Below are 265,611 nucleotides of genomic sequence, written 5' to 3' on the forward strand. Positions count from 1 at the left end.
ACTCCCAAAATGAAAAGAACTCGACACTTGACTACGGCTAATCTGTCGGTGGCACTGTTACCAATCCTCTATGAAAATGGGAGAGGAAAGCTCGGCAGAAGGGAACTTCAGGCGCAAAGGAGAGAGGACTTCGGGCTAAAATCTTACTTGTTTTTCGGAGGAAATATGTAGGAAAGGGAAGCATTAAGGGTCCTGGGGGTCTAACGCTCTGTAGGCATAATCCCACGTCCTCTTCCGACATGGATTCATTTGGGGACTACAATCAGAATCCCGCCATGATTTTCACAGTGGTACTGGTTTATATTGAGTGCAGGCTCAGCATTTATATCAGTGGATGCGAGGTCTATCTAACACCTCTGCCGCAACTAAGGGGTACGGGGCCCGAGTTGTATAGCGCAACTTCACACTTAAGCCCACGAAGAGCTCAAGCGGTGATATGGGTACAATCGGAACCACCTTGAAACTCTCAACCGCAAAATCCCGCGCGAGAATACATTCCCCAGAAATTTTCCTGGAACATATGCTTTCCCTGTTCCCATGGACCAGATGACCGGCGGTGTGGCTTCGCTCCTCGAGTACGTGCGAACGACATTCCACAATGGGTTGACTGGAATCAGGTGGGTGCGAAGAACCGTAGCTTAACCTTTCCACCATCGATTCAATCTCACATAGGACATCACAAAACAACGCTAACATAACCACACGAGGCTGGCGGCTTTACCCCACATAGTACACAACCCTGGCGGGAGGCAAGATTCCGCGAGAAGAGAAACTCATTGAAGCGCATCTCAAGCAGAAATCCACAGCGGGTCTTCCTCTGGCAGACACACTTTTGACGTACTCATATGTGACCTGACCTTTCCCTCCCATCTAACAACCTTTTGACCACAAGAGGTTCTAACTCCTCCACCTAATCCGCCCTAACTAAATCAGTTTGCTGCGAAGGTATGCTCTCTCCTTATCCTGTATCCCGTGGCACGCCGGACTACCTTTAGATCAAGAGCAGGAATACCGAACAATACCCATATGGGGTCGGTCGAAACCGTGCGACATACAGGAAGACATGCTTACAACGCTACTGGCTGACAAGCGTAGAAAAGTTTCGTGCCCTGAATCGTCATCGTAAGCTCATACAACAGAGGAAACCTGTACGTAGAACATGTAAGGAGGAGTCTCACATATATATATTAGCTTTCCTGCTAAGGCCCTTTCACACCATGGAAGTAGTTTTTCCACAGAGCTAATTCGTGGCAGCCACACTCACTAGGTTTCGACAGCACAGATGACCAACTCAGGTAATCAAGAAAGGGAAGCAGGCAACGTGAATACCACTGGTCTAATACTTGTATGTGTAAATTGATCCGTCCACCCCGGGCACTGTGAAGCTGGGTATGCTCCCAGCTAACCATAGCGGTAGATACTGCGAACGAAAACGAAGTTTCTGAGGAATGAGAGTATGGGCGTTACTACACCACCAGGTGTGACCACCTGGCCAAGAGGCCAAGAAAGCGGAGCTTTCGCCGGAAGGTGTGGGCCAGCTGGTAATTCCAGTGAGACTCACACTGGACGAAGTACTCTTATGACTTCAAAAATAAATAAATAAATCCCTTTAATTACGCAGGCCAAAACCTTTTCTTATTTACTGGCAGTAAGGCTGGCAAACTTGTAAGACTGATCTTATACATATATTTTTGGTACAAAAGCAATGGGTTTGATTTAACGAAATCTGTGGTATTGGATCAGTAAAGGAGGCTAGGGTCTTCATCGATGAGAGAATCTCAAGACCGAGAACTTTTACACTGATGCCAAACTATCAGAGGCAACCATGCTGAGGCAACTCCGTTTCCCTTAATTGCGGTCTACCTACAATACCAATATGGCCTATCGTCGCTTCCGATGCTAGCGAGCGACAAACACCTATTTAAGCTAAGAGTAATCTCTTCCCTTCCTATTTCTGACATCCACTCCACCGGATGGTTTACTTTCAAGAGAGCCTGTATAGACTCAGCTTTGAAATTCGAGATAGTTCCATCTTGTTTTCTGAGAGTGTCCGACTCATCCCTTTTAGGGAACCTGCACTGTCTAGAAGTCACTTTTCGCTTTCCAGCTCCTCACAGTATGCCTTAAAGGACTCTCGTTTGGAACACTTAAAGAGTCTCTTATAGTCACGTTATGAGTTCCGGAAATTTACCCAGTCTTCATTCTTATTGCTGTTATAAGTACGATTCTGAAGTGGCCTGGTCGACATAAATGAACCACTTTACCGTTTTACACTCGGGAAATAATACAAGCCTCTTGATAGCACTCTAAAAGTGTGCGATTTAGAGTTTCCAATTCATCTCCTTGCGCCAACAAAGTGCAGCTCCCTAAACGATTAAGAGCTCCTTCTTAGTCGCCCCGGGAAATGTACTTTATTGACAGGAAGTTCATTGAACTCGGTTCAATCCGTTTTCCGTTTTTTTATTTCAGACTGTTCGTCCGCAATAGTCAGATTCTAGGTATCGGTGATCTGACACGGGATTCCGCCCCAATACGTACTAGCATCCGCGCGCAGCTCCATTATAGGAAAGCACGCCGGAGATGCTGAAATGCTGTTTCCTGTGTGAGGCGAAAACCACCACTGCCCATTACTCTTAAAATGGAGGTAATGCTTTACAGTGTCCTGATATAATTGCATTTCAATCTATTGTGGAAAAAATGGAGCACCATATGATGTCTGTCCCCGACCACATTCAGACTCTTTTGGTCCAGTTCGTATACCAAGCAGAAACCCACCACGTTTGTAGATTGGTTTTCCCTGGCAATCATGAACTTTACCCTCCAACGTCCGAACTCCATGTGCAGGTACTGTTCACTCAACATGTGGATGATGTCTCCTGCTTTCCTTGAGGCTATCCAACATCCGACATGTGCTGTCCTGCGCAGTTCATTGTTCAGAATAGTGAGCTTGGGCTGCCCGCGAGAACTCAAAGCCGGGATTATCTGCTGGTCCCATTTTAATGCACCAGTGCCCTCTAAATGGAGGAGCTCATTGCGAAAACCTTGATTGGTAAATTTTGGCTTGTAAAGCATTGTAAATTATCCTTCTGATATTTTGCCATTCTTGCAGGAACCTGCCACGGCAGTGGTCACAAATGAGGCTGTAGCCTGCCCGTACGTCCTTTTCCTTCCGGAGAGCACCCGCGCTATCTTGGCCTGCGGGGACTCGGGGTGCTGGAGATGGTGTCCGTCATGGCCGACAAAATCCATATCCATCCATGCAGAAGCGACACGTCAGAATGTCGAGGTTGAGGCCCTTAGGTCAATGGTGGTTACACTTGGAAGTAAAACTCGAACACACTCACGGTCGAAATCTGCTTCTTGAAAAGGGCATTGGGGTCGCAACACGTCGCAACTTTGCTCGCTGGCTGCCTCCGCGGCAGTTTCCCGAAGCGCAGTACCATGTCGCCTCACAACTTTCGACCTTCTGAGCAAACGTTGTTTTCTGATCGACACGGGCGCGGAGGTGTCAGTTTTCCCCGTACCCCGTCCAAACACCTTAATACTGCAAAACGTGCGACTGGCTGCGGTGAACTCTTCCCATCCGTCCTTACGGCTTCAGGCAGGTGGACGTGAGTCTCGGATTGTGCTGAACGTTTTGGCTGACACTAGCACTTCCATTTTAGGCACAGACTTCCTGTGTTACTCAGAGCTGTTGGTGAACCCGCAGAATAAAGCCTGGACAGTCCTCTTTAAAGTTGTCAGGAAGAATTTCCACCTGCGCAAACGACGCTCTTTCAATTATTTTCGCATTCGCGCACTTCATCAAAAATACTGCAACACCATTACTGAAAGTAGTTTCTCCCAGCAAATTTAGCATCGTGTTCAGCACCACATTACCACCGGTTCCCCTATTTTCTTAAAGGTGCGTCCCCTATCACCCCAGAAGCTGACTGTTACAAAGAAAGAGTTGGAAGATTTCATGAATCAGGTTTTTGGTCCTCACCAATCCACATGGTCCCTAAGCCTAATGACTAATGGAGTTCTTCCGGAGATTACAAGTGCCTGAATGCTCAGAGAATTCCCGACCGATACCTTACTCCACTGATCCATAACTTCGCGCGTTACTTGACAAACTGCCATGTATTCACGACATTGGATCACCAAATGCTTGTAGCTCCCGAAGACATACCGAAAACGGCTGTTTGCACACCTTACGGACTGTTCGAGCTCATCAGAATGGCATTCGGCCTGTGCTATGCAGCGCAAACATTCTAGATATTCATTCATTCTGTTCTACGAAACTTGGACTTACGTTTCGTGTATATGGATGAGGGGTTGGTCGCCTCTTCTTCTGAATCTGAGTATTTGGATCATCTTGAGTGCACCCTTTAAAAAGTACAGATACACGTTTCTCGGCTATATGATCACCTCTGATGAAATTCAATTAAACCTAGACAAGGTCCTCTGGTGAATGACAAGAAACATGTTTTTCAAAAACTTTCCTAACGTCAAATATGAGCTGGTGAGGCCTTTTTCGCGCGACTTCGATTGTTCAGTGTGAAGTAGTTTTCAACCGGCACCGTGGCAGGTTGCACTTTCCTTCAGTGCGCCTGGTATCGCCCCCCACAATTGCATGGTCTACAGACGCCGTCCGGGCATTTGAAACTTTCAAGTAACAGCTGGTTGATGCTACAATTCTGGCATTTCCCCGACCAAAGGCACCCCTACTCGTGTTCGTTGGTTCCACAGACACAGCGGTAGGCACCCCTTCTGATCAACGGGTGAATTAAACCTGGCGACCGTTGAATTTCTTTTCCAAACAACTAAGCCCAGCTCAACATAATTACAGCGCCTATGATCGTGAGCTACTCTCTGCATACTTATCTATAGTATAAAACACTGTAAGCCCGTTACGTGCGCGCTTAAACGAAAGCCTGATAAAGCGCCTCCTCGCCAACTTCAGTAACCGAGCTTCATCAACCAGTTCACATCTGACATATAACATGTGCCTGGAAAAAATAACGTCGTTGATACAAGTATTGCCTCACAATTATCGACAGGTTTATGCGGTGGCCTAAAGCAATACCTCTGATTGACATTATTGCACAATCATGTGCGAGGACCTCTGTTGAGAAATGATTCGCGCTTTGGTGTAGCAACCGTAATCATCGCGGAAAACAATTTGAGTATACCCATTTCTCAAACGCAATAAGACCACTGCAAACAACCTAACTTATGCTCATGGTATGTCACAACGAATCAATGCCTGACGACTGGTAAGGTAGGCATTTTCTGACCCATAAATAGAAAAGGAGATATCACACAATGCAACAATTATAGAGATATCACGTTGTTGAATACCATCTATAAGACAACCAGGATAGCCGCCAAGCCCCGAACATCATTGGCCCATAACAAACAGGCTTCACTCAAGGCAAATCAGCAACAACAAGCAAAAGCTTTGGAATATGGCTAATAATTGCACCATCTTTTCATTGACTTAATGCCGCCTATGATCGGGCTGCACATTAATGAAGGCAAGACGAAGTACATGGTGGCAACGTCAGCACCAAAGAACAAAGAACTAACGACATCAAATCGAACTGGTCAAACGAAAGCAGAAACGAAAGGGGACTACAACTTTGAGAGCGTTGACAATTTCTCCTATCTAGGGTCGAAAATCACAACCGGTAAAAGTTATGACCATGAAATCCGGATACGGTTGTTGGCCGCCAAAAGAGCTTATTTCAGGTTACAAAAACTATTTCGCGCAAACCGTCTCACCATAGGGTCAACGCTGTTAGTGTACAAGACTATCATCTTACCAGTCCTCATGCATTCCTCGGGGACTTGGGTTCTTAGAAAGAAAAATTGTGAACTTTTGGCAGCGTTTGGGAAAAGAATCATCCGATGAATTGTTGGCCCCCTACATGAGGATGGACGATTCCGTAGCCTAGGTAACGACGAAATCCATGAGGGATACCACTACCGTCTAGTTGTGGATAAAATCTGGCTCAACAAGTTGCGGTGGACGGTTCACTTAATCCGTATGGATGAGAATGATCCAGCCCCCCGTCCTCGTCCTCGTCCTCCAGTCTATAAGGACAATATCTATGGTAGAAGAAGAAGACAAGGTAGGCCCTAACTGTGATGGAGCGATGGTGTAGGTCAGGAGTCAGGCAGCTTTGAGGGATATCGAATTGGTGGACTTCGTCGCAAAAACAGGGTGCTTGGAGTTCCCTACTAAGGCAGGCCTAGACCGGATAGTGGTTATTGCATCATTTATGATAATATGGTAAAGGAAGACGTAATAATTCACCTACGGGACGCTAAATTTGCAGAATTAGGTGCCTAAACATGGGTCATGCTACGACGTGGAAATATTGGCTACGACTTAACCCTGTTCCTAAGCGGTCACGGAGAGTACTGCACATACCTTTATGGGCATGACGGCTTCTCGTGTTGGCGGACATATCAGATAATTTTAAAGGTGAAGCACGTTGTTTGCTTGAGATTTATCACGCAAAGACTGTGTGATTACTCCCCATGTAGTGAGCAGGAGACACACCCATACCCAATTTATACCGAATATCTTTTATGAGGTCTGCGGTTTCCTGAGACTTGTAGTAAAGAAACAATTTGTGTTTATTTTTTCAGAAAATATTTAATTCTTGGTAAAATCATCAAATATTCGAAAATGAAAGTGGCAGTACTTATACAAATACCAAACGAATAAATATGCCACGCATAACTAAGGTCCTCCCATGTCAACTTAAGCAATGCGGTTTCACTTTTTACTTCAATCCGTAAAAGACCTGCTTCAATGCTTTCATAAACAAAGTCGGATTTCCATTTCTCAATGAGGCCGGCACTCCAGCATCTCAGGATCAAGTCATCAAAATTTGTTCTCAAGGGTGAGTCCTTTTCCAACGGTATTATTAGGAAAACCTTCTCATGACATATTTTCGTCAAGTAGAAATATTTGTATGAGGCAGCTTTTTGGGTCCAGTAGACGACATCAATGAAGTCCTCGGTTAGGTAATAACCCAAACTTGTATTCATCTGCAAAATATATTTCTCCATATCCATCACTTCACCACGGACAATACTTGGGAAGTATTTGGTAGGAACATACTTGAAAAATTCATTGTCATCGTAAAGAGTGTCCTTTAACATAATTTTTGTACCAGTTTGAACAATGTCGTCATAGGTACTGATCTGGTTGCTCATTATTGATTTTGTGAAGAAGCTGGTAAGTAAGCTTGTGTAGACGCTCTCCAAGGTCGCGGCAAGGAATAGCATGAGTATGGAAGACAATATATATGCCTTGCGCTGTGTCAACCTCTGCACAAAGTGTGGTTGACAGACTATTATCCTGAAACTTTGAAATATGAGGCTGTTGAAATTACAAGTAAAAGGCGGAGAAAGCATCTCAATAAACCCTTGCAAGACGGCAAATATCAAAACACTACATCCAACTAGCTTCCAAGTTGAACCATCAAAAGGAAGTAGGAAGTAAAAATACCGAGGTAGCTCATGCTGATATGGTGTGACTATGCACATCTGATCCATTGTTACAGGGTAGGTATGAGTATAAGAGTAAGCATCGGACCCAGCCCAATGGATTCCATATGCCACTAAATCGATATTTCTCAGGTAAAGGCTTTCGAATAGATCCAATGTAGTATGAATGTTCGTTGGTCTTTCAAATTCCAGCAATTGGGCATTGTGTCTTTCAAGGAAACTTAACACTATCTTAAAGAAGTAGCCCCCGAACTTTCGCCTTCCTTTACGATCAACGTAAGTCATGGTGCGTGGTAAATCTGACTGCATGGGATACCTCAGTTTGTATCTCCGTAGATTTTTAACCTTATCGAAAAACCAATCACCTGGTCTGCTATTTGAATCAAGGACTATTATCTCCACGTCCGTGGGGTAAGGATTATAAGTGAAGAATTGATTATCCATTATGAGGACGACATTAATCATTCTCAAATTCCAGCACTGCTTGAATAGGTCCAATATATCATTTAGTGTCAGTCATTCGGTAGTGAAAAGGATAATCCTTGACTGGTGGTTTGAATTCCGATGCTTATACAAAACAGAAGTCAGCAAACTTAAAACACGATCCTTAATTCCATTGTTCATAAATACGAAGGATAATATGTTGTCATTGATGATGTGACTAATATTGATTGACAACGGCCGCGAAACGATAACGATCGGAACTTCTTTCACTGTAACATTCGAGTCCTGAAAAATCGAGGTTTGATTGAATTTCACCTGATCCGGAATGAGGTACACAACAGTATGAAAATCGTAGGTGTCAACAAGTTTAGTGATAACTGCCCGAAAATCAAAATGAGCTGAATGGCAAATTTCTCGACTAAGTGCGAAGTACAGAATTAGTTTGGGCGACAACATTTCAAATCCCTTAATTCACATTTGTAACTGAATTCCGAACCCTAGAATTTACCTAACTCAATCCTCTCCCGTAACAACGTTCAGGAGTTATGTCGATGGTATCGAAGCAATATATCATGATTAAAACAAACTGTGTTGTTGTACTTGATATCATTATCCTTTTTTGTAAACTTTATAATGGGATGAACTAGAAATGGGAAAGTTACTATTCCATCTGCCAGTTCTACCAATTTTTTCTACAACTTTCAAATTGCATTATGTGTTATTATTATTATCTTTATATATCGCAAGTTTGAGCACCAGGAGCCGGACGCTTCAGGCATAAAGCTGTTGTGTTCATCTTGTGTCCTTGTGTCCTATGCACGGTTTTCCATTCGTACATAGGTAAAAATTCAAAATATTCCTTGAGATAATCAACTCCGTAGTTCGTATCATCATCATCAACGGCGCAAAAACCGGTATCCGGTCTAGGCCTGTCTTAATAAGGAACTCCAGACATCCGGGTTTTGCGCCGAGATCCATCAAGTTGATATTCCTAAAAGCTGTCTGGCGTCCCGGCCTACGCCATCGTTCCATCTTAGGCAGAGTCTGCCTCGTCTTCTTTTTCTGCCATAGACATTGCCCTTATAGACTTTCCGGGCTGGATCATCCTCATTCATACGGATTAAGTGACCCGCCCATCGCAACCTATTGAGCCGGATTTTATCCACAACCGGACGGTCATGGTATCACTCATAGATTTTGTCGTTATGCAGGCTACGGAATCATCCATCCTCATGTAGGGGGCCAAAAATTCTTCGGAGGATTCTTCTCTCAAACGGGGCCAAGAGTTCGCAATTTTTCTTGCTAAGAACCCAAGTCTCCGAGGAATACATGAGGACTGACAAAATCATTGCCTTGTTCAGTAAGAGCTTTGACCCTATGGTGAGACGTTTCGAACGGAACAGTTTTTGTAAGCTGAAATAGGCTTTGTTGGCAGCCAACAACCGTTCGTGGATTTCATCGTTATAGCTGTTATCGGTTGTGATTTAGATAGGAAAAACTATTAACGGTCTCAAAGTTTTAGTCTCCTATCCCAATTTTTCTCGTTTGACCAGTGCGATTTAATGTTGTTGGTTGGTTGGTTATTGATGTGCAGTGCATCTCGCGCCACCTGCGCAATCTGGATGAAGCCAGTTTGTACGTCTTGGGTCGTTGTTCCTATGATGTCGATCGTCAGTATGGGTTAGTAGTTGGGTGGAGTTAAAGAGGATGGCGCCCGTCGTATTTACCTCAGCAGGGTAGACTTGACAGTGGATGGCCGGATTCCACAAGCTGGTTCTGGCTCCGCCATTGTGGGTGTCTGCCTCCTCATTACCAGCGACATTTGAGTGCCCCGGAATATTTCGTTCAGTCGGCCAAATTTCAGCAGCACCTGATCACAACTCCACACCAACTGACTTGATATGTCGTTGCTGTTTAGTTCTAATAATGCCGCCTGGTAGGTAGGTAGGTAGGTATCAGTGGCCGCTCCGAGGAGCCCAATTAGTGCTTTGGTGCGCCGTTTTGATGCCACAAACTCCTAAGATCGTGACTGTTGTTATAGGAGCAGGGAAGCAGAGTCCAGCCGGCTTGGATCTTCAGAGCCAGCCCGTAGCATTCACGAAGGAAAGCAGCTCTCCGACCCTGCAGCTAGAAACCTCACTGAGGTCCCCAAAGAATGGTTTACCCAGTGTCCGCAGCCTGACTCGAGCCAGAGCTGGGCAATCGCAGAGAAAGTGCATGAGGGTTTCCCTTCCTTCTCCGCAGCTTCGGCAATGCGAGTTGTAGGGTAAGCCGAGCCTAGCGGCATGGTCCCCTATGGGCCAGTGCCCCGCGCAGACCGCCGTAATCTTGAATGCATTTGCACGTGTCTGGCACAGGAGCTCTCGTGATCGGGCTATGTTATAAGCGGGCCAAATTCTCCTTGATTTGGCACAGCTTGTAAGCCTTCGGCATCTCTGGCCCCCGGTTGCTAGATAGTGCGAGTAGACTCAGCCCCCGACAGCCGCCAGCGGAACACCGACTGTATTCGCCGAGGGACTGCGAAGAGCAGAGCCTTCCCTGGCCAATCCGGGAACCCAGAGGAGAGTGACCTTGAGCGTGGTCCAGATGGTTGAGCGCGTCTCTGCACTGCCCCACCAGCCGGGAAGATGTCGTCGTTGAGTACAAGGCCTTGATGGCCGCTTGGCTGTCGATCAGAATGGCTATGTTACGGTTATGGCTCGAATCACGCTCCAACCATCGACAGACTTCCGCGACATATCGCCAGTACTTCCGTTTGGAATACACTGGTGAAACCTGGAAGACCATACGACTTGAATACACCGTGCGTATTCGAGAAAACCCCCGCGCCGACTTCATAGGCCATCTTTGATCCGTCCGTAAAGAATACCGTGTCACAGTCTTGCAACACGGCGCCGGTCTTCCACTTTGCCCTGGTTGGAAGGTCCACAGCAAAGTTTCTCGTGAAGTTCAGCTTGCGTGTGACATAGTCCATGGGGGATGCCCAGATTTCTGGAGGTATTTCATCTAGGATGTTGCTGTGGCCGTAGGACTTCGCTGCCCAGCATCCTGACTCACGTAGTCTGACGGCACTGCACGCTACAACCTATTTGATGTGGAGGTCTAGGGGGAGGAGATGTAGGGGTACATTGAGAGCATCTGCCGGGCAGGACTGCAGAGCCCCAGTAGCACCTGCACACGCGGTTCTTTGAATCCTATTAAGCTTCGTTCTAATGTATTTCTTCTTCAAAGCCACCATACAATAGAGCCGTACGTCAGGATCGGACGCATCCAGAGAACCATCCTCGGCCGGAGACCCCATTTCTTTGCAAAGGTTCTCTTGCAGGCATAGAAGTTCTATGTTCAACCTCCAATTTAGCTTAGGATCCAGGATTACACCCAGATACTTTACATTAAAGGAAAGAACCAATCTTTGTTCATTCAGCCGTGGTTGATGGAATTCAGGTATCCTTGTCTTGGTGGTGAATAGCATCCGTTGCGTTTTGGTTGGGTTTATCCTAGTACCCAGCATGGATATAATCCAATGCGTGAGATACCCCTCCAATCCAATACCGGTCAAGGCTTCCTTGATGGCGCTGGTACTGACGTTGTTGAAAGCTCCTTCTATATCCAAGAAGGCAGCAAGGGTATACTGCTTGTACTGCAGCGACCGCTCAAACGTGCCAATTACCTCATGGAGGGCGGTTTCTGTGGATTATCCTTTGAGGTAGGCATGCTGGGACTTAGAGAACGGCGTTCTCTCCATAATCGTCCTTAAGTGAATGTCCAGGACGCGTTCTAGGGTCTTCAGCACGAAAGAGGTCAGGCTGATTGGCCGAAAGTCCTTCGCGGACTCATGACCGCGCCTGCCCGCTTTCGGTATGAAAACCACCCGTGCGCACCTCCAGGTCTGCGGTACGTATCCTAAAGTGATGCAGCTCCGGTAAATCTCAACAAGCCACGGCACAACTCTTTCCTGCTGCTTCTGTAGCATGGCTGGCATTATCCCATCTGGGCCTGGAGATTTGTATGCGGAGAAGTTGTTTATAGCCTAGCCGATCCTATCCCCGGTAATTACCGATTTGATAGTCTCGCACAGCTGCGGTTGCCGCAAACCCTCCAAGCGAGGTTCTGACTCACAGTCCTTCTCGCTGGAGGGAAAGTGCGTTTGCACCAGCAGCTCCAAGGTTTCGCTAGAAGATTCCATCCAGGAACCTCCCGACTTTTTAAGGAAGGATGGACTCTTATGTTCCTTGGACAGAATCTTACTGAGCCTCACGGATTCACTAGTGCTTTCAATGTTCTGACAATAGTCTAGCCAAGACCGCCTCTTGGCGGTCCTGATGGCCGACTTGTACTTCTTTAGGCAGTCCTTGTATGGCTGCCAGTATTTTTGCTTGTAGCAGATGTTGAAGATTTCTCTGGTCAGCTTCCTGAGACTAGAGAGATCTTCGTTCCACCACGGCGGCAGGGTCTTTTTGCTGTACTTAGCAGGGCACGAGACTTTGAAGGCGGTATCAAAAGCCTTCTCCAGAGTCCCGACCTTTGACTCTAGTTCGTCTGTCGTGCCAATCCTACCAATTTGCGCACCGGAGAGTTTGTTCTTAATTACCTGACCAAACTTTCTCCATTCGATCCTCCTGGGGTCTTTAAAGGGCTTGGAGTCCTCTGCGGCGATGTCTAGACTGAAGAGTATCCAACCGTGGTCAGAGAAGGATCTCTGGTCAGACACTCTCCAGTCCTCCACCCTAAGAATCCCGTTGTCGGTTATTAGGGTGATATTAGGGACCTCCTCCCAACCGTCATAGTTCTCCGAGCAGGGGAAATGATTTCGGAGCTGCCCCAAAGCATATGCCTTGCATTTGCATCGCAGCCTATCAACAGGTTGGCTTTCTTTGGTGTTATGGTGTTCGTCAGATGTTGTAGTTCTTCTGGCGGAGCTGATCGGTCGTGAGCCATATGCGCCGAGGAAATATACACGTTCTCTGCCCCCACCTGCTCCAGCTTGACCACAACTAAGTCACTGGAACTCAGGTCCGAGCACAGGAAAGCGTGCAGACTCTTCCTCGCAAGAGTACATGCTCTAGGTTTAGCCTGATCAGCGTCTCCTGTGCTGTGGCATAAATTAAAATATTTGCTTTGGAGCCCTTTGATGGTTCGGTCGCTTCCGACCCAGGGCTCCTGTATTAATGCGATGCCGATGTCTTCCTCTAAGAGGAAGACGAGCAGATTAGCCGAGGCACACTTCGAGTGCTGCAGATTTATCTGCGTTACCCTCAGCATGATCTGCTTACGTGGGGGGTTTGTCAGCCCCTGTCGGACCGTCGATCGTCATCTTCTCCAACAGCTCGTTGGCGGCGTCGATTAGGTCAAGGTCGTCGTCCGGTTTTGCAGAGCGGAACACTTTTACCTTGGCATTCCTGACTCCGAACCACACTTTATAATCAGCCTTTTTCAGTACCTCCAGGGACTTCTCGTTTATGCGGAGTAGTACGGGCTGGCTATTTATCTGAGGTTCCTCCTCCTTTATAACAACCCAGTCGTCCATGGGAATCCATGCGGATCTTCGGTAACCAGATGCGAGCGACCGGTCTCCTGGGAATCTCGTCGTAAGGGATAATCTTGAGCTTAACTCCCTCCCAGGCGTCGCTGATCTTAGCGACACACGAACCGAGAAAGTCTTTAGAGAACTGGTCCATGCAAGCTATTACGTGGAACCCACGAACCACCTGAGATGAATCAAAGTGGGGAGTGAGTCCCGCGTGTTTGCCTCCGGTCTCCAGGAGATGCTTATAGACCATGCCCGACAGGCTAGCCTCAACACTAGTTCACACCTCCAGCGTTAGTTTGCCGTTAGCAGAATTGAAATCCGCCACACATAAGTCACTCCTGGCCACGTTGCTGAAGGGCTTCGCAGTACGTGGCCCGCCGGCTGACGGTTGCTGTACAATTTCCTTCGTATGTTGCTTGGCGTCTGCGCTCTTGCTCACTCTGCTCGCTTCTTATCTTGTCGGCCTCGTCTTGAGATCGGTTGCGTTTTATCATAGAGCGATGGGCTTCGCCTTCTGCTCGTCAGCCCGGCGTTTGCTGTTGTATTCATCAACAGCCGCCTGGTATTTAACGAGGTCTTTTTCATCCCGCTCGTCGACAGTACCGGCCTCCTTATTCTTGGCAATCTTGCCGAGAATATACATGGCCTTCTGGTACTGGCAGGACACCCGTGGACCTTGGCTTCTTAGCCGGTTTCCGGCATCCGACATTCTTGTCGGTTTTCGCTTTCGAGGGATCCCCCAACGCTGAGGGTTTCGGGTTACTAATACTATGTCTGGTACTCGCTACACCCAGCTTGACGGCAGTGGGTTCCAGGCTGGAAGCCACTAGTCCGTCTGACGCCTCGCTCCGGGAGGTCCCTGCGGCTGGTTTCAGCACAACGGTGCTACGGCTGGCACCGAGTGTACTGCTCTCGACGGCCACTGTCTCCTGGCTGGAGGCCAGCAGCTCGTCCTCCGATGATGCGCCTGGCATCATCGCCTCCTCTTCTCTCGTCGTTTTAGTTTTTTTGTTAATTGAGTCCATGTCTTGGTCCAACGAGTAGTCCGGGAAGAATGTCCACCCTGGCTGGCTCGGCCACCAGGGTAAGGGTCTTATTTGAAACTGAAGGTGCCCTAGGTATTCAGAATTCGCATACTAAAGACCAAGCTCCCCATTGGCCACGCAGCCCTCGGCGTATGCTGTTCCACCTTGGCTTGGGGTCCTATTAGCACCTTCTCCGGTGCAGGGAGGACGATCCCCGGGCTGTTGCTTCAGTCCATCCTCCCGCCAGATCTACTTACCCCTAACACATGACCAGCAGACAAGCAGGTCCTCGTCAGTTGGATGAGCCTACTCCCAGCCCGGCCCTACACACTCTTGGCCCGCTCGAAGACGGTTTCCAGCGGCCACCACACGAAGGCCGTGTGATGACTTGCCGAGTTATGCAACTTTAACTTGAAGCATAATCAGACCGGGCCACCAATGCCGCCTGAACAGATTCGAAAGGTGCGACCCCTCCATTTTTTTCGTCTTTTCGGCTTTTTCGGCTGGAATATGTCGCCATTTTTCCACGCTCCAATGGTATCGAGTCTATATGCGTCATTCGCTGTTTTCTGCTTCACCTCTAAGTGAACGGAGGGTAGATTTAGGATAGCTTCAAGTGCCGCAGTGGGCGTAGTACTCATTGCTCCAGTAATACTTAGGCAACTAAGCCTCTACTAGTCTTTCTAGTTCTTTTAGTAGAGAGGACGTTAGAGTGATCGGTCGGAAGCTAGCTTAATTTGTGCTCACTACCTCTGGTAGGGGATCTGAGCTTCAAAATGGTCGGAAATATAAGCGTTTAAAGTTTTCCCCAAGATTCCTCCAAAAATCAGCAATTTTTCTGGCACCCACACCCCACAACCTATATACCATTTTGAAGCTCAGACCCTCCCCCAGCACTAGTGATCACGAATTAAGCTCCTTTTGCGAAATTCTCACTATTAACGCAGTTATAAGCGTTTAAAGTCGTTTTCCGTTGGCGGGACCTCCAACTGGCCGATGTTCTGGTTGTTCAGTAGTTCATCAAAGTGCTCAACCCATCGCTCCAATATACCCGTTCTGTCGGAAATCGGATTTCCCTCTTTTTCTCGACATGATGAGCATGGAGGTGTGTAAGGCTTCATCCTGCTGACTTGAAGGTAAAACTTGCTCATCTGGTGCGGTTACTCCCTCTACTTTTCCAGTTCACAGACTTGTTGGTTCTTCCAGGCTTCCTTTTTCCATCTGTGAAATTGTTTCTCCGGAAGCCGGAGCTAGTGATAAGTCTCTGCGCGTGCCCATGTTCTTCGAGAATGCAACATTCCTCAATATGCAGCATCCCTTCGCTCCGTTGCTAGCTTACATTCATCGTCAAACCAGCCATTTCGACTGGTTTTGCGGCTGGGACCGTATTGGCCGTATTTATGACAACGTTCTTCAGGTGATTGTAAGGATCATTTGTTGATGCTTTATCTCCGGGATCTCTGTTGACTGCGGTTATTGCGGCATCCATTTCCCTCTTATAGGTGTTGCGGAGGGCTGTGTTGTGGATGGCTTCAGTGTTAACTCCCACCTGTTTGTCAGATGGGATTATAAGTAGTGTCATAATTCGCGCTCGGAGCACCATGTCAACGAGATAGTGATCCGAGTCTATTTTGGCCCCCTTATATGTTCTAACATTCATCAAAGCTGAGAGGTGGCGGCGTCGATCAACACGTGGTCAATTTGGTTGAAAGTGGTCCCGTCTGGTCTCGTAGAGGTATCCTTCTCGGACTCTGCAGTCTCTTCTATAGGGGCGTGAACGTTAATGAGGCTTATATTTCTAAACTTACTTCGCAAACGCAGAGTGCATAGCCGTTCGCTTGTGTTTTCAAAGCCGATAACAGCAGGCTTCATTTTTTGGCTGACTAAGAAACCTACTCCGAGCACATGGTTTTGTGGACGGTCACTATAATATGTGGTGTAGCGACTCTTCTCCAGGAAACTGGTCCTTGTCCAACGCATCTCCTGTAACGCTGTTACATTAGCCCTATATTGGGACAGGGTACCAGCTAGCTGCTTTGCAGCTTCATCTCTGTATAAGGAGCGCACGTTCCATGAGAAAATACCCAAATCGTTATTCCTTTCTCGTTGCCGGGTTCGTCGTTGTGTAATCCGTACAATTTGTCCCGTTTTTAGGCGCGGAATCTTTTGAATAACTTTAAACGCTCATATCTCTCTTAATTTAAGAATTTCGCGAAAAGGAGCTTTATTCGTGATCACTAGTGAAGCGGAGGATTAGAACCTTTAAACGGTATATAGGTTGAAGGTCCAAGTGCTGGGATTTTTCGCCCATACGAACCTAATTTTGGGCTGCCTGATATATTCTTGTGTGCTTATTATGACCACTTGTACCTCTAATTGGTAGGCGGTCTGTGAGAACAAGTCTTGTGCGGCCATGCAGTGATTAAGGTTGATTTGGAGCAAATTTAATTTCCCAATGTATTTAGCGTCCTTTCGAACTCAGGATACTTATCGCTTTCGGTAATATGTCTACAGTCTAGATCCTTCCTTTCGTCGTATAATTGTACATTTGGGATCCTCATTGAACTCTTAGAGAATGTCACCCGGTTTGTCATACCCGTCCAATAGGGACCGGATGGTCGCCGTCTGTGTGGCTCTATATGCCATTCGAAGGTTTACAATGATTGCCTCCTGCAAATCGTGCAGCTTAAACTGTTCTGCTAAAGCATTCCCGATTTCTGCCTTAGAAGCGACCTCGTCTAAGTCCTCATGCTTTTGAGCGCGCACGGCATCACTTTCCTCAAGTAAATTTGATTTGGCTACCGAAACCTTAAGCTTTATTCGCTTCGGGCATTTTTAGCTCCAGCGTGGGATCCCCCTTTTGGCTCCTCCGGATTCTGCTTACAGTTCGCCGAAGAATTTGAAATCAAGTTCAACTTTCACCCCTCATAGTAGGTCTGCGTAGGACATACTTCCCATACTTGAAATGATGATCACCTTGGGACGGATCCTCGCTCTTCTTAGAGTTTCTGGCTCAACCTTTGTCCAATCATCACGTATCTTTTCATTGGACATAGACTTCCTCCGTTACTGCTGTAGGCACTATTTTCCCACCTACCGAGGTCTAGGCCTCTTGCTCAAAGTGGCGAACCTGCTAGCTATCTTGGATGTTCGTTTTCCTTTTTCCAGGTGTCACTTGCATTGACTGTTTTACAGTCGAACTGGTAATTTTAGGGCTTCTTCGATTCCTTCGTATCTTCCCGCGATTTGTTGTATAGAACCCTGATATTTCTAACCATATGTAGACTGCTTGGTGCACGTTGTTTTTGTCTTTGATAAATTCGGACAATTCAATAATTTTCGCTTCAAGCAAAATGAAAAATGACTCTTCTAGGTCGGACTCTGTTCCACAGCCTTTTTTTCATTGTTGTTTCCGCATATTTGGGGATGTTTGCCGGGCTCCTTTGGCTCAGGTCTCTTACCGCCTTGTATATTGGATGAGATCTCATAATCGTTTAGCTTCCCCTAAACAGGTCGGGCTCTTGATACTGATAACCCTCCTCTGACTGTTTACGCTCGAAAGCGGGTGGTTCCACTACGGCTGTGGCATTAGATGTCACGGTGGTCCTTTTTTGTCTATTCTCCAACCTCTGTATATAGAGATTAATAAATTATAGACAATTGTGATCTTCTCTGCGATCTCATTCGAGAAACTGAGATAAGAATCAATTTGAAAATCGACTGGCAACAAGAGAGTATAATTATTGTTAAAAATAGGCCAAGAAAAGCTCTCTCAATTCGACCCCGAGAGCTCGAAAAAAATTTCCTAAAAATCGACCAACGTTTCAATGAATAGAATACACATTCTCCAGGATGAGAAAAATTTCAAATCCAAGTGCCCAGGGCCTTATAAATCAAAACCTTCATTTAAATATGGTGGCGAAAAGAAAGCAATAAAAAGTTAAAAAGGCATAACTTTTGAAAAACTTTTTCCGTTTTTTCTTTTCTTCTCCTCTGTTATCTTTTTTATCTCCATATTTTTTTTGACCTATCTTGACAGACGCTAAAAATTACTAACTTACCATATTTTTTACGAGTGCATAAGTGGACAGAGCCCTTTGATCCGAAGTCTTAAAGAAGGTATGGACGTACTCCACAGGAATCAATAACGCGTAGTGCAACTTTGGCGATTAATATTGAATCTTCATTATTTGCAAAATTGTCAAAACTATCTTTCTTTGGAGAGGAATAATTAATGAAAATTTTCGGAAATATTTGAATGCGTTATTCCCTACTAAACCAAGAAAAGTTCATAATGACTCCCTCGTTTGTTACAGTGCCTAATAATTTGAATGAAAGTGTTTCCCTATCAAGCTAAATTTAAGGATAATTGAAAAATTGGAAGTTGCTCTTATTGTACACTTGTATGCCTCAAGTGCCATAGTTCTAGAAGAAACCAACCCTCGATAATTATAACAAAAGTCAACCATCAAAAATACCAAAAAGCTCAGGTGAGCCGAAAAGGAAGAAGCAGTGAAATAATTGTGAAGTTAAGTTGAAATAAAATAAGAATAAGTTAAAATGCGACCCAAGTCCCCGGAAGTTTCAAAAAAGGGCGAAAAATCCCTGTGGGATGCTGCAAAAATATTCCAAAATGTTTCGCCATTGACTTCCCCCAGTAGTTCGAGAGCAAGCAACTCGAAGAAGAGGGAGAAATGCATTCGAAGACACCCCATTAGATTTATGGACATAAATGTCATTGGGAACTGGACGCTGAAGAATATCGCAATGGCTGGGAAGTTGCTGAGGAAGCCTCCAATCCCGGTTCAATTCTACGACGAAGATGAAATGAGGAAGGTCTATTCTCTGATTTATGATGTATTTCGATGTAAGTATAAAAGTAGAAATCTTCTTCCCATATTTTTTTCTTTAATTCTTCAAAAAGGACATTTATATAGAACGATTTTATATACAAAAGAATGCCCTCATCGCGAGAGTTCGGATATACACGAAGCTATATAACTTTGTCAGTTATTGAACTCAGTGTAAAGCTAAATTGTTTGTTAAAACACCAAAAGGCCCCTAAAAAAATGTTGGGTATACATAGGCTTTACTTTCTGTTTTTCGGAAGGAGGACTTCCTGGTGAAAAAACCAGGGTATTCCAATCACCAACCACATTAACAATAAGGAAGATTATGCCATGTCAAAGAACCTTCTCCAGGAAAACAAACCAAAGTTTTTCACCTGCACTCGCCGTTCAGAAAAAAATAATTATTCATGTTTTCGATTCCACTTAGGAAAACCTACCACCGTGATGTCCTTTAAACCATTTGTCACATCGAAACGAATCAAGAGAGCATCGGAAGTAGCCACGTAGGTAGCAAATATTGAAGCCTTCTTCGAGATGGATAATCTCACATCTGCTAAAAGCGTAAACAATGCTTCAATATCTCTTCGTCGAATAAGACGGCTTTAGAGAGATCACAGTTCTAATTCCAGACAAGGGTCTGGAAGTAATTAGCGCCGCCACAAGCCAATATGGTTGCTCTTCACCCCTTGGTGGGGCATACTGCATCAACCACACCTACCCGTCATTCATCCCGGTTACCTGAAATTCCTTTCAGCTCCCCCCACGACTTCCCGGGAGCTACATCGACCGTCCTGCGCCTAGGGTTCTTGGAGCGCCCCACTCATCGCCCATATTGGGAGAGTGTATTTCACTACATGTTGTAGCCCACAATGTAATTGTTGCCCTTCTTAAAAAGTGACCTATTCACTGCCATTTCTGTCTTCCTATCAAAGTGCGTGCGAGTTGTAGGCCTGTGCGCTGGCCAAGTTATTCGTTTGAAATAGTGTCAAACCAGCGCATTCCAATGCCACGGCGCAGACAGGTATTGACGAAAGCTTGGAACATTTGGGTAAGAGTGAAATTCACTTGCATGTGCTACGCCCATATAGCAACATAGAAAGAAGACTAGCACAGAATCGTCTCAATCTTAGTATTGACATGATCTTAGTATTGAGATAACCGTATTTCCAAATTATAGACTGTTAATGCAGTTCGATGCCACCGTCAGCAGAAACCACAGACGCCTTCGATGCTCTGCTCATTAGTACAGATAGGGAAATTGTGTTGTCCTGTCTGAGTGGGAACCTTGATTTTGTTTGTGTTCATTTTCAATCCAACTATACTTGCTTTCCTTGCCAAATCTATAACCATTTGCCCAGCGTAGTCAAAGTGGCTAAGATGCCATTGTCCATTGAACTCCTTCACGTCCTCCGGACAAGGCAGCGTCACCGTCAGAGCGTCACCGATAACAAAAAGAAATAATATCGGTGACAGGATGCGACCCTAGCGAACTCCGCTTTCAATGTTAAAATCCTCCGAGATTTTGCCTCGGTGCAGCACGCGACATTTTACACCATCATATGTCGCCCCGATAATAGCTATTATTTTCTCCGGAATGCCCTTCCTACATAGAGCACTCCCGATACTCTCTCTGTTCACGATATTGAAATTTTTCTCGAAATCGATGAGAAGCAGATGCAACGAATATCCAAACTCCGCGTACTGTTCGAAATTGATCCGTAGGGTGTTGATGTGGTCAATGCAGGACGATTTCGAGCGAAAGCCAGCCTGCTCTCTGTGAAGCAAGTTTTCGAAATTTTGTTTTGAATCGTTCCAGAACTATTTTGGCCATTATCTTTGCAACGGCAGGAAGCATGCAGATACCCCTCCAATTGTCACATTCAGAACGGGTCCACTTCTTTGGAATCTTGCCAATCATCATCAATGCAGGGGCCGCAGTCTACTAGACGCTTTTGTACAGTTGGATATAATTCTGGCAAACCAAGGTTATATAAACACTTTTCAGAAATGGGGGTCTGCCTCAATCGTAGACCTGTACTTTGCTACTGTACTGATGCGTGATATGTCCTAGTACGTAACCGAGGACTACCCTCAGGGATAACCAGACAATTTTCTTTGGAGCTATGGGTAGAGCTACAGGGCAAAGAACCACCATGCCCGAAACCGATAAAGATGTCAGGCTGGTCTGCAAAAGCTCTGGATGGGCAGGTATGGCTAGACCAACTTAATAAAGCAGATGCCTCTATGGAAAGAGCTGTCCATGTGGTCCAATGCATCGCCAAAGCGTGTGACGCGCCCATGCCTAGGAAGTGCTCATTCCCCAGTAGAATACCAAATTACTGGTAGAACACTGAACTAGCCAGCCTTCCGTCAGCCTGTTACCGAGCCAGAAGACCGGTTCAGAGGATGGTAAGAAAGAGCGCGCCTATTGGGAAGCCCGCAAAACCCTCAAGCTCGCCATCCAAAGCAGCAAAAGGGAATGCTTTTAGGGGTTCTGTTCGGAAGCGAAAATAAACCCGTGGAGAGTGCCTACAGAATCGTGATGGGGCGATTCAGAAGCCGTTCATCTCCGCAGATCACGTGGCCTTCATTCTTGTTAAAAATTATCCAGGGGTTATTCCTCCAGGAAGAGAAGGGGACAGACAGCTTCCAGCATCCTCTGAATATCACGACACAGACGAGCTGCTGGAGATCTGCAATAGGATAGGAGATAACAAAGCTCCGGGTCTGGATTCGTACCGAATAAGGTCCTCAAGCCTGCCGTGAAATCCAAATCGGACGTGTTCGCTGAGTTATTAAAAGCGAGTATATCCGGGTGGAAATTTCCTGTATCATGGAAGCTGTAGAAGTTAGTACTGCTGCTTAAAGCTGGTAAACCTCGAAGTGAACCAACCTCCGACAGGCCTATTTGCCTTTTGGACATAGCGGGGAAAATGCTAGAGTGAGTAATCTACAATAGATTACTCCCTGTTGTTGAGAGCCAACACAGCCTATCAGAATATGGGTTCCATAAAAGCAGATCAACCATTGATGGCATCAAAATGGTAACTGGATTGGCCGAAGATGCAATTCACGGAAAAGGTAGTACTAGCAAATATTGCGTAGTGGTGACCCAGAACGTTGGAAATGCATTCAATTCGGCCAATTGGAACCTAATACAGGAACCTCCGGCGAAGATTGGGATTGCCGCCCTTCTCGCAGCTATTGTCAACAGCTATTTACAAGAAAGGAGGCTTTGGTATGGCACTGATGACGGACCGCAGGAATACGTTGTTTCTGCGGGTTCCTCACAGGGCTCCCTACTGGGTCCACTGCTCTGGAACATCATGTGCAACGATGTTTTTAATCTTCCAGTTCCGGAGGAAGCCAAGGTTGTGGTTGTGCCGACGATATAGGGCTGGTTGTGGTAGCAAAGGATCTCGAAGGTGCCAAGTTATACTCAAGCGAAACGATCAGTGCTGTTTAAGGTTGGCTAGACAGTTCTCGTCTGACACTTGCGGAGGAAAAAACGGAAGTGTTCTTCATCACCAAACGCCGTAAAAAAAATGTGCCCTTATGCAAATTGGGAATCATATCTCCACTTCAAAGCCTGCCTGGAAGTGATGACAGACGGGAATCTAAGCTATAAGCAACACGTGCAGTATGCTTATCACAAATCGTCCACCGCAAGTCATGCCAAACGTGGGAGGCCTACGGCATGCTTCCAGGTTGCTTATAGCTAGGGTAGGGAATTCGATCCTGTTCTATGCAGCTCCAGTTTGGGGGAAAGCATTGCAGGTCACATTTAACGTTAACAAACTGAGTGCAGTCTACTAAAGAACAGCCCTAAGGGTCTGTTCGGCATTCAGAACTGCCGTCATCTCGAGAATGATGCCCATTGACGTCTTGGCAGATGGGATGACGAATATATACAGCGCACAGTCTATCTCTTCTTTGTCGTTATTAACTTGTTGTTATTAACTTTATTTGAACAGATGTCGGTATGTAGGATATTTCGGAGCCTAAGCACCATATAGTGGCAGCTTCTTGATTTTTTTCAGATTTTTCGGTTTTGTAGTTTCTGAGAATGGGTCCGTTAAAGAAATGATCACTTTCAACCTCCGCACTCCCCACCTTCCTAGCAAATGTCAAAACTATGATCTGGTGAAACAAAAATGTACACCCCCCTTTTGCATGCATGGAGACCCCCTTAAATGCGATGTAGAAGGAAGTATGTCTCCGAAAAAAATGCGCGTGATGGACAGACAGACGGACAGCCCTGTCTGAAGTAGATGGATATTACCCTGAACGCGCTATACGATTTCATCGGGCCGAAACATAACGTTCATTCCTATATTAAGGTGGTTATTCGAAGCCTTAAAGACACCTGCCAAAAGGCCATGGGTGAGTTAGGTTGGACGAATCAATACTCAGTGAATACAGATCAGTTGCAAACTCCTACGATGACCCCATTGCGACAGGTTCCTATTGCTACCAAAAGGGTGGAACGAGCCACTCAAATAAGTCCAAAATATTAAGTTATAGAGGGCGTAAAGAGGAGCAGAGAAAGAATGGAAGATACTTGTATAAGGCTCCCAACACCAAAGAAAAGCCAAGGGTCCATGGAAACAGTAACGAAGGGAGTGCAACGTTTGGATCCCAAATTGGCTCCACAAATAAAATCCCAGGAAATTGAAGCAAATGTTTGGACAACCGCGAAGCGCCAAGGAAGTAAGTAAAAAGAAGGGGACTCCGTCCGGATGCAATTGTTATCGAAAGCAAAAGTAGCCTCTCTTACGATGATATTTTGCGGAAAATCAAGGGAGATCCGACGCTAAGCGGTCCGCGAGACAATATCTCCTGATATGTGTTTTCATTGTCTGGAGTACCGCCACCAGAAATGGGTTGGTAAGAGCTAAAATTAACGGTGTTCATGTCTACGCTACATTCTGCCAAGTGCAACAAGCGTTAGGCGTAAATGTACGATCCTCAATTGTGATCGCGGGAGACTTCAACGCATGGTCTACCGAACGCGAAAGCAAGATTTCTTACAACAGAGGACTCATATTGCTGCAAGGTTTTTCTTCGTTGGACATTGCTCTTGCTAATATCGGAAGTGCCAATACCTTCTGAAAGGGCAGGATAGGTTCAGTGATAGATATTTCCTTCGTAAGTAGTACGTTAATGAGATGATGAGGGACATTACCTGATTAGTTAGTGAACACTACACGCATAGCGACCATCAAGCTATACTGTTTAGTGTAGTGGAGAACAGGAAAATGGACCATCCAAAAGACGTAAAGACATGGCGGACGAAGCAATGGAGTTCAAAGATGTTTGACGTGGAAATGTTCACTGAGGTATTTAGCAGCAAGCGAAAAATCTGAGCAAATTGTCGTATCCTGTGATGCCTCTATACCAAGGGGCAGAAATAACGCTCAGAGATTACCGAAACTATGGATAAATGACGAAATTAGACGACTACGTGCCATATGCCTGCAAGCGAGAAGAAACTGCACAGAGGAAGGCAAGTTACAGCACTAGTCAGAGAGAACTGCGAAAGGCAATCCTTGAAAGCAAACGGAATTCCTTTAAAGAACCGTGTGAAACGGCCGACATCAACTCGTGGGGAGTAGCCTATAAAGCGGCAATGGCTAAGTTGAAAGGAAGCAGATAAAGCGCTCAGTTTTATTGTGAAGAATAGTGAGTACTATATTCCCACAGCAAGGAAAATGCACTATTGCGGTCGAAAAAGAGCACCCCATAACGGATACCCCAACTATAACAAAAGATGAGCTTACCATTGTTTGTGAAAAGTTAGGGGCTAAAAAGCACCCGGTTGGACGGAATACCGTAAATGGCTTTGAGAGCGGCGACAAAAGCAAGAACGGAGTGGTTCGTTAATACCTGCTTGGAAGAGAGCACCTTCCCGACTCAGTGCAAAAGGCAAATGCTAGTGCGCTTACCAAAGAGGGGTAAACCACCTGGAGAGCCATCGTCGTATCGTCCCATTTGTTTGCTGGACAGTATATGGTCCCAATTGTAGAAGAAGCAGAAGGCATAGCCACACAATAATATAGTTTTCGCGCCGGCCGATCAAGGGTGGATGCTATCAACGCAGTAGTCAATCTGGTAGGAGAAGCAATTGCAGGTAAAAGGTGGTAACTAGCTGAATGTTCCCTCTACATATATTCAGCTAATCATCAGGAATTATTTCGTGGATAGAAAGCTCGTCTTCGACATTGATATAGGGCCAGTGGAATATTTGATTGCCGGCGAAGTGCCTCAAGGATTAGTGCTGGGCCCACTACTCTGGAACATGATATACAAACATGTGCTGCGCATCAAACTTCCACGACAAGCTACCCTTATCGCAATTGTCATAGTGGACAAACACATATAGGATGTTCTCTGGGCAGGTGAGACATCGGTTAGGCTGATCAAGGATTGGTTGGCATCACATGGATTAGATTTAGCGGAACACAAAACAGAGGCTATACTGATCAGCAGCGGTAAACTGAAAGAAACTCTACCGTTTCATGTGGGGCAGCAGGTGATAGAGGCCAAGCCTTTCATCAAATACCTCGGTGTTATGCAGGATCATCGATTGGAAGGAACACTTGAGCTATACGGGCGAGAAAGCAACGAAAGTTGTAGCTGCATTAACTGGTAAGATGCAATATTCGACCCAAACTTTCGAGGAGACTGCTGCTAGCCAGACTGTGTTCATCTATTTTGCTGTATGCAGCACCGGTTTGGACAAAAGCCCTGAATGTTCAGGCATATAGGAGAATATCATGTTCACTATATAGTGTGAGTGCGTTAAGAGTCGCTAGCGCATTCCGAACAACGTCAGACGAAGCAGCTTTCGTAGTTGCGGTAATGGTGCCCATTGATATTTTGGCTGAGAAGATCTGAATACTATACAATTGGAAAGTACGTAATGACCCAATAATGCCGAAGATCGACGACGAGAAGAAAGAGCGCGCACAATCAGGGTGTGGCAGGAACGTTGGGATAATTCTCATAAGGGCAGATGGACGTCCAGGGTGATTCCAAATATCCAGCATTTAATTACGCGTAGACATAGAGATGTCCATTATCACTTGGTTGGTGGATACGGCAGGTATTTACACCGTTTTGGACATGGGAATTTTCCCTTATGTCCTGAGTGTATAAACGAATATGAGGACCCGGAGCGCATATTCTTTGTATGTCCGAGATTTGCAAATGCGAAAGAACAGCTTCAACTTCTCTTGACAAGACGCTTACAAGTGGAAAGAATCATTCCGCGGACGCTCGAATCTCAAAAAGTGTGGAACGCAGTTGATGGCACCATAACCGGTATTCAGGAGGAGCTACGAAGGTTAGAGCACTTACGAAAAAGCAGCGGGGAGCGAACAATTCTCACCGTAGGAGTAAGCCGATAGGGCTTTAACCCGTCCCATGATGTAATGTATCTAGAAAGTTCCGTGGGGCATAGATACCGTGTGTGAGGTCTGTTGTTACCTGAAACCATTAGTCAAGAAACTATGTCCAAATACTTTTGAAGGAAATACTTTATTTTTGGCAGAATCATCAAATATTCTAAAATGAAAGTGACAATACTTATACAAATACCAAACAAATAAGCATACCACCCATACCTAAGGTCCTTCCACTTCAGCTTAAGCAATACACTTTCGCTCTTAATTTCAATCCGTAAAAGTCCTGCTTCAATGCTTTCATACACAAAGTCCGATTTCCATTTCTCAATAAGTCCAGCACTCCAGCATCTCAGAATTAAGTCGTCGAAACCTGTTCGCAAAGGTGAGTCCTTTTCCAACGGTATCATCAGAAAAACCCTCTCGTAACATAATTTCGTCATATAAAAATATTTGTACGAAGCAGCTTTCTGGGCCCAATAAATGATATTGATGAAGTCCTCAGTTAGGTAATAACCCAAATTTGTGTTCATCTGCAAAACATTTTCCTCCACATCAGTTACATGACCACGGACAAAACTTGAATAGTATTTCGTGGGAAAATAGTTGAATTGTTCATTATCATCGTAGAGGCCGCCCTTCAACATGATTTTGATACCAGATCGGACAATATCATCATAGGTACTGATCTGGTTGCTCATTATTGCTTTTGTGAAAAAGCTGGTCAGTAGGCTTGTGTATACGCTCTCCAGGATCGCGGCAAGGAATAGCATGAGTATGAAAGACAGTATATATGCTTTGCGCTGCGCCAAGCTTGCCTCAAAGTGAGGTTGGCAGACTATTATCCTGAAGCTTTGAAATATGAGATTATTCAAACTAGAAGTAGAGCCCGACGAGAGCCTACTAATGCATGCTTGGCAGAAAACAAATAAGAGAACACTATATCCAATCAGCTTCCAAACCGAAACATCAAAAGGAAGTAGGAAGTAAAAATATCGTGGTAATTCATGCTGGTAGGGGGTCACTATACACATCTGATCCATTGCTATAGGATATGTGTGAGTATAAGGCAAGGCATCGGTAGCGGCCCGGTGGATCCCATATGCTAACAAATCGATATTTCCTCCGTTAAGATTTGTGAACAAATCTTTTAAGGTGCGAAGGTTCTTTGTTCTGTCACATTCCTGCAATATCGCATTGTATTTCTCCAGGAAACTTAACACTATCTTAATAAAGTAACCCCCAAACTTTCGTCTCCCTTTCCGATCAATGTAAGTCATGGTGCGTGGTATATCTGGCTGCATGGGATACCTCAGGTTGTATCCTCGTAAATTTTTATTCTTATCGGAAAACCAATCACTTGGTCTGCTATTTGAATCAAGGACTATTATCTGCACGTCTGTGGGGTAAGGGTTATAAGTGAAAAATTGATGATCCATTATGAGGACGACATTAATCATTCTAAATTTCCAGCACTCCTTGAAGAGGTCCAGTATATCATTCGGTGCCAGTAAGTCGGTAGCGAAAAATATAATCCTTGACTGGTGGTTTGAATGCCGATACTTATACAAAACAGAAGACAACAAACTCAAAACACTATCCTTAGTTCGATTGTTCATAAATACGAAGGACAATATGTTGCCATTGATGATGTGACTAATATTGATTGATAAAGGTCGAGAAACGATAAGGGCTGGAACTTCCTTAAATGAAGAATTCTGAAGAATTGAAGATTTGTCCAATTCGGCCTGATCCGGAATGAGGTACACAAAAGTGTCAAAATCGTAGGTGTCAAGAAGCTTAGTGATAACTGCCCGAAAATCAAAATAAGCTGAATGACATATTTCTCGACTTAGTGCCAAGTATAAAATTATTTTGGCCGCCAACATTTTGATTCACTTTCAATGAATCTAATTCATTAACTGCTTGCACTCTTTCACGGTTTGCATTAATAACTGAATATCAAACCTTAGACTTTACCTGACTAAAGCCTTTTACAGAAAAACATTCAATTATTAGTTCGGTGGTATCAAAGCTATATATCAATTTGCAACCATTACCTTTTTTAGACTTCATAATGGATGAAGTATAAATGGGAAAGATACTATTCATTCTCCCAGTTCTATAAACTTTTTCTATAACTTTCTAATTACATATTGCAGGACTTGTTTTTATGTAGACTACCTATCTATCTGTCCCCTTTTTTCCATTATTGGAAGGTAGAAAGGATCAAAACTTACTCTTACTCATAAAAATAGTTTCTCCTCCCTCCATTCTCCCAGCGAACTACTCTTAGGTATTGCTTCGAGGCTAGATCAACCCTTAACTGCGAAGTTCTCCCCCCTTTCTTGTTTTCCGGCCTCAGCTGTTTGTGAGTAGATTGCAGCACCTTTCCGACTTGGTTTAAAGCCTTTGTTGTCCCCAGCATGGACTCCGCAATATTTTCTGTGTTAATCATCTTTCATCCCGAGCAGTGTGAAAGGCGCTGTAAAGCCAGGGCATCTACACATTGTCAGCCATATTAACGAATCTCGGACACTATGGGCAATCGTGCTGACCAAATTGGCGGAAGATAGAGTAGGTAAATTCATTTACGGACAGAGTGTTGGACTCCTCGGACTACCAACAAAACACATCCCTATCGTGGGAGAGCTAGCCTGGAACCGTTTGCCACATTACTTTGGACTAGGCCCCGAACTCTTCCGACTTGCGAGCGAGGGGAGAGGAGGAAGAAAACTGTTAGCTCAAAGAACCGCCCCTGTAATCCTGCCCCTCCACCGGTCGAGCTCCATTTTTTTTTTGTAACGAAAAAAACTCCAATTTAATGCGGAACACAGCTCCATCTGTCAGCGCCCCTCATCATCTCCTCGAGAATTTTGTCAAGAAAGAGAGAGAGACCTCCTGTGCTTAAATATAGCTGCTCACGAATCCCATCCCACCTTCTACAAAAAGCAAATAAAGGTGTAATAGCCGCCGTCCACAACCCCATTGCAAAATACAGCAGGTGCCGGTAAGACTGAAAACCTCCATGCCCACTTAGGAGCTGAGTAAGGAAATACTCAGTCTCACCATGCTTCCGATTCACCGACACACCTAAGTTGCCAATAAGCCACGCAGTCCATCTGGCTATTGTCTCACTTTGCCAAGAGAGTTGCCATCGATCTAGTGTGCGTTGTTGTTTTTCACGAGCAACCACCTCTCCTGACTTTTCTCCCTTGCGCTTGTATATGGCTCTACGCTCCTTAGCAAGAAGGACAATGGTGATCATCATCATCAACGGTGCCACAACCGGTATCCGGTCTAAGCCTGCCTTAATAAGGAACTCCAGATATCCTGGTTTTGCGCCGAGGGGACCAAAAATTCTTCGAAGAATTCTTCTCCCGAACGCGGCCAAGAGTTCGCAATTTTTCTTGCTAAGAACCCAAGTCTCCGAGGAATACATGAGAACTGGCAAGATCATTGTCTTATACAGTAAGAGCTTTGACCCTATGGTGAGACGTTTCGAGCGGAACAGTTTTTGTAAGCGGAAATAGGCTCTGTTGGCTGCCAACAACCGTGCGCGGATTTCATCGTTATAGCTGTTATCGGTTGTGATTGTCGAGCCTACATACATAGGATTCCTCCCGTTTGACCAGTGCGGTTTGATATTGTTGGTTGGTTAGTTGATTTTTGGTGCTGGCGTTACGACCATGTACTTCGTCTTGCCATCATTGATGTGCAGCCCATGATCTCACGCCGCCTGCTCGATTTGAATGAAGGCAGTTGGTGCGTCTCGGGTCGTTCTTCCCATGGTGTCGATATCGTCAGCATAGGCCAGTAGTTGGGTGGACTTAAAGAGGATCGTACCCGACGCATTTACCTCAGCATCACAGATCACCTAATCGAAGACCAGGTGAAAGAGGACGCTTGATAGGGCATCCACTTGTCGTAGACCGTTGTTGATGTCGAACTGTCTTGAGAGTAACCCTGCTGCTTTTATCTGGTCTCGCACATTGGTCAGAGTCAGGCTAATCAGCCTTGTCAATTTCGTCGGGATACCGAATTCTCTCATGGCCGTGTACACCCAGGCTTACCCTGGCTATGCTATCATAGGCAGCCTTAAAGTCGATGATAAAATGGTGCAACTGATGTCCATATTGCCGCTTGCCGCAGTGAGAAAATCTGATCTGTTGCTGATTTGCCTGGAGTGGAGCCTCTTTGGTATGGGCAAATGATGTTCTGGGCGTATGGGGCTATCTGGCCTAGCAAGATAGCGGAGAATATCTTATAGATGGTACTCAGCAATGTGATACCTCTATAATTGTTGCACTGCGTGATATCTCGCTTATGTATGATACAGTTAATGCCTCTTTGTCAGTCGTCGGGCATTGATTCGTTGTCCCACACCTTGAGGACAAGTTGATGAACCACTTGGTGTAATTGTTCGCCTCCATATTTGTCCAATTCGGCTGATCTCTAAGTCGATGAATTGCACGGATTGTTTCTTCTATACTGCGTGGTGGCAGTATTTGTTTATTATCTTTAGTTGTCGGGACCTCCAACTCGCCCATGTTCTGGTTGTTCAGTAGTTCATCAATGTACTCAACCCATCGCTCCAAGATGCCCATTTTGCCGGAAATCAGATTTCCCGTTTGGTCTCGGCTGGATGAGCATCAAGGTGTGTAAGGCTATATTGCCCCCCCTCCTCCCTATATGTTTTGACATTCAATATTCAAGAGGTGGCGGCGTACGATCAGCACGGGGTCAATTTGGTTGAAAGTGGTCCCATCTGGAGAGGCCCACGTTCATTTGTGGACCACAGCTCCATCTCTGTACAGGGAGCGCACGCTCCATGAGAAAATGTGCAAACCGTTATTCCGTTTTCGTTGCCGGGTTCGTCGTTATAACATCCATCCATTCTGAGGCTCCTGTTGTGGTTTCGTAACTTCGGTTTTCCGTTTGTGTTGTCAGCCCTAGCCAACCCCCAACCCCCAACCTGTAGGACGAGTTGTTACAATTGGTCCCGTTTTTAAGCATGGGAGACTCGCCCTCATCCTTCTCCGTCTGCAGCTTTTCGTTGAAAAAGAGCTCCCAACGGTCACTACGTGGAAGTGGAGATAGCGTTTGGTAGGAGAGCTGTTGGTGTTGGTTAAGCAGGCGTTTGCCAGGTTTTATGCTCCATCGTGGGTACTAATCCACGGTTTGCCCTAGGACCTATACTACCGCGTTTGATTTGAGGAATGTCGCGCTTTTTTCATGTGTGACCTATTCACTGCCACTTCTACCTATTAACCAACACGCCTATCGGAATCTGACTCTCTTTTGAAATTATTACCTTGCAGCGACGATTTCCGCTCCTCATTTGAATTTATAATGGAAGTTACTTGCCACACTGCCACTAAGCGCTTTTCAATCACTTTGGTTGAAATATATATGTCCATCCATCTTTTCAGATAAAAACGTGCTAAGTGAAGCTCTGACAGATATCGGATTTTTCGCTCTCTATCCACAGGTAAGCTCCATGTCGAATAAACAATTGCATTTTCTAATCCAGCTTTAATATATGCGCAGCTCAAAAATGATCAGAGCAGAGTTTGGCTTCTGTTGTTTGAATTATACGTCCGTCATTTTTTAAAACGACATCCTGACGAAACAGACTTGCAAGATCTAATTTATCGTGAAGCTGATCTTGAAGGTAAGTACATTTCGAAGATTCGGATTACCCTAGATGGATTCTGCTTACATGGAAGGATACGAGTCTTACTAAAGCCTTCATCTCTCATATTACCACCACCACACTGATCACCAGTTATATTCTTGGATGCAGCACATACAGTAACCCTTTTCAAGCATTAATGTAAAACAAAACCCCATTAAAATCGGTTTTGGTCTGCCTTCTTTCCGGAGGCGGAAATCTTCAAAAGATACGCACTAAAACCAACCCCTAATTCATGTCTACTTCCCCACTGAATTACTGCAAATATTACATCGCAGGGTGGACATGGCTGTAGCCTCTCCTTTCCCCCGTCCACTGCATTCGCATCCGCGCCTTTCTCGTTTCCTCCGTCTTTCACTATGTGGTTTACTGCATTCTCCTGGCACCCATGCATGCCCCCAATTACACTTTCCGGTGCTAATGTTCCTCCCATTGACTTCCCTAGACTCTTCCTTTCCTCTGTGAATCTAGGGAAATGGAATAAGACCTGCTGCGGTTCCTTCGGAACACCGTCGCAGCTGAGACACTGTTGTTACCATATGCTTAAGGATTACTGTTTTCCTCGTTTTTCATTTTCCGACTAGCGGAAGGGCCGGGTCTATCATAGATGCGCGCCATCTCGTAGGCCAAAATACCGATCGGCATCATTTCGGATACCGCGTAGCCTGCTTCATCCGTGATGGTTCTAAAACCACAACAAACTCTTTAGGCGGTCTATAAACAGCGCAAGCATTGCAGGGGGTATGCAGTACAGTTGCCCAAGCTAGCGCTGCATAGAACCATACAGAGCTTATCACTCTAGCTATAGGCAGTCTACAGATCCAACTCAGCCCCAACATTTGGCGGCAGCTAGCCTTCCAGTCCCATGCTAACATAGGACACCTGAAGGCAAACATGTTGCAAATGTTGCTAAAATTCAGCTTCGCATCTATCATCACTCCAAGGTATTTGCTGGTTTTGTAGTGACGCCGCTTGGTGATAAGCACCACGCCTGTTTTGTCCACCGTGAGTGCAACACCTCCACCCTACAGCCGCGATTGCTTTGGATGAATACATCCGCGAAATGTTTTACAACAACAATCACCGCTATGTCATCGGCATAACCCATTTTTATGGCCTCACAAACGACGAATATTGAGGACATCATTATGCATGATGTTCCGCAATAGTGGTTGTGACACAGAGCCCCATGAAAGACTCGCGGAGACAAGGTATTCCCTGGATCCATTTTCCATATTGTACCAATTTCTACCAAAGGCCTCCTTATAAGGATCATATTGGCCAAGTTGAATGTCTTTTGCATGGTTAAGGGTAATGACTGTGCTATACTTGCGAGGCCGCCCATTCCGCACATCGTATTTTTAGCTATAGCAGTAACAAATCTAATGGCATCATCGGTTAATCTGGCGTACGGAAGTCGAATTTTCGATCTGATGAGCCTCCTAGACTCTCTCCAGGTGGAGCAATCTGTTGTGCATGCATTATTCCCTCCAGTATTTTGTCCGTACAAGAGAATCTCGAAACATCTCTTCAAAAAGATTTGAAGCTTGAACTGCTCTGCTAAGGCCGACACACCTATTTGTTTTTTAAGAGCCTGCTAGTGTCATGGATGTTCGCCTTCCTTCCCTCACTCATCCAGGTCAAATTTCTGTTCCTCAGCCTGTGGCTTTGTAACGCACCATTTTGCCATGAATCAAATTACCATCCACCAGCGCTACCCGTAAGTGACTCCTAACCACAGGGTTAAACAGTGCGTGCTTCGTCGGCCGGCTATTGTTGCTTCACGGTGCGTATAGTTTTCTTCGCGTCTTGCACACTCTGTTCTTTTTGCTTTCTCGTTCTACCTCGTCCTGAGACGGAGCGCGCTCCAAATCGGGGAATTTACCAAGCGTTTATTATTGCATTCCTCGACAATCGACTGGTATTTAGTACGTCTAAATTATCTCTTTGAAGGCAATAGCTTAAGCCACACCGGAAGGCACTAGGATTGCTAAATAGCAGTCTTTAAACCCTCTTACACCTTTCTCGGGCGCTTTATGTCGTCTTAATACAAACAGCTTATGCTAAACTATTCTTCAAATGCGCGGGCATCTTTCCCAGAAGGTGTAATGAACGTATGAGTTGCGAACGACGAAACTGACCATCCGGATTAACTGCGGCCAATTTCGGAGCAAACCTATCCATAAAAGCCTAAGAAGTAGCGAAAGTTAACTATGTAGATCCGCTAGACAGCTACAAAACCGTACTCAATGTAAAATTGGAAATAAAAAAAAAATACCGCCAACCCGCACGTGAAGCTAGAATCCTTGATACCCCATAGACCACGCCTCGTTTGACACTTGGGACACAAAAAGCTTCGGCTGAGAATGAAATCCGTCATGGACCTTCCTACCACGATCATGGCACAGACGTCTTGTTTACTTTCGAAGATTTTCGTGGATTTTCCCCATATTTTCTTTTTCGTCTCCCTGTGTGAACCCGATACGCCATGGATAAAATGCATGGAATTGAGTGAACTAAGCTATCCAAAGTGATCCCCTATACGTCAATGCGCCGTGAAGATCGCCTTAATCTCTGACGCAATAACACGCGCTTGGCTCAGAAACTCTCCCCTTGACTAAGCGTAGATGGTGAACCTTTCTAATCTAAAGTCAGCAGCCGAGTAGGTTCCACCCCTCGAAAACGCCATCGAGATTAAGCCTGCATCCAATGGGGAACTACCAAGAGCGAGCCCCGCCTGGCCTTCCCTGTTCAAATCTATGTTCCAATGACCAGAAAGGGGTGTCTTCAAACGTGCTGCGAAGACTATCCAGCGCGTCTCTGTCCTCATCTCCTCCTATCATCTTGGAAAATTTCGCTCTCGATAGAAGGCCTTAATATCAGCTTGCTATCCGGTCAGAATGACTATTTGGATTTGGATCATGCCCCAACTATCAGCGCCAAAGGAAAGTATCTTCATTAACTTTACTCTTTATTTTAGATATAGCTAACCACCTATGGGAACATAGAGTCAGATTGGCTGCTGCCATATCTCGATTACGTATCAAAAATGGTGCTCTTCAACTCTCGCAACTTCTGCCAGCTCACTTGAAGGATGAAAAGGTATCGCTAGCTGTAACGAATCCTGTTGTCTCAGGATGGATTAATCCATTTAAAATGAAGTGAGTGTTAGTATCAATATTTCTTCAAATCCAGCTTTTTTTCGATGACGATTATAAAGTCGTTAAAAGATGGTTTCATTTTGCTGAACCCTTTTATTCATTGATTTTATAGAGACATATCCATGGCTGCTGCTATGCTAGAAAAATTAGGCCTCACGGAGGCTTTAGCGGATGAAGATGGTGTTGAACAGCCGCTTCAACAATGCCAGTATAAGTGGGATAAGCTGTGTCCCTTATTTATATCGTGTATCCCCCGCGATCGAAGTAAATTTTCACAGTCAGAGATGGTGAAGAAGAACTTTTTCATCTTGCAGGTAAGATAAGACACCGCCTATAAAAACCTTAAAACATACCTAAAGATGATACTCATTTCAGGACAAGGCATTCTCAGTAGCTCCTGCAATATTATCGCGACTACTCGATTATTTCGAACTTGAGGGGGATGTCGTTCAAACACATGTGTCTTCACCACGGTCAACAGCCTATTTGGCGGCTCTCTTTTATTCAGTGAATCGAATAAATAACTTTTTGGCCTTTGGCGCAGGAAATAAACTTAATGATTACAAGAACTTCATGAAGTCTCTTGGAATCAGTAACGTTCGTTTGTTCTCAGAAAGTTTTTGCAAAATTCCAATGGAATCCGAAGTCTTAGACTTGGTTGTAGGGATATTCGCCACTCCCCCAAATTCATTCAGTGGAATCGCCGATCCCATTGATCTCATTTGTAGTCGAGGAGGTGATTTGAATATGTTGGAAGCCCTCACTGAATCGAAAATTAGCCTCGATGGAAAGAAACGCATCGTTCAATTGCTAGATGAACAAAAAGAGACTTTGCGATTGGCTTTGTCACGCCCCCATGTTCAATTTGTTCTGTATGAGACATACTCGATAGTGGGGTCGGAAAACCAGGACATGGTCCAAAAAGCCGTCGAAGATATAAACCAAAGGACTTTTGAACGGCATTTGCATATTCACAACGAGAAGAAAAAGTTAGAGGCGCTAGATCATTTCGAAAAGGCTAATAATCGGACAACTAGCTCGCCCCAGGCATCGCCCAAACGACAACCAATCTCAGCAGAGCGAAAGACACGGGAGAGCATTCCAAAAACTATGAAAAATACTTTGAACCGAAAGCAGAAGTTCGCTTCTCGCCGATCTCAATTGAGTAGTTCAGGCAGTTCGAATATTTCAAGCACATCGAATCTAAATTCACCAAGTTCATCCAAACTAAGCGAAGCAGATACTGTTAGCATCCCCGATAACGAGCAATTCGTTGTTGGTGAGGTGCCAGAGTTCTGTTTGAATGAGGAAAAGTGTGTCAAGTTTAACTCTCTCGGCTGTTATGTATCTCTGCTGCATCGAAAGCAAATATCTAAATTGGACGAAAAACGTTTAATGAAAATAGCAGAGAATAAAAGATTAACAGGACATTCGGATCGGAAAAGATTTTTCAGAATAAAATCTTCAAAGTTGGATGAAAAGGAAGATGTAAAAGGTAAAGACGATAACTCAAAATCTTTACGGTCGAAGAAAGCTGTAGCATCCTTGGTAAGTCTTCGATTGAGGATAGTGTATCGTGTTCACAGAAACCTTCCTTTGTAGATAGAAAGGCTAAATCGCCCAACCCATGCAAGTATGAATCGATCGACTGCCCAGAATACGCTCCCAGCCAATAGAAGGCAACATTCTTCGCATGATCTTATGAGAGCAACCTGTACCAGGCACAACCACCACCATACGGATGAATACAACTCCCAAGGTGTAAGTTCAAAATCCGCCTCCATATGATACAGGGGGAGGGTCTAATGTGCACTTATAATCTGAATTTTATCCCAAAGGGTTCAAGTGCTTATATGTCTGCCCTACGCTTGGACCCCCGTGCTAAACGATGGTGGCAGGAGACAGCTCACTACATCAACAATCTACGATTACTGGAAAGGAGGAAACGCAGATACAAGCTACAGCACGGAAACGACACATCCTTGCAGCCACTCCAACTTTCATACATCGACAATCGAAACAGTAACATTCAAAGAGATAGCAGTCGTCTCAGGGGCGGCATGATCAGTAACACGAAACCATGTCCTGTGACAGTTAATCATTTGGAGTTCAAAGGTTTGGAAGTACTTGAAAATGGTCATATGAGGTAAGATCGTCAGTGAATAGACATCTAAATTTCTTAACTGATTCATCTGTTTCAGCTTCTTCAACCAACCCACGAAAAAGAGTCCTTCCTTTCAAATAGCACATCGACCAATTATAAGTCGCAAGCCCCTGGGACGCTACCTGCTCAAGGACAGCCAACTAGTCTTGAGCTATTGATTAAGGCTTTTTTACATACGCTACTTACTTTCAACTTAGATTGCTTAAATTCTTTAGATTTATCGAACCAATTGATCCAAAGTGTAATTTTTGAAAGGTTCTAAAATATTTTGGTTAGATCCTTAGCACAGACAGATATAAATTGTAAAAATGCCCTTTTTTGAATTCGGATGTAGGATTTGGAATGATGAAGTGAAAATTATGCTATAATTTAATAACACTTGCTCAAGATTTGTTTAAAATATAAATGCAATAAATTATAACTAATCAATACTGACTGGTGTTATATTTGTTATGGTAGAACTGTGGGGTGAAGCTCATAAAGGACATGTGGGTTGCATCTCCATTCAACCCTTGAAACCCTCAAAAACCTTATTACTGGCCTACCAGTAAACAAACTAGTGGTTGAAGTTCCTGAGGCCAAAAGGGTACGAATAGAGAAAACCAAGATACTGGGTGACAACGGTCCTTATTTATTCCCGAACCAATTCGACTTGCACCTTCAAGTTGGTAGCCTTGGATATCCACAAGCTAATCCCATGCTTTAGCAAAGAGTTCGGAATTGGTTGCATATGAGCTGACAGCTGGATTCTATAATCACATCTCGTAGAGACTTCTTTCCGAATTTTATACCTGCCTGGTAGCGTTGCAAATAAGTTCAAACTTGTGACACGATTGGGTTGACAGTTCACGCTCAGTTGAGATGGACTCCTGACTAGCGCCTAATCCCAGCTCTAAACACGGACTATCGTAAGGATTTGTGTCAGGCAACGCCAGATCTCCGTGTTCGCAAAGACAATCACAGCTTTAATTTAAAAGGCGACTACACTTTCTGGAGGAAACCACGGCTTGTAGCTACGTCGCCACAACTAGAAATGACGGCAATTTTTAGAAGGAGATTCTACCATAAGTTCGTATGCAAGAAGCACGAAACAACGACGCTGACCTACTGAAAAGGTAAAAAGGTCCAGTTTTCGAACAAAAAGACAACTAGTAACGATGAAGGGTAATCGTCCTGGCGGCCGAAAGGACACTATCGAGTCCGGGATAATAAAAAGGACCACAAAAAAAATGGCAAACTCCGCTATGGGGAAAACCAGGTGAAATCGCAATTCATCTCTCCGGTGAGGATGGCCTCCATCTGAAAGACAATGATAGAGGAGATGGAAGGATACTCAAAAAATGTAAAATTGTTTTACGGAAAATTAAGGCTGCCAGTATTGTCCAGTGAAACATCTCTATAGATGTTTAAAATGACATAATGGAGATTGGAGGAACTCCTTATCCTTATTACACCACAGCGAAATTGCTGAAGAGGCGTTGAAGAAAAAGCAAGCCGTGGCTGGGCAAAACAGGGTATCCTAAGCCTGCCAGTTGAACAGCAGACTACTAGCAAAAATAGTGTCAAGGATACAGCAAGATGAATCCCCCTTTTTGATAACCAAACCCACCAAGTAATATCGAAAAAAGCCGAAACAGCGCAAGTTGGTTAGTGACTCCACTGTAGCAAAGTCGAGATCAACTAGGTCGGTAACATGCTAATGCGCGCCAAAGAAAAGAAGCTGAAAGCCGGAAGTTTGGCGTTTGAGGTATAAAAGGTTTTGTATATTTCTTCAGTAAGAACATTTAAAATATTCCATTTCAACTTGTAATGGAAATTTGTTGGGTTTAAGGAGCTCTCCGCAGAGCTATTTATCGCTGCACCTGCAGTTACTGCTGATATGCTGCTTCAACTCGTACGGAAATCTTGGGAATCGGAGACATTTCCCAGAGAGGGGAAGAAGGGGATGATCATTAAGACTCTAAAAAGGGCACCCGTTTAGAATGTGCCAATTGGTTTCCTTCTGCATTGATTACATCGGGGGGTATTGATGTAACGGATCATTTTTAAGGTTTTGCGTGAAACAAACCCTTATTTGTGTGATTATAATCGATTCGATGTCTGTCCGTCTGTCTGTTTCTTGTTGGTGTTCGAAGGTGGGACGGTTCAAAGCCTACTGCAGATTTCTGCCATGCAGTTATGTGGGACTTATACTAACTAAAACTACCTGCTTCCCGTTCCACTCTCCCCACGGAACTCCTATAAAGTATTGCCTCGCGGGGCTGGATCAGTTTTTAACTCCAGTTCATTATGGTGCTCTTTCTTTCTCGTTTTCATCGCAATTCTTCCTGGCTAAGCTATTGATGAAGTCCACAATATCTTCGGGTATTCAGTGCCAATTCCAACGACCAGTTTCTGACTCGTCCCATCTCTTTTGCCACTCTGTGATAGATTACCACCGTGGCAGCTGCCGTGGAAATACGCTAGACCCCCCAACTGCTTACGTTTTGTCATAGAGTCGCCGGCCATTATTCGCCAAGATGTTTATCGGAAGCATCCCTGCAAGTACATATGCTGCTTGTCCTGATGGAGCTGCATAGAGTGGCATGAAGCAGAAGACGTCGACTTTGTCCTGGCTCAATGTTCGGTAGTATCCTCGAGATCATTGCAGCGATGAAAGCTACTTTGGTTACGGCTCGCACAATTCGTTCTTTGAAGTTAAGCCTTCTGTTAGTCTTTGCTCCGAAGTATTTGAGCGATAGTTGGGAGTAAATTGCTTGTTTGTTCTTTGTTCTTTCTTCTCTCTCTGATGAGAACTACTTCTGTGATAGGCCACAATTTCTCAATGAGGAATTGATCTCCCATATTGCATAATTTGCGTAGAACTCGATCTCATCTCTTCTCTCCATTTTGAAGTATTGAACGCATTTTTTACGGCGAGGGTTATTACTGCTCAGTATTTGCTTTCTTGTATTGCAGCCTGAACCAAACATGGCACCGTGCTAATTGCGTCGACATTGATTTCGTCTTACGAAATCCGAATTGTATGTCGGAAAGGCCTTCTTCCTTTTCCGCAACAGCGAGCAGTCTTTTGGTTGGTACACAGGTCGGATGTGCTGCGGATGGGAGTTGAATAGACTCAAGATGGCGTTGTTGCTAGAGAAATAGCGTCAACGCGCTAAAACGCGTCAGCTACCACGTTCGCTTCTCCTCTGACGTGAACGATGTTGGTAGAAAATTCGGCCATGTACGTCAGGTAGCGTACCTGACGAGGCGATGCTTTATCCGCCTTTTGCTTCAACTCGTAGATCAACGGCTTATGATCCGTCTTGATAACGAACTACACGCCCTCCAAGAAATGATGGAAGTGCCGAACACTGCAGTAGATGGTCAACAGCCGTCTATCGAAAGTGCTGTATTTACGTTCGGAGGGTGAAAGCAGCAATGTTGCGTTCGCTACGCTGCTTGTGCAACCGTTGAAGGCCTGATCTGCCTGCATTGTCCACGTAATGGGTGTTCTGGCTCCTTTTTTCGAGTTCCTCACTAGGTCGTTCAATGGTGCTTGAAGCGTTACGGCGTTGGGAACAAAACGTCTCTAAAAATTAAGGACTCCCAGAAATCCTCTGAGTTCTTTGGCAGTGGTTGGACGTTTGTACTTCTCCTCCTCCGTTAATCGTATGGCCCAGGAACTCGATTTCGTTGGTTCCGAATACACATTTCGACATGTTCACCATGTAACCGTAATCAGATAGACGTTGAAAAACCTCACGCAAGTGTTCGGTATGTTGCAGAAATCCAGCCCTCGCAGCATTTCGTCCATGAAGCGCTTAAAGGTCCGAACGGCGTTCCGTTACTACGGTGAACTCGTAAAGGCCAAATGGCGTTGTCCCGGCGATTTTAAGGATGCCTGCCTCCTCAATTGCTATTTGATGGACCGTTCTGTGAAGATCAATCTTGGAGAAAACGCGTTCTCTGTTTAATGAGGCGACCATATCCTGGATGTGCCGCATTGGACATCGATCCAGGGCTGTTACCGCGTTTAATCTGGGGAAATCCCCAAATTGCCTCCAAGCTACGTCCTTTTTGGGGCCCAAATGCAGGGGACTGATCCAAGGACTGTTCCACAGGCGACCCATCTTGGCCATGTACTCAAACTCCTTTCTCGATATCCCCCATCCATTGGGTTTCAGATGTCGAGGTTTTTCAGCAATGAGCGGTTCGTTGGTAATAATGTGGTGTTGGACTCCATCTTGGCAGTTACTTTGAACGGAAGGGTTAGTTATATTCTTTGGAATTCTTTGAGTATCCGATTGAACATTGAGTTGCTTGCCACTGTAAAAACGGATCGATACTCCACGCAGGCTAAGAATCCACGCGATGATAACTTAGTGTTGATTTCTGATGTCGATTATTAAGCCGGATCTCTTAATAAAATCGCCACCAATGATTGGCCGGTGGACATCAGCGACGAAAGACTTCCAGCAGAATTCCCTGCACAGGCCAATGCTAACTGTGATCTTTTGCTAGCCGTATGTGTTAATACACGATCCGTTGGCGGCGAAAAGTTTAGTGTCGCCGGTTTCGAGTCTGCGGATATTTCGCGGTGACAGGATAACAGATACGTCCTGTATCTATTGAAAACTTCAGTCAGTTATGTTCGTTCAGCATATGGAGGCGACTTTATTTAGCGATGGAGGCGACTGCGGATTTCTGCCAAATCCTTTCGCAAGCTTTCTTCCGCTAGAGGCCACGGGGAAACAGATGCAACCACAACGGGCACTTGTAACGCCTCTCGAACCTCTAAGATCCTGTTGGCTATTTCCGACAACAGTAACATATCCGTAGCTTGTGGAATGCTGAGGATGGTCTGGACGCTAGCTGGAAGGTGTTGTAACCACAATAATTTGAGGACGGCGTCGGTAACTTTGTGCCCCGCTTTTATCTTCATCCCGCGGAGAAGCTGTGACGATTTTTGTTTTCCAACTTGCAGATCAGTAAACAGCTCACGCAGTTCAACCTCCTCCGATACGGCATAAGCAGTAATAATCCTGTTTTTGATTGTTCACTGTTTTGTGACTCAATGATGTCAGCCACTTGGCCAAGGACCTTTCGGATCCAATTCGCTCACTACTTTGTCGAACTGGGCGTCGTACTTTGTCACCCGGTATGTGCGGAATTACACTTCTGCACGCGCAAACCACAGAGCTGGCCGACCCTTCCAAAACTGGGGCAGCCGAAAAACAGTCGGGCTGTTGATTTCGCTCTCTTGTTTATCACTTGGAGAACTGTGAGCGTCATCGAACTTTTCCTCCGCCATGTTGAATTGCGCCGTAGGCATGCAGGCCCAGTAAGGCTGACGTAAAGAATTCGTACCGAATTGCGCATGAACTACGCAGATGATGCGTTTTATTCGCGCTATTTTCTTCGTCAGGAGGTCACCAATGTAGGAGCTTCACTCGATCTGGTTAAATAAAAAGATTTAGTTTTGGAATTAGCATAAAAAGGAATAGCGTTTAATATTTGCAACTCCGTTACAACTCCAAATACAGTAAAGTATGCAGTAACGACGCCAGCCGGTTGACTGCTCCAGTTCGACTGTTATGTTGCTAATCGAATAAGCGCCCCCAGTGGTCAGAGGTTTTGGCACCTAGTCAAAGCCCCTAGATCGATGGCTCAGATAACTAGAGACTACAAGGATATCTAGTGGGGAAGAACTGAATATTTAGAGAGAAGGAGCTATCTACGTTTACTTTTTCAACAAATATTTTATTCTTGACAGAATCATCAAATATTCTAATATGAAAGTGACAATACTTATACAAATGCCAAACAAATAAATATACCACGCATAACTAAGGTCCTCCCATGTCAACTTAAGCAAAGCGCTTTCCCTGTTAAATCCAATCCGCAAAAGTCCTGCTTCAATACTTTCATACACAAAGTCCGATTTCCATTTTCCAATGAGTCCGGCACTCCAGCATCTAAAAATCAAGTCGTCAAAACTTCTTCGCAAAGGTGAGTCCTTTTCCAACGGAATTATCAGAAAAACCTGCTCCGAGCATAGTTTGGTCAAATAGAAATATTTGTACGAAGCAGCTTTCTGGGCCCAGTGGACGACATCAATAAAGTCCTCAGTTAGGTAATACCCGAAACTTGTGTTCATTTGCAAAACATATTTCTCCATGTCAACTACTTCCCCACGGACAAAACTTCGGATATATTGCGCAGGAAAATAGTTGTGTTCTTCATTCTCGTCGTAAAGAACGTCCTTTAACATGATTTTGATACCAGACAGGACGATATCGTCATAGCTACTGATCTGGCTGCTCATTATTGATTTTGTAAAAAAGCTAGTGAGTAAGCTCGTGTAAATGCTATTCAAGATCGATGCAAGGAATAGCATGAATATGAAAGACAGGATATATGCCTTGCGCTGCCTCAATCTCTCCCCGAAGTGTGGTTGGCAGACTATCGTCCTGAAGCTTTGAAACGCGAGACTATAGAAATTATAAGAAGAGTCCGAAGAAAGCCTCCCAATAAACCCTTGCAAGACAGCAAATACGCAAACACTACATCCAATTAGCTTCCAGACCGAACCATCAAAAGGAAGCAGGAAGTAAAAATATCGAGGTAGCTCATGCTGATATGGAGTCACTATGCACATTTGATCCATTGTAACAGGGTATGCGTGGGTATAAGGCAAAACATCGGAAGCGGCCCGATGGATCCCATAAGCCACCAAATCGATATTTCCCTTCTGTAGATTTCCGAACAAATCATCGACGGTGCGGAAGTTCTTTGTTTTGTCGCATTCCAACAATTTTGCGTTGTGTTTTTCAAGGAAACTTAACACTATCTTAATAAAATAGCCCCCAAACTTTCGTCTTCCTTTCCGATCAATGTAAGTCATGGTGCGTGGTATATCTGGCTGCATGGGATACCTCAGGTTGTATCCCCGTAAATTTTTAATCTTATCGAAAAACCAATTACTTGGTCCGCTCATTGTGTCTAGAGTTATTATCTCCAGGTCCGTAGGATAAGGGTTGTAAGTGAAGAATTGATGGTCCAATATGAGGACAACATTAATCATTCTAAATTTCCAGCACTCCTTGAAGAGATCCAGTATATCATTTGGTGCCAGTCATTCGGTTGCGATAAAGAAAATCCTTGATTGGTAATTTGAATGCCGACGCTTATACAAAACAGTGGACAGTAAGCTCAAACCAATATCCTTAGTCCGATTGTTCATAAATACGAAGGATAATATGTTGTCATTGATGATGTGACTGATATTGATTGATAACGGACGAGAAACGATAAGAACTGGAACTCCCTTAAATGAAGCTTGTGAGTCTGAAAAAACCGAAGTTTGATCTAAGTCCCCGCAACCCGAAATGAGGAACACAATAGTATGAACATTGTAAGTGCCAAGAACCTGGGAAATAACTGGTTGCAAATCAAAGTAAACTGAATAAACTCGACCGAGTACTAAGAAAAAAATTAGTTTGTACGATAACATTTTGATTCACGTTCAACCAACCCAATTCATTAACTGCTTCCATTATTTCACGATTCACATCAATAACTGAATACCCAACCCTCCAATTTACCTGACTAAAGCCTCTCACATAAAAACAATCAACTATTATACTGATTTTATCAAAGCAATATGTCATATGTACTATTTATATGCTGCCATTATCTTTTATTGGTCCCCATAATGGAGGAAGTAGATGTGGGGCACTTTCTATTCAATAACAGTTGTCTCCCCTTTTTTTACCACTTTCAAATTACATATTATGAGATTTGCAAAACTTCATTAAAATCAGTTTAGTGAGTATCTGTCTGTTTGCCCGTTTTTCTGCCGTTTTTTATGGTAGAAGATGGAAGTCTTAGAAGAGCACTACTGCGACAATGTGTGGTCTCCTCACCAACTAACACCACCTTACCTTCCCTTCATTCTTCCCCGCGGAACTTCACAAGGAAGACTGCACTTCAAGTAGCAAGCACAGTTATCCTGCTTGAATCGATGCAACAAGTTCCTGTAACCACCATACCCTATCAGGAACTGGGTCATCATCATCAACGACGCAACAACCGATATCCAGTCTAGGCCTGGCTGAGTAAGGGACTCCAAACATCCTAGTTTTGCGCCGAATTCCACCAATTCGCATTCGAAAAGCTGTCAGGGGTCCTAACCTACTCCATCGCTCCACCTCAGGCAAGGTCTGCCTCGATTTTATCCACAGCCAGACAGCCGTGGTGCCGCTCATAGATTTCGTCGTTATGTAAGCTACGGAATCGTCCATCCTCATGTAAGGGGCCAAAAATTCTTCGGAGAATTCTTCTCTAGAACGCGGCCAGTTCGCAATTTTTCTTGCTAAGAACCCAGGTCTCCGAGGAATACTTAAGGGGTGTCAAAATCATAGTCTTGTACAGTAAAAGCTTTGACCCTATGGTGAGACGTTTCGAGCGAAACAATTTTTGAAAGTTGAAATAGGAATTGGGTCAGGTCCTAGTTAATTTCGACTATTGCCACTGACTCCACTTTTTGAATTGAAGGAATCAGAGTCTGGGTCCAGCGATCCTTTTGCGAATCATTCCACCGTTGTTGCCATTCTTTCACTGTTTCCTGTTCTATCGCTCTTCGGTAATCTGTGTCTTTCTCTAGGTAAATTCATTCTTCTTTTCTCGTACGAAGAGAGCCACCTCACTTACCAGAGGACCCATCAGGAACTCTCCTGCAATAGCATATACTGTCTCGCCCTTGGCTATCTAGAAAACGCTTTCCACACTCCTAGCGTATCTAGACACTAGGTTGTGTTTACCTTCCTCCAATTGCTCTAACATGCTACTGGTTCCTCCCGGAGCGGGTATGAGTAATCTGTAGCTGTATATCAGACCTAATAATGCCCAAATAAGTGCAAAAAATAGGAAAAGTGCCAAAACTACCGTCACGCAGGCAAGTCAGATAAAACAAACGTAAGTTCATAACTATTTACTGCACAATCTTTTGGAATGGAATCGCTCCTTTGGTGTTTGACAGTTTTTGGAGGAACCCAATATTTTGGTGGCTGCTCTGGGATTGTTTAAGTGTTCTACACACTAAAACCACCAATGCTTCTCCACTCATATCCCCGCGGGACCAAAGTACAGTGTTACTTTGCATTGAAGGTTCTGGTCTATACCAGTACGATTAAATCACGCAACTTTCTGAATCGATCTAATTCGTGGCGCTTTTCATTGGTCGTGGTTGTTATTACTTTTACCGCGTTCGAAATTACTTCTGATCTTAGCACTGCCTCCACGAGATTATCAACATCATCAACCTCACAACAACCTTTATCCGATCTTGGACTGTCTTAATAAAAAACTGCAGACATCTCAGTTTTGCGCAGAGGTCCACCAATTCGATGTCCTTAAAAGCTGTCTGACGTCCTGGCCTACGACATGGCTCCATCTGAAACAGAATCTGTCACATGTATAGACTTATAGACTTTCCGGGTTGGATCATCCTTGTTCAGATGGAGTTAATGACCCGCTCACTGCAAACTCTTGAGCCGGAATTTATTCATAACTAGACGGTCATTATATTGCTTGTAATATAGACCAAGGAACGAGATTAAGAGGTCCGATAACTGCAACAAAGGAACATAACATACTTCTGAAATATCCCCAAGTGTGGAGAAGCATCCAGGGTAATGGTCCAATCCAAAGCGATGCAAACACTTTTTGTAACCACCGTGTCCCATTAGGAGCTGTGTTAGGTGGTAATTCGACTCTCTGTTTTTCCGCTCGACCAACCTCTCAATAAACGAGATCAGTATATAGGTGTTGCGGTATTTGCCAGAATAATAAGAATATAAATTGAAGAAAAAATGTTATGACCGGATTTCACTTGTAGATAATCAGCTAATAAATTTTAAAGCTCACAGCCGTCACGAAAGGGAAGAAAGAACCGGAACGCCTTGGCCTGGTGCCAGGCCGCGAGATGTGCCGGCCGTAAAATCCCTCCGCTCTAATTAAAACCGCGCGGATTCAGTGGAGAAACCTTGGATGTGATCCCGCCAATGGTGTGACCGGGCGAACCTCATGCTTCGTAGACTATTTTTAAGTGCGTCCCCCAATTCGGCGAAAGGTTTTTCAGTCTCAACAAGGAGACCCTTTTAGGGCCGCCCTGGACGTCGAGATTGAAAGAGTGCCCCCGTCGCTCCAGGATTTTAAAGGAGCTCCCATATAGTGGGCGCAGCGGCCTCCGAGGAGCTTCCGCCCTCCCTCCCTGAGGGTGTCGACCTCCGGTATCGTGTGTCAGGTGGAATTTTGAAGCCGCATCTCTGAGCAGACGCAGCATGCTGGAGTCACTTAACCCTCCTCTGATATCCAGTACAAGGTCGGCGGGGAGCCGCAGATTCTCCCCGTACACCATCTCCACGGTGCTGGCCGAAAATTCCTCTCGATGCAAAGGCCAAAAGACAAGGACTGCAACCACGACGGATCGTGCCAAGCCATTAAGGCGACCTTCACCATCCGGTGCCAACGCTCCAACATCCCATTGGACTGCAGATCGTATGCAGTGATTCTGTGTGATTCGATAGGAGACCTCCTCACATGATTTTGCAGTAAGGTCAGTCAGTGGTATTGCTTCAGCCCAGCACGTAGATCTGTCAATGATTGTGAGACAATACTTGCATCCGTGCTAATCTCGCAAAGGGCTAATGATGTCAAGGTACATGGTGTGGAAACGCTTGGTCGATCGAGGCAATACGTTTAAGTTTATATGCTTGCTTAAGGAAGGCCTCAAGTATTTTCCGGTGACTAGCCGGTGCGTCGTTCTGACAATTGGGGACCCAAAATCGTACACTGCGTAGAATCCTTCCTTGCAAAAATCGGCGAAATGAATGTCCTAGGTCCCTCGCCTGAGGTCTCGCAGAGTACGTAAGAGTTTGAGCCGAGGATAGGACCTGTATTTGAAGTTTTCCCTCGAACTCTGAAGCTCTGCGTAGTCTTTCTGCGCCTCGGCAATTGCTATATAATCGACCGTGTCGGGGACTGCAACCTTCGAGATTCGAAACAAAGCGTCCGCAACGACGTTGTCTTTTCCAAACGCGTGCTGGCTATCAGAAGTGAACTAGCTGATGAAGCTTGGTTGCCAAAGCTGGCAAGGAGACGCTTTGTCGTGCTTTAATTTAAGCGCGAACGTGAGTGGCATGTGGTCCGTGAACACAGTGAACGGCCTGCACTCAACGGAAAAACGAAAGTATTTAATATAGAGGTACACGACGGGTAGCTCATCATCGTAGGCGTCGTAATTACGTTTAGTATGGTTGAGTTGTTTTGAAAAGAAGTTCAACGGTTGCCAGATTTGATTCACCGGTTTGAGGAGAGCGGCGCCTACCACAGTATCTGAGGCATCGACGAACACAGCTAGGGAAGCATCTGGCTGCGGAAATGCGAGCAGCATTGCCTCAATGAACTGTCGTTTGACTGTCTCAAACGCATGGACGGCCTCAGCAGATCGCGCAACCTCCCGGGAGTCTTTAGTTTTGGACCCAGACAAGTAGGCGTCCAGGGTTGCTTGATGATGCGCGGCCTTGGGCAAGAAACAACGATAGAAATTTAACATGCCCAAGAACCTTCGCAGATCCTTCATCGTAGTTGGTAGTGGAAAATTCTTAATCGTCTTAACCTTGTCTGCGTCAAGTTGGATACCGTCCGTGGCCGAAAAATCTCACCTGCGTCTGTAGGAATCGCATTTTTCAAGGTTCAAGACAGGTCCAGCCTCAAGGACACGTTAAAAAGTGCACTCAAGATGCTATACATGTTCAGATTCGGAAGCGGAAGCGACCAAAACATCATCCATATATACGAAACAAAAATTCGTTAATGAGTCCGCGAAATCATGTATGAGTTGTATGGGATATCTATCTGGAACTGCCTGGGCTTTGGGACGCCTATAATCTCCGCACGGACCCCATTCGACGTTTGGCTTAGGGACCATATGAAGCGGAGAGGACAGACAACTGTTTGATGATCTGCAGATACCCTGTTTCATCAAATTTTCAAACTCCCTCTTCGCAACAGCAATCTTCTTGGGTGAGAAAGAGGACACACCTTTGAGAAGATTGAAACCACTTTCCGTAGTGAAAATCATTCAGGAATGCAGAAATCGTTTGAACTCCCTCTCTCTCTCTCTCTCTAGGTATCTCGTCACTGTGGCGTAGAGGGAAATGATATCTCGGATGCTTTAGCGAAAGAGGGTTCAATCTCCGCCATGCCAGGACCGGAACCAGGAATTGGAATATCAGTAGTATTGGCTAAGGCTGTCTTCAAAAACTGGGAACAAGCTTCCCACAATAACAGGTATCTGAGCCTAAATGCTGCTGGACACATTACACTTTTCCTGCCAGAACCAAACATACCGAAAAGTTTATCCTGTAGAAAACCAGGAGAACTTGCAGGGGTATTGTAGGCATTCTGACAGGCCATAATTCACTAGCTGGACATATGTTCAAAATTGGAATTATTCAAAATGATACGTGTCCCTTTTGTTTTGATTAAACGGAAACCACGAAGTGTTTTCTATGTGAATGCTATACCTATGGACGCATCAGACATCAGATCTTCGGTGCCGGTGTTCTGCAGTTGCAACGGGCAGTATCACATCCTCTAAGGGGAATCCTGCGATACGTGAACGAGTTCGGGATATTGTGTTAGGCGGGGGAGTCGAGTACAATGGGCCACCACGGCCAGAGTGCTCAGAGACAATCGCTTCTCCCTCAGCACAAACGCAGACACAAACACAGGCCGCGCTTGTCGAGGACTGAGAAACTACTGACACAATACGCATGGAACCACCGCCCTCTTTGCATTGTATTTCTGGATCTAGAGAAAGTGTGCCGCACAAACTCACCTGGTATATGCTGCGGCAATGCTTAGTAACAGAAGACCCCATGCATTGGGTTAAATTGTTCTACCACGATCTCAATAATAAAATTCGAAATCTGTTCGCTTCGTGTTTTTGAATGTGTTTTTCAAGAAAGCGTCCTCTCACCGCTCCTCTTTATTCTTTTTACGGACGCTGTCACACGAAAAATCCAACGTCCAACGTCTTATAGCAAAACGGATGTCGAGCAATTTATCCAATTTGTCTTAGACTAACCTAAAGAAAACCGACCACCGACCCCAATGAAACAGACCCTATTATTGCCGAAAACAGTGAGCTGCCAAGAACTGAGCGATTTAAATATATCGGGTCAATGCTATCAACCAATGACCAGCCCTGAGCCGAACTTAAATCAAGTGGTGTTCAACAACTGCCGTGTTTTGTGATTGACACACTATAGAATGTCTCGAATCCAAATTTTACCGCGGTATCACCCACCATGCCGTTCTCTGTGGTTTTGAATGCCAATCATAAGAGACAGTGGATGGCTCCTCGCTGTAATTGAGGCGAAAATGCTGCGTTAGACCACTCGCCTAGCACCCCATGATCACATCCAAATGAGTCCTCATCCGAGAGAGATAAATAGATTAATTTAAAAGGCTAACCAATATCCTATCCCTCAATTTTCACCGGCATCTCGTGTTGGACCAGAGGCGATTATAAAAGAAACAGTTTGTGCTTACTTTTTCAGAAAATATTTTATTCTTGGCAGAATCATTAAATATTCTAAAACGAAAATGACAATACTTATGGAAATTCCAAACAAATAAGCATACCACCCATATCTAAGGTCCTCCCATGTCAACCTAAGCAAAGCGCTTTCACTGTTAAATCCAATCTGCAAAAGTCCTGCTTCAATGCTTTCATACACGAAGTCCGATTTCCATTTCTCAATGAGCCCCGCACTCCAGCTTCGAAATATCAAGTCATCAAACGTATTTCGCAAGGGTGAGTCCTTTTCCAATGGTATGATCAGAAAAATCTTCTGAGAACACATATTTGTGAAGTAAAAATATTTATACGAGGAAACTTTTTCGGTCCAGTAGATTACATCAATGAAGTCCTCGGACAAGTAATAACCCAAACTTGTGTTCATTTTCAAAACATATTTCTCTATATCCACCACTTCACCACGGACGAAAATTCGAGAATATTGCCAAGGAACATAGCTGAATTTTTCATGTTCGTCGTAGAAAATGTCCCTTAACATGATTTTGATACCAGACCCAACAATATCGTCGTAGGTACTGATCTGCTTGCTCATTATTGATTTTGTGTAAAAGCTAGTAAGTAAGCTTGTATATACGCTCTGCAAGATCGATGCAAGGAATAGCATGAATATGAATGACAGGATATATGCCTTGCGCTGCCTCAATCTCTGCCCGAAGTGTGGTTGGCAGACTATCGTCCTGAAGCTTTGAAACGCGAGACTATAGAAATTATAAGAAGAGTTCGAAGAAAGCCTCCAAATAAACCCTTGCAAGACAATAAATCCGCAAACACTACATCCAATTAGCTTCCAAACCGAACCATCAAAAGGAAGCAGAAAGTAAAAATATCGAGGTATCTCATGCTGATATGGAGTCACGATGCACATCTGATCCACTGTTATAGGGTACGTGTGACTAAAAAGCAAGAGATCGCTACCAACACTAAGCATCCCATATCCCAACAAATCGATATTTCCTTTCCTAAGATTTGTGAACAAACCCCTTAAAGTGCGAAGGTTCCTTGTTCTGTCACATTCCAACAATTGCGCATTATGTTTTTCAAGGAAACTTAATATTAACTTGATAAAGTAACCCCCAAACTTTCGCCTTCCTTTACGGTCAGTATAGGTCATGGTGCGTGGTATATCCGAATACATGGGATACCTCAGTTTGTATCCCCGTAAATTTCTGATTTTATCGAAAAACCAACCACGTGGTCCACTCTTTGGGTCAAGAGTTATTATCTCCACGTCCTTGGGGTAAGGGTTATAAGTAAAGAATTGATGGTTCATTATGAGGACGACATTAATCATTCTAAGATTCCAGCACTTTTTGAAGAAATCCAGTAAATCATTCGATGCCAGTCAATCGATAGCAGCAAATAGAATCCTTGATTGGTAGTTTGAATGGTGATTCTTATATAGAACAGAAGACAGCAAGCTCAAAACACTATCCTTAGTTCGGTTGCTCGTAAATACGAAGGACAATATTTTGTCATTGATGATGTGACTAATATTGATTGACAGCGGCCGAGAAACGATGAGGACTGGAACTTCCTGCACTGAAACTTGCGAGTCCGGAAAAATCGAAGTTATCGAAGTTTGATCTAAATCCGTCCGATCCGGAATAATGTACACAAGAGTATAAAAATCGTAAGTGTCCAGAAGCTGGGAAATAACTGGCCGTAAGTTAAAATGGGCTGAATGGCCTATTCCTTGATTGAGTGCCAAATATAGAATTAATTTGAACGCTAACATTTTGATCCACTTATAGACACACAATTCACATTAATAACTGAATACCGAACCGTAGAATTTATTTGACTAAAGTGTATCATGTAAAATCCTTCAGCTATTATGCTGATGTCATCCAAGCCATATATCATTTCCTTGCCATATGCTATCATTATCTTTTATTAGACTTCATAATGAATGAGGTGGAAGTGGGAAATTTACTATTCAATATTTCCTTACATATTGCGAGACTTACAAAATTTTATTAAAATCGGTTTACTAGCTACAGGACACTGCTGCACGAAGTTTCTACAGTGTGTGGTATTGTCACTCACTAAAACCACCTTTCCGCTTCTTTCTTCCCCGCGAAACTGCCGTAGCAAATCACTACGCTTAACGCCATGAATGCATTTACGCACAGAGTGGTGGACTCCCGGACTGGTACACTATCGGACTACCAACTAAACATCTCCCCATCGTCAGAGAGCTAACCTGAAACCGTTTGTCACTTTTCTTCGAGCTAGCACTCGAGCTCTCCTGCCTTGAAGCCTTCAAATCTGAGAATTCCTTTCACCAACGGGAGGGAACTGTTAGTTCAAGTAAACGCCTGCCATCCGACCCCTCCGCTGATCGAGTCTATCTTCCTTCCAGCAAAAGGAACCCGAACGTAATCCGCAACACGATTCTTCAGCATCTCTCTGACAATGTTGTCTGGAGACAGCTCCCCTGTGTTTGCATAACGCTGCTGTATGGGTGTGTATATGTTTGAAGTGGGGGAGAGGCAAAGCCCCTGAGCACTCAGACCTTAGTGGTCCATTATACTCGCTTCCTCCGTCTAACGAAATATCCCGGATTCGTTTATGTATCGAAGGATTTCCGTAAGTGGATGTGATGCTATCCGCTGCAGTTGGAGCACATCAGCACCAAAAACCTGATGTCTGATCCGTCCGTAAGCGGGGCACTCACATTGAAAATGTTCCGTGGATTCCACTTCCTTATTACAGGAAGGACACGTATCATCTTGGATAATTCCTATTTTGAACATATGCCTAGCTAGTGAATTATAGCCAGTCAGAATGCCCACAATACTTCTGCAAGTCTTCCTGTTTTTCGATAGGATAAACTTTGCAGTATGTTTGTTTGGTTCTGACAGGAAGAGTTTGGTCTATCTAGCAACATTAAGGCTTCGCCACCTGTCAGCTTGTTCCCAGTTTTTGATAGAAGCATCAGCCAATGCTACCGACACCCCATTTGCTGGTTCCGGTCCGGGCATAGGGAAAGTTGAAGCCTCTTTTGCTAAGGCATCCGAGATTTCATTTCGCTCTTCACCACAATGACCAGGTACTCAGAGTAAATCCACCGTATTGAATCTAGAAACATTGTATTGTCCCAAAGAAATAGCTCGCTTCTCGTTTTTATTCGAGTGGTAGACTCCTGCTCCAGAACCATTTTGCCTTTGAGCCATCGGTCAGTATATCCTGACATGCATTCTTCTAGTTGGTCCCAGTTTTCTTTCCTTTCCAAGATAACATCATATCTTCTAAAAAATTAGGCAATGGCGGCTTTAAGGCTTCTTACCAGGGCAGAGGCAAATCGTTAGACGCTGCCTCACCTCTGCCCTGGGAGCAGCGTGACCGAAGCGGCTCGCAGATGTTGAGTGCTCCTTTATATAATCCGCAGAACTGTTCTGCGAGCCGATTCGGTCACGCTGCTCCCAGGGCAAAGATGAGGCAGCGTCTGACGATTTACCTCTGCCCTGGTAAGAAACCCTAAAGCCGCCATTGTCTATTTTTTTAGAAAGTTTGGGTGATAAGCGCTAAACGAGGGCTCCGTGGACCAAAAAAGAGGGAGTAAGTTGCTCCCCATTTGGTCTGGTCCAGCATTAAGTTGATGCGGACTTAAGAATTCTCAAAAAAAATTGTATCTTGTACCAAACAGATGTATGGGAATCTGAGAATTGGAAGGCATTGCGAAATCTAGATTCAGTTCTCCCAATGACTCTTCCAATGCTTTGTGCCTCCCACATCCGTTGTTTCCCCATAGATCTAATCGAATTAGTCAATGAGCTGCTTTCATTACAGTGCTCTGAATAAAAAAATCCAAGGGCTGCAAATGGAGTAATGCATTCAAAGCTGCGCCGGATATGGTGCTCATGGGACCGGTGATACCCAGACACACAGTTCTTTGCAATGTGGCTAGCCTTTCGTTGCTTCCGTTATTAAGTAGCGATCAATACCCACTTTAGCACACAACAATCTCTGCGTTCGCATAGCGTAGATCCACTGTATTAGAGTTTCGTCAACACCATGCTCTCTGGCGGCATCACAGAGCTTTTGGAAAGGCGCACAGTCAAAAGCCCCTTCAATGTCCACGAACACCCCCATCGCGTATTTACCCTTCAGAGTTGCATCCTCTATCTTTGAAACCAAAGAATGAAGAGCAGACTCACAGGACTTTGCACGTTAGCAAGCATATTGGTTTTCATTTAGGGGGTGCGGCTTTAGTGCCTTCTCACGAATGTGATGCTCAACCAGTCTCTCCAGATATTTCGGCGAAAATTAGGTTGATTTACCTGAAGCTATTTGGATTAGAATAGTCATCTTTCCCGGGCTTTGGTATGAAGACTACCTTCACCTTCTGCCAAGAGGAAGGCACGTAGCCCAGAACAAGACATCCTAGTAAAATATTTCTTAGAAGTTGCTCTAAGTGCTCTGTACCCTCTTTTAACATCACTGGGTAGATCCCATCCATACCCGGTGCTTTGAAATGTTCAAATAATAGTATAGCAGCTCTCGCTTTTTTACTGGTAACAACCTCTCTCGCAATGTTCCAATTCCCCTTGCAACACCTTCGTGTTGAATTGTTTGCAGAAACCGCCAATTCACTTCTAAGAGCTGGTCTCCCGGATAGTGTACTTCCAAGAGAGTCTGTATAGGCTCAACCCTGGAGTTATGAAAGTATCATCCGGTTTTCTAAGAGAGTCCAACTTGACCAACTCATCCTTATTAAGGACTCTGCACAGCGTAGAATTCTCCCTTTCACCTTCCAGCTCCTCACAGTATGCTCTAAGAGAGTCTAGTTTCGAACGTTTAACGAGCCTCTTATATCCTGGAGTTCCGGAAAGTTTAGCCAGTCTTCATCTTTATTGCTTTTACAAGCACGCCGCCAGTAGACAGGAGGAAGCTTGGGCATTACAGCATGCGTAGGTTGATCTAACTAACTCTTATGTTTATAGACGTAAGTGCAGTCTAATATGAAAACCGCCGCTAACTGAAAAGTCTGCTGCGTTCAGTGTAGATCTCACAGGGGGTACCAGCTTGTCCTCACCTTCCACCGAAAGTTCCGCTTTCTTGGGTCCGATTTCTCTAAATATCGCCACACTTGGTGGTGTAGCAATGTCCATGTCCTCATTCCCAAGAAACTTCGACCGGTGTGTCGTAGTCAGAGTTCCAGTTCCTGTCATTGAGATAGTGACCGCGCCGTAGACACCGAGTGAAGGTTTCCCATTGAAGTAGAGAGCCTGGGCTCCACAGATTTCTCCGTGGGGGAACATGAATTAGGTGAGGCCTCCAAAATCCGTGCCTCGGCCGCGACCTGGATAAGCTAATGATATGTCGTAATTAAAATATCCTGGAGGACAACCATATATAAGGCTGAGTTTTGGAGCCTTGGTTATTAATCAGCTTCAAAAGCCTAAACAGCTAAAAGCTAAAAAAAGGATTATTAATAAAACAAATCACAATGGAAAAGAATACAGAATTTTGCATCCTTGGAAATTATCAACTTGCTTGCGTGGAGGAACCAACAATGCAGCCGCAATCACCAAATCACTTCCGGGTTATAGTCGATAAATGGTACGAAGACAGAAGGGCTGAAGAAATCAAGGAACTGAACGAGTACGACGAGTCAGTGGACACCTACGAAAATTTTGTAACGAATCTTTACGAGTATTCATACAACTCAACACAGTATGGGCTTTTCACTGGACACGTTCCGGAATATTTGCCAGGTGATGTTAGGGATTTGGGTCCAGATCAGGTACATCAACAACGCATGGTGAATCTTGCAAATGGAATCAGATGGCTTTTTGACTTTGTCGATTCATAATTTGTTTGGATTTTCTCAGGAACTATTTGACACACCTACTATGGAGGATCTTGTAAAGATTAGACGTTTCGTTAAAAATAAGAAATTAATTGTTACCTTTCCTATTATTGTAAATTATTAAACTGTCATAACAAATAAACTCTGTTCGTACTAATTACATTTTCGTCGTTTTGGGGTGAAAGCGGTAGTTCAGTTAATGCTGGACTTTAAGGCTTATTATTTTCTCGGTTAAGACAATTATAATAACAGAAGAATTGTTAAGACCGCTTTGGTTGGGTAAGTGTATGACGGGCATAAAGTAATGACAGATGTTCCTATTCCACCTGTCAACGGCTTTTGCTCTGAGGTCGGGAAGGCAGGCAAAAACCTTATGGACGGCACCGTAGTTTAGTAAAGATTTAGGTAGGCCTTGTATGAATGGTGACTCAAGTTCTTGAGGCTTCACTCCAGGCAAATCAGTAACAGATCAGATTTTCTCTCTGCGGCAAGCGATGAAAAAACTGTTGGAATATGGACAACAGTTGCACCATCTACTCATCGACTTTAACGCCGCCTATGATAGCATAACCAGGGTAAAACTGTACACGGCCATGAGAGAATTCGGTATCCCGACGAAATTAATAAGACTGACTAGGCTGACCCTGACCAATGTGCAAGGCCAGATAAAAGCATCAGGATCACTCTCAAGACCATTCGACATCAACAACGGTCTACGACAAGGAAATGCCCTATCATGGGTCCTCTTTAACCTGGCCCTTGGGAAAGTGATCCGTGATGCTGAGGTAAATGCAAGCGTTACGATCCTCTTCAAGTCCACCCAACTACTGGCCTATGCTGACGATATCGACATAATGGGAAGAACCACCCGAGACGTACAAACTGCCTTCATCCAGATCGAGCAGGCGGCATTCGACGCGAGATTTTGGGCTGCACATCAATGAAGGCAAGACAAAATATATGGTGGCAACGTCAGCACCGAAGACGAATCAACCAACAACATCAAATCGCACTGGTCAAACAAGAAAAATAAGAATAGGAGAATACAACTTTGAGACCGTTGACTTGGGTTCTTAGCAAGAAGAAGAGAACTCTTGGCTGCGTTCGAGAGAAGAATCCTCCAAAGAATTTTTGGCCCCCTACATGAGGATGGACGATTCCATAGTCTACACAATGACGAAATCTATGAGTCTATAAGGGCAATATCCATGGTAGAAAAAGAAGACGAAGCAGACCCTGCCTAAGATGGAGGGATGGCGTAGGCCAAGACGCCAGACAGCTTTTAGGGATATCGAATTGGTAGACCTCGGCGCAAAACCGGGATGTCTGGAGTTATTAAGGCAGGCCTAGACCGGATACATGTTGTTGCGCCGTTGATGATGATGATGATCCAAATCAGAATTTTGACAGAACAAACTGTCGGAGTAGCTTATGGACAGTATCTTTGCAAAAAGCGTACGGCAGCTCAGCTACGGTACTTGTCCTTCCTAAATAAAGCTTGAAGAAGCTTTTAGAATCAGGAAAAAATAAAGCGGACCAGACAAAAGACGCTCGCCACATAGCTGGCAATAATAAATGTCCGGTGTTCAGAGGGACCTTGAAATCAACATGAAGGTGATACAAATAAGCATCAATCACTGCGAGGTGGCTCAGGATCTCCTGACACAAACCATAGTAGATGAGAGAGCAAACGTGGTTCTTATCAGCGGACTATACAAAATACCAGATAATAATGTGTGCCCCTAGTGGGCAGACGTTTGCTCAGACGCAGATGGGTGCTCCCCGTCTAGAAATTGAAGAGCGATTAGAGCGTTTCGCCCAAGCTAAAATAAATGGCATAAACTTTTACAGCTGCTCTGTAAGACCTAGACAATCGAAGAATTCTAGATAATGGCAATGGTATGGATGAGGATGATCCAACCCCGAAGTCTATAAGGGCAATATCTATGGTAGAAAAAGAATACGAGGCAGACGCTGCCTAATATGGAGCAATGGCGTAGATCTGTCTGTCTTGCAAGTTGCTGACGTGTGTCCATAGACAAGACACCTGTAGCACTTGGTGATGATTATCCGCATTCGTACCCTGCACAGTGGGTTTTTGGCCACGAATATTTTCTGTGAGGCAGTCAAAATCTCGCATTTCTAGAACTTCCTCTGATTCCTTCAGGTAGTGCAGATCCCATTTAGCACCTGCGCTACTGAGGCTTATCTTCTTCCCGGCGTGTGATATGGTAACCTCAGACGTACAATCTTCGCAGTAGGTCAATGTTAACCTTGGGTCTACTGCTTGACGCCCCACAACACCGAGAGCTACGTGACTACACCTTCTCCGGTGTAGTCACCTGGCTCTTAGTCTTGCGGAGATATGCCTCTGCCTGATGGACCAGTTTGTTCAGGGTAGAGGATCTCTTTGTTGTTTAATTTTCTTATTTTTTTTTCTTTATTACAGATAAACACATTTGAATCCCACGAATGTGAAGGTTAGAAGGTCCGTCATTTCATAGCCCCGTAGAATGGTAAAGTCAGGCTTACTCACTTAGGAGACCAGGTATCAGTGAAGCTCCGTTATAGCCAGTTACCCCTGACTTCAAGCTATCCAATCAGCACGGTACCCATAACACCCAAGATCGGGGGAGGATTTTGTTAATAATAGGGTCACCGCGCCTAAGATGGGGCTGCCACCAGTAGACGAGAGACTTGGCTCCTGACGGCATATCAACCCCATAGGCTGTGTTTCGCATCAGTCTATCCTGCAGCCCACTGCTTGACCCCAATGTGAATACAGCATTTCCCGGGGCTACCAATTAAATGTTCTCCTTGGTGTCAATTCGGTCGACAGAGTTGCTGCCCCGTCTGCCTTCTCGCCACCTAAGAGCACCTAATGGTATGGTATGCAATTCAGACTAACGAAAACGAACATTAGTCTGAGCATCGATGTCTATGGGAAACTAAAACAACGATGGCTTGATAAGCTGGATGGCGATTTGAGAGCCTTTCGACTCCATATATGGAACAACAAAATGGCCCAATCGATCAAGAGAAGCTGATTGCAATATCAGGAAGAAATACATATGGCCAAAAAATAGCCATTAAGCAAATTTGTAAGCATCTACTTAGGGCCTCTGACCGATAATTCAGGTAACCAGAGAGGTAATTAATTTAAAAGCTTGATCAATACTTTTTCCCCGTTTTATTCTAGAGATTTCATGTAGGGTCAACGGTTCCCTTAGGACGATTATTAAAGAAACTAATGATGTTTACTTTTTCAGCATATATTTATTCTTGGCATAATCATTAAATACTCTAGAACAAAAGTGACAATACTTATAAAAATACCAAACGAATAAATATACCACCCATATCTAAGGTCCTCCCATGTCAACCTAAGCAAAGCGCTTTCACTGTTAAATCCAATCTGCAAAAGTCCTGCTTCAATGCTTTCATACACGAAGTCCGATTTCCATTTCTTAATGAGTCCCGCACTCCAGCTTCGAAATATCAAGTCATCAAACGTATTTCGCAAGGGTGAGTCCTTTTCCAGCGGTATCATCAAAAAAACCTTCTCGGAGCACATCTTTGTTATAAAGAAATATTTGTACAAGGAAGCTTTCTGGGCCCAGTGAATGATATCAATAAAGTCTTGGGTTAAGTAATAACCCAAACTTGTGTTCATCTGCAACACATATTTCTCCATGTCCACCACTTCACCACGGACGAAAATTCGGAAATATTTCCAAGGAACATAGCTGAATTTTTCATGTTCGTCGTACAAAGTGTCCTTCAACATGATTTTGATACCAGACCGGACAATATCATCATAGGTACTGATCTGCTTGCTCATTACTGATTTTGTATAAAAGCTAGTAAGTAAGCTTGTGTATACGCTCTGCAAGATCGATGCAAGGAATAACATGAATATGAAAGGCAGTATATATGCCTTGCGCTGCCTCAATCTCTGCCCGAAGTGTGGTTGGCAGACTATCGTCCTGAAGCTTTGTAAAACAAGACTATAGAAATTACAAGCAGAGTCCGAAGAAAAACTTCCAATAAACCCTTGGAAAAGGATAAACGCGAAAACGCTACACCCGATTAGCTTCCAAACCGAACTATCAAAAGGAAGCAGAAAGTAGAAATACCGTGGTAGCTGATGCTGGTATGGAGTCACGATGCACATCTGATCCATTGTTATAGGGTACGTATAACTATAAGGCAAGACCTCCCTACCGAACCTAAGTATCCCATATGCCACCAAATCGATATTTCCTTTTCTAAGATTTATGAACAAATCCGTCAAAGTGCGAAGGTTCCTTGTTCTGTCACATTCCAACAATTGCGCATTATGTTTTTCAAGGAAACTTAATATTAACTTGATAAAGTAACCCCCAAACTTTCGCCTTCCTTTACGGTCAGTGTAGGTCATGGTGCGTGGTATATCCGACTGCATGGGATACCTCAATTTGTATCCTCGTAAATTTCTGATTTTATCGAAAAACCAACCACGTGGTCCACTCTTTGGGTCTAGAGTTATTATCTCCACGTCCTTGGGGTAAGGGTTATAAGTGAAGAATTGATTATCCATTATGAGGACGATATTAATCATTCTAAAATTCCAGCACTCCTTGAAGAAGTCCAGTAAATCATTCGGTGCCAGTCATTCGGTAGCAACCAATAAAATCCTTGATTGGTAGTTTGAATGCTGACTCTTATATAGAACAGAAGACAGCAAGCTCAAAACACGATCCTTAGTTCGATTGTTCATAAAAACGATGGAAAATATGTTGTCATTGATGATATGACTAATGTTGACTGATAACGGCCGCGAAACGATAAGGACTGGAACTGGTTGCACTGAAACTGGCAAATCCGGAAAAATATCCGATTGATCCAATTCCGTCCGATCCGGAATGAGGTAGGCAACAGTATGAAAATCGTTAATATCCAGAAGCTTGGTAATAACTGCCCGAAATCCAAAATGAGCCGAATGTCCTATTTCCCGACTGAGTGCCAAGTAGAGAATTAATTTGAACGCTAACATTTTGATCCACTTATGGACAACACAATTCATTTACTATTTTCATTATTTTACAATTCCAATAAATAACTGAATAAGGAATCCTAAAAAGCACCTGACTAAAGCCCATCATGTGGAAATATTAAATTATACTGGTTTTATCAATGCAATATGTCATTTCCTTGAGATACGCTATCATTATCTTTTATTAGATTTCTTAATGGATGAAGTAGAAGTGGGAAAATTACTATTCAATTTGCCAGTTCTCCTAATTTTTTTTACCACTTTCAAATTGCGTATTGTGAGAATTTCAAAACTTTATTAAAATCGGTTTACTGGTCTGTCTGTCAGCTTGTTTAGAAGGACACTGCTGCACTAAATTGCTACAATGTGTGAGATCCGCATCTGCGTACCTTCCGTTCCTTGCGCATTCCTTGTACGTTCCGCCCGAATCCCCCTTATTATGGACTTCACTGAGCACCAGTGATCTTCGTCCTCAACTGTGTAACCTCATTCAGGGCAGAAGGTAGAATCACCCGACCTGAAACGATACTGATACCATAACAGCCATACCCTACCAAGGATTGTGTCAAGTGATAGCTGATTTCGAATGGCGTCGGTTTCAATATAGGAACCAGTGACTGGGCCTAATGACCCTTTTGCGTATGATCCCACTGTGTTTTTAAGGTTTTTTTGCAAAACAAAGCCTTATTAAGATCGATTTACTGTCGGCCTTTTTTTTGTTTTGTTTGGCGTTGGAAGGTGGAAAGGTTCAAAACCTACGGCTGGCTCCTACCATACGGTTATGTGAGGCATCGACCCTCGTTCGCCAAGGTGTCGAAGGGGACCATGCCTGCTATAACACAGGCAGCTTCCTCTGATGTTATACGGTAAGCGCACGACGTGTACAGTGCACTCAATCGATATGAAGCTGCGATTTTCCTTCTATTTGCTTCCAGCTTCAAAGGCAGTTGAGCTGCATAAAGCAAGATGGAGCTGACAACTCTCGAGATAAGGAGCCGAAGACTTTGCCCAGGAGCACCTGTATTTGGTAACATTCCTGCCAACAATGTAGCCACCCCGGAAGCTTTGGTTGCTGAATTTTCAAAATGGGACTTGAATTTCAGTCTTTGGTCAATCATGACTCCTAGGTATTTAAGCGTTGGCTGCGACTGTATGATGTGGCTGTATGAAGGGCGAAACGTGGATTTGTACCCACGATTGAGCACAAAACCTGGGAAACGCCTGCTGAACGAACACCAACAGCTCTTCTACTAAACCCTATCTCCACCTCCACGTGGTGATTGCTGGGAGTTCTTTCTTCATGAAAAACTGCAGACGAAGAAGAATGAAGGCGAGTTTCCCGCGCCTAAAAACGGGGCTAAATGTACCAACTGGTCCTCCAAGTTGGGGGTTGGGTAGGGGTGATAACCCTACACGGAAAATCAAAGTTACAATGCCACGGAAGGAGCCTCGGACGGGATGGATTTCAAAACGACGAGCCCGGCAACGACAAGGCAATAACGATTTGTACATTTTCTCATGGTAAACTATGTGCTCGGAATAGGTTTCATAGAAAGCCAAAAAATGAAACCTGTTATTATCGGCTTTGGAAATATGAGCAAAAGGCTATGCACTCTGCGTTTGCGAGGCAAATACCTCCTACGAGGCAGTTGAGTGGAGCCTCGAAGCTTGTCCCAAGTATGACATCAAAATCATACTTGGACATTTCAACAGTCAAGTAGAGAAGGAGCCCGTATTCAGGCGATACGTCGGCTCCCATAGCTTACATAGGGATACCAATGATAACGGACTGCGGATTATTCAGTTAGCAGTATCCCACGAAATGGTTGTTGGAAGTACCTGGTTTGGGCGGAAATCGGCCCACAAACATACGTGGGTCTCTCCAGACGCGACCACTTTCAACCAAATTGACCACGTGCTGATGAATGTCAGAACATACAGGGGGGCCAATATAGACTCGGACCACTATCTCGTTAGCATGGTGCTCTGAGCTTGAATTACGACACCACATACGATCCCCTCTGATAATTAGGAGGTGACAGTGAACACTGAAGCCGTTCACATCCGCACACGGTTGTTGGTAGCTAACAGAGCCTATTTCAGCTTACAAAAACTGTTTCGTTCGAAACGTCTCACCATAGGGTCAAAGCTCTTAGTGTACAATACCATGATTTTGCTAGTCCTTATGTATTCCTCGGAAACCTGGGTTCTTAGCAAAAAAAAATGCGAACTCTTGGCTGCGTTCGAGAGAAGAATCCTCCAAAGAATTGTTGGTCCCCTACATGAAGATGAACGATTCCGTAGCCTACATAACGACGAAATCTATGAGCAATACAATGACCGTTAGGTTGTGGATCAAATTTGGCTCAACAGGTTGTGCTGAGCATGGATGAGGATGATCCAACCCGGAAAGTCTATAAGAGCAATATCTATGGTAGAAAAAGAAGACAAGACAGACCTTGCTTAAGATGGAGCGATGGCATAGGTCAAGATGCCAGACAGCTTTTATGGATATCGAATTGGTGGACCTCGGCGCAAAACCGGGATGTCTGGAGTTCCTTATTAAGGCAGGCCTAGACCGGATACCGGTTGTTGCGCCGTTAATGGTAATGTGGGTGAAAAGACAGACGGTAGCAGGTGGCATGGAGGAAAGGGGTTTAGAGCGCGCAATGAGGGTGGCGAGCGTATAACCGATTTTGCGGACACCCATGGCCTTGTACTTATGAACCATGAATAGCATGATTCATCAAACGATTGTCTCATCTTCCTTCATTTTATAGTGGGAATAGTAAAACGCAAATTGACTATAATCTCATAAGACGCCGACATTTTACCACCGTCACTGATTGAAAAGCTGTTCCCAATGAAAACGTCGCACCTCAACATCGGCCGTTGATTGCTGTCTTGTGAATCAAAGCACTGACAAAACAGCGTGAGGAATGCACTAGTCCGTCGCACGTTTAACGGTGGCGGTTTCGTGAGAAGAAAGAAGAAATGATATCACTTATGAGTTTCCCAATCATCACGAATGTGGAAGAATCGTGGAAAAAAATTAAAGACACGATCCACAAAGTGGCCTCTGCAACCCTTGGGATCACCAAACCAGGTAAGCGGTGCATCAGCCGAGATGCTTGGCTTTGGAACGACGATGTTGAAATGAAGGTCCGTGAAAAGAAAGGCTTCTATCACCAGTTTATCGACGATAAAACGCTCACAAATTGACAAATTTATAAGAATTCCAACCGGGAAGCAAAGAAAGCGATCGCGGTTTGCAAAACGATAAATTGAACATTCAGGATGGCGAGAGAAATCTGCGTCGACTTATCAAAAGGCGACACGAACGTGCACAGGATATCTAACACTCCTTTTGGGTATATGACAAAAACGATACTTTGCTTACCTACCGACGAGCCGCGATAGATAGATGGGGAGAATATTTCAAACAGATTTCAACTGAAAAATTGGTTCATCCTCTATTTCTACAGCCATTGCCGACATTTGGAGCAGTTCCACCCGTCAACTGGTGCTCAGAGGTGGCGGTGAGGAAGACGGGGCGGCAACCCTGTCGGCCGAACCAAAACCAAGCGCCCGACCAGAACCTCCACAGTGAGGCACTGGGAGACACTGTATCACATTGGTTTGCCGGCCGTGATGAAGTAGCCGAATGCTCCAAAGACCTAATTAGGGCGATCAGACCCGAGTCTGCACGGGGACTCATCTAAAGTGGCAACAGTCACGAAACCTTACCAGGAGTATACTGGTACCATGGGAACCATGCATGCATATACTTCAGGAGAATTCCTGTTGCATCGCCCTCTTTACCTTGCATTTTTGGATCTAGAGAAAACGTTTGACCGTGTGGCACGCGAACTTATCAGGTATGCTTTACGACAACACTTAGTGCTTGAAGAACTCGTGCGCTGGGTTTAATTGCTCTGCCATTATCTGAAAAGTAACGTTCGAAGTGTGGCGGGTGTATCAAAACCATTCCGTGTCTCTGTTGGTGTTCCTCAAGGAAGCGCCCTCCTCCACCACTCCTCTTTATTCTTGTTACGGATACCGTCACAAGGGACATCCAACGTCCAGCGCCCTCTACACTGGAGTGATCGCCTCATGCAACACGGTCTAAGATTGAATCTGAATAAAACTGAGTTTTTGACGATTGATTCCCATAAAAGAGGCACAATCATTGTCAGTGGCAGTGACCTGCTCAGAACTGAGCCATTTAAATATCTTGGTCAACGCTATTAGCCAATGGAGAACTGCATTATGCAATTGTTTCACACATAAGCGCAACCAGGATGAAGTGGTGATCACGATGAGCTGACCCCGCTTGTGAACGGGACAAAAGCTGAAGAAAAAGAAGAAGGTCCTAGGAGTCAGATGCGAATCCTTTTATTGTGATTACGGCGTAACGACCTCCTCTTTCAAGGAACTATTATATACAGTGCCCGACAAAAAAAATGTTCGCCCTGCGAGTGTGAAAGAAAATCCGAGTTCAAATGGGTTTTTTTCGGGTTTATCATTAAGCTGGAGAATAAAGTTGTGCTTCATGCGATTGCATGTGAAGTTGTTATTAATTACACCAGCAGAAGTTCTACCCAAAGAATATAGAAAGGAAAATTAAAGCTTTGAGGAAAAAGGTATTGTTTGTCGAGGTATTGTTTATTAATAGTAGAGTATCAAAAAAACGTTGAAAGTAAACATACACACAAACAATTTGTTAAACGATTTTTTTTAATGAAACTAGATAAATGGAGGTATCTATAAATGTCAAATTAGAAGAAATTAATTTGCGCTTATTTTTTATTTTCGGTCTTTAATATTTCGTATGACTGCCTTTCGCCCTAATCACCTCTGCAACTTGTGCGGGCATCGATTGGTATAAATTTTCAATAAAATCATCCGGAATTTCGATTAAGCCATATTTTCATAAAGTTTATTTCTAGAATTGCTTTGTTCCTTATCGATCTTTGTTGCAGTCGCCGCTTCATGAACCCCCATAAGTTCTCTATGGCGTTTAAATCTGGACTGTTTCCTGGCCATGGCAGCGACTGTATCCCAAGCTCCTCTTTCCAAGATGTAACCTGTTAATAAGAACCATATTGAGGTTAAAACAGAAAAAAATTTGACACGGAAAAAATTTCGTTTACTTACAGTACGAGCTCTATGACACGGAACCGGATCGTCCTGAAACATAACTTCATCAAAGTGCTCATGTAGTGCTTCTATCGTCTGAACAACGCAATCTTCGATAATTTTTTTGTACTTTTCTGCGTTGATAGCACCACTTAGAAACGAAAAACTACCTTTTTCCTTTGGATGTTATGCAACCTCCCATCATTACGTGCAGTTCGTACAACACACTGGAGGTCAAATCTCTCTTCTTTTGTTCTTCGAACTGGGGATGGACTGTCAGATCCCAGCAAATTTAATTTCGACACATCACGCTTTCAATCGTCTACAGTCCAGTCACATCGTTCCAATGCTCAACTCAGCGTTTTTCTGAGCATAGCCTTCGTAAAAATCAGCTTTTCTGCTGGTCTTCGAGCTCTGAGTCCTAATTAATTCAACCTTCGCTGCACCGTTCTCATGCTAACTGACACATTTTCCCCTTCCAGCAATTCAGTACGTAATTGAGGAGCAGTTGCAAATCTATCTCGGAAGGATGCTCACTCTAATGACCGCCTGGCCCCTGCTTCCTCTCGCTCCCTTGTTTTCGTCCCTGACTGCCATCTCTAACATACTTTTTAAAAAAATTTCTAATACTTGCTTCAGAACAATTGATTTTTCTCCCTATTTTCCTATCACTATCACCCCGTTCCCGGAAAACCAGAATATGGGCCTTTTTCTCAACACTTAACTTTTTCCTTCCTGACATTTTTTTCACACAAAATTAGGTGATTCACTCTCTCTCCTTCCAAATCTCCAAGCAAACTGATACTGAACTAAGTCTGAATATGATAATCCTTTTAAAACACCAATATTTAACTTGAAATCCCAAAACAGACATCATTCACCATCATCAACGGCGTAACAACCAATCAACCGTACCATAAATATTGCCTTATAGACTTTCCGGGCTGGATCATCCTCATCCATACGGATTAAGTGACCCGCCCACCGCAACCTGTTGAGCCGGGTTTTATCCACAACCTGATGGTCCTGGTATCGCTCATAGATTTCGTCGTTATGTAGGCTACGGAATTGTCCATCCTCATGTGGGGGAACAAAAATCCTTCGGAGGATTCTTCTCTCGAACGAGGCCAAGAATTCGCAATTTCTCTTGCTAAAAGCCCAAGTCTCCGAGGAATACATGAGGACTGGCAAGATCATTGTCTTGTACAGTAAGAGCTTTGACCCTATGGTGAGACGTTTCGAGCGGAACAGTTTTTGTAAGCTGAAATAGGCTCTGTTGGCTGCCCACAACCGTCATCATTGTAGCTGTTATCGGTTGTAATTTTCGATTCTAGTAGAAATTATCGACGGACTCAAAGTTGCAGTCTCCTATCTTTATTTTTCCCGTTTGATCAGTGTGGTTTGATGTTATTGGTTGGTTGGTTTTCGGTGCTGCCACCATGATGTCCATATTGTCAGCATAGGACAGTAGCTGGGTGGACTTAAAGATGATCGTACCCCTCACATTTACCTCAGCATCACAGGTCACTTTCTGGAGGGCCAGGTTAAAGAGGACGCGTGATGGGGCATCCCCTTGTCTAGGACTGTTGTTGATGCGAATGGTCTTGAGAGTGATCCTGCTGCTTTTATCTGGCCTTGCACATTGGTCAAGGTCAGCCTAGTCAGTCTTATCAATTCTCTCATGCGGTGTACAGTTTTACCCTGGCTATGCTGTCATACGCGGCTTTAAAGTCAATGAAAAGATGGTGCAACTGATGTCCATACTCCAACAGTTTTCCAATCGGTTGCCGCAGAGAGAAAATCTGATCTATTGCTGATTTGCCTGGAGTGAAGCCTCTTTGGTATGGGCCAATGATGTTCTGGGCGTATGGGGCTATCCGACCTAGCAAGATAGCGGAGAATATCTTGATGGTACTCAGCAACGTGATACCTCTATAATTGCTGCACTGGGTGATGTATGTATGTATGTATGTATGAGACAGATAATGCCTCGTTGCCAATCGTCAGACATTGATGCGCTGTCCCATACCTTGAACATAAGTTGATGAACCACTTGGTGTTAACTGGTCGCCTCCATATTTGACCAATTCGGCTGTTATTCCATCGGCTTCTGGAGACTTATGATTTTTAAACCGATGAATTGCACGGACTGTTTCTCCTAAACTTGGTGGTGGCAGTATTTGTCGGGACCTCCAACTCGCCGATGTTCTGGTTGTTCAGTAGCTCATCAAAGTACTCAACCCATCGCTCCAATATGCCCATTCTGTCGGAAATCAGATTTCCCTCTTTTTCTCGGCAGGATGAGCATCGAGGTGTATAAGGCTTCATCCTGCTGACTTGTTGGTAAAACTTCCGCACCTGGTGCGGTTGCTCCCTGTACTTTTCTAGTTCACAGACTTGTTGGTTCTCCCAGGCTTCGCTTTTCCGTCTGTGAAGTCGCTTCTCCGCTCCACAGAGTTCGTGATAAGTCTCTGTGCATGCTCGCGTTCTTTGAGAATGCAAGATTACTCGGTATGCAGCATTCTTCCGTTCCGTTGCTAGCTTATATTCATCGTCAAATTAGCCGTTCCGACTCCTTTTGCGGCTGGGGCCAAGTATCTTTGTGGCCGTATCAATGATAACGTTCTTCAGGTGATTGTGAAGATCATTTGTTGATGCTTCATCTCCAGGTCCTCTGTTGACTGCGGTTATTGCGGCATCCTTTTCCCTCTTATACGTGTTGCGGAGGGCTGTGTTGTGGATGGCTTCAGTGTTAACTCTCACCTGATTGTCAGAGGGGATTCTGGGTGGTGTTGTTATTCGAGCTCGGAGCACTATGCCAACGACATAGTGATCCGAGCCTATATTGCCCCCCCTATATATTCTGACATTCATCAAGGCTGAGAGGTGGCGGCATTCGATCAGCACGTGGTCAATTTGATTGAAAGTGGTCCCGTCTGGAGAGGCTCACGTTTGTTTGTGGACCGCTTTCCGCGCAAACCAGGTACTTCCAACACCCATTTCGTGTGACACTGCTAATTGAATAATCCGCACCGGCTATTGGAATGATTATTTCTCACAAATGTACCCAAAGCGGAAAATATTGATGCAATTTTAACCATAAACCGTTTATAAATTGACCACTAATAAAAAAATTTTATTTTTACCAAATATCAATCAAAACTTGAAAACGAAGTTCCAAAATTTCACTCAATATTCAAATTGGCTTCCGTCTTAGCTTCCGGCGCATTTCATACTCTGCATTGTACACGCACCCGGTCAATGTTTACGTTTGCTCTGACAGCGGAGTATCGAAGAAAAGTCAATTATGACGGTCAAAGGCCTAAGTTGAGTGTTTTCGTTGTCACAGTGGGAAAAGTGCTGAAATTCCAATTGGTTTGGATACATTTCATCCACCATGCACCTTTTGTGTTCTCCTAAATAGAAGTAGTTGGAGTATTATGATGAAAAAGGCACCATTGGGGCAGCTCCCTGGTAAGTAGTCGCTCGAAACCAACCCTCCATTTTGCAGCTCAGACGGGAGAATACGAACGACTTCGACGCATCATGAACGCGAAATCCTTTGTTGATTTCATGACGATAACTGCAACGCCGGGTTCCGAGCTGCGCACGCACAAGACTCAATCTAATCCGGTTGTTTACCCAAGGCGCGAACGCAAACAGAGACAATCTCGAGATTTCGATATCGCACTCGCTGCCTGATAAAATGTCTCCCGGCCGCTATCCAGTAAAAAAGATAGCGCAAGCCAGAAACCTTCCTACGGTTCGTCTACGCGGAAAACGAAGGTGGCCACCACTGCAGAGTGCTTGTTGTTGTTGGCGTCGATAAAAAATGCGGCGCGGCTGATAAGGGGCCACAGCTCGTGCTTGCGTTCATACAATGATCTCTCCGCCGCCCGGGCCCCCCGTCCAATGGGACCGCCCGCTCCCTACCTATCGGGGCTCAGACTGATAACAGAATTTACATTATCGTTGCTGCCGACGTCGCCACTCGACATTAAAATTGCGGTCGTAAAAAGCAAAAATGCACGCATTATTCGATTAAATGAGAGCGCAACAGGGCGGCGTATTGCGGTGATCTTCAAGGAAGCGAAACCAAACAGTTTGCGGCCGCAGATATTCAAAAGACTTCAATGCCGCGGTCTCCGTCAAACATCCAAGACGAGTTGAATTGATTGGAGCGAGCAAATCGGCCGAAACATCAGATCGGAGTCATCGTTTCTGGTTCATTTGCTGGATCAAATCTGGGCGAGGAAGCAGTCAACCATGGCCAGCCATTGAGACGACCGATCGTGTGTGAACTATGACGACTTCAGCGAAGGCGACAGCAATTAGGACCAGCTCGACTCGGGTAAGTCTTACTTTCCTTTCTTTGATTTTCTCTAACCAAAACGGCTACAAGCAGGCACCATTCTCCATTCGAACCAATAATGAAGTCCCAATCACCCGAATCACTGCCGTGCGCACATATGGCGAACAGATTTCGCGCGCGGTCATTGAAATCGTTCAAGTCGTTCGTTTTCGAATGTGCGCCCAGCGACTAAGCCAGGTCTGGCCTGGCTGGCTCTGCGGGACCGCATTGTGCTACGGTTCTTTGCCAATTGTATTCTGTGTAATCCGTGCCTATTGGCAGAAGGAGGAAGAACGCCAGCATTCATAAATGTAAATAATCAACAATTTAAAGTAGAGCGCGATCGACAGCCGTCCCAAGTGCTGGACGGCACCCAGTCACGATCGCTTTCGCAGGAACGAAACTTCGCGAGTGTAATCAATTTTTTGTTTATAATTTGAATTGGCTGCGGCTGGCAGCGGTGGAGTTATTAGAATTGAAAAATTTGATATCACCACTCGGGGTTCTCGGGAGTTTGCAGGTTTTATTGTAATCAATCGAGTTGGGATGAAGATTTCATGTTTCAATGCCTCCCATTAGCGCAGTGAAACACTAAAAGCGTTCCAGGGTTTGTTTAATTCTCAGTTTTTTAGAAAACGCGGTGCGTCCTCCAGTTTTTATCTAATCTCGGCGATATCTCAACATTTTTTGTCGATTTGTTACTCATGTTATAGTGATAAAACCACAAGAGTGCACGGAATACTTTCTGAATAAGTCATTGGCGAATTAATCGCCGTAATAAAATCGTGAAATTCTATAAAAATAAACGATAAAACGCATTTTATGCTTCTGGGAAAAATCGAAGTCTTCTCGGGTCGGCAGTTTTCGTAATTGTTATTCAGTTAGCGCGTAAATGACGAGGTAGCTTGCGAAAAGGAGGAGCAATGAAGTCGAAAAACTGAAAGGGACAATGGAAATTGCAATCTGGTAAGCATATTATGACTCTAGCCAAGCTTTGGGAAGAAAAATGTGTTCCTAATTTGTTAATGAAACTTTACACTAATTTACAGAATAGAAAAAAGTGAAATCATCTCTTTGGGGTCAACCATGCCTGTGCACCTTAGTCACCAGATGGCCGAAATTTGTTTCAGTTCGCTGTTCTCTTCCTGAGGCACGTGCATACTTCTCTAGTAATCTGCGGTCCTTCCTTCTGACCCACTCACCGGCCGCTCTGGTATAGTGCATTCCAAGGCAGGAAGGAAGTTGTCACTTTTTGTTAAAGTGCCAACCTATCGCTGTAGTTCCGTTGAGCGGGGTATAACTGTCTGGAGAAGAAGCTCAACGGCTGCCAGACTTGATTCACGTTTTGGTGAAGCTCCTACTGCAATGCCAGAGGCATCAACAAAAACGGCTAGGGGTGCATCTTGTCGAGGAAATGTCAAGCGTGTAGCATCAGCTAGTTGCTGTCGGGATTTATCAAACGCGGGGACAGCCTCTCCAGACCACAAAATCTCTCGCGTGTCCTTTGTTTTGGGGCCATACAAGTGCGCGTTCAAAACGAACTGGCGTTGGGCGGCCTTGGGCAGGAAACGACAATAGAAGTTTAGCATGCCCAAGAACCTCCGCAATTCCTCCACGGTTTTCGGACGCGGGAAGCATGTGGTCGGTTGCACCTTGTCTGGGTCGGGCTGTATTCCGTCAGGGGAAATGGAGTGGCCGGGGAATCTCACCTGTGTCTGGAGCAACTTGCATCTATCAACATTTAGGACTAAGCGGGCCTCAAGGAGACGTTGAAAAATGCACTCGAGATGGGATAAATGCTCAGACTCTGAGGAAGAAGCGACCAAAACATCATCCAGATACACGAAACAGAAGTCACAGGACCGAGTGAATGAACCTTTGGAAAGTTGGCGCCGCATTGCACAACCCGAAAGTCATCCGTGTGAACTCGAAGAGACCAAAAGGTGTGCATATTGGCGTCTTTGGAATGTCTTCTGGAGCTACAGGGATTTGGTGATAAGCCTTGGCTAAATCCAAGGTCGAAAAGATGCGGCAGTTTGCGAGATGATGCGCAAGATCGTTGATGAGTGGAATAGGATATCGGTCTGGAACAGTCTGTGCGTTTAGCCTTCTATAATCCCCACAAGGGCGCCATTCGCCATTTGGCTTACGGACCATATGGAGTGGTGAAGACCAACAGCTGTTTGAAGGTCTGCAGATATCCTGTTGGATAAGTTGCGAATTCTTTCCGTGCAATAGCCAGCTTCTGGGGTGGTAGAGGACGCACCTTTGAGAAGATAGGGGAACCAGTGGTGTTAATGTGGTGCTGCACATTGTGCTTCACTGGTTTAGAAAGACTACACTCGGTAGTAATCTGGCTGAATTTTTGGAGAAGTGCCCAAACACGAGAGTCAGTAATGTCCTCCAAAAGTACGGAAAGATTGTTGTTAGGAAGAGATAAGATTTGGCCTGACGAATTAAGGCTGGTTGTGGAGTATATAAGGGACCTGTTCTGCAAGTCCACCAGCAACCTATAGTGACACAAGAAGTCTGCGCCTAAAATAGAGAAGCTGACATCCGCCGGGATAAATCGCCACGGAAACGTTTGCGTAGGACGCCAAGACTCACGTCCACTTGCTTGTACCCGTAGGTATTAATGCGCGATGAATTTGAGGCCGCAAGTTTCAAAGGTTGAGGAAATAGCCGATGATGCCGGGGTACGGGAAGAACCGAAATCTCCGCACCAGTATCTACAAGATAACTGTGCCTGCTGAGAGGGTCATAAATTGTTAGGCGACGTGGCGTTGGGTGGCCGTCGCCAGGACCCCGCGGACCTTGGTTGTTGAGGCCGATGCGAATTTACACGGGATTGTACATCTGGTGGCTTTTTCGCCGAATCTGTGATGGTACCAACAAATGTTTCGGTCCGTAGGTTGTCCTGACGACCTGCTCGCGACCTGGAGCCCGAACGCTGAGCGTCCAGCGTCGCTCTCATCTCAGCCATACTGGCCACAAGCGCGGCCATCTCGTGCTTCGTTGCTGAACGGCCGCTATAGTTGGACGCGCATGCACCTCATGTACCTTATCGGCCGCAGCTGCCGGAGTCTCACGCGAGGACCGCCTGGGTGTTCTCCCGAAGTCGTCGTAGCCAGAGCAACTTGAACAGATTGTCGTCGATTTTTCTCCCACCCAATTGCCTCATTTCGCGAAGCAATTGGCTGGGAGTTCGATCGCCCAACGTCAAACCTGCCAGCAAGTGATTCAGCTTAACTGACTCACTTACCCACAGGCGTTTGATCAACTCTGTTTTCAATACCGTGTAGGAGGCCGATTTTACTATGTCAGCCACCAGGAGGAGGAGGAAGGACGCGCGCAGCGAGGGCGGTCACGTGAGGGTCCGATGTCTTTGTCGTCAATCGACAACAGCGCAGTTTACGACGCGAGTTTTGTCGAAGACCGAATTCTCAAAGGCCCGACTCTGACTACGGCAGACCTCAGCCACAAATGTCCCGTTCGATAGAAAAAGAGAGACACCACCGACACATTCCGAAGCGGACGCCTGATGCGCAGACCAAAATGAAAATTGGCCAAAAAAGCGGAAATCGAAAGAGTATCAATTCCGTTTCTTGCGGCGGTTTTATGATGATTATTAATTTTAACACTTATTGTATGAAAAATTATGTAATAAATAATAATAATAAGTACTCAACACTCCTTTTGAATTCTTCCTGCGGGGCTCCTGAGTGTGCGGCCACGTCATCGAAGTCAGCTTCCGCTTATTAGAGGCTGGCGACCCAACGGTCTGATATTCATCAGACTAGACATTGGGGGCACACAAAAACCAACGGAATTTTTTCGCGTCTTTTTCAGCGAAATAAACTGCACGAACCTTCCAGTCGGCGGTGATATGGGGCGTCCTCGGCAGAATTCCTTGCGATCGCTCATTTGAAGCCGTGGTGGTGCGTCTGGCTCCTTCAGACGCACGGTTTAGCTACCATACGCCGTATTCGTAACGACCGGCACACAATGAACAGCCCGAAACTGGCCCTGCGACGATATCGGCTCTTGCTGAAGCTCTGGTTGCGTTGCCCCGCTCTACCTGGGCGCTATGGCGGAGGTGTCGTACGTGCACTCTACGCCCCGATGATAACTGTTGATGCTGTTGCTGGCGACAAGTTTGCCGTCGCTTTTGTAAATTTTTGCACTTTTTACCTGCTTTCAGCCCGAACTCCCAAGGAATGTGCAGTTCGGCGTTAGAGACGTTGGATCATCTCATTTCTAGCTACAATGTTATGGCACCGGTGCAATACATCGTCAGCTATAATGCTGTATGTAAGGTGATTCATCAAAACCTTGCATAGTCGCCAGTTCTATGTTTAGTCTCCAATTTAACTTACGATCCATTTTTTGTCCATTTAGACGCGGGAGGTGGAATTCGGGTACCCTTTTCTCGGTGGTAAATAGCATCAGCTCCGTTTTGATTGTATTTACGGCGAGCCAGCAGGCCCACAGGCATATCTTTCTTAACGTACACTGCATAATTCCACTCATAACGCAAGGAAGCATCACTGATAAAAATATCACCAAGCTGTCGGCATACACCATCACCTTCATTCCGCTCCTGTCCAGCATCCGTAAAATTTCATCACTTTCAATCAGAGCACCAAAGGTTCCACCCTCAAACATACCTTTGCTCACAGCTCTGGTCAAATGATTACGTCCCAGATCATATTGGCTGATCCTGCTAGAAATGTATCTATTGCATAAGACCCCCTTTCAATCCTATTGTGGTTAGAGGCTCATTGATGGCTTTGGTACGAACGTTGTTGAATGCTCCTCTACATATATCCAAGACGATAGCTAAGGTATGTTGCTTATGTAACGACAGCTCAACCTTGATAATTATCTTGAGGAAAGCAGTTTCGATGGAGTTGCCTTTGAGGTAGATATGGAGATGGTCAGCCTCTTTCAGCCTTCAGTCCCGTTCGCAAGCGGGGTCGGCTCGTCGTGATCGGTTTCGCTATTTAGCTCTATCGAATGCCTGATCTGGGTGCAATCTCGAAATGTTTAAATCCCCATCCAGCGCATCAAGCCACCGTTGTTTCGGCCTGCCTTCTGGTCGTTTATCATCGACTTCGATGTTCAGACCGTGTTGTCTTTTATAGTTGACCAACACTCAGAACCATAGAGAGCGACAGGACGGACGACATTGCGGTAAATTTTAGATTTGAGACGTTCGTTGATGGGTCGATCACAAAGAACACCAGTTGTGGACGTGTGACGGTGTCCATAACAAGAACAAAGAGGAGTGGTGAGAGGGCGCTTCCTTGATGAACACCAACAGAGACACGAAGCGGTTTTGATACACCCGCCCTACTTCGAACTTTACTTTTCGGATCGTGGTAGAGCAATTGAACCCAACGCACGAGTTCTTCTGGCACTAAGTGTTGCCGTAAAGCATACCAGATTAGTTCGTGTGACACACGATCAAACGCTTTTTCTATATGTAGATCCAGAAATGCAATGTAAAGAGGGCGATACTTCTCACGGTGTTTCTCCATGAGTAAAGGGGCAGTGTGTACTACATCAGTAGTTGCGCAGTTTTTTTCTTTGCTTCCCGGTTGGCATTCTTATAAATTTGCCAATTGGCCGCGGTTTTATTGTCGAGAAATTTGTGGTAGTGGCGTTTTTCGGTTGATGTATCGCTTATTCGACTTGGTGACCCCGAGGGTTGTAGAGGCCGCTTTGTAGATCGTGTCTTTCATTTGGTTCCACGATTCTTCCACATTCTTAGTGGTCGGCAATCGTGTGAGTGAGATCGTTCCTTCTCTCTTCTCACGAAATCGCCACCATTCAATGCGCCGCGGGCCAGTGCGTTCCTCATGCTGTTTTATCGGTGGCTTAATTCGTCGGACGGCAATCAATAATCAATGTTGAGGTGCGATGGTCTCATAGGGAACGACCTTGCAATCAATGACAGTGATAAAATGTCGGCGTCTTATGAGAATATAGTCGATTTGCGTTTTACTGTTCCCACTATAAAATGTAGGAAGATGAGACAATCGTTTGATGAACCATGTATTCATAAGTACAAGGTCATGGTAACAAGTCTTTTCATCGAGAAGTTGCCAGAAGGCATCTTTCGCGGCATCAGGTCGACCTGTTTGTGGTGCGTGCGCGGTGAAGAAGTGAATAGTGCAATCAGCTGATATAATCGTGAGCTTCATCAGCCGATCATCAAATCGTTCCACTTCTTTAATGGCATCACGGAAACCCTTTGAGATGGCAATGCTAACACCATATTGAGCGTGTGGATTACCAAAGTAGAGAAATTTATAGCCATTTTGACCGCGTTCGCGTTCAATGACGCAGCTTTTGGCGCCAGACCATCGGGTTTCTTGCAGAGCGCAGATATCAACGGGGGGCTCTTGCGAGTTCGTCGGTCTTTCCATCTAGGGTACCAACATTTAACGTGCAAACACGTATTTGTTTTGTTCGTTTTGTTTGGACTAACTTGCTTACGTCCTGATGCCGTCCATTCGTCAAGAACCCTTGCCCATTTCTCGACAGAACCGCATCGACTGAGGTGGAGGCCCTAGAATTTCTCCGAGGCTTGTAACTCAATCCAGGAGTGCGGTACATATCTGAACGAAATATAGTTCCGCAAAATTTCTGCCTAGAATGTGACGGGATTTATGCTGCCGAAAAGAAATCTAATTTCACTGAATGAAAGTTTGACCGAAGAAATCGTTAAAAAGAAGGTTTGAACTCTATTTCGAACAGTGAAGAAGATTCCACACGTGTACATTTTAAAAGTGGTCTTCCTTCTTCTAATTTGGGACTATTGTAACGCTGTTGTCTGTTCATGTGAGAATTAAGCATTGATTTCTTAGTCTGCAAAGTAACGATAGGCAACTGCTTCCTAAATTCATTTCTGGATTAAAATTTGTTCATAAAACATAAACTGTTTCCGTTAAAATGAAATCATTCGCTTACTATTGTTGTTATGGATTAAGTCTTCATAACTTCCATTTCGAAACGTTTGTGTACATGTTCGACTATTCACACTCATATCAGAGAGATACAATGTTTGCTTTTCGTTATCTGTTCACGTTCGTTTTCATTTCTATTTCATGAGCATAAAAACTAAAAAAAAATGTCGTACTGATAGTGAATATGTACTACTTTCATACAGAAGTTAAAGATAAAAAGCTCCAATGGAAAAGTGTTCAATCTTTCGTTTTTTTTCGACCTTTCGGGAGTGTTCTTATTTTATCAGTTATGCAGTTGTGAAGGTTTGTGATGGACACTTTTTTCTGCTACGAAGGAGACCAGTTTTATCAGACGAATTAAAGAGCAATTGGGTTTGTATATTTGAGCCCCTTTTCAACCTTTTATAGATAACTGGCGAAATATATTTCGATCGTGGTTGGTAATGTTTGACCGAAACCGGGAAAGTCATCGAAAATTTAAATTTTCAGTGTCCAATTTTCAGGTTACGTTCTTAAATCTTTCGTTTCAATGAGTTCTTTCCATCGTGTGTAATCGAATATCGAACGTGCAACGAAACTCTCAATTAACCCTGAAAAAGCTTGCGATGCAAGTCTGTAGAGTCAGCAAACACAGCACATCTGTGTTTGCACTTATTCGAATATTTGCTTTCAAAGCAGTCGTAACAATAGAATTTTGAGCTGCTTTCAAGAAGAATGGTGCACATTTTCTTTTGAATAAAAATTACAACCCCATTCACTGTGAAAAACATAAACTCATGCATTTCCATCATTTTCAGATTCAACTCGATGCGATTTGTATGAAATGTTGAAGTCACCGTAGGTCGCCCTTCCACAGCGCTGACCTATTTCGACCGCAGCGGCATTAAAATTCAACCGAAATGTAAATCGATTGTCAGGGAACACAAACAAGGAGACGTACACGCTTACTTCGAATCGATTTTTTCTTTCTCGGTGTACTGAATACATTAAGCTGTTTCATCTATAATACTTGCATGAATAATGAAAAGCGACAAACGGTCTTCTTCTAGTTGTAGTTTAGTGTTTTTCAGAATAAAGTGAACAGACAAAGCCAAATTAAATCATGTAACCTTTCACGTTTGGGGTAAACATGGTAGAGGTGCTGGTACAAAGTATTCCGCTTCTGTTTTTACGGAAACAATATTTAAATTTCCTTTCTACTCCACAGATGTCGTCTCTGAACGCAACTCTGCAATATACGTACTAACAAAATACCTTCTATTCCGATTTAGTAGTAAAATAATCCAATTGGTAGCGGTAAATGAATAAAGTAAAAATAGTAAATAATGCAGAAATGCTATCAGACTTGAAAGAAACTAGCCAAAAACAATAAAACCAACAAATAGTGCTTTAGTGGTTGGTGGTGGTGGTGGAAGTAACTAAAATAGTTCTAACCAGAATTTCTAGAAATACCCAGTAGTTAATAAAATTCACAAACGAAATCATGCAACGAAAATCACGTAAATCGGACAGCGCATCGTCATCGATAACAGCAAACTCAACAACTAGCGATAGTGGGATTCTATTATCAGATGCGGCCTCCGAAAACACGAGTATTGGATCTCCTGAAGCTGGGCTTCTAGTTATCGAAGATCCGACGGGACTCCCAACAAGCATAAAAAGGTCATCGTCAATTTCAGAGTGTAAAAGTGAAATCCCTTTCGTGGTCCGCAAAGCGCGGAAAACACGAAAACCACGAAAAGAGTACGTTTGTAGCGTCTGTGAAAAGCAGTTTCGCGGGTCGAGTGATCTGCATAAGCACGCACGAACTCACACGGGCGAACGACCCTATGGGTGTGACAAGTGTCCTATGCGTTTCAAGCAAACAGTCAGTTTAAAGAATCACATTGCATCGATCCATGGGACTGATCAAAAGTTCTCCTGTGATCAGTGCAAGAAGTCATTCCCGCTTAAGGAACGATTGAGACTACATATGCGTATTCATTCGGGAGAGAAGCCGTATAGTTGTTCGCAGTGTCCGAAGACGTTCGCTAGGGGTGGACCGGTAAGTAACGAATTAGTCATTTATCTTAGAAGTCTTTGAAATCGATTTCCGTAGTTATGTGGTCTTTCAAACGAATGTGAGACTTCAATAATCGAAAATTAGCTCGCGACGATTAAATTGTGCTAAAATTTAAAAAAACGAATGGAGGAGAATTGTATTCGCTACATTATCTTTGATATTTTCTTCAAATTAGAATCATCATCATCAACGGCGCAAAAACCGGTATTCGGTCTAGGCCTGTCTTAATAACGAACTCCAGACATCCCGGTTTTGCGCGAGCTCCACCAATTCGATATCCCTAAAAGCTGTCTCGCGTCCTGGCCTACGCCATCGCTCCATCTTAGGCAGGGTCTGCCTCGTCTTCTTTTTCTACCATAGATATTGCCCTTATAGACTTTCCGGGTTGGATCATCCTCATCCATTCGGATTAAGTGACCCACCCACCGTAACCTATTGAGCCGGATTTGATCCACAACCTGAAGGTCATGGTATCGCTCATAGATTTCGTCGTTATATAGGCTACGGAATCGTTCATCCTCATGTAGGGGACCAAAAATTCTTCGGAGGATTCTTCTCTCGAACGCGGCCAAGAGTTCACAATTCTTCTTGCTAAAAACCCGTCTTCGCGGAATACATGAGGACTGGCAAGATCATTGTCTTGTACAGTAAGAGGTTTGACCCTATGGTGAGACGTTTCGAGCGGGACAGTTTTTGTAAGCTGAAATATGCTCTGTTGGCTGACAACAACCGTGCGCGGATTTCAAGGTCCTAGCTGTTATCGGTTGTGATTTTCGTCCCTAGATAGGAGAAATTATCAACGGTCTCAAAGTTGTATTCTCTTATCTTTATTCTTCCCGTTTGACGGTTTGATGTTTTTGGTTGGTTGGTTTTCGGTGCTGACGTTACCACCATATATTTTGTCTTGCTTTCATTGGTGTGCGGCCCAAGATCTCGCGCCAATCGCCGCCTGCTCGATCTGGATGAAGGCAGTTTGTACGTCTCGGGTGGTTCTTCTCATGATGTCGATATCGTCAGTATAGGCCAGTAGTTGGGTGGACTTAAAGAGAATCGTACCTCTTGCATTTACCTCAGCATCACGGATCACTTTCTCGAGGGCCAGGTTAAAGAGGACGCATGATAGGGCACCCCCTTGTCTTAGTCCGTTGTTGATGTCGAATAATCTTGAGAGTGATCCTGCTGCTGATGTTCTGGGCGTATGGGGCTATCCGGCCTAGCAAGATAGTGGAGAATATCTCATAGATGGTACTCAGCAACGTGATACCTCCATAATTGCTGCACTGTGCGATATCTCCCTTTTTATGTATGAGACAGATAATGCCTCGTTGCCAATCGTCAGGCATTGATTCGCTGTCCCATACCTTGAGCACAAGTTGATGAACCACTTGGTGTAATACAGCATGCTTCGTGAATATAATTCATCAGAAAAGCATGACGCCTTCGAATATATATAATTTCAAGACTCAAAAAAAAGTGGGATGCATTCATTTGATCGATATGTTTTTACCTGCTGATCCTGCTGCTTTTTTCTGGCCTCGCACGTTGGTCAGGGTCAGAGCACTTTTTGCAAAACGCTCTGAAAAAGGAGCAACTAGCTGCCAAAATAACGAAGCTTTTCGATGCCTCTACCATAATTCTTCTTTTTCTTCAGCCTTTGTTCCCCATCCCAATCCACCGTTGTTTCGACCTGCCTTTTGGTCATTTACCATTGACTTCGATGTTCAGATCAATCTTGGCAAGTGAATTGTCGTTAACAGGAATTGCGTGACTATACCATCGAAAACGCCTCTCTCGTAATTTTTCCATGATCGATGCAACCCCATAACGATCGCGGATGTCCTCATTTCGGATCTAATCAAAACATGTCGCGCCATTGACCCAACGCAACATCTTCGTCTCCATTACCGCAAGACGTCATTGCCGTAAATTTTAGATTTGAGACGGTCATTGATACGTCGATCACAAAGAACACCAGTTGTGGAACGCCACTCCATCCAGGTTGCGTTATTGCGTGAAGCAATTTCATAACGCAGTTCTCCATTGGCTGATAGCATTGACCCGAGGCATTTAAATCGCTCAGTTCTGGGCAGGTTACTGCCGCTCACCGTGATAGTGCCTGTTTCATGGGGATCGGTCGTCAAAAATTCGGTTTTGTTTAGATTCAATCTGAGACAGTGTTGCATGAGGCGATCATTCCAGTTTTGGACAAGTTGCTCGAGATCATTTTTGCTATTAGACGCTAGGAAAACATCATCTGCATAAAGCAGTGTGTAGGGCGCTGGACGTTGGATGTCCCGTGTGACGGTGTCCATAACAAGAACAAAGAGGAGTGATGAGAGGGCGCTTCCTTGATGAAAACCAACGGAGACACGAAGTGGTTTTGATACACCCGTCATCCATACTTCGAACTTTACTACTTTACTACTACCTTACAGATCGTGGTAGAGCAATTGAACCCAGCGCACGAACTCTCATTTGCCAGGAAAAATTGTTCGAGGAGTTTCGAGTGCGGAAGTTAGAAGTTAGATTTAAGATAATTAATATATATGTACATATATTTAATACACGTGCGGAGACTTATCACGAACTCCGTCGAGCGGAGAAACGACTTCACAGACAGAAAAAGGAAGCCTGGGAGAACGAAAAAGTCTGTGAACTTGAAAAGTACAGGGAGCAATCGCGCCAGGCGCACAATTTTCATCAACAAGTCAGCAGGATGAAGCCCTATCCACCTCGATGCTCATCCTAACGGCGGTAGATAGCTTTGTGCTCCTTGGCAAGGAGGGCAACGGGGACCACTCCCCCAAGTCGAGCATTAAACCAAGATATTTAACCACAGGTTTTGACTCTATAGTCAACTCGCCGATCAATATGGGACGCAGGGTCGGGATTCTCGTTCTGGTCAAGATGATTACTTCGGTTTTTTCCAGTGCAAAGCTGAAACCATGAGCAGTCATCCATCCCCTTGCCCGTCGCATCAATATGCCAAGTCTGCTTTGCGCCTATTCAACAGTGTGTCCGGCAACACATGCCGCAACGTCGTCTGCATAACCGACAAGGCGCGACTCTTCGGGCATATCGAGTCTCAGCAGACTATCGTAGGAAGCGTTCCAGAGGTCCGGCCTTAGGATGGATCCCTGTGCTACTCCCGACGTGATTTCCATCCTCCTTTGGCCCTCTAATGTCTCATAGAGCTGGGGGCGGTCTTTCAGATAATCCCTCAATATCCACAAGAGTTTGCTTAGCACGTGGAATGAGTTTTCTAATGTGCCTAGCATATCTGTCCATCTTACGGAATTGAAGGCATTTCTGACATCAAACGCAATAAGGAGCACTATCCATCAAGATCAACGGCTGTGTGCCTCGGTTCGATGAACCACATCTACAACCTCCATAAGCGTCCACTGTGGATCTCCCTGGTCTGAACTCGAATTGCCTTGGGGATAAGTCCCCGGCAGCGCGGATCGCTTCAGCGAGTTGACTCCACTTTCCCGGCCGTTTCAAGCATACACAGCGGTCGGTATGCAGAATGGAGCTTCGGGTTTCCTTTACTCTTGTTGATTAGCGCCAGTCTGGCCACTTTCCAGCGACAGTTAAGTCCTTGAGGGTTTAACGTGAGCACCTGTCTTACGACTTAATCCCACGGTCTTCTTAAGACACAGATTGATTTTGTGACCACAATCAGAGTCGCGCTGAGACAAGCAACAACGGTACCAGTCTATACCAAGTGCATAGCTTAGCATTCATACTGGTGGATGCAAGACATACCTAAATCTCGACCGAACCAAGGAGTACGGCACCCGTGTTGAAACGCAACACCACGCTGAGGCCCGAAGGTCTCTTCTCGCTTGAGCAGAACCATAACCCCTATGAAACTCCCACTAGAGCCTACCGTAAATAGCCGAGCTGTACTCACATGCTGTGCATGTTAATTTGTAAAATGCGGATCATGCCATTCGCACCCTAACCTTTTCCAATTCCGTCCTGAAATTTGGACACCGTCCCGAGCCCGCAGTGTGTGCAACGCTCTCGCCCGACATGCCCCGATTGCTGCAGAGAACGCAACCTTCGCTTTCATTGCAGGTCTTCGCTTGATGGCCTACCTGGCCGCATCTCCGGCATGCTGACCCTCTGGCCGGTCCCTTGCAACTTGTTGGCGTTTGTCTATAGTCCAGACACTTGTAGCACTTGGTGGGGACTATCCGCATTCGTATCCTACATACTGCCCATCCAATTTTGATTCTCCCGTTGCTAAGGAGTTTCCTCGCATATTGGTCGGGGACTTTCACCACGGCGAGTTTTTGGCCTCGAGCATTTACAGAGGTGATACTGATCCGGGCATTGATCACTTCTGGACATTCACGCTTTATCGTCTCCTCAACTTCGACCTTTTCTGTGAGGCAGTCAAGATCCCGGATTTCTAGAGAACACATGGGTTTTAGGCTGGAAACAAAAGCCTTCTCCCCCAATAAACCCTTGACCGCTTCGCAGAACGTACTCTTGCTAGTCGTCTTTGGGCCCAGTTCGACGAGGACTCCGCCACTACTCGTTTTCCGTATGGAAGACACCATTGCTCCGTTGTCTTTCATCCTGTAGCGGATTTCACTAAGAACTTCCGCAAATGTCTTGCCTTCCGTCGGCTTAATGAGCAGAGCTGACAGTTTAGTCCTTCTTCGTTTCCTCGTCTTTTCTGCTTCTGGCTTTTGGTTTGCAGCCACCTTGTCTTTGAACAGACGTGTCTCTGGCGGCGTAGTCAGCTGTTTCGTTTTTTCCTTCTTCGCATTCTTTTTTTGGGCCCTGGAAACTACTTCGATAAAGTCTCCTTCAGGCGGGTCGTCCTCTTCCGGCTTTTCCCCCAGTTCGCTTTACAGTGGGCTATCTATGGTCCGTTTGACGCAAGCAACGTTCTCAGCGGGGAGTGTGGCTGTTTCTGCTCTCCAATCGTCCAATCGCGCATTTCCTGATGAGCCTTTTCTCTTCGGCTCTAGCTAGCACGGTCGACTGCACTTGCACTCGCTTTGTGCCCTAATTCATCGGTCCAGAACTAGCGATTCTGACTGGGCTTTCTTTCCGAACAGGGGCACTACAAGGTATTGGAATTGGAGTTAATAAGGCTTTCTCTTTATTTGGGCGCCGTGGTGTCACATCGGGTATGTCAGCCTTTGCTGCCTCTTTCACTGATCGCTGCGGTGAACGACGCATTTTTGTGCTGCACTCAAATGCACTCAGCTCTTCCTCCTTCCCTGTTGTTTCGTCGATTTTTTTTATTAATTTATTTGTATTCTCCGTGGAGAACTTACCAGCGCATCGCGTTAAAGGTCGCTGACGGCCCCTGGGCATGTTAGAACGATGGGTTGAGTACTTTAATGAACTGCGCAATAACTGAAATATCGGCGAGTTGGAGGTACCGCCAACTGAACAGGACGGACAAATACTGCCACGACTTATGACAACGAGGCATTGTCTGTTCCATACATAAAAAGGGAGATATCACGCAGTGCAGCAATTATAGAGGTATCACGTTGCTGAGTACCATCTCATTCTCCGCTATCTTGCTAGGTCAGATAGTCCCATACGCCTAAAACATTATTGGCACATACGAAAGGGGCTTCACTCCAGGCAAATCAGTAACAAATCAGATTTTCTCTGTGCAGCAAGCGATGGAAAAACTGTTGGAATATGACCATCAGTTGCACCACTTTTTCATCAACTTCAAGGCCGGCTGTGATAGCATGCGGTAGCGAAAAGTGAACACTGAGAGAATTCGGTATCCCGATGAAATTAATAAGACTGACTAGGCTGACCCTGACCAATGTGTGAAAAAGCAGCAGAATCACTTTCGAGACCATTTAACATCAACAACGGTCTAAGACAAGGGGATGCTGTGTTCTCTTTAACCTGGGCCTGGAAACAATAATCCGCGATGCAGATATTAATGCTAGAGGCTCTGAGGTTTCATTATCGTCTAGCTTCAGGTTTCTCTTAGTTTGCAGGGGATCTCTTTTACTGAACTCTCTCACCGAGTCGATAGTCAAAGATCGTTGCCTTCAGTTGAGTGCTTATCCGTAGTGCCGTTGCTATTCCGATAATGCTTGAGTTTCGAAGCCTGCAGATTGCAAACCTACAAACTTCTGATTGCTCTCTCTTTTGCGAACGGACAATTTCAACGACGATTAAATGTAAATGCATTAGACAGTTCGGGGTATTTTCTGATCGGCAATTATCCTCCATTCCAGACAAATTTGCAAGAAAAACTCAAGCTGATCTTCAACAGTAAATCTAACATTATATTTTTTCTGTTGATTCCAGCTTCGTCAACATATGTTCTCCCATCATGCAACTAAAAAGTTCAAATGTCTTGAATGCCCGGCTTCGTTCACATCACTCAATCGACTACGACTTCACATGAAAATTCACTCGAATGTCCTCGAGAAACGTCTCGGTGTCGTATCCACCGGGAAAGGGAAAGAATTCCACTGTAAAATTTGCAATAAAACACTAAAGGGTCATCTCCTTCAGCACATGAAAAGCCACGAAAATATCCGCTCGCATGTCTGCAGTATTTGCAATTTACAATTTTCACAAAAATCACATTTGAACGTTCATCTGCGAATGCATTCAGGGGAGCGACCCTATCGATGTCGGGTAAGTAAACTCAGAGCGCGAATATGTGAAGTATGAGTTCGGACGGTTCCTTTTTTCCAGGTTTGCTGGGAAGCATTCGGCCACTCGAGCGTCCTAAAACTGCACATCCGCAAACACACCGGTGAGAAACCTTTCAAATGTCTAATCTGCACAGAATTTGGTGTGGCTTTCTCACAACTTCCACATCTCAAAAATCACATGAAAGTCATTCACGGCAAGGACAAACCCTACATATGTGAAGCATGCCAGGAGTTTTTCAAAACCAAAAATGATTTGAAAATTCACATGGATTCAGAGTGCCTGAAAGCGAACTCCGACGAATCTCTACAAAACATTCAAAACGAAGAAGAGGCTTCTCTGTCACGACTGCGTCTTCTTGTAGCCATTCTAATCAAACGAATTTCGACGGAGGATCGTCTAAAGCAGCTGGGCTTCGAGAAACGGTTGATCGACAACGTTATTGTCAGCGCTTTGAAGATGGCAAAACGTCAGTTTTATGAGGACGAAAAAATGAATGAGATCGATCGCTTCCGGCTGAACATCGAGGAATTTCTTGAGTGGACGTTGCCTGAGAAATTCATGACTGAATTCAGAGCTGAACAGAAACCTATTGAAGACTTGCTGGATAAGCTCGTGTCGAAATATCCCAATCCGAACGGTGAAGTTGCAGAAAAGGGCGTGAATGAGGAGTAGAATGTAAATTAATGTAAATTTTCCCGCTAACAGATGTCCACTAACAACGTGCCATTTTTTCAATTCTTGCCTTTTGAGCACCTTTCGATAGGGAACTACCCAACTAACTCTAACCATTTTAGCTGTACCACTAACAACAGACTTTCCAAAGAAACACTGTATCATTTGTATCCTCTCCCATAAGCTGTAACAATGCCTTCTTACCTTGGGTAACGTGTGGTGAAGGGACATAAAATTGTCAATTTTCGTACAAAAACAAAACTAAACCAATTTCGAATGCCAAAAACTACGCTAAAGTGAAATCAAACACCTTCAATCAATTACCTCCTTTTCGTTCGGTGTCTAAATGAATGTGGAAGCGAAAATTACACTAAAGCTCCCATTTTTCCCGAAGGAGGTGACTAAGTGAAATCGAATTAGTTTTCATTTTTTAGGGAAGAAATCTATTTGGATTTCTTCCACTTATTTCCTGGAAGCTAAGTAGAAACTTTCTAGTCGAAGACTTTATCAAAGTAGCTTTATATAATCAAACATTTCCTAGATTAATTTTAGTTTCATTATTTTCCTAGATTTCATCTGATCATTGCAAAGTTGAATTAACGATTCTTGCCATAATATGAATTTTTCTAAATAAACGCCAAAAATTTAATGTAAATTTAATATTTATATGACTTTATAGCAATAAAAATTAATTTCATCGAATTATTCCGACTTGATATGAGATACGAGGAAAGTAAAGTAGTGGTAACATCTTCTACTACCTATGATTGTGTATTGGAGGTGGAAGTCGTTCATCGAGCTTCCAGTAGGGTAAGTATCAGTGGCCGTTCTAAGGCACCCAATTAGCACTTTGATGTGCCGTTTCAATGCCACAAACTCCCAAGACCGCGATTACTATAAGAAGAAAATAGGAGAGCAGAATCCAGTCGGGTCAGGCCAGGATCAACAATACCAGAATCAGCCCGAAGCATTTGCGAAGGATAACAGCTCCCCATCCTACAATCAGAGATCTTGAAGTGTCCAAAAAATTGTTTGATTAGTGTCCGTAGACTAGCCTTCGCAGTCTCGACAATCCGAATTATAGGATATGCTGAACCTAGCGGCATGGTCCCCTACTGGGCAGTACCGCATGCAAACTGCCCAAAAGCTCTCGCGATCGGGACTTGTTATAAAAGAGTCAAATGCTGCCAGTGGCGAGCCTTCGCTATCGGTTGGCTGTTTAGTGGATTCCACTTACCCTGCGAGTAGAATCCACCGACTGTACCCACCGAGAGACAAGGGTGGGTTTTAGCGTACCTCAAAAACTTTTCGGCGCATCCCTACCGAAAGATGTCACTGAGTACCAGTATTTCCACTTGGAATACACTGCCGAATCCTGGAAGACCATACGACTCGGGTATACTGCGTATCCAAGAAAACTCCCGCACCGACTCCGCAGACTATCTTTGGTCAGTTCCTGAAGAATACTGAATCATAACCTCGCAACATATCGTTGGTTTTCCACTCTGCTCTGGTTGGAAAGCCCACAACCAAATTCCCATGAAGATCGGTTTGTGTGCGGTATAGTCTGTTGGGAATTCTGAGAATAATACAGCGTTTTTAATATTGGGGTTCAGGGGAAGGAGATGTAAGAGTACCATGTTCCGCGTTGGGCACCGGTAAACACCGCAGGATGCACTACGGCTATTTATATGGAGAAAAACACACGGAGGAGGTCCGACTTCCCTACGAAAATCCTCTTCCAGGTGGCTGCACAGATCTTACTAAATTCCAGGATCCAGGATCACACACAGATACTTTTTATTAGAGGAATGTATCAATCATTGTCCAATTAGTCGTAGAAGATGGAATTCGAATCACCGGCATTACCTCCGTTTGGGTCAGATTCATACATTGTCAGAATCTTGCAGCTCAAATGCGCACCTTTTTCAGCACAACCTCCATCATTTGCCTCACAACGGAGGGAAGCATTCCTGTGGCCAACATTATCAAGTTTTCGAAATACGGCACCACCTTCACCCCGTTCCTGTCTAGAATCTCTAAAATTTCGTTCATCACTATCAACCAGAGAACAGGAGAGAGTCCTTTTCAAGTGCTACCTCTCATCATCATCCTCGTGGCACTACAGCCCGACGTCGGGCACTGGCCACCTAGATCGTTGTCCTCCATTCCTATATTGTGCTCTTCCACCGTGCTCTCGGTCTTCCTCGCAGTCTTAGTACTACTATTATTACTATTACTATTCCTGCGATTGATAACAAAATTTGGAACCATCTACGTTCTCGGGGTGCTTCGCAGCTACTACCACTGTCAGGTTGTCTGAAAAACCAATCAACGTTGCTTTTATTGACACGCACAGGCCAATCATTAGGTGCCCAATACAGGGCATTGGGAACACCTGCTTTCATAACATAGTTTTTTCAGCCCATCTTCCATCACCAAAGAAGCTAAATAACCAGGGACACCCAGATTAGCCAGGGTGTCCTTGATATGAAGAGGGTGCACTAGGTAGTTTTTGGTGCTTTGATAGCAGAATCAACCTCTGCCGCAGTCTTATTATTCCCTGTGCGTCTACAGACCTTTCGTTGCTCCTTCTCGGTCATCCCGCGGTCAGAATTTAAAAAACAATATTTGCGGGAAAATGATAAGTTAATGATATCTGGTTATTAAGATATCCTTGAGGATAACCGCGATCATGTATATAAGCATCAGGTTTGGCAAATCATTGTTAATCAGCTTCAAAAACCTAAGCAGCCATTACACGGTGAACAAAAGGATTATTAATAACACAAACCACAATGCAACACAACGCAGAATTTTGCACCCTTCAAAATTATCAACCTGTTTTTGTGGACGAACCGACAGTGATGTTGGAATTACGAAATCAATTCCGGGGTATAGTCGACAAATGGTACGAAGATAGGAGGGCTGAAGAGATCAAGGAACTGGACGAGTACGACGAGACAGTGGACACCTACGAAAATTTTGTAACCAACCTTTACCAGTATTCGTACAACTCAACGCAGTATGGGATTCTCACTAGACACGTTCCAGAATATTTTCCAGGTGATATCCGGGATTCGGGGCCAGATCAGGTACATCAACAGCGCATGGTGAATTTTGCAAATGGAATTAGATGGCTTTTTGATTTCGTCGATTCATAGTTTACGTTAATTCCTTTCTTTTATCGGGGTTCTGTCAGGTACCGCTTGACAAACCAACTATGGACGATTTTCTACAGATTCTTCCTTGCATTAGGCATTAGGTTACATTTTTAATTTTGTAAATTAAAAAATAATTAATAAACTGACATTAGACAAATAAATTTTCTTATTGATTACATTTTATTTTTGGGGTGAACTTATGGTTCAATTACTGGAGGCTGGAGTTTGCCGGTTTATGGTTAATATTTTCTTCTTTTAAGACATTTATAAAAGTTTTGGCATGGTTTGCCTATTCGGCAAGCTCATGATACAATAACTGACTGGAACATCACTTCATTTAGGGCTAAGTTTGCCACTGCCTCTTTACTGTCATAGGCATAGATTCTGGGGTGGATAATCTTCACTTCTTAGGTGGTGTATTCAGTGAGTTCATTAAAGAGGGCTCTGATACGATGCCCTATATTAGAGCTGTGGAGGAGAGAAACGTCCAAGCGCCATGTGGCAAAGGTACGCAGACGACACAAGTGACACCACCTCAACATAAGATAGGTGAGAACGCGGCCAAACGGAGTAGGGATGGAATAAGTGAATCCCTTGGTGCCCAAGAAGAAAAGGCCTCATCTCCAAAAAAGGCTGAGACGGTGAAAGTTCCGGCTAGTTCTTCGGTACAACTATGACAAATCGGAACGGCCTAGCGCTCGTAAACTCGAAGAATAGACAAAGGGGCGGCAAAAGGAGAGACAGAAGACTTGTTCGGAAGCAATCATTATTTTCAAAAAATGAGATATGTCCTACGCCCAGATCCTTCGATCCGGAACTGACAGACCTGGGTGGCAGTGTGAGCCGTATCAGGCGTATATAAAAGGGGAGTCTGTTGCTTGAACTAAACAAATCTACAGAGAAGACAGTGGATAGCTATCGCAGCCAGGTAGATAAGGTGCCAGATGAGCAAGCTGACGTGAAAGCTCGGAAGCAACAAACAGTGATCGACTGCTAAGACCTAGACGAGGTCACACCATGAGGGGATATCTGTGCTAAGGGAACAATTTAACCTTAGCCGAATAGAAGAAAGTGCTATCAAAAGGATGAAGAAGGCATATGGAGGTACACAGACCGCTATTATTAGCTTGCCGGTGGAGTCAGGAGTTAAAACTGATTACCGCGGTTGGGTCGTGTACCGACTTAGGGAACAAATATTTCTCAGGTGCCTCGATTTCGGTCTCTTTGCAGCAGCATGTACTAGTGGGTACGATAGGTCAAGAAGGTACGGAAGTGTGGAGAAGATACCCATCTCACCAAAGACTGCACTGGAGATGCATGTTGTGCAAAGGGAAAACGGGGTTTATCGGAGCAGTAGTGTGGGTTTCGTAGAGTGCGGTTCACGGATGCCATTGTAACGGTCGTGGCCTTGGTCCGGGAGGCATCGGCCGCTGGTAAGTGATACGCGGTGGTAACACTGAATGTCTGGGACGCCTTTAACCCTGGCTAAACTGGGTGTCGCTTGGTACGAGACGGATGATGGACCGAAGGAATATCTTGTGACAGCAAGTGTTACCCAAGGCTCCGTACTGGGGCCCATGCTGTGGAATATAATGTATGACGAAGTGCTTGGCCTTCGTTAGAAAACATCGATTGGATACCACCTAGACGTGAAACTGTATGCAAGTTAAACCATTAATGTCATTAAAGCATGGCTCCAAATGGTGAAAGTAGACCTGGCGGAAGTCCTTATTACCAATCGCAGGAAAAACCACACCACACTAAAACCGGGCTGGTAATCACGAGGTCGTTTCAAAATCAATCATTTGATACCTGGAGGTAATGATTGATGCCAAGTTGACCTTCAAGGGGCACCTGGACCATGCTCGCGAAAAGGGTGCAAAGGCATCTCTAGCAAGGATGATGTCAAATATTGAAGGGCCAAAATCTAGTCGCGAGCTGCTTATCGTAGGTGAAATTTCATGAATTGTAAGTTCGGCATACCGGCCAATCGCACTAAGGGCGTGCAGTGCATATAGGACGGTATCAGGTGAGGCTGCATATGCTATCGCGGGATTCCCTTGGATCTTCTGAATGAGGCACACTGTCTCTACCGGAGAAGGAAGGTGAATCCGGCAGAAGCGACTGCGCAGCAACAGTGGGATAATTTCCACCAACCCACTAACAACCCATGGTTCTTGTATACATGTCTTCAACCTCCTGCTATTACTAAACCCTATCTCCACCTCCACGTGGTGACCGGTGGAAGCTCTTACTTAACGAAAAGCTACAAATGAAGAAAGATGAAGGTGAGTCTTCCGCGCCTAAAAACGGAACAAATTGGACCCATTGGTTTTCACAAACGGGGCTTCGGACTGAATTGAAAACATAAAAAAGACCCCGGCGACGAAAACGGAATAACGATTTGATAATTTTCTCATGCACATGCGCTCCCTGTACAGAGATGCCAAGCAGCTAGCCGATACCCTGTTCCAATGTAAGGCTGATTTAATAGCGTTGCCGGAAAGGGTTATTCCTGGAGAAGAGACAACAGGCTGCCTTATTATGCATCCTCTTTAACCTGGCCTGAAAAAAGTGATCCGTGATGCCGGGGCAAATGCGAAGGTTGCGATCCTAAGTCCACTCAACTACTAGGCTATGCTGACGATATTGACATCATGGGAAGAAAGACTCGAGACGTACAAACTGTCTTCATCCAGATCGAGCAGGCGGCGCGAGATCTTGGGCTACACGTCAGCACCAAAAACCAACCAACTAACAACCTCAAGCCAAACTAGTCAAATGGGAAGAATAAAAATAGGAAACTACAACTTTGAGACCGTTGACCCTATCTAGGGTCGAAAATCACAACCGATAATAGCTACGACGATGAAATTCGCGCACGGTTCTTGGCAGCCAACAGCGCCTTTTTCAGCTTACAAAAAACATAGGGTGAAACTTCTTACTGTACAAGACAATGATCTTGCCAGTCCTCATGTATTTCTCGGAGACTTGGGTCCAAGAAAAATTGTGAACTCTTGGCTGCGTTCGAGAGAAGAATCCTTCGAAGAATTTTTGGTCCCCTACATGAGGATGAACAACTCCGTAACCTATATAACGACGAAATCTATGAGCTAGGCCATGATCGTCACGTAGTGGATAAAATCCGGCTCTATGAGGTGCGGTGGGTGGGTCACTTAATCCGTGCAGATGAGGATGATTCAACCCGAAAAGTATATAAGGGCAATATCTATGGTAGAAAAAGAAGACGAGGCAGACCGTGATTGAGATGGAATGATGGCGTAGGTCAGGACGCCAGACCGCTTTTAGGGATATGGCATTGGTGGACCTGGGCGCAAAACCGGGATGTCGGGAGTTCCATATTAAGACAGTTCTAGACCGGATGCCAAATTTTGTACATCTAGGATGAATTTAGAGGGATTTCCGGGTAAATGATGTATGATTTTGATATCATATCTGGGACAGGCTTCGAGGGTTGGTTCTACTGCCTCGTAGAAGGTATCCTTCTCCGACTCTGCAGTCTCCTCTGTAGGGGCGTGAACGTTTATGAGGCTTATATTTCTAAACTTGCCTCGCAAGCGCAGGGTGCATAGCCGTTCGCTTATGTTTTCAAAGCCGATAACAGCAGGTTTCATTTTTTGGCTGATTAAGAAACCTACTCCGAGCACATGGTTTACTGGATGACCGCTATAATATATGGTGTAGTGGCTCTTCTCCAGGAAACCGGTCCCTGTCCATCGCATCTCTTGTAACGCTGTTATATCAGCCCTATATTGGGACAGGGTATCGGCTAGATGCTCATCAGCTTTATCTCTGTACAGGGAGCGCACGTTCCATGAGAAAATGCGCAAATCGTTATTCCGTTGCCGGGTCCGTTGTTTTAAAATCCGTCCTGTCCGAGCCTGCTGTTGTGGCTTCGTAACAAGTTGTTTTCCGTGTAGGGTTGTCAGCCCTACCCAACCCCCAACCTGGAGGACCAGTTGGTACAATTTTTCCCGTTTTTAGGCGCGGGAGACTCGCCTTCATCCTTCTCCGTCTGCAGCTTTTCGTTAAGAAAGAGTTCCCAGTGGTCACCACGTAGAGGTGGAGATAGGGTTTGGTAGTAGAGCTGTTGGTGTTGGTTCAGCAAGCATTTCCCAGGTTTTATGCTCCATCGTGGGTACCAATCCACCACAGATCACACCTTTGATTCCTGTTTCTTCTGCCTCAGAGAGCCTTTAGAGCGTGGGAGACTCACCTTTATCCTTCCCCGCCTGCAGTTTGTGATTAACAAAGAACTCCCAGCGATCACCACGTGGAGGTGGAGATAGGGTTTGGTAGTACAGCTGTTGGTGTTGATTCAGCAAGCATTTCCCAGGTTTTATGCTCCATCGTGGGTACTAATCGACGTTTCGATCTGGGGCCTATACTATACCCTTTGACCACCTATCCTACATAGGATATATATAAATAATGACGCTATCCTGTCGTCGAGTGCCGGATGTGAGCGTTTTCGACTTCGAGAAACTGGGTCTGTTTCAAGATGACGTACAGACTTGGGAAAACCGCGTGTCATTGATCCCGTCGAAGAAAAATATAATGAGATATAGTGGAACGATTTAGATTAGATCCAACCACTGCCAAATATTGTTGCCAGTGAACTGCGAGAAGGTTAGAATGCTGATGTAGAAGACCCGAATTTCCTTAAATTAATATTGTGAACTGATGAATTAAAATTTGATAAAGATGGGATTACGGATTACCACAACGCTCACTATTGAGATCCAAAAACAAGGAAATCCCAATAAAAAGAGAGTAAAGGGGTCACAACCTAGATTCAACGTGGATGTGTGGATGGACATCATTTCTAGCCATTTAATTGATCCTTACTTTCTCCCTGGTAATTTAAATGGCGAAGACTACGAAAATTTCCTAAGAGGTGACCTAGGCGACTTTCTGGAGGATCGAGACATGCCCTGCGCATTTCAGGAGAAGTGTTAGAGAAGACCCGGCTTTTGCTCTGAGGTGGCGGTCGGGAAGATAGGGTAAAAATCCTTTGGTTTGAACCGTAGTTTAGTAGAGATTTAGGTAGGCTAAGCCATGCACTCAGTATAGACCGACTGAAGTTATTAAGGAGGGTGGAACTCGTGCGGTGGGTTGAACACCACGATCGTAAAAGTGAAATATAAAGTAGGTAGTAGTATCAAAACCGCCATGTGTCTCTGTCGGTGTTCATCAAGGGAATACCTTCTTACCACCCGCTTTCTTCTTGCTATGGTCACTATCATACGGTAATTCATTGCAAGCTTTGCTTGATCTCGAACAACTTGCTCAAAAATTAAATCGCGTCATGTTTTTGACAACCAATCCCAATGAAACAGGCTGTATGATATCACGTAATTCGCGCTAACGAGAATTCAGGGAAGCCGATGGAAAACGACAAAATGACCGACCGAAACAAAGGTAATTTGACACGCTGGGTGGCGATCTGAAACCTTCGCGAGAATTTTGGCAGAACAAAATGTTGCAAACTCGCTTGTGAACGGGACAAAGGCTGAAGAAGAAAAGGTAGATAATAAAATAGAGGATGCAAGCATCCATCAAAAGATCTCGGATTTGCATTTCTTTTTTTCTTAATTGTGGTGACAAGTGCCTTTTTCGAAATTTTGATGATCGTACCCTACTTGCACTGGGAATTAGCTCGGATTTCCGATAGTGGAAGCAGGTGCTTTGAAAGTTGGAAAATACCCGTCGACGGGGAAATCTTGAGCTTTCTTAAGGGCCTTCAGGCTCCTTCATCTCTGATACCTGTTTCCTTCCTGACCTCCGATATGCTGACCTTTGCTAGTTGCCGTCTTCGCGATAGGCCAATGTTGAACTTAGATCCACAGCTTGACTTCCCAGGATCTCCGTTTTTGGGTGTATACACCTAGTTCTCAGAATGGCGGAGAAGTGTATCGGCCTGATGGACCAGTTTTTGTGTTGCGGTCCCGATAATTTGTTGGTGATTTTTTTTGTAGATGTTTTATTAGGTGTACTCATATGATTCCCACAGAGGTCTGCTGTTCCATAGCCCGGTAAGGCGTCATTGAGGTGACCAGGTATCAATGGGCACGTTTGACATGATACTCAGATTAGATCCGGAGCGTTTTGTTTTTAGTAGGATCACCTCGAACAGGGGGTGGCTGTCATCACGGGCTAAGACTATCGGCAAATGAGCGGCTTGACTCTCAGGGAGAGATAGGTTGGTTTCCAGGGCTACATTCTGGGTCACTCTATCCTGCACTGCACTGCTTGAGGTCTAAGCGAAGGTTCGACTATGATCGCAAGGTAGTCAAATTTGATGACATGTTCGCTGTAGGTCAGGCAGCCGAAATACAACTGACCTTTTGGCGAGCTCTACACTCGTGATGAAAGTTAGAGATATCTGGCAACCTTTCACCGTTGCTGTTACAGTCACTAAGTCAATCATATTTATATTATTAACTATAAACTCCCGCCCAAATGAAAATTTGTCACTTTTAAATATTGTAAGCAATCTTCTGTCGAAGACGCCATCACCCAACCATTTTCCAGAAGAGCCTCCAAGCGCCAAGTATTAATGGTTCGGCCTGAGTTTTTCCCTGTTCATTACTATCAACTCTTTTTCCAGAGTTTTACATATTTATGATACCGACGTTTGATTTTTGGCCCAATTTTGATTCATCTCTAATATACCGTTTTCAGCTCATTTGCTCCCTTAAATCGGTTACCACACAGATCTTCTCTCCAAATAGTGCTGTTTGCGGTCGGTCGGTTGTCGTAGGTCGTGTAAGTCATTGCTACCCCAGTTGCTTTTTGCCTATTTGATAAATGTAATTATTTCAAGGGCTTTTTCACCATTTCCCTACCCTCAAAACAATGGGTTCAAATAAACACCTGCAAATACTGAATTTCCGTTTCATTACACATCCAAAATCCATGTCGGTCACGATAACAATATACATTTGACACCTTCCATCCACGTGTCCTTTAACCTCAGATTGTGAACACACCGAGCTCCAATTCCCGACCAAAATCACGTTGTGGTTACGATGAATCCATAGAAGTGTTCCCCTCATGTAGTGAACGAAGGAATCGTATTCTACTTCGCACCATGGTAGCCGTCAGACAGTCATCCACCCTTCATCTGGCACACGTTTTTCCCAGCTTTGAAATAATGCTTTCGTCCTGGTTGGCATCTGTATGTACATTTGAACGAATGTGTGCGTGTATGCCGCCAGGACGAATCTAAACTGACATCCTAGCCGCCTTGAATCCGCTAATTGTGTCATTTAGCTATATAAATACATGCGATGGAAGGATATTAGGGAGCATGCGTCACTAACATGCTGCTGAGTCATAGTGTTACATATTCAGTTTCTCCGCTTTTGTTGGGAAACATCCGAGCTTTTCTGCTGTAACAATTTATACTCTTGTTACAGAGCTGACGAATTTTCAAATGAGAATTATTTACGTAGTTGTAGCATGCCCAAGGATATATTTTCAAGACAATATGTTGTCCCCTATTTTTGAAATCGTCCTTTCATACATAACTTGTAGCTAAACATTTCTTTTTCACTCAACCCACGTGGAGTCCTTAGTCCGTAGCGACGTGCAGCTGCAGCAAACAAACTCCAGTCTCCAAACTCTTCACACACGGATTCCCTTCAAAAGTTCTGTTTTATGATAGAAAAATTATCCCAATTAAGAGGGTAGGGTTTGTTTTGGGACAAATACCACAATAATAAGGATCAGGCAAGCAATGGAAAAACTGCTGGAATATGGATATCAGTTGCATCACCTTTTCATTGACTTTAAAGCCGCCTATGATAGTATAGCTAGGGCAAAGCTGTACGTGGCCATACGAGACGATATTGACATTATGAGAAGAACAACCCGAGATGTACAGTCTGCCTTCATCCAGATCGAGTAGGTGGCTCGAGATCTCGGGCTACACATTAATGAAGTGTCAGCGCCAAAAATCAAACAGCGAACAATATCAAATCGCACTGGTTAGACGAAAACAATAAAGATAGGAGACTACAATTATGAGACCATTGAAAATTTCTTCTACCTATGACGAAGAAATCCGCTCGAAACCTCTCAACATAAGATCAAAGCTTTTACTGTACAAAACTATGATATTGCCAGTCCTTATGTATTCCTGGGTTCTTAGCGAAAAAAACCTGCCACCTGCCACCTGCATTCGAGAGAAGAATTCTCCGAAGAATTTTCGGACCCCTACATGAGGATGGACGATTCCGTAGCCTACATAACAACGAAATCAATGAGCAATACCACGACCGTCTGGTTGTGAATGAAATCCGGAAAGTCTATAAGGGCAATCTCTATTGTGGAAAAAGAAGACGAGGGAGACCCTGCCTGAGATGGAGCGTAGGTTAGGACGCCAGGCAGCTTTTAGGGATATTGACTTGGTGGACTTGGACGCAAAACCGGGGCGTCTAGAGTTCCTTATTAAGGCAGGCCTAGACCTTGTTGCACAGTTGATGATGATGAGATATAACTAATTAACAAGGCTAAACATATGAAGATATTTGATAAGTTACAAGTAAGTTCTCTAGATCAAGGGTTTCAATGCATATATCACAGGAATTTCTGATTGACCTCGGGAGTCTGTGGCTCGTTGGCGATAATGTAACAGATTGTGCGGTCAGATGAAAATTAAAGACCTTTATTAGGGGACGTTTTTTTGCAAAAGTCTTTCTCAAGCTCCTTAATATAGTCGGCTAGTCTAGCGATGGTGAACATTTGTTCTCGAACAAAAGTAGGTGAAAAACATGATTCACTCTCAATCAGGTTATCACCTGGCCAGTGCCAGGACTTCTTCCAAAAGATAGTCGACTGAAAATATTTCATTCACTGATTTGATTTTCAACTTCGGAGTCATCTCGTTTCACTTGTTGTCAATTCTTCCTTTAGAACCTTCTTCTTGGAAACCTTGGTTTAATTTCTTTAGTTGTTGAGGATGCAAGGAGTCCTGAGCCGGCATTCACTGGCTATTCGGGTAGCAACTAACTTCTTCTCTTGTTGTTGACGCCCCCCTTTTTTTAGGTTAAACACCCAAGCTTTTCAAAAAAGTTGACTGGCGGTTCCGTCTAGGACAGAGGCAACTCTTCAGACGCTGTCTCACCTCTGCCCGTGGAGCAGCTTGACCGAAAATGGCGAAAGGTGGCAATCGCTCCATTTATATATAATTGCAAGTGCAAATTATATTGAAATGAAATCCATCGTACGTTAAAACCTAAACTAGGCCGAAGTAATTTTTTTGTTGAGGGTACAGGGAGTCCTGAGTCCGCATCCACTTGATGACGGACCGGATGCGATTATATATAAATCTAGTGATTACCGCCTGTTGCTACTTTTCGCAGTCTACATAAATTATGATACGAATGTACTTCGGGTTAGGACATTTTTCAAAAGTGTTGCTAACCTGAATCGATGGTCGACTCTTCGAGCATTGTTCTTTTGTTTCGTTATCTTTCGCCAAAAAGTATATTTAGCGTCATCACTTTCCGCATCAGAAAAGCAGTAGTCCAGATAGTTTTTTCTGTTCATACGACGAAGATAAGACATTAATCGTGAGAAGGTTCGACGTTTAGGCGCCACTAAGACCAGCAGCGTCGCTACGCTTATTGTAGCAGTTTCGCCACAATCCGTGCAGCGGGTCGCGGTCGTGGTACTGCTTTATTACCAACAGCAACAAAATCCTGCTCATCATCAGGGAGCGTGCTCCACTTCAGGTCATCGCGGAAACTGGTGACCGTGAGTGGATGGGGGCGGAATTTCGTAGTTAGCCGCTCAGCATGCTAAGTGGAACGCCAAACAACTATGTCGGACATGAATTTTGCGGATGTTACCGAAGAGGAGGTAAAAACCATAAAAAGTAAGAAGAACTCGAGGAGTCCTGGTCTGGATCGGGTGCAGAATTTCCGGTATGAAAAGATTACCGGTATACATGGTCGGTTGGCACCCAGAATACACCAGGTCATTAGTAGACCTGAGGAATTTTCACCTTGTCTCACTGCGAATATTACCTACCTTGTCCCTAAAAAGGACACTGTGCAAGACTCCGCATACACATGATCCTTTACTTTCTTATCAGCTCCCTACAAATTCATAACATCCATTATCAGAGAAAGGGTTAATGCGCACCTCGGTACCAACCATATACTGTCCGAGGGCTGCCGAGTTGGATAAAGGGGTTGCAAGCAGCAACTCATTATCGACTCGACAACTGTAGGACAAACAACTCAAAGTAAGAGAAATCCATTCAGTTGCTATATCGATTCATCTATATTCAAGCTATGACTTAGACAGACTTCTACAAATACCTAGGAGTTCTGCAAGGAACTCTTGCTCGAGTTGGTGATCTGAACTATACCCTCTTGTCCGAATTCCTGCGACGTGTGGAGGTGGTGCGGAATCGCATCTCTTGAGGAAAAATAAGTGCATTAAATGTATTTGTTATCCATTTACTAGCGTATGCATTCGGAATATTGCCGTGAGGGAAGACCTATCTGGAAAGCGTCCAGTGGCGAATACGGACTACAGTGTCTAAATTTCAAATAAATCATCCAAATTCTGACGGCATGTACAGCATCACCGCCAAGTCGACTCGCTACGCGCTTATTTTTAAGGTTTTGTGTAAACACAAAACCTTATTAAAATCGGTTTACTGTCTGTCTGTCTGTCTGTCCGTCACACGCATTTTTCTCGGAGACGGTTATAGCGGTTGACACCAAATTTGGTAGGAAGGTGGGAACTGTGAACGCTCAAGCATACAGTGAATTACATCCTTTTACGTCGAATTTAAGGGGGGGGGGGTCCCATACATGCAAAAGGGGGGTGTAAAATTTTTTTTCATCAGATGTAGTCATGTGGGGTATCAAATTAAAGGTCTCGATTAGTACTTTTCGAAGCCGGTCTTAGTTTTGACTTTTGTTGAAAAGGTGGGGAGTGCGGGGTGTTGAAAGTGGTCATTTTTTTAACGAACCCATTCTCAGAAACTACTCAACCGAAAAATCTGAAAAAAATCAGGGGGCTGCTACTGTATGGTGTCTCGGCTCCATACCGATACCTGTTCAGTTAAAATAGTACATTACTATAATTTTTAGTAATTGACGGGAAAACCCCCCTTAAGTTCACCCTAGAATCACAAAATCGTGTAGCAATGTAGGCTACAGTATAGAGCATGATCCTGCCAAACTTGGTGAAAATCGCGCTATTATTAACAAAGTTACACTAGGTCAAAACTGTCGCTCCTCTGCAAATTCAAAACTATGAATATCAATTCCACTTGAAAGTGGCTATTTTCATATAATATATGCATATTTTACGTTCTACATGCTAATGGGACAAATGCACACTCAAATCTCTTTATAAAAGAAATACACAAAACCTTGCATACCTGGAGCGTCTAGCTTCCGGTTTCCCAACTTGTTTTTGAAGTAAAAAGCAGGCGAGTCCCTTGCAAGCCATTGTTTGTAAGGCAGACTGTGGGCTCCACTTAACTTGAAGGATCGATCTTTTATCATCATCATCATCAACGGCGCAACAACCGGTATCCGGTCTAGGCCTGCCTTAATAAGGAACTCCAGACATCCCGGTTTTGCGCCGAGGTCCACCAATTCGATATCCCTAAAAGCTGTCTGGCGTCCTGACCTACGCCATCGCTCCATCTTAGGCAGGGTCTGACTCGTCTTCTTTTTCTACCATAGATATTGCCCTTATAGATTTTCCGGGTGGAATCATCCTAATCCATACGGATTAAGTGACCCGCCCACCGTAACCTGTTGAGCCGTATTTTATCCACAACCGGACGGTCATGGTATCGCTCATAGATTTCTTCATTGTGTAGGCTACGGAATCGATCTTTCAATCCTCTAAATGGGGTCATCGACAGCTCTTTGCCGACGTTGATGGCGTGATGTAAGTCTTGCTCTGCCAAGCTGGTAGTTGTGGCGTATATTACTAGCCAACCCTTTCGAAACCCTGTTCGGGTAGTTTGCATAGAGCCGGTGTTAGTAGACCGCGTTGTCCCGAGGGAGCGTTGATCCGTCTTTGAATTAGCTAAAAGTAGGTCAGATCTCAGGGAACTGGGGTAGGAGCTTTTTCCCTGAGACTACATCCGCTGCTGACTGCTGCGGCCCGCTTCCTTGCACACGATGTGCTGGTTCCCATGGAGAATAAAGGGAATGAGAAAGAGCTGACTGCGTTTGGGCACAGCCCGAAAATGAGTCGTACCCCGCAGCAGCCAGTGGAAGAGGCAGTTTGGGCTGAAGCGTCGGATGTGACACTGAGACGCCAAAATAAAGGGGAAGCTTTACTTCCGGCTTCATGGCATCTCGACCTACCGGCTACCGTTGCCACCTGGGTTCGGGGCGGCGTTCGATTTCAAGTTCTTGTTCAAGGCTGACTAAATGGCTTTGTCTGGATCCAGTGTTTAGGGATAACGTTCCTTAGCGTTTACCTAACGCGGAATGAGGCGATACCGGACTTTTGGCACCGCCTCGATGCTCTGGAAGACGCCGTTTTGGACACAGAGGAGTGAGTCCTGGTAGACCGTGACTTTAATACAAGGGCCTTTGAATGGGGCATAACTCACTCAGACCCCAGAGGGCAATGGATCCTAGAAATGGCGGCGAGAGCCGGGCTCATAATTTTAAACACCGAATCCACGCCAACGTTCCGGTGTCCAGGTGCTCCTCTTGAGTGTGAAACTTCGCGAGGGTGAACATCGAGCAATTCGCCAAAGTTCTTGGAACAGGTAGAGTTACGCTGAAGTCACTCCGTGGGTTGGTAGCGTTGCAGCTGACACTGTCGCAAATTCAGTGATGAACCTGATAATGGAAATGTGTGGGGCCTCCATTCCCGGAGGGGCCCCAGCCGTGACCAGCTAGATAGCAGAAATTACCGACTTACGGTAGATGTGGCATAAGCTCCGCCATTTGGCACAACGTTTACACGCCTGCCAGCGATAAAGGCAGAGTATAGATCAGCAAAAAGGATATTCTGCAGTAAGATCAGTTGAATGAATACCCGTGGGGACTTGGCTATAAACTTGTCACCCGGAAAATCGGGGCTTAGCAGAGATCCTGCATACTAAATACCGACCGTATTGTACGGCCATGATTCCCCAGACATCCCCTACGGATTGATGCCAACAGCTCGGAATGCGTCGAGGACTTCCCCTTTTCACAATAAAAGAGGTTGAAGAAGCAGTTTTCACCATGAAAAACAAGAAGGCGTGAGACCTTGATGGTATCTACGCGGTAGCTTACAAATTGGTATTGCGCCAGCGGCTAGATTTGCCGCTCGAGGCATTCAACGGTTGCTTGAAGGAGAATATTTTCCCTTGTCGCAAATGAAAAGTGGACCCTGAGTTGCCGTCTGCACAACGATCGCCGTGTAAGATTGACTCAACCGGGAAATCGCTCGAACAGTTCCTCAAGAGTAGACTTGCTGAAGCGATCCGCATGGCCGGGGATTTATCCCCAAGGCAGTTTGTTTTCAGAGCATTGAGGGGGGAGGGGCAAATGCAGCTTTTTCCCTTGTGGAAGGTGGGACGGGTGCGCATTATGTTTGGGTTCTTTTGGTTGCGAAGAAAGTTGAGCTCAACTGATGGAGACACCGGATGGCAACAGCTTTCCTGAATTAAGAACTCCCTTCCTTCTCTCACCTACCGTTCGTTAAACGAATTCCCGATTTGAAGGCTCCCTAAGATGAGACAGCGGGATGACTAGCTAAAAGTAATGTGTCAAACGGTTACAGGTTAGTCCTCTAATGACAGGGAGGTGTTTAGTTGGCAATTCGATGGTGTACTATTGCGGATTTCAATACTTCGTGCGTGAACGCATTCCTACTCCAAAAATAAAAATCACCTGCAAAAATATTGTAGAGTTCATGTTCGAGTCAATGGAGGCTTGGAAACAAGTCGGCGAGCTTAGGCAGGAAGAATTCTGAAGAAAAGAAGAAAGGGCGAAAACCACAACGAGCCGCAGTTTCGAACTGACCCAGCCCCGCGACGCAATGTTTTTGAGCAGTCCCGTGAGGAGAGTGAAAGGAGAAGGACGTGAGTAAGAGTCTGGCATTACTGCAATTTTCCACCTTCCAACGACGAAAAAAAAGAGACGGGCAGACAAACATACATTGAATCGATTTGAATAAGGTTTTGTTTCAAACAAAGCATTAACAAGTGATAGTATGGGGCCCGAGATAATTTTCATCTCGAACCCGTATAACCGGGTCCGGATTTCATCTATGCGGCCCTTCCTGTAGCTTTCTAGGATTTATCTTCTATTAAGTCACCCTCCCAAAATCGTGGTAAAGTAAATACTTGAGGACATTCAAGAAAAATCGAAGCTTAGCAATTCACTATGTTATGTTAGAATAATTAACAAATAACTGTTATTATTTTAAATAAATAGTTTCAGTGAATTAGATTAGAATTGTGTTATTCGGAAAATATCTAAAGATATTTAGTTTATCAATCAATATTTCTTGCTGTATTTTGCAAACAATTGGGATAAAATTTCTGGATTTAGTCCTTCTTAAGCAAAACGAATAATATAACATTGTCGTTCTCAATTAAGTCTATCTTTAAGCTTGTGCAATGTAAGATTTTTCTATCTTTCTAAATAATGCAATTTCAAAGAGCCATTACCCATATCCTTAGATAGATTTGTTTTGAAAATGTTATATTTTGTATCAACGGTATAACGAAAAGCAACCCCTAATTTTTACATGTGACCCGCCGGGGTAAAAAGCTTCGTACCATTTCAAATTTGTACTCGTATTTGTCTGCTCTGGGGGGTAGTTTAAGACCAACAAAGACTTAAACAAAATCTGTCACTGTCAACCGCTTGGAGTTTCCCTTCACAAGCACATTGGCAAAGTGGATAGGGGTTGAAACTGAATTCCTTTCGCAATCCGCTACATTGTCCGTATGCGCCCCCGTCGGCATTGTCAAAAGGAGCGCCTTGAATGCGGTAGTCTCGGTCAAAAAGCCTACGTTTTCGAGTAGAGTCGTGAGGTTGAAATCGGGTTGAGTTTCCTCAGTTAAACACTACGTTGTCTGTTGAAACGGGTTCGGTGGAGTATACAAATTAGGGTTTGAGTGGTTACGTTGTCGTGCTTGCATAAAAATAGAAATCCATTTCCGGGATGTCCTTCGAGAGAAATTTCACCACCTAAAAGACCGGACCGGACGACTTTAAGCTGATAATGAAAAGCTGAGCTGGAAAATATCTCCCCCTCCCTGCGCCTGTTTCTGTCGTCCTTTTCCTTTCCACCCTAGTCTCTTCTCGATTTCATTAGAATTGAATCGTACGTGAAAATGCCATTATCGATTTTTAACACAAATATGGCGGCTGTAGCCGACTAGTGTGTGCACCGACCGAGGGTATCAGTCACTTGAAGATTTTTATAAAAATCTGACTGTTCGAGGATAATAGACGGAACGGTTGCCGGTGGTATTCATAATTATGTACACGTTCGGGAAATATTAAATATTTATGCATAATTTATCCCAGTGTCCGCGAAAAGTAAGGAAGAGAAAATCAGTTTGTGATAATTCTTGAAGAAAATTTATGTGATCTCAAATGAGTGAAATAATAAAATTTGTGTGTGTTGATAACGGAAAATTTTAATAATTCATTATATCTACAATAGTTAGTATAAATTTACAATCAAGTCACCTCTTCGTTACGTTTTGGATCAAGGAATGAAAGCCACACTTGGGAAAATTAGCTGCTCGAAGGACATGAAACATCAATAATACGCGAGAAGCAGCCGAACGTGATGAACAAGGTAGTCTGTGGTACTTTCAGAGTTTATGATAAATTCTTGTCCTCGGTTGAGTATTTAGAAAGGAGTCCTTTTTGATGTCATAATGAATCCCTTTTCGTATAAGTAAATACACAAATTGATCGCATGGCAAATGAACCAGATACAATGCTTCGTTGCCGAGGATACTGCAATCCCATTAAACTGCTCAATGTGTCGCTCCTGACCCTCAAGTAAAACAATGACATCTCAAGCATTCTCCTCTTGAATCCTAGCATATGCCAAGGCGAGCTCCAATTCAAGAAATCCTTTGAAGCTTCGGAATTTCATCCATTATCCTTCTCTCCGTTGTTCTGTGCTTCGTAACAGAAATCGTTACTCATCCTTCTCCCTTCCAGATTCTGAGTTTGGCATTCGATTATTTTTAGAAGCAAATAAACTTAGACTTAAATAGAAATAAATCAACAAATCAAATCCAGTATATTGGATGGAAAAGTTTATTAACTTCCCGGTCCGGGAGGGTGACATATTGAAGCATTGACGAGTGTTTTGGGCGTGTGGAAGGAATTGAACGACTGAGTGCTCCTAAACGCTCGAGTGAGTCCTGACTTTGTGAAAGGATCTCAAGTTTCTTCTGGACTTCGAAGTTAGCAAAAACATGACTTGAAGACTCGAAGTCGTGACTAGGAGACCGCTTCGGTCTAGGAGTTGCTCATGTACTTATCCGTGGGCGAATCTTAGATTGCACTTATAGTTTCAATACAGTCAATAACAGTAACATTCCTGAACCTTTGAAGATTTGATATGCTCTCAATTTTCAATCGGAAATTGTTTGCAGTTTGAGAGTGGGAACAATTTTATTCACTTCAGCTTCAGAGCTCTGCAATTGATTCTGGCGATAATGGTAAAAGTTCTAAATGAAAGTTGTTACTCACTTGATAGATGAGAAAAACTTTAGAACTTTCTCTAGGCAAACAGCAGCCGTGATGTAAAATATACAATCTATTTTCTAGTTACATATATTGGTAAGAACAAAAAGACAAGTGGGAAACCGGAAGGTCAGCGCTTTTAGTATGAAAGGTGCTGTTGATTTTTTATGTAAGCATATTGGGGTACACTATGGCTCACAGTATACATATATACACTGAATAGCCGATCTAGAATTCGACGTGGTACTGACAATTTATCTTTTAGAGAGTCATAATAATGATACGAAAAAGGAAACTCTATCTTGCTATAGCTTTGTTAATAAGAATAGGATTTTCTTTCCAATATGCCGCTTCATATTAAAACCTGTATTTCACTGATTTGGAATGAACTTAATTTGAGTAGATAACGTAACGACACGACCTAGGACCTAGATACCATGTGCACGAATTGCCATCTTTTTTAGATTTTCGGTTTGGGTAGTTTCTAAGAACCGGGTCTTTGAAGTAACTGATCCGTTTCGGACCCCGCCGCTCGTCCTACTTTCAAACAATGTCAATATTAATACTTCTTTGGGGAGTACTTATTGAGACCTTTTATTTGATACCCCACATGGCTATATTTGGTGGAAAAAATTTTGCCCCTTACTTTTAAGTGGAAGAGGACCCCGTCGTCGTCAATCTTGCGCAGTTATCTCGTAGATACTGGTGCGGAGGTTGCTGGTGGACTTGCAAAACAAGTATCTTATAGATCCCACAATCAACCTTAATTCGTCCGGCCAAATGGCATCTCACCCAAGTAACAATCTTTCCGCACTTTTAGAGTACATTATCGACTCTCGTGTTCGGGCGCTCCTCCAAAAAATTCAGCCAGATTACTAACGAATGTAGCATCTCTTAACCAGTGAATCACAATGTACAGCCCCACATTAACACTACTGGTTCCTCTATCTTCTCGAAGGTGCGTCCCCTACCACCCCAGAAGCTGGTCATTCCACGGAAAAAGTTTGAACAACTTATGCAACAGGGTATCTGCAGGTCTTTGGACAGCTATTGGTCTTTCCCACTCCTTATGGTCCCTAAGCCAAACGGAACGGCGAATGGCGCCCCTGTGGGGATTACAGAAGGCTAAACGCGCAGACTGTTCCACACCAATATCCTATTCCACTCATGCACGACCTTGTGTATCATCTCGCAAACTGCCGCATCTCTTCGACCTTGGATTTAACCAAGGCCAATCACCAAATCCCTGCAGCACCAGAAGACATTCAAAAGACGGCAATATGCACACCTTTTGGATTCTTCGAGTTCACACGGATGACTTTCGGGTTGTGCAATGCGGTTCATCCACTCGGTCCTGCGAAACCTCGACTTCTGTTTCGTGTATTTGGATGATGTTTTGGTCGCTTCTTCCTCAGAGTCTAAGCACTTAGCTCATCTCGAGTGCATTTTTCAACGTCTCCTTGAGGTTGGGTTAGTCCTAAACGTTGAGAAATGCAAGTTACCTAGACACAGGTGAGATTCCTTGGCCACTTCATTTCCCCTGACGGAATGCAGCCCGACCCAGACAAGGTGCAAGCGATCTCGAGCTTCCCGCGTCCAAAAACCGTGAAAGATTTGCGGAAGTTATTAGGCATGCTAAACTCCTATCGTCGTTTCCTGCCCAAGGACGCCCAACACCAGTCCGTTGTGAACGCGTACTTGTCTGGCTCCAAAACAAAGGGCACACGAGAGATTGTGTGGTCTAAAGAGACTGTCCGCGCGTTCGATAAATCCCGGCATCAACTGGCTGATGCTACACTCTTGGCAGTTCCTTCACAAGATGCACCACTAGCCGTTTTTGTTGATGCCTCTGACATTGCAGTAGGTGCTGTTCTTCACGAAAAAGTGAATCAAATCTGGCAGCCGTCGAGCTTCTTCTTCAGACAGTTAAACCCCACTCAACGGGTTGGATCATCCTCATCCATATGGATTAAGTGACCCGCCCACCGTAACCTATTGAGCCGGATTTTATCCACAACCTGACGGTCCTGGTATTGCTCATAGATTTCTTCGCTGTGTAGACTACGGAATCTTCCATCCTCTTGTAGGGGGCTAAAAATACTTCGGAGGATTCTTCTCTCGAATGCGGCCAAGAGTTCGCAATTTTTCTTGCTAAGAACCCAAGTTTTCTAGGAATACATAAAGACTGGCTCTTGCTCTTGATCTTTCATTGTCTGGTACAGTAAGAGCTTTGACCCTATGGTGAGACGTTTCGAGCGGAACAATTTTTGCAGGCTGAAATAGGTTCTGCTGGTTGCCAACAACACCATTGGCAACAACAACATTTCAACACCATAGCTGTTATCGGTTGTGGTTTTCGACCTTAGAAAGGAGAGATTTTAAACGGTCTCAAAGTTGTTATCACCTAGCTTTATGCTTTCGATTGACCAGTGCGATTTGATGCAGTTTGTTCTTTGGTTTTGGGCGCTGATGATGCCATCATGTACTTCGTCTTGTTTTCATTAATGTGCAGCCCGAGATCTCTCGTCCCTTGCCCGATATGGATGAAGGTAGACTGTACATCTCAGGTTGTTCTTCCCACAATGTCCATATGGTCAGCATAGAACAGTAGTTCTGTGAACTTGAAGAGGATAGTGCTTCTCGCATTTACATCTGCATCGCCAATCACTTTCTCCAGGGCCAGGTTGAAGAGAACGCGTTATAAGGCATCCCCTTGTGTTAGACCGTTGTTAATGTCGAATGGTCTCGACAGTGATCCTTCTGCTTTTATCTGGCCTCGAACATTGGTCAGGGTCAACCTAGTCAGTCTTATCAATTTCGTTGAGATGCCGAATTCTCTCATGGGCGTGTACAGCTTTACCCTGGCTATGCTATCAAAGGCGGCTTTAAAGTCCATGGTGCATCTGATGTCCATATGCTGACAGTTTTTCCATCGTTTCCCGCAGAGAGGAAATCTGATCTGTTGCTGATTTGCCTGAAGTCAAGCCTCTTTGGTACCCAACTTAGCAGGATAGGGGAGAATATTTTATAGATGGTACTCAACAACGTGATAACTCTATAATTGCTGTACTGCGTGATATGTATGGAATAGATAATCACTCTTTGCCAGTCGTTAGGCATTGATTCGTTGACCACCAGAAGTCTGCAAGTATCATTTGGATATCATACCTGGGACATGCTTCTAGGGTCCTCTCTACTGCCTCGTAGAAGGTATCCTTCTCCGACTCTGTAGTCTCCTCTGTAGGGGCAAAAACGTTTATGAGGCTTATATTCCTAAATATGCTTTGGAAACACAGAGTGCATAACTTTTCCCTTATATTTTCAAAGCCGATGAGAGCAGGTTTCATTTTTTGGCTGACTAAGAAACCTTCTCCCAGCACACGGTTTACTGGATGACCACTATAATATATGGTATAGTGGCTCTTTATCAGGAAACGGGTCCATATCCAGCGCATCTCTTGCAACGCCGTTACACCAGCCCTATGTTGGAGTCACTGAGCAGCATTCGGTCTGTACAGGGAGTCCACCTTCCATAAGAAAGTACGCAAATCGTTACTCCGTTGTCGTTGCCGGGTTCGTCGTTTTAAATTCCATCCTGTCCGAGGCTCCTTCTGTGGTTTCGTAACATCGGTTTTCCATGTAGGGTTGTCAGCCCCACCCAACTCCCAACCTGAAGGACCAGTTGGTACAATGTGTAGCGTGGGAGTCTCACCTTCGTCCATCTCCGTCCGCAGTTTATCATTAAGGAAGAACTCTCAGCGATTACCACGTGGATGTGGAGATAGGGTTTGGTAGTAGAGCTCTTGGTGTTGGTTCACCAGGCGTTTCCCAGGTTTTATACTCCATGTGGGTACCAATCCACGTTTCGTTCTGGAATTTATACTTCTCTTTGACCGTAAGGATTTGATTCTACAGCTGAAGTAGTCTTCGGGTAAAACGGCTGGGAAGGTCATATATTCAGGGAGTGCAATGCTGAAAGATATGCTTTCCAAACGACTGCGGGTATATTGCAGGCAGCAGATGACTCCAAGTGCTTAGGAAAACCTTGGATGCAATGAAGAAATGAAGTTAAAACAAATCGGAATAAGAGGAAATGCTAGGTATGCTGGCCTCGTATGCATAGTGGGGTGATTTCAACGCGTGGGCTGTTGATTAGATAAATTGAACTACTAACACCAGAGTCAATTTTCCCCCATATCGAAGATGGGCCATGCGGCTATGTGCGCTCCCGCAGAGTCGGAAATGAAGGCTGGTCCGTATAAAATTTTGAAGCGGATGCATTCATAGAGATGCTTATGGGAGGGCCCAATCCCGGTGGTGCAGTTTCAGGAATGGGAGCGCAAATGGTGAGACGCATAATGCGAGCATGCGACGCTACCATGCTGAGGCGATAAGTTCTCGAAAATAGACGGTCAACGTGTTGGTGAAATGAAGAAATCGAGGAAGCTGCAAGTTTTCGACCAAGAAGGATTTGCCAGCAATCCAGAGGAAGACCAGATTTCGATGAGAAGTATATGTGAACCTTGGAGGTAGGCTTAGGCGGAACGGGGGTGAGAATGTTTCAAGGAATTTTGCGCGGAGTTAGACCAAAACCCCTGAGAAATAGCGTTTAGCGAGGTTATGAAGGAGACGGCGAACACCACAGCTAACCTACCTGCATATTCCATCTACACGATACTTGCGATAACTGGGGGGAACTTGTAGAGATTTTTCGGATAATTCTTGATAATCATCCCGGTTTGGATGATCCCAATAAAGCACTTAAACTTGCTGTTCAAACTAAATATGACTGGTTTTTCAGCGTATTCGGAGCATGCATGATATAAAGAGTTTTTCCCGATCAGTGGAAGAGACAAAAACTAGTTTTGCGACCGAAGTCCACAAGCAACCAGGACAGCCATCATCATATCGCCCGATTGCCTTATCGACAGGGTTGTTGGTTGGAAAGATGTTCAAAAGGACTTCTCCCTATCATAGGATATACAGATGGCTAATCGAAGCGACAGTTTGGATTTCGTCAAGCCACTCAACGGTCGACGCCGTAGACGTGGTTTCGAAGCTGACTCGAAACACGATGTCGTGGTGAATTTGGACACCAGAAATGCGTTCAATTTAGTCAGCTGGGAGTGGAACTCATTGGTGTCCTTAGTTATTTAATAAGGCTTCTCGTAAGTAATCTACCGGAAAGGACACTTTGATATGATACGGATAAGGACCTCTGCAGTAAACTGTCACATTAGGAGTACCACAGAGTTCAGTGTTTGGTCCTCTCCTGTAGAACGTGATGTACAATGGGGTCCTTGGGGACGTTTTTCGTCTTCGAAGCCAAAATCATCACTTTTAAATGGTGAATACCACTTTCGGCGCGCCCGCTCAGCTAGAGCTTGTTCACCATAAACTTCCAACCAAAATACGATGACTTTCGGCAGCAGTTTTCTTCATATTAATGTGATGAAGAAGAACTCCCCCAAAAACACTTTTCTAGGCACAAAGTTCGACATATTTAAGTGAAAAATTTATTGATGTTTACGCTTGAAATGAATGACATACACTGAAAAAGATGCACAATGACAGTAGCTTTCCAACGCATGTTCGAAATATTAGAACGATGGAATGGTAATCAAGTTACGCCATCTCTTAGCAAACGAATTAAGTTATAGACGCAATAAAATATAATATAATAAAAACTTGATTTGAGTAGATAATGGAAAGGGACGTATTTTGGGGTCAATATTTCGTCCAGATTCGCCATTTTGACTTTTTTCTCAGAATTTACAGTTAGAAAGGTTCTGACAGCGAGACCTAGTACCCTTTTGGGGAGTCACATTTTGAGTCCTCACTCACATACGTTTCAGCCAGTATCAAAAATAGGATCGCTTCGAAAAGGACTAATTGAGCCCTTCCTATTAAATGAAACATCCATGTGACCATATTCTGTGAAAACAATGTCGCACCCCCTTTGGCATGTATGGGGAGCCCCCCACCCCCTAAATTTAAGAGAAAATGGCGCCACTTACTGTATGTAAAGGGCTCATAGGCCACTCGTTATAACCAAATTTGGTGACAATAGAAGACATTTCCGAATAAATCGAGTGTGACAGACATATAGACAGACATTGAATCGAGGTTTTCTTTCACACAAAACCTTAAAAAGTGTTTTATTCTTAAACATGAGACACTTAATTTCCTTGGACGCAGAGCACTACTCTTCCCAGAATATAAAATTTACGTTCAGCAAACTCATCATCCTTGCCAAGTCCTCAACTAGTTATAATTTAACGTAGCATAATTCATCTCGTTTTTTTCCTTGAAGGACACCAAATAAACCCTAGGATTCTCTCATTCAATTACATGCTGAATTACACTAAAGTCCACTAATTTACGCAGGTAGAAGATGCTTTTCAGGAAAAATCTCTTAGAGATAAGGACGATGACAGTTTCATAAAAACAATGACGACAATGGGGGCAGAAACGAAACCCTTCTTACAGCAATGAACCGTTCTTTTCATAAGATTATATTCTATGAGTGGACCTTGGAGGGAGGGTGGTAATGCACATAAAAACACACAAATACTCGTAAAATATTTTTTTAGTACTCGTGGAAAAACAGCAGAAAGTTTTGGAGTTGAGTGAATGCAAAGGAGATGCTTTTGGAGATGAAAAGATTGGAATTCATCCTTTATCTGTAAGAAAATCACCCGTAAACTAGATTTGGTTGAAATGTATCTACATATTTAGAGATGTAATTATCTATTGTGTGGTTAAATGTAGCCTTGAGGTTGAGAAGTGAAGTCAACAATGACAGCGAAGTGGAATAATAAGATTTTTGGAAGAGTGCTTGCTTTATGCTTCTAAATACACATAAATATCACCAGTCCAATAGAGACCCACGAAGCTTGTAAAATTGTTTACGTTATGTTAATTTTATCTTCTCTTTCCATAATGTGAGCTAAACATACATTTTTCTGTTCCTATATGAAAAGACATTGAGGTTGGAGTACGAGGTTGGAAGACCAAATGTCAACCATGTTACATTCATCATCAACGGCGCAACAACCGGTATCCGGTCATGGTCTGCCTTCATAAGGAACTCCAGACATCCCGGTTTTGCATCGAGGTCCACCAATCCGATATCCCTAAAAGCTGCCTAGCGCCCTGGCCTATGCCATCGTTCCAACTCAAGCGGGGTCTTTCTCGTCTTCTTTGTTACCCTACATCGATATTGCCCTTGTAGATTTATCGGGCTGGATCATCATCATCCATACGGATTAAGTGACCCGCCCATCGTAACATATTTAGCCGGATTTTATTCACAACTTGACGGTCATGATATCGCTCATCGATTTCGTCGTCATGTAGGCTACGGAATCGTCCATTGTCAAGTAGGGGCCCAAAAAATTTTCGGAGGATTCTTCTTTCGAATGCGGCAAAGAGCAATTTTTCTTGTTAAGAACCCAGGTTTCGGAGGAATGCATAAGGGCTGACAAAATTATTATCTTGTACAGTAAGAGCTTTGACCTCTATGCTGAAACATTTTGAGCGGAGGAATTTTTGTGAGTTGAAATAGGCTCTGTTGGCAGCAGGAGAAATTATCAACGGTCTCAAAGTGGTAGTCTCTTGTCTTTATTCTCCCGTTTGACCAATGCGGTTGATATTGGTTGGGTTTTGCTGCTGACGCTGCCATCATATATAGTATTTTATCTTGCTTTCATTGATGTGCAGCTCAAGATCTCGGGCCGCCTGCTCGATCTGGATGAAGGCAGTTTGTACGTCTCGGGTCGTTCTTCCCATGATGTCGTTATCGTCAGCGTAGGCCAGTAGTTGGATGGACTTAAAGAGGATGATGCTTCTTGCATTTACCTCAGCAAAACGGATCAGTTTTTCCAGGTCAGGTTAAAGTGAATACATGATAGGGTATCCCCTTGTCTTAGATTGTTGTTGATATCGAATGGTCTCGAGAGTGATCCTGCTGCGTGTACCTTTTTAACCTGGCTATGCTGTCATAGGCGGCCTTAAAGTCGATGGACAAATGGTGCCAGGGATGTCCATATTCCAACAGTTTTTCCATTGCTTGTCGGATAGAGACAATCTGATCTGTTGCTGACATGCCTCTTTGCTATGGATCAATGATGTTCTGGGCGTATAGGCGTATGGGGCGTCAACCCTAATGAGGCTTATATTTGTAAATTTGCCTCGTAAACGCAGAGTGCGTAGCCTAATGGACATAATGTCAATATCGTCAGGGTAGGCCAGTAGTTGGGTGAAGTTGAAGAGGATGGTACCGCCTGCATTAACATCTACATCGCGAATCACTTTCTCCAGGCGCCCCGTTTACAGTTTTACCCTGGCTATGCTGTAATAGGTGGCTTTAAAGTCGATGAAAAGATGGTGCAACTGATGTCCATATTCAACAGGTTTTCCATCGCTTGCTGCACAAGCAACAGTATCTGATCTGCTGTTGATTTGCCTGGAGTGAAGCCTCTTTGGTATTGGCCAAGGATGTTCCGACCAAATGAGGCCAGATAGGCCTGAGCGGAGAATATCTTATAGATGGTATTCAGCGACGGGATACCTCTATAATTGTTGCACTGCGTGATATCTCCCTTTTTATGAATAGGGCAGATAGTGCCCGTTGCCAGTCGTCAGGCATTGATTCGCTGTCCCACACCTTGAGCATGAGTTGGTGAACTGCTTAGTGTAATTGGTCGCCTCTATATTTAACCAATTCGGTTGTAATTCCATCGGCTCTTGGCGACTTATGATCTTTAAGCTGATAAATTGCACGAACTCTTTCTTCTATACTTGGTGGTGACAGGATTTGTCTGTCGTCTTCAGTTGGCGGGACTTCCAACTGGCCGATATTTTGATTGTTGAGCAGTTCATCAAAATACTCAACCCATCGCTCCATCCGCTTTGTTTCGGCCGGCTGAGCATCGAGGTATGTAAGGCTTCATCCTGTTGACTTTTTGGTAAAACTTGCGCCCCTGGTGCGGTCTCTCCCTGTACTTTTCGAATTCACAGACTTGTTAGTTCTCCCAGGCTTCCTTTTTTCGTCTGTAAAGTTGCTTCACGTCTCGATGGAGTTCGTGACAAGTTTCCGCGCGGGGCCCAGTCCTTTGACAGTTCAACATTACTCGGTATGCAGCATTCTTCTGTTCCGTTGGTAGCCCACATTCATAGTCAAACCAGCCATTCCGACTCTTTTTGCGGCTTGGGCCAAGTATGTTTGTGGCCGTATTTATGATAACGTTCTTCAGGTGATTGTGAAGGTCATTTGTTGATGCTTCATCTCCAGGGTCTCTGTTGACTGCGGTTATTTCGGCATCATTCGGCATCCATTTCCCTCTTATAGGTGTTACGGAGGGCTGTGTTGTGGATGGCTTCAGTGTTAACTCTCACCTGACTATCAGAGGGGATTCTGGGTGTTGTTGCTATTCAAACTCGGAGCATTATGCCAACGAGATAGTGATCCGAGTCCATACTGGCCCCCTTATATGTTCGGACATTCATCAAGGCTGAGAAGTAGCGGCGTTCGATCAACACGTGGTCAATTTGGTTGAAAGTGGTCTCGCCTGGAGAGACCCCCGTATGTTTGTGGACCGCTTTTCGCGCAACCAAGTACTTCCAACAAACATTTCGTATGACACTGCTAACTGAATAATCCATATTTATGAGGCTTTTATTTCTAAATTTGCCTCGCAAACGCAGTGTGGATAGCCTTCCGCTTATATTTTCAAAGTCGGTAAGGCGACTAGATATTCCGAGCACATGGTTTAGTGGATGGTCACCATACAATATGGTGTAGTGGCTTTTCTCCAGGAAACCGATCCCTGTCCATTGTTACATCAGCCCTATATTGGGACAGGCTATCGGCTAGCTGCTTGGAAGCTTCATCTCTCTACAGGGAGCGCACATTCCATGAGAAAATGCGCAAATCTTTATTGTGTTTACGTTGGCGGGTTCGTCGTTGTGTAGTCACTTCAGTCCGAGACTACTTTTGTGGCTTCGTAAAAGGTTGTTTTCCATGTGGAATTGTCAGTCCTATTCAGCCCCCAACCTGGAGGACCAGTTGATACAATTTGTCCCGTTTTGAGTTGCCGGAGACTCGCCGTCATTCTTCTCCGTCTGCCGTTCTTCATTAAGAAAGAACTCTCAGCGTTCACCATGTGGAGGCGGAAGTAGAGTTTGGTAGTTGTTGGTGTTGGTTCAGCAAGCGTTTCCCAGATGTTATGCTCCATCGTGGGTACCAATCCACGTTTCGCCCTGAGACCATTCATCCAATATGCAGATAATGTCCCCTGTCTTCCTTCGAGGACTAGGTAACTAACATCTGACGTGCTCTCTCCTGCGCAGCTCAGTGTTTACAAGAGGGAACTTGGATTGACCGCCTGAACTCAAACCAGGGATTATCTACTGCAGCCACTTTAAGGCAACCCATCGCGAAAACCTTGATTGTGAAATCTTGGCTTCGTTTCAGGCTCGAGTATTTTTTCCACAGGCATTCCCGGAAGATAGTAAATCCTCCCTCTGGCATTTTGCCATCATTAGAGGAAACTTCCACGGCAACAGTCAGGAACGATGAGCTTTCGCATACATCCTCTCTCGCTGATTTTATTTATTTATTTATTTAATTTAATGGATAACAAACAGAGGAGAACAGAAGGAGGAGAAAGGAAAAATCTTACCCTACGTTTAAAACTACTTAAAATAGAGAAATTAAAAGGACCAAGGACCACTCTTCTGCGTTGTAATTTCGGCAACGCCTAGGAATGGGGGAATGAAAGTAGACTTCGAGCTCTGCGAAGAGCATGTTGAAAATGTCTGCGCTGCATGTGTTATAAGATGTAGGATGGCAGGTAATGTCGTCAGCGCCGGAGTAGTCCATCAAACCCGAGGAAAGTTTAAAAAATGTGCATATATCCAAGGTTCAAAAAACGGAGGCAGGAGGGGTAGTCCACACGAGGGAAGCTTTTCTTCAAGAAGAGGGAACGGGTGAATTTACGTTGCACATTTTCGAGAGCAAGGCAATCACAGTTACGAGAAGGTGAATAGTAGGAGAAAGAAGTGGGTAAGGATTTTGGGGAGTAGCAAATAGAGTGACACTTTCTGACGTTTAGGGCTAAACCATTAGTCATGCACCAACGAGTGTCCAGGTTAGATTGAAGGGAAATACAGTCCATAGGCGACGATATAGTGGAAAAAAGCTTAAGGTCGTCTACATAGAGCAAACAGGGACAAGTAAGGAGGGGACGAAGGTCGTTAATAAAAAATAAAAATAACAAAGGATCCAGAATAGATCCTTGTGGGACGCCAGAAGTGGGGGAGAAGTTGCGGGAAGTACAGCAGGGAGGATCGGTTGGAAAGGTAAGAGGCAGGCCATAAAATAAGTGGTATGGGAACGTTTAGAAACGAAAGTTTGGATAGAAGTATCTTGTGATTTACAGTGTCGAAGGCTTTAGCCAAGTCAATGTAAATAGTATGCATTTCTTGCCGTGAATTTAGACACTAATTACCTCCCGGCACACCAGCCCTAATCCACGCAGGGTGCGCGAATGTAGGCCCTGACGGAGCACAATAAAGTGTTGACCACTACAGACGTATTGGTCCTACGCTTCTCACTAGTAAAAGAGTCTAATGTCTCCAGTATGGGTACCACCGGGGTTAATAGTTTGTCCCCACCTTCCGCCGAAGATTCAGCCCGTAGTCCTACTTGCTTAGTGGCTGAAGTTCCTTTCTGCCGAGCCTTCCTCTTTCGTTTACGGATAGTCTGAGCTGTAGTACCACCAAATTGGGAGTTGCCGTACTTTAATTTCTGACTGGCTTTGTGAGAGGCCTCCAAAACCTAGCAAGTGAAATTAACTTAACTTGTTGTCTTTAATGAAAACCAGCCACCATAGCGACGAGTCGAATAGAAGCTGCAAATAATAGTTCAAAAATATACTAAGAACCTCTATCCTTATTTGGGGATTACACATTGTGCACGAGGTGTAGGAATGAATTACCCTAGAGATAGCTTGGTTAAAATGAATGTAAACTTTACGAACTTGCGTTCATTAAAGGAGAGGAGTTTCTGATTAAGGGTGAAATCACTGTACTTCAAGGATCACTATTTTCGTCAGCAACTGACCAATTGCATTGGTGATGAGCCCCGTGGAACATTAATAGTATAATGATTGTTGAGGGTTGATTCATAATCATATTTCCCATAAGATAAGATTTACATTAACCTTTGGGGTATTAGGGAATGGAAGAGGAGGTTACAGGGAACCTATTTTCTAACGTTGCTGGAACACAATGAAAAGCAGATAATGTTAGGCTATGTGAGGGAATAGTTCGCTGTTTCAAACATTATCAAGCACTTCTGTGTTATAAATCATAATAATCCATAAAATTTTCATTATTAATATCTATTTTCATGAAAATCGAAAAAATTAGGTTAATTTAACTGCATACCTTGCTTTCACTTAGTGAATCCGTAATCCACGTCAAGGACTCATATATACCAGGAGCCACTTGTCTGCCAAGGACGAAATAGGGCACAGGCATTACCTTAAATAGCATACAAACAAGAAACAGTTGGCAAAGTGCCAGAAATTTCATAGGAAATTCCATGAAGCCTATTGCATACGAGTATGTCATATAATATTGATTGAGGTATCGATGGGAATACTATTATATGCACGTGACACACTTCTTTCAGCGGTGCATAATGACAATATTCTTGCATGAAAACAATCTTTTATTTTATTAAAAGTGGGATAATGTTTACTTCGAGCAACAAATGGTATAACAGATATTCTGAGGAAGTGGAAGGGCTGAAATTACATTGTTTGCTGTATGGAATTTTTAATATATTTCTGTAGTCCTTAATATAGTATAATATCTTGAAAACAATCAGGATTTAATTAACACCCATTTTTCACCTGATTGTTATAGAATTTTCTCATAAGGGTTGTTAGCCATCTAGTACAGTGGAATTCCAATAGTTCGTATCCCGATTGTTCGTATTTCTGGCTAATTTCCGGCTCCCAATGATTTGTGTTGATGATTCTCTACTACCGCAGGTTGCTCCGCCCCCTGTTTGTTATTTCATTCAGATTTGTTCAGCGTCGCCATTACTTAAATAGGACAAAAAATAAGAACAAGTCGGGAAACCGGAAGCTGGACGCTTCAGGTACGAAAGGTTTTGTGTATTTCTTAGTACGTAGCACGTAATATATCCATATATTATGTGAAAGTATCTACTTTCGGGTGATATTGACATTCATAGTCTTCAATTTTCAAAGAAACAACAAATTTGAGGTATTATAACTTTGTTAGTAATAGTGCGATTTCCACTAAACTTGGTAAGATCATGCTCTATATTATAGCCTATATCACTGCAATTTCATGGTACTAGGATGAACTTAAGGGGGTTTCTAACCAATTACAAAAAATTGTAGTAATATACTATTATTAACTTTATTTAAACAGATATCGGCATGGAAGGTATTTCGGAGCCCAGGCACCATATAGTGGCAGTTTCCTGATTTTTTTCAGATTTTTTGGTTTGGTAGTTTCTGAGAATGGCCCCCTTAAAGAAGTGATCACTTTCAACCCCCTGCGCTCCCCACTCTTCCAACGAATGTCAAAACTAAGGTCGGCTTTGAAAAGTACTAATCGAAACCTTTAATTTGATACCCCACATGACTATATTCGATGAAAAAAAATTTTACACCCTCCTTTTGCATGTATGGGGACCCCCCCCCCCTTAAATTCAACGTAAAAGGATGTAATTCACTGTATGCGTGAGCGTTCACAGTTCCCACCTTTCTACCAAATTTGGTGTCAATCGCTATAACCGTCTCTGAGAAAAATGCGTGTGACGGACAGGCAGACAGACAGACAGACAGACAGACAGACAGACAGACAGACAGACGGACAGACAGACAGACAGACGGACAGACAGACAGACAGACAGTAAACCGGTTTTAATAAGGTTTTGTGTTTACACAAAACCTTAAAAAGACTGCCCTCCACTAAAGAGTGAACAAGAACCATGTGCGTGTGATAAGCCTGCAGAAAGAATGATTCTGGATGAAGATGCGAGCACCAGATCGTCAGTTAAGGCAGACATGGGACGCTAAACGGTAAGCTTCAGATTGGAACTGAAGGCATTATAGGTCTTTAAGTAGTATGAATTGAAATCTGAACCTGTGGGATCAAACTCGGTAGCGGGATCACAAACCTTCACAGAATTTTGAGGAGTCCTTTGAGGGGGTTGAAAGAGTTGTAGAACGGTTGGAATATCCTTCACAGGAATTGCAGCCTAGCAAAACGCTTTGGAGAGGTTTATTTTCGTAATCGCATCGCGAAATTCTCCGTATCTTCGTGACAATCATTCAGATACTATGACAACGCATTCAACGTCTAGAAGTCTTGGAAGGGTGACGTTGGCCGTTTATCAATGTGGCTGTTGAAAACGGGGTAAGGCAGGCAATCATCAGTGAGCACACTGTCGCACTTAAAAAAAACTGGGGTACATGCGGAAGGCGGAAAATTCGTCTAGTTCAATCACCCTTCAACATAACGATTTTCACAACGGACCACCATAGTAGCATACCCCAACATTTCAAGTTTGACGGATACAACGTCAATACCACCACTCTCTATTCCACCGGAAGCTATCTCTGTTAATATTGAGAATATAGAGCAAAGGAGCTTAATTGGTGATCATTACTATCGGGGGAAAGTCTGAGGTTCAAAATAGTATATAGGTTGGAGGACTCTTCGGAAAAAATTTAAAGGCTCATATCTCCGTTAATATTGAGAATTTCGAGAAAAGGAGCTTAATTCTCTACTTGACTGTTGAAATCTCCAAGTATGATTTTGATATCATACTTGGTACAGACTTCGAGGCTCTGCTTAACTGGCTCGTAGAAAGTATCCTTCAGTCCTGCCTGGAGTCTCCTTTGTAGGGGCGTGAACTTTTATGAGGCTTATATTTCTAAACTGGCCTCTCAAACGCAGAGTGCATAGCCTTTCGCTTATATTTTCAAAACCGATAACCGCAGGTGTCATTTTTTGGCTGACTAAGAAAACTGTAGGACCAAAATTGATAGACCAGTAGCTTACCGTTGATGAAGGGAGTAAGTTGCTCCCGAAATATATATATACATAATAAAATAAAATTGTAGTTTGGAGTAAGCTACTGGTCTATCAATTTTAGACTTAACTACAAACAGAAGGCAATATCTAACACTGTAGGACCAGTTGGTACATTTTGTCCCGTTTTTAGACGCGGGAGTTAACCTTGATCCTTCCCCGTTTGCAGTTTTTCATGAAGAAAGAACTCCCAGCGATCACCACGTGGAAGTGGGGATAGGGTTTTGTAGTAGAATTGTTGGTGTTGGTTCAGCAGGCGTTTTCCAGGTTTTATGCTCCATCGTGGGTACCAATCCACGTTTCGCACTGGGACCTTTGACCGTCTTTCGGCGAAATAGGTCCTTGAAAGAATTAACTCCTTTCTAACCTCTTGCACCCAATGTAAAAATTAAGCCCAGTTTCGAAAGGTAGTAATCGAAAACTTTCATTTGATACTCCACATAACTATATTCGGTGTAGTCGGATGCAGAATAATTTATGACGACTGGTGTTGGTGGAAGATTAACCATCGGTCTATGGACAGTTGGAAAGACTAGTTATCGATATGGTAGGTATTATGTCGGCTGACATGTTTTGTGATGCGGCGAATTCAATGGATATCCCCTCTTATCACGTCATGAACGCGGAATTTGTATCTTGGTACTGATTTCATGCGCATGTCCCTACTAGCACTGAACTCGCTTGCAGTCTCTATATTCCATGCAAACCTTAGCTGACTATACATCAGCGAACAAATGTTCTCATTGGCAGTTTTTCATCCTTCTATGGAGAGGGTTTAGGAAGTGTGTAGTTTCACTCTCTGGGGCGCTTTTCCTTTCCTTCGCTTCAAGGAGACTTCTATAATCTGCGTTCTAGCTTGACAGCTCCAGAGTGCAATATACCTCAAATAATTCCAACGAGTGATGAACGAAGTAACTTCTATTCACTGGTATCATCAAATATATGCAAACACTCATTGAAGAGGCCTTTGACCAAAAGTGGTTCATTGCTTGCGATGTGCTGGACTGATTTTGAACATCAGCAAGGGCACATTCATAATGAAAGAGGTTCGAGGGGGCTTTCATCAGTAACGAGAACTCCCTCAACTTAAAGCCATTAACAGGTATGGTAATTGTACCTAAACATGCGTCGCTGACGGTACCGTTGGTAAACATACGAATTTTGTTGGTTTTTAGCAAAAGAGGTTAGGAAGACCATCGGGACTTGATCGAACATTGACATCAAGGTTCCCAATAGGTACCCGACTAAGAAAATGGTCAAGATTGTATAGCAGAAAATGAGAGCAGGTTAAACTCACGAACTGCAACGAGAAAAAATAATTACAGAGTTGTACGATAAGCCAGTCGGGTTATCAGAGGAGCTTGATAAAAATGGCGAGGGCTGAGTAGAAAATGAAGTTTGCTGGACTTAATTGCTTAAGTTCATAGAGTTTCTAAGTGAGCAAAATCAACACGGCTCCCAAAAGGTATATTTTTTCTTTGCTGAGAAGCTTTTTATGGATTTTAGTGGGAAACCAGAATGGATATGATTGCAGGGGTTTAGAAGGGGGCCAAGAAAATGACATAACAAAAAAAGCAGGTTAGATATAATCAAGAGTTTAGTCACATGTTGACGGATTGAAGATGAGATTCTAATTGATAACCGCCAGGCCTGTATTTAGAATTTCAAATGACTCCTTCAAAAGTTGAACTTAGCTGGGTTACGTAAAATATGGGAGCTGCAACGAGTGATTTGAGCATCGAATAATAAGCATATGGGTAATGCAATGCAGGTTGGAGAGAAAAAACCCAGAGAAGTTACTTAGGAGTTCTGGTAAGATTGAAGAGCGGAAGGGGTTCATGAAGATGCAAAAAGAGAAGAGTTACATGGGACATAATTGGCAAGGACTGGAGAGTTAACAATATTGAAGTCACCACAAACAATGAAGGTGAGGGAGACGAAGACTACCGTTGAGGTTTCCGATAATCTATCAAACAATTAACCGTATGAGGAGGAGCTAAGGCAGGGTAAATATACACAAGAAATAATAAATGGATTTGAACGTTGGGTATAAAAATACGTATGGTAACATAGTCCTAAGGGAAAAAGGAATCACTACATATAATACAATTCGTTAAAAAAAATTCACAAAGGTAAGCTTGTTTTTTTAGACCAAAGGAGAAAAAACTCTCTTAAGTGCGATCTAGATGCCCCTGCCAGTTGCCTTACCTGAATCCGCCGGTCACAGTGCAGCCGGAGTGTTATTGAAAGGAAGAAATGCAGATGATGTGGTGCTGGAAAGCTAGCTACTACTACTAAACGATTCAATTATCTCGAAAGGCGAGATAGGTGAGCGGGTCCGAAATTTCTCCCTAATTTGTTTCTCTAATAAGGTCACATTAGAAGTAGCAATATCAAGGGGGTGACACGCTTCACCAGCTACACACAGGCGAAGGGAGATAAGAAGGTTTTGCCACTGATATAATCAACAATGTGTTCACGAAAGGTTGAATAAGCCAGCCTGGATATGGGGAGTTCCTAAGGTAGTAAAATGACTTGCAGAAGCAAAGCGTGAGAGCAAGTAGAAGCTGGAGTTGAAATCGGCTCAAAAGCAGCAAGCTAATATGTGGTACTGCTGTGAGGGTCGTGCTCACTAATGTATTACATCGACCTAAGTAAATCCTTTCGCTTACCATAATAATCAAACAAAGATACCTTAAGATTAAGTACTGGTTGAGGTATTGGATAAAGCCACTTTACAACTGAGAGGAAATAAAAGGACGTTTTCAGTCCACTGGAGCCCTTGCAATATGCGGATGAGATAATGTTATAGAAAACATCTGAAGCAAACTAGACTTTCTTCGCCAAATAGAAGGTGTACAATAATTTATTATAAACGGTGGAATGTAGACAACATATACAACAAGTTTTAAGTAGATAGAATGGCGCTTGGTAAACAAAAGGCTACCTCAACATCCTGGTGGATAACCAGGATGTTGAATCGTCGACTGTTGATGTCAAGCGTCAAAGCAATCCATCAGTTCAAATTAGAAGCGACCTGCACACCTCACAACCTCCATCATCATGGAAAGAACCAAAAATTCTTTGTTGGATTCTTCTCTCAATCCCGGCCAAGGGTTGCCAATTTTTCTTGCTAAGAACCTCACCGAAGAATACCTCAGGACTGGTCAGATCATTGTCTTGTATCCTAAAACCTTTGACGCTATGGTGAAATGTTTCGAGCGAAACAGTTTTTGTAAGCTGAAATTGGTTCTTTTGGCAGTTAACAACCGTGGGCGGATTTCATCGTCGTAGCTGTTATTGGTTGTGATTTTCGACTTTAGATAAGAGAAATTATTAACGGTCCAAAATTGTAGATGCTGTTGGTTCTTTGGTTTTTGGTGCTTACATTGCAACTATGTATTTCATCTTACCTTTATTGATGTGCAGCCCGATATCTTGTGTCAATCACTGCCTCCTCGACCTGGATGAAGGTAGACTATGTATCACGGGTTGCTTTTCCCATAATGTCCAAACTGGCCACTTTGCTATAGGCAATAGGCATATCAGAAAGGCAAATCCATGGCAAAAATTGAAAAGGCGAGGCTTGAAGGAGAATACACCTTAGGCGCATTCGTGAACACCGAGGGTACCTTCAATTATGCCTCATTTGCGGCTGTTCGTGACTCGGCAAGGCAACATGGAGACTAGCCGATTCGTTGCTCGAATACCAGGATGTGCAAGATCGTGCACCGAGCAAAAGACTTCCTTACGAACAGCGGCCAGAATATATGGCCTAGGTCCCTTTTCAGAGATCTCGCAGTAGATAGAGGAATGTTAGTCGAAGATAGGGACTCCTTGAAGGGCTACGAAAGACTCAAAACCAAGATTCATATGTACTTCCCTATAGCTGTAAGTTTCGATGGGTGTGAAGTTTGCTGCCGCTAATTTTAGCTATTGGGGAAATAGTTCGTTCGGTCTGGAGACGGCGAGGGCTGAGACTTCCGCACCTTTGTATACCAGATAACTGCATCCACTAAAGGGGTCGCACACTATAAGGCGACAGATTGCTGCGTGAATTCAGTTTTTTGAACCGCATGGGGTGGTAGCTTTCGTGGCTTGATCCGCAAACCTATGGTAGTATCAGCACACGCCTGAGTTCTATCCGGACCGTGGCGTGCGGCCACCAGAATGCCCATTTCTCGAGGCGGCAGCTGAACGAGTTCGCTACCGCTCCTTCGAACGCAAAACATTCACTGCTGCCGTCAGTGTGCCCACATTGGTTATAAGCGCGGTCAATTGCCTTCGAAGTTCCATCACGTCGATGGACTCGCGAGATACCTCGTGCATCTTGTTCATAGTTTCGGTCAACACCTCAGGAGAATCCCCGTTAGTACACGCTAGGATGACCTGCGTGCTCTCTGGCAGTCGTTGAAGCGACAGAGACTTTAGGAACTCCGCATCGACCTTGCCCCCACCGAGTTGCTACATTTCTCGGAGCAGCTGGCTACCTGTGCGGTTGTCAAGCGATAAATCTATCAGCAAGCGATTCCGCTTGGTTGTCTCGCTAACCGGCAGGCGCTGGTCCTTTAGTGACGAGTATGATAGATTTCTTGTCCAGGTCAACTAAAGCGTGAAGTGCCAGCCGATTATATGGTCTCCAGATTTGTTTTTGAAGAGAAATTCCTGTCGTAATCACCAAAAGAGAAGAATGGTCGATAAATGACCAGGACTCTTGAGGAATTATAGATCTAATAATCTTCACCTGGGCATTCTCGGGTAACTTATATTATGGGATTATGGAACTGGCCCGACCCCTCGAAAAAATGACGACCATATTCCTGCCAGAGATATATGCCATTTCATTAGCAGCATTCGAATCTATTTCAACAGTTGGGCAACGTTGTGAACACTAAACGACAGATCAAACCAGTTGGTGTGGAGTTGAAAAAAGTTGCTGCTGAAGCTTTGACGACTAAACGAAATATTTTTGATGTGGATGCTAGAGCACTCAAACATCGTTGGCAATGAGGAAGCTGATAGACTGGCCCGCCAAGCTTCCGGATCCACAATGGAGAGGCAAGAGCCAGCTTTTGTCATCCGGCCATCCACTGTCTAGGCTACTCTGAGGGTGAAATTGTAAGGATTCACGCAGTTGAGTGGAAAAAATTTGAACTCTTGCCGGCAGGTGACAATCCTTGTTGCCCCTTAAGAAGTAGATATGAAAACCTTAGTAGAACTTTTAACGGGACACTGTTCCTTGAACTACCTTATGGAAAAAATGGGATGGTGATTTCTGTTATGTAAGAATGTGAATGTGAGAATGTGAGAAGGAGGAAGAGACGGTCCTGATCTTCATATGCAGCTGCCCGGCCTCCTCAGACCTTAGACGAAGACATCTCGGTAAGGTTTTCTTCAACGAAGTATCTGCGAAATCTCTGCCTCTAGAGAATGTTCCCAGATTCGCAAAAGCCTGCGAATGCCGCGGGTGGGATAATAAAATCTACGGGGATAGTACAATGGGCCTAAACTAAACTCTCATAATGTTTGCATCGTCAGCATAGACCAGTATTTGAGTGGACTTGAAGAGAACGGTGCTTCTCGCATTAACATCAGCATGACGGATTGCTTTTTTTTTCTTTTGCCAGGTTAAGGAATATGCATGATAGGGCATCCTCTTTTCTTAGACCGTTGTTGGTCTCGTACATTGGTCAAGGTCAACCTAGTCAGTATTATCACTTTGATAGGGATATTCTATTTACTCATGGTAGTGTACAGTTTTACCCTGGCTATGCTATCATAGGCGGCCTTGAAGTCGATAAAAAGATGGTGTAACCAGTGGTAACCATATTCCAACAGTTTTTCTATTGCTTGTCGCAGAGAAAAAATCTGATCTGCTGGTAATTTGCCTGGAGTGAAGCCTCTTTGGTATGGGCCAATGATCGCAAGATGGCGGAGAATATCTTATAGATGGTAGTCAGCAACGTGATACCTCTGTAATGCACTGCGCGATATCTCCTTGTTATGTATGCGACAGATAATGCTTCGTCGTCAGTGAACTGCTTGGTGTAGTTTGTCCCCTTCATATTTAACCAATCCGGCATTAATTCCATCAGTTTCTGGCGACTTATGGTTTTCAAGCCGTTGCTCAGACTGTTTTCCCCATGCTTGGTGGTGGCAGCATTTGTGCATCATGTTGACATAGTAAAGTATTAATAGCGAACGTGGGGCGGAAATCCTCGTGATAGTGCAGGACAGGTCCAGATGGAGAGGGTTTATGGAGGTTCTATGTTCCAAGCAAAACAAGAGAAACAATTCAACTTCAACCGTATCTGTCAATTTCCCAGGAAATATCATCTCATTTTAGGGGATGTACATAAAGCGAAGCAAAATGAAATTTCCGAGGAATTGAGAGAACTCGGAATTCCCTAAACGAAATCCTGTGTTTATTTGGAATTCCAATTTGCTCAAAAATACAAAACATACTTGCCATACTTTCAACAAGTATAAAATTAAGGAATTATTCGGTGTGCAGCCAACGATATCGCATTTCCATAATGTTAATGATATTCAACACTGTCTAACTCCTTTCACACCTAACTTTACACATTCGTATATGAATGAATTAAAAGCACGATTTATTGTCTTCCACGGCTTTAATGTCTGATATCCTTCCTCGGTAATTCCGTAGAATGTGAATGTATACATATATATCCAATTTAAGGGTAGTATGAGGAAACTGTCTAAATAATTCAAGTTCTCGTGCGGGCTGACATTTCTGGAAAAACCAATTCGCAAATACAACCCATCAAACATTCAGGACATTTATCATTTGTCTGACTGGATTAAATTCGGAACAAACTTTTCAAACGTCCGCCCACCTTACATACCCATAAGCTCGATACCTATAGACATACTGGCTTCCAAAATCAACACAACACACATCCATCCATCTTTTCATCCATCTTTCCCCGGCGATTTCCTTCGCGTTTTTTCCTTCCCCTTTGTTTGTTCTTTTGACTCAGCAAGCACACAAGTGTCTTTACCGATGTTTTACCAACTCTACAACTTCCCCCCTATATGGGAAGACATGGATGTGCGTAGTGTCTGCGTATTGTTTGTGAAACATTCACGAAATTGAAAAATCCTGAACAATTAAGTGGATCGCATGTCCTTTTTTGTGCTCCGTGTGGGGCCATTTTTCCCAGTGACGCATTATGATGTTCAGGTTCATTGCACACTTGTAAGTAGGGGAGAGTGGATAGTAGATGGCTGCTTTGTATAACTACTGATATATGCAGAACGATCTTTAACGCCACGATATGCTTGTTGGGTCCTTGAACAGGCTGCGTAGGATAAAATGTCCTTTTGTTCTCTATGGCCATTTGAAAATCCAATTTAATTAGGTCCATTTCCATTTTGACTAGGTCGGTGGTAAATTATTTCGGAGACCATCAAGAGGACTTTCGGTAATTCAAATTTTCTGTTTGTTATCCTTTCTAAACCACCCAAGCAAGGGGACCCAATTTAGTGCCATATTTTCTTATATCCATACTTCTCTAAGAGGCTGGGAAAAATAATTGAAACTCACCCGCATAGTGCTTTTACCAAGTCGGGCTCTGTCAAGCCACCAACGTGTCGAGTCAAAGGATAGCAGTTCATAGAACACCTCAGATTCTCCTATGTGCCCTTTCCTAATCTTCCTTGTCCCACTTGCCTCCTTGTCCACTGAGGAGACAGCAAAAGGTTAAAATAAGTCATGTTTACAAAAGTGGCATGAATGAACACACATGAGTTCAGGAAAAATTGAAATTTTCGATGGATAGTTGCCAAGGATGTCCTTTTTCTCGCAATGAAGCGAGACAGCGGCCAATATATGTATGTGTGTATGCTTGAGTAGAGCAATTTGGGGCAGACAGTATTTCAACAAATTTATGTGATATTTGAGCTTGCATGCACATCCTTCAGTGCTCCAGTTTTACCATTCCTTTTTTCTAGTCACGGTGGACATGTTGGTGGCCTGATGGCTCTGAACCATAGGAGAATGATAAGAATTATTGCTTGACTCCTTGAAAGATATCTGACATTAATATATGTCTGCATTCGAAATAAACTTTGCGAAATAACAGACCAATGGGCGACAGTGCAGAGAAAGCTTTTTGAAAGAAGAAATCATCAAGTTCGTATTTTTATTGAGAGAGATAATGTCCTGGCGAAATGTGAAATATTGGGATTATTAGGCATACGTACTACTTGAGGGTCTATGAACATAAGAGGATGTCCTTGACAACACATCAAATTTTGAGCAATTTAGTTAGATTCCTAAAAAAATCCAAGCTACTCATATATTCAATGCCCAACAATTCAATTTTCAGTTTGGTCCTTTTACTTGTAAATCGGAAAGGTATGATTTAAAAACTACGTCGAATTTAAAGGGATATGTGAACCCAAACAGTCATGATGGATTACTTCAGAGAAATGGTTCCTCTTCTATTATAAACCCCAACAGTACCCTTATTTTAAGGGAGTTCCGTTTCAACCGCAATATGCCCCGAATTATCCTTTGGGGTTTATATCCAACATGAGAGTGCTCTCAAACCTTTCCTCACAAAGATATACCTGGAAAAATGGATTGTTACGTACTCTGGGTCCTGAATTAGGCCCATTTGGGACTGGGGAGGTAACTCTAATTCAACCGATATAAGAATATAAAAAGTCTTGTAATCGTCGTAGCGTAGGAAGTTACCTTATTTAAGATTAACTTTTCCATGCATTCCTTTGACCCACTCACCAACATGCAGGATGAGGTATAGGTTTCTTTCGCAACTTGTATAGTCCTCTCTTCTCTCATGTTCTGAAATCCACATTAATTTCCTGTCGGTTTATTGTGTTTCAGTTCGCCCGCATTATTATTTTCATCTCCAATTAACCTGGCGTACAAGGTTCATCCCGACCTGAGTGGCAAACGCAGAGCTGCATTCGACTAGGCGCGTGTCATGACCCACCGGTCAGCTATGAATATCACAAGTTAATCTTGTAAAACAGTATCCGCGGACAAGTAGAAGGTTTCTATTTGTGTTCGTCCTCATAAATCCTTTCCTTGTAGGCAAGTAAAGCTCCTTGAAAAATCCGTAATCCGGGATGAAGGAATCGACTTGCCTATCGGATGAATTGCAATGACGTTACACTATATATCAGTGGTTTCCCTCCAAATACCTTCCCCATCTTTGGAGGTAACCATGGGGCATTGCCTCATTGCGGTTCTGTATCTGAGTTGACTGCTTTTTCAATACTCGTGGGCGCTAATTGGGGAACATTTTAAATAATTTTAGTGGGACCCCAGGGACACGAACACAGTACCCAACACGGCTGAAAGTCGCTCAGCAACATCAGAGCGGTTCTTCGCCCTTGGATATTTTGGTCGTTATGCCGTCAACCGCGCCTATTACCGTGTCAGGGATCTGGAACAGAGTCCATCTGGGTACAGACACCGACTACATGGCGCGTTCATAACCCGGTTTCTGGAAGCAAGTCATGTTCCGGAACAGAACGTCGTCAATCAGTACCGGGGGATTGTGAATAACAGCCGAGTTGCCCTACCAACCAAATCTCCCAAGAAGTGTTACTTGAGCTTGGTCTCGGATCATTAACGTACCGGACTAGTCAAAGGAGCAATACAAGTACTCCGCCTGAAAGGCATTTCATGAACCCAGTAGTCAGGAGTAACTGGGGATGACGACCCCAGCCTCATTATAGACTTTGACCGCATTCCAGGTCACATACACAGAATACGCTAAAGTTTCGGCAACTACTAACATCATTGCTACCGTTGACAGAATTTTGGCAGAGGTTCACAGCCTGATCTACGTTGCAGCTGCCACAGTTATTCGCCTTCATAATCAAAATCTTGGAGCGAATAACAGAGGAATGCGCAACAGGACTTTGCCGTTCTGGTTATTTCGGCTCAACAAAAAAGTCGAAAAGTTGAGAAAGGAGATTGGCCGTGTCACGCAAGCACTTCTTGGAAATCCATCACCAAGAGTGCACAGATGCGTTGCCAATATCATTGGAGATGGTCTCTCCAATGATGTGCCCATCGAAGAAAGTCTCGAGTTGCTGAAGCAGAAACTTGTGGTATGCTCCAATCGCAGCGAAGGATAGACAACACCTTGCTCCCCAAAACCAACGGGGATTCTATAAAAATCTCATTAAGTCCGCGAAAGTAGCCTCGATTCTGGAGAAGTGTCTGGAGCGAACCCAGCCGTTGCAATTTAGAAGCAGCGTTGCTCCCACACCTTATGCGTTTATGTGAGGCCCATGCACGACGTAACTGAAGCTAACGTAGAAACAGCCCAGGTAATTGGAAGGCGTTGAAAAACGAACGCAAATACGGGTTCCAAGTCAAACATGGCATATTGCCGAAATGTACATTAAGCCAGTTAATGTATATTGACGACATCAAATTGTATGCCAAAGACGAAAAGCAACTTGGTTTCTTGCTGGATATCACCATCCAGTTCAACAGGGATATCGGCGTGCAGTTGCTAAGTTACTGGGGCATCTGGATCTTGTCCTGAAATCTGAGCTGTTCGGGAAAAATAAAATCATGGCGATCAACACCTTCGCCATTCTCGTCCTTCTATTTATTCTCGGTGTGGTACAGTGGGGTAATACAGACTTAGAATCTGTCATAAGACTGGTAAGGGTAGTTCTTGCAAACAACAACATGCACAATAGAACTGCCGAAAAATTGAGGATCACTATCCCACGTCATCAAGGGAAAGGGGAGTGGTTGATTTAAATACATTGCACTATAATCAAGTGTATTCTCTACGTGAGTTTTTCTTCGAGAAACAATCCTTTAGCCGATTACATTAGCTTACCGTCATGGCAGATAATAAATTGTCTCCTTTGAACTTGAAAAACAGAGAATGGGATTTTATGTTGAATGTTACTTCAATTAAACAGAAGATAGACATGTGAAAAGAGTTCCAGTTGTAGGTTACGCAATTGTGAAGTTGCGACCATGCAGCTCATAACCTCTGCGTGCAGGATTTTGAGCAGTACCTGGTACACCAGTCGCCATAGATCCATCAGCAAGATTCTCCATCAAAACCTTGCGTTGAAGTATAACTTAGTGGCCACCTACCATCCTTACTATAAGCATACTCCGCGGAGAATCTTGGAAAGTGATCGGGCCAAACTACTGTGGGATTGCACGATTCCCACTGACCACAGTGTTAATCACAATAGACCCGATCTGGTTCTACTTCTCAAGGAAGTTGGGAGTTCAGCGGTGAGAGTAGTCCCGCAAAATTTACATAAAGCGCTGAAAAGGCTCGATCTTACGGCTGCATTATACATGGAGATAGAAAAAGCGGTCATCCTTGCAACCTGTGCTATAGTCCAAATTGTCCTGTCCGAGAACTGGGCCATTTACCACTTAACGGCGTATAGCGCGTCAACCGCACGTAAGCGCCATCGTCCGCAGTTACCTGAAATACGCTTCAGCTCCCAACGTGGCTTCTTGAGATGCCTGCTCTTCCCTTCCACTGTTCTGCACCAAGTGCCTTTGGAGCGGTCCACTCGTTAGTTATCTTGGGAGAGTCGATTCCACCGCTTGGCATAGCCCGCAAAATAGCTGTCTCCTCTTTTTAATGTGTGACCTATCCACTGCCACTTCCGTTTTCCAATCACAATGCATACGGGTGCACATCTGTGAGCCAACCAAGTTGTTTTTTTGTGATAGTATCAGGCCAGTGCCCCTAGATAATTCGACGCAAACAGGTGTCGACGAAGGCTTGGAGTGTTTAAGTAACAGTGAGGACTTTTTTTGAAATAATAAGCTTTTTGTTTCTGTTTCGTTGGTGTAGACATTTATTCTTGCAAATACCGATATTTCGCGAACCACTTCACCTTTCATCAGCGCTGACAAGTCTGCACTCTGATAACAGTGAGGGTTACTTTCTATGATTTATTCCCATATAGGAGCACAGAAAGAACACTAACATAAAACAGTATCAACTTGACCTTAGTGTTAAGATGACTGCATTTCCTGATTTTAGACAAGGCAGTGAATACGAATCTAGCGCTGTTAATGCGTCGGTGCCACTGTCAGCAGAATCTACGCTCGCTAAATATACAAAAAATACAGCGAGAGTGCAATGATCCGTCAGACTGACAGCCTTGATTCTATTGATCTTCAGTCGAACTGTACCTGCCGCTTTTTCAAAATTCAGGGCAAGGCCCATGACCCGACAGATGTCATGAGAGTAGGCGAGGTGTTTGACGAAAGATGTAATTGTCCACTGAACTCCTTCACGTCCTCCGGACAAGGCATCACGAAAAATGTCAAGGATAGGAAAAGGAAATAATATTGGTGGCAGGATGCAACCCTGGCAAACTCCGCTTTGAACCTCAAAATCCTCACAGATTCCACCTCGCCATCATATGTCGCTCCGATGTGTGTGTGTGATGGGGGAGAAGCTACAGCTTCTGAGCACTCAGGCCGTGTTGGCCCATTGTACCCGCCACACCCATCTAATGGAATATTCTGAATTCGTTAACGTATCGCAGGATTTCCCTTAGTTGATGTGAGCTACCCGTCGCAACTTGAGAACATCCGCACCAAAGATCTGATGCCTAATGCGTCCATAGGCGGGGAATTCACATAGAAAATGTTCCGTGGATTCCGCTTTCTCATTACAGGAGGGACAGGTATCTTTAATCTTGAATAATTCCTGTTCCGAGCATATACCAGAATGCCCACTCCAGCAAATCCTCCTTCTTTTTTGACAGGATAAACTTTCCGGTACGCAGGAAAGTTTGGTGTATCTAGCAGCATCTAGGCTCTGCCATCTGTCATTGCGGGACGCTTGTTCCCAGTTTTTGAAGAGAGACTCAGTCAATGCTACTGATATTCCAATTGCTGGTTCCGGTCCCGGCATGGGGGAGATTGAACCTTCTTTCGCTAAAGCATCCGAGATTTCATTTCCCTCTGCGCCACAGTGACCAGGTAGTAGTAGCTCCCCCGTATTAAATCTAGAGATAGAGTTCAAACGGTTTCTGCATTCCTGCACGATTTTTGAGGTGATCAAATGACTACTCAACGCAATCAATGCAGCTTGGCTGTCAACGCAAATTGCGATGCGCCTGTCCTTCAACCGCTCTTAGGATCGCACAAACTTCATCTTGAAAAACTGTTGCATATTATCCCAAAGGAAAAGCGGAGCAATGCTTCTGGCCGTCGTGGCGCCTATACGTCGAACCGCCCCACGACTAGCAGTTTCATTGCGGGAGCCCGACCCAGTCACCAAATCAGACGACTCCCGCCAGTTATCGGTACCGGACCTTAAATTTGTCCTTCTTCTCATTTTTGGATTTGCATTTTATGTCTAACTGCCTGGTGTGGTGATAGCTTCCTTAGTGAGTAATCTGCAAGACTGCAAAGTTCCTGCCCCTTCCTCACCTACCCCCGGAGACGCTGCGGTGGCATACAACCATTCAGACTGAAGCAATCCATGCCTCCTCCTTTCATTACCGGGCTTGGACCGGCTACGGCGGAGTTCATTATTATTATTATACCCTGGAAGATCCCTCTTTCCCAGTTTTTCTACGATCCATGGAAGCCAATATCTTTCGTGGATATCCTAAGTTCGGATATGATCAAAACGCTTGTAGCTTTTAAGATATAATCATCTAAAACAGGAGGACGGAATAATTCTGTAAAGCAATCAAGCTCAACAAAAACAAATTCTGATCCATGTCAATATCGTAATCCATGTTTACATATTGAATGTCTTCATCGTTATCCTCTGATGAATAAATGTCCTTCTTTTATGCAGGTATTTTGTTCTTTGGTCCAAAAAGCTTCCTTTTGGCTGCCTTTTTCTTGGAAAGTTGAACCGGCTTTCATTTCTGAAGAGCTCGTAGTTATCACACTCATGCCTTTCTTCCTTGAATTTCGATCAGTTTTTCGTTCTCCTGCTTTTGAAAAACTACAAAAATCTTCAGCATAAGCTTTACCTGAACCAGTTCCTAAATTAAGGGCACTGATTTTTGGTTTGAAGTTGCTCCTTCTTCTACCCATTGACAACTCTTTCTTGGGTGGTTAACCCACAGTGCTAGCAGGAGGTCGACCAGTCACATAATTGCATAAGAAGTCTGCTTCGGTAAAAACATATCGATCAAATGAATGCATCCCACTTTTTTTTGAGTCTTGAAATTATATTCGAAGGCGTCATGCTTTTCTGATGAATTATATTCACGAAGCATGCTGTATTACACCAAGTGGTTCATCAACTTGTGCTCAAGGTATGGGACAACGAATCAATGCCTGACGATTGGCAACGAGGCATTATCTGTCTCATACATAAAAAGGAAGATATCATACAGTGCAGCAATTATAGAGGTATTACGGTGCGGAGTACCATCTATAAGATATTCTCCGCTATCTTGCTAGGCCGGATAGCCCCATACGGCCAGAACATCATTGGCCCATACTTCACTCCAGGCAAATCAGCAACAGATCAGATTTTCTCTCTGCGGCAGGCGATGGAAAAACTGGTGGAATATGGACAACAGTTGCACCATCATCATCATTCAGACTGACTAGGCTGACCCTGGCCAATGTGCGAGGCCAGATAAAAGGAGCAGGATTACTCTCAAGACCATTCGACATCAACAACGGTCGACGACAAGGGGATGCCCTATCATGCGTCCTCTTCAACCTGGCCCTGGAGAAAGTGATCTGTGATGCTGAGGTAAATGCAAGAGGTACGATCCTCTTTAAGTCCACCCAACTACTGGCCTATGCTGACGATATCGACATCATGAGAAGAATCACCCAAGACGTACAAACTGCCTTCATCCAGATTGAGCAGGCGGCTATTGGCGCGAGATCTTGGGTTGCACATCAATGAAGGCAAAACAAAATATATGGTGGCAACGTCAGCACCGAAGACGAACCAACCAACAACATCAAACCGCACTGGTCAAAGAGGAAGAATAAGGATAGGAGATTACAACTCTGAGATCGTTGACAAGTTCTCCTATCTAGGGTCGCAAATCAGAACCGATAACAGCTACGATGATGAAATCCGCGTACGGTTGTTGTCAGCCAACAGAGCCTATTTCAGCTTACAAAGACTGTTCCGCTCGAAACGTCTCACCATAGCTCTTACTGTACAAGACTATGATCTTGCCACTCCTCATGTATTCCTCGGAAACTTGGGTTCTTAGCAAGAAAAATTTCGAACTCTTACCCGCGTTCGAGAGGAGAACCCTCCGAAGAATTTTTGGCCCCCTACATGAGGATGGACGATTCCGTAGCCTACACAATGACGAAATCTATGAGCGATACCATGACCGTCCGGTTGTGGATAAAATCCGGCTCAATAGGTTACGGGGGGCGGGTCACTTAATCCGTATGGATGAGGATGATCCCACCCGGAAAGTCTATAAGGGCAATATCTATGGTAGAAAAGGAAGACGAGGCAGACCCTGCCTAAGATGGAGTGATGGCGTAGGTCAGGACGCTAGACAGCTTTTAGGGATATCGAATTGAAAGTCCTGGGGGTTTAACGTGAGTACCTGCCGTGAGGCATAATTCCACGGTCCTCTTCGGATCCGGATTGATTTTGGGACCACAGTCAGAGCCCCGCCAAGCAAGCACAGCGGTCCTGGTTTGTACTGAGTGCAGGCTCAGCATTCATACCAGTGGATGAGAGGCCTGTCTAACACCTCTATCGCAACTAAGGAGTACGGCACCCGAGTTGTACTGTGCAACTCCATGCTCGAGCTCTGCCCGCGATGTAGGCATAACCACAACCACCATAAAACTCCCACTAGGGGGCCAACCGCAAATAAACGGGCCGAGAACACATCCTCCAGGAATTCTCCTGGAGCATATGCTATCAGAGGGCCATCCCGGTTCCCATGGTACCAGATAACCTCCGGTGAGGCTTCGTGACAGAGCCACTTCAGATGAGTCCCTTGCAGACTCGGGTCTGATCGCCCGCCTCGAGTACGTGGGGACGGAACAGGGATATCGAATTGGTGGACCTCGGCGCAAAACCGGGATGTCTGGAGTTCCTTATTAAGGCAGGCCTAGACCGAATACCGGTTCTTGCGCCGTTGTGCGCCGGATTTCTACTTTGTCGATAATTAGTAGAATAAGGTTCTCTCCAAAACTGCAGATCTGATGAATGAAATGCTTAATAACATTGACAAATAGTTCTGATGTTATCCAATCGGTACGAGTGGTAAGCCAAGGGTGCCTGGAAATGCTCATTAACGGACACATGGAAAAATCGGGATTGAAGGAATAGTGCTGCGTGATGGAGAAATTATTGATACTGTGGTGACGTCAGTGCCTTTTTCTCTACTAGTGGCTTTGCGTACTTGCTTGACGCGTTTTCAGCCTCTATTCCTTGAGCTTTTTGTACGGATTCTTTTATCAAAATCGAACACATACAGGATGGACTGTGCAGTCTGTCTCGTAACTTGTGGGAAGAGCGCGATTGTTGGCTTGGTTTGTGGTCGCCCCCAGCGCTCTTTGTCAGAATCCCGTTGCACTAGATGTTTCGATTTATTCAGTACACCGCCTATTTCGTTGTACCCCGTCTTTCATTATGCCCCACCCTCCCGTAAAGCAAGGAATATTTTGAATTTTTAACTATGCACGAATTAAAAAACGTAGATAGGAAATTTCTAACGCAAGATGATCACCAAACCTTTATATCGGAAGCGGCCAACTTCCGTACAATCTAGTCGTTATTGGAGTTTCTCTTTCCTTGCATCTTCAATTGCGAGATAATAGTCTCCCAGTACTTCAAAAAGGCTTAAAAGTTCGTCCTAGTTTCCTTCCTAATTGAATCTAATTTGCTCACAATAAACTACCGAAGACTCATCGTTTTCAGTTTTTTAGGAGACATTTCTCCTCTTACCCACTTCATACCTAGATAAACCCTACCTGGTAAAACCATTTCGCTTCAATGCACGAATGAATGTGAAGTCGTTTGGAATTATCCTGAATGAGTTTCATCCAATAAAATTTGCATCAATTAGAGACAATTATTTTGTATTGTTTTAATTAAAAACGAAGGTCTTGGACTTGGAATTTCTTTTTATTAATTTCCCACAAGGAAAAGATGAAGGTTAGTAGAGACAAAGGAATTCAATCGATATATTGAGATAGTGACGTCAATATATTGTAAATATTCCGTTCATTTGTGGAAGGATATGAAGGATACACTGCAAACTGATAGGGTTAAAAATAGTCATAATCGACGTAAATAATAGAAAGCAAGGCTGGTTTTTATTCGATATAAAATGAAACGATATTGCTCGCTGGAATTACAAAATATTCTTCTGAATGTAGCACTAAGTCGTAGGAAGTAATTAGTCCCTATAATAATAGCTTCCTCTAGGCTAGTGCGCATTTCGTGCAAGTGTAAATGTCAGGCTATGAACCTTGGTCGGCTGGTCGTCTCTTACTAGTTCTTCAGCAGCTACTTCAGTTTATTTTATGCTTTTATTATTAGAAAAAACTAGGAGCATCTGCAACGATGTGAAAACTAGAAGCATCTGGAGAAATTACGCTTTACAGCAGCAGTCGGTCCTAATTCCGGTTGTGAAAGGAAGAGGATACATGGGTAAATGTCAGCGCAGTGCTACAGAGGGTAAGCGCACAAAGTACCAGAATTTTGACTTCTTGCAGACTGGTCACAAACTATCACGATCCAAGAATCGAAGGCAACGCTGGGCATCGCCTGACATACAGAGTCTTGCAATTGTTTCATCACGATCTCTCCAGACCAGTTTAGTATAAACTTCAGATGAAATGCACTGAGAATATATATAACCCGCCCCTAAATTATTGCCGGGTAATTGTGCATACCACTTTGTTATTCGCTTCATCCCAACCGCACAGTGGGTAGCAGGTTCAGTATTCACTAAAGTACTTTTCTCCACTATCAGCCCGTTGAGGTTCAAAATGGAATGAAACGAACGTGTATTGAAATTTCGAGGCCCAATCCATTGTGTAGGCAGGTACGATGCATCTCAAACCCTCAGAGAATTCTCTGATAGGCCAACGATGAGATGGCTTTTCGACTGACACTTGTGTATTGCGATGTAGTTTTGGGCTATAGTGCCGTGGCGCCGCAGCATCCACATCATTTTGTTCTCTTTGGCCTGCGACCAGGGGATAAGTGATTCACTTCCCTGAATGCAGCATATTTCCTTTTCTCCTACTTAACTCTCATCAACACCTCCATTACTCTCCTTTCAATTTATTATTTCCTTCCCAAAATCCTCTTATTTTAAAAAAAAATCTTTTTTTTATTTTCATTATTATTAACAAAACTCTCTCACCTTGTAACTTCCTATAAAACTCATTCATTTATGTAATTATTTCGAAGGTTAATATATAAATTTTCCAACATTTCGAAGATGATCATGATTTTTTGTTGTTGTTTGCACATAGAATGTTATGCTGTATACTATGAAATGCATTTCTAACACTTGTTTCTGACTAAGGTGAAATTGTGTACAAATAAATGATGGGACATAGCGGGACTGGAAAATTTTACTAGGAGTTATCGTCGGAGTGGTCGGATGGCTCAAGTGGTTAGAGCGCTGGGCTGTCGTAGCGGAAGGTCGCAGTTCAAATCTCATTGGTGGCAGAGGGGTTTGTTATCGTGACTGGAAGTCGGATATCAGCCGATTCATCTGTGAAAGAGTGCCTGAGTGAAATCAAACTAATAATCTCGGGCGAGAACAATGCTGATCATATTGCCTCCTACAGTGTACTGTAGTTTATCGTTACGGTCTTAAATGAAGTGTTCTAACACACTTCAAGGCATTTTTGAAACTTGAGGGGTTAGGTTGCGTCATTCTTGCAACTTGGTCGCACTTCATCTAGTTTTCTTTGTGAGTAATTTCTATGGTAGATAAGTACCAAATTGGACACCATTTCTAGGAAAATTGAGGTAACATATTTCCCGTGCAAATTTAATTGGCAAAAGTGACTTTCGACTTATAAAAAAGACATTTCGATCTGGTGGTGATTCTAATTTTGTCGCTGTCAACGGCGGTTAAGGTATGAAGATCTAGACATTGACTCTGGATAATAATTGAAGAGTAATATCAATGGTCGGAAAACCCTGAAGCCTATCCCTCAGATACGGCGACGGCATTGGCCAGGACACCAGACAGCTTTTAGGTATATTGAATTGGTAAACCTTGGCACAAAACCTACATATGTGGAGTTCCTTTCTTAAAAAAGCTTAGACCGGATATTGGTTCTTGCGCCGTTGATAGTGATAATGTTAAAAAAAACACAGACAATCCACTTGGATGCAGACCGGTCCAATTAGGCAGTAACTTTCTCTAACTTTTCCAGTCCATAAACCAAAGAAATTTTCTTGACATCTATATTGATTATGCCAATGCCATTGACAGCGTTCCATATATTGTACTATTCGATTTACTTTGGAGTTTTATACTACTAAATGCATTCATCTGAGGCCAACAAGTTTATTCGAATACTGAGGGGCACTTCCACTTGAACCTCCTTTGATTTTTTCTAGGTTACTGGGTGATACAAGAAGGCAAATACAGTTTACTTGGTAAACGTGCTAATACCGTTAGTATCCATACATGACATCAAGCGAGAGGATGTTGTAGCTCCAATGGTATTGTCAACTAGAAGCAAAGTACCTTAATCCTTCCGGTTTTCCTATTATTCGCTGTTCTCATTTCATGGCAGATGCGGTGGCCCTCCAAAGTCCAATACAATATTTGGTAGCCAAATTCGATTCAGCATATAATTAGCCCACTCTTATGTGTCAAGCAAGACCACATCCGACTGAGAATATCACCACCTTCCATAGTGAAAGAATTTCAGCTAACCCAGAGCTGAAAGTTAATGAGCTGAGACAGAGTCATCTGTTCGCTGACTAGGGTCAGAGCGCTCGTAAGAGGAGCGGAAAAACAATATAGTATGTCTGCAAAAAAATGTTTATTTCGGATTTGGGCCGACTGCACCATTGATCCGGGCTTCTTTGAAAGCGACGTTGATAAGGCCGCGCACCAAACTACAGATATGTTGCTGAATCGATCAATCTTCGATCGACTTGCCACTGTGCCAGATAAATGGCTTAGAGGGCAGCAGCTAGCATCCGTCAGGGGCAAAAGCAGCATGTATATAATGGAACTTACAAAAACTACAAACTAGCTATAATGTGGAGCAAGGGGGAATGTTTGAAGTAGGTCAGTTCCGAGGCGAAGGCAAACTTTTGAGGGAGCGCCTATACAATTGTAATGAGGCGATTCAGAGGCCATTCATCTCCGCAGACCACGAGCTCTCGCCTCTTGTTCAAGGGTTATTACTCCAGCAAAAGACAGGCACTGACAGCTTCCAACGTCGTCTGAATGTGACGGCGATTCCAGCTCTAAATTTGTGGTGGAAAGGGAGGCAGTAAGGCCTTGAACCTCGTGGTGAAATCTAGGCCACTATCATGGAGACGGTAGGTGAACCTCCAGATGAACCATCCTCCTACAGAGCGATATGTGTTTTGGACACAATGAGGAGAATGTTTCAGTGGGTAATCTTCGTATACAATAGATTGCAGGTCGAAACTCAAGGAGGCCTTTTAGATCGACAGTATGGGTGGCGTAAAACCAGATCAATCGTCGATGCTCTGCATTCAATTCGGCTATTTGGAGCCTTATGTTGAATCCTTGGTGACGGTTGATGTATCTCCTAGCGCAATAGCTATTGGTAAAGATGGAGGCTCTGGTACGAATCACGGAGTACGCTGTCTCCTTGGATATCCAACAAGACTCCGCACTAAGTCCAATGCTGCGGAACATCGTGAAAAAGATATATTTATTTATTTATTGTTTCGATTCTGGAGGAGAACACGGCGGTGGGTAAACTGACGCCGTAGCACTGGTTGTGGTACAAAGCATCTCGGAGATGCTAAGTTATAATTATGTGAAGCAATCGGTTCTGAAGGCTTGGTTAGAAAACGTTGGACCGGTACTGGCGGAGAAAAGACGGAAGCGATCCTTTTCATCAGGCGTCGTAAGAGAAGTTACGCTCTCATTAGAAATAGACGGCACATCATTACTTCTCAGCTGTCATCAAATACTTGGGAGCGATGATAGATGCAAAATACAATTTTAGACGACATGTGGAAGCTCTAGTAGGAATGATGTCGAAAGCGTAGCGGTTTACTCATAGGCTGCTTATAGTCAGAGTATGTCCGGACGGTTCGGTAGTTAGGGTGGTAGGTTCTCATACCGGGAGGTCGCGGTTCAAATCTCATTGATGATAGAGGGATTTGTATCATGGCTGGGATGTCGAATACCAGTAAAATTAGCTGTGAATGAGTACCTGAGTTTAATCATGGTAATAATCATGGGCGAGGACAATGCTGACCACATTGACTCCCATAAGGTGGTGTAGCGTACCGGTAGGGTTTTGAATGTGTGCTCTAACACGCTTCAAGGCCTTGATCCGATTATTATTATTATTACAGTCAGAGTGGCGGACTCCATTTGGCTGCGTGCGCGCCGTTTTGGGGAACGGCACTACATATATCATACTTTGCCTTCGTCTTAGATGATGCGACATTCATTATTTCGGGGCCTTGGCAGATAATTTGGGGGATATATATAATATCAAGTCCATCTTTTTTTGATCACAGACGAAAAAAACCCCGAAAGAAGAGATCTATAACAACGCAACAGCGATGAGACCACTCAGAAAAGAGTCATAGCACACAGGTCGCTGGACACCTTTAGTATATTGGCCGATTGTCTAAACTGCAGTGCGGTCGTAGAGGCCTCAACGTACGTATTCCTCAAATGTCCATGATTTGTGAAAGGAAGTAGAAACCTAGAGAAAATCCTAAGTAGAATGCTATTGCGAAAATTTTTTGCGGAGAACTCTAGCATGAAAAAAATATTGGAATGTAATCTACTTCAGCGTAAACTGCGAAAGATGGGAGAAATCAGAAAGGCCACGCCAAACAATATCTAGCTAAACTAAAGTCAAATCCGCCCCACGATGTCATACCTAATGGTGGTTTCACAGGGCAGGGAGGTGAGTTGGGTGTGGTTTTAGTAGGTAAAAGTTCCCCACACCGGCGCATTTAAGCCAGTGTCTTTTGAAGATTTAAACTACCTAAATAACAAAAAATAGGCATGCAGACAGATGGACAGAGAGGCAAATAATGAACTGATTTTGATATTGACATGACATGGCATCTGATATTAAGTATTCTCCCAGGTGCCTCGACTTATTTTGAACAAGTGCCGGACACTGTCCCAGAATGTGCATGTAGGTTTCGTCGTACTCTGCACTGCACAGAACCTGGAGGAAGTGTCCGTAGATATCGCTAGCTTTCCTAGGGGATAGTTTAGTTAGCAAAGGCTAGTGAGTAGTCCCACTATAATCCGGAGGTTCTTCTTGGTGAGGTTTAAACAGTCCTTTGAGCTGTTGGTTCGTTTCTCCCCATGAGCAACCTGGACTCCACACCTGGTAAGTTCGCCCAGTATGATTTCCTCAGTCGTTTCTCTCCATTTTTCAATGCCATAGCCATGAACCCGTTTTCGAATCCACAGAATGGCTCCAGCCCGTATAGCAACGTCGCCGCTCCTTTCCTTGTGAACTTGTCCGCTGCTTCATTGCCTTCTAACCCAGAGTATGCATATCTTATTGTCCGAGCCAAGCGTATTCAGTCTGTTGAAGCATTCCCATACCAGTTTGGAATTTAACTGGTAGGACCTAAGTGGCTTCATAGCCGCTTGGCTGACAATTAGAATATCAATACTCTGCTTCTTATAGTTCCTTTCGAGGTTGAAGGAGGCACATCTGTCTATGTCGTATATTTCCCCCTGAAATATGCTGGTATACTTACACACTGGTTCAAAGTGCATTTTCCTTCTGCTCCTTCTGTCGTAAGGGAACCGTCAATGTATCAAGTAACTAGTCGCTGGTTTCAGCCGTATATCAATGCCACGCTCTCCCAATTTCCCTCTTGCTCCAACGTGTTTCAAACTTCTTATCGAAGTGGAACCTCTTTTTCATGTTATTCCTTGGCATCAGTAATTCGGGATGCCGCCTAGAAAAAATATCAAATTTCCCTCGATTTAGGCAGCTCCCCACCTAACTGGTATTCCCGGGCATTCTGAAGATCACCTGCGTCTCTGAGTGCCGATGGAGAGAAGTCAATCCCAGAAGGATCGGCAGGGATACCTTTGGGCACATTCGAATTGTTCCACTGATACACACCTAACCCAGTCTTTGAGGTTTGTGTAACTCCCTGGCTATTGTGCTGAGTTGACTTCTTTCTGTCCAGGTTACCACCGAATAAGTAGTCCTGTCTATGGTAGGATATATCCAGAGTAGTATCTTTGGGGTGCAACCTCATTTTACCCCTGGATCTGGATGTGTAAGTCATCACAGTCCTTGTAGCTTTCCGGCATATGTTTTCGACATGTGTCTTCCAGTGTTGTTTTTGGTCTAGTGTGATTCGCAAATATTTGACCCTTGTTACTCGTTTCACCTCCATGTCATGTAATCGAATGGCTCTCGGGTAATCAAGCTTTGGCTTCGTAGTGAATGATACTATATTGTTTTCAGATTGGCCTTGGTTGGATTTACGCGCAGTGCCGCCTTTCTGCACCAGTTACTACTGAGTGGCAGTCCGGTTTGAATTCTGTTACATAGTGTATCGTTATATTTGCTTCCACAGATTAAAACAATATCATCAGCGTAAAGTGCCTTCCACTCTCTTCTGGATTAGGGCATCTTGTATCTCTGTAAAGCACGCAGCGATACAAGATGTCCTAATCCGTAAGAAAGTGGAAAACACTCTACGCTAATGATATTGTGTTATCGAATACTCTTTTGATGTTCAAAAACGCACATGGTGCGTTCCTCCATCCGTTAGCTGATACAATGCACTTTTGTGTATGCAATTGCGTTAGTTCTAATATAGTGGTAGATGACCTTCTCCATCGTTTTGAACACGAACGACGTTAGGCAGATTGGTTTGAAAGTTTTAGAGTGAAGAGGATCCTTTTTACTACCTACTTTCGGAATGAAGACCACTCGTGCCCGTCTCCATGCCCTTGCAATATATTCCAAGACTGTGCTGTCCTTTACCACTATTAGGAGAGATCCTAGGATGATTTCTAGGCTTCTCAGAAGTTGCTGGGAAAGTAAAGTAAAGTTTTCAGACTGGCCATCTGACTCTAGCTTACGATCATACCTCTGCTGGTTTCCAACTCACCTTTTTACCCCTTCTGTCCGTTGTTGCGGTATCAGGCAGAAAACTATTGTCTTCCCCCGTGAGGTAGGACCTCGGCAAACGAGTTCTGAGGGGCGGGCGTACCCTGTCATCCTTATTCTCGGTAAATGCCCCACTCTCCTTGTTCAGACAGGCAGAAGATATTGCCTTGTCTTTGACTATAGCTAGATGTAGCCTGGATGCTTCTGTGGTTTGTTCTATATCTTCACAAAATTCTCTAAAACTCTTTCGTTTTGCTTCCCTGATCGCGTTGCTATACGTGGTCAGTGCTCTTTTGAACCTCTGCCACTCCCTAATTTGTTTCGTCCGGTTGAAAGGCTTTCGTGCCTCCTTCCTCATTCTGGCTAGGTTCTTATCCCACCAGGGAACGTCCCCTTGATGACTTGACGGTCTGTCGGCCAGCTGGCCTTATTTGCATCAGTGATGACGCTGTTGAGGCCGTCCATCATTGTTTCTAGCTCTATTCCGTTCGAGATGTCACCGCTCACTTATAGATGAGCCGTGTTGTGGCACAGATATTTTGTGTGATGACAACCTTGACGTTTGATTGCCTCCAGGAATTGATTAGCTCCCCCGATAGAGAGGAGTTTACCTTTGGCTCCTACCATGCTTCTGAAGATTCGCCATAATAACATGTGGAGATCCTAATTCTGAATAATTAGGTGATTCTCCTAGCCATAAGATTCTCCGCCTCTAGCGCTGTGACTTCAGGAAGAAACCCTGTCTGCATGTGTGCGGTTGGTATATGCTTCCCAGCACCTGTTGGGAATTTTGCTCCCAGGCAATTTAAGAACTATAGTCCTAAGCCATTCTACAGTGTCCTTTGTCGCGCATTCCACCAGTATATGAGCTGATCGAAAGCATATCCCGGTGAACATAAGCTTCACGCTCTAACCCTTGCACATCTGCCTAATGGCAAGGTCATCGATAGTTTCCTGTTTTTGACGAGTAAGTATTTGTTCCGAAAACGCTTTTGGCAGTATGACCAGTCGAATGCCCTTTGCTTGCACTAGCATAGCTAATGGCGGACTTCCTGAGTGAAAAGAAGGGAGGTAGAGGGAACTTCCTATATATCAATCTTTGCTTTTGTTTTATAGCTCAATAGTTAACTTATTTCCAGTAACTCTCAAAACCCATAATTTTTGGATTGGTTGCTGGTCAATTTCCATCCCTTTTCTTGACAAACGAGGCATCATCTCAATGATTTATTCGATTAATTTTTGATTGATTGCAAACCTATGTCCATTTTGCTATCTTCCTTTTTGGAGCCTTAGATTTCATCCGGCCATTTACATTATAGTGAGTATTCCCCCTCTGTTGACCACGCTGGGCGCCGTTTTCTTGTAAGGGAAAATGCGAAATGATTGATGTTATTTACTCAAAGTCATTTTTTCTCCTTGAGAAGTTACGCTTGTTGCTACTTTTTAAGGACGAATAGATTGAAATGTTTATTCTCAAAATATTTTTCTGTTGATTCTAATGGAGCTTCCATTTGTCAGTTCTGTCTGGAACTGTCTGAAGGACGTCTAAATGAAAGTCAACACAAAATGTCTGGCTGTGCAGGAGTAGTCATCCTTAAGGACTGCACGTGTAAAGGTTGCTGATTGAGTATTATCTATATATTCTATAGATAAAAGATACTCAATTTTTAGTTGCTTTAGTTGAAGGACTAAATTCAATTCCCCTTTGTTGTGAACTTGTAAGACACATTGACTACAGCAAATATTCCATGTACTCCACGTATTAGTAACCTTTCTAAATTCCATTATCCCAATAAAATGTCTCCATCGAAAAATTGATGTCAATAATAAAAATTCAATAAATTCCTTCCAGTAGCGAACCCTGAAAATGGACGACGAGAACAAATGAAGGATATCACGGAAATTAGATAAGATTTCTCTCAGTGGAAAGGAGCGACAAAATAAAATCTCTTCAAAACGGATACGACAACGGATTACGACCAGCGTAGCTGTAAGGCGGATACATCAACCGATTCGAAAATGCAGAAGGAAAATAATGCACCCGCGGAAAATCATCAATATGTCGGGCCGTACCGTCTGGAGAAAACGCTCGGCAAGGGCCAAACAGGTGAGTTCCGCATTAACCTAATTAAAAATGTAATTTCCAAGGTATAGTACTGTGAGCAGGTACTCCTTCCAAGGACGAATTATATATTCGTTCCCAAAGGATACAATGTTGCATAAGATTGATGGAGAGTGGTCATCATCTAGCTACGGATATTGCCTTAGTTCCTTTTAAATTATATTTAAACGACTTGTGGAAACGCTTTTCCAACGTGGTACATGGTCCAATACTTTCCTTTTACAAGCACACAACTTTATGGTAGAAAAAGTTCCTGCATTTCCATCAATGTTTGAGCGAAATATGTGGGAAATTCCACCAGATACGTACCCTCATCAGTTGTGAAATCTTGTTACAAAGAACTTGGATATGTAGGTTGCATGCTGCAGCTGCCCGCCCTCTTCCTTTCTACCCCCAGGAACTCAGCAGAATTTATTAAAATAAAATGAAAATGTTGTAAAACTCACCCCGGACATCCCCCTTCCAGCGATATGTGCGACTGTTGTTCAAATTGGCTGGGAACAGTGTAACTTCGCGTTGTCTTTCTTTGAAGTGGGAGCATCCCAACCCCCCACTCAATGGGTTTATTATGTCACAAACGAAACAAAGTGAAATTATTCCAAGCACGTAGTCGTGTAGGCTATTGAATAAGTTATACTCGTACTGTATCGATTTCGATTTAACGAGGGGTCGAAATAGAAGCTGCCTTGGACTCGCTTCTCTGCTTATTGTTTATAATAAATGTATGAATGATGCCAAGCGATATCTACTCCGCTGTTATTACACTTCATGGAGCAAAATCCGATTACCTTTCTAACAACTGAACTGACAGAGGATAGGACTCTATTTTTACTGAACACGCCGGGAGAACAGCTTCGCTGTGAGAGGTGTAATGACTTCAGGGCCGGGTAAAATGATCCAGTACAAAGCCAATACAGAGAAGGGAATGGGGATAGGTTATTGTGGAATTCGTCCCCGATAACGAAAGATTTTGGAATCGATGAGTACGTTTGTTTTCACTTCATTTTGAGGAAAAGTTGGTTGACTTTGTTTCCAAGAAAATTGGTTAAGCCGCTTATACAGGTCAGCTACACAGAGACACTGATAGCATACCATTCAGCCGTTACCAATTGAAAGAAGCCAATTAAGGGGTGAGGAAGAGATTGACTTGTAATACTCAGGGATCAATGGAAAGGTCATTGGCTTGAGAAGAACTAAAGAGAATTGTCATTTTATTACCAGATACAATATTATAACAAGAACAAAAAAATCTACTCATCAAAGTTGACTGATATCAAATGTCTATTGTCCTTTGGGAGTTCCATCCATGCGGCCAATACGACTTTATTCGAATGTTTGGGATTTGGAATGTAAGAAGCTTTGTAGTTTGTGGCAGCTCAGAATTCGACATAAACGGGAAAAAGTTTCAACGTGAAGAAAATAAATTTTATATACAATTTGACCACGTGAATGGTCTTTTCTTTTTCTGGCCTTAAAAACGACTTTAAGAATATTAAAAATACCAAACCTTAGAGAATACACTTGCTCTATTACGATAACCTGAGGGTTCTAAAGAAATATGGTTTCCAATGAAGTAAATCAGGAAACATCTCAGATTCAGAAGACTCTGGTCCGTGGTAAATACTTTGTAGGTCCTCTATTATTCCTTTAACTTCAGCTATTTCGGCGTGTTTCGCTTTTCGGGGCTTACCTACTTCTCTCGTCCTCTTCCCAAGTCGAAGCAACCTAACAGTGTACCACGTATCTCTTCCGCGTAATCATATTAATAGTGGCGTCCTAGATGAACTACTGTGTATGTCGATCAAGCCTGTAACCGACGGGAATCCTAAGAAGTCCCCTACTTCCAGGTGTTTTAGCCTGGCATCTAGTATTATGTATTCCTCCTGATGCACGGCTTTAGATAATGTATGAATGTTTCATCATTTTTCTCACAGAATTTCCAGACAGTGTCAGCATATATCCATTTGGCAATTGAGCCTGCAATGAGCAGTGAGTATTCCCATTATAATGTTAAGACTCTTCTGGGTGAGGTGTAAGGGATCCTTCGAGAACTTGGATTCATATCCTCCAATCACGTCAGCTCATCCACTACCTCATAGCCTTCTAACCCAATATGGCCAGAGTATCTAGACCCTCCGGTACGAGTTGAGCGTATTTGGTCCATTAACGCATTGCTACACCAATTTAAACTTCACCTGGATGGACCTTAGTAGCCGCAGCTATATTTTCAATTGAATCTTGAAAGAGCTCCGTCCATCTCTGGCGTATATTTCTACATGAAGTATGCTAGTCTGCTTGCCTAGTGGTTTACAGTATGTTTTTCTTGGACCAATGGCCTCGGCGTCTTCTTTCTCTGCTGTAAGGGACTCACAGTGTCAGTGTACTAGGTAATCCGTTGCTGGTTTAAGCTGTAGGTCACTGTCAAACTATTCCAGTGTGCCCTGTTACTTCATCGTGCTTCAAATTTCTCTTATTGCCATGATATCGTTTGGTTTCAATAATTCTCGATACATGTAGCCTAGAAAAAATGTCGATCTTCTTTTCAGTAGGCAGCTCTCTGCCCCGCTGATACCCCTAGGCATACTCAGATTGTTCTCCTTGCTTGCATCTGTACATGAAGATCGAGAAGGAGCTCCGGGGATGCCATTTGGCGTGCTCTCATTGCTCCAGTGATTCGCACAGAAGCCAGTCTTTGAAGTTTTTGTTACTCTCTAGCTATTGTGTTAAGTTTGGTTCCATCTGCAGAGATTAGGTATTTATTAGTCTTACTATTTTTATACACTGCAACATTGTTGTTGTGGACCCGCAAGTCATCAAGATCGTTGTAGCTTTTCGACATATGACATAATATGCGTCTTGCAAAGCAGTTTTTGGAATTCCCAAAAATTTGGCGTCTGCTTGTTGTTCAGTCTCTATGCCATGTAGTCTAATGGTTTTCAGGCGGTGAAGCCTGCGCTTCCTAGTTAATTGGTCGATGGTGGGTTTGACTGCCGTGATGCACAGCCACGTCACCCTGCAACAGGTACTAGTATTTCTCAATCCTTATGTTCGCTACTACAGATTAATACAACATCGTCAGTGTAACCCTGAACCACTTCTCCTAGTAGTCCATTATCATCTAAATTCGAAGTACCCGACCCTGTGGATAACCTTGAATAGTGTTCAATAGGATAGGATTTGCACCTGTCGGCACTTCTGCCTACCTATCTGTTTTCAGTACAATCGATTTCAGGCAAACCGGTCTGAAAGATTTAGGGTAAAAAGAATCCTTTTTGTTCGCTTTCGGCATAAAGATCATTTTCGCTCGCTTCCATGAACTTGTTATACATCCTATGGCTATCCTGCCCTTATCATCCTTAGAAGAGTTCCAACAATGATATCTAGACCCCTCGATAATAATGCTCGGAAACTGCCATTCACTCGGAATGATTTAGAGGGTTGAAGGTGCTCATTGTCCATCTTACTCAACCTTCCGATCATACCTATTTTAGGGGTTTTTCCGTCTTTTTCCTGCTATCTGCTATCAGGGTATCAGGTGGAATGCTGTCTTCTGCCGTGGGATAGTACCCCTGGATATCAGTTCTAAGGCGCATTATCAGTAAATGAACTACATTTCTTCTTGAGACAAACAGATAATATTGTCCAATCGTTGGCTGTAGTTTTGTTCAGCCTGCATGCTTTTGTGATTTGTTCAATCCATTCACAAAATCCATGAGCTATTTCGTTTTGTTTTCCTTAACGCGTTGCTATACGTCATCAGTGTGTTTTTATCCCCCTGTCAGTTCCCGGTTAGTTTTGTCTGGTTGAAGAGTTTTCAGGCCTCTCTTCTCATTAGGTTCCGGTGCCACTAGGGTATATCCCTTAAAGTCCCTTAAAGATGTGACTGCCTTTGCCGGACAGCTATTCTTACTGACTTTGTTGAGGTATGCCAACACAATTTCGAGTTCCAGTTCGCCCAGTCCATTTATAAAAGTGTTTTCTAGAGCTATTCCTAATATTTCTTGTTTGGTGCTGATCCCAAATGTTGGCTTGTCTCCTACATGATATATTTCCTGCCTATTGCTAAGGATAAATTTAAGAAAGCACTCATCTCTTCAATTGATATCGCTGTTTCCCTAGATTTTGCACATCCACATGCAGTCGAAGAGAAGTAGTACAGCCTTACTCTCACAGAATTTCACTAGTCTAACGACTAATTAATTTCGGTAGAATCTGGGAAGTCTGCTGGGAAGTAGCCCGATGCCACGACCGTGTCCCAAATTCAACGACAGGTCAGGAACTCTGGAAGACATATATAGTTGAAATTGCGTTCAAGAATAATGCAAGCTCTTGGTTTTTCGCAAAAGGAATCCCAAATAGCCTGCGCACTTCCTCCTTGCAAACAACAAATCTGCCCTCGATGTGCCTAGAGTTCTAGAGCCAGGACTATTCCAATGCTACCCTTTACTTTTGCAATTATTGCAGATGTAGGTTTTGTATGGTAGAAGTCTACGTGGGCTACCTTAGTGCTGGCCATGTACTCTAGTATTGCTTGAAGTTCTTGTTCGATGTCGGGTGATCGTCCCACTCTCCGACATGGCAGCTCCCTGCGTCTCGCTATCCGCCTTGGACCTATAGAATATCTAGGTCGTCCAGCTTCTCCTCTTCTGTGGACAACAGGTCCGCTTCTCTACCTGATCGTGCACTTTCGGCCTTTGTGACCCAATATGTCAACCGAAGTATCTTTCCTCCCTGTGCACATGCAAATTGCCTAATCTGTACTTTATCGGGCAGCTGCCACATTTAACTGCCTCCAGAGATCAGTCATATACTCCAATCGTAAGAAATTTTGCTTTGCCCTCCACCTTCCTTCTAAAAACTCTTCACAGCTGCTTGTGAAAATCTTTATAATGAATAAGTAGTAGGTAGGAGGCCCAGAAGATCTTCTGTCTCAATTACTCCCTTGTTTAGGCTACCAGTATAAGACCTGGTTCAAAACGTGTGTCGGTGAACACGGGGTCTGCACTCCATCTATGATTTCGGCTGACCTCGGCACTAGCCTCCAGACTATCCTGTACCTTCTTAAGGGCCTCTTCTTTGAGAGGCCAGTATTTGTTATGGGGTCTGATGTACTGATCCCACACATATATTTGATAATTCTTGTCTGTTAATCAAGGACCTTAGTTCGATGCGCTCCTCGCAGTAGGCCAACGTTGAGCCTTGTCTCCACTACTTGACTGATGGGTCAGTTTTTAAGTTATATAGGGTCTTGCTTGTTGGTAGTTTTCCTTTTTTTTGTTAATTACCCTCTCATTTAGTTCATAGCGGCCTTAATGCGTCGGGCAACATCCAGTTCAGTGCCACCGTCTGCAGAAACCACGCTTCCTAGATATACAAATTAATCGACGCTATCGATACTCTGCCCGTTAACGCAGATAAGGAGAGTGTGATGACCCATCAGACTGAAAACCTTGCTTCTATCGGTATTTATCTGCATTCCAACTCTACTTGCCTCTCTCTGCAAATGCAAAACCATTTGGTTGAGGTCCATATCCCCCAAACAGCTTTTTATCAGCATAGTCGAGGCGTTTCTCTTCTACTTGGAAGAAAAGTCCGTATCCGCATGTTGCATTTCATCAACAAGAGGACAACTTCAACCGATCTGATAAGGTTAAGAATCATGATGAAGTGTTCTTTCCGTCTCTTCAATTGTTCATAATCATAGATGAGAAGTCGGCAATTGACATCCTTCACAGGACCATCGTAAAGTTTTTGGCCTCATGCAAGCTCTTTTGTGCCTCGCGCCCGCCATCACACGCAGGGATCAATAGAACGTTCAACCCCTTGCGTTCATTGATCCGCTTCAATTATTCCGCAGTCAGTCAGATCTTATGACGGCCCTTCAGGTCGTTGCCGACGACCTGTGTAGCATCTGGGAAAGTGGTATTTTTGATGACGACAATGCTCATCGAATTTCCCAGGAGGTTTACTCAGTAAATCTGCCGTCCAATCAGCAAGATAGCTCTTCTACTGTCGAGCTGCAGCGAGGTCATTTAAGTGGTCGATGTTGAACTTAGGGGGTTGCAGCTTCCCAGCCTGCAGGAGTTGGGGACGCAACATGCAGACGATAATGCAAAGACCATGAGATGGTGAAATCCAATTGACCTTATGACAAGCTCTGTGCTCGAACCATGTGCCACCAATAGCGAGGCAGTGGAAGTTGGAAATCCACGATCGTCCACACCATTACCGTTGTCGTTGCCAAGACCGTGCTTCCCCATCACATGTCTAAGCAAGTTGTCGTCAGATTCCACTTTGGTATTCAGATCACCGCATTGTACAATAGAGATACTCTTTAACCTGGACCCAAATATTGCAGTCCAGATCCTGTTAGAAATCGGCTCTCTAGTCAAGAGAGCGGCCTTGTGGTAGCCGTCAGAAACCACCTGACACCGGATTCGAGTCCGCTACCGCTTGGCTTTCTAGAGTACAAAAGTATGGCAGGTACAGAATCCCACCATCTTACTTCGTTTAGGTCCAGAATGTGCAATTTATATCGTTGGAACTCCCGCTCCGGTTGGAGAAAGCGAGCATTCTGAAGACTCTCGCTTCCGTTATCGAGGAGCGTGTGCACATTCTAGAAACCAATCATAGTCTGTTTCCGATAGCCAAAGTCGGTCCCTATCCGAGGCGTTATTGGCGTTTGGGTAGCAGGTCGATAGAAGTAGGATAGCTACGTAGGATAGCTAGCTAGTGGGGTAGGATAGCTACTATCCTTCGTAAACACTGTGAGCTAGCTCTGAAGATCTCGTCTGGTTATATTCTGCTCTTGTTGATCTTCTTAGAGCAGTCATAGTCTTAGGAGTTTGTGGCGTTAATGGGCTACTAATTCTTAATTCCTATACTATAAAACCTCTTTAATCCAGATATGTATTCTTGAACTGAGGCACGGTGAGGTGTTGCGCCCTCATACCTGAGATACAACAGCGTGTTAACCCCCCTGCCATCTTTAGAGAGTCTGGCACTTTCCTAAAGATTTTTTCCAGATGATATTGATCCCTCGGGTTTCACCCCGGGACATTTATCCTTTTTGGTAATTTTAGTAATTTCGTTGAACGCTCCGATGTTATTCTCAGCTATTTGTTGCTTTCAGGTAGCTTTCTTCACGGATGCAGCTAGCTTGTACATAATTGCATCTATGAATTTTCCAGTATTGTTTGTGTTTTCACCGCTGTGATCAGTTGGCCGGGTTTGGAATTTTGTCTCACCCTGAGCTGAGAATGGACCTACGGCGGTTCCGTTTGTGCCCCTTTTACTGGTTATAGTCTACCCATTGATCATAGTATCTCAAGCAGGCCTATAACCGTCAGGAACTTCAGTATGTTCCCTACTTCCAGATCTTTCAGCTTTGCATCTGGTATTAAATGTTCTCCCAGATGCCTCGACCTACTTAGCACAAGCGCCGGACACTGTCCCAGGACGTGTATAGAGGTTTCGTCATCATCAGCATCATGAATGGCGCAATAACCGGTATCCGGTCTAGGCCTGCCTTAGTAAGGAACTCCAGACATCCCGGTTTTGCTCCGAGGTCCACCAATTCGATATCCCTAAAAGCTGTCTGGCATCCTGGCCTACGCCATCGCTCCATATTAGGCAGGGTCTTCAATCATAGATATTGCCCTTATAGACTTTCCGGGTGAGATCATCCTCATCCATACGGATTAAGTGACCCGCCCACTGAAACCTATTGAGCCGGACTTTATCCACAACCAGACGGTCATGGTATCGCTCATAGATTTCGTCATTGTGTAGGCTACGGAATCGTCCATGCTCATGTAGGGGGCCAAAAATTCTGCCGAGGATTCTTCTCTCGAACGCGGCCAAGAGTTCACAATTTTTCTTGCTAAGAACCCAAGTTTCCGAGGAATACAGCTGCCTGCTCGATCTGGATGAAGGCAGTTGGAGGAGAGTTTCGTCATACTCCTCACAAAACCTGCAGACAGTGTCCGTAGATATTCCCTAGCTTCCCTTCAGTCTTTAGAGTTTGACTTGTACTGCCTTTGCCAAGTCTGATAGGCCTTTGGTTGTCGCTCTGCGTGAGGAGTTTTGTAACCGTTTGGAGATGATTGGTGTACAGAGTGACGACCCTGCCGCGGATTGAGTTACCGAAGTCGAGGAACTCGATTTTTAGGGAGGATTACTAGGAAGAGTATCAATTTCCAAGGAAACTCCGCGGTCGGATTGTTTATGATATATATCCAAGAGGATGCCTTTCAGACGGGACTTGTGACTTAATTTGGAAGGACCGTACTGTGGTGTAGAGCATATATTTTATCCTTTGTGTTGTATTACTTCTTGAAAATCAACACTTGCTGCCATATCGTTGTGTATACATTTCCTCGCTCTTCATTTTGGGAAAAGTACCCGCGTAATATCATTCCCATAGAAATCATTACATCTTTCTTTTCGTTTAGAACCCCAAATTAAATATTTGGGCGAAGTTGGCTCCATCATTAACCTCGTAACAGCGGTAGCCAATTCCAAATATTATTGATAAATTTCCAGCATAAAATTAGGCCAATTGAATCGACAAGCTTCCTACGCTTGATTGCTACTATTTCCTGGTGGGCGTTCATTCAAATTCACTTTGATGGTTCCTTAATGCGATCGGTCTTCTACTCCTTATTACGGCATATCATGCAATGCAAATTCCGCACAGGCACATCTTCTGCTGGAAGAATTTACCTACAATGTACAGCCTAATTGGTTCCGTAGTTCTGGTCGTGAAACTTCACACTTAATGGCTTTTGTTCCTGATGTTTATATAACATAACTGCGGGCTTCTCACCCTAAATTACATAAACTCGGAGTTCATAAGGACTTCCACTGTTCCTCGGACTAACTGGAGGACCATAAAAATTCTAGGTAAAGTTCATAGAACGAGAACAATTAATGTTTGTTCCTTTAGTCGTTGACCTTCCTTGGTCGTAATTTAGAAATTACAGCTTTTTGTATGCACTGCAACCGAGGCAAGTTATTTTCTCTCCGGAATCACGCTCCAGTGCCTGCATTTGAGCTCCCCAAAAGTGTAGCTGCCCAGAATATTTGTAGTGCATTTTGATTTACGAGTGGGTTGTGATTTCTATCCTGTAATATATTTGTCAAGAGCAGGAGTTCAACTGTATAGAACGGCTTGGTCAGCAACCACTCCGAATGGAACCACCCCCAGGAGTTCACGTTTGGAAAAAGCACAATAAAAACTTGACCAGGCTTTGGTATAAAACGAATCGGAAGGCTTTGTCCTGTGTGTGCCATATACTCTTTTTATAGTTGCTGGAAAGGATGTAATTTCCGAGTCCATACGTATGTGCACAAAAAGGAAATTCATCAATTGTGTCCCAATTTTGAACTGTAGTGTGAAGTATTTACCGATATGATGTAGGTAACCAGAAAATAGGAAAGAAGCCCCGAATGCAGCATTACGTGATGCTTCAGGCACATCGAATTTTGATCGGGCAAGTTTAGAAAATGAAGGTTAGTACGTGTGTTTGGCCATAAACCCGAAGCACCGTCCAATTTGTATTGTGTCTAACAACAAAATTAAACCTTAAAAGTCACGTAAAGCTGGAGCTGACGTGAACCTAATTTTAGTTTTATGTTAGTTCCACGACCAGAAGTGAACACGAACTGACTCCTTTGCTCTCAGGACCGAAATATTGTTGAAAAGCTACAGTAGATGATGCTGGCCAAAGGAGGAACGAAGCATGCACCTTTATGCAACAGTCTCTCCCTCCACTTTTCCTAAATAGAATTCATTCCTTTGTTCATTCAATTTTACGCTATAGTGAAAGCTCTGAATGTTCCGCAAGGAATCTTCTTTCATGGTCGCAATCTCTAACGAGTCTGTATTTGATTTTTCCGCTTGCTCGCCTCCCTTCCGTTCGTCCTTACGTAATGCAGATGTCCCCCCTTGAATTGATTCAATTAAAACCATTCGTGAATAAATTTTTTAAACGGGTCACCAGAGTACCTTGCATGCTTTCGGCTGAAACCGAATACCATAAACACGTAAAATTCAGATGTTATAAATGTCAGGAGTGGCGTGTGTAATTTGGGTGTGTAACAGAGAACTTCGAGGCACTACTACGGTTATGCGACTGCGACTTTGTAAGTGGAACTTTTGTAGCCAAGTGAAGTGCTTTCGGGGGTGCCTGCTGGCGAACGGGTGGCACAGGACAAGGTTACAGTTGGTATGCTGCGGGGGTGACTTCGTCCACAATTCATAAGTGAGCAAGGATATACGTAGGCATGGAACACTCTCGTTCTTCTAGGCCCTGAACAAATTAATCTCCGAACACGGTCACTGGGGACTAACGTGTAATATCACAAGAGTGTTATGTTCTTCAAACTTACACAAAGTTCCAGGAAAAGTACACAAGTGCCTGGGCCGTCGGATCTCGGGTCTTTCCACGTCATTTTCTCAAGGCTCCTATTACACTGTTTAAACATGTCACTGAGCCAGAATGTGTATTTATTTGCTTATTATTATTCTTTCAGTCTCCTACAAGTTTTGAATGAGTTTGCCTGGTGTACGTATCAACACTCCAGAGCGGAGTCACATTCCATGCGTGCCACAGGGGGTAGTGGCAGATAGACAAGGGAACATACTCGCATAATTAGAATATAGGATGTGAATACATGAGAAAACCACATTATAATCCTTGCAGAGAGAACGTAATTAGGACTAATTTACGAAGGAGCTGACATAATGACATGGCGGAATTCATTTGAGTGGAAATTGTGACATCGTTTAAAATATTTTATTAAAATGAATGGGCTAAATCCTAGAGGTTTTGACAAGCGTTTAACTGCTGAAGCTTGTTCTTATTTGGAGCCCTCGTTATGAGATTATCATATCATTCCCCATCCAGCTAGCGAAAGCGTGGGAAAATTTCCTATTATGTGATATTAGCTAACACTCAAAATGTAAAGCGGCGCTTGGAGGAACTTTATTACGAGTGGGACATTATTTTAATGAAATGGTTTCCAACTTTCAAAAATTACAGATATGTACTAACATTTGTTTTCATTATTATTTAATGTCAAAAGGCAGAAGCCAAGAAGACTATACATTGTTTAAAATTGTATGGTGTCAGAAAATCATTGCACAACTTCGACCACGGTGGGAGTTGTGCGACCACAAATTCCGCGCACAAAGGCTGGCATTAGTGCCGTGTATGTGATGCAAGTTGCTGCAAACACATGGCAGCATCTGTCGTACAATAGAAGCGAGCGAAGTGTAAATTTCTATCAAATTATTATTTTGGCCTCTAAAATTGAAAAAAGTTTGTCCCAGAAAAGAACTTACTTGTTCACAACCAAAATCTATTCTACCTATCAATATCATGCCACTTTGCACAGCTCATTATGGCTTCTCGCTGCGGGAACCAAAGGTAGAGCTTCCTTAAAGATTCATTTCGGATTAATGGCGATGGATTTTAATGGAATCACTGAGCGAATGATGCTTCAACATTTTTCTATAGGAAGCTTCGTTTAAGGAAGGAAGCAAACACGCATAACATTCTCTATAGTTGATACATACTTGCTCTCCTATAAAGTGAGGAGGAAATAAGTAGATAGATCTGAGATCAATCTTTCGGATGCATCCGTTTCCTCCTCGCATAGGATGGGGATGCGACATCGGTACACCGACCCATCAATAAATTAACCACCAAAGTCACAGACCACTTACCTGTCTCGTCCCAACCGAAAGGTACACAATAAGATTTCGTACCCCTTTCCCACTGCATTTGCTCCTCCAGTATGTAGTCTTCATGATAGATGCATACAACCTTCCTAAATTTGAATTGATCAGACAGAATAAAGCGAGTGAGCACTTCATACGAAGTTACGAAGCTAACAGTATCTTCTTAAGTGTGTAAATCCTATTTCTAACTTTGGGGGGGGGGGGGGGGGGAGGTGATACGAAAACTTTCTGTAATGAGTGCTGGTACTTGTTTTTGGGGGTAGGGTAGGTCAATGCGTTTACATACAGAGTGTTGGACTTCCGTAATGGAAAGCCATCGGGCAACCAACTAAACACCTCCTCGTCATTTGAGAACTACCCGGGAAACGTATGGAACATTACTTTGAGCTAGCCCTCTTGCACTCCCGGGTAAGGGAGCCTTCAAGTCAGGAGAAAGAGCAGTAACCAAGTCCACCAGAGTCACCAAGAGAGTGAAGAGGAGGAAGGGAGTTCAAAGAACCTCTTGCAAGCCGGTCGAGCTCAATCCTCATTGCAACAAAAAAACCTGAACGTAATGTGCAGCATGACTCCATCTGTCAGCGCTCATCAACACTTCTCTCATAACATTGTCTGGGAGATCTCTTCTGTGTTTGCATAAACTTGCTGACGAAATCCATTCCACTTTGCACAAGAAAAAAATATGTGATTAGCGTCTTTCACTACTCCATTGCAAAAAGTGCAATCAGGAGATCATGTCTTCCTAATTTTGCCCAAGTAAGACTGAAAACTTTCATACCCATGTAGAGGTTGGGTAGGGACATAATCAATCTCACCATGCTTTCGCTACTCGCAAAACTCCCTTCCTCTGTACTTTGGCAAGGCGCTTGCTATAAACCATTCCTTGAGAAAAATATCAATTTATACCTCCGCGCTGAAGACGACAACCGACTGCGTTGCAACCATAAGGAGATGTCCCCTGGTAGATATAGGGTCCCATACACTCGCCACTAGGCAAATTGAGGCCGAAAATTCAGCTGAGCCCTGTCCGACGCTTCCTTGATTTGCTCAGAAACCTCATCTTTGAGTCGAGCATTAAACTAAGGTATTTAACCATTAGTTTTAACTTTGCAGTCAACTCGTAGGGGGAGGGGGATCCTCTCTAGAGGTCAATCTAACTACTTTCGCTTTCCCAGCGCAAAGCAGTCATCCATCCGCTTACCTGTCGCGTCAATATATCAAGTCTGTTTTGCGCCGGTTCAACAATGCGTTCCGCAACAAATTCTGGAACGTCATCAGTCAGCCAGACGTGACTCTTCTGGTATGCCGAATCTTAGCAGACTATCAGAAGTCTGACCCTTGGATGAATCCCTGTGCTACTCCCGATGCGATATTTACCCTCCTCCGGCCCAATTCAATGAACCGCATCCTCGCCCTCCAAAATAATATTCACGATGGATTCCTCTGCTCTGAACTCGAACTTTCTTGGAGATAAGACCCTGACAGCACGTGCCACTTCGACGAATCTACTCCTGATGAGCTTTGTGTCAAACGGGGGAGCCTATGATAATCCTTCCTTCGATCGGCAATTTTCGCTACCCACCAGTATATGGAATAATCGAATAGAATCACGACTGGGTGAACTTTACAGGCTGTCGTTATCAAGCTCATTACTAAATCCATGCAACGCATCTTAGCCCGATTCAAACGCTTCGACGAATCTTCAAATGTTTATTTTCGCAACGCAGGGAGAGCGACGGGCTAATGCACACCGACAAATAGCGGCAGTCACTCCGAACGCGATGTATTAGTAGTCATTTTCGGAGAAGTCTGGCAGAACTCCCCATCCGTCCATCGACGACTCTAGTGATTTTGACGTAAAGGTTATGTCTGAGATGTCACATTCGCAGCTTGAGCTCTGGAATGTTGGCGGGAATCCGGTGTTTAAAACTAAGAGCCCGGTTCTCGGTATTACTTCCGGGATTCATTTGACTCTGTAAACTGGTTGAAACATGCTCCATTCAAGGGTCCTAGCATTCAAATCATCCCCTACCAGGATTCGACCCACCCAAGCCCGAAACAACGCTCTCCAGAGCATTGAGCCTGCATCGAAAGTTTAGCATCATCAAACACTAAAAAACGTTATCCCTGAACACCGAATCCAGGCAATGCTATCCATTCATCCTACGGAAAGAACCATAACGCTGGCGCCAACCAAGTTAGGTCCTTGTTTCGGTACTGTTCATTGATGAGCCCTAGATCAGCTTTTGCCTCCGTAGCGAACTGCACTACCACCAAAAACAACCTTGCGAGCGGGCATACTCCTGTGTTAATTTTTATGATGCTAGCCGCATCCTACCTTTTTTCAGTTTCGTCCGTAAGACTGGACACCGCCCCACGCCGGAGTTTGTTTCGTTGCAAGTCTTCGCCGTCCGTGTGTGCACAGCTGAAGCACCTGTAACACTTCGGGGGTGGGTCCGCATTCATACTTTACATACTACCCATTCAATTTTCATTTTCCCGCAGTTGAAGAGTTTCCTTATTGCTCGGTGACTTTCACTAGATTCTAGACCTCCAGAAATTCGCCGAAATTATACGTTTTCGGTCAATAACAACCTGTCCACTAGTCCATCACGCTTGATATTCTCATCTACTTTGACCTTTTCTGTGAGGCAGTTTACACCTTGAGTTTCTAGAGAGCACTTAGGCTCTAGACTAGAAACGAGAATCTTTTCTCCCAGTAGCCCCTGAATCGCCTTGCGACACATACTTTTGCTGGTTGTTTTCGGGCCTAATTCAACGAGGACTTCACCACCCTTCGTTTTCCCTATGAAAGACACTTCTGCTGCACTGTCTTCAGGCTTCACCTTCGAGCGGATTCCACTCAGAACTTCCGCAAATCTCTTGGCTTCCGTCGGTGTAACGAGCAGAGCCAACTGTCTGAACCTTCTGCGTTTCGCCGACTTTTTTTGTGTCGGACTCCGTTCTTAGACAGATAATCGGCTAAAACATCCCCCTGGAGCGACTCTGACCTGGAACCGTTGGACATCTTACCTTAGGCCAGGCCTATTCAGTATAGAAACAAGACCCCGCGGATTCTGGGAGCCTCAACTACACTGGTCTAGGTGGCCTTGAGTATAACGTGAAATTATGGTGTCCGGGGATGCAACACATCCTTTCATCCAAAGGCGATGGCGATGGAGCGCTCACCTTCCGCGCAAGAAAAAGCTGTGGCAGGTATCATCCATCACATTCTTGCAATAAATGCAGTCGAGCGACCGTTATTTCCCGATTGTGTGCAGGTAAGATTGAAAATACCCATGTCCGCTGAGCAGGTGGGTTAGGTAAAAGTCAGCCTCTCCGTTATTTCGATTCAACCATGGCCACAAGTCTTTTATGAAATACGCGATGCATCTACCTCTCGATTCTTTTTTCTAAGATTGCTGCCATAATCAGAGAGTACGGGCTCTCCCTTCACAAGCGACAGCCTCCTTACTTCTCTCGACATTTCTGAGGAGCCGCCGCTCGATAGCAAGGATAGCGATCGGAATAACTACGGCTATTACTGCTGGTTTTGCGTTAGGCGGTTGCGATAAATTTTCTTGCTGAAAGAATCAGCCCACACTTTGGAACCGCAAAGGAGGATGGACTGAACCGCGCTCATCAGCAAACGATCCTTGCTGGATAACATAATCGCCACAGTCTTGCCTGCGTTGTTGCGAATCTGCTCAAAGAACCTCATTTATGTGTCTATCATGATGCCTAGGTATTTCATCGCTATCTTCGATAAGACCGTGGTTTCATCAACCTGAATAGGGAAGACTATGGGAGCACTCTCCTGGGTGAGCACAACGACTTTGGTTTTCTCCAGAGCTAGGGAGAATACATGTTCAGGCATTCATCTCCTTACTTGTCGCATCACCATTCCCAATGTGCGCTGAGCTTGCTCAACCGTGCCTCCGGTAACCAGTGCCACAACATCATCTTCATATATGGCCAGATGCGATTCCTCAGGCACTTCGAACTACTGTATGAGGCGTCCCAAAGCTACGGACCATGGATAGATCCCTGAACCGCCCCGATGTTACCTTCATTTTGCGTTGTCCTTCTCGAGTCTCATAGAGTAGGGCACGGTCCTTTAAATAATCCCTTGACATCCACAATAGGTCGACTGGAGTATGGAAACGATTTTCCAGTACCTCAAGCATTTGTCACCACCTCGCAGAATTGAAGGCCAACCATATTGTGTTGGTGAGTACTCTGCCGCAGCACGTATTGCGTCAGTCTATCGTGGCTTGATGAGCTTCTCAAGCAGCTTCTCCGCTGTGTGCAGCATACTAAGAGAACGATACGTTGTCCTTATCAGCACAAGTCTCGCAACCTTTCAGCGAGTGGAAAAAACACCCGCTGTCAAACATGCTTTGTATGCGCTGATTTTAATACGGTGTGGTGTTTTTGGTTTTTGTCCTTTATGGCTTTTGCTTTTGTGACGAAGTTCCTCTCTCCCACTTTTATACTCTGCGGATTTCAGCGTTACCTCGTCTTGGCCTGTTGCACGCTGAGAAATTCGACGAAGTCTGGGGCTGGTCCTTAGAGGCTTGCAATTTCAGCGGTCCATTAGTACGCAGGTAATTTCCCGGGACGCAGTTTCCTTTTGGGAGCCGATGCATTACAAGCTGCTGCTACAAGCTGATAAAGCTCATTTTCGAATGAACTAACTATTCAGTTGTAGTTCTTCTGTCTGCGACTATGCCTTGTCGCTGATTTATCTCTCCAGAGGCAGCTTCGACAAATTTTCCAACGTCGATTTTCCCGATGTTCAACCAGGTAGGTATTTGTCGAACGGCATTGAGGATAGTCGCTTGTCACTTTGAAGGAAATGTACTAATGATCACTGGCCATGAAATTTTCCAGTACCTTGCATCGTTGCACCGCTGATACTTAGGAGTCTATTGCAAAAATTACGTCAAGAATCGTGCCCTCGCAAAAATGGTGTCGGAATGTCAGAGTGCTACCGGTATTTAGGACAGTAACTATAGTCCATTTCCAAAATCTGTGTGCCTTGAGAATCTGGTTGAGGGCTCTGTCGCTAAAGTCTCCTCCGATTAGAGTTATCCCTTCTATATTTCTAATCTCGTCCTCCAAGGCAACGAGCCTATTCCGGAAAGCTTGCATAGATTCGCTCGGTATACCACGATGGTGAGCTCCTATCTCGGTAATGTTTACTGGACAGCAACAAGACAACTCTTCTTTCTTGTACCATCAGGCCGTGAGCGGTAGCACTCCTGTGGATCATGGTGGTTGGTGGTGGACTTGTCTTTTCGGTTACTGTAACTCTACTTTTAATCACGCCCAGAACCGGGAACATGAGTCTGAGACATTTTCTTGCAAAGGACATTACACTTTCCCGACTCAAAAGTCTTCGCTTTCTACCCGAGCTCGCCATCGATCTTTACTTTCCCGCAATGGAGTAGTTGGCTCGCTGTCTTCTCAGGCACAGTGACAATGGCCCGTTTTTGTCCATTGAAGTTGACTCACCTTAAGGTTGCTCACATTTGGGTAATGCCATCCCTACCTCCATCTCGTCCGTCTTATTGATGGAGAGCTCTGGATTTACCATTGTTAACTGTGATTATAATAAAATCGAAGCACAGGTTCAATGAATATGAAATGGAAAAAAATAACGAAAAGAAGGAAGAGATTGTGTGGATGCCCTATATTTGTAGCGGAAAAGAGAAAATCCGGGTCCGGAGTGAAAATGATCCAGAAAACTCCGTCCTGGGATAAAAATCATGCGGGTCCTTCTATTATTCTTTTTGCTTTAAAATTTCTGTTTAGTGCCTCCCGAAATGCTTTGAACCCGGGGAAATCCTTCCTTTCCCACTCCCCAGGATCCTTGTCTCAAAAGATATCCTATTCCAGGATCTAGTCAAATGAAGATAACAAATCGCCTGGGACACTATTAATTGCCAAACAAAAGCTTGAATTGGTTGCACAGGATCCAGAGTAAATCTATGAAAGCCAGCTTTTTGGACACTCCTCTTTTGTCCCGGTTATTTGTGGTTGGCTTGCATGTGGGGCTTTTGTGTAAACTATGGGTGATATCGCAAGTCACGACAAAGAGCTCTTTCAGCTCCGTGCAGAGTTGCGTTTTCCTCCAAACGTGTGACGGGGTTAGATATGCCTTTGTCAACGGGTACGAATGTCAGGAGTGTACTCGAAATAAATCTACACTTCCTCCTTAATCAACGTCCTCCTTTCCGATTGTTTAACTCTGTCATGAAAGATGGAATAAGTACCCTTGGGTAGGTATTCATCCCCTTCTCTGCCTGTCCGCTATTCACTGAAAAAGTCCGTTTCTGTTCAGTTTAGGTCTTAAGAAATTATAGCATTGTTCTCTCCCTCATATTAGAGTAACTCTCCCCCCAAAATTTACAAAGTTCACCCCTACATGTGTTAAATGTTCACCAAGTATAAATAGTTCCTATGTTCTGTTGCGTGCTCCAAATTGCCTTTATCCGTTTATCGATTGCGAAGTTTCCATTGTGTACGCATTCCTCAGTTATTACTTCCCTCATTTTCGTACGGAATGTCTGCCAAGTAAACTAGATTCAACTACATCCGCAGTCGGTTCACTACTCCTTTATTAAGTTTCTTCTTCGTAGCGAAAATTCATTTCCTCGAAATTGCTTACTGGAATGAAATAGGAAGCCAAATAGCCGAGAGAATACAATTTCCCTTTACTCCAGTTCTCATCACAAGTAAGTCCTTAACGGTGCCATATCTCATTGATTCCTGCTCATAATAAGCCCAAGCAAAACTCGGCCCAATGTAGATATAGCGATACCGAGCACTCACAGAGTTAGCTATTCGCTGTCGCTTCCTTTTATGGGTTAGTCGGCGAGTTTTATAGTGGTGGAGCTTGCACTCAAAATCCTAATGTTAGGCCTGGAAGGTCTGAGTGCTAACCAGAAGTTTTTCAATGCTATACGCCCTCACTTCGGCTGTGACCTTCCAAATGGTGATGACATACAAAAAGGCTTTTGCGGGAAATCCCCACGACCTTTTTGTGATACGCTCGGCTTTAGTGGTTCCTGATGCCCGTCGCTTGTAATATCCCGATCCGTGAGAATCCTTAGAATTTTATGTGATAGATATGCCGCACAACAGCCGAAAGGATTAAAATTGACAATATGATTGGGCATACAAAACAGGAATTCCTGGTTTTGCCAGTTTCGGCTTGGAACAGTAACGTGCGAGAATGGTTGGTAAAGAGTTCAGGCAGCGATATTGGAAACGTGATGTTATTTCTTTTGTATGAAATTATCCTCGTGGGCAGAGGCATACAAAAGGTTAGGAACGAACATAATTCCTGCTTATTTCGTTTGCTTTCTTAGCCAATGTCTATTGTGTGCTTGGCAACAAGGAGATGCGATGAAAGGGGGTTGAAACTATTCATTCTTTCTATCGATTAGCTAAGTTCAGTAGCGGTCATTTAGCAAAGGAATATGTCACTAAAGTTTCACTGGAAATCAGTCGATTGGGGTAGAATAGAGGAGGCGTTTACGCTCTCCAACTATTATTTCGGTAAATGGACATAAATTTACTATAGCGAAGGGAGTCAATGAATGCATGAATGGCATTTAAAATCGATTATGTCCAAACAGACGCGGTATCATCAAAAATTTCAACCAATAATCGTCCTTTCCATAATGGCATCTAGATTTTATTATCTATCCATTTCTCATCAAATTTGAATTTAAAACATCCCCACCTGAATATTGCATTTTCACCACAATTATTCGCATCTCCCGCTGTTTCGCTGATGTCCTTTTAATGACTTTGCGGTCTAATACCAATTGAAATGCCCATCACAATCTCATTTCATAGTCAAATGTTAGCAGGTGGAAATATCCCTGCATTTTTCGTCGAATACTATTCGCAGAGCAACCTTTTTGCCCTCCCTGTCGTTTCGAACATAAAAGCTTATGCACAAGATTCCTTATATCCGTTTTTCAATTTTTTGGCATCTTTCCATAAGCCCCTCTTTTGAACAGCACAATTTCCATAAAATTCCAATCGAAACGTAATTTTTCCATGTCTTCCAAGCTGAATAGTGAGAGGGCGAAGGTTATAAGAAAAGAAGGAGCGTGAGGCAGGAAATACAGGCAGGAAGAGCTTCAGGAAACGCAAAGGAAATATCTCAGAGCTGGAAAAGGCTTCTCATTCTCTCCTCGATAACACCCCGGGTAGTCGCTAAGCTATCTTTGTATATCTCAAGTCAAATCGTTGTGTTTGGTGCTTCAGAAAGGACATCCTTTCTGCCAAAGGATCAGAGTTAATTCTCCACATGAAATATGTAGACTGAATCAACCCATCTCTTTAAAGGAAAATGGGGACTTCATGAATTGCTTATGGTAAGTGGAGTGAAAGGGTAGAACAGCGATTTTTTGTTATCTTCTCAGCAAAATTAGAAAGGATGACATTGGCAAATGGAAACCATCAAATATAAGATATATCCCTAATTATTTTTAGAACGTCTCGTATTTCAGGATTAAAATTTATATCCTCCGTTTGATTCAAGGATGGTTTAACGGACACAAGACTAAAGAGCGACTACAAAATTCTAGTTGGAAAACTTATCTTCAAAGCATTCCTTTGAAAAAGTTAAGTTTTCTAGTCTACCAGTAACGAGCACGTGAGCAAGACGTCCCAAATCACCTCTAAAAAGTATCCCCAAAGGACTCCTAGCTGAAATTAAAAGACTTTATACACCTCGTAATGGCTTGGTCCATCTTCGGCGTCACCCCGTAATCACTTCTCGCTCTCCCGTGTTAATGGAAAAATCTAGCTGTCACAGGTTCCCTGGAGGGGCTGCCAGGTAATTCGCTACTTGTGAGGGACAGGAAGCCATCAAATTACTCTAACAAATTCCAATCTGCATAGCACAATAGCGTGTTGCAGCCTCCACCTTGTAATCGACAGTGCAAGAGACGCCATTAGGATACAATTAAAGTATTCAATGATGTCTGGGTCACAGTGCACGAAAGTGTTCCTTACGTTATTCCTTGCCTAACACTGCGGGTATTTTCCCTCGCGTACACAGCAAGCGGGGTTGTAAATTGCAACGCTAGCGTGATTTCATACAGAAGAAAGACTAGTGGCAGAGAGAAACACAATTTGGCTCCGGAGAACATTAGTAACATGGGAATTTAGCAGAAAGTCATCCCCCAATGGGGATGAAAGGACCATATAAAGTCATTAAGTTGTTGTAATCTGGCTGTGATGCGGATGATATTGAAGCGCGAGGAAACAAGCAAGGGATTATTGCTCGGGGATATATGATATAAAAGAAAGAGGTTTGCAGTGTCATTATGTAACTTGTAACGAGGGAGGGTAGTGTTTGTTGTATGACAGCGTGACTCACAATTACCCAGGAGTCGGAGCAATAATGCAATAAACAAGTATCAGCGTTATGAAGCGAGGGTTATAAGATTTGCACAGAGCCACGCTCCACTGGCGCAATTTCGAGGATGTTCCTTATGTATGCTCCGAGTGGGGTACACAAAACTCTCTTGCTGATTTTAACAAGGAAAAAGATAACCGATATCATGGCCTGCTTTTTATGATATCGTGAAAGCAACTTTGAAGGCTTGTTAGCTAAATATAGAAAACCTACCACGATTTGCGGTCCCGATAGTCTGAGGAGCTAAAAAATAACTAAATGCCTCAATAATAAGATGAGCTGATAATCAAAGTGTAATTATTAGTTGCCATTATAGATTTAATTCCAATACACGATTGTTTATCGAACTGAATACAAGTGCCTTAAATATGAACTTCAAAAAATAACTATGCTGCAATGTAATTCAGAGCTTCGTTATAAGGGAAACGTGGCACTAGAGAGGTCTCATTACAAAAAAAGCACAGAGTCGCATTTCGTTTCTTGCCAAGTGGTTCATTGGTCGTTTGAGGCATTTCTTTTTCATCCTGAGATCAGATTTGTTTTTACTTATAAGCCCCATTCTGGAGTCCCCCGTCCCCTCCCATGCTCAGAGGTGACACAATTCGAAGCACCAAAAAAAACCCCACACCTTCTAAAAGACGAGTATCAGTTGTTACTTCCACTTTTTTTTACATCCAAACGATCAGGCAATTCCTCGCTTACGAATAACAATATTCACAAAGACACGCCTGCTCCAGTCCGCCGCCAAAAGGCGGAAGTAGAGCAGGCGCGTCTGCAATTCGCACCTACTAAAAACCACCCTTTTTTTGGGTGGGGTAGGTGAATGCATTTACACATAGAGTGTTTCACTCCTACAATAATACACCGCCGGACTACCAATTAAATACCTCCCCATCCTCAGAGAGCTAGCCTGGAACCGTTTGTCACATTACTTCGGGCCAGCCCCCGAACTCTCCTGCCTTGCGAAGCCTTCAAATCAGGGAATTCCTTTCACCAACGGAGGGACGGCGGAAGGGAACTATCAGTTCAAGGAACCCCCTGCCATCCGGCTCCTCCACCGATCGAGCTCTATCTTCTTTGCAACGGGAAGGACCCGAATGTTATAAGCAACACGGTTCCACCTGTCAGCGTTCGTCAGCATCTCCTCCTGGAGAGAGACCCCCTGTATTTAAATAGAGCTGCTCACGAATCCCATCCTACCTTCCAGAAGAAAAAAGTGTGATGGGCGACGTCCACAACTCCATTGCAAAACACACAATCCGAAGTTCGTGCCTTTCCAATCTTATACAGGTAAGACTGAAATTGCCCAGAACTGGGTAAGGAAGTAGTTAGTCTCACCATGTTTCCGATTCAGCCACGCACCTAAATTGTCAATGAGCCGCGCAATCTATCTGCCTCTAGTTTCATTTTGCCACGAGACTTGCCACTCAGCTAGGGTGCGTTGCCGTTCATTCTCTCTTCTCATTTGCGCTTATATATGACTTGACGCTCCTTTGCAAGAAAGGCAACGGAGATCATTCCCGCGATCACCATCACGGCCGGTTCAGAGACAGTGCTCTGTACTTGTGGGAGACGCTTACGATATACTTTCTTGCCAAGAGCGTCAGCCCATACCTTTCCTCCATAGAGCAGGACACACTGCATTGCTCATCAGGAGACGTGGCCTGCGACGAATATTGGACCCCCAATATTTGCCTTTAGCCTACTTAATGCCGAAACTCAAACTGCAGCCTTATTCGCTACTGCTTTCATTTGCACAAAAAATCTCATCTTTCAATCAAGAGTCAGTTCAAGGTACTTTACCATTGGTTTTGATTCGATTATCGACTCGCGAAACGATATGGCACGCAGGTATTTAGTTAGTTTAGTTTACCTGGTGGAGCCGCAGTTCCGAGCAGTCAGGCCAACAAATACCGCTCTAGTGACCCCAGGTTCTTTCACAAGGATTTTTGCCTGCCGCTAAGAGTTCAAATTTCTCCACTCGGCCTGGAATATGGTCCCCGCCTGGAATATGGTCGTCATTTTTTCGAGGGGTCGGGCCAGTTCTATAATCGGATTCCCCGAGATCACCCCTGCGTCCCATCCGTCCTCCATAACTGACCGGCCGATAAAGATTCCGTAATCTGAAAAGACTCATGGCCATTTGTCGACCATTCTTCTCTTTCGGTGATTACGACAATGTATGTCTTTTCAAGGACGAATCTGGAAACCATATGATCGGCACCAGGGCTATCGGATGTTTTTCAAAGAATTTCCAGATAGACGCATGACCATATGATTGGCCGTCTTTCCTCACTTCAATGGTATATATGCGTCATTGGCTGCTTTCCGTTTCATCTCCAAGTGAATGAGAGAAAGATTTAGGATAACTTCAAGTGCCGCAGTTGGCGTAGTACTCATTGCTACAGTTTCCTGCTATTAGCAAATTTCAGTTTCGGCCACCAGACGATGCATGCATACATCAAAATCTGTTTTATTGTCCAGTGTATCCGTTTTGGTGAAAATCCCCAGGTCTTACCTTTCGCATTCCTACAGCACCAGAGCAATCTGCAGGATTTCTGATATTGTTCCTGAATATGGTGTTTCCTCGTTAACTTGGAGTCGAAATGTACTCCTAAGTACTTGACTGTTTGTGCCAGTTGGATTTCCGCCTGTGCTAAGGTAGGTAGCGTATAGTTGCCCCTCTTGACATTCCTAGTGAACATAACTAGTCCAGTCTTCTTAGCGTTCACCGTGAGTCCATTGCGGAGGCACCAACTGTAGATTTCATGCAGTCTCTCGGTTTAGGGCTGTATGCACCTGTTGGAACCGAGATTAGATGCTGCCTGGGAAATACATGTCAAGCAAATAGTTTGCCGTCTCTTATTTACAGCTCTTATCTTATCTTATCTTATGCTCTTATTTACAGCCTTCTGTGCCCCTTTATAGCGATTCCAGCCAGGGTCTGAAGCATACTTCAGAGCATGATTGAGGAGTATCCTTGTCGTTCTCCTCTGTTTCGTCAAATTCGAGTTCCACCATGCTATTTTGCACTTTTTTGGTATCATGAGTGGGCAGCTTCCTTCGAAAGCTTTTCTCATGCTGGTAGTGATCATCTGGGTTGTTTTCTCAATCCCAGCGATGGATTTGATGCGTCCCCCATGGATCGTAACTCGGGCGCTCAGTTCCGTTTTATATGTCGCCCAATCTGTCTTACGTGAATTCTGAAATGCAGTAGGTGGAGGTGGATCCATGCCCATTACAAACTCAATGCACCTATAATCCGAAAAGGGGATATCGTTTGATACTCTACACTCTCCGACAAGAAACCCCAACGTCAAGGGATGCCACCGTGATATCGACGACCTCTTGCCTGACCACGTTGAAGAAAGTGGATTCAGTGCCCAAATTGAAGATCTGCAATTCTGCAATCTCTCGCGTTAATGCTGGAACTTCCTATTCTGCTACTATTTCCATGCCCTTACTTTTGGCATATTGGTTAACACTGATGAATGTTTCACTGAGAACTTCGTTAACGTCATTAGGGAAATAAGCAGAGTACCATAGGATCTCCTTATCTCCCTGTTGGCTTTTTATGGTCAGTTTGATCGTTGTGTTGTCGCCATCACATAGGTTGTTAACAAAGATAGCTTGGAAGTCTTTTGAAACCACCATGCAGGAGCGGGGTCTATCACTTCCATTGGCATAAAACAAGTCAGCCTGTCGGAAGTTTAAGCCCCTAATTTCCCCGCCAACAACCCATGGCTCTTGTGTAAAATATATGCACGTCTTGCAGCTATTGATCCAACGACTGATAAGTGAAGCCCCCGCTTTACAATGGTTTTAGGAGCCGACACTTGTAATGTGATAGTCCCAAGCCCATATTATAGCTGGTAGCCCGTTTGTTCCCGAACCATCTTAATATCCGGTTTATGAACGTCAATAGTGAGGAAAGTTCCCGGCCTATTGGCTCTTCCCCCTGCTGTGCTACATAGTAATATCCAGGTTGCGGTGTTGAGATTATTCTGGACTCCAAGTTGGTCCAGGACTTCAACACTATTATGTTCCTCTCTGAAAGCCTGAGAAAACACTTTCTAAACAATGGTAGCTCGGAAACCCTCTTCAGGGTCACTCCTGCACCCTCGCACACATCGTTGAAGGAGGAGCAGTACTGTCTGAGCCACTCGTTCGTGCTTTCGACTCGAAACGCAATGCAAGGATGCAGTCCTTACAGCTAGGAGGAGTTTAATCCTAAGCTGTTCGCACTGCTCTTCTTTGCAGCCATTTGAGCCAAAGAGTTGTGATTGTTAGAAAACCGCTGCCGCAAATGCCTCAGATGATCCTTTCCCTTCAAAATTGGCGCAACCCGGGAGTTGTGTTTTGCCCGAAGACGGTTTGCCCGAAGGCGGTTTGCCCGGAGGCAGTTTGCAGAAAACTTTTTGGCCGAAGGCATTGTTTTGCTCCAAGATTGTTTGCACGGAGGCAATTTCCTGCCCGCAGACAGATGCTTATCCGTAGAGAAAACTTTAGCCTCAGCAGGTGGCGCCAATTGAAACCTGGGGTCAGGAATGCTGGCAGTATGACACTGCTTCGGCTCGTCCCTTAAGGACTCAGTCCCAATATGATTTGTTCCCACTTGAATAAGGGGCGAATATGAGTCTAGAGTCAGATCCTCCTTCGAAGAGCTCAGGGTTGCCTCTTCGCTTAGAGTTGGATAGGGACATCAGTCACTCCGGCAAATAGCATCACGACCATAACAAATGCAGGGAACGTGTATGGCGAGAGGGTGAGGAAATTTAGTAATATTTTCTTGTTGGTGGTCTTTTTGTGGAATCTGGTTACATTTAAGTGTATTCTTCGTCCTGAATTTGAATCTCTTTTGTGGGATTCCTTTGGAAAAAGATGGCTGGCAAATGCTCTCGGCCCAGACAAACTCACACACACAGTGAGGTCAATGATGTGATAATGCTGATGAGATACATTTGACAAAGAAATAGTTGTTTAATTATGAAGAGGAATGGAAGCTAGAATAGATTATGGACAATGGGAAACACAGACAAATAGAGAAATTAATCTGGAAATTTCGGTATAGTTGCCAGAATAGGGTTACCGATGTGGAAAGCAGAAAAGAAGTGATCAGCTAGTGAAATTCCTTGGATAGTTACTGTCTATCGCTAATTGACGCTAATTATACATAATGTAAATTAGTGAGGAAAATCAAGAATACATTTTTCTCGGTTGCAAACATTTGGGCCGTAATACTTACCTCATCTTTAAACATGAAGGATAATTTCCTTCAAATGGGATGCTTCAGTTCAGAATCAGTTCTTATCTGACTAGTTTCTGCTCCTCTTATCTTCTCCACAACAGTCATGGTTTTAGAAGTTCTCGGCAATGAAACGGGACAGCGCAGTGCTAATTGCGGCCATTGATACCAACCCTTTCGATTAATCGATACGGAGGCAACTGCAAAAAGCACTTGTATTTTCTGGAAAGAACTTAACTCTAGTTCTTGACATGATCTAGTGTTTTAATAAGCTGGTAACTACCATCTGTAGACCGCTAAAAACCATCCTCAGTTGCGAACTCAAAATTCGAATGTCATATTTATAAAACCTAATTAGAATTCCATAATCTACGTCATCAAACTTGCGCTAAAATCGACCGTGAACTCACCGGGTTTCAAGCAATTGTAAATCAAATCCATCTGGGTATTCAGAGGAATATGAATGATGATCAATAAAACATTGACTTTTTTTTGAGGAGGTGGAAATCTTCAAAAGACTCTGGCCTGGGCACGCCAGAGTGTGAGATTTTTACCCACTAAAACCAACCCTGACTCCCCTCTACCCCGTGGAACCACCTTTAGGTATTACATGACGGGGCGGAGTTAGCTTACTTTAGCTAGGCCTCCTTTCGTCTATCCGCATGATTCGTAACCGCGTCTTCCTCACTTCTTCTGCTTTTCGTAGTTTATCTTGGATTACAGCGATACCATTCTCCGGACAAAATTTTCCGGTTGCCTCTCCTCTTAGGGTTGGATCATCATGATCAAAGTGCTGTTGAATTCTTTTGTTTTTGTTTTTTAAATTTTTCGTTTCTTCATACTTGGCTGCCATGGCCTTTGTTTTACCAAAGAAAGTAAATAGATATCGATAGATTCCCTCTTTGCCGAGACAACGCCGGGTACGAAGAGTTCACCGTTCACGGCCTCATCTTAACCCCTGTGACCATTCAGTCCTTGGCACGGCAGTCACTCCTTGGCTTGGGGTTTTGATTACCGCTAGGGTTCAAGTGTCACCTCTTTAGTTGGTTATGGTTTCCCGCAGGATCATTCCACCTTATTTACATGACCATCATCATTGTTGTCAGCCAACAGAGCCTATTTCAGCTTACAAAAACTGTGCCGTTCGAAACGTCTCATCATAGGCTCAAAGCTCTTAGTGTACAAGACAATAATCTTGCCAGTCCTCATGTATTCCTCGGAAACTTGGGTTCTTAGCAAGAAAAATTGCGAACTCTTGGCCGCGTTCGAGAGAAGAATCCTCCAAAGAATTTTTGGCCCCCTACATAAGGATGGACGATTCCGTAGCCTACTATGAGCCATATCATGACCGTTCCGTTGTGGATAAAATCCGGCTCAATAAGTTACGGTGGGCGGGTCACTTAATCCGTGTGGATGAGGATGATCCCACCCGGAAAGTCTATAAGGGCAATATCTATGGTAGAAAAAGAAGACGAGGTAGACCCTGCCTAAGATGGAGCGATGGCGTAGGTCAGGACGCCAGACAGCTTTTAGGGATATCGAATTGGTGGACCTCGGCGCAAAACCGGGATGTCTGGAGTTCCTTATTAAGGCAGGCCTAGACCGGATACCTGTTGTTGCGCCGTTGATGATGATCATCATCATCATTACTTGTATATTACTTACTCGTTGTTATATTACTTAAATGTACCAGGTTCCGTGAAACTATGTTAATTTTGGAAGGTTACTCCAATATATATTTATCAGTTAAAAAAATGTTATTCCGCGGATATTCTGCCCGTTCTAAATTATTCTTCAACTTTTGCAAATGCCAATATGTCTCATGACCTTCAATTTTATTATGTTCTATCAATATCCTTGAATGACAAAGTCTCCGTATACTTTTATCTTATAACATCTCTTTTTGAAATCTACTATAGGAAACACTCTAGCAAGGACAGCTACGTCGGGCTAGCTAGCAGCCTCACCCTTGCACGATATTATAAATTATTGATCTAAAAATACAAGCAGCGCCTTTATAGTGTAATTATATTAAAGTTGATCAGAATATGGAATCAAAGAAGCTACTCTGATTTTTTTCACAATTGATTTTTCACCCTTTGTAATACTCGGCACTTTAGACCCTTCTAAAAGGCCAAGCCCATGGAGATGGTGCAAACTACATTGAAAGCGGCGACGATAGGTGCTCATCGCATCGTTCTACCTTTTTTCCTATAATAAATATTCATTATGGAATGCACTCCCATAAGTACGGGAGCTACCGGTAAATCCAGCTAAGTCAATATTCTTTGAAAACAAGTTTACAAAGGATATTCTACTTTGCTAGGGTTTTTGCAGCTCGAGCATTATGAAATATGCATTTTTCATTTTACTATTTGATGGAATTCAAACTTTGAGTCCAGCCCCACCCTTTCTGTATTCGCTGTTCTATTGACTTGAGGTATATTCTCCGTTCTATAGCGTTCTATTCCTGAAACTAGGATCTTGTCCTTTGCCATGTGAATATGATTTACGTGCCATGGGGGCCGCTAAATCAATCTCAGCTGAAGGGATCCAAATGTCCCATCCTCCACGAAGCTTTCTTGGAATTTGTTCCTATCAAATCCCTGCTTGCTTCCATTTTGCTTAAACATTAAAATTCAATGACATATTATTGCTCTGCAAAGGATGGCTTTCCGGCTCAATGCTGAAGCTCGACATATAGACAGGCACAAAGTGGTTTTCCATCAATAATATATAAAACGGATGTTCATGGTATTCTCTAGCGTGTGCGACCTTGCCTCTGTCTCTGTTGCACGCAAGGACTATCATAAAGGACATCTTGTGCTACGTACAATACAGAGGAGCCCGTTGTCAGACGATAACATGATAAATTTAGTGTGTTATTTGCAATATGCTTCATAAGTGAACCGGGCGGTTCGGTGGTTCCTGGTCCCAACTGGGGGATAGGCTCGGTTTTGCATATCAAACGTGCGAATTTCCAACAGATGTGGATCTAATTATGGAGTTGGGGGAGTAAACGACGTGTCGCACGCTTTCCTTTTATGAGTTGGCGTATCTATTTGGTTGTAACATTTACATGCTTACCGAATTTTAGGGAAATTTAACACCTTCATCATGTGCGGTTGCGAATCTGAGGTATTTGCGTGAAATCTTCACCTTAACCTTGCCCAAGTACTTTCGTCACTGAAGCAGGTGTTCCTACACTACCAGCCGTGGTATACTTCTCCTTTTTCTTGCTGAGTGGGTGAAGACACTGTGGAATTTTTGGGAAATGAATATGAGATTTTGGAGATATATGTGCCCACAAATATTATTTTATGAAGAAATGAGTTCATCATGACATGAATAATGAATAAGGTGATTTACATACATTATAATTTTCAATCAGCGCAGTGCTTTAATTCAAAATTGGTAAATACAAAAGAATATTGCCTAAAAACTCACCCTCTCTTAAGGGCAGGCAAACTGATGCAGACTGGGATATTGCATATAAATGCTGTTGACTCTCAATCAGTCTGTCAGATGCAGCATGGTAACTACATCAACATATCAACGTTGTCACCTCTTGACTTCATTCTTCAGTTCAAACTAGGGCTTCCAAAAAAATGCTCCCCTACGTTGTTAAAAAAGCAGGTTCCATTCACAGCAATTACGGCGTAGAATTATCCAACATTCTCGATGTGCAGTCTGTTCACTGTCTCTTTTTCATGAACTGAACAAAGGGTATTTAATGCACCCTCATATTCGAACCACCCATACGATAAATTGTAAGCAAGATTAGACAAAAACTTATATCCTGCAAGTGGCAGTAATTGTTACGTTTCGGGCCTTGCTTTCCTTTAAGAGCCAATCGAGATTGAAGTTTAGTTTGGGATGGAGAAGTTAAATGCATTTATGTATTGATTGCTTCTGCCCGTAAAAGACTATCGACTAAAACAACCCCCCTCCTTTTGTTTCTAAGACTTTGACTTGGAACCGTCTGACGTTCTGCTTCGAACTGGGGCTATTTCATTTAAAAACACACAATCCGTGGTTGAATGAGGTTCCTGCTGCCTAGTCCTCTCTGCTGTATGTCTCGATCAGTGGGACAAGTATCTTCATCGATCTCCTTATAATAATAAAGTCGGGCTACCCTCGGACACCACCTTGTCGTGGTGGGGGAGCTTGTGGTAGTTTACTACTACCCTAAGAGTGTCCAAAAACACATGAAGATGGAAACAAAGGATTGTAACTCTCCAAGTGGTGAAAAGTCACAGACTTCGAATCCACCCGCGACTCTGAGAAATCAGGTTGTGGCCGAGGCACGGATTTTGGAGACCTCACCTAATTCATATCCACCGCGGAGAAATCTGTGGAAGGCAGGCCCTCTACTTCTACGGCGCGGTCAGCCAAAGAGGATAGTACAGCAACTCCCATAATGAGAGGAACTGGAAATCTGACTACGGCCGGACTGTCGGTGACACTGTTGCCTAACCCTTCAAAAATACGGGAGAGGAAGGCTCCGCAGAAGAAAACTTTAGCCGCAAAGAAGAAGGGACTACAGACTTGCCTGTCAGAACATTCTGCTCCGCCTGTACCCGGAAAAATGGAAGAAAGGGAACCTAATAATGTGGACGCAACTGGTCTAACGCCGGTATGTGAAAACAGATCCATGCAGCCCGGAGTCCGTGAACCTGGAAGGGCTTTTAGCCGATGACAACGGAAGGCACTGCGAAAGAAGGCGAAGTTTCTTGCGAATGAGGACATGGGCGCTGCTACAACACCAAGTGTGGCGATATCCAGAAAGCTGAACTTTCGGCGGAAAGTGAGAACAAACTGGTAGCAGACTTTTCAGTTGCCCGCGGTTTTCATATTAGACTGCACTTATGGCTACAAACATAAGAGTTAATCAAATCAACCTGCACCATGCCAAAACATCTTCCTATCTACTGGTGGCAAAACTGGGAAAGTTTCAGGACTGTCCTTATATATTTCTGGTTCAAGAGCCATGGGATCATTTTAACAGAACCTGTAGAATTGGACCTGTCAAGGGGACTAGGATCTTCTTCGATGAAAGATCCTCGAGACCGAGGGCCTACGTTCTGATGTCAAAATTGTTAGAGGCAACCATGCTGACAAAATTCTCTCCGCAGGACCTTTTTGCGGTCAAGTTACAGGTAAAATGGTAAGAGGTGAAAAGTCATAGTTGCCTCTGCTTACTTATCCTATAATTTTTTGTGACCTCCGCCGACGTAAAACCTAAAGGACCTGGTAATATATGCAGAATCAAGTAGCTTTTAACTGTTAATAAGTTGGTATGGATGGTACGAACTCCAAAGTTGAGTCTATACAGACTCTCTTTGAGAACACCATCCGGGAGAATAGTTCTCAGAAGTGGGAAGAAGTGAATTGGTCTTCAACACTAAGGTATTGGAAGGGGAATTAGGAAACTGCGTGGAAACTGGCGGACCTTTGCCTTGACATGGGGACCTAGGTACTAATGTGGATATATGCTGCTATCATTAGGCCGATGTTCGCTTATGCATCCGTAGTGTGGTGGGTTAAGGTGAAACAGAAGAGTTTTCGCTCTAAACTTGCCACAGCGCAAAGAACTGTGTGCCTGAGTATCACCAGCGCCATGAGCACCACATCCGGCGCAGCTCTGAATGCATTACTCAACTTGTAGCCTTGGATTTGTTTATTCAGAGCACTGCAATGAGGGCAGCTCATAGACTAATTCGGTTAGATCTATGGGAAAACAATGAACTTGAGGCATTGGGAGAACTGAATTTAGTTTTCGCAATGCCTTCCGATTCTCAGATTCCCATACATCTGTCTGGTAGAAGACATGAGGTTATCTTGAAATGGAAAGAAAACTGGGACGTACCAGAATAATGCGTGTCAGGATATGCTGACGTCTTCTACACCGATGGCTCAAAGATAGAAAATGGTTACTAAAGAAGGGGACAGTTGGTTCCCGAAATACGTATTTGTTTACATTAGATACTTTTAACTAAAAAAAACGGAAAAATACTGACCATAATTCACTAGCTGGGTATATGTTTAGAATAGGAATTATTTAAGATACGTCCTGTAATGACGAACATTTTCTATGTGAGTGTGCCCCGCCTATGGACTCATCAGACATCAGATTTTTGGTGCTGATGTGCTCCAACTGCAGCGGGTGGCATCATATCCACTAATGGAAATCCTGTGAATCAGGGATATTCCGTTAGACGGAGAGAGCGAGTACAAAAAGCTTGGCCTGCCAATACGGCAGCTCCCTCAATGCCATCGATGTTTGAGTGCCCTGGCATTCTTCTGCTACCAATGAAATGACATATATCTCCGCTTGGAATATGGTTGTCATTTTTTCGAGGGGTCGGGCTAGTTCCATAATCGGATTTTCCGGGAACACCCCATCTTCAATGGCCAACCCGTCGGTGAAGATTATTAATTCCGTAATTCCAGAAATTTCGTTGCCATTTATCGACTTTTCTTCTCCTTTGGTGATTATGATCTTTTCAAAGAATTTCCAGATGTTATTATAGTCTCTCCGTTTGATCTCCTAATGAATGGGGAAATTGGGGAAAGATGTCATGTACCATTGAATTCCCCCATGTCCTCGGGAAATGGCAGTATAAAGAACCCCACCGGAAACAAGAAGAAATGATGTCGGTGACAAGTTGTGGTCAAAATTCGGCTGGACGGACTATGAACATTGAAGATGATCCAACGCAGAAAATAGAAGAATTTTAGAAAAGATATTGCAAACACTACCTCAGATGAGTTTATGGTACCGGAAATTTTGGCAAACTGCTTTCATCAGTTATTATTGTATCTATTTCACTTAGGATATAGCATGCTAATTGCAGGCATCCATTAGTTGGACTATTGGTTTCAGGTCAAAATGACGGAAAGGTAATTAGTATGAACAAGGATTCTTTATCTAAAAACAGTTTATTAATTTACAAAACAAGAAAAGCAACAAATTATTTCTTATTCCCAATATAACGAACAATCACCAGAAAATTACTTATGAATCGACAAAATCAAAAAGCCATCTAATTCCATTTACAAGATTCACCATGCGTTGTTGATGTACCTGATCTGGGCCCAAATCCCTGATATCACCTGGTATATATTCCGGAATGTGTCTAGTGAAAGGCCCATACTGTGTTGAGTTGTATGAATACTCGTAAAGATTCGTTACAAAATTTTCGTAAGTGTCCACTGTTTCGTCGTACTCGTTCAGTTCCTTGATTTCTTCAGCCCTTCTATCCTCGTACCATTTGTCAACTACAACCCGGAATTTGTTTGGCAATTCCGACTGCATTGCCGGTACCTCCACGAAAGCAACCTGATAATTTTGGAAGGTACAACATTTTTTATTGTGCTCCATTGTAATTTGTGTTATTAATAATCCTTTTGATGACCTTGTATTGGATCTTTTAGGCTTTTGAAACTGATTAATAATGGCAATGCCAAAACCCGGCCTTATATATAGTTGTCCTCCAGGACAGGTCTCCAGGATGTTTTAATTACGAGTTATAATTAAGTTATCCTTCCCCCCCAAATATTATTTTCTGAGTTTCCTGAAATTAGGGTGCATCCAAGGAAGGGATATGAAAGTATGTCCCTTAACTCCCGTAAGGGTCTAGCGTTAAAACATCATTGCCCCACTGATACACACAAGCAGTCTTTGGAGTTTGAGTAACTCCCTGGCTTGTTTATTGAGTTCAGTTCTTTCTGCCCATATTACTGCCCCATAGATAATTATTGGCCTTACTATTGCAGTGCATATCAAAAGTATTATCTTCGGATGGACCTACAAATCATCAGCGCCCTCGTGATTTTCCGATAAATGTTTTCCAGAGTAATTCTTGGTCTAGCGTAATTCCCAAATGTTTGACCTCTCTTTCTCGTTTCACCTCCATGTCATGTAAACTTATGGCTCTCAGGTGATCAAGTTTACGTCTCCTAATGAATGGTAATATGGTGGTTTTGGCTAGATTGATCCGGAGTCCCACCTTCCTGCACCAGGCACTAGTAACCCTTAGTCCAGTTTGGATTCTACCACATAGAGTATAAAGTAAACCAGGGTATTTCACATACTCTTGCAGCTCAGGGCATCTGGTATCTCTATATATGTAAGGCCATTCCTTCCTTGATCGCGTTGCTATACGCAATCAGTGCATTTTTGTACCTCTGCCAGTCCCCGGTTTGTTTTACCCGGTCGAAGAGTTTTCGTTCCTCTGTTCTCATTCTGGACAGGTTCCTGTTCCACTATGGTAAATCCTTTGATGAGTTAACTGTTTTAGCCGGATAGCTAGCTTCATATGCGTCAATAACGACCGTGTTGAGGTTTTCCATCACTGTTTCTAGTTCAAGTTCGCTCCCCTTGAAGGTGGACCATGTTGTTGCTAAGGTACGATATATAAAATCCAATCCATTCTCCTGGGATTCCCTATTATTCTTTCTATGTCGGAGTTATCCTCAATATCGAATCTGATTATTCTGTGATCAGACATAGAGGGCTCATCCGACACTCTCCAATTACTGACCAGTCCATTCATTACAGTATTTCCTAGAGTTATGTCGAGTACCTCCGATCTAGTGCTGGTCACAAATGTTGGAGTGTTCCCTAAGTTATAATAATATTTCTAACTTATTGCTAAGAATAAATTCAAGAAGGTACTCACCTCTTCGATTGGTGTCGCTGCTTCCTCAGATTTCGTGATGGGCATTGGCATCGCAACCGAGGAGAAGTGGTAACGCCCTCATCTCACAGTAATTCACCAGTTTAGCGACTTGTTCGGGTGGAGCCCGGATGTCGTCTCCTGGGAAGTATCCCGATGCCACGGCTGCCTCTCGAGTGCTCCTCCCGACTTCCAATGAGACTTAGATAGCCACAAGGTCCCCGGTCAGGAACTCTGAAAGGAGATTTACTCAAGCTGTTGGTTTTTCACAAGAGGAGTCCCAAATTACCTGCATGCTTCCTCCCTTGGAACTTGCTTTTGTAATTACTGCTGATACAGCTTTCGCATGGTGGAGGTTTATCTGGGCTATCTTAGTGCTGGCCTTGGCCCCGTTATTGTTTGGAGCTCTTCTCCACTGTCGGAGTATCGCCCTCCTCCTCCGACAAGGCACTTTCTCGTGCGTCGCTATCCACCCTGAGCCCTGGGAGTCCTAGGTCTAGGTCATCCAACTGCTGCTCTTCACTGGGCAGCAGGTCTACTTCCTAGGTTGATCCAATCCTTTCCGCTTCTATGGCTTTCAAGACTTCTTCGGGGACCTCGATATGCTTTTCATACGGTGTCTCCTCCGAGGTGGCTTTCTTCGGTTTGCACATCCACGGGTATGTTGCCAAATCGATAGTTTATATGGCAACTCCGACGTCTGATTGCCTCCAGGGGTCGGTCACCTACCCCCGATTGTGAGGAGTTTACCCTTGCACTGCACCTTGCTTCTGAAGACTCTCCATAATCGCGTATAGAGATCCTCATTCTGTGATCTGCCGTCTCTATTGTCACGGCCTTTATGCTTCTGCTATATCATCCTCAGCACATGTTGATAGTTCTGCTCCTTCTCAGCCTGGCAATTTAGGAGCTATGGTACTAAGCCACCCTGCAGTGTCTTCCGTCGCGCAGTCCAACAGTATATGACCTGATCGAAATCGTATCCCGGTGAACACAAGTTTCGCAGTCCACCCCTTTCACATATGCCTGATGATAAGGTCTTCGATGGTTTGATGTTCTTCAGGAGTGGGTATTTGCTCGGGAAACATTTTTGGCAGTATGGCTAGTTGAATGTCCTTGACCGCACTTGCATAACTAATGGTGGGCTTGACCTGCCCGAGTTTTCTCCCCCCTTGGATGTTTTTCAACTCCCCAGTCTAGATCCGTAGCGTTATGTTAGTAGTAGGGTACAGCCTGTGGCTATCACCATCTACCAAGGCTTGGCCCCTGAAAAGCCAAACATCGCCCTAGAGGGGAGACAGGTTGGCCTCAGGCCACTTAGCCTCCGCTGACAAAAAGGATATGCTTCAGCTTATCCGTTTAGAGTTGGATCGCAATGTCACGAGAGGCATTGATTTCCGGTATGCTGCACCTGTGCTTAGAATTAGATTCCCCACATATGATCTTAGGATAATCTACTGACCTAGGATTTGGTCGTCAGGACTGAAAATCAAAACATAATTTGCGTTTTGTTTCGTTGAGTTTTCTTGGAGGTTTCGTAATTAGTTGCCATGAAATAATAAGTTGACCTTGATATCTTTCTTGTTTGTGGATAAAATCCGGCTCAATAGGTTACGGTGAGCGGGTCCCTTAATCCGTATGGATGAGGATGATCCAGCGCGGAAAGTCTATAAGGGTAATATCTATGGTAGAAAAAGAAGACGAGGCAGACCCTGCCTGAGATAGAGCGATGGCGTAGGTCAGGACGCCAGATAGCTTTTAGGGATATCGAATTGGTGGACTTCGACGCAAAACCGAGAGGTCTGGAGTTCCTTATTAAGACAGGCCTAGACCGGATACGGGTTCTTGCGCTGTTGATGATGAAAACCTTTCTTCCGTCAATCGCCTGCTCCAGCTGAATTCCCCAAAAAAGAGAAAGAATATTCAATTAGTGCCAGCTCTCTCGACCATAATGGTAAAGGTGAGAATTTTTAATGGCGAAGAATCCGCACACCTTCCAAAGATCACTCCAAACTGCATATACAATTAAGGAGCTTCATATCCCATTTTCCTTTCGAAACAGAAATGCTTCGAATCATTCAGACTACACGGACCTTCAGTTCTTTTATTATTAAATAATATTTGAAGAAAAATGGAAGTTAAAATAGAAAATGATTTAATTTTGAAATTCCTCAATTGAAATTCCTTTTTTCCTTGACAATAAAAGAACGCAATTCCAGTGAACCAGCATATGTACACCTAGAAACATTTGAAAGTCTGAAAAGGATACTTAGGCTTCTGTGATCAAATCTTCATGTTTAAGAAACCAAAGAGCATTACAAAGAAATCTTCCTTGAAAAGGTACCACTCGAATTGCTACAAGGCGAAAACAAAGCCCAATTTCAAAGAAAAATAAGATTTCCATCGTGTACTCAACCATTGAGTTACATTATGGCATGTAATTTAATTCTTTAAGTGTAATTCAGTCCAAAACCGGGAAAGTGATTTCCATTTAAAACCAATATTTGCATCTGTAGTAGAAAAAGGATTGGATTTTTCTAGGAAAATCCTTTTCAGCAAAATGGCAGCCGAAACGGATTCATGTTGAATTTCCATGGAACATATTGAGAATTTTTTTCATCAATTCACATTGAGAGAGGAATACATTTTCATAACATTTTCAGAAATGTATCTAAATCTGCGTTGCTCGTTTTCGGAATCGATTGACTATAGAATATCTAATGTTTGTGGAATAGTTATGATATGAGACATGCTACTTAGTTAGTCAAGTTTATCGTGATTGGAAAGTTCAACTGAATACGAATATGTCGTTCTTAACAATATCTTGCACAATCATTAACTCTTCTAGTGGTAAAAAAAAGGGGGTCACCTTGGCTTGAAGTTTTCTCAGAGCTCGGGGCACAGAAAGTTTAATACCACTTCGTGGTGACCTTTAGGTAAGATTTCTCCCTGGGCGCGCAGGCAGGTGCGGACGAGTGTCGTGTGGGAGGTGTGGCTTTCATGTGGCGAAGGTTGTCTTTCAGCAGGCGCAGCAATCCCGAATCTGTGAGACCCGGTCTCTTGTCGAAGACCGGATCACTTGGGAGCCTTGGGTTCTCCCCGAATACCAACTCCGCAGGGCTGGCAGCAAATTCCTCTCGGCGGGTTGTTCGTAGGCCGAGTAGGATGGGAGGCAAGACTTGAGTCCAGAACAGATCGTCGCGTGCCATAATGATGGCTTTCAGCGTCCGGTGCCAACGTTCTAGAATCCCATTGGATTGTGGGTGGTATGCAGTAGTCCGCTGGCGTTTGAAACCTAACTCCGAGAAAAGGGTGGACCCAAATTGCATTCCCTGGTCAGTGATGACCACTGCAGGGACGCCAAAGCGAGGCATCCACTCTTGACAGAGGCCTTCGGCGCAAGATTGCGTCGTAATGTCCTTCAGAGGTATTGCCTCAGGCCACTGCGAAAATCTATCGATGATTGTAAAGCAACACTTGTAACCGTGCGAGTCTCGCAAAGGCCCTACTATGTCGAGGTGTATTGTGTGGAACCGCTTGGTAGTGCGGGGGAATGAGCCCACCTCTTTCCTTTCATGCCTGGTGACTTTACACTTCTGGCATGCGATGCACTCTCTGTCCCAGGAGTTGATTCCTTATTCGTGGAGAGCCAGAAGTATTTCGCGATGACTAACCGATTTGTTGTCCTGACACCAGGATGCGCTAAGTCGTGAACCGCGTGGAACACTTCCTTGCGAAAGGTGGTTGGAATGTATGGCCGAGGTCCCTTTTCCGAGTCTTCGCAGCAGAGAGAGAGGTTCGAGCCGAAGATGGGCAACTCCCGAAATTTGTATTAGCGGTTGGAAGTACTGCGTCATCTTGCTGCGCCTTGGCGATAGCCGAGAAGTCTAGTAAGGCGGGGATGTTAACCTCGGAGACACCTGACAAAGCGTCAGTAACTATGTTGTCCTTGCCGGACACGTGCTGAATGTCTCACGTAAACTGGCTTATAAAGCTCAGGTGTCGAAGCTGGCGAGGGGATGCTTTGTCGGGCTTTTGTTCCAAAACATAGGTGAGAGGCTTATGGCCCGTGAACACTGTGAACGGCACACAAATACATGGAACAGAAGTCGAGGTTTCGCAAGACCAAATGGATGAACCTTTGAAAGGTTTGCGCCGCATTGCACAACCCGAAAGTCATCCGTGTGAACTCGAAGAGTCGAAAGGGTGTGCATATTGCGTCTTTGGAATGCCTTCTGAAACGATTTAGTGATAGACTTGGTTAAATCCAAGGTCGAAAAGATGCGGCAGTTTGCGAGATGATGCGCAAAGTCGTGGATGGGCAGATTAGGATATCATCTGGAACAGTCTGAGCGTTTAGCCTTCTGTAATCCCCACAGGGGCGACAGTCGCCATTTGGCTTAGGGACCATATGGAGTGGGGAAGAGCAACAGCTGTCCTAAGGTCGGCAGATACCTTGTTGCATAAGTTGTTCAGACCCTTTCCGTGCAATAGCCATCTTCAGGGGTGGTAGGGGACGCACCTTCGAGAAGATCGGGAAACCAGTGGTGTTAATGTGGTGCTGCACATTGTGCTTCACTGGTTTAAAGAGACTACACAGTAATCTGGCTGAACTTTTGGAGAAGTGCCCGAAAACGAGAGTCGGTAATGCCTTCTAAAAGTACGGAAAGATTGTAACTTGGGTGAGATGCCATTTGGCCCGACGAATAAAGATTGGTCGTGGGATCTATAAGAGACTTGTTTTGCAAGTCCACCAGCAACCCATAGTGACACAAGAAGTCTTCGTCTAGTATGGAGAAGTTGACATCCGCCAGGATGAATTGCCACGAAACCGTCCTACGCAAGCCAAGACTCACGTCCACTTCTCTATACCCGTATGTGTTAATTCGAGAGGAATTTGCTGCGGCCAGTTTTAACGATTGAGGAAATAGTGGTACGGGAAGAACCGAAACCTCCGCACCAGTATCTACGAGATAGCTGCGCCTGCTGAGAGGGTCGTAAATTGTTAGGCGACGTGGCGCTACGTTCTAGGTGGCCGCCGCCAGGACCACCGCGGACCTAGTTTCTTGCGGTAGGCGCGACTTTACACGGGATCGTACATTTGGTGGCTTTCTCGCCGAATCGGCGATGACGACCACGTCGCCTTTTTCGGACTGAAGACCGCGCACGTGCACAAGTATGCTATCAAATTTGTAGTTGATAAAGTTACGACGTTTAATTGCCTCCAGGGATCGGTTGTCTACCCCGTTCGTAAGGAGTTTGACTTTGCCCTCCTCCTTGCTTCTAAGAACTCTCCATGAGTAATGAGAAGGCGTAGATGCTTCCCCATCTGAATCCTTGTGGCTTTGAGAACATAGACCCTCACCATGTGTGCCTGTGGTGTATCATACCAATCATATGTCGGCAGTTCTGCTCCCTTTCATCCAGGGAGTTTAGGACTATATTCCCAAGCCAGTCCGCCGTGTTCTGATGCTGAAAGCTTAGGTCTCAACTGAACCTTTTTAAGAGCCTCCTCTGATTTCAGGCCGTCCTTCAAATAGCGCAGATACCATTTGACCCCTGCGCCACTTTGACCTGTCTCCTTCCAAACATCTGAAATTGTGACCTCAGACGCAGTTTTGCTCAAAAAGCGGGGACTTTTGTTGATTGTGATCTTCACAGTAGGCCAGAGTTGACCATAGCTCTACTACGTGACCTCCCAACTTCTCCCTTCTTGAGTGTGGTCACTTGGCTCTTAATGTTACGGAAATGTGCCTCCGCCTGATGGGCCAGTTTGTTTGTAATACGGGGTCCCGCTTGTTTATTTTTTTTAATGTACTTTTGTATACTCATATCATTCCATCACCAGTATGAGGGTTACGAGCACGCCGTACCATAGCCCCCTCATAGCACAGTAAGGTCAAACTTACTCACTGAGGTGACCAAGTATCAGCGAGTTTCCATTCGAATGCAGTCAGTTACCCCCGACTACAAACTAAATGGTTCACATGGCACCAGGATTGGGTGTTTTTTAACTCCGCAGTCTAGATACGTAGCGTGTTGTTAATATTAGGATCACTTCGTACAGGGTGTGGAAATTACCCCTCACTAACTGTCTTGGTGAACGAGAGGCTTGGTTCCTGGAAAGCCACTTATCACATAGAGCATAGTATAACAGTGTGCAATCACATAGTGAAAACGACCACCCTTTTATTTGTATCATCTTACCATTTGCAATCTTCATGTTAAATGTACGAAACGGGCGTCCAGGCGGTCCTCAACATCGTGGCCGAAGAATTTGCACTTTTTCTGAAACTTTCTAAGATTGCCAAAATAAGTAAGAAAGCACCTACACCTTCCCACCTTTGCTGACGTTGCTGAATCGGGACAGTTTCATATTGCCCAAATTTCGACCATTTCGCCTTTCACGCTAAATATGAACTATTAACCCCTTGTTCACAAAGAGTTGAGAAAGTGGGGTACCTAGCACACGGAAGTCAAATTTACAACGTCACCTACATATTTCGCTGCCCTAACTTTTCCCTCTGCGGCTATTAATTTTCCTTGAACGCTCTGAATATACAAGTGATGGTGAATCATTACTCATTTCAGGCCTCGAAAGTTGGGAAAACGTCCCTAGTTTTGAACTAATGACTCAAAACGCTTAAATAAGTGAGTCATTAGCGAATATGGAAGAAAAAACTATTAATTTTCTGACAAAATTTTACAGTACGAATTCATAATTTAACTTCCTGCAAAGTTCATGGCTACTTTATAATGATATAAAAGTAGATACACAAAAGTATCTTTAACGTCTAACATTTCAAAAGAAATTCCTCACGGAGAGTAAAATCTTACACGTGTCCGCCAACCACAATATCGTCATGACTACGGTGAATCTATTTAAGGATTTCCTAAGGACATTTGATACTTCAGAAATTACAATGAACTTTGCATAATTCAAGTAAGGATGCGTGACGATATTGATATGCTAATTAAGGCAGATCCTTGCCGGTGCTATAATATAAAATTTTAGTAGCAATTATGAATGAATGAAATCATTATAAAATAACAACAGAAAATAATGGCACCCATTCGCCAGACTTTACCCTTAGCTCCCGAATAATAATGATGATTATATTAAGATGGAAATTCTCTCCTTCAGGAAAGAATTACGTCGAAAATGAACCTCACCCTTGGAAAATTTTATCTTTCTATGGTAGTAGCAAGATAACGAATATGGGAAACCGGAAACATACAACACTCAAAATTAGACCTAATTTTAGTAGCGTCTGCTAAATTAATTAGGAACTCGGCAACTTTTTAATTCTTTCCGTTCCGAAACTTCTCCTAACTAAATTTACGATTTTCTTTCCGGGAAATTCGAGTTTTAGTTTATACTTCTTTTCTCGTCTGTTTAGGCTCTTCGTCAAGTTTATCTGGGTAGGAAAATAAGAAAAGCGAAAACATCATCATTAAACCAAGGCCAAAAGAGCAGTCTCGTTTGAATAATGATGTTATGGAGAAAAAGTTGGAAAATTATTTGCGTCTTTTCAGGCAGCCAAAAGCGTGAGAATAGGTAAAAGTATTATAGCTTACGTGAATCGATATTGGGCAGAAGTTTCCCTGCATAACTCATCAAAAATTTCCAAATTGATGTACTGAATATCAAATTTATTATCAAGACCGTTTGTTATTGAAGCAAAAGCTGGAGTCTCAGAGATAACCCAAGGAAAGTTCCTAATTTAGATTGGCAAGCACCCCCTAAAAATGAAAATTTATCGAAAATATTTACTGGAATAAAGAAAGTCCATCGATTGCCAATATTTTACCAAATCTAGACTGTGTTTACCTCGATATTAAAAACTTTTATCGAAAGCTTACAAAGATTCTAACGTATATTGAAGCCTTATCAACAAAATCAATTTAATTAAATCAGAATAAATGTTGATATTCTTGGAATTTCTGATGATGAGAGTCTTACATTACTGTTGCAAGTAGAGAAAACACTAGCAGGCAGGGGGCATTCTGTATTTTCATCACTCCAACTGAAACTGTTAATATGATAATTTGCAGAATGGAAGCACAGGATCAAGCCGAGGATTTAACGCAAAAAACTTACTTTGCCGTTGCCACTAATCAAAATCTATCTGTCTTGTCTCTAAAATCTGGGGGAAGGTTTCAAAAAATTTTAGAAAACAAATATTGTTCTAAATGATCTTTGCCCTTACGCATTGGATTTTAGCTCCCTCCAGGATTTCTCGAGACACTTATACTCCTCTATTACAGTCCTGCGCCATATCTTTGGGGAACGACTTATACAGTGGTCATCCTTGGATAGATTCAACTCCATAACAAAGCCGACAATAGAGTTGTCGTACTTCGGCGGTGTGATTTTATAATACTGGTCAATAGTACACGGGCATCTATATCCTATGCCGTCAACGACCACACGTTCTTACCAAATTTCATGACAATCGGTCCAGCCGTTTCCAAATAAATCGGGTGTGATAGACAGAAAGGCAGACGTGGGAAACCCACGTTATATCTGTTGGTTACTTATAGCTATGGTGGGGGTCAATCATGTAATATGCGACCCCAATTTGGAAAGAAGAGTTGCGGATGTAATAAACTGAGTGCAGTCTACAGGGCGACAACCCTAAAGCTATGCAGTGCTCGTCATCTCGGGAATGATGCCGATCAACATCTTGACCGATGAGATAGCGAACATATACAATGCGAAGCCAATCTCAACCTTATCGCAGAGGAAGAACCCTGACAGGGAGTGATCTGTAAATAGATAGCGAAAACGTTGGGAACACTCGGCAAAGGGTCGGTGGACTTATAGGCTCATCCATGCTATCAAGGAGGAATTGGAGAGACGACACGGTGTGACTAATTACAACCTTACCCAGTTTCGCACGAAGCATGGAGAATATCGCCAGTACCTGCCCAAGTTCTGCGTCACAAATTTCTGTCTGAAATATGGTGATAGGTGTAACCACCGATTGTCCAAGAAAACCAAAAAAATATAGCCAGAAACCGCAGAATTTATTACAGTTAGGTCATCATCATCATCAACGGCGCAACAACCGGTATCCGTTCTAGACCTGCCTTAACAAGGAACTGCGGAAATCCCGGTTTTGCGCCGAGGTCCACCAATTCGATATCCCTACGCCATTGCTCCATCTTAGACAGGGTCTGCCTCGTCTTCTTTTTCAACCATAGTTACTGCCCTTATAGACTTTCCGGGCTGGGTCACCCTCATCCATGCGGATTAAGTGACCCGACCACCGTAACCTATTGAGCCGGATTTTATCCACAACCTGACGGCCACGGTATCGCTCATAAATTTCGTCGTTATGTAGGCGCCAGAATCGTTCATCCTCATGTAGGGGGCCAAAAATTCTTCGGAGGATTCTTCCTCGAACGCGGCCAAGAGTTCGCAATTCTTCTTGCTAAGAACCCAAGTCTCCGAGGAATACATGGGGACTGGCAAGATCATTGTTTTGTACAGTAAGAGCCTTGACCCTATCTTTTTTGTAAGCTTAAATAGGCTCTATTGGCAGTCAACAACCGTGCGCGGATTTCATCGTCGTAGTTGTTATCCATTGTGATTTTCGGCACTAGATAGGAGAAATTGTCAACGGTCTCAAAGTTGTATTCTCCTATCTTTATTCTTTCCGTTTGACCAGTGCGGTTTGATGTTGTTGGTTGGTTGGTTTTCGGTGCTGACGTTGCCACCATATACTTTGTCTTGCCTTCACTGATGTGCAGCCCAACATCTCGCGCCAATCCCCGCCTGTTCGATCTGGATGAAGCCAGTTTGTACGTCTTGGGTGGTTCTTCCCATGATGTCGATATCGTCAGGATAGGCCAGTAGTTGGGTGGACTTAAAGAGGATCGTACCTCTTGTCTTTACCACAGCATCACGGATCACTTTCTCGAGGGCCAGGTTAAGGAGGACGGATGATAGGGCATCCCCTTGTCGTAGACCGTTGTTGATGTCGAATGGTCTTGAGAGTGATCCTGCTGCTTTTATCTGGCCTCGCACATTGGTCGGGGTCATCCTAGTCAGTCTTATCAATTTCATTGGGATACCGAACTCTCATGGCCATGTACCGTTTTACCCTGGCTATGCTATAATAGGCGGCTTTAAAGACGATGAACAGATGATGCAACTGTTGTCCATATTCCAATAGTTTTTCCATCGCTTGCCGCACAGAGAAAATCTGATCTGTCGCTGATTTGCCTGGAGTGAAGCCGTTTTGGTGTGGGCCAATAGTGTTCTGGGCGTATGGGGCTATCCGGTTTAGCAAAATAGAGGAGAATATCTTATAGATGGTACGTAACGTGATACCTCTATAATTGCTGCACTGTGTGATATCTCCCTTTTTATGTATGAGACAGATAATGCCTCGTTGCCAATGGTCAGGCATTGATTCGCTGTCCCATACCTTGAGCACAAGTTGATGAACCACTTGGTGTAATTGGTCGCCTCCATATTTAACTAATTCGGCTGTCATTTCATCGGCTCCTGGCGACTTATGATGTTTAAGCCGATGAATTGCACCGACTGTTTCTCCTAAGCTTGGTGGTGGCAATATTTGTCCGTCGTCTTCAGTTGGCAGGACTTCCAACTCGCCGATATTCTGGTTGTTCAGTAGTTCATCAAAGTACTCAATCCATCGCTCCAATATGCCCATTCTGTCGAAAATCGGCATCCATTTCCCTCTTATAGGTGTCACTCAGGGCTGTGTTGTGGATGGGTTCAGTGTTAGCTCTCACCTGATTGTCAGAAGGGATTCTGGGTGGTGTTGTTATTCGAGCTGGGAGCACCATGCCAACGAGATAGTGATCCGAGTCTATATTGGCCCAAGGCTGAGGGGTGAGAGGCTGAGGCTGAGAGGTGGCGGTCAATTTGGTTGAAAGTGGTCCCATCTGGAGAGGCCCATGTATGTTTGTGGACCGCTTTCCGCGCAAGCCAGGTACTTCCAACAACCATTTCATGTGACACTGCTAATTGAATTATCCGCAGTCCGTTATCATTAGTATTTTGGTGTAAACTATGGGAGCCAACGTAACGCCTGAATACGGGCTCCTTCCCTACTTGGCTGTTAAAATCCCCAAGTATGATTTTGATATCATATCTGGGACAGGCGTCGAGGGTTCGTTCTACTGCCTCGTAAAAGGTATCCTTCTCCAACTCTGCAGTCTTCTCTGTAGGGGCATGAGCGTTAATGAGGCTTATATTTCTAAATTTGCCTTGCAAGCGCAGAGTGCCTAGCTGTTCGTTTATATTTTCAAAGCCGATGACAGCAAGTTTCATTTTTTGGCTGACTAAGAAACCTACTCCGAGCACATGGTTTACTGGATGGCTACTATAATACATGGTGTAACGGCTCTTCTCCAGGAAACCGGTCCCTGTCCATCGCATCTCCTGTAGCGCTGTTACATCAGCTCTATATTGGGACAGGGTATCGGCTAGATGCTCAGCAGCTTCCTCTCTGTACAGGGAGCGCACGCTCCATGAGAAAATGCGCAAAACGTTATTCCTTTGTCGTTGCCGGGTTCGTCGTTGTATAATCCGTCCAGTCCGAGGCCCATGTTGTGACTTCATAACAAGTTGTTTTCCATGTAGGGTTGTCAGCACTACCCAACCTCCAATCTGGGGGACCAGTTGGTATAGCTTGTCCCGTTTTTGGGCGCGGGAGACTCGCCTTCATCCTTCTCCGTCTGCAGCTTTTCTTTAAGAAAGAGATCCCAGCGGTGACCACGTAGAAGTGGAGATAGGGTTTGGTAGTAGAGCTGTTGGTGTTGGTTCAGCAAGCATTTCCCAGGTTTTATGCTCCATCGTGGGTACTAATTCACGGTTCGCGCTGGGACCTATACTACCCTTTGACCACCACTTTTGACCGCAGTTAGGTCGGTGCCCGAAATCTAGTTTGGGAAACCATAAAAATCAACCAGCGGGGAGGAGGGAGGGATCAAGAAAGGGTATAAACCAAGCGTACGTGGCGGGCTCATCCATTACATGGCAGGGCTAAAGCGAATTTTATAAAAGTATCGGAAGTTCTCCAGTACTCCAAACTCGCGACCTAAATTTTGCCTCGTTCATGAATTCGCGTTCCATGCCGTTTTCAGTGATCTAAATGCTGACGCCCGACGTTAACGAAAATCAACCAATCCTCCATAAATGAAGTGCAAAAGTCATTCTATCATTAAGTTCAAAGTTTAAGCCTTAAATTTGCGGTTGTTAGGAGGAGTTTTGACGTTTAAACTTATGAATGGAAGTGTTACCTTTATTCGGTTCATTGACATTAATTATCTTCTTTAAATCAATAGCCCTTTGGGTTGGACATTCTCTAAAAGAGATAGAAATTTGTGAAAATTTATCGTAACCGAAACGCCGAATAGCTACTGACATCCCATATATGACATTTGACTATCGAAAACGGGCTCTGATTGGTTTCTGGAATATGGACACACTCCTCGACAACGGTAGCGAAACTCTTCAGAATGTTCGCTTTCTCCAACTTGAGCCGGGATTCCAATGGTATTCCTCTCCGTCTTGGCATGGCAATGTGCTTTTGTACTCTGGAAAGCTAATTGGTAGAAGAAACGCTCTCTTGAAATGGGAGACGCGCTCTTTTTGACCTGGGAGCCGGTTTTTAATAGACTGAAAAATCCCGACCCAGGTTAGGGAGCATCACAATTGTGTGTACAATGCAACGCACCAATGGGGACTTCCGATGTAGTGGAGAAGGATGCTTTCTACGAGCAGTTCAGGGGAGACTCCTTAATGGTGACATTGTGATCGTGATAGGTAGTCTGAAAGTCAAGGTGGGCTCTGACAACACCTTGCTGGGATATAATGGTGGGAGGTGTGTAGATTTCTGAAACTTTCACCGCTTCGTCATTAGTGCCACATTGTTCGAGCACTGAGCCTGCCAGAAGGTCGGTTGGGTTTCAACTTACCGACACTGTACAACCATTAAATTGACCACTTCGCAATCAAAAGTAGATTTAGCAGTTGTCTTCTGAATATGCGTAACAAGAGAGGCGCTAACATTGGCCTCGAAGTTGATCACCATTTGATAATCGCTAACGTTCGCTTGCCGGTTACGTCCGCTACTTCTCGCAGGGTTCGAGAGTTGCAACCTCTCAAATTCAACATCGACCACTTGTGTAATCAGACTGTCGCTCAACGGAGGAAAAAGTATCTTGCTAATCAGACAACTGATATACTGAGTAACCCGCAGGAGCATTGGGCCGCCATAAAAAATGTTGTTTTCTCAGGTGCTACACAGGTCGTCGAAAACGTCCGGAAGGAACGCCATAAAAGCTGACTGCGGAATGAAGGAACCGGATCAATGGGCAAAAGGTGTGAAAGCTTTATTTACCGCTGCGAGTTATGGCGGGCGTGACTCGCTCGAACTTTGATACCGAGCGAAATCCCGAGAAGTTCAGCGTAGTATGCACCGTGACAAGAGAGAATATGCTATTGCACAAGTCAGAGAACCAGAAGATACTGCAGAACGCAATAATTTCAGAAATGTATAACTCATAACGATAGAGCTTCCATGCTGTCTACTTCTCATCCACGATTAACACTTCACCATGGTTCTTAGCCGTACCACATTTGGTGAGTTTCCGCCTCTTGTGGATGAGGTGTTTAGTCACCGTAACATGCGGATAAGGACTCTTCCCTGTGTGTTGGGGCTTAAGAATGCACTCGAAGTCTTCCCTGCTTTTCGTATAAGACGACTAAAATGGATAGAAATTTGTGGGCAAGCAACCTACAAATTTTGAAGCTTTGTTGATACCGAAACGTTAACAATGCTTCGGTTAAAGCCTTTTGACTATCGAAAACGGACTATGATTGGTCGCAAATCTTTCGATGGTATTGTGAAAGAGGTCAACGGTTGACTTCTCATCCACGATAATGAACAACTGAAGAGTTGGAAAGAATATTTCAACATGGTTCTTAACCGTATCGCATCCGGTGAGGAGGACTGTTCCTCCAAGCAGAGGAGAAATAATCTCGTCAATCAATGCAATGAACGGAGTAAAGATTCTGGGCTTGACGGTCTCCCCGCGGAGTTATATATCGCTGCACCTGTAGTATCTGCTGATCTTGTACAGAAATCTTGGAAATCCGAGACGTTTCCCAGAGAGTGGAAGAAGGGGAGGACCGTTAAGATTCCAGTGAAGGGCACCCGTTCTGATTGTGATAATTGGAGGGGTATCTGCGTGCTCCCTGTCATCATAAACATTATAGTTAGAATAATGCTGGAGTACATAAAAGAACACACCGAAAGCTTGACTAGTTTCCACTCCGGATTCATACGGATCTTTATGGAACAGTACCCGGGGTTTAGATCTTCGTTGCACCTACTCTTCATCGATTTTGAGGAAGCTTTCGATAGTATAAACAGGGAGTTTACCTGGAGAGCTCTATGTAGGACTAGGAACTAGTAGCTATGGTATGATGGCACAAAATGTCTCATGCTGCACCGTGGTAAAATCTCAGATAATTTTGAAGTCCAAAGCAGAGTCCGCCAGGGTTGCATTCTGTCACCGCTGTTATTTTACCTGGTTATCGGTGACGATTTCCATATTGCCTTGTCCGGTGGATGTGGAGGAATTCAATGAACTGTGACACATTTTCTTAAACACCCCCACTACGCTGATGACATCTGTTTGCTTCCTCATCGGATCATGGACCTTGGAAAGAGAGGCAAGTAGAGTTGGAGTGAAGATTAATGCAACCAAGGTTTTCAATCTAACAGGCAATCGAACTCTCACTGCCTGCATTAATAGGCAGAGCTTCGGAGGCGTCGATCAATTTGTGGCACCGAGCTGGATGTTGCCCGACGTATTAACAGCACCAGATCCACTTTCGCTATCCTGTCTAAAATCTGGAAATGCATATATGGCGATGACGGCTTTACGGTTTCTTATCAGGGCAGAGGCAAATCGTCAGACGCTGCCTCACCTCTGCCCTGGGAGCAGCGTGACCGAAGTGGTTCGCAGATGCTAAATACCCCTTTATGTAATTCGCAGAACATAACGTGGCTACGAATTATATTGAGCGTAAATCCGCCTTATTGACCAGAGTTTGTACAGAGCTGAAAATATTTTTTTTTGAGAATTGTGGGGTCTTAAGTCCGCATGCCGGACCGGAAATGCAGTCCTCTCATTACCAAGATCAGGTTGAGACTGTTCTGTACTAGTGTTCTTTCTGTGTTGCTATATGTGAGTAGCACATGGAAAGTGAACTCCACCGTTACTCAAAAGCTCCACTGTTAATCAAAAACTGTTTGCGTCATATCATCGGAGTACGCTGGGCTGACGCTATCTCAATCAAAGTACTCGGTCGGCGCAGAGGCCTGGCGCTCATGGTTACTGTGGCCGGAAGACGAACGTGACAGTACATAAGTCACACATCAAGGATGGGCGACAATTGTGCAGCTGGCTACGCCATGCAGTGAGTTCCACTCTCCAAAATTGACCAATGGGTGGGCCGCCCCAAAAGCACTAGGTGTAGAACAGCAGAGGAGAAGTGCGACCATCTCGGGAAGTCTTGAAAGGTGCTGAAGGGTATTTCAGGTTACCGCGAATGATGCCGCGTAGACGTATTAACGCCTACCTAGGGGTAAGTGGCAACCACATATTTTAATTAATATGACAGTTTCTTGCCTCCAGATATCGGTCATTCATACTAATCGTGAGGACTTTTTAACCTCCGCTTTGTTTATAACGATTGTACTACTTCCTAATGCGTAAAATATCTCATAGAAACATTCTTTCTCGTCTGAAGTAATATCATGAGTGTGTAACATTGTACTCGTACTCACTTTGACCTCTACAAATATATTATATAAACTCGGCTCTAACAGCATAAGCGTCCTAGCGTTTCCAGGAAAAAACCCAAAATTATCCCTCCGCAAGGGGAGAGGCATTAATAGGAGAAACTCGCAAAATATTTCAAAACAAAAGTTCATAACTAAAAATACAATTCCAAAAGTTCCTCTTCAACTAGGATATGACTTTCTCATTACAAAGCGGCTGCACAATTCATAAGTGTGTTAGTATAGACCCTTTTTAGTTGCTTTTTAGGGTAGAAAATTCTACAGTGGCCCCAATCGCCGGGGATGAGTTAGTTTCTAAATAAGTTTGATCCAATTATTGAAGATTTATTTGCCCTTATGAATTGCCTTATGCGCTGGACTGTACCAGCGATTTCCTTCACCTACTTCTTAAAACTCTTCAATGCGGGCCAGCGGACTCTTCTGGTCTAGTTTTTCTAAGCCAATTTTCGTGGAACTGTTTTGCGTTTTTCCTCATCAACGTTTTTAGTGCCTCAAATCAAGTTAACCCATTTCAGGAAAATTTGCGTGGGATGCGAGGACTTTCCATTTAGTGCGGTATTCCACATTTGCACAAAGCCCCCCATACAAAGGACATAATTGAATCCTCGATGCAAAGAGCTGTCTGCCGTACATATACTAGTACTGTGTGTAGGGATATGAATTTCGAGCGCTTGAACCAAAGTAATGTTTCGATATGGAAACGGACACCCACAGCAATTAAAAATATTCCCGGAAAATATTTGCCAAACAGGAAACCCCAATTACCGAATTACACCACAGAGGGTGAAAAGCTACATTTTTCAGCCAAAGTAATCTCGAAAAAATTCCATCCTGAAATATAATTAAAAGAAACGACTCAAATGAAAATTCCGCAGGACCACACTCCCTAAGTGTTTCTCCTCATCCGTGGAAAACCGACGTCACTGTTTCAATTTTCATAATTGCGTTGTCAAACAAACCGACGACAGCAACTAAACAAACAGACAAAATTGAGCAACGGAAATTTCTTGCAATCGTCGACATATTCGTAGTCACAGTTCAGTGGAAGCAAACTTCCTCCCACAAAAATGAAAGAAAGAAAACAAAATCTGGGATGGAAAGGAAACCGAACATAATGGAATTTTTAGTCCATCATTAAATTTTTCCTTCGTCCTCCCGCCAGTTGCTGGTACCTCTCCAGTCACTTCCAAGGTCGTAAATTTCCCAACATTTCCTGGGAATCTTCATAAGTTTTCCTAACGAAGCCGAAAGCAGTTCTAGCCAGAAAGTAGTCAGCCATAGGGTCACAGAATTAAACAATAAAAATGTCATCTAGAAACTTCCAAATTTGCTGGCATTTGAATTAAAGTGGGCAGAAGGAGGCAAAAAAAAATTAATTCATGAGAGAAAATCCTACCTTTTTAGATCTTATTTTAAGAGAGAACTTGTCGGAGGAACAATAATGAGTGGTCGTGGGTAAAAAATATTCAAGGACTCGAGACTTCCTTCGTGTCCTTTTTCAACTTTCCTTCATGTCGCTCTTGACGTAAAAAAAACTTTTTCAAGTTTTTTATTATCCTGATTTAAAAGATAAATCACTTTGACACCTTTTTATTGATCTTTCAATAATAAAGGACTTGTTTGCGTATAAACATTTCCACCCCGGCCAAAGTGGATTACGGACTCAGCGGAGTGAGATAAAATCAAAGCTCCCATTTGCTCGGAACTGGGGTGGGAGTAGTGGTAACTGTCCTGTCTGTCTCATTATAATTGATTGGAACTAAACACGAGAATGTTTTTATTTACTCCGGGTGTTCCCAGTAGGGTCGTTCGTGGACTATCTAAAATGTTGTGTTTCTGTGTTCATTTCTCGTTCAAAATACAATCGTGTATACTAAACAAACAGTAATATCTATGTTCAGATACTTATATATAACCTATATGTGTGCACAGTATATTCAAGACTAATCGCGGATTTGTCCTTAATTTATTTTATTGCAGGCCTTGTTAAGCTGGGTGTGCATTGTGTCCTCGGGAAGAAGGTTGCCATTAAGATAATCAATCGGGAGAAGCTCAGCGAATCGGTTCTAATGAAGGTAAGATATTTGTTAACATTGCACCCTTTCAGTGAATGTTCATTGATACCTTTTTGCTTATTGGGTCCGATCATCATGATATGTACAAGCTACACAAAAGGATGTTATCTTTTACTACCTTCAATCATTATGAACTTTGTCGAAGCTCTTACCCAATTTCTGCGATGCCATAGACAGCAAAAAGGTCTTTAAATCTGGTAAAAAATATGGAAATTGACACGAAAGGTCGTCTCTGTATATTGCAACTTTCCATCTAAAAACTGAAGCGGATTTTTAATGCTTAAATCGCATGCAGGGTGCTATAATATTTCTTTACGATGAAACACAATTTATTATGATATCTTAAAAAGCAGATAAAAATATTCCTGGGTCGATCCGAGACAATGGCAGATGGTACAAATCTAATTTGCACAGAAATGCTCAATTGGAGTTTTTGCTGTAGCCACAAAATTATGGATATATCCTCCTCAAAGGATGAAATTTGGAAAAGAAAATATTCTTTTGTCCTTTGGTTAGTCCCGATATGTGAAATCTATGCACTATCAGCAAACGAATTTCAGCAGATTTGAATAAATAAGATAAGAAAAGCAAGGAAGATATGCTAGGCGGAATAATCAAACTTGGTGGTTTATGGTTGCCATACTCCTTTCGCTTACATAGAGATACCAATGATCAAACGCCTCCACCTTTCAGCCTTGATGAATGTCAGAACATATAGGGGGGCCAATATAGACTCGGATCACTATCTCGTTTGCATGGTGCTCCCAGAATCTCCTCTGACGATTAGGTAAGAGTGAACACTGAAGCCATCCACAGGACATCCATCCGCAACATCTATCAAGGGGAAGTGGATTCGGCAATAACCACAGTCAACAGAGATCCTGGAGATGAAGCATCAACAAATGATCTTCACAATCACCAGAAGAATGTTATCATAAATATGGCCACAAACATACTTGGCCCCAGCCGCAAAAGGAGTTGGACGGCTGGTTTAACGATGAAGCTAGCAACACAACGGAAGAATGCTGCATCTCGAGTAATGTTACATTCTCAAAGGACGCCGGCACGCGCGGAGATTTATCACGAACTCCGGCGAGCGGAGAAGCGACTTCACAGATGGAAAAGGGAAACCTGGGAGAACCAAAGTCTGTGAACTCGAAAAATACAGGGAGTAACCGCATCACGCGAGGAAGTGTTACAAACAAATCAGCAGGATGAAGCCTTATACACCTGGATGGTCATCCTGCCGAAACAAAGAGGCATATCTGATTTCCGACAGAATGGGAATATTGGAGCGATGGGTTGAGTACTTTGATAAACTACTGAACAACCAGAACATCCTCGAGTTGAAGGTCCCGCCAACTGAAGACGACGGACAAATACTGCCACCACCAAGTATAGAAGAAACAGTTCGTGCAATTCATCAGCTTACAAATCATAAGTCGCCAGGAGCCGATTGAATTACAGCCGAATTGGTTAAATATGGAGGCGACCAATTACACTAAGCAGTTCACCAACTCATGCTCAAGGTGTGGGACAGCGAATCAATGCCTGACGACTAGCAACGAGGCATTATCTATCCCATACATAAAAAGGGAGATATCACACAGTGCAGCAATTATAGAGGTATCACGTTTCTGAGTACCACCTATGGGATATTCTCCTCTATCTTGCTAGGCCGGATAGCCCCTATACGCCCAGAACATCATTGGTCCATACCAAAGAGGCTTCACTCCAGGCGAGTCAGTAACAGATCAGATTTTCTCTCTGGAACAAATAATGGAAAAACTGTTGGAATATGGACATCAGTTGCACCATTTTAAGGCCGCCTATGATAGCACAGCCAGGGTAAAACTGTACACGGCCATGAGAGAATTCGCTATCCCGATGAAATTAATAAGACTGACTAGGCTGACCCTGACCAATGTGCGTGGCTTGATAAAGGTAGCAGGATCACTCTCAAGACCATTCGACATCAACAACGGTTTTAGAAGGGAATGCCTTAGCATGCGTACTATTTAACCTGGCCATGGAAAAAGTTATCTGTGATGCTGAGGTAAAGACAAGAGGTACGATCCTCTTTAAGTCCACCCAACTACTGGCCTATGCTGACGGTATCGACATCATGGGATCGAGTAGGCGGCGATTGGCGCGGGATCTTGGGCTGCACATCAATGAAGGCAAAACAAAATATATGTTGGCAACGTCAGCCCCAAAAATCAAACAACCAACAAAATCAAACCGCACTGGTCAAACGGAAAGAATAAAGATAGGAGACTACAACTTTGAGACTTTTGACAATTTCTAGGATTGAAAATCCCAACCAATAACAGCTATGACAATGAAATCCGAGCACAGTTGTTGACAGCCAACAAAGCCTATTTCAGCTTACGAAAACTGTTTAGCTCGAAACGTCTCACCATAGGGTTAAGGTTCTTACTGTACAAGACTATGATTTTGCCAGTCCTCATGCATTCCTCGGAAACTTCGGTTCTTAGCAAGAAAAATTGAAAGAACTCTTGGCCGCGTTTGAGAGAAGAATCCTCCGAGGAATTTTTCGCCCCTGCATGAGGATGGAGGATTCCGTAGCCTATATAACGACGAAATCTATGAGCAATACCATGACCGTCCGGTTGTGGATAAAATCCGGCTTAATAGGTTACGGCGGGCGGGTCGTATAGACGAGGATGATTCAGCCCGAAAGTCTATAAGGGCAATATCTATGGTGGAAAAAAAAAAAGACGAGGCAAACCCTGCCTGAGATGGAGCGATGGCGTAGGTCTAGACGCCAGACAGCTTTTAGGGATATCGACTTGGTGGACCTCGGCGCAAAACCGGGATGTCTGGAGGTCGTTATTAAGGACACCGGCTATTGCGCCGTTAATGATGATGATACTACTTTATAAGTAAAAACCTACTTTTAGTTTTATACTTTGTTATTAATTCAACTTAAAGTTTAAATCCAAATTGTGGTGTTGAGGTCACTGACTTTTTCACTTTCTGATTTGGAGAAACAATTGTTGCTGTGAAAAATTATTTTTGCTATTTTTTGCTCAGTGCCGCAAGACTAAATGAACACATCGTGCACTTCCCTTATTGGCTGCACTTGCGGGAAGAAACGCTGTAGCCGTACCATGGAGACCTTCTTAATTATGCCTCAGACTTCAAGGCTAAAGTGATGTGGGCCTCGCTCGAAAACTTCGGAAGGCCTCGGTCCTAATTACGTGTGCACGAGCCAAGATCTCTAGGCACATCGGCCATGTTGTTCGCGTGTTTGGTGGGTGGTGATGACATCAATTTTCGAACTACGTCCTTCACCAGGCGCAAGAAACCGGTGGTGTTAAGTCCAATCTAATGTCAAGTACAGGGTCCCTGGGATTCTCAGATTCTCCCCATATGGCATCTCCTCGAGACTTGCAACATATTTTCCGTGATTATCAATCCGCAGGCCAAAAAGGCGTCTTGGACCATTATAGCGGCCTTCAGCACTCAGTGGCGGCGTCGGTGGCATAAAAAGCCGACGAGTTTGCCCAACTCCGAGAGAAGAGGGAACTCATATAAATAATAAATAATTCAAATTACTGAAATGAAGAGATAACCGTTTCACAATAAGGATAGGGAGGACACTCTTTAGAAGTTCGGACGACAATACCATTATTCAGCATATAGCTGCAAAGGCCCGTAGATCCAGAGACTTCTGGAAGGCAGTCACCTACGAGACGAATGAGATCTATCATGGAAAATTCGATTGGAAAGTCAGCGTGAGTCACTAAAGCAGGACATGGCTAGGCTGACTCAAATCAGCACTGCAATGCCTGCAGAAGGGTTAAAAATAAAGTGCAGAGGGGTTTCCAACATATGCCATCCCCCGTAAGACACCCTTAGTTCAAATTCTGGACACACCAAAGCAGAAACTTCCTGTCGTATGCAGTTTTCGATTAAAGAAACAAATTAGTATTTGCCACAGCGTGCTGAGCGGACTATCACTGAAGGCACGCGCTATTCTGCGAGGCATGAATTTTATGGAAGTTACCGAGGACAAGGTTCGGCAAACCATAAACAGCTCTAAGAACTAGAGTGGCCCTGGTCTGGATCGGGTGCAGAAATTCTAATAAAAAAAGTTTACCAGTAATGTATACTCGTCGGTTATCTGGAGGTTGCCCAGTAGGATCCAGAGGTTATAGAGCGCAACTCATTATCGGCTCCGTAGTTGCGGGATAGGCAACTAGAAGCCAAAGAAATCTCTTTAGTTGGTATAACTATTATGGCAAGGCCATTGACAGCGTCCGGCGCAGTGCACCGCATTGATCCCAAACTAAAAAAGTTTTTGGCGACAGTCATGGAAGGGTGGCGTACCACCATGTCAATGCGCTCATCTGAGGGTGATAATACCTCAGAACTCATTCGCATACGTAGAGGAACGTTCCAGGACTTCGCCAAAACCTCTTTGGTTTTGTTTGACACTGAACCTTTTTCGTGGCTACTGAATGATGCTAGACGATATGGTTCTACAATAAAATATGGCTTACAAGCTATATGCGAGCTGACGAACTTGATGTATTTAGATGCAATCAGGCTGTGTGCTGCTAGTAATGACCACCTCAGGAGTCTGTGCGTGAAATTAGGATGGAATTTGGTTTAGACAAATGTCGAATTGAAGTCATCCACATGGTTCATCACGAGCCGCATGCCGGACATAGCATTGGTGACCTCCACATCCAAGTTATGACCAAAACGAGGTGGTGCCATATGCTTGAAGTACTGTAAAGTCGTTTCCATACTGTAGGCTATCTACTGTGGATATTGAGTGACTATTTAAAGGACCTGCTCTATCAGACCCGAGAAGGATAGTGCAGGATAAAGGTCACATCGGAGGCAGCTCAGGGATCTATCCTTGCCTCGAACCTCTGGAACGCCTTATACGATAGTCTTCTACGACTCGAGATGCCTGATGAATCGAATCTAGTTGGATACGCGAATGATGTTGCGGTACAAGTTACCGCAAGCATGGTTGAGCAAACTTAGCGCACACTGGGAATAGTGATGCGGCGAGTAAACACATGGATGAGTGAATATAGCTTCTCCCTAGGTGTAAGGAAAACCAAAGTCGCTGTGCTGAGCAAAGGAGGGTTCCCACAGTCCTCCCTATTCAGATTGATTATACCATTGCCTTGTCGAAGCGGGCGGTGAAATGAAATACCTGGGCATCATGATAAACACGAACATGAGCTTCTCCAAGCAGATTTGGGATACCACACACAAGGCTGCAGTTAAATGTTTGCAATTTGCCGGCTATCAGAGGTCCCTTATCCAGCAGACGTCGCTTGCTGATGAATGTGGTATACGGTTCCGAATTATGAACTGACTTCCTCAGTAAAGAAACGTTCCGTAAGCACCTAGCGCAAATACAAAGACAAGGAGCTCTGCGAGTTATATACCGCCTATCGTACCGAGAGTTATTCCGATCGCTCTTCACGCAACTGAGCGAAGGTTTATATACCTCAAAAAAGGCGAGAAAAATAAGGAAAATGTGGTCTTTGCAGAGATAGCTCGTAGTCTCAGCACACGGCAGCAATTTTGAAAACGAAAATCGAAAGGTAGATGGTAGATGTGCTTCTCACCAAAGGTGTTCGGCCGTGGTTCATTCGAAAGCACAGTGAGATTGATTATTACCTAACCCAGCTGCTCAGTCGACATGGATATCTCCAATCTTACCTGCACATAATCGGAAAATCACGGTCGCCCGACAGCACTTTTTGCAAGCATGTGGTGGATATCTTCCGGATAATTTTCTTCTACAAACGGTCGAAGCGCCATCGCCATCACCTTTCGATGGAAGGGTATCTTGGGTCCCAGAACACCACAATTGAAACCATGCTTAGAGCGAGGATATGTGAAGCCGACTCTACCGTTACACTCAAAGCTTTCTTAAAACGAAAAAGAGAGAAATGGATACGAGAGATGCCAGGACTAGCTGACGCTCTCTGTTCATATACTAAATAGGCTCTAGCCTTAGGTAATGTATCAAACAGTTCTGGATTAAAGTTCTAACCGCTCCAAGGAGTGTTTTAGCCAGTAGTCTGTTTGAGGTAGGAGTCTGGAACTTTGTGTTTAAATGTATTTCACGTCCCAACCCCCAAAAAAATTTGGAATGCTTCCCGCAAATTCTGCCATAGAAGGATAAACCTGCCTTATGACAGCGAAGGCAGGAGCGTGGTTGACGTTGCTGTACCATATCACCGCCAAGTCGGCTTGTTCTCTGCTTATTTTTACAGTAAAGAACAGGCGAGCTCCTTACATACCGTTATCAGTAGCACGGGTTGGCCCTGACTCCACTTGACTTGAAGGATCGACCGAGGAAATTTTATAAGGACAATATAGGCACAAACAAATTTCCACAAGGAAATGTACTCCACAATCAATAGTCATGGTATTACCATAAAATTTAAAACCAATCCCAAGGGTAATACGAACCCTGTTTGCATACCCCATACCGACAATCGTTCCCTAATAAATTAGTCCCAAGATAACCGTACACGATGTTATCCCCCAGTGAATCCCAAAAATCCTTTTCTGAAATGTATTCATATCGCCATTAACGCGCTGCCTACTTACTTATCTATAGCAAAGTAACCATTTTATGGTGTGCCAACTTTTCTCGCCATAGAGCAATTTTCCTTGGTCCCATTACATTTTCTTTGTACACTTATCGTTTCAGGTCGAACGGGAAATCGCCATAATGAAACTAATCGACCATCCACATGTTCTCGGATTAACGGATGTCTATGAGAATAAAAAGTACTTATATCTGGTCCTGGAACACGTGTCCGGTGGTGAACTGTTCGACTATCTGGTGAAAAAAGGACGCCTAACGCCGAAGGAAGCCAGAAAATTTTTCCGGCAAATAATTTCAGCGCTAGATTTCTGTCATTCACATTCCATTTGGTAAGCTTTTTTCTTCCATCTAATTCAATGTGGACATTATCCTTAATCTCGTCACCATCGTGGCAGATTATCTCATTCAGGATGTACGCCATGTCCTGATGGGGTTTTAAATCGAATAAATTCTGTTAATCACTAGCGTTTAACGTACGTCCACCTAATGGGATTAAACTTTGTGTATTACAGCCATCGTGACTTAAAGCCCGAAAACTTGCTGCTGGACGAGAAGAACAATATAAAGATAGCGGATTTTGGGATGGCATCCTTGCAACCGGCTGGATCAATGCTGGAGACATCATGCGGGTCACCGCACTATGCTTGCCCGGAAGTGATACGAGTGAGTACCTTATTTCTTAGTTTATTTATTTTCGTCCCGGATAATTTTAGATTCACCCCACTACTATTTGGTAAGTTGTTTATTTTAAGGACTCTGTCCTACCCTGTAGTCGCTATTCATTTCGTGACGATGATAAGATAAAAATAGAATCAGAGGGTTTGTGCTCGCGCACTATGGTGGGTCGTGAATATATAGTACCTATTTGACTAAGGCGTTTGAACTCGTAATTACACCAATAAAATTCAAGGAAAATGTCAGGATCCGGTAGAATATTTCACCAAGAATTTGCAAATAAATGAATTTTTCGGGCTAAGGAAGCGGTTAATAATTTTAGTTTATTCAACTTACATCTAACAGTGGATGGATCAGAATTCATAGTGACGTTAGTGATGGCTTTCTACTTGTTTGAGCTGGTTTGAGGGTAAACTCACTTCTATGCAAGATTTCAAAAGGGACGAAATGTTCGATCAATAAACCAACGATAAGACAATCTCCTTTTGGAATAATTCGAAGAATTCGCAGCCTACCTGGAAGAAGTTTCTAAGCCAACTGAGCTTAAAGGCCCACCTGAAGTTCCCAGATATCCACCCAGTTGAGCCACTTGCAAACACCACTGGAATTTGTAACGTTAAAGGTTTAAAAAAAAACTAAATTGCTATGCTATACCTTCAGTCCAATCCTGACGATGGGACTGTTGGAATAAGCAATGTTTCCAAAGCCTGAAAAGGATAGGGACTAACGGTTTCGTCCAGGACAAAGATAACTCATCAGACGCTGCCTCACCTCCACCCTGGGACCGAAAGTAGCAACTGGTTAGTCCCTATTTTTGAATGCTTGGGTTCTAGTCCCCAAGTGAAGGGTCCGTGGACCAAAAAACGTGAGAGCGCAAGTTGATGACCCTGTCAAGGAGCAAACGGATGTCGTCAGCGTAATCGAGGTATTTGAGGAAAGATGGCATCGTCCAAAAATATCGGTGACAAGATGCAACCTCCGCTTTGGATTTCAATTTCTTCTAAGACTTTATCGCGTTACTTAGCAAGAGGTGCAACGAAGACCACCCACGCAGTCGCTACCGTCACTGTAACCTCCATATTATTGGGCAGAACAAACTGCATCAGAAGAAACTGTTTTCTAGTAAAAGTAGGGCCACAACCTTTGCCATTCCCCATTGTAGGAGGCGTTCCACCGTGCTACAGCCGACGTAATTTTCATCCTCTTCTAATCCTTTGCGTCTCACAGAGCAGGCAGCGGTCTCTTAGATAATCACTGAATATCTGCTAAAGGTAGCCCAGTACATAGAAATAATTTTCTAGTATGTCTAATATATTTTTTCATCTTATGGAATTGAAGCAATTTCTAACATCAAGTATTACAAGAAGCACTATCCGTTGAAGTCAACCTCAATAAACCAGAGCAATGTGAATCCTGCTGCTCTAAACCCGTACTTCCCGACAGGATGTACAGCTTCGGCTAGTCTATTCCTGATGCGATTTTTAAGCATGTTTTCACTGTTGAACATGTTGTGTCAAGCCTACAAAATGGCCGGTAAACAGATGGCATCTCAACCGCTCCGTTCTCTTGTTGATCAACGCGAGCCTCGCCACCTTCCAGCAACAAGGAAATGCCATTCTTTCGATAATCCATCCATCTATTCAACATCTTATGAATTCAGGAAAGGCTCGATTTTTCAAGTGATCTCATTCCCTTGTCAACTAACTCCCACCAGCAGTGGGTTTTATTGATCTGCACTCTCTTAATCGTTGAAAGCTGTACCAGACAGCGGAACTTATGATACTCCTTCTCCAATTTTTAAATTTCGACCGTTTAACAATACATAGACGGGTTTTCGCGGCTCTCCAAAACATGGAAGTTCCGCAGGATTGTGTTATCAGGTTCATTACTAAATTCATGACAAAGTCAGCGACAATACCAATGATTCTGACACGAAGGTAAAATTGGGAATGCTTCCTTTACAGTCGTGTGCCAGAACACCAATCTACGTTGTTTAAAACTACGAGCCCTGTCCTCGCCATCATTTTCAAAATCAGCTTTCCTCTAGAACGTAAATGAGGAATGCCCATTCAAGCGCGCTAGCGTCAAAACCTCCCAAATCAATATCAAACCCTCCATACCTGAGGCAGCGTCCTTCAGATCATCACACCTGGAGCGAAAGTCCAGCATCGACTCATTCGATGTTAGGTAAACGCTGAAACATTGTCCCTTAACACGAAAATCAGACGAAGTCATCCGGCTTTGAGCCCGAATCCGAAGTGGAGCACCATCTCAAACTCAGATGGTTGCGATACCTGAAGAGCCCAGATGCTTTGAACCTGGGTCCTTATTTCGATGCTGTTCCGTAATTACTGCTAGGCCAGCTGAGCAATTACACATGTTGATTTGTAAGATGCGAATCATGTTAACGCATCCTAACACTTTCCAGTTTCACTCTGAAAATCAGCCACCGCCCCACGCCCGCAGTATGTGCAATGCTCTCATCAGACACTTCCGATTCGTACAGAGAGCCAACTCTCCTTTCCTTTGCAAATGTTGGCTTTCTGACCTATCTGGCCCGTTTAATACACGTCTCCCTTCTAATAGATCTGCAAAAGGCTGCAGACTTGTGTATATAGCGTAACCGAATGCAACAAGGAGTCCGTCACCCTTTGCTTCGGTTCTATTATCTTCGGGTTGGATCTTATTGGAGCAGATATCGACGACGACGAAATGTCGATCAGCACGAAATAAGTATCACCAGAAAATCAACCCTGCTTATTTTGCTGATGCAAGAATTGTAGCCGGATGAACATGGATAACGCTGTGACTTTGCTAACTGGACACTGGAATTGTCGGCCGAAGACTATCTTCTCGTATGAGGCCCATTTTAAGCTAACCGGAGCAAACACAATCTATAAGTATTCCTCCACGTTTGTAGATTTGTCCCTCCTGGCATTCATGAACTTTACCCTCCAGTGTCCAAAGTCCATGCGCGGGTTCTGTTCACCCAGAATGCGGATGATGTCCACTGCCTTCATTTGAAGGCTCGGTAACCAACATCCCTGTATGAATGATGTGAGAACTCCAAAATCCGCGCCTTGGGCACGACATGATTGCTCATGGTCGCAGGTGAGTTTGAAGTCTGTGACTTCTTACCATTTGGAGAGTTTAAATCCTTTGTTTCCACATTCATGTTTTGGACATCTTTAGTGCAGTAGTAAACTACCACAGGCTCCCCCACCACGATAGGGTGGTATCGTCCGAGGGGTTGCACCGATTGTGGGAAAATGCGAGAAAGGCGAATTTGATGGTATGGGCACGTGATTCGCGCTAACGAGAATTCACTTCCCAAGATTGGTCTAAACATCGAAGTCGATTGTAACCGACCAAAAGGCCGGCCGAAATAACGGTGGCTTGATACCCTGGATGGGAATTTGAAAGCCTCTTTACTGGAGCTAGATCAGGCCTTTGATTGTATAAAATGGCGCAACCGTTCATTAAGAATCGACTCCACTTGTGAATGTGACAAAAGCTAAAGAAAAAAAAGAACAATAACTTCACTTTTGGTAAAGAAGCGTTTCCTTCCCTGGGAGCTTTCGAAAAAAGGCTTCCACTTCATATGACGCTAATCGTTCATTCGGTGGCGTAAACTCCACACCTTGTAGTTTCTTAAAGAGGTCCTCTCGACGCATGATGGACCTTCGAGAATGTAGTCCAAATAGTTTGGTGAATCTAGTCAGGAGCCACTTGATAAAAATACCAAATAAAACACAACTCAATACCACTTCTCAACTGCAGAATTCGAAAAACTGTCATATTATCCTGACACATTCCAATAGCAGCAGCAGACGACTCCAAAATTGAACCCCTACCAAATACAAAATCAAGGCAGATTATTATAAAAAGAATTTGAAGCTCCCTTGTATATACATATATCTGTCTGTGCTGGCTGTTTCATAAAGATACCATCAAAAGCATAATGTTGTCACTCGCTTCCGTGAATGTTTCCATAAATTATTTCCAAAATTTACGAGCCCCATTGCTATTTTCATCGGTTAGCATGTGCTCTCTCGCTGGAGTCTATTCCGACTACATAATTATCCCCACCGGGCTAGTTCGAATCATAAATCTGACTGGGATGGAGAGTTCCCTTGCATGATTATATTAAATTTCAAGCACGCAGACAAGGGGAGAAACGAGTCATTCCCGCTTTTCTCACACGTTTAGGATATTGCTAGTTCTCTAATGCACTTCACCTGAGGGAAATCCTCTTCAATCAAGCTTTTCCACGTAATAGCGAAGTACCACTTCCCTCTGGTGGAACCTCTAAAACAATTCACTCCATCGTCTAATTTGCAATCCAAACTAACACAATGTAATCCTTCTCGCTTCCTAACCCTCAATCATAATAATCAATATACAACGTTCATACATTAAAATCTCGCCCGTAACTTCATTATTATGCCATTTCAGCATCCCCTCGTCGTGCCGAGTATGCTAATTAGCAGGCCATCAGCAACAATTTTCCCCGTCAAACTAATTATTAATTCATTTTCCTAACGTAATTTTTCCCTCCCACACTCACGTGCGACCTATAATTTTCCAGGGTGAGAAGTACGATGGACGCCGAGCGGATGTTTGGTCCTGTGGTGTGATTTTATACGCTTTACTAGTTGGTGCTTTACCGTTCGACGATGATAATCTACGGCAACTGTTGGAAAAAGTGAAACGTGGCGTTTTTCACATACCACACTTTGTTCCGCCCGACTGCCAAAGTTTGCTCAGAGGAATGATAGAGGTGAATCCGGAAAGGAGATTGACGGTAAGCGATTATTCAGACCAGAGTGTCTGAGATGACCCGGCTTAATTTTTGGGATTTGTCCTTTTCTGCAGCTTACAGAAATCAATAGGCATCCATGGGTGACGGCAGGTGGCAAAGGTGAACTGGAGTTGGAACTTCCCATGATGGAGGTCGTACAAACGCACGTGATACCGTCAGCTTCTGCAGTGGATCCAGACGTCTTGAATGCTATTTGTTCATTAGGTTGTTTTAAGGAAAAAGATAAACTTATTCAGGAGCTACTTAGTCCAAAGTACGGAAGAACCTTTAGATTTTCCGTGGAAATCCATATCGTCTTCATCCACAATCACTGAAACATTGAAGCCACCAAATACGTGGTAGATGATCTAGATTTCCTCCCCCTTTTTTGAATTCAAAGATGTAGACTTAAGCTAACCTTGTCTCCCCTCTTAGTCATAATACAGAAAAAGTGATATATTTCTTACTGCTGGAGCGAAAACGACGGCGGCCCGCCCTTGAGGATGAAGAGGAACAAGCGAAATCCCGAAACGACATCTGTGAGCCAGCGGATCCACCCCGAAAACGATTAGATACTTGTAGGGTAAATGGTCAAAATTGTTTGAATTTCGGTCAGATTAGTGAAGGATCACCGCTAACACCCCGACGGCAGGCCTTCAAGTAAGTATCACCTCCCTGAACCTATCACAATAAGGAGCACAAGCTTAGAGTATAGACATTTGACGCAACGCAATCAGCACCGCCCAGCTTTTCTCTCGAATGAAGTCAATACTCGCTACTCGTTAGATGAAATGTTGCAAGCGTGGTTTCACATTGTGAGCGTGGCAACTTTGTAACTTTTCAATCAATGCACGAGTTCCCATCGCTGTAGTAGCTGCCGTAGTGCAAACCTTTCTTTTTCTACTATTTAAATTTCAGTTTCCGCTCCTATAGCAATGCTAGAAATCACACGAGGCGTTCCCCATCATCGGCATCTTCGGTGCGATCCTCATCATATCATAGTCCAACGCGTGCTTCATCGATTAATTCGACCCAAACAACGGTGATTTCAAGACCCTCATCACCGGCCACGGTTACGTCCGCCTCCGCACGACATTCGACACATTCTCCAACCCCTGTTAGTCGAACACCATCCCAAACCAGCAATAATGATTCGAACAATACGTCGCCTGCACATCATCGTGCTAATTCCGGTCCAACGATAGCAATCAGTATGTTCCAGGATCCTGAAAGTAATAATGGTAAGGGTGGACCCTGAGGTATTTTTACTTACACTGGAGGTTCTAATCGTTGATTGTACCTTCATTTTCAGTTATGACACCACCAGGTTCACCACACATTAATGCCCCGCCACCTGTTATGACCGGATCAGCGTGCAGTACGACGGGCGGACAATTATGGAAAACGAGACTGACTAATATTAAAAATAGTTTCTTAGGAAGTCCAAGATTTCATAGAAGAAAATTACAAGGTTTGTAGCAAATTTTCATTAAAAATGTGTTGTTAAATTAGGTTAGGTTGAGGCAAAGGAAGGAACCAGAGCACCAAGGACTCAAGCATCGTATATTGTGCCTACCCAATTATATCTCCGTTCACACGGTTTCCTACCTGTGAGGCTCGTTGACTTTTGCGAAATTAAAGGTGTCCCCCAAAGACAGACAACATAGAGATTCAGCAGAAGAAAGGTTATTGTTAGGCCCATTGAACTATCCCCGGAAATCGCCTATTCAATGGCTTCCCGGCTATGGCGTTCGCAGACTCTAGCGAATCTGAAAACATTCTCCAGAGGCACAGAGTGTGCAGATTCTTCGTTGAAGAAAATCTTACCAAGGTGTCTTCGTCTGAGATCTGAGGAGGCTGGGCAGCTGCATGAAAAGTGCAAGGCTCTCTCGTCATCCTTCTTACATTGGCTGCACATAGCTGAAACCACTAACCCAATCTTTTCCATATGGTAGTTTAAGGAGTAGTGTCCCGTTAAAAGATCTATAAGGGTTTTCATGTCCCACTTCTTAAGGGACAATAAAAATGCCGCTCTAGCGGCCCCAGCTTCTTTCACAAGGATCTTCGCCTGCCGACAGGAGTTCAAATTTCTCCACTCGGCTGCGTGAATCCTTGCAATTTCACCCTTCAGAGTAGACTTGACAGTGGATGGCCGGATTCCAAAAGCTAGATCTGATCCCACTATTGTGGATCCAGAGCCTCGGCGAGCCAGTCTGTCAGCCTCCTCACTACCAGCGAAGTTAGAGTGCCAAAACATTGTGTAACTGATTTCACAGGTGAAGGACTTCATCCGTAATTGTGAAACGTGCAAGACGTCAAAAACTCTTAAGCACTGCCTCCAATGGGAAAACGCTCAGCTGTTTCACCGCGACCTGATCGGCCAATACCCTAAATTTTGCGTCGGAAACATTGGTGCAATAGTTCTTTTCAATTCACTCTCGAAGTTTTTATTCGTGAAGCCGATAAAACAGTTTACCGCGATCTTGCTAATTGAATACTTGGAGAAGAAAATCTTTCATATGTTTAAAATCCCCGAAACGATAAGCGCTGATAATAGGGTACATTTTAAACCTGTAACTTTCAAGGATCTTCTGGCCCAGTAGGACACCCAATACACTTACATTACTTTAAACTTCCCGCAAACAAATGTCTGGCAGAGAGTAAATCGCTCACTGTTGGCGTAGAGCAGGCTTATATTGGCCTTGATCAAAAAGATTGGAATAACAAGATGTCACCCATCGACTATGCTCTTCGTTCAGCAAAACATGATTCGTTAGGGACTTCCCGCTGTCACGTTGTATTTGGACAAAGCATGATCACCCATGAGAGTACCTACGCTCTACGATTGACTGCCTTAAATGATGCGAACCTGGAAGTATGATCTCAGAGTAAAATTGCTTTTCTCAGGGCAGAAGTTCAGAGACGCTGTCTTCAAGCAAGAGAAATGCAGGAGAAATCCCGAGCTCATGAATTTCAGATCGCAAACATTATGCAGATCTTTAACTTAAGCAGTTCGGCAAAGCGATACAGTGACAGGTAGGATCGGAGCGGTTCAATACGAGTTGGGGGACGGTCGTAATCTGGACATCGCTAACTCTCTCCTTTAACGAACCTCGGACAAGCACCTGTTCCATATCACGGCCATCTTGGTCTTCAGCTGCCTTTCTTCATAAAAACCCCCGGAACCCAGCTGCCCTGAACTGTCCGCGGCATTGTTACTTTCTTCATTTTCTTTCACAAGGGCGGTTGGCGCACCGTGATCGGGAGCGTCCTGTTGCTTGGTCAAAGGTCTGACCTAGATGTAGTCATGAGGCCTTCAAATTACTATCCAGCCTATTAAGCCACCGTTTTTTCGGCCAGCTTTCTGATCGGTTACCATCGGCTTTGATGGTTTCGCTTCCTCTACTGTAAGGTAGCCATCAACAGCCACCTCAGCACACAGCAATCCCTGTGTTAGCATAGCGTAGATCCACTTAATTAAAATTTCATCAACACCAACGGGATCACAGAGCTTTTGAAAAGACGCACTGTCAAGCGCCCCTTCAATGTCCACGAACACCTCCATCGTGTACTCGCTTTTCAAAGTTGCGAACTCTATCTTTGAAACTAAGGAATAAAGAGCTGACTCACAGGACTTTCTGCGTTGGTAAGCATGTTAGTTTTCATTTAGTGGTTGCGACCAAAGCGCCTTCCCACGAATGAGATGCTCAATCAGTCTTTCCAAACTTTTCAGAGAGAATGATGACAAGCTGATCTGTCTGAATTTCTTTGAACACGGTATGAAGGCTACCTTAACATTTTGCCAAGAGAAAGGAACATAGCCCAAAGCAAGACATCCTCCCTTAGCATCATTGGATATGGTATGGTATATGGTAAAAAACGAACACAAACAAAACGAACGAGGAGATAGTGCGAATGAAGAGTGAGCTGGCTGCGTTTATACGGAGCACTAAATTTCGTCGCTCGCCTCAACGCCCGGCGAAGGACATAGCAAGAGCTGAAATACCCGACGAGACACAGGGATGCACAAATAGAGAAGAGGACTCGCAAAGGGACACGGCATCTTCAACGGGAACGGGAACCTTGAACGTACCACGCAATACGGAAAGAGGCACAGTAGAAACTGCTGAAACTAACCAAATAGCTTCGAATATAAGCCGTGTGTCGCCTCCTCTGGCGAAAGCTGAAGAGAAAAGGCTTATTAAGAATGGCGAGATGGTTGTGAAGGTTATGCTATCTGCGACATTTCTCCAGAAAAACATAAGCAAAGGGGTGAAAAACGGGTTAATGGAGCAGGAGAAGCTCCTAGACAGAATTTCGTAATACAGGCGGACATGGAAAGTAACAAAATCCGCGAGAAGCAAAAACAACCGCGCCTCGCGATGAGAACATTGCGAGCACTAAACGGATCGCAGACACCCCACTGCAAAGCGATCTGGGGAAAAACGAAAGGAGGAAGGCGCATCTGAAGGAGACTTCACCCAGGTATTCTCCAGGGCTTAAAAGAACAAGCCGAAAAGGGACAATAGACAACAATACGCCGCATTATCAGAAAAACCTCTGTTTAAAATTAAGGCGGACACGAAGGACGGAGCACCAAAAGATAAGGTGGGGAGACGAAGGAGAACTAGATCGCCAGCTCTGCTTATTAAGCCGACGGAAGGCAAGACGAAGTTTTCAGTGAAATCCGAAGTGTCTTCCATTCGTAAAGCGAAGGGTGGTGGAGTCCTAGTCGAACTAGGCCCGAGGACAACAAATAAAATTACGTCCTGTGAAGCAGTCAAAGGCAGCTGGGAGAGAACGCTTTGGTTTCCAGCCTGGAACCCACGTGTTCTTTGGAAACCCGAGACCTTGACTGCCCCACAGAAAACAACCAGATAGACTTTACCAAGAAATAAGCGGGGAAGCTTCTAAACAGCGGAAAAATCAGAATTGTTTGGGTAGTGTATAGGATATAAATCCGGGCCGCCCCAACCAAATATTACAGATGTTTGAATTATGGGCACACGTCTGCAACCTGCCGGGGACCTGACAGAAAGGCAACATGCCGCAAACGCGGTCAGGCAGACCATAAAACGAAAAGGAAAGCTGCGTGCTATGCAGAGACCGTGGCGCTTCTGATGAGAACGTTGCGCACACTGCGGGCTTTAGAGCAGAACTGGAAAGAGCTAGAACGAAGTCAACATGATTCGCATCCTACAAATTAATATGCACCGGAGAGCAACCGCTCACGAGTTGCTAGTTGCGGAGACCAAAGCTAATTTAGTTCTCATCAGTGAGCAGTACCGAAACAAGGACCCAGTTTCATGGTACCCTGACATATAAAGTACCGCTGCCATCTGATTTCAGAACGGCACCCTCTTTAGGGTTCTTGCCGAGAGGACGGTTTTGTCTGGATTCGATGTTTAGGGATAATGTTTTTCAGTGCCTATCTTACGCCGATTGAGACGATGTCGAACTTTCGACGCAAGTCCTGGATGCCGTTCGACGAGGGAAGACACATAGCCGTAGAACTCGTAACGCTTGACATCGGAAACGCCTTTAATTCCGTAAGATGGAAAGACAATACTTTCCCCGTGCCGAACTATCTCTTACGAATATTGAGGAACTATCTGAGGAAGCGCTCCTTGCTCTATGAAACGCTAAAGGGTCAGAGGAGGATAGAGGTCACGTCGGAGGTAGCGTAGGAATCTATCCTAGGGCCGGTCCTCTGGAACGGTACCTATGATAGCCAACTTAAATTCGACATTCCAGAAGGGTCGCACCTGGTCGGTTGTTGGGATGTCGCGGCGCTTGTTGCTGGACGCATTGCCGAACAGGTGCAAAGCAGACTCAACATATTGATGACGGGTAAGCAGTGTACCGCATTGTCTCTGAGCCGGCCACGATGTTGATCGCGGGAGTGATCCCCGTTGCCCTTCTTACTATGGAGCGTCAAGCCATATATAAGCACAAGAAAGAAGAGCCAAGGGATGTGATTGTTCGTGAAGGATGGCAACGCACTCTAGTCTAGTGGTAACTTTCTTGTCAAAATGAAACTAGAGGCAGACGGACTGCGTGGCTCATTGGCAACTTAGGTGCGCGGCTGAACCGGAAGCATGGTGAGACTGACTATTTCCTTACCCAGTTCTCTTTTTCTCGTAGAAGGTGGGATGGGATTCGTCAACAGGATCTCTCTCCAGGCAACATTATCGAGAAGATGCTTAGGAGCGCTGACAGATGGAGTCTTTGTTACCCATCACTTTCGGGTTCCTCTCGTGCCAAAGAAGAGCTCAACCGGTGGAGGAGCCGGACGGCAGAGTGTTCCTTGAACTGACAGTTCCCTTCCTCCTCTCCCAGATTTGAAGGCTCCACCAGGCGGGAGAGTTCGAGGACTAGCCCGAAGTAATGTGACAAATGGTTACAGGCTAGCTCTCTGACGATGGTTGTCCGGCGACGCACCGTTGCGGGAGTCCAACACTCTGTGCGTAAATGCATCCTCCTACCCAACCCCAAAAAATGCTACGCTATTATATTCTAGCAAGGCCGCCGGAAGTAAGCATGAATTCGCTGCGCGATTAATGCTTGCGGTATCCGCTAGCTGCGACTTCATATTATGGGAAGCAGTCTGACCCAGAATATATATTGCGGTATTTACTTACGGTTCAGCATCAAGAAGATCTTAATAGTGCAATGCAGAAGGAAGGGAGGTTCTCTATGAGTAATTTATCGCAGTCCAGAAAAGACTGTCATTGCTATCGTGATGGGTGATCTGAATGCCAAAATGGGCTCTGAATATCTGAAGGGAAAGCGCAGGCTCGTGGACTGTAACGACAATGAGAGAGAAGTGTTCAGCTTTCTACAGCTTCCACCGCCTCGTCAATTGAGACACACTGTATGAGAATAGCCCCTGCCATAATATCAGCTGAGTATCAACGTACGCAAAATCCAATCAACCATATCGCGGTAGATTCTGGGTGTGCGAAACAACAGGTCTGGAGTTAGGTCATCACATGATAGTCGCTTCCCTTTGTTGCATATTGCGTCCTTATCAACTCACAGGGAGAGAGCTTCGACCCCAGAAAGCCAACACGGCGCGCTTTTGTGAACTCGATATTATTAGTCCCATAAATACGGCTAATCCACATTTGCACATCATACGAAGATATGAGCAGCAACTGATGCTTTTCACCACCAAGCCAAGGATACGTGAATTCCATCTACCACGGCTCAATGAGCATAGACGAAATACCTGGGTAAATCTGGGCATTCCCCACAGATTACGCCACATGCAAGCTGAACTTCACGAGAAACTTTAGGGTGAATTTTCCAATCAAGGCAGAGTGGAAGACCGGCGGCGTGTTGCAAGGTTATGACTCAATATTCTTTACCGACGGATCAAAGATGGCCTGTGGAGTCGGGGAGGGGTTTTTTTCCGAATACACACAGTGTATCCAAGTCGTATGATCTCTCAGGTTTCGCCAGTGTATTCCAAGCGGAAGTACTGGTGATATTGGAAGTCTGTCGATGGTTGGAGACACAACCAAGCAGCCATCAAGACCATGTACTCAGCGACGACATCTTCCAGGGTGGCATTGAACCGTCTGGGCCGCGCCCTCAAGGTCACCCTCCTCTGGGCTCCCGGGCATAGGAACATAGGGGGGAATGAGCGGGCTGCTTGGCAGCCCTTCGGTGAATACAGTCGGTGTTTCGCTGGCGACCGTCTGGGGCCGAGTCTACTCGCACTACCTAGCAGCCGCGGGCTTAAGATGGCGAAGGCTTATGAGCTGTGCCAAGTCAAAGGGAATTCAGCCCGCTAATAACATAGCCCGATCACGAAAGCTCCTGTGCCAGATGCGTGCAAATGCATTCAATATTACGGCGGTCTGCACGGGACCCTTGCCCATAGGGGACCATGTCGCCAGGCTCGCCATACCCTACAATTAGCATTGTCGAAGCTGCAGAGAAGGAAAAGAAATCCTCATGCACTTTCTTTGTGTCCGTAGCCTAATTCTTGCCCAGCTCTAGCTAGAATCAAACTACGGACACTGGGTAAACCATTCTTTAAGAACCTCAGAGGGATTTCTAGCTGCAGGATGGAGAGCTGCTTTCCTTCGTGAATGTTACGGGCAGGCTCTGAAAATCCGAGCCGGCTAGACTCTGCCTCCCTCCTGCTCCTATCATAGCAGTCACGGTCTTAGGAGTTTGTGGCATCAAAACGGCGCACAACAGCGCTAATTGGGCTCCTCGCAGCGGGCACTGATACCTACCTACCCCATGAGTAGCTTCACCATTTCTGTCAGATTATTCGATTAAGTAGCCTCTAAGAGCGGTTGCCCCCTCTCCTCTTTACCAACAATTCCAAAACTTGCGCGGTAAAGGAATTCAGACTTTTCATATAATTACCCACATGACTATAAATGGGGAAAAAATGATACACCCCATCGTGGTATATGTGGAGAACTTTCCTTAAACTCAACATAGAATGACACTATTTACAGCAGGATGAGGATTGACAGTTCCAACTTGTCCACCAAACTTCAAGCTCGGTATAATCGTTTCTGAAAAAGGAGCATGTGATGGGCACACTGACAGTGAACGGATTTTAATAAGACTTTGTTTCTCACAGAATCTGGAGAAGTATCAAGGATAATTTTCCAGAAAGGTCCTGTAATTAGGTTATCCTAGAATGCAGTGCAAAACTGCAATAAAAGGGTAAACATGTCCTGCCCTGGAAAAAAACAGATAGCCAAGAAAGATGATTGAAGGGGGTTGATATGTTACGTTAAGGGTTCACATATCATACACATTGGACAATATGATCATGCCTGTTCTGCTATTTGCTCTATCTTGTTTTGGTATCCCTGCGAGATTTTCCAATTGTAAACTGTTATGGGCATTTATGTTGCCTAAATTGTAATAAAAGAAATGAAAATAATAAACAAACTAAAAGGATCACATTCACCTCCGAAAGAACATACTCAACCCAAAATCTTATATTGTTTCCTTTCAGAAATTACAACATCTACCGATGAGGTGCATTTAACGCCTGACTCCTCACCGGAACTAACGAAGAGATCATGGTTTGGAAATTTAATGACAACGGAAAAGGATGAGACGTTCACAGTTCTGGTGAAAGGCAAACCTATCGCCACAGTGAAAGCACATCTAATACATGCTTTCTTATCGGTAAGTGACTAAATGAAATTCAGATAAATGCGTGTAAATTCATTTTTATTATATATTCAAATTTGACATATCCTTGCATATCTTTTTTTATTTAGATGGCTGAGCTTTCACATAGTGTAATTTCACCAACTTCATTTAGAGTAGAATATAAACGCAATGGTACCGGCCCAGTGATGTTTCAAAGGCACGTTCGATTTCAGGTAAGATACAATTCGATTTATAATTCGGTATATATAGAACATGTATACTTTTACTGCTAAAGACACGTATTAGGCTTCGAGTACTTTACAGTCTGTAAAAATTTCCCACGCTGCACTTTCTTTTTCTGAACACATCAGGACTTCTTTCCAGCAACATACCACGAATCTCGTCAACTTTCTGAGGATCAAGCTTATGCCATTCAGGTTGGATTCTCTGCGGTCCTACAGAAGCTTCACTAGGATCTTTTTCGAGTTGTCGTTTCCGCAATGAACCTTTCCGTTGCAGGCATGCCCTCAAATAGTTATCGGCCTTCCGGGGTTTTTCTTTACGCGGGGTGGAGCTCTGAAAATCCCCAAACTTAAAATCATTGGAGATAGTTCGCTGAACGCTGGCCGCTTCATCAGCAGTAGAGGGTTCTGCACCTTCTATTCGGGTCGAAGATACCAGTTCGTTCTTGTCAAAATCGTTAGACTTAACACGTTGTAACTGTGCACCAATGTCCTGAGTAACGTTAGATATATCTAAAGCTGTTACGAAAATGTCTTCAGTAGTATCCATTGCCTCGTCCTGTGATAGTATAATCCAATCCGCCTTTACTGTAAGAGAACTTATGTTTGACTGGAGGCAAGCTTGGCAGTTTCATCTTTTTATATGGAGATGGTTTAAGTTCTTCTGTATATTTCAGTTAACCTCATATGAATCCTAAAAATCATTATCTATATTAAAAAGATTTTTGAGGTTGTAAATGGTAATCTGTTCAAAATCAACCCCATTTTATGACAAGATAATAGGAAGTATAAATACTGGCAAACAACTGCCAGAAAAGGGTTCTTACCCTTAAGGTATCTCTTCGACTTTTAGGCTTTTATTTTAAAAGTCCTTCCCAGCTTTAATTTGACAATTAGAAAGAAATTACCAAAATTCTCCTGTACTTTAAGAAACTTAAATATATTATGTTTGTGTGTGTATCTATTTATATATTTTTCAATATTTCCAGGTTGATATTAGTGCGATATGTAAGCAAGGAGATGTTGCTGATATGTTATTTGCAATCACCTTCACTCTACTATCAGGTAAAAGTAATGTCCATCAACCAATCCAAGTGCTCTTGGTTCAGTGTGCAGATTGATTTGTTCTTTGTTTTAGGTAATATTCGACGGTTTCGAAGGATATGTGAACACATACAGTCGCAAGTTTGCTCAAAAAGATTCCCAGGCCCTAGTAGTCCACCGAATATTCCTACTGTAACGCAGGCCGTATCAGAAAGTTCCTCGTGTGGATCAGATTCGAGTGAGAGATTATGTTATAAACGGCAGGTGAGGTTTTAAACTTTGTTGAAAAAAACTAAAAGTTTAAATTTGTTGAAAGGAAAATTAAAATTAGGGAATTCGTTTTCGGTGCTAGGAAAGGCATCCTAAAAGTGTCTATAAATAACTATAATAAGTTGGAAGTTTTAGAGAATATGAATGCTTCTATTTTCATACTGCCTTTGAATTCGAAACTGCAAATTTTCAGCACTTCCCTAATATAACAAGTCGGAATACCGGAAGCTCGCGCTTCGGGTATGAAGGTCTTGTGTTCATCTTATGTGAGAAACTTCAACGCACATTTTTCTGTCCGTATATAGCTAAAAATCCAACATAATCCTTCATATTTTTCCAAACTACGAGACATACGTACATATTACAGCCATAGATATCACGCTCACCCTAAACAAACAAACTGCCTATTACCTACTGTACACATATATGCACGTATCTAAATTTATCGTACCCATATTTCCGATTTACGTCTTATATCTAACTGAATTAGGCACTACCCGCAAAGTTCATTAGCACGCATATATTATATACCTACATACACACATGTCTGGTTGACAAATAACTAAAAAACTAAAACAAAATAATTGTCTGCGACCTGCGAATTCATAAGAATTCATTTCGTTCTGGTATTGACGAATTGATATGTGATGATGACGTCATGCAGGTTGTAGAGTGCACGAAATTCACAAAAAATTGTAAAGTTTCACCCCCTATAACTTTGTTAATAATCGTTGAATTTTCTTCAAATTTGACCAAACTGTGCATTATGTTCTTCGTTACACGCATGCCAAATTTTGTACTTCTGGGATGAACATAAGGGGGGATGCCGGGTAAATTTCTAAAATGTGGAAATATACTATTATTAACTTTATTTGTGCAGATATCGGAACCGGATATATTTTGAGGCCTAGATTTCGTAGAGATGCACCACTGTGATTTTTTTCAGATTTTTCGGTTGGATAGGTTCTGAGAACGAGACCTGTTACACTTTTTGTGGGTCATATTTTGAACCCTCACTCCCCTGTGTTTCATCTAATATCAAATATTGAACCAGATTCGAAAAGTACTAATTGAGACCTTTCATTTGATACCCTACATGGCTACATTCTGTGAAAAAAAAATTGGCAGCCTTCATTCACATGTATGGGGAGCCCCCCCTTAAACTTAACACAAGGTGGCGCCACTTACTGCATGTAAAGGGATCACCAGATTACATACTCTCACCAATTTTCGTGACAATCGGTCTAGTCGTTTCCGAATAAATCGGGTGTGACAGACAGACAGACGGACAGACAGACACCGTCTCGATTCTAATAAGGTTTTGTTTCACACAAAACCTTAAAAGTGGAACGCTTATATTGCCCTTTGCTTCTATGGGTTGGAATGGGGATCATATCTTTCTTCATCCTCATTGTGCGGTTAGCTAATTTTGTCAATTTAATGGAAGTCATGCTTCCATTTACCAATATTAAATAGATTTCAAAGCCAATCACATAAGCTATATGACCGAAAATGATCCCTTGAATGAAATATTTCCTCTAACTTTCCATTTGCCCACATCATCATCAATGGAACGATAGCCAAAATCAAGCCTGAAACTCCTCTACTGACATTCGCTATAAATAATAATAATCGTTGGTACAACAATCCATATTGGATCAGGGCCTTGAAGTGTGTTAGAGCATTCATTCAAGACCGTAACGGTACACTACAGTAGACTGTAGGAGACAATGCGGTCAGCATTGCGCTCGCCCGAGATTATTACCCTGATTTGATTCAGGTACTCATTCAGAGCTGAGTCGACTGGTATCCGACGTCAAATCACGATACAAATCCCTCTGCCACCAGCGAGATTTGAACCGCGACCTTCCGTACGACAGCCTTGTGCTCTAACCACTCAGCTATCCGGCTATAAAGCACTTTTAAAAACTAAAATGGGCGTAGGTGTTAATTGGATGAAAATCACAACAGGGTTTTAGGGGAGAGAAATGATCAAAAAGATAGTAAGAAGTGCCTTCTTCATGAAAAACCCCGGAGCGTTGAAAGTCCTTCGTTTCGAATATCTCATAAAAGCTTCCCTCCCCTCGGATCATGAAAGCGGTGTTCAACCCTATGACTTTTTTCGTTGGCTTTATCAAGTATGATGGCCAAGTAATGCGACAGCAAAAGTAAAAGAATTAAGTCCGTCTATACCTTCTTCTTTTGTCCCGTTCACAAGCGGGGTCGAATCGTCGTGATCGCCTCGCCATTTGGACCTATCAAATACCTGATTTGGATGTAACCTCGAGGCTTTTAAATGTCCATCCAGCGTATCAACCCACCGTTGTTTTAGCTAGCCTTTTGGTCGCCTACCATCGACTTCGATGTTCAAACCAATCTTGGCAAGTGAATTCTAGTTAACGCGAATTACGTGACCATACCATCGAAGACGCCTCTCTCGCAATTTTTCCACGATCGGTGCAACTCCCAAAACGTGTTTCCCCAAGATGACCTTGGCTAAAAAAAAAAGCACCCCCCATGCCAACAAGGTGAACCTCTCAATGTCAAGATAGCTAATCTGGTTGAAAATATGTCTGAGGTAGCCAAGGTTTCCTTTCCTGTGGGGAACTCGGCTAAAACAATTTCAAACTCCAGAAATGAATATTTACGACTAAAGCACCAAATACAGACAGTATTCGGCTTTAGTTGACTGAATCCAGACAAATCAAGACAAAAAAGAGCGAATGCATCTGTTATACCTATACACGCAAGGAGAAACAGCAAAGATGTTATCAATATCAAACGTCAGAGTTTGGTGACAGTGTCGGTATTTTTTAAAACGGGGTAAGCGAACCGTTTCATTACGGATCCACGTGTCAAAGAACTCGACCTTAACCCTTCATACCGTTTAGTGTGACGTACCGCTATGGCATCATTAAGGGTGTATCACTTAATTGGACGGAAGAAAGAATCGTTCAAACCCCAGAGTCCAACGTAAAAGTAATCAAAGCCCTGAGATTCACAAGAACTGACAGTGAAAATAAACAGGTGAAAATACCCACGGGCACTGTAAAATTAATTCTTGCAGAATCGCTACCTGTGTCAGTAATAATTGGGAAAACCTATTCTAAAATCGATCCCTCTGAAATGAGAGAAAGACAGTGCTACAACTGTGGGTACTTAGGACATATTGCTAAGGTGCGGCCAAAGGTCAATATAAGTACCAGAGCGAAATGTGGATTGGTTCCCACGATGGAGCATAAAACCTGGGAAACATCTGTTGAACCAACACCAACAGTTCTACTATCTTCACCTCCACGTCGTGATCGCTGGGAGTTTTTTCTCCATGAAAAACTGCAGACGGGGAAGAATAAAGACGAGTCTACCGCGCCTAAAAACAGAACAACTGGTCCTCCAGGTTGGCGAGTGAGTTGAGCTGACAACCCTACACGGCAAAACAAAGTTACGAAACCACAGAAGGAGCCTCAGACAGGATGGATTTCAAAACGACGAACCCGGCAGTGACAACAGAATAACAATTTGCGCATTTTCTCATGGAACGTGCGCTTCCTATACAGACCGAATGCTGCTGAGCAGCTAGCCGACACTCTGTTGCAATATAGGGCTGATATAACAGCGTTGCAAGAGATGCGATGGACAGGGACCGGTTTCCTGGAGAAGAGCCGCAACACCACATATTATAGCGGCCATCCAGTAAATCGTGTACTCGGAGTAGGTTTCTTAGCCAGCCAGAAAATAAAACCCGCTGTTCTCGGCTTTGAAAATATAAGCGAAAGGCTATGCATTCTGCGTTTGCGATGGAAATTTAGAAATAAAGGCCTCATAAACGTTCACGCCCCTACAGAGAAAACTGCAGAGTCGGAGAAAGATACTTTTTACGAGGCAGTTGAACCGGATCCTCGAAGCCTGTCCGAGGTATGATATCAAAATCATACTTGGGGATTTCAACAGTCAACTAGGGACGGAGCCCGTATTCAGGCGACACGCTGGCTCCCATAGCTTACTTATGGATACCAATGATAGCGACCTGAGGATTATTCAGTTTGCAGTATCACACGAAATGGTTGTTGGAAGTACCTGGTTTGCACGGAAAACGGTCCACAAACATACATGGGCCTCTCCAGACGGGACCACTTTCAACCAAATTGATCACGTGTTGATCGAACGCCGCCACTTCTCAGCCTTGATGAACTAGACTCGGATCACTATCTCGTTGACATAGTGCTCCGAGCTCGAATTACGACACCACCAAGAATCCGCTTTCACACTCAGGTGAGAGGGAATTCCGTAACACGTATAAGGGCGAAATGAATACCGTAATAACCGCAGTCAACAGATTTCCTGGAAATGAAGCATCAACAAATGATCTTCACAACCACCTGAAGAAGGTTATCATTGATGCAGCCACAAACATACTTAGCCCCAGCCGCAAGACGTTGGCTGGTTCGACGATGAATGAAAGCTAGCAACGGAACAGAAGAATATCGTATCCCGAGTAATATTACATTCTCAAAGAACGCGAGCACGCGCAGAGACTTATCACGAACTCCGTCGAGGGGAGAAGCGACTTCACAGACGGAAAAAGAAGCCTGGAAGAATCAAGTCTGTGAACTAGAAAAATACAGAGAGCAACCGCACTAGGTGCGCAAGTTTTACCAACAAGTCAGCAGGATGAAACCTTACTCTTCGATGCTCATCCCGCCAAGACAAAGAGGGAAATCTGATTTCCGACAGAATGGGCATATTGGAGCGATGAGTTGAGTACTTTGATGAGCTACTGAACAACCAGAACATCGGCGAGTTGGAGGTCCCGCCAACTGAAGACGACGGACAAATACTGCCACCACCAAGTATAGAAGAAACAGTCCGTGCAATTCATCGGCTTAAAAATCCTAAGTCGCCAGGAGCCGATGGAATTACAGCCGAATCGGTAAAATATGGAGGCGACCAATTATACCAAGTGGTCCATCAACTTGTGCTCAGGATGTGGGGCAGCGAATTAATACGACGACTGGCAAAGAGGCGTTATCTGTCTCATACACAAAAAAGGAAATATCATACAATTGCAGCAATTATAGAGGTATCACGTTGCTGAGTACCATCTATAAGATATTCTCCGCCATCTTGGTCCGGATAGCCTCATACGCTCAGAACATCATTGGTCCATATCAAAGAGGCTTCACTCCAGGCAAATAAGAAGCAGATCAGATTTTTTCTCTTCGGTAAGCGATGAAAAAACTATTGGAATATGGACATCAGTTGCACCATCTTTTCATAGACTTTAAAACAGTCTAGATAGCATAGCCAGGGTCAAAGTGTACGCTGCCATGAGAGAATTCGGTATCCCAACGAAATTGATAAGACTGAATAGGCTGACCCTGACCAATGTGCTATGCCAGATAAAAGCAGGAGGATCACTCTCAAGACCATTCGACATCAACAACGGTTTACGACAAGGGGATGCCCTAGCATGCGTCCTCTTTAACGTGGCCCTCGGGAAAGTGATCCGTGGTGCTGAGGTAAATCCAAGGGATACGATTTTCCTTATGTCCACCCAACTACTGGCCTATGCTGACGATATTGACGTTTCGAAAGCTCTCCTGACATTCTTTACCGCTTGTCGCATTGAAAGAGATCGCAGGATCGTTGGACTTCTCCTAAATCGGTCTTATTGTAAGTCCTGCGAAATCTTCCTTCCAGATATATTTACATAAATAATGCAACGGATGCTCTACATTTAGGACACTTTCCTGCAACCTTGTAATCAGTTTTTTTCAAAAGTGTTGTTCATCTCTGAAACAGCTCCATACATACACTGCCGCAAGTCCTTGCGTACACCTGAATCTATCCGCCACCTGAGGTTTTACCTGATGGGACATTTCTTAACTCCCTACAGATCCACCTGTCTATCTTGTGTTCATCGATCCGCTTCCACGATTCCGCAGTCAGCCAGATCTTATGATCCCATATTCGTGACAGATAGCACCCGAAAAAGGAGCATTTTTGATAGCGGCCTAATGCGGGTTACTCATTATATCTATCGTCCGATCAGCAAGATAGCTCGCCCACTGTCAACCGACAACTGGATCATACAAGCCGTCGACGTTGAACTTTGGGAATCGCTGCTCCTCAACCCTGCGAGAAGTGGTCGACGCAACAGGCAAGCGAACATCAGATGGTGATCACTTTCTAGGCCGATGTCAGCGCCTCTTTTGTTACACACATCCTGGAGGCACCTACTAAATCTACAACTGATCGCGAAATGGTCCATCTGATTGCTCATCGAATCCGTATGACACCGTATATCGGTTGAAACCCAACTAACCTTATGGCAGGGTCTGTGCTCGAACAATGCGCCACTAGTGACGAGGCGGTGATTATATCAGCCGGGCAGCTATGAGAAAAGGGTTTTTAATGATCTTGGGAAGGAATCAGTAGTCAGCGTTGAATCCCTTCCGTAGCCATTGAAATAATCATACTGCGCTGCAGTAGTCTGTTTCTATCGCGGACTAAGAGGAGGGTTGAGGGGGAAAGGCACTCGTATTTGTAGTAACCAGGCTCTTTAACTGGAGCGTGTTTGTCGATTGGAGTTTCGAAGGCAGAGTTGAATTTCCAGATGTAAGTGTCTAACTCATCATTAGAATAAATGCGCGATTTGTCCAGGGGGGGCCCAGTGCACTGAATAATTCGCGTTGGAAATCGTCCCAGTTTGTCAGATTGAAGAAACTGCGGATGGTGGGCTGAGGACATGGTGGTCGGAGGTTGCCAAAGAGAAGCTGCTAATGAGACATGCTGAGAGATTGGACGAGATTATAAAGCAGAAGGAAAGAAGGCCCTCGAGGAAAAGATGGCACTCCAGCGTTACTGATGTTTACGCTATGTAATAAGCCTGACTGGAACGAATCGAAGAGAACTTTGTCATTTTCGTTGTTAACTGAGTCGCCTCAAGATACGTGCCTAGCATTGAGATTACCACCGAGGAGGAAGGCGTCGAAACGATTTCGATTTCCTAGAGTTCGGACAACATGGGAGTGAGCTGGCGACCTGTGCCGTAGAGAGAGCCGATTAGCACTCGGAGGACGCCTCCACTCCTAGCAGGAAGTCTGACCACTGCTAACAGGCAGTTTGATGCCAGTACAGCCGATGCGATGCTATTTGCCCTAAGTCCCGATATGACTGGGATGGCTGTGCCTCTGTCCGCGTCTTTGCGGAAAGTAATATATCCAGGAGCATGTAGTTTTACGTCGGGGGCTTCCTCCAGTCTTATTTCGTTTAGAAGAGCGAGATTGGAATCGGAATCCTCGAGGAGCTTGTGGATAGCAAAACGTTGGTCATTAGAAATGAGGGAATTAGTGTTGAGTGTGAGCACCTTTATTTTGATTGTCTAATAATTTGAAGAGGCGTTGTAAGTACGCTTTGGGTTTGTCTTCAGGGGGGAGACGGAGATAGTTGTGGTAGAAGTCAGAGATTTTGTTCCACAGAGAAGAGAATGACATGTTGAATAGGGGCCTGGCTTCCATGACAAACCCCTGGGAATGGAAAAATGTGGGGGCGAAGAAGAGCTAAGGGTTTCGTGTCTTACTTGACCCCTGAGCACTACGGCGAAAGACGGGGTTAGTGAGGGAAGGGTGGAATGAGGCAGAGGGCTAAGCTGAAAGACACGAACAGCGGAGAATTTGTCGAGGGGGGGGGGGCAGAGCGGGAGTGCGGGATGCTTGATTAATTTCAGCCTAGGAAGTTGGCTAGGTGACCCAGTTGAGCATAATGTGCGTATTTATCCGCGTTGTATTATACAATCGAACGGGGGCAGTCCCTAGAGGTGTGTGGGACTGCGCACTTGACACATCTGGGATCGTATCCGCAGTTTGAAGAAACGTGGCCAAATTGTTGACAGTTGCAACATTGGGTGACATCTCCCTTTTCTGGGTTTCTCCCACCTGATCCGCCGTTGAAGTAGGATATTTTGTTTAGTGACTATGTTGGCATCTGCCTCGGAATTGAGGGCCACACTGAAGAGACTTAAGTTGGTGCGGTTGGCTCGTGACCACGAGGTAGAAAGCCTTAATACGCGGATTGGCGTAACTTGTGTTAACTTCTTAATTTCCGATGCCACGTCTTCGGGAGTGTATTCGTGAGAAGAGATTTCTCTGAGGATGAGGGTTGGCTTCCTCTCCTCCTTCAAAGTGAAGGAATGACCTTCCAGTTTGGTGATCTTGATTAGAGGGAGGAGTTTCTTATGGGTATTGGGGAAATTGAGCCGGACTTTGATCCTGTCGGCCGGTAAGTTGGTAATCTCAAATTTGGCATTTTTGTCGATGTTCTTAATAACAAGGCCCAGTGCCCTGTCAGTGAAGCTATACAGAAAAATCGGAAGGAGAAAGCTAATTCTATTCTTATCTTTAATTACCGACGGGTTGGCCGTGCCGGCACATTTCGAAGCTCCAGGACATGCGTAAGTCCCTCGGGGCGATGCTCGTTGTCTGCGAGAAGATGGAAGCGATTTTTCTTCGCTGGGGCCTCGGTGTCCGAGACGCCCTAATCCGTTTGTTTTCGCGTGAACACAGACTTACATAAAACAAGTTGGAATTCGTTTTGAAATCCATGGATTTAATTGACAGAGGAATTTGATTCACCGATCCGAGGGCTGTCTGGTCCCCAGGAGGGAAGCTCTGGCCGTCGTCGATGATTATGGGAGGTCAGTCGTCGTTAAGCATTTCTGGGGCCGTAACAGTCTTGGCGAATCATTCTCTTAGGCGGACACAAGCAAACTCTTCAGTTCTAAATCCCTTATCATTAGTTATATTATGCAAACTACTGACACCAACGTATTGCCTTTCCTTAATTCTTGCTGAAGTCCCTAAGCACAATTTGTAGTGCTGCCATTATACTCATTTTTGTTCTTTTTTTGCAGATCGAGAATGAGTTAGATACAGATACCATCTTCGACTGTAAAACGGGAAATGGAAGGAGATCATCGGCGAGCACGAATAACAATAATCCTGTTCTATGTGATCCTGGTAGTCCGAAAACTGTACGATCTAAGTAAGTCCTGCATGAAGTGTAGTTGGCGTAAATAGTACTGATATCATATCTCTATAATTCCCAGTTCTGAATCGACTGAACATGATCGTGCCCGTGAACGTCCAAATGTCGATAGACAACCGACAACTATGTCGGGCAGTGCAATAGCATGAGAATTATTTCTCTGATTTAGTTATCGATTGAATCGATTAAAATTTTGGACGAGTAAAAGGCACAGCAATAGCAACATGATTGAAAGCAACAACAATAACAACTTCAACAATAACAACAACAATACCAGTAATGCATACAAGACAATTTTTGAGATACCAACTACCAAGATTACAACCACGGCGACGTTGATGAAACCATCCCTACCATCATCTGTAATACGTACGGAAACAACTACAACGAAGAGAGTTCACTACCATTACTATCCCACCCACACTTACGCAATAGGAGGTGTCGCCCCCAGTTCTTATCATCAGCATCCCCATCATCAGTTCAGCCATTCGGCCCCGGCAGCACGCTATAACGCCACATATACTGGCCTACGCTTATGGATTTTCGTTCTTCTGCCACTACTAATTGCAATAATTGCTATTTATATTTGTAAATTTCACTCGAATTTTGTTACTGATAGCACTACTACTAATAGCGAACTAGAGCGGTCTAAGGCTCACAATAGCATCTAAACGCGTTCCCTTTCCATTGAGGCTACACCCTTTCGGCGCAACCCTCCTGAAAATGCTTTGGCTCTACGGAATATAGTTACCAAATTGTTCGCCAACCCCAGAGGTCAGCTCAATCGCAAATGGCATACTGCATTGTACAAAAAAAACTGCATATTCATCCAAAATTCATTTGATCGTGCATTTTGAAAACTAAATCAGAGAATTCGGAGTCGAAATCCAAGAAATTACCTTGCGATTATTCCATTTAGATATTAAAGGAAAAATGAATAAAAAAATGTTTAAAAAAAATCATTAAATCATCTGCTAGTCGTACTTATAGAAACTCCTTAACCTATAGACCTCTACTTGGAAACTCACACTTCACGTAAGGATAAGGTTAAAATAATGAAATTTTAAGAGTAAGGAATGTTGCAAAAATATTCATTTCGCAGTGAAACAAAAGAATTAATAATCGTAATATGCATAACAAGCTCTAAAGGACATAATGCAAATTGTTGATTAGTATTAAATTACAAAAGTAAAACCAGACGAGTAAAATTAATTTAATTCACTACTTAAACCAAATAAACTATTGAAGACGAAGGTAAACGTGGATAAATCAAACAAATAATACTCAACAAAGCAACTGTACGTTACTTACTATTTAAAGTACTCAAACTAGAAGTTTTCAGAATGGTCATACGAAAAAGATACTCTTAGTGAAGAAATATTGAACGCCCTCACTCTTTTGCAAGCTTCGTCGTTCTCATGAGAATTTTCCATAAATTTCATTCATTTTATATGACATAGCCATGAATATATAGCACGACAGAAAAAGGACTTACAGAAACGTCTCTAGATCCATACGGCAACCACATGTGTATAATGTAAAAAATAAATCCGCTAAATTCGTGAGGACAACAACCTAATCACTACAGAATATTAAAACGAAATAAAGAATGAACAAATGCTTATTGCTAAATCATTGCTTAGATATTATAAATAATAAAAGAAATTATATCGATATTTTGCATACCAAAGGAAATCAAGTGAAAGAGCTAAACATATTCTTTAGAAAACTTACCGCTACTATTACTCTGTTTACAATAAAGGACCGTAACGACCACAATAATTCATAAAAATAGTAAAAATTCACTGCATGGAAATTTGGATATTCAAGAAAAATCTACAACCACTAGACTAATTACAATACTGCTGAGGAAAAATCCGGAAAACTCATCAAAATTACAGGAACACCGTCATGTCATCAGTTTAAAACTAAAGAAAAGTAAAAAGTAAAAATGAAAAGTAAAACCCAAAATGAAATTTATTTTCCCAAAATGAATTGTGCAAAAAGACGATAAAAATGCTATAAAACTAAAAGAAATCTAGTCAGTGTACATAATATATTTAAAATGATATAGAAAAGCAAGTGAAGTATTTTGGTAATACGCCGCCTTATTAAGGTATTTATGTATTGTAAAAAATTATAACCATTGCAATTTCACGTTTAGGCTGCTGTTATTTGTTTAAAATATGTTTCAAGCTATTGAATTTATGTCTTTTTGGTTATCTGGAAACATTGATTTTTTTGATGATCAGAATTGGAGCATTTTGATGTTATGATAGTGTCGCTGTTTGCTTTATAATCTTATAAAAAACATTATTACTATTTTTTTATATTTCAAAACCATTTCAATTTAAAACTATTTTATTATTATTTAATTCATTTTATTATATTTTATTTTATATTTTTATTTCGTCCCTAAATTGCCAAGAATAAGTCCTTTGCCAATTTTTTGGTACATATTTTATTTTATATGAAAAAACCATTTTTATTTACCATAAATTTACAATAATTAAACTATATTTTCTCGTTATCACAATCTAGGCAGATGCCGGATTTTACCTAAACCAGCACTAAGTGCCAAGCATTTAGGCTCGGACAGTCCTACCTACTTAAAAACTAAAGGGGCGCTGGTGGTAGTGGCCGGTGGTAGGTCAATGAGAGAATCGGTCGAGTACTCCCCGCAACATCGAGCATGTATGCAGAATGGTGCACTTCTGCATGGTTTGAACCAGACTGTGCGAAAGTCCGAGGACATCAAGGGAAACCGTGAGAGATTTGGGTACAATACCTGTAGCTAACAATATTATGGAAACTACAACCACCCGCTCGAGACGCCAAATTTCTTTGATTTCCCGAGCCAATGGCTCATAGTCCACCATCTTCTCTTCGTCTAGAGTACGTTGCCGTTCTTCGCGAGCAACCACCTCCCTTGGCTCATCTCCCTTGTGCTTGTATATGACTCGACGCTCCTCAGCAAGAAGGGCAACGGAGAACACTCCCGCGATCACCATCACGGCGGGTTCAGAAACAGTGCGGTACCCAGACGCCACCCGCAAAGCTCCCCGTCTCTGTATTTCCGCGAGACGTTTACGAAATACCTCCTTGTTAAGAGCGTCAGCCCATACCTGCTAGACGTAGGACCTCTAATGTTTGCCATTAGCCTACTTAACGCCGAAACTCCAGCTGCAGCCCCTTTCGCTGCTGCTTTCATTTGCTCAAAAAAGCTCATCGGCATCTTTTAGGAAAGCGTTGATTGCGCCGAGCAGTAGGTCTGGCCGGTGTTGGAATACCAGTTTGTATTCCTCTGCTGGAATACTATCTGGTCCTGGCGCCTTCTTGCTTTTCATGGAGAGCGCTGCCTGTTCCAACTCTTTTATAGAGAAAAGTGGACAGTCCTCTGCGCTCTACGCACCGACGTCATCATCCCATACGGGGTGCGCAGGGAAGAGTGCCCTTACAATGCGGTCCATCTGCTCGGCCTTAAGTGAACAGGGTTTCCGCAGAGCGCCGATTTTTCGGGTTACCAGTTTGTAACCGAATCCCCACGGGTCCCCATTCACCTCGTCGACCAGATCCTGCCAGCAGCGAGCTTTGATCTTATTTATTGCGCTGCGGAGTCTCCTTTTGGCTGATTTGTACTCCGTCATTATGGTACCTGCCTCCTCCCGGTCGCTTAGACGTTGTGTTAAGCGGCGAAGCCTGTGACACTCCTTCCGGAGCTCTGCGATTTCCACTGTCCATCAATCCATAGAAGGTTTGCTGCGCCTCGATGCCCTCCTGGGCATGGAGACTCCGCAGACCGTCGTTATCGGGTTCATAACTAAATTTACGACAGTGTCAGCTGCGGCGCCACCGCCCCCAGGAGTACACTCCAGAGTGGGCCCACCTATTCCCAGATTTTCGACAAACTTCCCGGTGTTCACTTTCGCGACGTTCCATGCACAGAGAGATCGCCGGGGTGGCGTTTGTGTCCACCACCTCGAAAGCAATGTATTGGTGGTCACTTGTCGAGAAGTCTTCCAGAACTCGCCACCCATCCACCAGCGACACCAGTGATTCCGACGCGAAGGTTACGTCTGGAATGCTTCCCTCGCAGCCCGGGCGCCGGAACGTTGGGGTGGATCCGGTGTTTAGAACTACCAGTCCTGTTCTCGCCGCCATTTCCAGAATTCGTTTCCCTCTGGAATCTGTGTGAGACATGCCCCATTCAAGTGCCCTAGCATTGAAGTCACCCCTGACCAGGATCCGCCCACCCACGCCTAAGATAGCGTCCTCCAAAGCATCAAGCCTTCCGCGAAAGTCCGGCATCGTTTCATTCGGCGTAAGATAGACACTAAAAAACGTTATCCCTGAAGCTTGATGTCATCTAAGTACATCAAGTGTGTCAGTTCGCACTTAACATGTAGGCCATACTTTATTGCAAAACCATTCCCTCTAACTTCAATCAGTAGCCATGAAAGGGGTTTCAGTGCCATACAAAACCAAAGGGGATTCAACAAATCCCCCTGGAAGATGCCCCTCCGTATACCGATGGACTCTGAGATGTTAGCATCCTCAGATTTACGCACTGATAAGGTGGTATGCCACCCTTCCATGACTGTTGCCAAAAACTTTATTAGTTTCGGATCAATGCAATGTAAGACATTGATTAGCCAGGTATGCGGAACGCTACCGAAAGCCTTGGCATAATCGGTATACCAACTAAAGAGGCTTCTTTGGCCTCTAGTTGCCTGTCCTACAACTACCGAGTCGATAATCAGTTGGTCTTGGCAACCCCTTGACCCAACTAGGCAGCCCTTCTGCTTCTCGGACAGAATGTTGTTGATCTCGAGGTGCGCATTGACCGTTCCACTAATAATGGACGTGATGAATTTGTAGAGGGTTGGTAAGCAAGTGATCGGTCTTGTGTTTGCGGGGTCCTGCACCGTGTCCTTCTTAGGGATAAGGTAGGTAATCCCCGCAGTGAGGAAAGGTGGAAATTCCTTCGGCCGACTCATGACCTCATTTATACTGCGTGCCAACCGACTGTGTACGCTGGTAAATTTCTTATACCAGAAATTCTGCACCCGATCCAGACCTGGGCCCCTCCAGTTCTTCGAGCTGTTTATGGCTCGTCGAACTTCCTCTTCGGTAACATCCGCAAAATTCATGCCAGGCGTATTGGCATGGCGGGTGCCTTCGGCGGTGATTCACTTAGCACGCTCAGCATACTGGCCGGGTAACCCCCAAAGTCCACCCCAATACTCTTTCGCTTCCACCACCGAAAACTGTACTGTCTGGACGCTCTGTTGGGATTCGTTAAGAGATCTGAAAAGGCTCCACTGGTTCTTCACGTATGTTGCATTCTGGATACGTCTGGAATGACTTTCACCATACCGTCGTAACCGACTGCATATGACAGAAAGTTTCTGCTTTAGTGTGTCCAGAATTTCAACTAAGGGTGTCTTACTGGGGATGGCATAGTTCCGGTAAATCCTCTGCACTTTATTCTGGCATTGCTAGGGCTGATCTGAATCAGTCTAGCAATGTCCTGTCTTAATGAGTCCCGCCGACGTTCCAGATGAATTTTCCATGGTGGATCTCTTTGGTCACTCAAACCAATAACACGAAAGCATCGTGCATCGTGCAATATCATAGCCACAACTGCACCACAATACACAAGTGATTGTAGTTGCAGCAGCGACATATCATCACACAGTCGAGATGCAATCTCATCATTGATTTGAGATAGAATTCCCGGAGTTGCTGGAGATGCATAGAGCCTGGGAATACCTGGTCTATGCAAAGGATCCATATCCGAGAATTGTATACACGCTCTTTGAAATTCATCCCGAACCTCCGCGGAAATCTTAGCTGGACGGTTGAGAAGAGTGCTTCGACGAGTACTGAAACTGTTGCCTGCAGTGCGGTGTGTTATTGTTAATGCCGCCGCCTCTGTCCGAGTCTCGGTCGCTAGTTTCCCCGATAAATTCAAGTCAAACACGCTCCCTGATGATGGCGGGATTGCGTCGCTGCGAGTTATAAAGCCATACTGGTCTGCGACTCGCTGCACGGTCGACGAATCTCTGGTGTAACAAGGGGCGGTAAGATGTTGTACCCGCCCCCGCAGTTATTTCGTAGTAGGAGGGGATGACGAAGAGCTTCATTTTTTCAGTCCATTTCATCCGCTGTCTACGCGAACCTGCTGAAGTGGCTGCCACAGATTGTGGCGAAACAGCTGCAGCAGGCGGAGCTATACTCCTGGTCGTCGTGGCGCCTAGACGTCGAACCGCCTCACGACTAGCGGTTTCGACGCCGTGCTGTCCATTACGAGAGCCCGACTCAATCACCAAGTCAGACAACTGCCGCCGGTTATCCGTACCGGACCTTAAATTTCTCCTTCCTCTCATTAGATGGATTTGCATTTTATACTTAACTGCCAGGTGTGGGAAAAGCTTCCTCAGAGAGTAATCTGCTGGACTGCAAAATTCCTGCACTTTCCTCACCTACCCTCTTAAACGCGGCGGTGGCGTACAGCCATTCAGACTGAAGCTATCCATCTCTCTTCCTTTCACAACCGGGTTTGGGACCGGCTACGGCGGAGTTTTATTTTTATTTTATTTTTTATTTTATTTTATTTTGATTTTATAATATTATTTTGCCCATAAAATGCCAAAAAATAAGTCCGTTGACAATTTTTTGTTATATATTTTATATTATATAGAAACCATTTTTATTTAATATAAACATACATTAATTAAACCATATTTTCTCTATTTTTATTTTATTTTACTTCTTCAATCTGGTCATCAATGTATTAATCTGTATATATTTATGCGCTTAGTAATTTCTTGTTCGTTACTGCAATAAACGTATAGGAAAAAGAGTGAAAACGGATAAAGAACAATTGAAACTGTATTAAATCAATTAAAACAAACTCGCTTATAGAAACATATTATTTACTTTGCATATTGGTTTTTGTTATTACCTACCTAATTCTCTATGTACCTACTATTATGAACTATATTATTAAAATTTACATTAATTCTATTTCGTTGTTTCAATTTAGCATGTAAGCTAGACTAAACCATGCTTCCAAATTTCTCGCCTGAATTGAATGCATTCATGTATGTACGTACCCTAATCATCAAAGATCCTTCTGCAATTCTAGGGAGTAGAGTTCTCTAATTGTTTCAGGCTCTAATTGAGATATTTTCATTATAAAAGGTTCACTAGCCCCTGAAAAACTATTTCTAAATGCAAACAAAACAAAAAACCATAACAGAATGCATAGTGCGTAAAGGAATGTGTCGCGGAATTTTTCATCAGATACTATTAACCATTCCACATCTTTTCGTCCTTTACACACCATTCGGGATCATAACGCTCAACCTTTCTCAACAACTACTAATTTGCCACATGTTCCATACATTGCATTCAGCGTTCTATTGTTTAGGTTATTGTGCGAAATATAATTTCTCAAGTATCTCTTAGCCCGAAAGATACATAGTTAAACAGGAAATTATAATATTAATAGAAAAAATATTGTTTTAATGCAGATAACATACCGAAGGCATGTAAGTTTTATTATAGTAAATTAATTTTAAAACCATATTAACTTTATATTAATTACTGCAAATATATTATAATGAAATTATGTAAATGTAATTTTTTTAAAAATAAAAGAAACATGTAATGAATTGCAATAAACAAAAAAGTCAGCATCAATAGTAAATGTCATATTTTAAAAATAGCCTGTTAAAGGCAAATACAAAGTAATTCCTTTGTCAGAGTCGTACTAGTCGGGCATTGTCGTGCAAAGGAATATGGCTACTGACTCTTCGTTTCGATATGTAACATTTATTTATTCAGCAATTAACAGTAATCTTGCAAGAAGTCAACCAGAAGAATGTCAGTTGAATCCCATTTTCAAGAACCTTTCCTGCAGACAATCGAACTTTGTCAGGCCTGTTGAGATAGTGGAGAAAAGGTGGCAATTCCCTCCAGGCCCAGAAGATGCTCCGAGGCCTGCAATAGACAAATTTGGTATATGTATATTTTGGTTTACAGAAGGAGCCCTATTCACCGTAGACCCGAAATTTCGCCCTACAGTCCTGTCCATTAGCACCCACGATGGAGCATAAAACCTAGAAAACGTTTTCTGAACCAACACCAACAGCTCTATTGATGACCACCGGGAGTTCTTTCTTATTGAAAACATGCAGGTGGAGAAGGACGAAGGGGAGGTTCCCGCCCCTTAAAATCGGGACAAATTGTACCAGATTGGTGGTTGAAACCACGAAAGGCGCCTCATACTTAGAACGACGAACTCGGTAATGAAAACAGACTAACTATTTGCGCATTTGTTCATGAAATGTACACTCCCTGTACCAGCCGAATGCTGCCAATAAGCTAGCCGCTAACCTGTCCTCAAATAAGGCCGATGTAAGAACGTTGTTAAAAATGCCCTGAACAGGGACCGGTTTCCTGGAGAAAAACCACTGCACCATATATTATAGTGATCATCTAGTGAACCACGTAGGCACGATCGTTGAGGGATAGAACGTCAGCCCCCCAATCTCGCTGCTCTGAGTTCGAATGCCAGCTATCATGGGTGGTTGTATTCGGTGCCCGGAGTAGGTTTCCTAGTCAGCCAAATGAAACCTGCTATTATTGGTTTTGAAAAGACAAGCGAAAGGCAATGCTCCCCGCGTTTGCGAGGAAAAATTTAGAAATATAAGTCGCATTAACGCACATCGCCCTACAGGGGAGACTACAGAGTCGGAAAAGGATACCTTCTACGAGGCAGTAGAGCGTCCCAAGTATGATATCAAAATAATACTGAGAGACTTTAACCGTCAAGCTGGAGTGGAGCCCGTGTTCAGGCGATACGTCGGCCCTTATATCTTACATAAAAACACCAATGATAACCGTCTGCGGATTTTTCAGTTAACAGTACCGTACGAAATGATTGTTGGAAGTACTTGGTTTGGGCGGAAAGCATTCCACAAACATACACGGACCTCTCCAGAAGGGACCACTCTTAACCAAACTAAACGTATTGATTGAACACCGCCGCCTCCCAGCCTTGGTGGATGTCGGAACCTGACCTTGTCGTGGTAGGAGAGCGTGTAGTAGTTTACTACTGTACTAAGGGTATCCAAACATAAATATGGAAACTAAGGATTTGAATTCTCCAAGTGGTTAGAAGCCACTGGCTTGGAATCCACTCGCGACCATGAGCAATCATGTTACGAACGAAGCACGGGTTTTCCAGAGGAATCAGACACAGGGAAGCGGACAATAAGCTGGTTACCCCGGTGAGACCTACACTGGACGCACCAAACTCTTCTATCAGCGGTAATGCGCGCAAGAAACGTAAGAGCAACACAACGCTTTATTTTACTCCGCACCGAGGCACTCCCCTCCCCTAGGGAATAGGACCGGTGTGCCAGGAAGTAATAAAATCAACGAGAGAGATCTCAATGAAGCTGCTCCCTCCCATAGGAATACGGACACAAAGGCGAGAATTCAGAAGACGTACGCACAGGCTGCAGCCTCAATTCTGACTGCTGCCGTTGGAGTTTCCTCCAAGGATGGCCAAATGTGAGAGGGACAATTTGCCATTTTCCAGGAATGCCTGTGGAAAAAACGCTGGAGCTTGGAAAGAAGGCAAGATTCAACAATCAATCAAGGTTTTTGCAATGGGCTTCTCCATTTGGAGTGTCCTGATGAAGCTGCCTTGAAGTGGCTCCAGCAAGTAATCCCGGCTTTGAGTTCGGCGGTCGGCCCAAATGCACTATTTTAAACAGTGAGCTGCGCAGGGCAAAACCTGTCGGATCTTAATTACCGTGCTGTCGAAGGAAGGCAGAGGGCATCATCCGCATGTTGGGAGAACAGAACGCAGGCATGGACTTCAGACACTGGAGGATAAGGTTTACGAATGCCAGAAAGGACAAACCTACAAACGTGGAGGGTTTCAACTTGGTATTCGAACTGGACCAAAAGAGTCTAAATATGTTCAGTTGAAGTCACAATATGGTGCTCCACTTACTCCTAGATAGATTGAAATTCAATCATATTAGGACACTGTAGAGCATCATCTCCATTTTGAGAGCGAAGAACAATGATGATCCTCGATTCCCACAATATAGAGCAAATTGCAGCAACTTCGGTGTGCTCTCCCACAATGTAGCTGCGCACGGACGATAGTGCATACAGTGGTGGAACCCCCGTATGGGGATTCTCACTGTTTAAGGGACTACAGAGTGAATTCTACCTGCTAGTAACTTCTCCTAAAAGTTTCAAGGAACAGCGGAAGAAAGAGAAGCCAGAGACGTGAACGGAACTCACTTGATGCCACCTCGAGTGATCGAATTTATACAAACCGTGTGGGGGTGTTATTATTATGCCAAAACCTCCTCCTGTCTACTGGCAGCGAGGCTTATAAAGCGGCAGGACTCTCCCTACATTTTTCTAGTGCATGGGTTCGATTCAATAGAATCTGTGGCATTAGATCGGTAAAAGGGACTAGGATCTTCTACGATGAAAGATTATTAAAACGAAGAGCTTGTGTTCTGATGTCAAGACAGTTAGAGGCAACCATGCTATTCCCAGGACTTAGTTATGGTCATCGTACAATAATAAAAGGAAAAACATCATAGTTGCTTCCGCTTATTTAAACTATGATTCTTTATGTCCTCCGGCAACGTAAGAACTAATAGGATCTGGCAGTGTATTGACAATCAAGTGGCTTTGGAGTCTTAATAGGTTGTGATGCCAACGGTCAACATATTTGTTGGGGAAGTAGCAAATACAATCCTAGAGGAGAGAAGCTGTTTGACTTTATCACTTAAGCTGGTCTGATGACCACGAACGCGTACTTTCGTGTGGCCAAGAAGAAGTGAGATAATTGACCTAACAATCTGCACTACAAAGTTGTTAGAGTTGATTAGAGACTGGCGAGTGCTAGATGAAGTCTCACTCTCAGATCACCGTTACTTAGAACTTAGTTCGACTATTGCAGTTGGACAGTCTGTAATACAAAGACAGAGTCTTAGGAAAACGGATTTCAGTGAACTTCTTGGCAATAAAGTACCGCATCTTAAGTGACTAAGGACTCCTTTAGCGCTTAAAGATGGATTGGAAACTCCGAATTGCACACTTTTAGAGTACTATGAAAATGCTTGTCCTGTTTCCTGAAGCCAAAGGGGTAAAAAGGTTCTTTGGTGGAACCGGAAACTGCAGAAACTCTGGAAATCAACCAGGCGACTACTGAACCTTGATTGTAAAAGCGATAAGAACGAAGACTGGTTAAACTTCCGGAACTGGCAGAGTCAATATAAGAGGCTACTTAGGTGTTCGAAACGTCACTCCTTTAGAGCGTATAGTAAGGAACTGGAAGGCGAAAGAGAGATTTCAAAGCTGCGCAGAGTCCTTGAAAGGGATAAGCCGGCCAAGTTGGACTCTCTTGGAAAACTCGATGGTACTTTCACGAGGTCCAGACTGAAATCCGGTGGAGGAGATGAGAGAAGTAGTAGGGGGAGAGTTGACGGTTCTTGCAACCCCTTCGACACGAAAGTATTACAAGGTCAACTAAAACACTGCGAAAGCGGTTGTTAGCAATGAAAAGGTGAGAGCTGCCCTTTGAACACTTCAAAGCACCCGGCATGGATGGCATCTATCTAGCAATACTAAAGGATTATATGGAGCCCTTAGATTTATTGCTAAGAAATATTTTTCTAGAGTGTCTTGCTTTGGGCTATGTGCCTACCTCTTGGCAGAAGGTTAAGGCAGTCTTCGTTCCGAAGCCTGAGAAAGATGGAAATTCCAATCCAAAGAACTTCAGACAGATCAGCTTGACTTCAGTTTTGCTGAAAGGTTTGGAGAGACTGGTTGAGCGTCACATTCGTGGGAAGGCCAACCAACATGCTTATCAGAGTGGAAAGTCCTGTGAGTCTCTTCATTCTTTGGTTTCAAAGATAGAGGATGCAACTCTGAGCGATGAGTACATGCCGGGGGTGTTCGTGGACATTGAAGGGGCGCAGCAGAAGCAACGAAAGGATAGCCCAAGGAAGTGTACTATCGGTACTTCTGTGGAGTATGCTGATCGACTCACTATTATGCGAACTTCAAAATTTTCCAATACAGGCTCAATCTTATACTGATGACGTGGCTGTACTTGCTGCAGGTCGGGATCTTGAAACGGAAACGGAATGTGGAAACCGTTTGGACTCCCTATGGCGTAAAGGGAAATGAAATCCCGGATGCTTTAGCAAAAGAGGGTTCAATCTCCCCCATACCGGGACCGGAACCAGCAATTGAAGTATCAGTAGCAGGCTAAGGCTTTCTACAAAAATTGAGAAGAAGCTTCCCACAATAACAAGTGGCAGAACCTAAATGCTACTAGACACACCGAACATATCCTGTCAGAACCGAAGATGCGGACTGCAAAATTTACCCTGCCGAAAAGCAGGAAGACTTGCAGGAGTATTGTAGGCATTCTGACAGGCCATGATTCAGTAGCTGGACATATGTTCAGGATGGGAATTACTCAAAACCATACGTGTCCCTCCTGTAATGAGGAAGCGGAATGCCCCACCTATGGACGTATCAGACATCAGATCTTCGGTTCCGATGTTCTCCAGTTGCGACGAATGTCATCACATCCACTGTTGGAAATTCTGCGATACGTTAACGAATCCAGGATATTCCGTTAGATGGGAGTGTCGAATACAACGGGCCATTATGGCCTGAGTGCTCAGAAACTATAGCTTGTCCCCACCACACACACACAGATGTGAAGATCTCCTCAATATACTGTCCACCCCGACCCGATGTTAAAAACGAAAGACTCTACTAGTTCATTGGAAGCTCTTTCATTTTAGGAGGTGACTTTAACGCAAAAAATAGATTCTGGGGATCTAGGTTGACAACATCGAGAGGCAGAGCATTATTTGAAGCAGGAAGAGCACAAAAGTCCAATTTCCACTTCAGCGATAAGCCTACATACTGGCCGACTGACGTAACAAAAACATCCAGTTTCATTGATTTCTTCGTAACTAAGGGGACTTCAAACGAGTACATCCATGTTGTCAATAAAGAAAGTATAATGACCGATCACTCACTTGTTATGATGCTGTTCAGTGAAAAAGTGGAGAGAAAAGACTATGCTCCCAGACAAACATAGTGGGCAATATTCAAAAAACACATCCAAGAGAACGTTTGTATAAATGACTAATTCAACACTGCTTATCAACTCGAGGAGGAGATCGATCTCCTAAAAATAAAGATACAACAGGCAGCTTGAAAAAGGACTTCTACTCATCATGGACGGAATAAAAAATATACTGACTGTCCTGCAGAGGTCAGCGAACTAGTTGCAGAGATACGTAGAGTTCGCAAACTATGGCAAAGAAACCGCATAACGGAAAGGAAAAAAAGCATAAACTTTCTAACAAACAAGCTAAAGGCCTTAAATAATAAATGTAGCAACGAATCCTTGAGCAGATATATCATAAAAAGTCACAGGCTGCTCTTTGTAGAAGGCCGCGAAAGAGCTATAAACAGGAAAATGCGCATCAAGGGTATTTTCCCAGAATAAGCATCTATCGTATATGTTACAACAAAAGACGCCGGCTGTATACGTTCAACTCTTTCGTCATAGTATATAACTAAATAAATGTTTTGCAATTGCCTAAGCTGATTCGCTGGGCACAAATGCATTTGCTAGAATACTAGCATAGGCATGTATATGGACGACGAATGCAATTTATCGAGAAGTCAAAGCGAAACGGATATTATCACTTTGATATTCTAAAATTTGCGTAATTCAGTAAGGGTTAAATAGGTTTTCGGGAAATTTAAAGGTGGGGGGGGGGGGTTTGTTATAGAAACTTTGACAATAATAATCGTTGGCGCGACAATGCAATTGGATCAGACGCTTGACGCGTATTAAAGCACCATTCAAGAATGATTTGAGTCTGGTACACATTCACAGCTGGGTCAACTGGTATTCGACATCCACTCACAATGCAAGTCCCACCGCCACTAGTAAGATTTGAACCGCTACCTCCTGTTACGATAGTCACTAACCACTGAGCCACCCTGACAAGATACTTTAAGCAGGAATAAAAATAATCATTTATAAATGAATATTTAAAATACGTTAATATTTTTGTATATTGAGGAGTCGGAATAAAATTTAAGAATTTGAAAACAATGTGAAGGAAATGCTGAAGGATACTAGATAGGAAGAGAAGGAAGAATTCTGCATACACGCAAATGGATCTTTTCATCAGCTCAGTGCAGGACACAGGCGGAACGAAGTGATCTGAATGCCAAGACCCCACGAATACTACAAGTTCTCCTCTCTTATTGGGACAATTGTTAAGGCGCTGCGAGTCTTTCCATTTTTCATACATAATAATTGGTAGATTTGATCTCTATAGCAACGCGATGTTGGATGTGCAATTCGCCCTATTTTGATTGCATGATTGCGAACCGCTTCGGTTACCCTGTTCCCAGGGCAGAGGTGAGGCAGCGGCTGACGAGTTGTCTCTGCTCTGGTACGAAACCGTGAAGTCGTCTTCGCCTTTTATTTTTGAAGCTTGGGTTATTAAGCCCAAAAGAGGGGTATGCGGACCAAAAAACAAGGGGGTAAGCCGCTCCCCATTTGGTCCGGCTCGACATCAAGTGGATTCGAACTTAGGATCCCTCGTTCCTCTGCTTCACATAATATCCTAGTTTAAAATCGTTCGACGTATTTTCTTCCAGTTGCTCCAAATCACCACGCGATTGTCGAACATCTTTCATAGTTGATTGATAATGAAGGATTAGGGCAGAAGCTAGAATATCGTATACGTGTTGTCATGTGGATACTGAAGGGCGCCCCAGGACAAGAAAACTGAGCAAAATTGTCTTATAGGTTCCCATTTCGTTTTATATTTACCACTTAATGTATATAAATAACACAACAAAAATCTTTTCCGAAGAACAAAAAATGCAATGATCCCGTGCCTCGCCGCCCTCAATACATAGCCATGATCTGCTTCAGGTCCCTGTTCAGAAACTCATTGGTCCAGTCGTTCTCGGGGTTATCCAGGTGATTGTCGAAATCCACGACGTCCTTCATGGCGCCCCGCTGCAGCAGGGCCGACACAGCGTCCAGCGTCGAGTCACTCTGCTCAAGGGTGAATCCTGCCTTCACCCAGCGGCTCTCCACGCTGTGCCACGCTTTCAGGGCGGGTCTGTCCGTGTTCGCACAAACGTATTTGTTGTCGACCTAGAAGTCCGGGATATAATCAGAATTACATGGAATAATGCGCTCGAAGCAACATGCATACCAAGAGCAGACACGCGTTAGAGCAATTTTCAGCGATTTTATCTGCGATTCGAATGCCAGGTGTCTTGTCGATGGTGCAGTGATAAAAGTTCTCGGGCGCGGCATAGTATCCGGCGATGGCCAGGTCGTTTTCTTGCGCCATTGCATCGATCTGAAAACCAATTGGATGCACAACGATCAAACTTACAACTTTCATTCATATTTCCCAGCAAATTACCTGCATTAGCGCGATCTCCGCCATCGGCGTGACATATAAACATTGGTGGAAAAGCGGAATGACGTCCACAATGTGCACATTTTTACTCCGCCCCGCTGACTCTTTGTCGGCTAAAAGGACCCCATTCACTGCACAGTGCGGATACTTGGCGGCGTGAAGAATGATCTTCGAGTAGGCGCGAGCCGATATTTTGAATTCACTCATTTTCTACAGAGAAAACAACACGAAAGTCCGCTGAACGAGGAATTGAATGGCGATGACAAGTGATTCCGGGGCAATGGCTGTCATCGTGACAGTGGGTTGAATTCAATTAGTTGAAGACGACAAGACGTTCGTTGAATGAGAAATGTTGAAAGCGCTTTATCAGGAAGAAACGGAATGAAAATGGAATATGGTGCAGGCGGGATTTTATGAATTTTGAATGAGAAATTATGTTTATGCTCTTGCTTAGCAACTAGATCTGTAGACTCAGCACTAACTCCCGGAAGTGTTCAATTTCATTTGTAGAAATTAAATTTCTAGTTTGGGAGAAAGCTGCGATCTGATGTTTGTGGTAATAGCCAGAGCTATGCGCAAGAATCTGCGGTGGACTTTGAACTTATTTTATACACAGAAAATGTGCATCGAATTTATTACTAAATATTATTATTGAAACTGATACCCAAGGAGCCCCAGCAGAAAGTTCCAAACCCTGTGCGTATGTGTTTATGCTGAAAAAAATCACTGACTTTGTTAGTTCTTAAATCTAGCTCTTTGGTTTCCTTCTACTTTCTGTAAAAAGAGCTTTTTAAGGTTTTGTGTGAGCCAAAAATAAAATAAAAGCACTCGATTAGTACTTTTGGAAGCTGGTCTTATTTTTGATATTGGGTAAAACAGTGGAATGGCTGAAACATGTGCCCCAAAAAGTAAAACAAATCTTGTTCTCACAAAAAATCGGAATTGTGCATTTATCCGAAATCTAAGCCTCAAAATACCCTCAGGGGTCGTTAGCGACTTTTAACGGGTCGCTTACGATACGGGATGTGACGTCCCCGAAGTGCCGAGTAAGTAGTTCTGACCCCCCAGCTGGCAGTATACCTGCATCCTAGGTAGTTGCCACGAGAAAGCCTCTCGGTGAAGAGCGAACCATGAATGACCGGTACACGTCGGGATACACTGGGAGTCTCCGGACCCGTCGACAACTCTCTGTCGGCGTCAACGGGGTGATGCGAGCGTAGCTCTGCCAAGGTGGTAGTTGTAACGTGTATCAGGACCCAGCCCCTTCCGTACGGAAATGGCAACTCCAATACCCTGTAGTGCCCCTGTTCCGGACGTAAGCTCAGTCAGAATCGTTAGTCCTGAGCAGATGGATTCGGACACAAGCCGAGTGGAAGTGCAGTCGACCATCTTCGCTAGAGCCGAAGAGGAAAGGCTCATCAGGAAATGCGCAGCAGTGGTCAAGCGTAAGCGGTCGGCAAGGTTCCTCTAGAGGAACGTTAGCAAAGGCGTCAAAAACGGGCTGATGGAACTGGAGGAACTATTGGACCGCATCTCCTTCTATAGGCGCACGTGGGAAGCAGCGGAAGATGATTGGAGAGCAGACACAGCCGCACTCCCCGCTAAGAACGCTGCTTGCGTTAATCGGACCGCAGATAGCCCACTGTAAAGCGAACCAGGGAAAAAGTGGAAAGAGGGCGACATGTCCGAAGGAGACTTTATCGAAGTAGTTTCCAGGGTCCAAAAAAAGAAGGAGAAGGAAAAAAAGAAACAACTGACTCCGCCGCCAGAGACACGTCTGTCCAAAGACAAGTAGGCTGCCAACCAAAAGCCAGGAGTAGAAAGGACGAGGAGGCGAAGAAGAATTAGACCGTAGGCTCTGCTCATTAAGCCGACAGAAGGCAAGACATTTACCTTAGTTTTGTCCTTAGTGAAATCCGCTACAGGATGAAACCCAAAGACACCGGACCAGAGCTGTCTTCCATACGGAAAGAGATGAGTGGCGGAGTTCTCGTTGAACTGGGCCCAAAGACGACTAACAAGAGTACGTTCTGCGAAGCGGTCAAGGGGCTATTGGGGGAGAAAGCTCTTGTTTCCAGCCTAGAGCCCATGTGCTCTCTAGAAATTCGGGATCTTGACTGCCTCACAGAAAACGTCGAAGTTGAGGAGGCGATAAAGCGTGAATGTCCAGAGCCCGGATAGGTAATCTCTGTAAAAACTCGCCGTGGTGGAAGTTCCCGAGCAATATGCGAGGAAACTCCTTAGCAGCGGGAGAATCAAAATTGGGTGGGTAGTATGCAGGGTGCGAATGCGGATACTCCCCACCAAGTGCTACAGGTGTCTGGACTATGGACACACGTCAGCAGCTTGCAAGAGACCGGACAGGAGGACAGAATGCCGGAGACGCGGCCAAGTGGGTCATTAAGCGAAGACCTGCAATGAAAGCAAGAGTTGCGTTCTCTGCAGGGTTCGTGGCGCGTCTGGTGAGAGCGTCGCACACACTACGGGCTCGAGACGATGTCCGATCTTCAGGGCAACCGCTCACCAGTTGCTAGCACAGTTCGCTGCGGAAGTAAATGCTGATCTAGTACCGATTAGTGAGCAATACCGAAACAAGGACTCATCCTCATGGCATCTCGACTTATCGGGCACCGCTGCCATCTGGGTTCGGGACGACGTTCGACTTCGTGTTCTTGCTGAAGGCTTTGTCTAGATCCGGTGTTTAGGGATAACGTTTTTTAGCATCTACCTGACGCTGGACGAGACGATGGCGGACTGTCGGCGCCGACTTGATGCTCTGGAAAACGCCGTTTCGAGCATGGAGGGACGAATCCTGGTAGGCGGCGATTGTAATGCCAGGGCTCTTGAATGGGGCATGCCTCAGACTCCAGAGGGAAACGAATTCTGGAAATGGCGGCGAGAACCGGACTCGTTGTTTTCAACAAGCGGATCGACGCCAACGTTTTGGCGCCCAGGTTGTGAAGGAAGCATTCCTGATATCACTTTTGTGTCGGAATCTCTCACCGTAAATTCAGTGATGGGCCTGATAACGACGGCGTGTGAGGCTTCCATGGCCCGGAGGGGCCCCAGGCGCGACAAGCCTTCTATGTACTGGTGGACGTTAGAAATTGCCGACCTACGCAGGGAGTGTCATAAGCTTTGCCGTTTGGTACAACGTTTGCACGCCAACGAGGAGGCATGTGTCATGAAGGCACAGTTTAGATCAGCAAAAAGGAGACTCCGCAGCGCTATAAATAAAAGCAATGCTCGCCGCTGGCAGAACCGTGTTAACGAGGTGAATGAGGACCCGTGGGGACTTGACTGTAAGCTTGTCACCCAGAAAATCGGGGCTCTATGGAGGCTCTGCATACTAAGTACCGTCCAGATGGACCCCATTGTGTGGGCATTCTTCCCCAGATACCCTGTACCGGTTGATGTAAATAGCGCGAAAAGCGTCGAGGAATGCCCCCTTTTCACAATGAGAGAGCTCGAAGAAGCGATTCTCAAGAAGGCGGCAGGCCGCTAACGGCCAGAATTACTGCTTGAAGTGTTCAACGCTTGCTTGAAGGAGGGCATTTTTCCCTGTCGGTGGAAAGTGGCCAGACTCGCGTTGATCAGTAAGGGTAAAGGAGACTCGGAGTTTCCTTCTGAATACCGATCGCTGTGTATGCTTGACACGGCCGGAAAAGTGTTCGAGAAGCTCATCAGGAGTAGACTCGCTGAAGCGATCCGCGCTGCCGGGGACTTATCCGCAAGGCAATTCGAGTTCAGAACAGGAAGATCTACAGTGGATACTGTTATGGAGGCCGTAGGTGCGGTTCATTGGGCCGAGGTACACAGCCGCCGATCTAGACGGATAGTGTTCTCTATAACGCTTGATGCCAGAAATGCCTTCAATTCCGTAAGATGGACAGATATGCTAGGCACACTAGAAAATTCATTTTACGTGCCAAACTATCTCTTGCGAATAATGAGGGATTATCTGAAAGACCGCTCCCTGCTCTATGAGACGCTAGAGGGCCAAAGGAGGATCTTGACCAGAAGGAGAATCCCAACCCTGCGTCCGGTATCGATCGGCGAGTTGACTATAGAGTCGAAACCAGCAGTTAAATATATTGGTTTAATGCTCGACTTGAAGATGAGCTTCTTCGAGCAAATCAAAGCAGCAACGGACAGGACCGCAGCTGAAGTCGCGGTTTTGAGTCGGCTAATGGCGAATATCGGATGTTCTATATCAACTAGGAGACGTCTCTTTATGGGAGCAACGCCTTGGTCCACTGCAGAGGCGGGGAGCTTTGCGAGTGGCGTCTGCTTATCTCACCGTCTCCGAGCCGGCTGTGATGATGATCGCGGGAGTGACCCCATTGCCCTCCTTGCCAAGAAGCGCAAAGCTATCTACCCCCGTAAGAACGAGAACTTAAGAGAGGTGGTTGCCAGTGAAGAACTTCAACGCATCCTTACCGAGTGGTAACTTAGCAAAATGAATCAAGGGGCAGATGGACTGCGCGGTTCATCGACAATTTAGACCCGTGGTTGAACCGAATGCACTGTGAGATTGATTACTTCCTTACCCAGCTTCTAAGGGGGCATGGAGGTTTTCAGTCTTACCCGCACAGGATTGGGAAGGCGCGATCTCCTGATTGTGTGTTCTGCAATGAAGTGGCTAACGACGCTGAACACACCTTTTTCTATTGCGAAAGGTGGGACGCCCTTTGCCGGCAGCTTTATGCAGACACAGGGGAGGTCTCTGCAGACCACATTGCCACAGAGAGAATAGCGCTGGCAGTTGGAATCGTATTGTGTATTATGTTCGGGCTCTTCTTATTGAGTAGAAGATTGAACTCGACCAGCGGAGGGATCGGACGGTAAGGGGTTCTCTGAACTGACAAATCCTTTCCTCCCCTCTCCTCCCGTTGGTGGAAGGAATTCCCTGACCTGAAGGATCCCAAAGCCGGAAGAGCGGGAGGGCTAGCCCGAAGTAATGTGTCAAACGGTTTCAGGCTAGTTCTCTGATGGCAGGGGGGTGTTTAGTTGGTAGTCCGACAGTGTGCTGTTGCGGGAGTCAAACATGCTGTGCGTAAACGCATTCACCTACCCTACTCCCCCCCCCCAAAAAAAAAAATGCCGTTGACAAATCGCGGTGGTCACCCCCTTAACAAGTTAGGGTGCCGCACAAGGGACATATTTTGCTATCATCCTGGTAAAATTTGATTTGTCAGTTCCATCACCTATTACTGGACGGGGTAAGGAGCAAGTTAAAGGACCTCCTCACTTGTAAACCGTGCCGATAATTGTCTTATCGATGATAGTAATAGGCCCTTTTGGGGCGTTGTAACCTCTTAATAAAGTAGGGACTGTCGCCAGTTTCCCCGGAGAGAGGAAAGAACTCACCTGGATTCTCTCACCACCATATGTTTTTAAAGGGATGAATCTCGCATTTTTTAACGAAGATGGAGAGTGGAGATTTTCCCCTTCATCCTAGATATACTCCTCCTTTCTCCTTTCTACTTTCTGGACGGGTGAGTTTGAAAATTCAAACTTTAATATGCAAATTATTGGGCAATCACTCTAAAATCTCATTTAAATCAATGAATGGAATCCATTTTCATGAAAAATATTGACTTGAGTGTAGTCTCCAAAAATTTCTTAAGTGGAAAGAACGCAATACCTTTTATCATATTTCTGAATCGCCGAGCTTCCAGCTTCCATCGTTTACTTTTACAGGTTTTTTTTTTTAAATTTCAAATTATTTCAATTCAAAAATCCATAATTATTATTCTGGGTCAATTCCCTCTATTAATTGTTGCTATTTTCCCAATTGAGTTACTCATGTTGTGTATTATTCCCTAGCAGCACTAATCATCCGAATTCCAGCTACGCCGAAATTTCCTTGCAGCCACAAAATGCCATGACTACGTTCAACATTCTACGCAAATCACGAAATTTAAAATTACTCATATCGGAATCTCAGCGAACGTGTGCCTGGTCACAGACGCATCTGATTCCATTCTATAAATAGTCATATAAACTACATATCTACCTTCATTCAAAGACATAGCTATATACACCCTAATTAAAGTGAAATTTCCAGTTATTGCGTCACTATTTCTGGATCGACTCCAGAATTTAAGGGAGAGAATCCATTTCACAAGAATGCATCCAGATTTTGAATGGATGTATTGACTCCGAGGAAACAAGATACGCACAACCACTTGAGGAAAATCTTGGAAGGTACAGTGAATTGTCTGAAGAGGGAAGACAATAGTCCTTAGACGTCTTTATTTGAACATAAAGGGAGCAAGGCTTTACTGGGAGTTTATTTAAACCTGGTCAGAAGGAGATACAGGCAGGATGGGTAGACAAACGGATGTTTGTAATCGCTTGGTATGAATCTGTCCCAATATGAATTATGTACGGAATTTCTGTGATTCTAACGTGGATGGCATCATTGAAATCATAGCATAATTGGGATCGGAAAGATTGGGAAAGGAGGACCATATCCTTAAAATTGACTCCAGCCATTTAAATCAAAGCAACGTCAGCAGATGCAAGCTGCTTTAGCTATGGTAAGTACGGATTATTTATTTTTCTAAGCTATATTTTTTTGGTGTAGGAGTACTTCATTTCAAGACTTTTTTCAACATCGGTTATAGTCTAGACGTTGTACTTGTATTAGCTCTGTTTCTAAGTTGGTATCTAATTACATACTAACAATTTCCAAGGACATTTAATTTCTGTAAGATCGGATCGGAGATCATCATCATCAACGGCGCAACAACCGGTATCCGGTCTAGGCCTGCCTTGATAAGGAACTCCAGACATCTCGGTTTTGGGCCGAGGTCCACCAATTCGATATCCTCAAAAGCTGTCTGGCGTCCTGACCTACGCCATCGCTCCATCTTAGGCAGGGTCTGTCCCTTCTTCTTTTTCTACCATTGATATTGCCCTTATAGACTTCCCGGGCTGGATCATCCTCTTCCATACGGATTAAGTGACCCGCCCACCGTAACCTATTGAGCCGGATTTTATCCACAACCGGACGGTGATGGTATCGCTCATAGATTTCGTCATTGTGTAGGCTACGGAATCGTCCATTCTCATGTAGGGGGCCAAAAATTCTTCGGAGGATTCTTCTCTCGAACGCGGCCAAGAGTTCGCAATTTTTCCTGCTAAGAACTCAAGTTTCCGAGGAATACATGAAGACTAGCAACATCATTGTCTTGTACAGTAAAAGCTTTGACCCTATGGTGAGACGTTTCGAGCGAAACAGTCTTTGTAAGCTGAAATAGGCTCTGTTGGCTGACAACAACCGTGCGCGGATTTCATCATCGTAGCTGTTGTCGGTTGTGATTTTCGACCCTAGATAGGATAAATTATCAACGGTCTCAAAGTTGTAGTCTCCTATCTTCATTTTTCCCGTTTCACCAGTGCGGTTTGATGTTGTGGGTTGTTTCGTCTTCGGTGCTGACGTTGTCTTTTGTTTTGTCTTGCCTTCATTCATGTGCAGTCCAAGATCTCGCGCCGTCTGCTCGATCTGGATGAAGGCAGTTTGTACGTCTCGGGTGGTTCTTCTCATGATGTCGATATTGTCAGCATAGGCCCAGTAGTTGAGTGGACTTAAAGAAGATCGTACCTCTTGCATTTACCTCAGCATCACGGATCACTTTATCCAGGGTCAGGTTAAAGAGGACGCATGATAGGGCATCCCCTTTTCGTAGACCGTTGTTGATGTCGAATGGTCTTGAGAGTGCTGCTTTTATCTGGCCTCGCACATTGGTCAGGGTCAGCCTAGTCAGCCTTATTAATTTCGTGAGGATACCGATTTTACTCATGGCCGTGTACAATTTTATCCTGGCTATGGTATCATAAGGGGCTTTAAAATCGATGAATAGATGGAGCAACTGGTGTCCATATTCCATCAGTTTTTCCATCGCTTGCCGCAGAGAGAAAATCTGATCTGTTGCTGATTTGCCTGGAGTGGAGCCTCTTTGGTATGGGTCAATGATGTTCTGACATATGGGGCTATCGGGCCTAGCAAGATAGCGGAGAATATCTTATAGGTGGTACTCAGCAACGTGGTACCTCTATAATTGCTGCACTGTGTGATATCTCGCTTTTTATGTATGAGACAGATAATTGAATAATCCTCTTTGCCAGTCGTTAGGCAATGATTCGCTGTCCCATACCTTGAGCACAAGTTGATGAACAACTTGATGTAATTGGTCGTCTCCATATTTAACCAATTCGATGATATGATTTTTAAGCCGATGAATTGCACGGACTGTTTCTCTTATACTTGGTGGTGGCAGTATTTGTCCGTCGTCTTCAGCTGGCGGGACCTCCAACTCGCCGATGTTCTGGTTATTCAGTAGCTCATCAAAGTTCTCAACCCATCGCTCCAATACGCCCATTCTGTCGGAAATCAGATCTCTCTCTTTGTCTCGACAGGATGAGCATCAGGACGTATAAGGCTGCATCCTACTGACTTGTTGTAAAACTTCCGCGCCTGATGCGGTTGCTCCCTGTACTTGTCTAGTTCACAGACTTGTTGGTTCTCCCAGGCTTCCTCTTTCCGTCTGTGAAGTCGTTTCTCGGCTCGCGTGCCCGCGTCCTTTGAGAATGCAAAATTACTCGGTATGCGGCATTGTTTCGTTCCGTTGCTAGCTTACATTCATCGTCAAACCAGCCGCTCCGACTCCTTTTGCGGCTGGGGCCAAGTATGTTTGTGGCCGTATCAATGATAATGTTCTTCAGGTGGTTGTGAAGATCATTTGTTGATGCTTCATCTCCACGTCCTCTGTTGTCTGCGGTTAATGGGGCATCCATTTCCCTCTTATAGGTGTAGCGGAGGGCTATGTTTTGTATGGTTTCTGTGTTAACTCTCACCTGATTGTCAGAAGGGATTCTAGGTGGTATTGTGATTCGAGCGCGGAGCACCATGCCAACGAGATAATGAACCGAGTCTATATTGGCCCCCTTATGTGTTCTGACATTCATCAAGGCTGAGAGGTGGCGGCGTTCGATCAACACGTGGTCAATTTGGTTGAAAGTGGTCCCGTCTGGAGAGGCCCATGTATGTTTGTGGACCGCTTTCCGCGCAAACTAGGTACTTCCAACAACCATTTCGTGTGACCCTGCTAATTGAATAATCCGTAGTCCGTTATCATTTGTTTTTTCGTGTAAGCTATGGGAGCCAACGTATCGCCTGAATACGGGCTCCTTCCGTACTTGACTGTTAAAATCCCCAAATATGATTTTAATATCATATCTGGGACAGGCTTCCAGGATTCGTTCTACTGCCTCGTAGAAGGTATCCTTCTCCGACTCTGCAGTCTCCTCTGTAGGGGCGTGAACGTTAACGAGGCTTATATTTCTAAACTTGCCTCCCACGCGCAGAGTGCATAGCCGTTCGCTTATGTTTTCAAAGCCGAAAACAGCAGATTTCATTTTTTGGCTGACTAAGAAACCTACTCCGAGCACATGGTTTACTGGATGGCCACTATAATATACGGTGTAGTGGCTCTTCCTCCAGAAACCAGTCCCTGTCCAACGCATCTCCTGTAACGCTGTTACATCAGCCCTATATTGGGACAGGGTATCGGCTAGCTGCTCATCAGCTTCATCTCTGTACAGGGAGGGCACTTTCCATTAGAAAATGCGCAAATCGGTTTTCCTTTGTCGTTGTCGGGTTTTGTCGTTGTGTAATCCGTCCAGTCCAAGGCTCCTGCTGTGGCTTCGTGTAGGATTGTCAGCCCTACCTTACCCCCAACCTGGAGGACCAGTTGGTACAATTTGTCCCGTTTTTAAGAGCGGGAGACTCGTGTTCATCCTTCTCCGTCTGCAGCTTTTCGTTAAGAAAGAGCTCCCAGCGGTCACCATGTGGAGATAGGGTTTGGTAGTAGAGCGGTTGGTGTTGGTTTAGCAGGCATTTTCCAAGTTTTGTACTCCATCGTGGGTCCCAATCCACGTTTCGTCCTGGGCTCTATACTACCCTTTAACCACCGGCGAATGGTCCGAAGAAAAGTCATCTAAGTGTCTGTTTAAGTCGGCTTCAAAGGATATTAAAATACTGTAAAGGATGAAAATTTAGCAACCTCAACTATGGGTAGGAATATCTGCCAGAAGGTTAAAGGGTACCGGGACCTCCAACAAGGTTGACCCTAGCGGCGCTAGTAGGGTGTCGCCAGAAGTATATATCAATATCAACGACCCTTTCCAGAACTGCATTAGAATTTCGATATCACCCATGGTTGAAATGGAACCCACCAAGTGCTGGATCAAATCATTATCATTATCATCACCATTAACGGTGCAATAACCGGTATCCAATCTAGCCCTGCATCATTAAGAATCTGCAGATATCCCGGTTTTGCGCCGAGGCCCATCAATTCGATATCCCTAAAAACTATCTGGCGTCCTGGCCTACCCCGTCGCTCTATCTTAGGTAGGGTCTGCCTCGTCTTCTTTTTCTAGCATAGACTTTTCGGGCAGGATCATCCCCATTTATAAAGATTATGTGACCTGTCCACCGCAACTTATTAAGCCGGATTTTATCCACTACCAGGCGGTCATGGTATTGCTCATAAATTTTGTCGTTATGTAGGCTACGAAATCGCCCAGTCTTATATAGGAGGCCAAAAATTCTTAGGAATATTCTTCTCTGAAACGCGTCCAATAGTTCACAATTTTTCTTGTTAAGAACCAATGTCTCCAAGGAATACATGAGGACTGGTAAGATCATTCTCTTGCGTAATAAGAGCTGTGACCCTAGGGTGAGACGTTTCGAGCGGAACAGTTTTTGTACGCTGAAATAGGCTCTGTTGGCAGCCAACAACTGTCCGCGGATTTCATTGCCTCAAAATTATAATCACCTCCTCGTTTGACCAATGTGATTTGATGTCGTTAGTTGTTTGGGTTTTGGTGCTGACTTTGCCACCATATATTGTATTTCGTTATGCCTTCATTGATGTACAACCCAAAATCTCGTTACACCTATTCGATCTGGATCAAGGCAATTTGTTCGTCTCAGGTTCTTCTTCCCATTATGTCGATACCGTCAGCATAGGTAAGCAAAAATTTTGGCTGACGGTTTCGTCCATGGCAGAGGCAGCTCAGCAGGCGCTGACTCACCTCTGCTAAATGCCCGGAATTTAGGAAGGCGCTAACTTCAATGATAAAACGAGCTTTATTCAAATAAATTTTAATCATTGCAGGGTCGCTCAGGATTTACTTGAGCAGACCACCTACGAATCCGAGATCGAAATCGCCATCATTAGCGAACCCGATAGAAACCGTCACAGTGGTGTATCGGTTACAGTTTCGACTGGTGGAGCGGCGATATGGACATGCGGTCGACAAGCCATACAATGTACTGAGGGTCAAACAGCCAGCGGCTTTGTGTGACCGAAAATAACCGCGGTATGTGTGTACAGGTATTACGCCCCACCAAGTCTGATACTGTTCGAATTCGCGGAAATGCTTGATAATCTTGTTTTCGACGCAAGGGGTCGTAGTCCAAAGGTAATTGCGGGTGATTTCAGTGCTTGGGCCCGTGAGTGGGGTAGTAGAAAGGCAAATGCAAGGGGCCGCAGTCTATTAGACACTTTTGCAGAGTTGGATATAATTTTGGGAAACGAAGGTTATGTAAACACCTTTCAGAAAGGGGGTCTGCCTCAATTGTAACTAATCTAACCTTTTTCAGCCCTGCACTGGCACGTGGTATGTTCTGGTGCGTCAGCAAGGACTACACCCATATCGATCACCAGGCAATCTTCTCTCAATGCTAATGCCCGAAACCGAGAAAGATGTCAGGTTGGTCTGCTAAAGCTTTGGATGAGCAGACCTTCATAGAGGCGTGGCTAGACCAACTTAATAAAGCAGGCGCCTCTACGGAAAGAGCTGTCCATGTGGCCCAATGCATCACCAAAGCGTGTGACACGTCCATGCCTAGTAGAAGACTAAACCCATTCCCAGTAGAAGACTAAACTACTGGTAGAATATTGAACCGGCCAGCCTTCCATCAGCCTGCCACCGAGCCAGAAGGGCGGCTCAGAGGGCGGTAGACAGAATTGAGCAAGGGCAAAAAGAGCGCGCAGAAATGCGTTAAGAAGGTTTGTTCGCAAGCGGACGTACACTTACGGGGGAGCGCCTATAGAATCGTTATGGGGCAATTCAGAGGCCGTTCATCTCCGCAGATCACGTGCACTTCATTTAAAAATTATTGAGGAGTTATTCCTCCAGCAAGAGGAAGGCACTGACAACTTCCAGCGACCTCTGAATGTGACGGCAACACCGCCAGTCACCAGTGACAATCTGCTGAAGATTTGCGCTAGAATAGGAGATACCAAAGCTCCGGGTCTGGATGGCGTACCGAATAGGGCCCTTAAGCTGGCCGTGAAATCCAGACCGGACATATAGAGTTGTTCGAAGCGTGCATATTCCTGCATCATTGAAGCGACAGAAGTTAGTACTATTGCCTAAGGCTGGTAAATCTCCAGGTGACCCAACCTCCTACAGACCTATTTGTCTTTTGAACACTGTGGCTTAAATGCTAGAGCGAGTAATCTATAATAGATTACTCCCGGTTGTTGAGAGCAAGGGGGCCTTTCAGATCGGCAGTAAAGCCATATCAACTATTGGTGCCATCAAAATGGTAACTGGCTTGGTCGAAGATGCAATCCACGGAAAGGGTAGTACTAGCAAATATTGCGTGGTGGTGAACCTGGATGTGAGAAATGCATTCTCAGATCGGCCAATTGGAACCTAATACGGGAATCTCTGGCGACGATTGGTATTACTGCCTATCTGGCAGCTATTGTCAACAGGTATTTATAAGAACAGCGGCTTTGGCATGACACTGACGACGGACTCCAGGAGTACGTTGTCTCTGCGGGTGTCTCATAGGGCACACTGCTGTGAAACATCATGTACAACGATGGGTTACGGCAGGCTTCCAGATTGCTTATAGGTAGGGTAGTAAGTTCGATCCTGCTCCAGTTTAAGTGCAGCCAAAAGAACAGCCCTAAGGGTGTGCTCGGCATTCTGGACTGTCTCAGATGATGCAGTATTCCATTGATATCTTGCAGATGAGATGACGAATATATATAATTCGAAGTCTATCTCTCTTTCATCGCAGACGAAGAACGCCGAAAGGGAGAAATCTCTAAATAGATGGTAAGAGCATTGGGAACGCCCGGGAAAGGGTCGGGTGGACTCACAGGCTCATCCCTGCCATCAAGGAGGGGTTGGAGATTAATTATAATCTTACCCAGTTTCTCACGGGCATGGAGGATATGGCTAATACTTATTTAAGTTTAAACTAAATACCTCACCTTAGAACTTCAGGTAATTTGCCTCATTGTCTAACATCATTTTCGCTTAAATGTCTGGAAATACTGGATGAGCGTCACATTCGCGAGAAGCCGCTGAAGTCGCACCCTCTAAATGAAAATCAACATGCCTACCAACGTGGAAAGTCCTGTGAGTCTGCTCTTCATTCTTTGGTTTCAAAGATAGAGGATGCAACTCTGAAGGGTGAGTACGCGTTGGGGGTGTTCGTGGACATTGAAGAAGCGTTTAACTGTGCACTTTTCCAAAAGCTTTGTGATGCCGCCAGAGAGTATGGTGTTGACGAGACTCTAATAAAGTGGATTTATGCTATGCTAACGCAGAGATGTTGGATGGATGTTGATCGCTACCTAACAACGGAAGCGACGAAACGCTGCCCTCAAGGAGGTGTGCTATCGTCATTTCTATGGAGTATGCTGATCAACTCGCTACTATACGAACTGCAAAATCTTCTAATACTCATCAAGCTTATGCGGATGACGTGGCTGTGCTGGCTGTAGGTCGAGATCTCGGAATGGTGTGTAGAAATATACAACGAGCTGTTGATTTGATTGACAGTTGGTGTCTCAGGCATGGACTTTCAGTTAATCCAAATAAAACCACAATAGTATCATTTACAAAAAGGAGGAAATTGAAGAGTCTTTGCCTTCAACTCTCCGAAGAAGTGAAATATCTGGAAGCTATTCTAGGCAAGAAGCTTCTTTGGAACAAACATGTAGAGATAAAGATAAAACGAGCACTCACAGCTTATGGGCTATGTAGGCGGACCTTTGTTTCGACACGGGGCTTAGGCCTCAGGTAATAATGTGGATATATGTTGCTATAATTTGGTCGATGTTTGCTTATGCATCCGTAGGGTGGTGGATTAAGGAGAAATAAAAGAGTTGTCGCTGTAAACTAGCCACACTGCAAAGAACTGTGTGTCTGGGTATTATCGGTGCCACGAGCACCACATCCAGCGCAGCTCTAAATGCATTACTCAATTTGCAGCCATTGGATTTGCTTATTCAGAGCACTGCAATGAGAGCAGCTCATAGACTAATTTGATTAGATCTATGGGAAAAAATGGACATGGGGGGCACAGAGCATTGGAAGAGTTTTTGGGAGAACTTAATGTAATCTTCGCAATGCTTTCCGATTCTCAGTTCCCCATACATCTGTTTGGCAGAGGACATGATGTTATCTTGAAACGGAGAGAAAACTGGGACGAACCAGAAGAATGCGTGTCAGGATATACTGACGTCTTCTCCACCGATGGCTCAAAACCAGAAAATGGTTCTGGAGCGGGAGTCTACCTTTCTAATAAAATCGAGAAGTGGGCTTTTCCTTTTGGGATAATACACAACGGTCTTTCAGGCTGAAGTGTATGCGATCCTACAGACTGCAACCTGGATGAGTGACGAGCGATTGAAGGGCAGGCGCATCACAATCTGTAGCGATAGTCAAGCTGCATTGAGGGCGTTGAGTAGTACTTTGATCACTTCAAAAATCGTTCAGGATTGTAGAAACTGCTGCTAGACAGACCAAACTGTTCCTGTCAGAACCAAGTAAACATACTGCAAATTTTATCCTGTCGAAAAGCAGGAAGACTTGCAGAAGTATTGTGGGCATTCTGACTGGCCATAATTCACTAGCTGGGCATATGTTCAGAATAGAAATTATGGACACGTATCAGTCCATCCTGTAATGAGTAGGCGGAATCCATGGAACATTTTCTATGTGAGTGCTCCGCCTATGGACGCATCAGACATTAGATTTTTGGCACTGATTTTCTCCAGCTGCAGCGGGTAGCGTCACCCCCACTAACGTAAATCCTGCGATACATAAACGAATCCGGGATATTCCGTTAGACGGGGTAATGGAGTACAATGGACCACTAAGGTCTGAGTGCTCGGAGGTTTTGCTTCTCCCAGACACACACACACAGATACCTCACCTGATTATCCAAACTGCAATAGAGTCCCAGATGACCCCGAGCACGTATTCTTCTACTGAACAAGATTTGTGGAATAAAGAAAGACCCCAGAGGAGGCTCTAGGAGAGATACTCCACGGGGCTTGGGGAGAGTTGAGGGCGGTTTTAGTAGTAGTAGGGCAAGAATCCCACACGCTGGCGTATTCAGGCCAGTGTCTTTTGAAGATTTCCACCTCCCTACAAAAAAAAGACAGACAGACAGTGAACCGATTTTAATAAAGGCATTGTTTTACTTAAAACCTTAGAAATGAGATTCATCTCATTCGTTGATTTCCAAACTTCTACCAAGTGTATGCCTTGTCTTGTCATTGT

At 44.1% G+C, this 265,611-nt stretch overlaps 5 protein-coding genes across 20 annotated transcripts; 3 read left to right on the forward strand and 2 right to left on the reverse strand.

Moving 5' to 3' along the window:
• Positions 1 to 6,627: 6,627 nt before the first annotated feature.
• Positions 6,628 to 7,950, reverse strand: LOC119647755. The gene has a single exon (XM_038048872.1). The coding sequence runs from the start codon at positions 7,948 to 7,950 to the stop codon at positions 6,628 to 6,630; it is 1,323 nt and encodes a 440-aa protein (XP_037904800.1).
• Positions 7,951 to 18,411: 10,461 nt separating this feature from the next.
• LOC119648686 lies at positions 18,412 to 38,209 on the forward strand. Of its 2 annotated transcripts, XM_038050483.1 has the most exons (10): positions 18,412 to 18,624; positions 18,822 to 19,372; positions 32,191 to 32,249; positions 32,309 to 32,432; positions 35,434 to 35,614; positions 35,727 to 35,928; positions 35,990 to 37,162; positions 37,217 to 37,375; positions 37,453 to 37,760; positions 37,816 to 38,209. In XM_038050483.1, the coding sequence occupies exons 2-10, from the start codon at positions 19,066 to 19,068 to the stop codon at positions 37,934 to 37,936; spliced, it is 2,634 nt and encodes an 877-aa protein (XP_037906411.1). In that variant the 5' UTR covers positions 18,412 to 18,624; positions 18,822 to 19,065; the 3' UTR covers positions 37,937 to 38,209. The 2 variants fall into 2 exon arrangements, with proteins under 2 accessions (XP_037906411.1, XP_037906412.1); XM_038050484.1 differs by having other exon boundaries at positions 18,412 to 19,372.
• A 32,498-nt stretch (positions 38,210 to 70,707) lies between these two features.
• Positions 70,708 to 88,846, forward strand: LOC119648043 (zinc finger protein OZF). Of its 13 annotated transcripts, none has more exons than XM_038049480.1 (5): positions 70,708 to 71,772; positions 79,541 to 79,894; positions 79,951 to 80,787; positions 87,115 to 87,450; positions 87,511 to 88,846. In XM_038049480.1, exons 3-5 carry the CDS (start codon positions 80,227 to 80,229, stop codon positions 88,141 to 88,143), a joined length of 1,530 nt encoding a protein of 509 aa, XP_037905408.1. In that variant the 5' UTR covers positions 70,708 to 71,772; positions 79,541 to 79,894; positions 79,951 to 80,226; the 3' UTR covers positions 88,144 to 88,846. The 13 variants fall into 13 exon arrangements, with proteins under 13 accessions (XP_037905408.1, XP_037905415.1, XP_037905409.1 ...); XM_038049487.1 differs by having other exon boundaries at positions 80,015 to 80,787; XM_038049481.1 differs by having other exon boundaries at positions 79,541 to 79,887.
• Positions 88,847 to 106,223: 17,377 nt separating this feature from the next.
• On the forward strand, positions 106,224 to 234,665 carry LOC119649861 (serine/threonine-protein kinase BRSK1). Of its 3 annotated transcripts, XM_038052231.1 has the most exons (16): positions 106,224 to 107,135; positions 149,323 to 149,577; positions 202,541 to 202,635; positions 209,354 to 209,580; positions 209,764 to 209,914; positions 214,515 to 214,730; positions 214,802 to 215,001; positions 215,163 to 215,387; positions 215,646 to 215,968; positions 216,040 to 216,198; positions 223,720 to 223,895; positions 223,991 to 224,095; positions 225,094 to 225,169; positions 225,243 to 225,412; positions 234,330 to 234,460; positions 234,525 to 234,665. In XM_038052231.1, exons 2-16 carry the CDS (start codon positions 149,490 to 149,492, stop codon positions 234,610 to 234,612), a joined length of 2,430 nt encoding a protein of 809 aa, XP_037908159.1. In that variant the 5' UTR covers positions 106,224 to 107,135; positions 149,323 to 149,489; the 3' UTR covers positions 234,613 to 234,665. The 3 variants fall into 3 exon arrangements, with proteins under 3 accessions (XP_037908159.1, XP_037908157.1, XP_037908158.1); XM_038052229.1 differs by lacking the exons at positions 225,094 to 225,169; positions 225,243 to 225,412; positions 234,330 to 234,460; positions 234,525 to 234,665 and having other exon boundaries at positions 106,246 to 107,135; positions 149,326 to 149,577; positions 223,991 to 224,188; XM_038052230.1 differs by lacking the exons at positions 225,094 to 225,169; positions 225,243 to 225,412; positions 234,330 to 234,460; positions 234,525 to 234,665 and having other exon boundaries at positions 106,247 to 107,135; positions 215,661 to 215,968; positions 223,991 to 224,188.
• A 14,692-nt stretch (positions 234,666 to 249,357) lies between these two features.
• LOC119648274 (ER membrane protein complex subunit 8/9 homolog) lies at positions 249,358 to 250,296 on the reverse strand. The gene is made up of 3 exons (XM_038049929.1): positions 250,003 to 250,296; positions 249,787 to 249,936; positions 249,358 to 249,725 (listed from the first exon to the last, which is right to left on the reverse strand). The coding sequence occupies exons 1-3, from the start codon at positions 250,204 to 250,206 to the stop codon at positions 249,471 to 249,473; spliced, it is 609 nt and encodes a 202-aa protein (XP_037905857.1). The 5' UTR covers positions 250,207 to 250,296; the 3' UTR covers positions 249,358 to 249,470.
• Between the last annotated feature and the right edge of the window lie 15,315 nt (positions 250,297 to 265,611).

Source organism: Hermetia illucens, chromosome 2, assembly GCF_905115235.1.
Source record: "Hermetia illucens chromosome 2, iHerIll2.2.curated.20191125, whole genome shotgun sequence".
In the NCBI taxonomy this organism is placed as follows: domain Eukaryota; kingdom Metazoa; phylum Arthropoda; class Insecta; order Diptera; family Stratiomyidae; genus Hermetia; species Hermetia illucens.

Bases quoted from the DNA above. Each gene is read 5' to 3' on its own strand.
- LOC119648274 (XM_038049929.1), bottom strand. From the start codon at position 250,206: ATGAGTGAATTCAAAATATCGGCTCGCGCCTACTCGAAGATCATTCTT. The intron at 249,937-250,002 runs GTAATTTGCTGG...ATTGGTTTTCAG, and splicing joins CGGAGATCGCGCTAATGCAG to ATCGATGCAATGGCGCAAGA. The intron at 249,726-249,786 runs GTATGCATGTTG...CCGGACTTCTAG, and splicing joins CTAACGCGTGTCTGCTCTTG to GTCGACAACAAATACGTTTG.
- LOC119649861 (XM_038052231.1), top strand. From the start codon at position 149,490: ATGCAGAAGGAAAATAATGCACCCGCGGAAAATCATCAATATGTCGGG. The intron at 215,969-216,039 runs GTAAGGGTGGAC...CTTCATTTTCAG, and splicing joins GGATCCTGAAAGTAATAATG to TTATGACACCACCAGGTTCA. The intron at 224,096-225,093 runs GTAAGATACAAT...CAATATTTCCAG, and splicing joins AAAGGCACGTTCGATTTCAG to GTTGATATTAGTGCGATATG.
- LOC119648686 (XM_038050484.1), top strand. From the start codon at position 19,066: ATGCGACCCAAGTCCCCGGAAGTTTCAAAAAAGGGCGAAAAATCCCTG. The intron at 35,929-35,989 runs GTAAGATAAGAC...TACTCATTTCAG, and splicing joins AGAACTTTTTCATCTTGCAG to GACAAGGCATTCTCAGTAGC. The intron at 37,761-37,815 runs GTAAGATCGTCA...CATCTGTTTCAG, and splicing joins CTTGAAAATGGTCATATGAG to CTTCTTCAACCAACCCACGA.
- LOC119648043 (XM_038049480.1), top strand. From the start codon at position 80,227: ATGCAACGAAAATCACGTAAATCGGACAGCGCATCGTCATCGATAACA. The intron at 80,788-87,114 runs GTAAGTAACGAA...TGTTGATTCCAG, and splicing joins CGTTCGCTAGGGGTGGACCG to CTTCGTCAACATATGTTCTC. The intron at 87,451-87,510 runs GTAAGTAAACTC...CCTTTTTTCCAG, and splicing joins AGCGACCCTATCGATGTCGG to GTTTGCTGGGAAGCATTCGG.
- LOC119647755 (XM_038048872.1), bottom strand. From the start codon at position 7,950: ATGGATAATCAATTCTTCACTTATAATCCTTACCCCACGGACGTGGAG.